At 44.9% G+C, this 288,358-nt stretch overlaps 1 protein-coding gene and 1 pseudogene across 1 annotated transcript; one reads left to right on the top strand and one right to left on the bottom strand.

The window, feature by feature from the left end:
* Positions 1-5,434: 5,434 nt before the first annotated feature.
* On the bottom strand, positions 5,435-160,029 carry LOC126143618 (uncharacterized). The gene is made up of 5 exons (XM_049915439.1): positions 159,920-160,029; positions 122,038-122,199; positions 83,906-84,064; positions 24,913-25,078; positions 5,435-5,658 (listed from the first exon to the last, which is right to left on the bottom strand). The coding sequence occupies exons 1-4, from the start codon at positions 159,998-160,000 to the stop codon at positions 24,923-24,925; spliced, it is 558 nt and encodes a 185-aa protein (XP_049771396.1). The 5' UTR covers positions 160,001-160,029; the 3' UTR covers positions 5,435-5,658; positions 24,913-24,922.
* A 68,819-nt stretch (positions 160,030-228,848) lies between these two features.
* On the top strand, positions 228,849-228,966 carry LOC126163298 (5S ribosomal RNA; annotated as a pseudogene).
* The last annotated feature ends 59,392 nt before the right edge of the window (positions 228,967-288,358 follow it).

A 288,358-nucleotide genomic window follows, 5' to 3' on the forward strand; every position in this document is an offset into this window, starting at 1 on the left:
TATGCTACACTCCTTTCTGTTTTTTCATTCAAACAGTTGCTTTTTTTACCTCCATTTCACACACAGAGCTTCCAGCCTTCATAGTGTGAATTACCACGCATGAAGTCTTATGGTTTAACCTCTCCTTTTGATTAATATGTATCGAAATCTGAGTTAAGAATCAATACCAGGGGGCTCTAAGCGAAAAAATATCAGAGTTTCTCCCATACAACAATGAAAATCAACTTGTAAGGTCAGAAGACAATAACGTCCGAAAGTACACGTACGTCAGACTCGGTATGGCATTGTACCACTTTGGGATGTCTCTTATGACATCGGAGATATCTCTTAACGTAACTATGAAAAGCAGGTGTGTATTGTCATCTTTGGAGATCTGGCCCATAGTATCTTCGCAAACCACTCTTAAAGGCACTGTCACTACTTTCTCGAGGACATTTAGGTCCCGAAATCCAGAGGTCATTTGTATATTCTGCTCACGTCTGCCATTCCCACTATACACTGGCTAACCGAAGTCCACTATGTACTTGTGCGACTTTACTGTCTCCTCTGCTTGGAATATTATTATTATGAACGATTTGCTCCCTATATTTCCTGACTCTATGCGTAAAGGTAAGTTGATATAATGGCTGATTTCATGACTAGGTACATTTCGGATCAGGCTCTTCAGACATTCCTTATCTCACGAACTAGACTTTCAACCTGCATGTGCTTTGTAATCCCACTGTTCCATGCTATTTATTTCCAGCTTTTCATCCAGTACTTATTTGCAATTAATGGCTTCCCTCCTTGTCCTCTGTCCTTAAACACTGCGAAATCAATTCTTCCTGTCATCGCGTTAATTCCTTAGATTATTACCAACTTATGACTATTGGTGGTCAGCAGATTTTTATCTATAAATAACTTTACTACCTCTCCTGCAAGGGGTATGCTTCGTTCTCTTATTTGTTCAGCAATGGTTTAACTTGGTCTACACTCTATAGGTCTCTAATGACACGTGATACTGGCTCTTTCAGTAACAAGGCAACAATTCCGCTACTAGCAGTCCTCCATATGAGTAAAAAAAACCTTGCATTCCTTCTCACTTTTAGAACTCTTGAGAAGTGATTTAGCTAATACTATGTCTCTGACTGAGCGTCCTGGTTGTATATTTTCAGTCTCCTATAGCAATCCTGTGTTAACTCATTATGTACTACTTCAATCTGTAAATGCCCATTTGCTGCTTCCACCAGTGGCCATGCAAAAGATGACAATTACGATGCTCCTATTTTGCATTTTCCTCTTGTTTTCAATGGTGATAAACACATACTTGAATATGGGAGTTCATTTAATACCTTCTCGAAATGAGGCATTAACTGGGCTCATCGAGCGTGCTTATTCGAGCAGTACGTTCTACATAAACGCCCCAAATATGTCATCATGCACTCAGCAAGGTTTATCTCGTATTGCAGTATCATTTCCTTGAAATGCTTACATGTACTTACTGCCATTCTCTCATAATACACTCCTGGAAATGGAAAAAAGAACACATTGACACCGGTGTGTCAGACCCACCATACTTGCTCCGGACACTGCGAGAGGGCTGCACAAGCAATGATCACACGCACGGCACAGCGGACACACCAGGAACTGCGGTGTTGGCCGTCGAATGGCGCTAGCTGCGCAGCATTTGTGCACCGCCGCCGTCAGTGTCAGCCAGTTTGCCGTGGCATACGGAGCTCCATCGCAGTCTTTAACACTGGTAGCATGCCGCGACAGCGTGGACGTGAACCGTATGTGCAGTTGACGGACTTTGAGCAAGGGCGTATAGTGGGCATGCGGGAGGCCGGGTGGACGTACCGCCGAATTGCTCAACACGTGGGGCGTGAGGTCTCCACAGTACATCGATGTTGTCGCCAGTGGTCGGCGGAAGGTGCACGTGCCCGTCGACCTGGGACCGGACCGCAGCGACGCACGGATGCACGCCAAGACCGTAGGATCCTACGCAGTGCCGTAGGGGACCGCACCGCCACTTCCCAGCAAATTAGCGACACTGTTGCTCCTGGGGTATCGGTGAGGACCATTCGCAACCGTCTCCATGAAGCTGGGCTACGGTCCCGCACACCGTTAGGCCGTCTTCCGCTCACGCCCCAACATCGTGCAGCCCGCCTCCAGTGGTGTCGTGACAGGTGTGAATGGAGGGACGAATGGAGACGTGTCGTCTTCAGCGATGAGAGTCGCTTCTGCCTTGGTGCCAATGATGGTCGTATGCGTGTTTGGCGCCGTGCAGGTGAGGGCCACAATCAGGACTGCATACGACCGAGGCACACAGGGCCAACACCCAGCATCATGGTGTGGGGAGCGATCTCCTACACTGGCCGTACACCACTGGTGATCGTCGAGGGGACACTGAATAGTGCATGGTACATCCAAACCGTCATCAAACCCATCGTTCTACCATTCCTAGACCGGCAAGGGAACTTGCTGTTCCAACAGGACAATGCACGTCCGCATGTATCTCGTGCCACCCAAGGTGCTCTAGAATGTGTAAGTCAACTACCCTGGCCAGCAAGACCTCCGGATCTGTCCCCCATTGAGCATGTTTGGGACTGGATGAAGCGTCGTCTCACGCGGTCTGCACGTCCAGCACGAACGCTGGTCCAACTGAGGCGCCAGGTGGAAATGGCATGGCAAGCCGTTCCACAGGACTACATCCAGCATCTCTACGATCGTCTCCATCGGAGAATAGCAGCCTGCATTGCTGCGAAAGGTGGATATACACTGTACTAGTGCCGACATTGTGCATGCTCTGTTGCCTGTGTCTATGTGCCTGTGGTTCTGTCAGTGTGATCATGTGATGTATCTGACCCCAGGAATGTGTCAATAAAGTTTCCCCTTCCTGGGACAATGAATTCACGGTGTTCTTATTTCAATTTCCAGGAGTGTAGATGTTGTGAAATACTCCAATTTTTAAAATAATCCCGCGTTAAAGAGCAAATAAAACACTGTGTAGTCACTCGTTTCAACATGTATAATGTTACATGTTTTTACCAATACTTCAAGACTACGAACACATATGTTAATTCTTCCAAACTATGCAGTAAAGGCTGAAAAAATCCACCGAAATTAGGTACCATAGACACTTTGGAATTATTGGATACAATTTATATCTTACGTGAGAATTCCTGTGTTTAACCTTTCCGCCGCACGGAGTGGCCGTGCTGTTTGAGGCGTCATGTCACGGATTTCGCGGCCCCTCCCGCCGGAGGTCCGAGTCCTCCCTCGGACATGAGTGTGTGTGTTGTTCTTGGCATAAATTAGTGTAAGTAGTGTGTAAGTGTAGAGTTTGACCTCAGCAGTTTGGTCCCTTAGGAATTCACATACAAGCTTTTGGCAAACTTCCTTAGTATCGATCTCGTTATTCGCACCATGTTTTTGAAATATTAGCACGTCATGAGATTCTTAACACGCTTGCTTACTCCGAAATGTCCATACCATTCTTGTACTTAAGTGACCAGTTCTTCAGCTGCGGAACTGGGTATACAAATTCGCCATAATCAATCGTCATTAGGTTTCCAATAAAGTAAATCGTCATATAATAACCTCTGGTACTTTATTACCGGTTTCCTTCCATACCCCAAGGTTATGGATAATTTCTCCTAGCTGTCCATCGTTCACTTGGTCGAGCTTCATAGAGTTAGCCAGTTGCTTCATTTTTCTATTATGATTTACTTTGTTTGAAAAATGAACAGTTCACTATCGCTCTGTCATGATAACAGCATTCATTTCCACTGGTAACAACATATCCGGTATTAGTTCTGTTCTCTTTTAATATATCTTATCTCATGAGTAATCGTTTATTCCCACTGGTAGTCAGGACAACAAATCCGGTACTAGTTCAACTGTGCTTTAATATACCTTATTTCATAATTAAAGTCCTGTAGACAACAACCTGTGGTCTAATAATTGGCAATTTGTCAGAAATGTCAAAGGTTGGTGGTCTGTACATACTACTGTCCTTACTCTCTCCAGAAGTGCTGACACCTACTGACAGTTACCCCATATCAGCGACCTCAGTAGTTATTAGACATCGTGAGAGGGCAGAATGGGCCGCTCCACTGAACTCATGGACATCGAACGTGGTGAGATGATTGGGTGTCATTTGTGTCATACGTCTGTACGCGAGATTTCCACACTTCTAAACATTCCTAGGTCCACTGTTTTCGATGTGATAGTGAAGTGGAAACGTGAAGGGACACGTACAGCACAAAAGCGTACAGGCCGACCTCGTCTGTTGACTGACAGAGACCGCCGACAGTTGAAGAGTGTCGTAATGTGTAATAGGCAGACATCTATCCAGACCATCACACAGGAATTCCAAACTGCATCAGGATCCACTGCAAGTACTATGACAGTTGGGCGGGAGCTGAGAAAACTTGGATTGCATGGTCGAGCGGTTGCTCATAAGCCACACATCACGCCGGTAAATGCCAAACTACACCTCGCTTGGTGTAAGAAGCGTAAACACTGGACGATTGAACAGTGGAAAAACGTTGTGTGGAGTGACGAATCACGGTACGTAATGTGGCGACCCGATGGCAGAGTGTGGGTATGGCGAATGCCCGGTGAACGTCATCTGCCAGCGTGTGTCGTGCCAACAGTGGTGTTACGGTGTGGTCATGTTTTTCATGGAGGAGGCTTGCACCCCTTGTTGTTTTGCGTGGCACTACCACATCATAGGCCAACATTGATGTTTTAAGCATCTTCTTGCTTCCCACTGTTGACGAGCAATTCGGGAATGGCGACTGCAGCTTTCAACACGACCGAGCACCTGTTCATAAAGCAAGGCCTGTGGTGAGTGGTTACACGACAATAACATCCCTGTAATGGACTGGCCTACACAGAGTCCTGACCTGAATCCTACAGAACATCCCCTTTGGGATGATTTGGAACGCCAACATCGTGCCAGGCCTCATCGACCGCCATCGATGCCTCTCCTCAGTGCAGCACTCCGTGAAGAATGGGCTGCCATTCCCCAAGAAAGCTTCCAGCAGCTGATTGAACGTATGCCTGCGAGAATGGAAGCTGTCACCAAGGCTAAGGATGGGCCGATACCATACTGAATTCCAACATTACCGATGGAGGGCGTCACGAACTTGTAAGTCATTTTCAGCCAGATGTCTGCATACTTTTGATCACATAGTGTATGGAACGAGCGCCATATACCATCAGCCTCGACAGAACAAAAATGATATTAATAAGTGACTATGTTGACCAGTGGCTTCATGCTAATTGAAAGCAGTGGATCTCTGCTACGCTAGATGAAAATGTGGACTCCACTATTTGGAAAAAAAAAGGAACCCTTATGAATCCGACAAAATCTTTAGCTATAAAAATGTATGATGGATTGCATGTTTTACATATCAATTGTATTAATTTTACAGTTCCTTCTGGTGTTAGAAATTCATACAGACGTTTTACGGCCTTTAACTTGAAACATTCTGGCACACAGGAACGGAGCAACAATGATAAGACTGAAGTCTATAAGTATTTATTTATTATGTTGTAAATACAGCACAATTCCGTACCACAGCTGTATAGGCGAAGCCACATGAGGCTACAATTCAGTCGTAACCGTGGATGAGAATACGTGTTGATTAGCTGTTTCCGCCCATGGTTGACCTGGAAAGAACCTCAGCATTAGTGTTCACAATGACGATTACGTAAAAGAACACGGAAATCAGAATGTATTTTAAATGACAAAATTGATTCCCTGAAGCTCAGTACCATCGAGAGGTCTGATCATGCTCGTACCGCCTGTACAGCTGTACCTCGGAGCTAAACGCTACCGTTTGGCAAAATCGAGCGAGAAGCCTCAGTGCTGCGACTGTGATCGGGCATTCGTGAAGAGGGCGCTTCAAGTCTTCGTCATGCCATCGAGATTTGGCTCTCACTCTTTTTCCCTAAGTCCAATAAGGATACTGCCGGCATGGTTTCTTTGCAAAGGACGTTGTCGTTATCCTTCCTTACCCTTTTCACTCCTGGAGTGGACTGTGTAACGGAACATATTAAAGGCTTTACTTTACCGAAGTATGCGATACCCTCCAAATTCAACCAGTTTAATGAGTATTTATGATTATAGAAAAGTTATTGTGTATGTTAACAATGATTGCATAACATGTCTGCATAAACAGTCAACCCATTAAATTATACTGAATAACTGACCCACACAAAAGTTTATATCACTTGATCACTGATACAGCAAATGTCATTATGTAAAAACACTAAGTTCATCTTAAATAATTAATATGAAGTACGAAAAATAGTGGCCAACTTAGGTATTTTGGATCTCCTTAAATAAAAATCACCCAGTGAAACCTATTTGTTCACTAGGAGCGTTTTCACTCAGTATTCACGTAAGCAATCCTATTTTAGACGAAAACCAATGTAATTCTTAATAATTCATGTTATTTACTTATCTATGCAAATTAGAGAAGTCAATTGACAAACTTCTAAAAAACGGCCTTTTTGTAACAAAGAATTATTCTGTCAAGTCAACAAATCTGTCTGTCATTTTAATAACACGTTAAATTATGTCACTCGATGCAAATTAATAACTTTTCTGCACAAATTATGATAACAGATGTACATGTGACTTGTAAACTATATCTCTTTTTAGTAGTTCTTTGACAATGTTATAAATACAAGCAGCAAGAAGGGTCGGAAAGCAGTCGGAATGTCACTTTGGTAAAGTGTGTTTGTGTGTTATTGTTTGAGGTGGATAAACAATGCAAAGAACATGTAACGGAAGTACTACTTTGTGTTGTGTCATGGTCTTTGGTGGACAGTGGAATTAAGATGGCCACCAGAGTAATAAATATTTGAAGTTTACATATTTGTTGGTTTCGCTCGTTCTTTATCATCAAAAGCACATAAAAAACACGGGACCTCATGTTTTTAACCCTAGACAACCAGATTTAGAGCCAGCATCAGCATCGAGACACAGCAGCGATCCAGCAAGTAGCAGCAATTACCACAACACAATGCATTTTAATGGCGCCAACCTAACATCAAGTGCTAACAAGCTCCGTAAATGGGAGTGAAATAGTGCGATTATAGCAATTAGCTATATCTACGACCAGGCGACGATTACAACTGGCAATAGCAGAGGTAGCCGTGAGAAAAAGATTGAGTAACCAACGAAAGGGTAATATTCTGCGAGTCCGAGTATGGAATGGTAGAAATCTGAATGTGGTACGGAAGCTCGAAAATCTAAAAAGAGAAATGCAAAGCCTCAGTCTAAATACGGTGGGGATCAGTAAAGTTAATCGGCAAGGAGATACGTATTTGTGGACAGAAATCAAAGTCCAAAGAAGTAGGATTCCGAGGTACTGAGGAATGACGATGTGTGTTTGATTCCCTTAGCTGGTAGATAATTCGATAATGAATACCATAGTAAGCAGTTTAGTTAAAAGGGAGAGGGGTTCTCTAGGAAGTGAAATCACAGAAGTTGCTTACACAAAATGTAGCTACTAGGAAGGCAACGCAAAGAAACTTAGGGCAAAAGAAGAAGTGCCTCAATTAATCGACGATAGAAGGAAGTACAAAAATGGCCAAAAATGATACAAATGCAGCTATTTAAGTCCCATAGGAATTTAATAAATGTAAAGTGAGGGAGGGAAGGTAACACGGAAGTGATTGCAGGAAAATAGTGAAGAGATGGAAACAGCAGTGGTTGTTGGAAGGTCAGATTCAGCATGTAGCAAAGTCAAAACAACCTACGGTGGAATTAAAAGAAAGGCAGTCACCATTAAGAGTGCAGGAGAGATTCCGATGTTGAATGTAGAGGAGAAAGCAGACAGGTGGAAAGGATAAACTGAACGTCTCTATCTCACAGGGAAAACCTGTCAGCGGACGTAACAGAAGAAGAAATGAAAGTGAATTTGGAAGACACAGGGGATCCAATTTCACAGAGATAAGGCAGAGGGCATAGTAACACACCTTCGGAATTATTAAAATCATTCGGGGAAGTAGTAAACGTAAGTCTATTCAACTTGGTGTGTAGAAACATTGAGACTGGACACATCCCATCACACTTTCGGAAAAACATCATTCACTCTATTCTGAAGGTAGCAACCACAGATAAGTGCGCTACCTATCGCGCAATCACCTAGACGGCCGATCCATAAATTTGCCGGCACCAATTAGAAGGATGGAAACGAAAGTCTAGGATCTCTCAGGTGTCGATCAATTTTGCTTTAGGATAAGTGAAGGTACCAGAGAGGCAGTTCTATCGTTGTTCTTGTTAAAGGAAGCATGACTTAAAAATATCAATACACGTTCGTCGGATTTGTCGATCTAGATAAAGCGTTCGACAATGTAAATGGGCACAAGATATTCGAAATCCTGAGAACAACAGGAGTACGATTTTAGGAATGAGGGGTAATATACAATGGGTATCAGAATCAAGTAGAATGGAAGACCAGTAATGATTAGGTGTGATCAAAAAGGCAGTAAGGCAGAGGAGTAGTTTTTCTCGCCCAATGTTTAACATTTACACCGAATAAGTAATGTCGGGAATAAAAGGTAGGTTTCTGAATGTGATTACACTTCAAGGCGGAAGAATATCAACGAAAGAGCCTAAGATTCGCAGATAACATTGCCCTCCTGTGACAAAACAAGAAATAAATAAAGAAACACGACGGACTAAGCAAGGCGGACACAAGAAGCAGCATAGAGATAGGGCTGAGCGATCTGGAGAGTGCTGATTTTTATCCACTTGACATCTTGGCTGAGGATAAGCGTAAAATAAATACGTTTTACAGCAAAAAGATTTTTAGGACCTGAAGATGACAACAAAGTCTGTTGAAACCAGGTGTCTTAAATAAAGAAATATTTTACGCCATCTTGGCTGTTGAATGGTTTTTAACTCTAGGGTGGCAGGTGATACTGTCTGCTATTCATGAGGAAGTAAGGCAGTTCACCTCCCAGGGAGTAGTTGCAGTGCATTGGTGATGGCATAGATGTCATAGATACAATGCTGGTTGAACTAGTCCTTTATTCCACAACAAACGCAGCATTTGAGGCAGAGCTGGAAAGCCAGTGGGTGGCCTCTATGACATAAGCCGGGGTAGCATGCCGGTGCCAGCAGTAGCCCACGGGAAGGGTGGTGCACTGTGTGTTGCAAAGCGACGCTTGCAGCATAGCAGCAATGATGCTGGCTCAAGAATGGCGCCGCGTGGCGCACAGTGGACAGTCGTTGTGTGGTCTGAAGCAGCGGGTCTGGGGGTGTTCGTAATTTCGTCCACTGTGCAATTCCTATTTTTGTCCCAGGGACGGAATTTGGAGCTGTTGTTAAAAACTGATTTTATTTGCCGTTTGTAAAGATTACTTTTTTCATATGGAGAACCAAAATCGGAGAGAAATGAATTCGTTGCACTAAATGCTTGGTTTGATATCATAAAATATGCTCTTCCTCTACATAGACATGTAAATTCATATTTGACAAATTTTTAGAATGATGAAAATAACTTGAAAAATGGTTCATTTGTGGCCTTTCAAGTGATTTATAATAGTGAAACTGTCTGGCAATGTTGCAATGGAAAAATACAGTTTTTAGTTAATTGTAATTCTGGGAATTTTTGTGGGGGACGGAATTATGAACACGTTTTTTGTATTTTTTCTTTTGCAATGTTAATGTTTATGTCAAATACTGGCTTTAGTATATTATAACAATTTAGTTGTAACTTGCCTCCAATTGGAGGATAAATTCAGGAATACAGACTCAGGTGAAGAAAGTGACGGGACACCTCCTAAGATCGTGCCCGATCTGCTTTTGCCCGGCGTCGTGCAGTAGCTCGATGTCGTTGGAAGTGGCCTGCAGAAATGTGAGTCAAGCTGCCTTTATAGCCGTCCATAGTTGTAAAAGTGTTGCCACTGCAGGATGTTGTACATGAACTGGTCTCTCCATTGTGATCCATAAATGTTCGGAGGGATACTTGTTGGGCGATGTGTCTGTCCAAATCATTTGCTCAAATTGCCCAGAATGTTCTTCAGCCCAATCACGAACAATTGTGGCCACGTGACACGTTTGGGAACATGAAGTCCACGATTGACCAACCTTGTCCGTGACTTTGTAGGGTCTGTGCCCAGCTCGCATCCTGCCATTAGCTCTTACCAACTGAAATCTGGACGCATCTGGCCAGGCCACGGTCTCCCAGTCGTCTAGCGTCCGACTGATATGATCACCAGCCCAGGAGGGGTGCTGCAGGCGATGCCACGCTGTCGGCAAAGGCACTCGCTTTGGTCGTCTGATGCCCACTAATGCCAAATTTCGCCCTCCTGTCCTAACGGACACATTCATCATAGGCCCCACGTTGATTTCTGCGGTCATTTCACACATTGTTGCTTGTCTACTATCACTGACAACTGAACACAAACGCCACTGCTCTCGGTCGTTAAGTGAAGGCCGTGGGACACTGCGTTGTCTGAGACCAGAGGTAATGCCTGAAATTTGGTATTCTCGGGATATTCTTGCCACTGTGGACCTCAGAATATAGAATTCCTTGAGGATTTCCGAAATGGAATGTCCCATGCATCTAGCTCCAGCTACCACTTCAAGTTAAAAGTCTTTTAGTTACCGTCATGCCGTCATAATCGTGTCGGAAACCATTTCACATGAAGCACCTGTACACAAATGACAGCTCCACTAATGCACTGCCCGTTTATGCTTTATGTACACGTGCGTACTGAACACATGCTTTTGAACCAGGCTCCTGATGACATCGTTTTGCTGATTAAATGGCGGGAGCCATTCGCTATGCCAGCCAAACAATGGTGCAACACTCCTCTACCCTTACACTGGACTGTCTTCTCTTTACTCTCCTGCAAATAATATCACAACAGTTTCCTTGGTTTGACATTTTTAATAGTCTCCTCCGTTTCTCCTTACTACAGCTTGGACCACACTGTTCATTGGCAGCTTATGAAATTAATTACTAATTCCTAATGGTAACCTGATTCTTCTAGCAACTCGTGTGAGCTCCAGCAGTCAGAAGTTACACGAAGTAGAGTCAGTACGACAAGAGTACCAGAAGCCAAGACACATAATCTCATGACTTTAATGCATTGTTCATCACGGTGTTTTGTACTTGCTGGAACATCTGCCCTATGGTAATGCATCATTTTCCCCTGCTATCTATTCGTCCAGTAAATGGATTACGTACCAGGCGGGAAGTATCTCCAATGGTTTATCCAGAAGATACAAGGACTGTTTCATATTCACAACAGGGATCCCAGTGATGGTAGCTGACAGATGAAAATCTACTCTTGAGATGTCATAAGTTGTGTCACTAATCAGTAACCCACTGTATTGTAGTTCTAGTCTCAGCATCTCTTTCAGTCGGCCCCGCTCTTAGCAGTTTAAAATAACCACTTTCGGTTTGAATATGGAATAGATCTTTAGAAGTAAGGGTGTGGTGCTACCATATATTCACTTGTTCCGAGATTCGTTAGAAACATCTGTACGTAGTCACTTTGCTTTGGTTCACTATTTAGGCATATCTCACAAGGTAGAAGTTTGTCCACTGACAGTAACACATAACTTTGCCTTTCTTTAGAAATCAACATCTGCTCTTGTGATCTTACATGTAGGTACTTTCCCAGAGATTCCCACTTCATCGGTTCGGGGTGGACTATGTAACATCAATACCGTGTGTCGGTACTTACCCCTGGCAACTGAACTAGTACTAAAATTAGAAGGAAGGTCAGCATTGGCCGTAATTTTGATGATTTATTAACAGCAAAATCGGTTTTCGATCACATAATGATCATCTTCAGTGCTTTAGCGTACAAATTAAAGCTCGCAGACACTGGTGTATAGTTATTGGCATTAGTAAAAGCTATGAAACGATCACAATAACTCGTTGTGCCTACGAGCTTTAATTTGTACGCTAAAGCACTAAAGATGATCATTATGTGATCGAAAATCGATTTTGCTGTTAATAAATCATCAAAATTACGGCCAATGCTGACCTCCCTTATGCTGACCTCCCTTCTAATTTTATTTATCATATGGTCGTTGTGCACACAGCACTCTATGTAGTCGCCAATCGATGAACTAGTGTTTGTAGCTGGGCTGTTCCAGTGATAGAATAACGAGAAGCTCTGCGCACTCAGTTTAACTTCTGGTATCACTTCTGCTATTAATTCCTTCTTGACCTTCCACAGACCAACCAGAAATTCTTCCAGGGTTAACATTGTAGGATTCAACTGCCCATGTACTGCTTGGTGTATGGCCTCCTGTAATGCTGTTATCTCTACCCTCGCATCCCCTTTGCTACCAGTTAGTAAAGTTAGGAGTTCGCGACTGTCACTCTTGCATATGAAAAATCTAGCTGGGACTGTATCACGTTCAGCTCTTGATTCGCCATGTCAATGATTGTTTTATCAGACCCCGTCAGATCTCTTGTTGGTTCGCACAACGTTCGAGTCTTATTCAGCATGCCTTGTTCCGAATTTGTTAGGTGCGTGGTATGGCACTTCGTTATAGCCTTTTTCATACCACCTAGACTTCTTACTTGTCCCAGCGAATCATTTATTTTTCAGTTATCATCAGTACCAATGGTCCCTTAGACCAGCTTCAGTAACCTACCAGCTGTATTAAAACATTATCTCGCGTGGCAATACGGATAGCACTTTGTGTTACTACTCACTTAGACGTAAGCATTGATACTCTCGTCGTACTTCCTCCAACACTCTGTTCTTCTCGGCCTCAAGATGTAATGCAACTTTCCTGTCCAAGGGTGGCTAGTTAGGATGACACCCTCCTGTCTGGAGAACAGCAACCCTACTTTCAGTGGTTGGTTCTGCATGCGTCAATCACTTCCTCATCGAAGTGGTGCAGCACTGCCAGAATTGTGGCACGCACCATGTTTGTCATTGGCTGGAGCGTCACCTGGGAGAGGAAGTCACAAACTATCTCCCTCCCCCTCCTGATGCTGGGAATTCACTTCTACACATCGAAAACGATAAAAATCCTTCTGTTACGTAACACACCCCTATATCACATAACTCCTTACGCAACAAACTCCTTCCAAGCCCAGTGTTATTAAATACATCAATACAAATAAAATAAATCTGCCTTTATCCACAAATATTGTTGTTGTTGTTGTGGTCTTCACTCCAAAGACTGGTTTGATGCAGCTCTCCATGCTACTCTATCGTCTGCAAGCCTCTTCATCTCCGAATAACTACTGCAAGCTACAGTCTTCTGAATCTGCTTACTGTATTCATCTCTTGGCCTCACTTTACGAATTTTACCTACCACACTTTCTGCCAGTATTAAATTAGTGATCCCTTGATGTCTCTGAATGTGTCGCTTCAGCCGATGCCTTCTTTTAGTCAAGTTGTGCCACGAATTTCTTGTCTTCCTAATTACTTTCAGTAGCTCCTCATTGGCGGCCGAAGACTTCCGGCATAAGAAGTCAGCCTCATTCTGCCAACGGCCTTGTCAAAGAGGGTGGAGGAGCGGACAGAGGTCTCTATCCCTAGGGGCGGGAAACTGCCCCTGAAAGCGGAATAATCAGCAATGATCAACGGCATGAGAATGCAGAAGGCACTGGAAACCACTGCATCAAAGACACATAACGTGTATACACAGGACCTGTGGCCTGCAATTCAACAAGTGTCATGATGATCTCCCAATTGGCAAAAGATTCCGGAATAGTACCCCATTCGCATCTCCGGGGGGAACTGCCAAGGAGGAAGTTACCATGAGAAAAATATTGAATAATCAACGAAAAGATAACGTTCTACGAGTCGGGACGTGGAATGTCAGAAGCCTGAACGTCGTAGAGAAACTATAAAATCTGAAAAGGGAAATGCAAAGGCTCAGTCTAGATATAATAGGTGTCAGTAAACTGAAGTGGAAAGAAGACAAGGATTTCTGGTCAGATGAGTATAGGGTAATATCAACAGCAGCAGAAAATGGTGTAACGGGAGTAGGATTCGTTATGAATAGGAAGGTAGGACAGACAGAGTGAACAGTTCAGTGATAGGGCTATTCTCATCAGAATCGACAGCAAACCAACACCGACAACGATAGTTCAGATATACATGCCGAAGTCACAAGCTGAAGATGAAGAGACAGAGAAACTGTATGAGGATATTGAGAGGGTAATACAGTATGTGCAGGGGGATGAAAATCTAAAAGTCATGGTGGCAGAAATGCAGTTGCAGGGGAAGGAGTAGGAGGAAAGGTTACAGGAGAATATGGGCTTGGAACAAGGGATGAAAGAGAAGAAATCTAATTGAGTTCTGTAACAAGTTTCAGCTAGTAATAGCGAATACTCTCTTCAAGAATCACAAAAGGAGGAGGTATACTTGGAAAAGGCTGGGTGATACGGGAAGATTTCAGTGAGATTACATCATAGTCAGACAGAGATTCCGAAATCAGATACAGGATTGTAAGGCGTACCCAGGACCAGATACATACTCAGATCACAATATAGTAGTGATGAAGAGTAGGCTGAAGTTCAAGACATTAGTCAGGAAGAATCAATACGCAAAGAAGTGTGATACGGAAGTATCTGCGTTACATATACTCTTTCCATGTTTCAGTTTTCCCTTCTTTTCTCAGAACCGGTTTTCCATCTGAACTCTTGATATTCCTACAGCTGCTTCTCTTTTCTCGAAAGGCCTCTTTAATATTCTTGTAGGCATCATCTACCCTTCTTCTAAATCATTACATTTGACTTATAGTCATGCTTGCTTAGACTTTTCCACTTCCTGTTAAATTTTTATTTTTTATTTTTTAGACGTTTGTGTTCCCTTTCACCACTTATGGCACAGTGGAGACTGTATCGCATGTTGTCCTCCATACATCGTCATTTAATAGCAAAACAGTGAAATATTCTCCCATACATTGACTTATTGCAGCAAAATTGTAACGAATTGCCCTATACAGCGCATTGTTGTCGCAAAATTGTAACAAGGTACTCTAAACATCGGTATGTTAAAGCAAAGTTGCCCTTCTTATAGCAAAGCTGTAACAATTTAGGCACATCACGATGTTACAGATAAACATCAACTGCCATTACTCCTCAACCATGGTGACTACCACTACCCTGAATGCTATTGGCACAGTGATGGTCAGTTCATCACTGACTACTATTATCCCAGTCATGATGAGCACCAGTGTCTCCAGATACTGTTGACTGGGACAATGATGGTAAGTTGACGAGATGACTGTCATTACCCTAGGTACAACTGGGTAGGGTAGTTACTGTCAACTAACATTGTGTGTGGGGCAGTGATGAACGGTTTTCAGGGTGACTACGATTACCTGGTATAGTACTGTGGGGCAATGATGGTTAGTTGACCAGTTTACTACCATTACCTTTCGACCATGGTGACTACAATTACTGTGAATGAAACTGCTGTTAAGATGGTGACATTATATGACGACTACCACAATCGTGATTCTGGTGACTACCTTCATCCTCAACATGTGGTGACAGTATACATGCCATAACCTAATAGTGCGTGTCAGCCACTAAATCTCAAATAGTACTGTAACACCAGAAGATGGCAGTGTATGTGCTATAACTCGGCAGTGGCTGCCAGATACTAGATCTCCCCTGTTTTATGATAAATTGCAAACAAGCAAGAAGTGAAATTGTAACGTATTGCTGTATACATCATCATGTTAAGGCAAAATTGTGACAGATTGCTACATTACGGCAAAATTGGGACAAATTACCGCAAGAGTCACTACTGATATACAAAATTGTAACAAAATGCTCCTGTTATAACAAAAATGTAACAAAATTTCGCCACATATCGGTATGTTATGAAAAATGTAACAAATTGCCCATAAATGGCCATGTTATAGCAAAAACTCTAAGAAATTACTCTATACATCGCTATGTGAAAGCAAAATTTTGACAAACTCGCTGTGCTATAGGAAAATTATAACAAATAGCACTCACACTTTGATGTACTACAGCGAAGTTGCAACACATCATCTCGTGATGATGATGATGATGATGTTTGGTTTGTGGGGCGCTCAACTGCGTGGTTATCAGCGCCCGTACAATTACCCAATCTTTGCTCAGTCCAATTTCGACACTTTCCTGGATGATGATGAAATGATGAGGACAACACAAACACCCAGTCATCTCGAGGCAGGTGAAAATCCCTGACCCCGCCGGGAATCGAACCCGGGACCCCGTGCTCGGGAAGCGAGAACGCTACCGCGAGACCACGAGCGGCGGACACATCATCTCGTACATAACCAATGAGTTTGTACTAGCGGATCTCTGATAGCTCCCTAACACCAGGAGCTGGCATTGTATGTTAAGCAGCTTGACAGTGGGAGTCAGCCACTGGATTTCGAATAGTATCCCAAGCAATAAACAAAATTGTAAAAATTGCTCCATACATCAACTTTAAACAAAGTTGTAGCAAACTGCGTCATATATAACCATTTTTGCGTAAAGCGGTAACAATTTGTCCCACACATCGCCAGCTCAGCAAGCTGAGTCTTAACTGGTAAAATATGACTTGTTCCAACAAGCAAAAACGATACATCAGCAAGTTGCGGTCTGTTGGTGCTAGCAAATGAAGACTTCTTCCAACAAGCAAACTGCTTAGTCAGATTTGTGATAATTCATGTGTACATTAGTACTGTGTCTATGAGATCACAAGCCACGTCACCTTTACTATGATTTCATTATTACACCATGTACAGATAATTGAAATTGACACTATGATATCAGAATCAGTGCAGTATTTTACTGACCATCATAACAAAACAACCAGTCAGTATGTACTGACATCTTGGGTTGTGAGTGCGCACAGGCAAGGTCCAGTGACCTGTGCCTGATGTCATGGTGATGTTGTAGTAAAGCGGTCTGGCTTGTGACATCATGGATGGGATATTCACATAAGCACATGATGTAACGAAACTACATATTTTGTTGTTGGGACGTCTTGAATTTCTGGCATTGATAAGTCTCATCTTGTTTGTTAGAATAACTCACCTTCTTTAGTTGGTGATGTTCAGGGCAATTTGTTACAGTTTGGTGTAAGAATAGTGACAATTAGGGCACTTTGTTACGGTTTCATTTGATGCTTATCTGTAACCAAACATGAAGTGTGGGATATCAATAGCTACAACCCACTATCAAAATGTGACATACACTCACACACACACACACACACACACACACACACTCACACACACACACACACACACACAGCTGGCCATTATTACTGCACCCAATAGTGTTCAGCACAAGAGTAGGCACCATTACTAGGAGAGTGCCATTACAGTTTTATTGTAACATAACAATATACAGGTCAGTTTTCTACTATATTGGTGTAAAATGATGGTCATTGTGGGGCAAAATATCATTTAGTCTCCATTGTGCATTAACATAAGTTAGAATTGTTAGCATAAGATGAAAAATGTTTTACATTGTCAAATAACAGTAACACCCTATCATGGAGCCTGTAAGAAACATGTGTGACTTTTAAAAGTAGTTGAACGTGGATAGTTGAAGGACAGAAACACCTGTTTCTCACCTACAGAAAGGTGTATTACCACTGGTCAGTATGCTGTTTCATCAAAGTGTCATGTTGTTGCCACTGTGTGACAACGTAAATCAGTTCTCAAGAAGGACAATTAAACCTGCAAGTTACAACAGTAGTGTCTTGTGTTTGCACAAATAATATCGATAATTTTTGGTTTCTGTGTACTTTCAACATCAAAGTACTCTAATTTATAAGTACCCTACAGCCTGTAAGTTAGACGAGCAGTAGTACCATGTGTGTTATGTAATGTTGTTAAGAAATCTTTATGTATTTTGACAAATGACATAGACAATTAACGCAAAGTAAGAATTTTCGTTCATGATCAGAGGTCCATAATTATACTTGTATACTGTGATAAGCAATCCGCATGTGTTATGTCTTCAACTTGTTTAGTTATTTTGATGGATAATTTTATTTGTATGCTAAGGTTGTAACTTTGATATATTGAACTTTCCATTCTGTGTGGAACCTTGTTCATCATTTTCTTTGATTGAATTAAGTTTTGATTTTGTGCTTGGAACATTAAAATGTTAAGCTTTTGTATCATGAAAGTATGTAGTTTAAATGATGCTATACATTAAAGATCCCATCAAACGATTTGATGTGCTAAAATGCTCAAAAGCGGAATGTTGGTGGATAAAAATGTCACTACAAAAAAATGGTTCAAATGGCTCTGAGCACTATGGGACTTAACATCTGTGGTCATCAGTCCCCTAGAACTTAGAACTACTTAAACCTAACTAACCTAAGGACATCACACACATCCATGCCCGAGGCAGGATTCGAACCTGCGACCGTAGCGGTCACGCGGTTCCAGACTGAAGCGCCTAGAACCGCACGGCCACACCGGCCGGCTGTCATCACAAGTTTGTCCAAGATCAAAGGTAATAAAAATAAAGCTATATTAATCAGTTAACAACGTTAATTATTATTTTCTTGATGCATTATGTTTTTCCCCTCTAAAACAGTGCTTCATTACTTTATTTCCACACTACCAATAAAATAGCTCGTTTCGTTCTGGGAGGAACGATCAGTTTAGATAGGTATATAATATTGGAGCAACTATACTCAAAGTTTACAGTAATGTTTTAAGTGTCAAGAGCAAGTTACATATTAATTGCACTCTTACAGTAGCTAACAGGAATTAAGACCGTTCTTTGTTTGAGATAGCTGTCACTGCTTGTCTGCTTAGGGTAGTATTTTAACCATTTCAAATTTTATACAGATACATGCTTGGTGAGTTTCTGCATATTGTTTCATTAAGGCCTTATATGAAATGTCATCTGATTTCTTTGTATGTTATTTTGCCATGTGTTTTGTGTACTGTTATGATACAATAACAAAGATAATATAGACAGGGAAATGTCATTATGACACATAATGTGAGACTACACAGCGATATTTTGTGCATGAGATGAGGTGTAATAATAACAGTGTGAGACCTGACATAAAAACCGCGTGTGTTGTTGATTTACTTTTTGACATCTATTTTGGACATGTAAAAACTGTAAATTACACTCCTATGAATTATAACTGACATTTGAGATGTAAAAATCACGTTGTGGCACCTGACAGAAACATTTAATTGCTGATGAAACCTACGTACATATTTGTGATATAAATTTTTGATGTGCAATTACAGTAAGTTAGGCTGTTCATGTATTTATGAAATATATTTTATGGGTGAAAACACTTGAAGTTACTGTTCGTCCCCAAATTGCTTCTTGATCATTTCGTTTTCATGTATAGCCTCATTTAGCCCTAGAATAATATGTCAAAGCCTACCTAGCATTTTATTTTAGTCATATGAGTTTTGTGGAACTATGGAACAATTCTGATGTAAAAATAACATTTTTACTCTTAATTTGACAGTTCACAGTCATATTTTAGGCATCATATATATATACAGGGCTATTACAAATGATTGAAGCGATTTTATAAATTCACTGTAGCTCAATTCATTGACATATGGTCACGACACAATACAGATACGTAGAAAAACTCATAAAGTTTTGTTCGGCTGAAGCCGCACTTCAGGTTTCTGCCGTCAGAGCGCTCGAGAGCGCAGTGAGACAAAATGGCGACAGGAGCCGAGAAAGCGTATGTCGTGCTTGAAATGCACTCACATCAGTCAGTCATAACAGTGCAACGACACTTCAGGACGAAGTTCAACAAAGATCCACCAACTGCTAACTCCATTCGGCGATGGTATGCGCAGTTTAAAGCTTCTGGATGCCTCTGTAAGGGGAAATCAACGGGTCGGCCTGCAGTGAGCGAAGAAACGATTGAACGCGTGCGGGCAAGTTTCACGCGTAGCCCACGGAAAATTGGCTCATGCCACAACTGGAGACCGACAGCGCCGACTTCATCTTTCAACAGGATGGTGCTCCACCGCACTTCCATCATGATGTTCGGCATTTCTTAAACAGGAGATTGGAAAACCGATGGAGCGGTCATGGTGGAGATCATGATCAGCAATTCATGTCATGGCCTCCACGCTCTCCCGACTTAACCCCATGCGATTTCTTTCTGTGAGGTTATGTGAAAGATTCAGTGTTTAAACCTCCTCTACCAAGAAATGTGCCAGAACTGCGAGCTCGCATCAACGATGTTTTCGAACTCATAGATGGGGACATGCTGCGCCGAGTGTGGGAGGAACTTGATTATCGGCTTGATGTCTGCCGAATCACTAAAGGGGCACATATCGAACATTTGTGAATGCCTAAAAAAACGTTTTGAGTTTTTGTATGTGTGTGCAAAGCATTTTGAAAATATCTCAAATAATAAAGTTATTGTAGAGCTATGAAATCGCTTCAATAATTTGTAATAACCCTGTATATGGTGTTACAAAAAGGTACGGCCAAACTTTCAGGAAACATTCCTCACACACAAATAAAGAAAAGATGTTATGTGGACATGCGTCCGGAAACGCTTAATTTCCATGTTAGAGCTCATTTTAGTTTCGTCAGTATGTACTGTACTTCCTCGATTCACCGCCAGTTGGCCCAATTGAAGGAAGGTAATGTTAACTTCGGTGCTTGTGTTGACATGCGACTCTTTGCTCTACAGTAGTAGCATCAAGTACATCGGTACGTGGCATCAACAGGTCAGTGTTCATCACGAACGTGGTTTTGCAGTCAGTGCAATGTTTACAAATGCGGAGTTGGCAGATGCCCATTTGATGTATGGATTAGCACGGGGCAATAGCCGTGACGAGGTACGTTTGTATCGAGACAGATTTCCAGGACGAAGGTGTCCCGACAGGAAAACGTTCGAAGCAATTGACCGGCGTCTTAGGGAGCACGGAACATTCCAGCCTATGACTCGCGACTGGTGAAGACCTAGAACGACGAGGACACCTGCAATGGACGAGGCAATTCTTCGTGCAGTTGACGATAACCCTAATGTCAGCGTCAGAGAAGTTGCTGCTGTACAAGGTAACGTTGACCACGTCACTGTATGGAGAATGCTACGGGAGAACCAGTTGTTTCCGTACCATGTACAGCGTGTGCAGGCACTATCAGCAGCTGATCGGCCTCCAGGGGTACACTTCTGCGAAAGGTTCATCCAACAATGTGTCAATCCTCATGTCAGTGCAAATGTTCTCTTTACGGATGAGGCTGCATTCCAACGTGATCAAATTGTAAATTTTCACAATCAACATGTGTGGGCTGACGAGAATCCGCACGCAGTTGTGCAATCACATCATCAACACAGATTTTCTGTGAACGTTTGGGCAGGCATTGTTGGTGACGTCTTGATTGGGCCCCATGTTCTTCCACCTACGCTCAATGGAGCACGTTATCATGATTTCATACGGGATACTCTACCTTTGCTGCTAGAACATATGCCTTTACAAGTACGACACAACATGTGGTTCACGCACGATGGAGCTCCTGCACATTTCAGTCGAAGTATTCGTACGTTTCTCAACAACAGATTCGGTGACCGATGGATTGGTAGAGGTGGACCAATTCCATGGCCTCCACGCTCTCCTGACCTCAACCCTCTTGACTTTTATTTATGGGAGCATTTGAAAGCCCTTGTCTACCCAACCCCGGTACCAAATGTAGAAACTCTTCGTGCTCATATTGTGGACGGCTGTGATACAATACGCCATTCTCCAGGGCTGCATCAGCGCATCAGGGATTCCATGCGACGGAGTGTGGATGCATGTTTCCTTGCAGGACATTTTGAACATTTCCTGTAACAAGGTGTTTGAAGTCGCGCTGGTACGTTCTGTTGCTGTGTGTTTCCATTCCATGATTAATGTGATTTGAAGAGAAGTAATAAGATGAGCTCTAACATGGAAAGTAAGCGTTTCTGGACACATGTCCACGTAACATATTTTTTTTCTTTGTGTGTGAGGAATGTTTCCTGAAAGTTTGGCCGTACCTTTTTGTAACACACACACACACACACACACACACACATATATATATATATATATATATATATATATATATATATATATATATATTTGGAGTAGTGTTGTGCCTTACACCACATGTGGTACAGATAATGCATGTAGCCCATTGAAAAGTGCTGCTTAATCTGCAAGGTAGATCATCACTGATTCAAAGTTACACCAATGTTGTCAATAACTTTACATAATTTTGCTATGTAATGAAATACTTGGAACACAGTACCTATTTAGAAAATGGAAGAAAAATTTACGTAAAACGCCAAATAAAACAGGCATTTGTATGTGGAATACTTCATTATGGTCAGTATGTTTACATATTTTCGATAAGTAATTCACGTTTTTTCTGTACTTTTGAACATGACGCCTCTTTCAGACACTTTTGATCATTGCACCATTTTGGCTTGTAACATTAGTGGATTTGCAAACCATAACTGGCCTGATTCCTCCATTTGTAATTTTCTTTAAATTTCCGATGACTACCACCTTGGAATTTTTTTTAATTTACCACCACCACCATCTTGCATTTTGGAATTACGCACCCTCCCTGCCCTCATCTTGTATTTTTGAATTTCATGCCGTCTTCGAGATCAGCGACAGCAGCACCATCTCCGTCATGTATTTCAGTAGCTGCGTTGCAAGTCTTTCAACGGCAAATGAAGTGACCGATAGTAATAAAAATTTTCTTTTGTATTGTTTAACCAAATGAGACATACTGCCAATTTTTCCCAATTGAAGATCACACAGTGAAGCTGGGTGTCCAAAAGCCCCAGAATTCCACTTTGTGCATTATCCGAAGAGATTGCTGCCTATGCAACAAGCCATCTCTTTCGCTTCCTAACGTGCGATTGTTGACGAAACCCATGCACCGCCTGAAAAGACCTCGCTATAGAAGATTTTCGGTTATGCCACATTACAGAGTACAAGCTGAGAGACTACGGAACAACTGAGCCTCAGTGATGGCTAGGTGCAGGATGACACAAACACTGCTGCTGTGTGTGAGTGGACATGTCGTACCTTGTGCCGATATGACTGCATAGTGTCTAACAATGTATTTGTTATTTTCTCGTTTTATGAATTTAAATAGAAAAATTGGTGTCGAGGAGTATTACATAACTGAAAAATATGTATACGCGAAACACAACCGCCATTTGAGAAAGAGAAATGGAAGCCCTTCAACAGTCACTGTCAGAGACTAGTACCACCGACACTAGAGAGTTATCGTTCCATGCGTAGTCTGTCATTAGCGCCATAACCCAAACGGTGCGTCCGGGGTGGTGAAATTTCCGCGAATCACGGATTGCTGATGAATGGAGTCGCATTGTGTTCAGTGACAAATTGCAATTCTGCGATACCCAGATGAACATTGTGGTGAAAGTATCGGCGACCTTGTGGGAGGTCCCTTTCCTCCTGCGTTTCCGAGGGACACAGTGATGCTAATTCTTGCGCCTTGGGGTGGTCACCCCTACGATGTGACTTCAGATTGCGGCTGGTAGTGATTTCGGGAACTCTGACGCCACAATGGTACATCACGAACATCTGTTTATTCATATGTTACCTCTCATTCGAGAGTATTGTGGTGCCATTTTTCAGCTGCTCAATGCTATTCCACATATAGCACGTGTCTTCAGGGCTACCTGCGTGATGCTGAGGTAATCTCATGGTGAGCAATGTCGCTAAATCTGTCCACAATAGAACACGCGTCGATACGAGATCGGACGGCAACTCCGGCCCGCTGCCAGTATCCAAGATATCAAGGAACAGTTGCACCAGCTGTGGCCCATCTCACCTCGGGAGATGATACGACCGAATCAATCATCACATCCAGATCAGAGGGCTGCAATGCAACTGATATGTGGGCTCCTACCACCAGGTTCTTTGTAAATGTGGCTCGATATTGTAATCACTGAGGTAGCGTCACATACTTTCTCAACTCACGAAGTTTGATTTTGCATCTTTTTCCCTTTGCGGCTGCTGCACTTGATGTGATTGTTTGGGTTTTACTATTTTTTTCTGTACTAAAGCAAATAAAATCATTTGGTATTGTTGGCTGCAGAACCATGATACCATCAAACACCTGATTCGAAAGTTTCTTGTTTCTTCACACACGATAACATCTTTTCATCGCCAAGTCTGAGTATTGTTTCTTGCGTGTACGTGTTACAGCGTAGGTGAAAGTGCTGACTGTATGCGGCTTCTGAGGGTCTGTTTACGTGTTTGATGACGTTGAATGAAAAAAGGAAGAGCATTATGGGCTTTATTGAACTGACCAGTGTGGTTACCTGCGGAGGGCTTTGGTATTGTTTCTTGCGTGTATGTCTGTTGCTACGGTCGTACTTACTTCTAGGTTAAGCCTTACCTTACGGAGACGCTAGTTTAACAAGGGGATCCAAAGTCGCAGAATAGCTTTGGAACAGATCAGTGTACACTCTGTACACGTACACCACATCTACCGGTATCCGTCCCATCTGCATAATTCCTTCGTGGTGCGTGTATTTCTTTCTTTGTCATAGAGTTCATTTGCGCCTATTCTTATTTTTGTATCTATCATCATCTACATGTGTGCCTACTAAGTGCTTAAAAAAATTTATTTAAATCACCATCTAATCCTCTCATGTAATATTGTACTAACCGTTGGGTATTACACCGAAAGTCACATGAAAAATATAAACAATGTCATATATTGTAACAGAGAGTGTGGATTTGTGCCTTGTGTCTAATTAAGATGATCTGCACGGAACCACCTCTTCTTTTCTTGTGCGCCAAATGGTTAGGAAGGATATTTCTTGTACTCGCAGGACCGTTAGCTTCTACCTCCGCCTCTCTGACGATTATGAACACCCTCGCCTGCGGAGCTTAACGTTTTGCGCTGAAACAATTACTTGATAACAAGTGTAACTCAGAAATCTGTTCCTTACCACGGGAATATCAGACTTCGTAGACGGAGGCAATTGTCTGCAAACAGAATAATTCTTCGCCGTCCCTCAGCGCCTTGGAGTATATTTTGTACTTCCCGTAATAAAGCGAGCTGAACTTTTGTAGAGTGAATCCTCGTAGCGATAATCCACTGAAGTAATAGGTTCCCTGCAAACAGAGAAAGCGATTCAATTACACATTTCAAGAATAAGAATCAATTAAAAAATAAAGTGAATAACTGCCATCTTATATTTCTAGATATGTTACCGGCTGCCCCAGAAGAAGTACAGGTTTACCAAATAACTACAGATACACCTACTTCTAAACCTATTGTTATTACAGTATTCTACATCACCCACACTGATATGTGTATACCTCGGCAATCCGCGAGTCTATGCATTCATGAGATGGCCATGGCAATCTTTCTTTTGAAAGCTGATTTCATCCCCATTATCAATAGTGACCCTGATTTCAGCAAGATGTGGTTCATGAAAGAAGGAGATCGACCCTACCGCAGCGGGAGAGTGTTTGATGTTCTGGAGTAGCACTCTGGGGACTGCATTCTTGTTCTAGGCTACCCAGAGGCCACTGGCATAAGCCTGGAGTGGCCGCCATATTCGCCGGATCTGAAAATATGCGACTTCTTTTTGTGGGACTATATTTAAGACAAAGTGTACGGCAATAACCCCAAAACAGTTGCTGAGGTGAAAGCAGCCATTCAGGTGGTCACCGACAGCACCTATGTTCCAACACTTCAGCGGGTCATGCAGGATTTCGCTATTCGTCTGCATCACATCAGCGCCAATGATGGCAGGATTATCGAACATCTCATAAGTATATATATATATATATATATATATATATATATATATATGTGTGTGTGTGTGTGTATGCCTTTACAAACGTCTGCTTGTGTCTGTGTATGTACAGATGGATATGTCTGTGTGTGAGAGTGTATACCTGTCCTTTCTTCCCCCTAAGGTAAGTCTTTCCGCTCCCGGGATTGGAATGACTCCTTACCCTCTCCCTTAAAACACACATCCTTCCGTCTTTCCCTCTCCTTCCCTCTTTCCTGATGAAGCAACGGTTTGTTGCGAAACTTGAATTTTGTGTGTCTATCGACCTGCCAGCGCTTTTGTTTGGTAAGTCTCATCATCTTTGTTTATATATATATATATATATATATATATATATATATATATATATATATATACTACTGGCCATTAAAATTGCTACACCAAGAAGAAATTCAGATCATAAACGGGTATTCATTGGACTAATATATTATACTAGACCATTGACCAAACGTTTTCAAAAGGTGAGAGATCTGGTGAATGTGCTGGCCAGGGCAGCAGTCGAACATTTTCTGTATCCAGAAAGGCCCGTACAGGACCTGTCGTGCATTATCCTGCTGAAATGTAGGGTTTCACAGGGATCGAATGAAGGGTAGAGTCACGGGTCGTAACACATCTGAAATGTAACGTCCACTGTTCAAAGTGCCGTCAATGCGAACAAGAGGTGACCGAGACGTGTAACCAATGGCACCCCATACCATCACGCCGGGTGATACGAATACACGCTTCCAATGTGCGTTCACCGCGATGTCGCCAAACACGGATGCGACCATCATGATGCTGTAAACAGAACCTGGATTCATCCGAAAAAATGACGTTTTACCATTCGTGCACCCAGCTTCGTCGTTGAGTACACCATCGCAGGCGCTCTTGTCTGTGATGCGGCGTCAAGGGTAACCGCAGCCATGGTCTCCGAGCTGATAGTCCATGCAGCTGCAAACGTCGTCGAACTGTTCGTGCAGATGGTTGTTGTCTTGCAAACGTCCCCATCTGTTGACTCAGGGATCGAGAGATGGCTGCGATCCGTTACAGCCATGCGGATATGATGCCTGTCATCTCGACTTTGAACGTCGTGTACAGTTCTGCCACTGGGCCAAGAGAAATTACGGGAAGATGACAGATTTTTTTGCACGATTTCTATTTAGCGACGAAGCGTCATTCACCAACAGCGGTAACGTAAACCGGCATAATATGCAATATTGGGCAACGGAAAATCCACGATGGCTGCGACAAGTGGAACATCAGCGGCCTTGGTGGGTTAATGTATGGTGCGGCATTATGGGAAGAAGGATAATTGGCCCCCATTTTATCGATAGCAATCTAAATGGTGCAGTGTATGCTGATTTCCTACGTAATGTTCTACCAATGTTACTACAAGATGTTTCATTGTATGACAGAATGGCGATGTACTTCCAACATGATGGGTGTCCGGCACATAGCTCGCGTGCGGTTGAAGCGGTATTGAATAGCATGTTTCGTGACAGGTGGATTGGTCGTCGAAGCACCATACCATGGCCCGCACGTTCACCGGATCTGACGTCCCCGGATTTCTTTCTGTGTGGAAAATTGAAGGATATTTGCTATCGTGATCCACTGACAACGCCTGACAACATGCGTCAGTGCATTGTCAATGCATGTGCGAACATTACGGAAGGGAACAACTCGCTGTTGAGAGGAATGTCGTTACACGTATTGCCAAATGCATTGAGGTTGACGGACATCACTTTGAGCATTTATTGCGTTGTGAGCCATATGTTTGTGACTATCACAAAGTGAGAAAAGTGGTCCAACTAAAACATTCATATTTCTTTACGCACTACACGAATATGTAATAAAAATGGGGGCTCCTATTTAAAAAAAAAACGCAGTTGATATCCGTTTGACCTATGGCAGCGCCATCTAACGGGCCAACCATAGCGCCATCTGGTATCCCCCTTCAAGCTAGACAAATTTCGTTCTTTGTAGTTTTTTCGTTTGACTCTTATTTCGTGAGATATTTGGCCCGATTACGATCAATGGATCACCCTGTATACAATATATAAAGTTCCTCTTAATTAAATTTGTATGTGCTTATCATTATCTATAACTGAGGAAACGGTAAATCGACGGCCGGTGTGGCAAAGCGGTTCTGGCGCTTCAGTCTGGAACCGCGCGACCGCTACGGTCGCAGTTTCGAATCCTGCCTCGGGCATGTATGTGTGTGATGTCCTTAGGTTAGTTAGGTTTAAGTAGTTCTAAGTTCTAGGGGACTGATGACCTCAGAAGTTAAATCTCATAGTGCTCAGAGCCATTTGAACCATTTGAAACTCTAATTGTAACCTGTCTACATTATTTTGATGTTCAGAGAGTCCACTTTATCTTATAGACTGAAAGTTAAGCAGTTGCCTTTTAGTCATTCGTTGCGCTATCATAATGACTGTAGTCCACCGGTTTTGGTCACTTACAATTTTTTGCGACACGCAATGTAGTTGTCTGTAGTCTCCCCGTACCTGAAAAAGGCGGCATCTGGGAAAGACACGATCAGCGGAATCTTCACTCCATTTTCACAGATTGGTCTGTCACTGAAAGAAAGAGTGTCTATTGAACAGTGCTTCGAGGTGTGTTACCAACGACAGTCTATTTAAGCACAAGTGTTACACTGGTTCTGTCTATGTATATAAATGTAGCTACGCTCTGATCCACAGTCACAGCAAAGGGAAGACGTTTTGCAAAAACAGACATAATGTCTTATGGAATAACAGCAATCAGTGATTTTACAATGTTACTTAAAATCCGTCTTGATTGCAATTTTTTTATTCATATGACCGGTTTCGGTTCATTCAGAATCATCTTCAGATCTGATATTTCAGTTACAGGAGTAACCCGTCCAAATCCAGCAACTTTCACATGCTACGTCACGTAGATGGTCATTAAAGGATTTTTTTGTATTAAAAGACAATAATAAATAGGGAGATAAGATTCAGGACTCTTTGCAGTTCTAATGAGTAAAAGCTTTTGGAATTGACTGGATACTAGAATACAGTGTAAGTTGTGGAGGAATCGCGGGGTGATGCGATGGAGTGCACATCCAATGAGGTAGTCAGGGGCTCGTACTGTTAGGCAGTACACAGATTGTAATAATACGTCGAAAGTGTATTTTGTTTGCAAACACACACTTTTTAAGTGGAAAAATTCCTATTGACATTAAGAAAAGTGCGTTTCCCTGAGACATCGTATTTTGAAACCTTCCCACATCGGCAATTGTACAGGGCTATTACAAGTGATTGAAGCGATTTCATAAATTCACTGTAGCTCCATTCATTGACATATGGTCACGACACACTACAGATACGTACAAAAACTCATGAAGTTTTCTTTGGCTGAAGCCGCACTTCAGGTTTCTGCCGCCAAAGCGCTCGAGAGCGCAGTGAGACAAAATGGCGACAGGAGCCGAGAAAGCGTATGTCGTACTTGAAATGCACTCACATCAGTCAGTCATAACAGTGCAACAACACTTCAGGACGAAGTTCAACAAAGATCCACCAACTGCTAACTCCATTCGGCGTTGGTATGCGCAGTTTAAAGCTTCTGGATGCCTCTGTAAGGGGAAATCAACGGGTCGGCCTGCAGTGAGCGAAGAAACGGTTGAACGCGTGCGGGCAAGTTTCACGCGTAGCCCGCGGAAGTCGACGAATAAAGCAAGCAGGGAGCTAAACGTACCACAGCCGACGGTTTGGAAAATCTTACCGAAAAGGCTAAAGCAGAAGCCACACCGTTTACAACTGCTACAAGCCCTGACACCCGATAACAAAGTCAAACGCTTTGAATTTTCGGCGCGGTTGCAACAGCTCATGGAAGAGGATGTGTTCAGTGCGAAACTTGTTTTCAGTGATGAAGCAACATTTTTTCTTAATGGTGAAGTGAACAGACACAATGTGCGAATCTGGGCAGTAGAGAATCCTCACGCATTCGTGCAGCAAATTCGCAATTCACCAAAAGTTAACGTGTTTTGTGCAATCTCACGGTTTAAAGTTTACGGCCCCTTTTTCTTCTGCGAAAAAAACGTTACAGGACACGTGTATCTGGACATACTGGAAAATTGGCTCATGCCGCAACTGGAGACCGACAGCGCCGACTTCATTTTTCAACAGGATGGTGCTCCACCGCACTTCCATCATGATGTTCGGCATTTCTTAAACAGGAGATTGGAAAACCGATGGATCGGTCGTGGTGGAGATTATGATCAGCAATTCATGTCATGGCCTCCACGCTCTCCCCACTTAACCCCATGCGATTTCTTTCTGTGGGGTTATGTGAAAGATTCAGTGTTTAAACCTCCTCTACCAAGAAAGGTGCCAGAACTGCGAGCTCGCATCAACGATGCTTTCGAACTCATAGATGGGGACATGCTGCGCCGAGTGTGGGAGGAACTTAATTATCGGCTTGATGTCTGCCGAATCACTAAAGGGGCACATATCGAACATTTGTGAATGCCTAAAAAAACTTTTTGAGTTTTTGTATGTGTGTGCAAAGCACTGTGAAAATAATAAAGTTATTGTAGAGCTGTGCAATCGCTTCAATCATTTGTAATAACCCTGTACAATAATTTTTGTAGCACACACTGACGAACAACACAAGTGCGTACACTAGTTGTGTGGATTCTGACCAGAAACGAGAAAACCGACCATCACAGGTTGTGTTCAAAATGACAACTGGCAGCGGCAATGCACGCTTCCATACTATGGAACGACTGCCGCATACGTACTAACATCTCAGTGGAGACGTCCGAGCAGCCTGCAATAATATGTCGTTGCATATCATCGGGTGTAGTTGGCATGTCCTTGTAGACAGCGTCTCTCAGCTTTCTCCACAGAAAAAAGTCTACAGCCGTTAAATCTGGTGAACGGGCTGGCCAACGTACAGGTCCTGTGCGTCCAATTCAACGACTTGAAAACAATTCGTGTAGTCATGCATAAATATTTCATTGACTAAGGGCTGGTCAGCCATCGTGCTGGTACCACAGGCTGCTCCTAGTCTGGAGTGGAACGTCGTCTAGCTTTCGCGGAACATGGTCTGTTAGGAGGCTGCGATACTTGTGCCTCTTCAGTGTTCCGTCCGTAAGAAACGGGCCTATGACTCACTATTCCACAATACAGGTTTACACACTACGGACGCTGACGTTCCACATCACGAAGCCAACGGGAATTGTCAGCAGACCAATAGTGAATGTTTCGGCGGTTTATCTGGCTTCGATTGGTAAATGAGGCTTCATCACTGAACAAGATACATGATACATCTGGAGTATCCTGTCTTAATGTTCATGCACAGAATCGTTTCTATGCAGCTCTTAGCGGAGAGGGATGTGATAGGGATGGAACCTGTGTCGAGGGAGAACGCGTAGGACACTTGCCTGACCTGTGCCGTTTTCTCGTACAGCTGCACTGGAGGTAAAGTGCAAATGAATTGCAACAGCAGCAAGAACATTAATATCTCCCTCTTCTGCCGTTACTTGTTTCCTTTTGTTACGTTATTTCGGTGTTGTACTTCCACTTTCACATAATTCGTTGAAGAGGTTGGTAAATACACTCCTGGAAATGGAAAAAAGAACACATTGACACCGGTGTGTCAGACCCACCATACTTGCTCCGGACACTGCGAGAGGGCTGTACAAGCAATGATCACACGCACGGCACAGCGGACACACCAGGAACCGCGGTGTTGGCCGTCGAATGGCGCTAGCTGCGCAGCATTTGTGCACCGCCGCCGTCAGTGTCAGCCAGTTTGCCGTGGCATACGGAGCTCCATCGCAGTCTTTAACACTGGTAGCATGCCGCGACAGCGTGGACGTGAACCGTATGTGCAGTTGACGGACTTTGAGCGAGGGCGTATAGTGGGCATGTGGGAGGCCGGGTGGACGTACCGCCGAATTGCTCAACACGTCGGGCGTGAGGTCTCCACAGTACATCGATGTTGTCGCCAGTGGTCGGCGGAAGGTGCACGTGCCCGTCGACCTGGGACCGGACCGCAGCGACGCACGGATGCACGCCAAGACCGTAGGATCCTACGCAGTGCCGTAGGGGACCGCACCGCCACTTCCCAGCAAATTAGGAACACTGTTGCTCCTGGGGTATCGGCGAGGACCATTCGCAACCGTCTCCATGAAGCTGGGCTACGGTCCCGCACACCGTTAGGCCGTCTTCCGCTCACGCCCCAACATCGTGCGGCCCGCCTCCAGTGGTGTCGCGACAGGCGTGAATGGAGGGACGAATGGAGACGTGTCGTCTTCAGCGATGAGAGTCGCTTCTGCCTTGGTGCCAATGATGGTCGTATGCGTGTTTGGCGCCGTGCAGGTGAGCGCCACAATCAGGACTGCATACGACCGAGGCACACAGGGCCAACACCCGGCATCATGGTGTGGGGAGCGATCTCCTACACTGGCCGTACACCACTGGTGATCGTCGAGGGGACACTGAATAGTGCACGGTACATCCGACCCGTCATCGAACCCATCGTTCTACCATTCCTAGACCGGCAAGGGAACTTGCTGTTTCAACAGGACAATGCACGTCCGCATGTATCCCGTGCCACCCAACGTGCTCTAGAAGGTGTAAGTCAACTACCCTGGCCAGCAAGATCTCCGGATCTGTCCCCCATTGAGCATGTTTGGGACTGGATGAAGCGTCGTCTCACGCGGTCTGCACGTCCAGCACGAACGCTGGTCCAACTGAGGCGCCAGGTGGAAATGGCATGGCAAGCCGTTCCACAGGACTACATCCAGCATCTCTACGATCGTCTCCATGGGAGAATAGCAGCCTGCATTGCTGCGAAAGGTGGATATACACTGTACTAGTGCCGACATTGTGCATGCTCTGTTGCCTGTGTCTATGTGCCTGTGGTTCTGTCAGTGTGATCATGTGATGTATCTGACCCCAGGAATGTGTCAATAAAGTTTCCCCTTCCTGGGACAATGAATTCACGGTGTTCTTATTTCAATTTCCAGGAGTGTAATTGCCGAGATGGTTGACGCCTATTGGGATATTTTGTCGCATACGCCGCAGAAGAATGAACTGCATTCTTCCTAGACTCTCCATACACAATAAGCATGTCGGCTTTTTCAGCATTGGCAAATTCCATCGTCCACTCAGGACCTACTACTTGGACCGTCACAACCTTACTGACTGGCAAGTCGCAGGGGTCACACAAGCATACTGTAAGCAAGCATAACATCGTACTTAGCAACTATGCAGGTTGATTGGCACAAACAAGTGTCGGAGAGGAAATTTTTCAAACTGCGATATCTCGTAAACTACTCACACTAGAATGTTGTAACGAACACCACTGACATTCTAATTTACTTTACTTTTAGTATGTTAATGTTAATAGACACTGTTCTATTTAAAAAAGTGTGCAATTTTCAGGTGCAATTTTCAGGTGATTCACCCTGTATAAAATTTTGTATAAGTAGCTTTACTCCCACACATCAAATTCTTAGTGAGCCAAGTAAAGAAAATATTTTAGCACAAAAATCTTTGCTCTGAGCTGTTCTTCTTCTTTTGTCACTTCCAATTTCAATACATATTATTAGGTTTCCTCTTTTCTGATTATGGTTTAGAACCATAATTTTATCTGTAAGTTTCCTAAAGGAAGTATACACAATATAAGGACAGCTATACTATCCCAATTGTCAAGCACGATATCTCATTTACGAAGTTGTAATTCCCAATACGGTGCAGTGAATTACTTTTACATATGTTATTGTATCCTAGCTATACACCTGCCCCTACGGCTACCTGGGACACACCTGCTACCGTTGGGTAGCCATGCTCCAGTACCACAAGCATCACCTGTCGAAGCCAGCTCATGTGTTGGAAGTTGAGTACTGGCTAGAATGGCAGTAATGGCACCAGCACCTTCAGAGCCGTGTACGAGCTGCCTATCTGCCAGCTTTTGGCCCGAGCAACACACTCCGACCTTAGGCTCCACGGCCTCTAATATATGTTGGCAAATCAGTACTGGTCAGACGGACGCGTGATTGGAAACATTCCAGCACTATTAGAGTTTTCCTGTGATTCTGCATTTTGGACATCCATCCAAACTGTAGTCCATCTGAAAATAGAAATTTATTCTCTGCGATGAACCATGGATCTTGCCGTTGGTGGGGAGGCTTGCGTGCCTCGGCGATACAGATAGCCGTACCGTAGGTGCAACCACAACGGAGGGGTGTCTCTTGAGAGGCCAGACAAACGTGTGGTTCCTGAAGAAGGGCTGCAGCCTTTTCAGTAGTTGCAGGGGCAACAGTCTGGATGATTGGCTGATCTGGCCTTGTAACACTAACCAAAACAGCCTTGCTGTTCTGGTACTGCGAACGGCTGAAAGCAAGGCGAAACTAAAGCCGTAATTTTTCCCGAAGGCATGCAGCTTTACTGTATGGTTAAATGATGATGGCGTCCTCTTGGGTAAAATATTCCGGAGGTAAAATAGTCCCCCCATTCTGATCTCCGGGCGGGGACTACTCAGGAGGACGTCGGTATCAGGAGAAAGAAAACTGGCGTTCTACGGATCGCAGCGTGGAATGTCAGATCCCTTAATCGAGCAGGGAGGTAACAAAATTTAAAAAGGGAAAAAGTTAGATATAGTGGGAATTAGTGAAGTTCGTTGGCAGGAGGAACAAGACTTCTGCTCAGGTGAATACGGGGTTATGAATACAAAATCAGATAGGGGTAATGCAGGAGTAGGTTTAATAATGAACAAAAAAATAGGAGTGCGGGTAAGCTACTATAAACAGCATAGTGAACACATTATTGTGGCCAAAATAGACACGAGGCCCACGTCTACTACAGTAGTACAAGTTTATATGCCAACTAGAACTGCAGATGACGAATAGATTGGTGAAATGTATGATGAGATAAAAGAAATAATTCAGATAGTGAAGGGAGACGAAAATTTAGTAGTCATGGGTGACGGGAATTTGATGGTAGGAAATGGGAGAGAAGGAAACATAGTAGGTGGATATGTATTGGGGGGGAAGAAATGAAAGAGGAAGCCGGCTGGTAGAATTTTACACAGAGCATAACTTAATCATAGCTAACACTTGGTTCAAGAAACATGAAAGAAGGATGTGTACATGGAACAAGCCTGGAGATACTAGAAGGAATCAGATATATTATATAATTGTAAGACAGAGATTTAGGAACCAGGTTTTAAATTGTAAGACATTTCCAGAAGCAAATGTGGACTCTGACCACAATCTATTGGTTATGAACTGTAGATTAAAACTGAAGAAACTACAAAAAGGTGGGAATTTGAGAAGATGGGACCTGGATAAACTGGAAGAACCAGAGGTTGTAGAGAGCTTCAGGTAGAGCATTATGGAACGATTGACAAGAATGGGGGAAAGAAATACAGTAGAAGAAGAATGGGTAGCTTTGAGAGACGAAATAGTAAAGGTAGCAGAGGATCAAGTAGGTAAAAAGACGAGGGCTAACAGATATCCTCGGTTAACAGAAGAGATATTGAATTTAATTGATGAAAGGAGAAAATATAGAAATGCAGTAATTGAAGCAGGCAAAAAGGAATACAAACGGCTAAAAAATGTTATCGACAGGAAGTGCAAAATGACTAAGCATAGATGGCTAGAGGACAAATGTAAGGCTGTAGAGGTACATATCACTAGGGGTAAGATAGATACTGCCTACAGGAAACTTAAAGAGACCTTTGGAGAAAAGAGAACCACTTGCATGAATATCAAGAGCTCAGATGGAAAGCCGGTTCCAAGCAAAGAAGGGAAAGCAGAAAGGTGGAAGGAGTATATAGAGGGTTTATACGTGGGCAATGTTCTTCAGGACAATATTATGGAAATGGAAGAGAATGTAGATGAAGACGAAATAGGAGATATGATACTGCGTGAAGAGTTTGACAGAGCACTGAAAGACCTGAGTCGAAACAAGGCCCCGGGAGTAGACAACATTCCATTAGAGCTACTGACAGCCTTGGGAGAGCCAGGCCTAACAAAATACCATCTAGTGAGCAAGATGTATGAGACAGGTGAAATACCCTCAGACTTCAAGAAGAATATAATAATTCCAATAATTCCAGTCCTAAAGAAAGCAGGTGTTGATAGATGTGAAAATTACCGAACTATCAGTTTAATAAGTCACGGCTGCTAATACTAACACGAATTCTTTACAGACGAATGGAAAAACTTGTAGGAGCCGACCTTGGGGAAGATCAGTTTGGATTCCGTAGGAATGTTGGTACACGTGAGGCAATACTTATCCTACGATTTATCTTAGAAAATAGATTAAGGAAAGGCAAACCTTCGTTTCTAGCATTTGTAGACTTGGAGAAAGCTTTTGACAATGTTGACTGGAATACTCTCTTTCTAATTCTAAAGGTGGCAGGATTAAAATACAGGGAGCGAAAGGCAATTTACAATTTGTACAGAGACCAGATTGCAGTAATAAGAGTCGAGGGGCATGAAAGGGAAGCAGTGGTTGGGAAGGGAGTGAGACAGGGTTGTAGCCTATCCCCGATTTTATTCAATCTGTATACTGAGCAAGCAGTAAAGGAAACAAAAGAAAAATTCGGAGTAGGAATAAAAACTTTGAGGTTGTCCGATGACATTGCAATTCCGTCAGACACAGCAAAGGACCTGAAAGAGCAGCCGAACGGAATTGGACAGTGTCTTGAAAGGAGGACATATGATGATCATCAACTAAAGCAAAACAAGGATAATGGAATGTAGTCGAATTAAATCGGGTGATGCCGGGGGAATCAGATTAGGAAATGGGACGCTTTAAGCAGTAATTGAGTTTTCCTATTTGGGGAGCAAAATAAGTAATGATGGTCGAAGTAGAGAGGATATAAACTGTAGACTGGGAATGGCAAGGAAAACGTTTCTGAAGAAGAGAAATTTGTTAACATCAAGTATAGATTTAAGTGTCAGGTAGTCGTTTCTGAAAGTATTTGTATGGGGTGTAGCCATGTATGGAATTGAAACGTGGACGATAAATAGTTTAGACGAGAAGAGAATAGAAGCTTTAGAAATGTGGTGCTCCATAAGAATGCTGAAGATTAGATGAGTATATCACGTAACTAATAAGGAGGTATTGAATGAAATTGGAGAGAAGAGAAATTTGTGGCATAACTTAACTAGAAGAAGGGATCGGTTGGTAGGGCCTATTCTGAGGCATCAAGGGATCACCAATTCAGCACTGGAGGGCAGCGTGGAGGGTAAAAATCGTAGAGGGAGACCAAGAGATGAATACACTAAACAAATTCAGAAGGATGTAGGTTGCAGTAGATACTGGGAGATGAAGAACCTTGCACAGGATAGAGTAGCATCAAACGAATCTGTGGACTGAAGACCACAACAACAACATTCGGTGAAAGTGTTTAACCATGAACCACGAATTAAGACACTTCACTGATTATCACACTATAAGACTTTGAAAAGGCCAGGTGATACAGGAAGATTTTAGTTAGAGTACATCATGGTCAGCCAGAGATTCCGAAATCAGATACTGGATTGTAAGTCTTACCCAGGAGCAGTTATATCGGCAGATCACAATTTAGTAGTGATGAAGAGTAGGCTGAAGGTTAAGAGATTAGTCAGGAAGAATCAATATCCAAAGCAGTGGGATACCGAAGTATTAAGGGGTGACGAGATACGCTAGCAGAGCTCTACCTCTCTAGATACAGCAAAAAGGAATAGCTCAGTAGACAGTACAGTTAAAGACGAATGGACATTTCTAAAAACTGCAATCACAGAAGTTTGAAAGAAAAATGTAGGTACAAAGAAGATAACTGCGAAGAAAACATGGATAACTAAAGAATTACTTCAGTTGATCGATGAAAGAAGGAAGTACCAAAATGTTCAGGGAAATTGAGGCATACAGAAATATAAGTCGCTGAAGAATGAAATAATTAGAAAGTGCAGGGAAGTTAAGACGAAATGGCAACATGAGAAACTTGAAGATATCTTAAAAGAAATGATTGGCGGTAGGACTGACATAGCGTATAGGAAAGTCAAAACGATCTTCGATTAAATTATTAGCGAGAGAGATAATATTAAGTGTACAACGGGAATTCCACTGTTAAATGCAGAGGAGAAATCAGATAGGTGGTAAGAATATACTGAAGACCTCCATGAGGGGCAATATTCGTCTGATGTGATAGAAGAAGGAACAGGATTCGATTTAGAAGAGATATGGGATCCAGTATTAGAATCAGAATTTAAGAGAGTTTTGGAGGACTTAAGATCAAATAAGGCACACGGTATAGATATCATTCCATTATAATTTCTAAAATCATTGCGAGAAGTGGGAACAAGACGACTATTCACGTTGGTGTGTACATTGCGTCAGTCTGGAAATATGCCCTCTGATTTTCGGAAGAATATCATCCACATAGTTCAAAAGATTGCAAGAGTCGACAAGTGCTACAATTATCGCACAATCAGCTTAACAGTTCATTCATCCAAGTTGCTGACAAGAATAATATACAGAAGAATGGAAAAGAAAACTGAGGATGTCTTAGATGACGATCAGTTTGGCTTCAGGAAGGTAAAGGCAACAGTTAATGGAAACGAGACTAAAGAAAAATGAGTACACGTTCATAGGATTTGTCGACCTGGAAAAAGCTTCCGACAATGTAAAATGGCGCAAAATATTCTAAATCCTGAGAAAAATAGGGGTAAGCTATAGGAATCGACGGGCAGTATACAATATGTATAAGAACCAAGAGGAAATGGTAAGAATGTATGACCAAGAACGAAGTATTCGGATTAAAAAGGGTGTTAGGAATGTAGTCTTTCGCCCCTACTGTTAAATCTGTACATCGAAGAAGCAATGACGGAAATAAAACAAAGGTTTAAGAGTGGAATTAAAATTCAAGGCGAAAGGACATGAAATTCGTTGCTGACATTGCTATCCCGAGTGAAAGTGAAGAGGAATTACAGGATCTGTTGAATGGAGTGAACAGTCTAATGAGTACAAAATGTGGACTGAGATTAAATCGGAGAAAGGCGAAAGTGATGAGAGGTACTAGAAATGAGAACAGAGAGAAACTGAACAACACGATTGATGGTCACAAAGTAGATGAAGTTAAGGAATTCTGTTACCTATGCAGCAAAAAAACAATCACGGACGGAGCAAGGAGGACATCACAAGCAGACTTGTACTGGAAAAAAGGGCATTCCTGGCCAAGAGAAGTCTACTTGTAACGTAGGCCTTAGTTTGAGGAACAAATTTCTCAGAATGTACGTTTGAAGCCCAGCATTGTATGGCAGTGAAACATGTACTATTGGAAAACCGGAACAGAAAAGAATCGGAGCATTTGAGATGTGGTGCTACAGACGAATGTTGAAAATTAGGTGGGCTGATAAGGTAAGGAATGAGGAGGTTCTGCACAGAATCGGAAATGAAAGGAATATGTGGAAAACACTGAAAGGAGAAGGGACAGGATGATAGGTCATCTGTTAAGACATCAGGGATGTTGATTTGGAAGAGGGGATCAAACCGGCCCCATCGGATTAGGGATGGATGGGGAACGATGTAGGTCATGCCCTTTCACAGGTACCATCCCGGCATTTGCCTGAAGCGATTTAGGGAAATCACGGAAAACCTAAATCAGGATGGCCAGACTCGGGTTTGTAGCGACGTCCTCCAGAATGCGAGTCAGTGGGCTAACAACCGCGCCACCTCGCTCGGTCGAGACATCAGGGGATTAGTTCCATAGTACTAGAAGGAGCTGTAGAGGGCAAGGCACACTCTGAGATGAAGAGGTCAACATAGGAGAGTAATTGACTGATTACTCAAAAAAAAAAAAAAATAAGAAACACGGTCAAAAAGTTTGCATTTGAGGACCGTACTATCCAGCTCTGCTGCATCCTCGTCGTACAGTAGCCGTCGGCCATACAATCTCTGTTTTAAGGGATCAAGGGCATGATGATCGCATGCGGAGAGACCAGAAATACAAGGCGGGTACTAATATGTCTCCCACTCGAGTTGCGTAACGACATTCGCGACAAGGTGACATGCGTTATCGTAAGTAGCAGCACCCATTGTGGTGGAGTGGCTTTCGTTAGACATGCTGCCCATCATTCTCTGATGTCTATTATTGTTTGTCCTTCGGCAGCCAAAAAAAGATTAACAGCACGTTGGTAATAACGTCGCCACAATTGAAGTTTCTGCATTTACCACACGCACGTCGGATTGACACGAATGCCACACTAATTCCTTTTCTAGATGTCCATGCTTATACAACCGCAGCGGAGTCGCGCTACGTTGCATATACACTGCAGCAACGCCTTCAGAGGTAAAATTTTGATGGCCCCGTATTAAAGACAGCTCACCGCTTATATAAAACCTGTAAGTCCTGTTGCACTCTGTGACATTATGTTATTGGTAATGAAGTTTTCATTGTTGTTTCTGTATCTTGGAGCATGTTCTGTCAGTGATTGTCGTCGCTATTTTTTATGTGGCCTGTTATGAGCTCAGAAAGTTCGTAAGGCTTAGTAACACTCAATAACAACAAGCCTCGAGAGTTTAAAATTTTTTTCTGCTCAATCGATGTCGACGAGTTTTTCAGCGTATTTATAGTGAATTTTCTCACATCTCCGACAGTAGACGGTGATCAAGACAACTTTTTACATATCTGGTGTTGTGACGCTCGATTTTTCTTACAGTATGTTCCCAGTCAGCACAGACATGACACCACACTTTTTGCCTTTATTACAACCAATGCAGCAAATGCAAGAACTGATCGGAGAAGCTGGCCCACATCACCACATCACCGGAGGTTCCGAGCCATATTCCCCAAATCGCCTCCACAGTCAGTGGGCTCTGAATAGCACTGGTGCCTCTTCCCCACTCCTGATGAGGTAACTTTGAGTCAAACTGATTCCACGCCTGGAACTACAACTCATGACACGTGATCGCTTAGGTATGCGCATCAGTGTGGTTTCTTCTTAGCTTTTCCAGCTACTGAAGATACTTGCCGTTTCTGACACATGACCACCGTGGTCGTACTGAAGATACTTGTCCATTTCGACAATTGACCACCGTGGTCGAACCTCAAATCTTACACTATGTAACACTAAGTGCCTATTTTGCTTTTAGCAACAATTCTTTTGCTCATGCACACACTTCACAGTCAGGACAACACCCACATCGCTACAGGACGCATTGCCAGTCCTTCCTGTTTGTCCAGTCCTGGGTGCTACTACGCACAATATACATTCACAGAACCCATCGCCAGTCCCCCCTACTTACGCAGTTCTTGGCGCCAGTATGCAATGAAGACATTTCATGGCGTCTACCATGCCGCTCCAGGGCTTGTTCTTCCTTCACCACTTCGAACACCATTGTGCTTCCGTTTCCACAGAACCGATATACGCCCTCTGGGCATCAAATGTCTACACAACTCCACCAAGAGGTGCTCTCACACTACTGTAAACTTTCCAAGCACAACATATTTCAATCATCACATTGTAAGGTGCTCTTCCCCTCCGGTCACAACACATACAAATAATTTCAGTACATGGTGCTCTAGGACTAAGGGCTTAACCCATTTCTACATCCCTGTGTCACCATTTCAGGCACTCAATCCCATTCCGGAAGGACTAACTCATAATCATCCTTTATCTCTTCCTGTGAACCGACCTGGCTAAATGCTACAGGTCGTTTATTGGTTCACTTCCTGCAACGCTGCAGTCTAGTCAACTCTCCACGTATCCTCAGTTGGATGGGTACACGTACGACTACAGGCATCACACAGGCTGATAGCCATTCCACGCCGGACAATCTCTTAGGACCATCAACTGTACTTTCTATGTTACTCTCTCTTGGATATCCATGTGTAAAAAGGCTGGTCTATGTTGGACTATGTCTCGTTTAACTGGTAAACGGCGTTTTCGCTAAAACGATCCTACAGTTCCCTCCCTTTACAGACTTGCTCCATCCACTGTTGCAACAGTTTTCTGTTACACCCTGGCAGTCCACATCGGCAATTGGAATGGTTTCGACTCTCGGGTCCCAAATCTGCTGAAGTATTTCTTCTGTTACCCATGGTTTCTTCGCAGTTACATTCTTCGTATTTATGTTATTCTTTCTAGCCTTACAATCGAATCTCTGATTTAGGAATCTCTTTCTGACCATGATGTAATCTAACTATCCCATATCGCCACGCCTTTCCCAAGTATACCTCCATCTCGTGTGATTCTTGAACGGAGTATTCGCTATTACTAGGCGACATGAATTACAGAACACAATTAGTCTTTTTGCTCTCTCATTTCTTGTCCCAAGCCCATATTCACCTGTAGCCCATTCCTCTACTCCTTTCCTACAACTACATTCCAGTCCGCCATGACTATTAAATTTTTATCTCCGTGTACGCAGTATATTACCCGTTCAATATCTTCGTATCTTTCTCTACATCTTCATCTTCAGTTTGCGACATTGGTATGTATGCCTGAACCATGGTTGTCGGTGTTGGTTTGCTTTCGACTCTGATAAGAATAATACTATCACTGAACTGTTCACAGTAACACACTCTCTGCCCAGCCTTCCTATTCATAACGAATCCTACTCCCGTTATACCATTTTCGGCTGCTGCTGATTTCCTTTTCAGATTTTCTAGCTTCCCTAACACGTTCAAGCTTCTGACATTCCACGCCTCGACTCGTAGAGCGTTGTCCTGTCATTTGTTATTCAATCTTTTTCTTATGGTCACCTGCCCCTTGGCAGATCCCTCATGGAGATCCGAATGGGGGACTATTCCGGAATCTTTCGCCAATGGAGAGATCATCATGACATTTTTCCATTTACAGACCACATATTCTGTGGAAACACTTTATATGCGTTTGCCATGGCTTCCATTGCCTTCTGTATCCTCATGCCGTTGATCCTTGCTGACACTTCCGCCTGATATTGGTCAAGGCGTGCAAACGTAGTTTAGAAGGCACCCTACTGGGACTAGGTTTATGCTGCAACCTCAGTTGGGTGGTAATATTCAGGGCATTCTCACACTGTTGTACAGCGTGAGTGCTATAAAGGAGAAATTGCGGAGCTTTATTTATTTCTAGAGTGGCGCTGTTGTTTGATAGTTTCCCAGGCACCAATATTAGATGAAGGTCAACAACATTTTTTAATTTTTCATTTGTTGTACTAGTCCTGTAGCGACATTCCAAATCTGCTGAGCACTGGCGAGTAATTGTACTTGTTGATGAATAAGGGCGTTTTGAGCGTTAACTGGAAACAGTGTTGCACACGGATGACTTCATTCCATCGATCCGCGTCCAAATGATTTGACGATCAAAACATCGTTTGGTGTAGTGTCCCATCAGAACTGAACAAAGCTCTCTTGATCCAACGTCGCAGGTGAGGGTCGTATTGCGTCGTAATTGTTCCTGTACATTGATGATCACTTGAACTAAATCCCACATGGAACGGAGAATTACCTTTTGACCCTAACACCTCAGAATTAATTTATAACCTAACAACTGCTTGGCTATACGCAGTAGGTGAAATTCTTCCTCTTAAAATAGCGCTAGATCAATCTCGGCCAAGTCAATAAGTGCTGGGGCGTATGTAACAAGTGGTAAAATCATTCAAACAACCATTCTACAAAAGTAGAGACTGGCATATGGAACTGTGGTGTCCCAAGGACGGTAATTAAGCAATAAGGATATAACATCTCATTTCAGTGGGTAAAGGCAGAAATGTGGAGTACTAATCCTGAAATTAGCAACACAACTGTAAACCCAGGTAGTATCATGCTCATGTCAGTTGGTGGGGTATGAAGGCGATGACACATAGCCTCAGAAATAGCCGGCCGGTGTGGCCGTGCGGTTAAAGGCGCTTCAATCTGGAACCGCGTGACCGCTACGGTCGCAGGTTCGAATCCTGCCTCGGGCATGGATGTGTGTGATGTCCTTAGGTTAGTTAGGTTTAATTAGTTCTAAGTTCTAGGCGACTGATGACCTCAGAAGTTAAGTCGCATAGTGCTCAGAGCCATTTGAACCATTTTGAACCTCAGAAATAACGACCTGTAATAATGGGAATGAACAAAAGTGGAATGCAACAGTATAAAGTATCGCAAACTTCATTGGATGGGGAGGAGGAAGATGTCTGGGTGGCTGGAAGTAAATGTTAGAACCTCTTGACAGTGAAAAACTGGCATCTCCACATACTCGTAAGCCCTCAACTAAATGATTAGTCGAATTGATTCAGTATACATGGATAGCAAAAGGAGGAGAGGGTCAGTAGTGTGTAAGGAAGGATAATGGCAGTGGGGGAGAAATACTGTTGCGCTGGAGTTACTGACAGCGGTAGCTGTACGAGGAAACTTGGCTTCCATTTCTTTCAGTAGGATGTAGACGCTCGTAAACAAGGCGTCAACGCTAGATTGTAGCTCTCATGAGACCCCAGATTCTCCTCAACAAACTTGAAATGTCTACGACGTGGAACACAACTTTAGCACTATAGGCTGAAAAGGAAGAGGCTCCAAATCTAATATGCTCTCTACGTCACACTGGTCATGTAAGGAGAGTAAAAACAGAAAGTTCACCCCTGATGGCAGAGCCATGAGAGGGGTACTGGTTGAACTCTGTAAGAAGAGAAGCACTATGTTTTGATAATTGTCGAAACACTACATAGAAAGAACATGGTAGTGCCAGAAAGATTCAGCTTTAACTACCCTTCTTTGGCTTAAGAAGAAAAACAGAATAATATCAGTGGCATGGTAATGGGGTAAGAAAAGACAGGGGTAGGCTCGAAAAATTTGATGGCTAGTGTTGCACAGCAATCGCCCGCTGACAAAATTTCTCACAGATCCGCAGCCCAGATGACTGCGGTCCCATTGTCTCAGCAGCAGCCGGCCGGAGTGGCCGAGCGGTTCTGGGCGCTCCAGTCTGGAACCGCGCGACCGCTACGGTCGCAGGTTCGAATCCTGCCTCGGGCATGGATGTGTGTGGTGTCTTTAGCTTAGTTAGGTTTAAGTAGTTCTAAGTTCTAGGGGACTTATGACCACAGCAGTTGAGTCCCATAGTGCTCAGAGCCATTTTAACCATTTTTTTTTCTCAGCAGCATGAAGGATCTGTACCACTGAAAAAATACTCAAACTATTCCTAGCTCGCCACAGATGAGAGGCAGTCCACTCATAGTGCTTAACCAATAACATGAATTCAGGTGAATACTGACCATCCACAGTATTAAGTTGCAATAGCAATCTGCTGATCACACCCACAGCTGACATCACACCTATCCCACTAGGTTACTTGAAATACACAGGGTGAATCAAAAGTCCACTGACAATCTTTCAGAGGTTTTTCAGGGATATATTTCGAGTATTTTGGTAAAGGGATCCGCATCTCCAACCTGCATTACAGTGAAAAAGCTTGTAGCATTTAATTATCATGACACACAACATAAAGCACACAGTGATGGAAACCACCACAAAGCCGCAAATGTGCTGTGACGTGGTTGCTGTCAGTGCGGGAACAGCGTAGCATAACGCCACTGTGCCACTCTTCCACTTCATCAGCCAGCTCTTCACCAGTAAACCTTTCCACATTCCTGCTGTGGATCATTGTTAATGTACAACTAACACTGCAGATATTTTCATACACTGAAGAGCCAAAGAAACATATACACCTGGCTAATATCGTGCAGGGCCACGGAGAGCACGCAGAAGTGCCGCGACACGTCGTGGCATGGACTCGAATAATGTCTGAAGTAGTGCTCTAGGGAACCGACACGATGAATCCTGCAGGGCTCTCCCTAAATCCGTAAGAGTACGAGGGGCTGGAGATTTCTTCTGAACAGCGAGTCGCAAGGCATCCCAGATGCGCTCAATAATGTTCATGTCTGCGGAGTTTGGTGACACGCGGAAGTGTTTCAACTTATAAGAGTGTTCCTGGAGACACTCTGTAGCAATTCTGGACGTGTGGGCTGTCACACTGTCCTGCTGGAATTGCTCAAGTCTGTCGGAATGCACAATAGACATGAATGGAAGCAAGTGATCAGAAAGGATGCTTAGGTACGTGTCACCTGTCAGAGTCGTATCTAACGTATCAGGGTCCTCATATAACTCCAACTGTACACGCCCCACACCATTACAGAGCCTCCACCAGCATGAACAGTCACCTGCTGACATTCAGGGGTCATCGATTCATAAGGTTGTGTCCATAGAAGTTCGATACAATTTGAAACGAGACTCTCCGACCAGGCAACACGTTTCCAGTCATCAACAGTCCAATATTGGTGTTGAGGGGCCCAGGCAAGGTGTAAAGCTTTGTGTCATCAAGAGTACACGAGTAGGCCCTCGGCTCCTAACGCCCGTATCTATTATGTTTCGTTGAATGGTTCGCACGCTGACACTTGTTGATAGCCCAGCACTGAAATCTGCAGCAATTTGTGGAAAGGTTGCACTACTGTCATGTTGAACGATTATCTTCAGTCGTCGTTGGTCCCGTTCTTGCAGGATATTTCCGGCCGCAGCAATGTCGCAGATTTGATGTTTTGCCGGATTCCTGGTATTCATGGTACACTAGTAAAATGGCTGTACGGGAAAATCCCCACTTCGTAGCTACCTCGGAGGTGTTGTGTCCCAGCCGGCCGCGGTGGCCTAGCGGTTCTAGGCGCTCAGTCCGGAACCGCGCGACTGCTACGGTCGCAGGTTCGAATCCTGCCTCGGGCATGGATGTGTGTGATGTCCTTAGGTTAGTTAGGTTTAAGTAGTTCTAAGTTCTAGGGGACTGATGACCACAGATGTTATGTCCCATAGTGCTCAGAGCCATTTGAACCATTTTTGTTACGTCCGATCGCTCGTGCACCGACTATAACACCACGTTCAAACTCGCTTAAGTTCTGATAACCTGCTATTGTACTACCAGCAGTAACCTATCTAACAACTGCACCAGACACTTGTTACGTTACATAGGCGTTGCCGACCGCATCGTCGTATTCTGCCTGTTTACATTTCTCTGTATTTGAATACGCATGCCTATATCAGCTAGTTTGGTGCTTCAGTGTAGAACCAAGGATAACTGTGCTAAGAAAGGGAATAAATCATAACTATATAATTATTGCGTGACGAGCCATCGAACACCACGGGTCCCACATAACAATGTTCTCAGAATGTCTCTCTGAACAGGGTCTGCAAGTTTGTCGGTGGGGTTATGGTTCACTCTGTAAATAGTCGAGGGATCGTTGAGTGTTATTTACATACACTGATCAATAAAATTCTGCTGATCCTCTAGTAACTAAAGTGAAATGATTATAGATTCAACTTAAGGAATAAGAACATATTGATGCAATAGGTAAAATCTGCATGAAAACAGCGCACTGAACCAGAAAGCATTCATGGTACCCAGGGGTGCTGGCTTTAAACGCTAACGTAACTAGTCAAGGGTGTTAGTGCTTTTTCCGAAGAATGAAAGTAAGACACAGCTAGAAACTCATGAGAACAGCTAGGAGCCCATGAAAACAGCTACGAACTCCTGAAAATAGCGACAGACATTGCAGTCACAAATCGAAACTCATCAATCGACATAGAAGGAAATCAGCTATTAGGGATCATCTCCAGAAACGTGGCATGCATAAATATTACATACTTATCAGAGACTTGTGTATTGGTAACGGTACAGTTTTCTTGTTGCAACGCTTCAGTGAGTGTGGGGATGCCGCGTTCTGTGTACCTGTATAGCCGCTGGCTACTGACCACTTCTGTAGGTGGGCCAGTCATGGGCCTCCAGAAGAGGATGTTGCGCTGGCGGGAAGGGGAGAACTCGGCATGACCAACGGTGGGCGGTGGGAGAGCACTGCGCGGCCGACGGTGGCGGTCTCAGCGCAGCCCTGGTGCAGGCGTCGAGTCCCGGTGTCTGTTCGTTCTGGCCGTGGACGCTGCCGCCTTCAGAACGGAGCGTTTGGGTTTTGTTTTCACAATTGCAGAGTCACACGTTGTGCTGAACTGAAATCCACTAGGCCGTTTTTTCTACATTGTCGTGCAAACGTATTTCTACTGTCTCTTTGACAACCAAGTCCCAGAAACGGTGGTGCTGCATAGATTTATTCAAAATCGAAAGTGTGTTCCTCGTTGACGCTATGGTCTGCCACCACTAACTTGTCTGTCTGCCCTGCCCTGCCGGCGCTGTGAGATGTATCCCTCTGTACGTCCGAATACTGCATCCCTGAATACCGTAAATGTCCAGAATCTGCAGTCCTAACCGTTCTTTGGTCGAGTCAAGCACGTCTTAATTTTTTGCGTTGAGTGGAAAACGGTCTTCATTATGTGATTCTCCATTACTCTCTCGATCCTCTCTGTCGACGGGCCTATATGTGGCAGGAGCTCCACGTGTTTGGCTTCTTCTTCTTCACCTTCTTCTCGTTTGTCCTCCCGCCTCTGTAAGGCGCGTCTTCCTAGGAATTTGTGGTAATAGTTTTTCGCGGATAGTTCCCCACAGATGCTGTAACTCATTTAGCAAGCTCTTCCTGTCGCAGATGGACCTATCTCTGTATATTAAGGTGGTTAATACTAAGTTTCACTGATCTAGATGATGGCAACTGCGAGTATGTAGGTCCATATGCATATTATTCCCATAGACGGAGTGTCCCAACGAGCTGTCAGGATTTCTCTTGATCAACAAGAAGGGTAGACTTCGATTCTCTGCTACATCCTTGTTGAACTTGATAATACTGTGTAGGCTGTAGAAGCTGTAGAAGATGTCCTGCCCATACGACACCCCACTAAGGCGCCACCCACATATCTGTAGTATCTCTTTCGCTTTACGCGGCGGTGTTCAGCACTACATCGTCGAACTGCTCCGTGTACAGATCAACGATACCCGGAGGTAAACCCTCTTGCCCATAGAATTTCCCGTCACATGTTAAACAATTAGTACCTGTCGAAAGAGTGTATGTCCCCATCGAAGTGTCCCTCCAGTAGAGCGAAGGACTCTTCCAGTAGCACCAAAGTGAAGAGCGACAGCCGGCCAGTGTGGTCGAGGGGTTCTAGGCACTACAGTCTGGAACCGCGGGACCGCTACGGTCGCAGGTTCGAATCCTGCCTCGGGCATGGATGTGTGTGATGTCCTTAGGTTAGTTAGGTCTAAGTAGCTCTACGTTTTAGGGGACTGATGATCTCAGAAGTTAAGTCCCATAGTACTCAGGGCCATTTGAACCATATGAAGAGCGATATGAGATGAAAGCTGACTAGTAGTTCCTTCTTGTGCAAGTGTAATCCTGGGAGTGTCTTTACAAATTCTGTCGAGTGCTTAACGTGATGCGAATGGGACCCAAGAAAGGTATGAGCACTTGTGCTAGACGTCTGGGTATCCCTTACGTGGGCGAGTTTATGGTGTTCATATCAGGCTGCAGTGGATCTTTCTCCTTATGGATTTTTGGGACGCTATTTAGTCGTAGTGGCGCTGGTGCCCTGAGGTAAAGCCTTATGATGGTATTCCTGTAGAGTCCTGACCTGTTGAGTAGACCGATGTTGTTGCATCTCACAGATGTCCCATACCTTCCTATTTGATACGTGTCAGATCTTGCAGTAAAGTACATGAAATTCACTCGCAATTGCGAATACGAACAACTACCAGTTGTATTAAGGAACGACGACAATGAAAATTTCTGCTGGACCAGGACTCGATATCGGCACAGATTTTTTAATTTCCATCACTTCCATATATTTATGTCCATAAAGCTATTTCCATGTGCAAATTTTGTCCTCTAAACTTTTAAATGGTACTGTCATTAGTATCTCGATTTCTGTAATTGTTATTTCACAGTTTGACAATCTTTCTGCAGTGTATCCATCCTGTAGATGGTGGAAGGTACATGATTCCCCAAAACTCCATACAGCACTTTTGTAGCAATATTATCCAAATGAATACATCACTAAGCACACTTAAATATTTGTGAGGGACAATCTATAAGGTGGATCGAAGTGGAAAGCTTGAACTTTCGTTAATGCCAAGAATATAGGGAAAGACACTATCACACAGCAATGATCAAACTGAATTTGCTATACAGATGAGTAGATGATGCACTCTTCATGGCTTGGATGGCTTCTGTATTACACATCTGTTCTCATTCGGTACTCAGCTGGTATCGATAGGTTATTTTTGTGCCGCGCTTTGCTTTGCTGGCTTGCTGGCTTTGCTGGCTATTCTTCATGTTTTAATGGCGCCGTTAATACATTGTGATTAAATGAATATTGAACTAGGCTAATTGGGATTGCTCTATCCAATGAGCAATACTGTATCTTTGATCGCTACAATAGTAAATGAAGGGAAAGCAAAGCAATGTACAGTATTATGTATTAGCATATAACAGTATAGTCGGAATTTGCTTTTATCTGGCCGGCCGCAGTGGCCGAGCGGTTCGAGGTGCTACAGTCTGGAACCGCGCGACCGCTACGGTCGCAGGTTCGAATCCTGCCTCGGGCATGGATGTGTGTGTTGTCCTTAGGTTAGTTAGGTTTAAGTAGCTATGTTCTAGGGGACTGATGACCTCGGAAGTTAAGTCCCATAGTGCTCAGAGCCATTTGAACCAATTTTTTTGCTTTTATCTCTATGCAGTGTCACGTGTGTCGTCCTTGGAATCCCCTGTCATAGTGTGACGTCTGCCGTAATTAGAAATAAAAATTATTCAATATTTTATTACGTGATTCCCTGCTCAAATTGTCCTACTCACGGTGGTCTACATTTGTCTTTTGGATAGCGATGTTGGAAAAGAATAGAAGGAGGGTAGCTGGTATGTCAGTTTCTAGAGTCAAGTACAGGTTAGTTGGATATTCAAGTTAGCCTCTGCAAAACAAATATCACAGTAAAAATATTATTTCGCTTACATGAGGCAAAGAGAGGAGTACTGGGAAAAACTGGAAAGCGTTTTAATAAGTTATAAAAATCCTATTATAGTTGAAAAATATCTCTACGTGTCTGTGTATTAAAAAAATGAGGTGGGAGAGATAGTTGTAGACTCTAACATCTAAGCTTGTGGGTCAAGAGGTATAGAAACTACTGTGCTTAAACAATGTGTACTGTATCACATTCAGTGTATTAGAATATACACTGAAGCCCCGAAGAAACTGGTACAGGCATGCGTATTCAAATACGGAGATATGTAAACACGCAGAACATGGCGTGGCGGTCGGCAACGCCTTTATATGACAACAAGTGTCTGGCGGAGTTGTTAGATCGGTTACTGCTGCTACAGTGGCAGGTTATCAGGATTTAAGTGAGTTTGAACGTGATGTTATTTTTGGCGCACGAACCTTGGGACACAACATCTCCGAAATAGCGATGAAGTGGGGATGTTTCACGAGCGTGCCGTGAATATCAGGAATGCGGTAAAACATCAAATCTCCAACAACGTTGCGGTCAGAAAAAGATCCTGCAAGAACGGGACCAACGACGACTAAAGATAATCGTTCAGCGTGACAGTAGTGCAACACTTCCACAAATTGCTACAGATTTCAATGCTGGGCCATCAACAAGTGTCAGTATGAGAACCATTCAACGAAACATTATACACTCCTGGAAATGGAAAAAAGAACACATTGACATCGGTGTGTCAAACCCACCATACTTGCTGCGGACACTGCGAGAGGGCTGTACAAGCAATGATCACACGCACGGCACAGCGGACACACCAGGAACCGCGGTGTTGGCCGTCGAATGGCGCTAGCTGCGCAGCATTTGTGCACCGCCGCCGTCAGTGTCAGCCAGTTTGCCGTGGCATACGGAGCTCCATCGCAGTCTTTAACACTGGTAGCATGCCGCGACAGCGTGGACGTGAACCGTATGTGCAGTTGACGGACTTTGAGCGAGGGCGTATAGTGGGCATGCGGGAGGCCGGGTGGACGTACCGCCGAATTGCTCAACACGTGGGGCGTGAGGTCTCCACAGTACATCGATGTTGTCGCCAGTGGTCGGCGGAAGGTGCACGTGCCCGTCGACCTGGGACCGGACCGCAGCGACGCACGGATGCACGCCAAGACCGTAGGATCCTACGCAGTGCCGTAGGGGACCGCACCGCCACTTCCCAGCAAATTAGGGACACTGTTGCTCCTGGGGTATCGGCGAGGACCATTCGCAACCGTCTCCATGAAGCTGGGCTACGGTCCCGCACACCGTTAGGCCGTCTTCCGCTCACGCCCCAACATCGTGCAGCCCGCCTCCAGTGGTATCGCGACAGGCGTGAATGGAGGGACGAATGGAGACGTGTCGTCTTCAGCGATGAGAGTCGCTTCTGCCTTGGTGCCAATGATGGTCGTATGCGTGTTTGGCGCCGTGCAGGTGAGCGCCACAATCAGGACTGCATACGACCGAGGCACACAGGGCCAACACCCGGCATCATGGTGTGGGGAGCGATCTCCTACACTGTCTGTACACCACTGGTGATCGTCGAGGGGACACTGAATAGTGCACGGTACATCCAAACCGTCATCGAACCCATCGTTCTACCATTCCTAGACCGGAAAGGGAACTTGCTGTTCCAACAGGACAATGCACGTCCGCATGTATCCCGTGCCACCCAACGTTCTCTAGAAAGTGTAAGTCAACTACCCTGGCCAGCAAGATCTCCGGATCTGTCCCCCATTGAGCATGTTTGGGACTGGATGAAGCGTCGTCTCACGCGGTCTGCACGTCCAGCACGAACGCTGGTCCAACTGAGGCGCCAGGTGGAAATGGCATGGCAAGCCGTTCCACAGGACTACATCCAGCATCTCTACGATCGTCTCCATGGGAGAATAGCAGCCTGCATTGCTGCGAAAGGTGGATATACACTGTACTAGTGCCGACATTGTGCATGCTCTGTTGCCTGTGTCTATGTGCCTGTGGTTCTGTCAGTGTGATCATGTGATGTATCTGACCCCAGGACTGTGTCAATAAAGTTTCCCCTTCCTGGGACAATGAATTCACGGTGTTCTTATTTCAATTTCCAGGAGTGTAGATATGGGCATTTGGTGCCGAAGGCCGATTCGTGTACCCTTGATAATTGCGTGATACACAGCTTTACGCCTCACCTGGACCCGTCAACAGCGACACTGGACTGTTGATGACTGGAAACATGTTACTTGGTCATACGAGTCTCGTTTCAAATTGTATCGAGCACATTGAGGTGAACTTCTATGGACACAACTTTATGAAACGATGGACCCTCATGTCAGCTGGTGGAGGCTCTGTAATGGTGTGGAGGGTGTGCAGTTGGAGTGATATGGGGCCCTGATAAGTTAAATACGACCTTGACAGGTGACACGTACCTAAGCATCCTGTCTGATCACTTGCATCCATTCATGTCTATTGTGCATTCCGACGGACTTGGGCAATTCCAGCAGGACAGTGTGACAGCCCACACGTCCAGAATTGCTACAGAGTGTCTCCAGGAACACTCTTATAAGTTGAAACACTTCCGCGGGTCACCAAACTCCGCAGACATAAACATTATTGAGCATATCTGGGATGCCTTGCGACTTACTGTTCAGAAGAAATCTCCACCCCCTCGTACTCTTACGGATTTAGGGACAGCCCTGCAGGATTCATCGTGTCAGTTCCCTGGAGCACTACTTCAGACATTATTCGAGTCCATGCCACGACGTGTCGCGGCACTTCTGCGTGCTAGCGGGAGCCCTGCACGATATTAGGCAGGTGTGTATGTTTCTTTGGCTCTTCAGTGTACATTTTAGCCAACAGCTATTTAGTGTGCTCTGCTAAGATAAGTGCTTGGATTGCTTTGCAATTCACAACTGGTGAGCGGTAGGTACTCTATAATATCGGATTATTTGGTCCTTTAAATTATACATGCTACTGATCACCAGAGCATTAATGACTACATGCAGTGCTCTACAATAGAAGACATTGGTATGGTCACCATTTCTCGTTTAAATATTGTAAAACCGATGTAAAAAGCGTTGTTGTGCAGATTTTGCTACAGAGGAGCGATAGAATGTTAATAATGAAATCTCATCTACAAAATGTAAAAATAACTCCAGCTTGTTGGTTTAGAATCAAGAATCGTAAGAAGTGTTACTACATACTTCCAACCTTCCCCCCCCCCCCCCCCCCAAGTCTTTTTTTTCAGTGGTTATTGTTAGTATTAAGTATATTATGCATGGCCCAAAGAGGTTATTGTTAGTATTAAGTATATTATGCATGGCCCAAAGATACTCGTCTTCTTCAAGTGTCACCCAGGTAGGCTAAAAGTTTGAACTCCCCTGGTTTAAATAAAGAGGTTGCAATCACCCCATTCCTAAACCAGCAGTGATGTCATTTGTGTAAAGTTGAATACAAACATCATTAGTGCTTGTACAAGTAATATGGTCTGGTATGAGGAAAAGTTCCTTACATTTTTAAAAAAGTTTCTTCTAAAAGTGTACAGTTGAATGACTTCCGAAAGTAGGCAGAACTAGGTAGCCAAAGACATAGCAACCCTTGTTTCCTTTTTTTTTTTTACAGTGCAAGTACAGACAGGATAGAACCTTTATTTGTTCAGGTTTAGCAGACTTGTGTGTGAGTGGGCGCTTTATCCTACTGAAGTCAGTCACTGTTTGGAGGGACTTGATAATGAACAGGAAGTTATAAAAAACAATGATGCCTTACCCTATTGAATACAATCACCGTGAAGTACACGGGACATCATTGAGGCACCATTGTCTATTCAGTATGTCTTTTTCTTCGAAGGTGCAGCTGCAGGAAATATTTAGCGTCAGTATGAAAGTGCTTTCTTGTAATGAATGAATCCATTCTCTGTTATATACAAGGTTTATTCAATAAGTAGTGCCCCACATTTTTTTCTCAGAACATATTTATTGTTAAGAGTCAGAATTTGGTGACGTCAACACGTCTTGTCCATGTCCTATTTTTCTACATAGTCTCCATCATATTCTGTGACAGTACGCCGACGTTACCCTGCTGGTAAAAGCTCTTGTCCTGTAGGCGTAGCCATGTTTTCACTGCATGACTGACGCTCTCGGCATCTTCAGAGTGTGTTCCCCGTAGTGAATCTTTAAGCGGCCCAAAGAGATGGAAGTCCGAGGGCGCCATGTCTGGACTGTAGGGTGGATGAGGCAGTGATGTCCAACCCAATTTGGCGATGTATTCCCAGGCTCTCAGCCGCGCCGGGTAGCCGCCGAGCGGCTCCCCATGTCGGAGGTTCGAGCCCTCCCTCGGGCGTTGGTGTGTGCGTCGTACTTAGCGTAAGTTAGTTCAAGTTAGATTAAATATTGTGTAAGCTTAGGGACCGATGACCTCAGTAGTTTGGTCCCATAAGACTTTACCACAAATTTTCAATTTCCCAGGCTCTCAGACTTGTGTGTGGGCATGCATTATCGTGTTGGAGCAAGATTTATGCTAGATTCTTGTCCAATCCAACACTCCGGAAACGGTTCTTGAGTTTATTCAGAATCTTCAGTATGTCTCTGTATTGATGGTTGATCCTCTTGGCATCGCATCTACGAGAATAACGCCATCACAATCCCAGAAGAATGTCACCGTGACTTTTCTGGCAGAGGAGATTGTCTCGAATTTGTGGTAAATGAGGATGATGCCACTCCACGGACTGCCTTTTTGTTTCTAGCGCAGAATGGTGCAGCCAGCTTTCGTCCCGCACACCGATCCGTGACAGAAAGACCTCTCCGTCGGTCTCAAAACGCTACAACAATTCAGACGTTATGGCCTTTCTTTGAATCTTGTGGTCCGTTGTGAGCATTCGTGGAACCCATTGTGAGCACCCCTTTGAATATCCGAGATTCTCAATCATTGGAGACTCACTTCCAATGCTGACCGACAACTGTAGAGCCAATTGTCGAGTTGCGATGCGGCGGTTGGCACGAATAATGGCGTCCGCACGATTCAGAATATCTGGAGCAGTGGCTGGCCATGGAGCTCTGTTTCTGCATTTCCTGAGGGTGTAACTTTCTTTACCCATCGTTCAACTGTCCTCCTATCAGCCGCAGCATCGCCAACACTGCACACAAACATTTATGGATGTTCACCACGGGTTCTTTCACTGCACACAAGAATTCAATAACAACACGCTGCTTGTAACGTGAGTCGTATGTAGACGCCATTTTGACGCTGTACTACGGCTCTGCATCTTCCACAACGGTTCGAAACTTCACCGGCGCACAGACGAAACATCAAATGTGAAGCACCAACAAGGACTTTTGTCTATGTATATTAATGGCTTTTTAAAACAATTTGGGGCATTACTTACTGAACGACCCTCGCACATTACTATCAGAGACCTGCTGTGAAGAAAGTACACAGGTTTTTTTTCCCTTTATTGTATTTCAATTCCCTATAGGGGCGGGCTGGCAGCAGCATAGGCGCTGCTCTTCATCCGAAAGACATAGAACAAAACAATAGAAGACATTGAAAAACAGCAAAGGAGAGAATAAGGTGAACATAGATATAAAAAAAGGGGGAACAGCATGGAAGGCAATAGACAAAAAACGGGGTGACTGTAAAATGGAGATAAAAAACTGTTTAAAAGTAGCACACACAAAAAGCCACACACTGCGACGGTTAAAAGAACACAAGGCACAGTATGACTGGAGCATAAAGGTAGCGACGGATGGCATAGCACATAACGTAACACTGACGGCGAACCTCAAGGCAGGACACAATTAAAATCACACCTCTTGACGCACACGAGAAACAGCATTAAACACAACACTGATGTGGCACACTGATGATGATCAATACAGAGGATCTGCCAGGCGCTAGGAGATGAGGGAGACCCGAAGAACGGAGGGAGGGGAAGAGATGGGGGAGGTGAGCGGGGGGCGCGCGGAAGAGGGCCAGGTAGGGAGGGATGTGGGAAGGAGAGAGGCAAGTATGGGGTGCAGGGTCTCAGGGGAGGGGGGATGGAGGAAAATCCGCTCTGGGAGAAGGAGGAAAGAGGAAAAGGGGGCCCTGGGGAGGGGGGGGGGGAGGAACAAGGCCAGGTTATAGTTGGAAGGAAGGGTAGATGTCACGGTGAAGTTCGTCATCCGGGAGGGGGAGGCGTTGGAAATTGCCCTGATGAAGGAGATGGAGGGTTTGGAGGTGGAGACAGGGAGGGATACAGCGATAGAGGCGCGGCAACGGGCGGGGGGTGGAGAGGAAGGAGGAAACCAGAGGGTGGGGGGGATTAAGCCTGCGAACAATGTAAAGGATGTGGAGATGTTGGAGGAACAGGAGGAGGTGGGGGAAGGGGATCAGATCATACAGGAGCCGTGTGGGGGAAGGAAGGCGGATACGGAAGGCAAGGTGGAGCGCATGGCGTTCAAGGATTTGGAGGGCCTTGTAAAAGCGGGTGGGGGCGGAGATCCAGGCAACGCTGGCATAACAGAGGATAGGACGGATGAGGGATTTGTAGGTGTGGAGGATGGTAGAAGGATGCAATCCCCATGTCCGGCCAGACAGGAGTTTCAGAGGGCGGAGGCGGGAATGGGCTTTCTGCTGGATGGTCAGGAGATGAGGGGTCCAGGTGAGGTGTCGGTCAAGGGTAAAGTACACAGGCATTACGCCTTATTATATACCGATGGGCCTAGCATCCCAGTAAGCATCAAAGCTGGGAACGGAATTGCAGGTTTCTGTCAGACGCCGATAGGGGTCACACGGTATCCTGCAGACTCAGTGGAGCACGCCGCTAAGCCCCGCCTGCACCGGCCCTGGACTGGGAGCGCCCTCTCCGCCACAGTGCAGGGCGTCTGCCACCAGCCACAGAGCCCACCCGCCCTCGGAGCCTCTTTGCTACGTGACGCTATGCAGACACTGCCTAGTTGTGGCTCTGAGACATCACTCGTGCTTTAGATCTGACACTCAGAGCCTGAATCTATTTCTCGCTGCATTCTCTGTAATAAGTCTTTGTACACCCGGAGAAAGACAAGTTATGTAAACCTTCTGTTTACTGATTTAACTTGTTTGCTAATCATTTCTGCTCCTGTACAGCTTTACTACAACAACAGTTGCCACACCGCTCTGTAGCGCACCTACCCTTACCATCGTGTGTAAGTCATACACAATACATTATATAGTAAATAATTACGCACGTGGACATTATAAGCATTGCTATAAAAGTTCCTTTGCCCATATAGAATGAAGTTTTTACATAATGAACAAATAACCTAGCGGATGTTATTAACTTTGCTATGGGAGACCCTTTGTGCAGTATTACATCTCGTCTATGTATTTATGTAGGTGGATCAGACTTGAGATGCTGTGTCTGCGGTGTCACGTGGTCGAGACACAGGCGTACTGCACTCCTGGAAATGGAAAAAAGAACACATTGACACCGGTGTGTCAGACCCACCATACTTGCTCCGGACACTGCGAGAGGGCTGTACAAGCAATGATCACACGCACGGCACAGCGGACACACCAGGAACCGCGGTGTTGGCCGTCGAATGGCGCTAGCTGCGCAGCATTTGTGCACCGCCGCCGTCAGTGTCAGCCAGTTTGCCGTGGCATACGGAGCTCCATCGCAGTCTTTAACACTGGTAGCATGCCGCGACAGCGTGGACGTGAACCGTATGTGCAGTTGACGGACTTTGAGCGAGGGCGTATAGTGGGCATGCGGGAGGCCGGGTGGACGTACCGCCGAATTGCTCAACACGTGGGGCGTGAGGTCTCCACAGTACATCGATGTTGTCGCCAGTGGTCGGCGGAAGGTGCACGTGCCCGTCGACCTGGGACCGGACCGCAGCGACGCACGGATGCACGCCAAGACCGTAGGATCCTACGCAGTGCCGTAGGGGACCGCACCGCCACTTCCCAGCAAATTAGGGACACTGTTGCTCCTGGGGTATCGGCGAGGACCATTCGCAACCGTCTCCATGAAGCTGGGCTACGGTCCCGCACACCGTTAGGCCGTCTTCCGCTCACGCCCCAACATCGTGCAGCCCGCCACCAGTGGTGTCGCGACAGGCGTGAATGGAGGGACGAATGGAGACGTGTCGTCTTCAGCGATGAGAGTCGCTTCTGCCTTGGTGCCAATGATGGTCGTATGCGTGTTTGGCGCCGTGCAGGTGAGCGCCACAATCAGGACTGCATACGACCGAGGCACACAGGGCCAATACCCGGCATCATGGTGTGGGGAGCGATCTCCTACACTGGCCGTACACCACTGGTGATCGTCGAGGGGACACTGAATAGTGCACGGTACATCCAAACCGTCATCGAACCCATCGTTCTACCATTCCTAGACCGGCAAGGGAACTTGCTGTTCCAACAGGACAATGCACGTCCGCATGTATCCCGTGCCACCCAACGTGCTCTAGAAGGTGTAAGTCAACTACCCTGGTGAGCAAGATCTCCGGATCTGTCCCCCATTGAGCATGTTTGGGACTGGATGAAGCGTCGTCTCACGCGGTCTGCACGTCCAGCACGAACGCTGGTCCAACTGAGGCGCCAGGTGGAAATGGCATGGCAAGCCGTTCCACAGGACTACATCCAGCATCTCTACGATCGTCTTCATGGGAGAATAGCAGCCTGCATTGCTGCGAAAGGTGGATATACACTGTACTAGTGCCGACATTGTGCATGCTCTGTTGCCTGTGTCTATGTGCCTGTGGTTCTGTCAGTGTGTTCATGTGATGTATCTGACCCCAGGAATGTGTCAATAAAGTTTCCCCTTCCTGGGACAATGAATTCACGGTGTTCTTATTTCAATTTCCAGGAGTATATCATACAAGTGGGAGTTGCAGAGCCAAGCAATTTCTCTTTCGTCATTCAAGCATTTATAGCGATCGCAACTAACCAGATACACGCTGTCAGTAAAGGTATTTATCATACCCACACCTCTTTAGCTGGACCCACAATATAAACAAGAGATACATCTAGCTGTCCTATAACATACAGGGAACTAATTAACCCTTCGTCTTTGTAACGCAAATAGATACTGTAAATACACTTGAAAAAGTCGAAAGTTGTGCATGAGGCACCTGATTCCTAAATAAACAACAAATTTTACTATAGATGCGAACAAACTTAGTCAAACAGCTGAAGCACCGGTACTTTAGTCACATGCACTCACAGAATCGTAATTTGAGTGAGATCATTGAAAGTATTTGTGAACGAAGATGTTTACATGTCATGACGGATAACCAGCATGGCGAAATAGAATAGCCTCTGTGCGACACAACATCATCATGCACATGTTAATTGTCGGCTCACCGTAACTTCTTACAGACCGAAGTCTAATTTGAGAACTGCTCAACCAAAGCTGGCATCAAGTACCTGCTATGACGAGTTTGCTAAGAATCAGGAACCAACGGATGCTGTCCACCATGCGCCCTCGCACCCAGTACTTGAAATTGGCAGACAGGAACCCAAACCGTCAGCACAGTGGGCACAGGATTCTTGCAGATTCAAATCCCGAGAACCATCAGGCAGAGGTAGCTTTTTTAACGAGCGATTTTCATGGACCAAACGACATTAAATCCAGTCGGACCCATAGTGACCAAAATTGCAATTTTTAGCAGCGCACCAAGGATACTGTCGCGAACAGTATCTCGGCGTTTACTTCATCTGCTGTCAAACACGCCGTTGAACCGCCCATCACTTCAAGAGCGCTCCCCTAGCAGCGACAGCGCTTAAATGCTAGACCACAGACAAACCCTCTGCAGGCGACAAACCACTCGAGAAGCTATTCCGTGCAGAGAGGCTAATAATGAGTGGGAACTATAGATATCAAAACGTGTCCACACAGCACATACCTAAAGACTATTTTGTTTCCATGACGGCACCAGCCGTGTAATCGGTTTGTCTGTGACAGTGATGTAATTGTTTACGTAACTATGATAGATTAAGCAAGTGATTTGGAGATATGGCAACCATGCAGTCTGAGTCAGCTCTCCTGACCAACAGAATAATGCCCATTTGAATTTCTCCTCGGAGGACTTTTTTCCATGTCTCAGAAAACTATATACCATGGAATCTGATATAACAATCAGTTTCGATGGTGTTTCCCTGTTTACCAAGATACCATTGAAAGACTCAATGGATCTAATTGCAGAGAAATTTGTTGCTGCTCTAATGGACCCATTCAGGCATATACTAACATTTTTGCTATATTTGGGCCGGAATAACGAAGAGACAGAAGGAGTGGTCATGGGCAAACCCCGTCTCCAGTCTCTGCCAACTTGTTCATGGGTGTTTGAGGAGGAAGCATTAGAGATGGCTAGATACTAACCCATATGCATCTTCAGGTATATGGGTGTTACTTTTGTGATTTGGCCTGGTGGTAGGGAGAGCTCAGTGAGTTTTCGGAGCATCTTAACTGACAACACTCAAATACAAAGTTCTCCATGGAACTGGAAAGGATGGTCAGCTGCTGTTTCTGGATGTAGTGGTCAAAAGGACAGCGAGCATTGAAAAACCAACACACTGTTTTATACCTGCAAGCTAGCAGCTGTCATCACCCAGTGCAGAAGAACGGAGTTATAAGACACCTTGTCAGACCAAGATAGTTCGACATCGTAATTAGAGCATCGACGTTCAGTTTTTTTCAAGAAAGGATATACGGTCGATCAGATTCAGAGGGCTTTTCAATCAGCCACTTTGCCACACATAAAGTTGAACAAGAAGATGAACCAAAGAGTATGGATTTCTTAATATGGAATCTATTTGCGCCAATATCAGAGGCATTCTCAGGAAGCATAACACCAAATATGTGTTCTATCCAGCGACCATAATAAGAGGACTATTGGGAAATGTGAACTTGGTCCTCGGTTTCTGAAAACGAGGAATTCATGGTACACCTTGCCCATGTGACATATCAGGCATTGAGCAAACAACTAGAACAATGGACATGAGAAGGCAAGAACATCAGAGGCAGATATGGCTGTGACAGGCAACTAAATTATCCATTGTTGAGCACTTTCTGGAACTTAATCATACCATGATCTATGAAGAAACAAGGGTTCTGACACATGGATGCTACCAAATACTGGGGATATGTTACAAGAGAGTCAATGGAGATAAAGATGGTAGAATACCCCATGAATCGGGACACCACCTCAGCAAAGCCTGGGATCCTGCACTGGAGCTGTTAGGGATACATCGGTTCCAACAGCAGAACTCAACAAAAACAAGATTTGAGAATGTGGATATGGAGAATGAACTGCAGACAGAGCAATATGTGAACAATACTGATAACAGAACGCCAGATAGCTGTCAGTCGCACTGGACAGAAAACGGAACGTCAGCTCGCGGCCACGCACATTGAACCGAAGACGGAACGTCTCAGGACATTTCTAGAGAGAACGGACTGCAAAAGGACCGCTGGAACCGACAATAGAGGGGGAAGGCCTTATGTATAAAATACTGGACCCGTTCCAGAAAACGAAACTCTTGCATAGCACCTGATAAAGGCAACGAGCCACGTTGTGGAACTACTGTGCATAGACAACACTGGTATCCCATAGAACACTCAGAAGCTCAAGATGGGTTAGTGGTGTTCGTGTTTAGCGTTGCTACAAGTTCTGGTAGTATATATAATAGGCGAGAAGAGCATCAGATGTTGAGTAATGCTGTGAAGAACATGTACAGGGCTATTACAAATGATTGAAGCGATTTCATAAATTCTCTGTAGCTCCATTCATTGACATATGGTCACGACACACTACAGATACGTAGAAAATCTCATGAAGTTTTGTTCGGCTGAAGCCGCACTTCAGGTTTCTGCCACCAGAGCGCTCGAGAGCGCAGTGAGACAAAATGGCGACAGGAGCCGAGAAAGCGTATGTCGTGCTTGAAATGCACTCACATCAATCAGTCATAACAGTGCAACGACACTTCAGGACGAAGTTCAACAAAGATCCACCAACTGCTAACTCCATTCGGCGATGGTATGCGCAGTTTAAAGCTTCTGGATGCCTCTGTAAGGGGAAATCAACGGGTCGGCCTGCAGTGAGCGAAGAAACGGTTGAACGCGTGCAGGCAAGTTTCACGCGTAGCCTTCGGAGGTCGACGAATAAAGCAAGCAGGGAGCTAAACGTACCACAGCCGACGGTTTGGAAAATCTTATGGAAAAGGCTAAAGCAGAAGCCTTACCGTTTACAATTGCTACAAGCCCTGACACCCGATGACAAAGTCAAACGCTTTGAATTTTCGGCGCGGTTGCAACAGCTCATGGAAGAGGATGCGTTCAGTGCGAAACTTGTTTTCAGTGATGAAGCAACATTTTTTCTTAATGGTGAAGTGAACAGACATAATGTGCGAATCTGGGCGGTAGAGAATCCTCACGCATTCGTGCAGCAAATTCGCAATTCACCAAAAGTTAAAGTGTTTTGTGCAATCTCACGGTTTAAAGTTTGCGGCCCCTTTTTCTTCTGCGAAAAAAACGTTACAGGACACATGTATCTGGACATGCTGGAAAATTGGCTCATGCCGCAACTGGAGACCGACAGTGCCGACGTCATCTTTTTAACAGGATGGTGCTCCACCACACTTCCATCATGATGTTCGGCATTTCTTAAACAGGAGATTGGAAAACCGATGGATCGGTCGTGGTGGAGATCATGATCAGCAATTCATGTCATGGCCTCCACGGTCTCCCGACTTAACCCCATGCGATTTCTTTCTGTGGGGTTATGTGAAAGATTCAGTGTTTAAACCTCCTCTACCAAGAAACGTGCCAGAACTGCGAGCTCGCATCAACGATGCTTTCGAACTCATTGATGGGGACATGCTGCGCCGAGTGTGGGAGGAACTTGATTATCCGCTTGATGTCTGCCGAATCACTAAAGGGGCACATATCGAACATTTGTGACTGCCTAAAAAAACTTTTTGAGTTTTTGTATGTGTGTGCAAAGTATTGTGAAAATATCTCAAATAATAAAGTTATTGTAGAGCTGTGAAATCGCTTCAATCATTTGTAATAACCCTGCAGATGCAGCGCAATCATCTGGGACAGCGTTATCAGCAACTGACAGAGTTTGATAGGGGCCTCATTGTGGGTCTCCAGTTTCCCAGTTGATCAAATTGTGCGGTACCCAGATTTGATGGGACTTCAGATGTGACAGTGGTCTAAAATTGGACTGCATGGGAACGCGAGAGTAGGTATGCTCGTCTTCAAGGTTTCAGTCATCACCTCAGAGATGCATCGCCATATTATGCACCAAACACATCGTAGCCCTCCATATCTGCATCTGCCATCCGAGAACAAGTAATGGCCTTCCTGCAACATTCTGCCTCATCCCACAACCAGCCACCAGACTAGAGAATTGCCATCCCATGCACGGGCTGCTGTTAACATCACAGCACAAACGACTGTGTGTGGAGCAGTGCTGTGATTGGGGAAGTTGAACTGCTGACGAATGGCATGGCACTGTGTTCAGTGACGAGCTGTGGATGACCAACGTCCGTGAGTGTGGCAGTGACCTGGGGAGAGATCCCGTTCTTCCAATGTTTCAGAGAGAGTGGTGTTACTCGTGGCGCCATGGTGTGGGAATCCATCGGGTATGGCTTTATGTCACAGCTGGTACGGACTGAAGGAACTCTGACGGCACAACATTACATAACGGATGTCTTGTATCCTTATGTGCCAACTCTGGTGCTGCAGTATCATGGTGCAGTTTTTCAACAGGACAATGCTTATTCTTACGTGAAACATGTCTCTCTAAACTGCCTGCATGATGATTAGGAACTCCCGTTGCCAACAAGAGCATGTGGGGGACCAGCTCCGAAGACAGTTTTGTCCCAGTGGCATTATTCTGGATGTTAAGTTTTAAGGATCAGTTACAACAACGGTGGGCCAGCTTGTTTCAGGAGAGGATACTCTAGTGATGCGAGTTCGATCTGAGCAGCCAAAAGTGACGTCCTCGCTGCTAGTGATAAATGGGTGGATGGTGGACAAAGGGACCTGGCCAGGTAAGCACACAAGGTCACTTTAAATGAACATATTGTACTCAACTTGTGGGTGAAGAAATGCTATTCTGTTGACAACTGGCAGACGCGCCTAGCCATAAGCAGAGGCCGATAACAGGCGTGCGTCTAAGTACACTGAATGTTTGCCAGTAGAGCTAACTATCAACAACTCGGTGTGAAGTTGGGTACCAGCCAGGAACTCGAAGTAATCTACATCTACATCTACATCTACATGATTATTCTGCAATTCACATTTAAGCGCTTGGCAGAGGGTTCATCGAACCACAATCATACTACACTCCTGGAAATTGAAATAAGAACACCGTGAATTCATTGTCCCAGGAAGGGGAAACTTTATTGACACATTCCTGGGGTCAGATACATCACATGATCACACTGACAGAACCACAGGCACATAGACACAGGCAACAGAGCATGCACAATGTCGGCACTAGTACAGTGTATATCCACCTTTCGCAGCAATGCAGGCTGCTATTCTCCCATGGAGACGATCGTAGAGATGCTGGATGTAGTCCTGTGGAACGGCTTGCCATGCCATTTCCACCTGGCGCCTCAGTTGGACCAGCGTTCGTGCTGGACGTGCAGACCGCGTGAGACGACGCTTCATCCAGTCCCAAACATGCTCAATGGGGGACAGATCCGGAGATCTTGCTCACCAAGGTAGTTGACTTACACCTTCTAGAGCACGTTGGGTGGCACGGGATACATGCGGACGTGCATTGTCCTGTTGGAACAGCAAGTTCCCTTGCCGGTCTAGGAATGGTAGAACGATGGGTTCGATGACGGTTTGGATGTACCGTGCACTATTCAGTGTCCCCTCGACGATCACCAGTGGTGTACGGCCAGTGTAGGAGATCGCTCCCCACGCCATGATGCCGGGTGTTGGCCCTGTGTGCCTCGGTCGTATGCAGTCCTGATTGTGGCGCTCACCTGCACGGCGCCAAACACGCATACGACCATCATTGGCACCAAGGCAGAAGCGACTCTCATCGCTGAAGACGGCACGTCTCCATTCGTCCCTCCATTCACGCTTGTCGCGACACCACTGGAGGCGGGCTGCACGATGTTGGGGCGTGAGCGGAAGACGGCCTAACGGTGTGCGGGACCGTAGCCCAGCTTCATGGAGACGGTTGCGAATGGTCCTCGCCGATACCCCAGGAGCAACAGTGTCCCTAATTTGCTGGGAAGTGGCGGTGCGGTCCCCTACGGCACTGCGTAGGATCCTACGGTCTTGGCGTGCATCCGTGCGTCGCTGCGGTCTGGTCCCAGGTCGACAGGCACGTGCACCTTCCGCCGACCACTGGCGACAACATCGATGTACTGTGGAGACCTCACGCCCCACGTGTTGAGCAATTCGGCGGTACGTCCACCCGGCCTCCCGCATGCCCACTAAACGCCCGCGCTCAAAGTCGGTCAACTGCACATACGGTTCACGTCCACGCTGTCGCGGCATGCTACCAGTGTTAAAGACTGCGATGGAACTCCGTATGCCACGGCAAACTGGCTGACACTGACGGCGGCGGTGCACAAATGCTGCGCAGCTAGCGCCATTCGACGGCCAACACCGCGGTTCCTGGTGTGTCCGCTGTACCGTGCGTGTGATCATTGCTTGTACAGCCCTCTCGCAGTGTCCGGAGCAAGTATGGTGGGTCTGACACACCGGTGTCAATGTGTTCTTTTTTCCATTTTCAGGAGTGTATCTCCCTACCATTTCACTCCCGAACAGCGCGCGGGAAAAACGAACACCTAAACCTTTCTGTTCGAGCTCTGATTTCTCTTATTTTATGTTGATGATCATTCCTACCTATGTAGGTTGGACTCAACAAAATGTTTTCGCATTTGGAAGAGAAAGTTGGTGACTGAAATTTCGTAAATAGATCTCGCCGCGACGAAAAACGTCTTTGCTTCAATGACTTCCATCCCAACTCGCGTATCATATCTGCCACACTCTCTCCCCTATTACGTGATAATACAAAACGAACTGACGTTTTCTGCACCCTTTCGATGTCCTCCGTCAATCCCACCTGGTAAGGATCCCACACCGCGCAGCAATATTCTAACAGAGGACGAACGAGTGTAGTGTAAGCTCTCTCTTTAGTGGAGTTGTTGCGTCTTCTAAGTGTCCTGCCGATGAAACGCAACCATTGGCTCGCCTGCCCCACAATATTATCTATGTGGTATTTCCAACTGAAGTTGTTCGTAATTTTAACACGTAGGTACTTAGTTGAATTGACAGCCTTGAGAATAGTACTATTTATCGAGTAATCCAATTCCAGCGGATGTTGAGTTAAAAGACCGGTGAACGGCGCCCAGGAGCCCGCCGCGCCGCGCCGGCGCCGGCCCCGGCGTCCTTCATTCGTCGGCGGCTGGCAGGTTCTTCACCGGTAGCGATGCTCGCCCATAAGAATCGTCAACGCACCGGCTATAAGCTATGATACTGAAGAAACAGGACTTTATGACACCATTCGCCCTAGAATCAGTGCTTGGATTCAGGCAGAGGCGGTGCGACGTCATGTTGATATGTGAATTAATACTGACAAGTACATTGTAAAGTCGGCTCCATTTTGTAATAACTGAAATCTACGTCTACACCTACATACATACTACGCAAGCTGCCGTATGGTGCGTAAGAAAAGGTATCTTGTATCACTACTAGTCAGTGGTATTTGTTGACCTGACGGCGGCGTTCGACACTGTCTGGAGACAGGGCCTGATTTATGAGCTCCTCCGCATCGTGCCATGTCTAAAAACGGCTAACCTTATCAACGAAATGCTCTGCAATAGACCATTCCAGGTTGTCATCGGTAACAACAGAAGTAAATTCATGAAACTTAATAATGGCCTGCCCCAAGGTTCAGTACTGGCTCCACTGCTTTTCAGCATGTATATAGCCGATATGCCTAGGACGAGATCCAAAATGTTCGGATATGCGGACGACTGGGCCTTGGCCACACAACATCGAGTGATGGAGGAAACTGAGATCACACTATCCAGCGATTTGACCACTCTAGGAAAATACTTCCGTGACTGGAGGCTCCAACCCAGCCCATCCAAAACAGAGGCCACTTGTTTCCACCTGAATAACAAATTAGCAAACAAAGAGCTCAAGATCCGCTTTGATGGCGGCATTCTTCCATATAATAGAACACCAAAGTATCTGGGCGTGACAATCGATAGAACATTGAGCTATAAACAACACCTTGTAAACACTGCTGAAAAAGTCAGAACTAGAAACAACATTGTCCAAAAGCTTTGTGGCACTAGTTGGGGGTCCACTGCCTCCGTTCTGCGTAGCTCTGCGCTAGGACTTGTCTATTCTGCAGCATAGTACTGTTCCCCAATATGGTTAAATAGTGCTCACATCAAGAAGGTAGATGCAGTCTTGAACCAAACGATGAGGATTATCTCTGGAACGATCAGGTCAACTCCTGTCCAATGGCTGCCTGTATTGAGCCATATCCCGCCGCCACATTTGCGCAGAGAACACGCACTTGTCAGGGAGTGTCGAAAAATCCAAAATAGCCCAGATCTTCCTATCCACACCCTGAGTAATGGAATTGAGCAAAATAGATTGAAATCCAGACACCCCCTTCTTGCAAGTGCCAAAGATCTGGTAAAGAACGCTTTTATTCTTGAGGACCGCTGGAGAGAAGAATGGGAGGAAAAGACACCGCCTCAGGTTAACACCTTATTGGGAACATCTAACAGACCTCGGGGCTTTGACTTGCCCCGCAAAATCTGGTCTACCCTTAACAGGATCAGGACGAGCCACGGCCGCTGTGCGGACTCCTTGTACAAATGGAGCATAGTGCCATCACCACAGTGCGACTGCGGCGCCGACAGGCAGACAATTCACCATATCGTGGTAGAATGCCCTCTGAGGGCCTACCCTGGGCCAACAAGGGACTTCATGGATGCGACTAACAGTGCAATCGATTATATTTCTAACCTAGATGTTTGTTTGTGATATTGTAACTGTTTTGTGTGTTATGTACTTTTAGATTTTTCATACGTGATTTGTACTTGCCATACGCTAAATAAATACTAGTCATTTCCTTTCCTGTTCCACTCGAAAAGAGTCTAACTGCTCTTATCTTTGCCGTCGATACGTAAAATTTACGTTGGTGGTAGTAGAATCCTTCTGCAATGAGTTTCAAATGCCATTTCTCTAAATTTTCTCAGTATGTTCCTGGAAAATAACGTCGGCGTCCCACCAGGGATTCCCTTTTGCGTTTCCGAAGCGTCTCCGTAGTACTTGCGTGCGGTTCGAACCTACTGGTAAAAAATCGAGCAGCCTGCCTCGTAATTGCTTCGATGTCTCCCTTTAATGCGACATGGTGTGGAACCCACGCACTGCAACAGTACTTAACAATGGGTCTCACTATTGTCCTCCATGTGGTCTCCTTCACGTATGCCCCACGTCTGCCTAAAATTCTCCCAGCATACGGAAGCCGACCATTCGCCTTCCCTACTACAATCCGTATAAGCTCCCTCCATTTCATGTGGCTCTGGAACGCTACCTACTGTGTCAGTGAGCACAGCACAGATGCTGTATTCGACCATTATGGGTTTGGTTTTCCTACTCATCTGCATTAACTTACATTTTTCTACATTTAGAGCTAGCTGGCATTCATCACAGCAGCTAGAAATTAAGTGCAAGTCATCTCGTATCTTCCTACTCTTCTACAGTCACTCAACGACGACACTCTCCCGCGCATCAGACCGTCATCAGCAAACAGTTGCAGATTGCCGCTCACCCTTTCCGTCAGGTGGTTTACATATATAGAGAGTAACAGCTTTCCTGTCACACTTCAGTGGGGCACTCCTGACGATACCCTTGTCTCTGATGAACTCTCGCCGTCGGGAACAACGTACTTGGTTCCATTAATTAAGAACTCTTGGAGCCACTCAAATTTCTGGAAACCCGTTTCCCATGGTCGTACATTCGTTAACTGTCTGCAGTGGGGCACCGTGTCATATGGTTTTCGAAAACTTAGGAATACCAGTATGCCGAAGAATTCTGTATCAAACCCATGTTAAGGCTAGTGCTTTGTAATTATGCGTCTCCATTCTCTTACCCTTCTTGTATATACAGGGTGTTTCAAAAATGACCGGTATATTTGAAACGGCAATAAAAACTAAACGAGCAGCGATAGAAATACACCGTTTGTTGCAATATGCTTGGGACAACAGTACATTTTCAGGCGGACAAACTTTCGAAATTACAGTAGTTACAATTTTCAACAACAGATGGCGCTGCAAGTGATGTGAAAGATATAGAAGACAACGCAGTCTGTGGGTGCGCCATTCTGTACGTCATCTTTCTGCTGTAAGCGTGTGCTGTTCACAACGTGCAAGTGTGCTGTAGACAACATGGTTTATTCCTTAGAACAGAAGATGTTTCTGGTGTTGGAATTCCACCGCCTAGAACACAGTGTTGTTGCAGCAAGACGAAGTTTTCAACGGAGGTTTAATGTATCCAAAGGACCGAAAAGCGATACAATAAAGGATCTGTTTGAAAAATTTCAACGGACTGGGAACGTGACGGATGAACGTGCTGGAAAGGTAGGGCGACCGCGTACGGCAACCACAGTGGGCAACGCGCAGCTAGTGCAGCAGGTGATCCGACAGCGGCCTCGGGTTTCCGTTCGCCGTGTTGCAGCTGCGGTCCAAATGACGCCAACGTCCACGTATCGTCTCATGCGCCAGAGTTTACACCTCTATCCATACAAAATTCAAACGCGGCAACCCCTCAGCGCCGCTACCATTGCTGCACGAGAGACATTCGCTAACGATATAGTGCACAGGATTGATGACGGCGATATGCATGTGGGCAGCATTTGGTTTACTGACGAAGCTTATTTTTACCTGGACGGCTTCGTCAATAAACAGAACTGGCGCATATGGGGAACCGAAAAGCCCCATGTTGCAGTCCCATCGTCCCTGCATCCTCAAAAAGTACTGGACTGGGCCGCCATTTCTTCCAGGGGAATCATTGGCCCATTCTTCAGATCCGAAACGATTACTGCATCACGCTATCTGGACATTCTTCGTGAATTTGTGGCGGTACAAACTTCCTTAGACGACACTGCGAACACCTCGTGGTTTATGCAAGATGGTGCCCGGCCACATCGCACGGCCGACGTCTTTAATTTCCTGAATGAATATTTCGATAATCGTGTGGTTGCTTTGGGCTATCCGAAACATACAGGAGGCGGCGTGGATTGGCCTCCCTATTCGCCAGACATGAACCCCTGTGACTTCTTTCTGTGGGGACACTTGAAAGACCAGGTGTACCGCCAGAATCCAGAAACAATTGAACAGCTGAAGCAGTACATCTCATCTGCATGTGAAGCCATTCCGCCAGACACGTTGTCAAAGGTTTCGGGTAATTTCATTCAGAGACTACGCCATATTATTGCTACGTATGGTGGATATGTGGAAAATATCGTACTATAGAGTTTCCCAGACCGCAGCGCCATCTGTTGTTGAAAATTGTAACTACTGTAATTTCGAAAGTTTGTCCGCATGAAAATGAAAATGTACTGTTGTCCCAAGCATATTGCAACAAACGGTGTATTTCTATCGCTGCTCGTTTAGTTTTTATTGCCGTTTCAAATATACCGGTCATTTTTGAAACACCCTGTACGAGTCACCTGCATTTTTTTCCAGTCGCTTGGGACTTTGCCTTGCGCGAAATATTTGCGCTAAATGCAAACTAAGTAAAGGGCTAATGCCGTAGAGTACTCTTTATGAAACAGAACTGGGATTCCATCCGGACCTGGTGACTTAAATGTTTACAACTTTTTCTGCTATTTCTTTACGGCAGACACGGCTACTACTATGTCATCTACACGGGAGTCTCTGCGATGATCAAAGGATGGTACGTTTGTTCGACCCTCGTACGTGAACGATTTCTTAAACTCGAAATTTAAGACTTTTCTAATGCCACAGCTGACTGCTGTACGAGTGACTGGATAGAAACTTTCGACCCGCTTAGTGATTTTGTGTAGGACCAGAATTTTCTCGGCTTGGCGAGATGTGTTGCTAAGGTGTGACGGTGGTAGTATCGGTATGCTTTACTCCTCGATCATTCTACGTAGAACCGCACTAATCTTTACTAACGTTTGCGTGTTCTGGAGGAGACTAGTGTTCAAAGTACCGTCAGGAACGAGACGGAGCGCAAGTTCGGATTAGGGAAGGATGGGGAAGGAAACTGGCGGTACCCTTTCAAAGGAACAGTCTTGCCATTTGCCTCATGCGGTTTAGGGAACTCGTGAGAACCTACATCTGGATCACCAGACGCGGGTTCGAACAGTCATCCTCCTGCGTGCGATCCCATTGTGCTAGTCACTGAGCCACCTCGCTCTGTTTTTTGCGCGTTATATTTTGAAACATGGGTGCAGTAGTCTTTGTTTCCTCAGCATTTTCTGAGTTTTGTCATTAAACGACGGTACTCAAACCGTGAAGTTTCATTTCGCTTGTTCCTCCTCTGCTGGATGGTTCACTGATTTTGTCAGACAGTGTAATTAAGATAAAACTATGTGGGAAATGGCTGAAACAGAAACTACGAAATCAGTTAAGCAACGGGAGGACTTTGTTATTGATGAAAACGGCCAAATAAAAAAGGAAGCATTTAGGTAGGTAATGTAATCGGAGTTCAACGGATAAACCAGTAGAATATATTCAAGAAGCAATGCCACATGCAAACACGCTTATCGTAGTTACTCTATGTTCTGTGAAGAAATATAATTAACTCTCACGAAAGACAACGCTGTTACGGAGCTGATAATGTCTCAAGTTAAGTATTAAATCCTGTACTTCACGTACATGCAGTTTGTTCAGTGACATATGCGGTATATCTCTATTGAATTTGATAATCCCAGACCGATTGAAATGCGCCTATAACCAGATCTCTTTACAGGATAGATAATACAAGATATTAATTCTAAACACTACTTACCTCTTTCTCGAAAGTACTGGAAACACTTATTTAAGAAAGACACACACTATATCTCTTTCAAAATAAGGAACACTTAATTTGGGTTTCGATGTGCCCTCTCTCGACAGAACACGCTATTTTTCAGTTACGGAACAGAGCTAATAGAGAACATCATGTCTGATACAGGGATTAGTGATCACAAGGTCGTTGTAGCTAGGCTCAATACCGTTTCTTCCAAATCCACCAGAAACATACGCAAAATAATTTTATCTAAAAAAGCGGATAAAATGTCATTAGAAGCCTTCCTAAGAGACAATCTCCATTCCTTCCGAACTGACTATGCAAATGTAGACGAGATGTGGCTCAAATTCAAAGATGTACACAAAACAGGTCCGAACGCTGTTTCAGAGGCAACGGAAAAAGCATGCGAAGTTCAGAATAACGCGAAATCCCGAAGATTGGCTAAAATTTACAGACGCGCGAAATTTGGCACGGACTTCAATGCGAGATGCCTTTAATATGTTCCACAACGAAACATTGTCTCGAAATTTGGTAGAAAATCCGAAGAAATTCTGGTCGTATGTAAAGTACACAAGCGGCAAGACGCGGTCAATACCTTCGCTGCGCAGTGCCGATGGTACTGTTACCGACGACTGTGCCGCTAAAGTGGAGATATTGAACGCAGTTTTCAGAAATTCCTTCACCAGGGAAGACGAATGGAATATTCAAGAATTTGAAACACGAACAGCTGCTAGCATGAGTTTCTTAGAAGTAGATACCTTAGGGGTTGCGAAGCAACTCAAATCGCTTGATACGGGGAAGTCTTCAGGTCCAGATTGTATACCGATTAGGTTCCTTTCAGATTACTCTGATACATTAGCTCCGTACTTAGTAATCATATGCAACCGCTCGCTCACCAATAGATCTGTACCTACAGATTGGAAAATTGCGCAGGTCGCACCAGTGTTTAAGAAGGGTAGTAGGAGTAATCCATCGAACTACAGACATATATCATTGACGTCGGTTTGCAGTAGGGTTTTGGAGCATATATTGTATTCAAACATTATGAATCACCTCGTAGGGGACGATCTATTGATACGTAATGAGCATGGTTTCAGAAAACATCGTTCTTGCGCAACGCAGCTAGCTCTTTATTCGCACGAAGTAATGGCCGCTATCGACAGGGGATCTCAAGTTGATTCCGTATATCTAGATTTCCGGAAAGCTTTTGACACCGTTCCTCACAAGCGACTTCTAATCAAGCTGCGAGCCTATGGGGTATCGTCTCAGTTGTGCGACTGGATTCGTGATTTCCTGTCAGGAAGGTCGCAGTTCGTAGTAATAGACGGCAAATCATCGAGTAAAATTGAAGTGAAATCAGGTATTCCCCAGGGAAGCGTTCTGGGACCTCTGCTGTTCCTGATCTATATTAATGACCTGGGTGACAATCTGAGCAGTTCTCTTAGGTTGTTCGCAGATGATGCTGTAATTTACCGTCTAGCAAGGTCATCCGAAGACCAGTATCAGTTGCAAAGCGATTTAGAAAAGATTGCTGTATGGTCCATGAACCATGGACCTTGCCGCTGGTGGGGAGGCTTGCGTGCCTCAGCGATACAGATGGCCGTACCGTAGGTGCAACCACAACGGAGGGGTATCTGTTGAGAGGCCAGACAAACATGTGGTTCCTGAAGAGGGGCAGCAGCCTTTTCAGTAGTTGCAGGGGCAACAGTCTGGATGATTGACTGATCTGGCCTTGTAACATTAACCAAAACGGCCTTGCTGTGCTGGTACTGCGAACGGTTGAAAGCAAGGGGAAACTACAGCCGTAATTTTTCCCGAGGACATGCAGCTCTACTGTATGATTAAATGATGATGGCGTCCTCTTGGGTAAAATATTCCGGAGGTAAAATAGTCCCCCATTCGGATCTCCGGGCGGGGACTACTCAGGAGGACGTCGTTATCAGGAGAAAGAAAACTGGCGTTCTACGGATCGGAGCGTGGAATGTCAGATCCCTTAATCGGGCAGGTAGGTTAGAAAATTTAAAAAGGGAAATGGATAGGTTAAAGTTAGATATAGTGGGAATTAGTGAAGTTCGGTGGCAGGAGGAACAAGACTTTTGGTCAGGTGATTACAGGGTTATAAATACAAAATCAAATAGGGGTAATGCAGGAGTAGGTTTAATAATGAATAAAAAAATAGGAGTGCGGGTTAGCTACTACAAACAGCATAGCGAACGCATTATTGTGGCCAAGATAGACACAAAGCCGATGCCTACTACAGTAGTACAAGTTTATATGCCAACTACCTCTGCAGATGATGAAGAAATAGATGAAATGTATGACGAGATAAAAGAAATTATTCAGGTAGTGAAAGGAGACGAAAATTTAATAGTCATGGGTGACTGGAATTCGTCAGTAGGAAAAGGGAGAGAAGGAAACATAGTAGGTGAATATGGATTGGGGGGAAGGAATGAAAGAGGAAGCCGCCTTGTAGAATTTTGCACAGAGCATAACTTAATAATAGCCAACACTTGGTTCAAGAATCATAAAAGAAGGTTGTATACCTGGAAGAATCCTGGAGATACTAGTAGGTATCAGATAGATTATATAATGGTAAGACAGAGATTTAGGAACCAGGTTTTAAATTGTAAGACATTTCCTGGGGCAGATGTGGATTCTGACCACAATCTATTGGTTATGAACTGCAGATTGAAACTGAAGAAACTGCAAAAAGGTGGGAACTTAAGGAGATGGGACCTGGATAAACTGAAAGAACCAGAGGTTGTAGAGAGTTTCAGGGAGAGCATAAGGGAACAATTGACAGGAATGGGGGAAAGAAATACAGTAGAGGAAGAATGGGTAGCTCTGAGGGATGAAGTAGTGAAGGCAGCAGAGGATCAAGTAGGTAAAAAGACGAGGGCTAATAGAAATCCTTGGGTAACAGAAGAAATATTGAATTTAATTGATGAAAGGAGAAAATACAAAAATGCAGGAAATGAAGCAGGCAAAAAGGAATACAGACGTCTTAAAAATGATATCGACAGGAAGTGCAAAATGGCTAAGCAGGGATGGCTAGAGGACAAAAGTAAGGATGTAGAGGCTTATCTCACTAGGGGTAAGATAGATACTGCCTACAGGAAAATTAAAGAGACCTTTGGAGAGAAGAGAACCACTTGTATGAATATCAAGAGCTCAGATGGCAACCCAATTCTAAGCAAAGAAGGGAAGGCAGAAAGGTGGAAGGAGTATATAGAGGGTTTATACAAGGGCGATGTACTTGAGGACAATATTATGGAAATGGAAGAGGATGTAGATGAAGACGAAATGGGAGATATGATACTGCGTGAAGAGTTTGACAGAGCACTGAAAGACCTGAGTCGAAACAAGGCCCCGGGAGTAGACAACATTCCATTTGAACTACTGATGGCCTCGGGAGAGCCAGTCATGACAAAACTCTACCATCTAGTGAGCACGATGTATGAGACAGGCGAAATACCCTCAGACTTCAAGAAGAATATAATAATTCCAATCCCAAAGAAAGCAGGTGTTGACAGATGTGAAAATTACCGAACTATCAGTTTAATAAGTCACAGCTGCAAAATACTAACGCGAATTCTTTACAGACGAATGGAAAAACTGGTAGAAGCCGACCTCGGGGAAGATCAGTTTGGATTCCGTAGAAATGTTGGAACACATGAGGCAATACTGACCTTACGACTTATCTTAGAAGAAAGATTAAGAAAAGGCAAACCTACGTTTCTAGCATTTGTAGACTTAGAGAAAGCTTTTGACAATGTTAACTGGAATACTCTCTTTCAAATTCTGAAGGTGGCAGGGGTAAAATACAGGGAGCGAAAGGCTATTTACAGTTTGTACAGAAACCAGGTGGCAGTTATAAGAGTCGAGGGGCATGAAAGGGAAGCAGTGGTTGGGAAAGGAGTAAGACAGGGTTGTAGCCTCTCCCCGATGTTATTCAATCTGTATATTGAGCAAGCAGTAAAGGAAACAAAAGAAAAATTCGGAGTAGGTATTAAAATTCATGGAGAAGAAGTAAAAACTTTGAGGTTCGCCGATGACATTGTAATTCTGTCAGAGACAGCAAAGGACTTGGAAGAGCAGTTGAACGGAATGGACAGTGTCTTGAAAGGAGGATATAAGATGAACATCAACAAAAGCAAAACGAGGATAATGGAATGTAGTCAAATTAAGTCGGGTGATGCTGAGAGAATTAGATTAGGAAATGAGACACTTAAAGTAGTAAAGGAGTTTTGCTATTTAGGGAGTAAAATAACCGATGATGGTCGAAGTAGAGAGGATATAAAATGTAGACTGGCAATGGCAAGGAAAGCGTTTCTCAAGAAGAGGAATTTGTTAACATCGAGTATAGATTTAAGTGTCAGGAAGTCGTTTCTGAAAGTATTTGTATGGAGTGTAGCCATGTATGGAAGTGAAACATGGACGATAACTAGTTTGGACAAGAAGAGAATAGAAGCTTTCGAAATGTGGTGCTACAGAAGAATGCTGAAGATAAGGTGGGTAGATCACGTAACTAATGAGGAGGTATTGAATAGGATTGGGGAGAAGAGAAGTTTGTGGCACAACTTGACTAGAAGAAGGGATCGGTTGGTAGGACATGTTTTGAGGCATCAAGGGATCACAAATTTAGCATTGGAGGGCAGTGTGGAGGGTAAAAATCGTAGAGGGAGACCAAGAGATGAATACACTAAGCAGATTCAGAAGGATGTAGGTTGCAGTAGATACTGGGAGATGAAGAAGCTTGCACAGGATAGAGTAGCATGGAGAGCTGCATCAAACCAGTCTCAGGACTGAAGACCACAACAACAACAACAACATGGTGTGGCAGGTGGCAGTTGACGCTAAATAACGAAAAGTGTGAGGTGATCCACATGAGTTCCAAAAGAAATCCGTTGGAATTCGATTACTCGATAAATAGTGTAATTCTCAAGGCTGTCAATTCAAGTAAGTACCTGCGTGTTAAAATTACGAACAACTTCAGTTGGAAATACCACATAGATAATATTGTGGGGAAGGCGAGCCAATGGTTGCGCTTCATTGGCAGGACACTTAGAAGATGCAACAACTCCACTAAAGAGACAGCTTACACTACACTCGTTTGTCCTCTGTTACAATATTGCTGCGCGGTGTGGGATCCTTACCAGGTGGGATTGACGGAGGACATCGAAAGGGTGCAAAAAAGGGCAGCTCGTTTTGTATTATCACGTAATAGGGGAGAGAGAGTGGCAGATATGATACGCGAGTTGGGATGGAAGTCATTGAAGCAAAGATGTTTTTCGTCGCGGCGAGATCTATTTACGAAATTTCAGTCACCAACTTTCTCTTCCGAATGCGAAAATATTTTGTTGAGTCCAACCTACATAGGTGGGAATGATCATCAAAATAAAATAAGAGAAATCAGAGCTCGAACAGAAAGGTTTAGGTGTTCGTTTTTCCCGCGCGCTGTTCGGGAGTGGAATGGTAGAGAGATAGTATGATTGTGGTTCGATGAACCCTCTGCCAAGCACTTAAATGCGAATTTCAGAGTAATCATGTAGATGTAGCTGTAGATGTAGATTATACAAAATTTATATAACAAGATATTGTCGACTAGTTTTGACTGACTTGTCAAAGGCATCTGACTGTGCAGTTAACAATACTCTCCTAATTATGCACAAACGTTATTGTGTCACAGATCTTGCTAGTAAATGCCATTCATTGTCTCTATATAAAAGAATGCAGAGTGTCGTATTAAGAGACGCAAGGAGCTGTACACAGTGAAACAGCATCTCAAGAAACGAGAGTAGGCAGTACAGGTGTACCACAAGGATCTATATTGGGTCCAATCTAGCTCTTGCTATATATTAATAATGTACCATTACATATGAAAGAAGCAGAAATGGTTCTCTCTTAATATATAAATACTCGTATTTTAATCAAGCCTAATAAAGATAATCAACACTTGAAAGGTAAATGAAATTTTCTTTAAAATTCGTAACCGATTTTCTGCAAACAGAATATGATTGAAGTTAGATAAACACAGTACGTTTACAGATGTTAGAAATCTTAACCGTCCAAACTCTGCAACTTTCGAGTTACAGCTAAAACCAGATGTTCAGGATGAAATGTCAAAATGCTGACTTACATCGGATATGTTCATTTCCAAATGTCATACGACATCATGTTGTAGGGTAGCTGGTCGTTGAGGGAAAAGTTGTTTACCTCCCCAATATCTGCAATATCTGCTCTAGAACCACTTGTAGGCAGCCCTTTCAACACTAATACTGGCATGGCAACAATAGCCTCACAGTACGTTTATTAACTTACGAAGTATGTTTACAACAGACAATCACATATCGGATGGAAGAGTAACATTTACAAATATAATACTAGAAATTACTCATACCACCCATCACTCAGTCTGATTGCAGTACAAAAAGGACTGAGGAGTTCGGTCATAAGTGTGGTGTAACCGCCAGACACCACACTTGCTAGGTGGTTGCTTAAGTCGGCCGCGGTCCATTAGTACGTGTCGGACCCGCGTGTCGCCACTGTCAGTACTTGCAGACCTAGCGCCACCACATGGCAGGTCTAGAAAGACGGACTAGCACTCGCCCCAGTTGTACGACGACTTTGCTAGCGACTACACTGACGAAGCCTTGCTCTCATTTGCCGAGAGACAGTTAGAATAGCCTTCAGCTAAGTCCATGGCTACGACCTAGCAAGGCGCCATTAGCCTTAAATAGCAATTGATAATTATCTTCTAAAGTATGTCTCAACAAGAACGATGTATACCAAAAGGATGGATTAAAGTTAAGTATTCCCAAAGCACCGTACTTTTCTTATTAGCATTCACTGAGCATCCTGTTTCAGACTTCACGATATTCTGGGTGAGCTTATAGCGTGCATATTCGGCCCCCTCAAAATAACACTGTGTCGGCCCCTCTGTCGACACATCAATAAGACTTTTGACCACCTACCCAATAATGAAAGGAATTTGATATTTGATGGAACTAACTTAATCATAAACAGATACAGATAAAAGAAACAAAGAAACACCACGATGGAATTATCGGAATGGTATTATAAGTAGATCTGATATAGGGTGTTACAAAAAGGTACGGCCAAACTTTCAGGAAACATTCCTCACACACAAAGAAAGAAAATATGTTATGTGGACATGTGTACGGAAACGCTTACTTTCCATGTTAGAGCTCATTTTATTATTCTCTTCAGATCACATTAATCATGGAATGAAAACACACAGAAACAGTACGTACCAGCGCGACTTCACTTTGTTACAGGAAATGTTCAAAATGTCCTCCGTTAGCGAGGATACACCCATCCACCCTCCGTCGCATAGAATCCCTGATGCCCTGGAGAATGGCGTATTGTATCACAGCCGTCCACAATATGAGCACGAAGAGTCTCTACATTTGGTACCGGGGTTGCGTAGACAAGAGCTTTCAAATGCGGCCATAAATGAAAGTCAAGAGGGTTGAGGTCAGGAGAGCGTGGAGGCCATGGAATTGGTGCATCTCTACCAATCCATCGGTCACCGAATCTGTTGTTGAGAAGCGTACGAATACTTCGACTGAAATGTGCAGGCGCTCCATCGTGCATGCACCACATGTTGTGTCGTACTTGTAAAGGCACATGTTCTAGCAGCACAGGTAGAGTATCTCGTATGAAATCATGATAACATGCTCCATTGAGCGTAGGTGGAAGAACATGGGGCCCAATCAAGACATCACCAACAATGCCTGCCCAAACGTTCACAGAAAATCTGTGTTGATGACGTGATTGCACAATTGCGTGCGGATTCTCGTCAGCCCACACATGTTGATTGTGAAAATTTACAATTTGATCACGTTGGAATGAAGACTCATCCGTAGAGAGAACATTTGCACGCAAATAAGGATTGACACATTGTTGGATAAACCATTCGCAGAAGTGTACCCGTGGAGGCCAATCAGCTGCTGATAGTGCGTGCACACGCTGTAAATGGTACGGAAACAACTGGTTCTCCCGTAGCACTCTCCATACAGTGACGTGGTCAACGTTACCCCGTGCAGCAGCAACTTCTCTGACGCTGACATTAGGGTTATCGTCAACTGCACGAAGAATTGCCTCGTCCATTGCAGGTGTCCTCGTCGTTCTAGATCTTCCCCAGTCGCGAGTCATAGGCTGGAATGTTCCTTGCTCCCTAAGACCCCGATCAATTGCTTCGAACGTCTTCCTGTCGGGACACCTTCGTTCTGGAAATATGTCTCGATACAAACGTACCGCGCCACGGCTATTGCCCCGTGCTAATCCATACATCAAATGGGCATCTGCCAACTCCGCATTTTTAAACATTGCACTGACTGCAAAACCACGTTCGTGATGAACACTAACCTGTTGATGCTACGTACTGATGTGCTTGATGCTGGTACTGTAGTGCAATGAGTCGCATGTCAACACAAGCACGAAGTCAACATTACCTTCCTTCAATTGGGCCAACTGGCGGTGAATCGAGGAAGTACAGTACATACCGACGAAACTAAAACGAGCTCTAACATGGAAATTAAGCGTTTCCGGACACATGTCCACATAACATCTTTTCTTTATTTGTGTGTGAGGAATGTTTCCTGTAAGTTTGGCCGTACCTTTTTGTAACACCCTGTATATTGACAAGCAAGGGATTACAGTTTCAGTAAAATTGAATCATTTACACTGATGAGCCAAAACGTTATGGTCACCTGATTAACAGTTTGTTTGTCCGTCTTTGGAACGAAGTACACAACTGATTCTGAGTATCAGGTATCCGACAGTTTTTTGGTAGGTTTGTGGATCTATGTGGTGTTAGATGTCTACGCAAAGGTAGTATAAATCAGGTAAATAACGTGTCGCTGATTTGCGTACGCGGTGATTGCGACCGATGGCGACACAGATGGATTCCAAAAGATTTACATCAGGCGAGACATCAACGTGAGTTCACTGTAACGCTCCCCAAACCACTGTGGCGCGTTCTAGCGCCGGAACACGGACAATTATACTGTTGAAAGAAGACATCCCCGTCGGGGAAAACATCAAGCAAGAAGGGATACAAGTGGTCTGCAATCGTCGGCCTGTCTTCGATTACTATCAAAGGTCTCACGCAAGCGCAGGAGAATGTCCCCCCCTAGCATAACAATGATCTGACCAGCCTGCGTCCGTGCGCGCTGCACGTTTCGAGTCGCCGTTGGCCTCGATGACGGCGTTTGTGGAGACGACCAGCTACCTAGTGTAGCAAAAATCTGATTCACCCTAAGACTCGACACGTTCCCATTGATCGACGGTCAAATACCGACTAATCGGTACCCTCTGTAATCGTAACTGGCGATGTCGTTGGGTCATAATGTGAACACATAGCCTGCTGTGGAGCTCCATGTTCAACAATGTAGGATGAACGCTGTAACCCAGAACACTGGTGCGCGCACCAGCGTTGTGCTCTTCCTGCAGATATGGCACAGATCACCATTTGTCCTTATTTACAGAGCAGACAAGCCTCCGAACCCCACGTTCTGTGATGAGTCGTGGACGTCCAACGACTTAGCGCCTAGTGGTTGTTTCACTGTCCTTCTGCCTCTCTTCGCAGTTGTTCATGGCAGTGGCCGTGTGCATTCGACCAGCTTCGCCGTCTTCGAAATACTTCTTCACTGGCTCTGCGTAATAATAATAATTTGTCAAAGTCGCTTAACTCAATGGATTTCCCCGCTTGCAGCCCATATCTTCGCTAGAGTGATTGCCCGTCCTCGTCTGCTCCGCTTACATAACTTGGTTGCCGCTTTAAGTGCTCGCAACGCCACCAATGGCATCCATCGTTACGGTAGACAGTGTTCATAATGGTTTGGATTATCAGTGTATTCAAGAGAAAGAGCTTCACCAGTTGAGCGAGCCAATAACGACTTGGTCCATCTCTGGCACTTATGGAAGCAGTTATTCGGGTTGACATTGATTGACAGGGTTGTTGGATGTCCTCCTGAAGGATATCGTGCCAAACTCTGGCCAATTGGCTTGGCATATCGTCAAAATGCCGAGACGATTGGAGGCCCTATAAACGATGCTCCATACGTTCTCAGTTTGGGGAAGATCCGGCCGCCTTGGTGACGGAGGTAGTGTTTGGCATGCATGATACAAGCAGTAGAAACTCTCGCCGTGAACTGGCGGTAGCTGCCTCTCTGCTCTAGACTAGTTTTCTGCTTGGACTCTCATTGACTGGAGTAGAACTGTCTCCATTGGTGACTCTTGCTTCGAACTGAGCCCCAATGACGAGCGACGGTATGTCTGGATACGCGCTGGACAGTGGCGGGATACCAACCAGATTATCGCCCGCCATACGGCCCAACAACCAGGCCTAGGAAGGCATTTCTTTTCATGGCACAACCCCTTTGGTTGTCATCTGCGGCATCTTTACAGTACAGCGGTGCCTCGACGATATTTTGTTGCCCTACATGCAGGCCATCCTGGGCTTACTTTGCAGCAGTCTTCTTATACGGCGAGAATTTCCACTGCTTGTCTTCGCGCTCACCAAACCCTATCTTGGCCAACAAGATCGTCGGAGCTCTCCCCCATTGAAAACGTTTTGATTCGTGAAACTTATTCTCCTAAAGAAATCATATTATTTTTCTGAAATTGTAATCGTTTATCTGCACGTGTACATCACAACTACCGATTTCCATCCCTTTCGTAGAATTTCTTCGTGGCGCGTTTTTCGCCATTATATATATATATATATATATATATATATATATATATATATATATATATATATATATATCTGAGAAAACGTACTGTGATTGCAAAAGCGAATCTGCCTCCACATCATAGTGAACGGCCGCAGTGTTGATCCACAGAGCGTCAAGGCATTTAAAGTAAACTTGCATGACAAGAGTTTCGTTACGTTTCATTCATGTTAAGATATATAAACTAAAGGTTGTACAAGTAGATTCTTACTCATAGTGCTTTTTCTGTTGTAATCCTCTGTAGTTCAAAGAAATTGGCGCCTTCGTTAAAATTTAGACGTGATTATGACTCAAGAGTCATATTGGAGTTGAAAACATATTTCAAAAGACTATACTCTCGTCACACCATTGATTCTTCTCGAACAGTTTTTTTCTTATCGCAGTTGCTTAAATTCATCGCACTGTTTCACAAAGTATCACATTCTATAAAAAGTATTTTAGCTTTTATAGATGTACCAGCACCAGTATCAGTCTAGTAAGCAACATTTTATCAAATATTTAGCTTGGCATTACTAGTTATGCTTGTGTAAAGGTAGTACAGTGTACTGATGGAATACTTGCCGGAGTCACTGGCTTCTCTTTGATACCAATCTTCTTCCAGAAAAGCTCGAATACGTTGGGCAAGTTAGACTTTATGTAGTCATACGGTTCGGTGAAGTTGTGGTAGAAAATTCGGCTCCACCCACCAGTACTGCCCCACCTGTACACGGTGACCTGTATCTGCAACGATAACACGGCAAATCAGCAGAGAATTGTTCATCAACACCTTTGTCATTTAGGCCAGTAGGAAATTTAGCGAAAATATGTATAAATATTTAGTGTACTTCCAAAAATAACACACGGCGTGCAAGTGAAAAGAAAGAAGATTTAAAGAAACTTTTGTATCGGTTATTTAGCGATCAAAAGCGATTAAAAATTGCATCATACGAGGGCAGTTCAATAAGTAATGCAACACTTTTTTTTCTCGGCCAATTTTGGTTGAAAAAACCGGAAATTTCTTGTGGAATATTTTCAAACATTCCCGCTTCGTCTCGTATAGTTTCATTGACTTCCGACAGGTGGCAGCGCTGTACGGAGCTGTTAAAATGGCGTCTGTAACGGATGTGCGTTGCAAACAACGGGCAGTGATCGAGTTTCTTTTGGCGGAAAACCAGGGCATCTCAGATATTCATAGGCGCTTGCAGAATGTCTACGGTGATCTGGCAGTGGACAAAAGCACGGTGAGTCGTTGGGCAAAGCGTGTGTCATCATCGCCGCAAGGTCAAGCAAGACTGTCTGATCTCCCGCGTGCGGGCCGGCCGTGCACAGCTGTGACTCCTGCAATGGCGGAGCGTGCGAACACACTCGTTCGAGATGATGGACGGATCACCATCAAACAACTCAGTGCTCAACTTGACATCTCTGTTGGTAGTGCTGTCACAATTGTTCACCAGTTGGGATATTCAAAGGTTTGTTCCCGCTGGGTCCCTCGTTGTCTAACCGAACACCATAAAGAGCAAAGGAGAACCATCTGTGCGGAATTGCTTGCTCGTCATGTGGCTGAGGGTGACAATTTCTTGTCAAAGATTGTTACAGGCGATGAAAGATGGGTTCATCACTTCGAACCTGAAACAAAACGGCAATCAATGGAATGGCGCCACACCCACTCCCCTACCAAGAAAAAGTTTAAAGCCATACCCTCAGCCGGTAAAATCATGGTTACAGTCTTCTGGGACGCTGAATGGGTTATTCTGTTTGATGTCCTTCCCCATGGTCAAACGATCAACTCTGAAGTGTATTGTGCTACTCTTCAGAAATTGAAGAAACGACTTCAGCGTGTTCGTAGGCACAAAAATCTGAACGAACTTCTCCTTCTTCATGACAACGCAAGACCTCACACAAGTCTTCGCACCCGAGAGGGGCTCACAAAACTTCAGTGGACTGTTCTTCCTCATGCACCCTACAGCCCCAATCTCGCACCGTCGGATTTCCATATGTTTGGCCCAATGAAGGACGCAATCCGTGGGAGCCACTACGCGGATGATGAAGAAGTTATTGATGCAGTACGACGTTGGCTCCGACATCGACCAGTGGAATGGTACCGTGCAGGCATACAGGCCCTCATTTCAAGGTGGCATAAGGCCGTAGCATTGAATGGAGATTACGTTGAAAAATAGTGTTGTGTAGCTAAAAGATTGGGGAATAACCTGGTGTATTTCAATGCTGAATAAAACAACCCCTGTTTCAGAAAAAAATGTGTTGCATTACTTATTGAACTGCCCTCGTACTTTCTTAAGCATTGCTGGGAAAGTTGTCCACTATTCTGCAGTTTCAGTTGGATGTAGATATTAATCAAAAGAGAAAAATGTGAGTTATAATTCAGTGATTTCTATCTGAAAGTTGAAATAAAATCATTTGTTACTACATATAGGAATACTCCTCAATACTCTAAAACCTCTCGCGTTACGTTACGATTTCTTAATGGTAAATAGTGGGCCCAATAGAAATTAGTATAATGAAAGAACCTACCACAAACATTTTATAATCAGTGAAGTAAAGTAGATGACCTAAAATTAAGCAGTATTATACTATAATAATACCAAGTGAAGCAATGTTATGCTATAACAAAACTAATAACAAGAACAATACCATAGCAATACTGTAGAAGAAAACGTCAAATGAAGTGACGTAAGGTTAAACATTTTATAATCAGTGAAGTAAAGTAGATGACCTAAAGTTAGCAGTATTATACTATAACAATACGAAGTGAAGCAATATTATGCTATAACAAAACTAATAACAAGAACAATACCATAGCAATACTGTAGAAGAAAACGTCAAATGAAGTGACGTAAGGTTAAACATTTTATAATCAGTGAAGTAAAGTAGATGACCTAAAGTTAAGCAGTATTACACTATAATAATACCAAGTGGAGCAATATTATGCTTTAACAAAACTAATGACAAGAACAATACCATAGCAGTACTGTAGAAGAAAACGTCAAATGAAGTGACGTAAGGTTTTGTGTTGATAGATATTCAAACACAGCGCCTAATCTTACTGTAAAGTAAGCAGAGTCAAAAGTTAAATATGGAATGTTTTTCACTGGTAGTGAAATGTGGCCATGTTTGAACTATAAATAACGTAACGAAAAGTTTTATGCTGACTGGGAGTCGAGAATCCACCCGTCCCCGTTTTGGTGACACATGACGAGACGTTGACTACCGTTTTCTTTCTCACCAGTAGTTTGGAGTGGCATGGATGAACCTCACATCATATGATGAGCCCGTCAGTGACTAACTGGGAGCCAAAACCAGCACATACCGTCAGTGGTGAGAATGCATAAAGAAGTTAAAAATCGTATTTATTTTTCATCAGTAGTTTGGTGTAAATATGCTATACCTTGATATACCATGACGCAAATTTTTGTACCAGACCAGGATTCGAATCAAAACTTGCATCTTCGTGGAGACCTTGAGGAATTTGACATATGGGTCTATTGTCTCAAAGGGTTGAAAGGGTTAAAAACCCTTGAAAGAGGACCTCTAATTTCGAATCCTCGACCAGCGCCAGTGTTTTCAAAATCGCAAGTGCAAATAAAATAATAAAAAAGTGTTCTGTAATCTTATATTATGATTGGGTCCTTCAATAAAATAAAGTTTCTATAGAAAAAAATGCGCATTATCAAATTTATGTGACTCCAAGTAGGCGATTCCACGCAAAATCTACAACTAGTGAATTATCTGTATTGTCAGTCATTAAGCCAATGAGATCGTGCTATAAACAGCATTAGTTTGGCAAGTTACACGGTAATGCGACCACTTTGTGGAGCATAAGATGAATTACCTCTTGTATCCAAAATCGCACGAGATCTAAACACTTTGTCATCTTCTTATCTCTTCTCTTATTGAGCTACAAGCTGCCAGGACGAAATCAGTTAGGAAACCTTAAGTCCTCTTACAACCTATATTAAGTACCTGCTAGATTTAAAGTTGAAAAATTTAATAAACTACGACAGAAACAAAAATTTTTGTGAATAAGTAATTTGATTGTTTTATGTGTGTTACTGAATAAGTTATGAACTGAATTTCTTTTTGGATCTGGCCTCACTATCAGATCTAAATACATTTGCGTTAGTCTCAGAATACTTCTTGGGTATGACACCAGAGAGGCACAGACCGTATCGAGGTCAAAAGCGTGTCTATCTTACTAATATGTGAAGTGGATAGGTTTATGGATACTTTTTACTTTTTTAAAGTAGTCTTTCGCTATAGGGTTATCAAAGCAAGTTGTAATTAACTTGTATTAGAAAAGTGCATATTTTTTTTAGCGTTTATCATTGCTTTATTGGATGTAGAAAGCACAAGAGATGACCATAAACAATAAATTCTCTCTCATTAACTAAAGTTGTTTGATAATGTTCAGCCAGTTTTACCATTGTGATAAATCGTAAGAACGTCCATCATCAAAGCCTATTTTTCTTGAATGTGGCGAATAATTCACATGGAACGATCCTAATTAAAATTAGAAAACTATTTTCTGATGTTATTTCTTTGATGTACTCATAGTATTTACGGTACATACGTTTCCAGCTGCCTCCACTACCGGCACCACGCCATTAAATCCAAATAGAGCAAAATTTCACAAATTTTACACTGATTTATGTTTCACGCTCGGCTTTCTAAACCTTAAACAATGTTCATTATAATTTTGAAATGTGTAACGTTCAATGACGCATCGCAAAAACAATTCTCGAACCACAGACAAAAAATGACGAATGATAAATACACTTACAGAAATCTGTGTGACAACTCGACACACAAAATATCCACAAACTTATTTGCTAACCTACTTTCGTCACGTAAAGCCGGCCGCGGTGGCCGAGCGGTTCTAGGAGCTTCAGTCCCGAACCGCGCGACTGCTACGGTCTCAGGTTCGAATCCTGCCTCGGGCCTGGATGTGTGTGATGTCCTTACGTTAGTTAGGTTTAAGTAGTTCTACGTTCTAGGGGACTGATGACGTCCGATGTTAAGTCTCATAGTGTTCAGAGCCATTTTTCGTCACGTAAATTTTAGCTGCAACAGTAGATTACATACTTAAGCATCGTTCACGTCATACGGTACAGAAGCAATGGTCACAGCACTGTTGACTCAGTAATTACACTGAAGCGCCAAAGAAGCTGGTATAGGCATGCATATTCAAATATACAGATATGTAAGCAGGAAGAATACGTCGTTGCGGTCGGCAACGCCTATGTAAGTGTCTCGTGTAGTTGTTAGATCAATGACTGCTGCTAAAACGGCAGGTTATCAATAGTGAACGCATTATTGCGGCCAAGATAGACACGAAGCCCACGCCTACAACAGTAATACAAGTCTATATGCGAACTAGCTCTGCAGATGACGAAGAAATTGAAGAAATGTATGATGAGATAAAAGAAATTATTCAGATAGTGAAGGGTTCATGGTGTGGGTTCCTGTAGTCATGTCCTAGTTCATGAACCACGGGCAACGTATGAGTGGCCAAGTAAGTGGTCCCGACAGTCGGGATACCAGTTACTTTGGAATAAGGCTGGGCATCTCGGACATATTCTGAGTCGTGGTCACCTTTGTGCTCATACGGCAAAGACTACCAAATCCACCGGTTAGTCCCACAAGCGTTAGGGGTAAAATCCAATGGTACTCGGGGCAAGTAAGGCTAGCAACCTGCTTCCCTGGTACTTTAAATATGATGCTGGCAACAATCAGAGCAAAATGAATCGGACCTTGGGAGGTGACGGAGTCCCACCTCTAACTGACGAACCAGGGACTCCTAAGATACGACTTGGCAAACAAACGGTAATGAGATGGGGAGCTATTAATATCAATGGGGGCTACTCTGGGAAGAAGGTAGAGCTGGTGGAGGCTGCAAGTAAGATGGGGCTGGACGTTTTAGCTGTTAGTGACATTCGGGTAAGGGGTGAGAAAGAAGAGGAAGTGGGAGAATACAAGGTCTACCTGTCAGGGGTCAAAACAGGAATAGCACAATGGGGTGTAGGGCTTTACATCAGGAAAGAAATGGAACCCAGCGTAGTTGCAATAAGGTATGTAAACGAACGACTGATGTGGATAGATTTGACAGTGTCTAGCAAGAAAATTAGGATTGTGTCAGTATATTCGCATTGTGAAGGGACAGATCAAGATAAGATGGATAGTTTTTATGAGGCACTCAGTGATGTAGTTGTTAGAGTAAAGGACAAGGACAGTGCTCTGCTCATGGGTGATTTTAACACCAGGATTGGAAATCGAACAGAAGGGTATGAAAAGGTTATGGGTAAATTTGGAGAGGATATGGAGGCCAACAGGAACGGGAAACAACTCTTGGATTTCTGTGCCAGTATGGGCTTAGTAATCACAAACTCCTTTTTTAAACATAAGAAAATTCACCGGTATACTTGGGAAGGCAGGGGAACCAATCTGTCATTGACTATATAATAACAGATCAGTAATTCAGGAAGGCTGTGAGGGACACACGTGTATTTAGGGGATTCTTTGATGACACTGATCATTATTTAATCTGCAGTGAAATTGGGATTGTGAGGCCGAAAGTGCAGGAGGTCAGGTCCATATGTAGAAGGATAAGAGTGGAGAAACTTCAGGATAAGGAAATCAGGACAAGTACATAACAGCGATCTCAGAAAGGTATCAGTTAGTTGAATGTAGTCAATTACAGTCATTGGAAAAGGAATGGACAAGGTACAGGGACACAGTACTAGAAGTGGCAAAAGAATGTCTTGGAACAGTGGTGTGTAAAAGTAGGATGAAGCAAACAGCTTGGTGGAATGATACAGTCAAGGCAGCCTGTAAAAGGAAAAAGAAGGCGTATCAAAAATGGCTACATACCAGAACCCAGGTAGACAGAGAAAGTTATGTTGAAGAAAGAAACAAAGCCAAACAGATAATTGCAGCATCCAAGAAGAAATCGTGGGAAGACTTTGGAAACAGGTTGGAGACTATGGGTCAAGCTGCTGGAAAACCGTTCTGGAGTGTAATTAGCAGTCTTCGAAAGGGAGGTAAGAAGGAAATGATAAGTATTTGGGACAGGTCAGGAAAACTGCTGGTGAGTCCTGTGGATGCCTTGGGCAGATGGAGGGAATATTTTGAAGAGTTGCTCAATGTAGGTGAAAATGCGATCAGTAATGTTTCAGGTTTCGAGGTAGAATGGGATAGGAATGATGATGGAAATAGGATCACATTTGAGGAAGTGGAAAAAATGGTCAGTAGATTGCAGTGCAATAAAGCGGCTGGGGTGGATGAAATTAAGTCGGAACTCATCAAATACAGTGGGATGTCAGGTCTTAAATGGCTACACAGGATAATTGAAATGGCCTGGGAGTCGGGACAGGTTCCATCAGACTGGACAAAAGCAGTAATCACACCAATCTTTAAACATGGAAACAGAAAAGATTGTAACAACTACAGAGGTATCTCTTTAATCAGTGTTGTGGGTAAAATCTTCTCAGGTATTGTTGAACGGAAAGTGCGTGTATTAGTTGAGGACCAATTGGATGAAAATCAGTGTGGGTTTAGGCCTCTTAGAGGTTGTCAGGACCAGATCTTTAGCTTACGGCAAATAATGGAGAAGTGTTATGAGTGGAACAGGGAATTGTATCTATGCTTTATAGATCTAGAAAAGGCATATGACCGGGTTCCTAGGAGGAAGTTATTGTCTGTTCTACAAGATTATGGAATAGGAGGCAAACTTTTGCAAGCAATTAAATGTCTTTACATGGTTAGTCAGGCAGCAATTAGAGTAGACGGTAAATTGAGTTCATGGTTCAGAGTAGTTTCAGGGGTAAGACAAAGCTGCAACCTGTCTCCACTGTTGTTCATATTATTTATGGATCATATGTTGAAAACAATAGACTGGCTGGGTGAGATTAAGATATGTGAACACAAAATAAGCAGTCTTGCATATGCGGATGACTTAGATGTGATGGCAGATTCGATTGAAAGTTTGCAAAGTAATATTTCAGAGCTAGATCAGAAATGTAAGGACTATGGTATGAAGATTAGCATCTCCAAAACGAAAGTAATGTCAGTGGGAAAGAAATATAAACGGATTGAGTGCCAAATAGGAGGAACAAAGTTAGAACAGGTGGACGGTTTCAAGTACTTAGGATGCATATTCTCACAGGATGGCAACATAGGGAAAGAACTGGAAGCGAGGTGTAGCAAAGCTAATGCAGTGAGCGCTCAGCTACGATGTACTCTCTTCTGCAAGAAGGAAGTCAGTACCAAGACTAAGTTATCTGTGCACCGTTCAATCTTTCGACCAACTTTGTTGTATGGGAGCGAAAGCTGGGTGGATTCAGGTTACCTTATCACCAAGGTTGAGGCTAAGGATATGAAAGTAGCTAGGATTATTGCAGGTGCTAGTAGATGGGAACAATGGCAGGAGGATGTCCACAATGAGGAAATCAAAGAAAAACTGAGAATGAACTCTATAGATGTAGCAGTCAGGGCGAACAGGCTTAGATGGTGTGGTCATGTTACACGCATGGGAGAAGCAAGAGACTCATGGATTCAGCAGTAGCGGGTAGGAGGAGTCGGGGCAGACCGAGGAGAAGGTACCTGGATTCGGATAAGAATGATTTTGAAGTAATAGGTTTAACATCAGAAGAGGCACCAATGTTAGCACTGAATAGGGGATCGTGGAGGAACTGTAGAAGGGGGCTATGCTCCAGACTGAACGCTGAAAGGCATAATCAGTCTTAAATGATGATGATAATGATGATGATGAGTGAAGGGAGACGAAAATTTAATAGTCATGGGTGACTGGAAGTCGATAGTAGGAAAAGGAAGAGAAGGAAACGTAGTAGGTGAATATGGATTGGGGGTAAGAAATGAAAGAGAAAGCCGCCTGGTAGAATTTTGCACAGAGCACAACTTAATTATAGCTAACACTTGGTTCAAGAATCACAAAAGGAGGTTGTATACATGGAAGAAGCCTGGAGATACTGACAGGTTTCATATAGATTATATAATGGTAAGAAAGAGATTTTGGAACCAGGTTTTAAATTGTAAGACATTTCCCGGTGCAGATGTGGACTCCGATCACAATCTATTGGTTATGAACTGTAGATTAAAACTGAAGAAACTGCAAAGAGGTGGGAATTTGAGGAGATGGGACCTGGAAAAACTGAAAGAATCAGAGGTTGTACAGAGTTTCAGGGACAGCATAAAGGAACAATTGACAAGCATGGGGGAAAGAAATACAGTAGAAGAAGAATGAGTAGCTTTGAGGGATGAAGTATTGAAGGCAGCAGAGGATCATGTAGGTAAAAAGACGAGGGCTGGTAGAAATCCTTGGGTGACAGAAGAAATACTGAATTTAATTGATGAAAGGAGAAAATACACTCCTGGAAATGGAAAAAAGAACACATTGACACCGGTGTGCCAGACCCACCATACTTGCTCCGGACACTGCGAGAGGGCTGTACAAGCAATGATCACACGCACGGCACAGCGGACACACCAGGAACCGCGGTGTTGGCCGTCGAATGGCGCTAGCTGCGCAGCATTTGTGCACCGCCGCCGTCAGTGTCAGCCAGTTTGCCGTGGCATACGGAGCTCCATCGCAGTCTTTAACACTGGTAGCATGCCGCGACAGCGTGGACGTGAACCGTATGTGCAGTTGACGGACTTTGAGCGAGGGCGTATAGTGGGCATGCGGGAGGCCGGGTGGACGTACCGCCGAACTGCTCAACATGTGGGGCGTGAGGTCTCCACAGTACATCGATGTTGTCGCCAGTGGACGGCGGAAGGTGCACGTGCCCGTCGACCTGGGACCGGACCGCAGCGACGCACGGATGCACGCCAAGACCGTAGGATCCTACACCGTGCCGTAGGGGACCGCACCGCCACTTCCCAGCAAATTAGGGACAATGTTGCTCCTGGGGTATCGGCGAGGACCATTCGCAACCGTCTCCATGAAGCTGGGCTACGGTCCCGCACACCGTTAGGCCGTCTTCCTCTCACGCCCCAACATCGTGCAGCCCGCCTCCAGTGGTGTCGCGACAGGCGTGAATGGAGGGACGAATGGAGACGTGTCGTCTTCAGCGATGAGAGTCGCTTCTGCCTTGGTGCCAATGATGGTCGTATGCGTGTTTGGCGCCGTGCAGGTGAGCGCCACAATCAGGACTGCATACGACCGAGGCACACAGGGCCAACACCCGGCATCATGGTGTGGGGAGCGATCTCCTACACTGGCCGTACACCACTGGTGATCGTCGAGGGGACACTGAATAGTGCACGGTACATCCAAACCGTCATCGAACCCATCGTTCTACCATTCCTAGACCGGCAAGGGAACTTGCTGTTCCAACAGGACAATGCACGTCCGCATGTATCCCGTGCCACGCAACGTGCTCTAGAAGGTGTAAGTCAACTACCCTGGCCAGCAAGATCTCCGGATCTGTCCCCCATTGAGCCTGTTTGGGACTGGATGAAGCGTCGTCTCACGCGGTCTGCACGTCCAGCACGAACGCTGGTCCAACTGAGGCGCCAGGTGGAAATGGCATGGGAAGCCGTTCCACAGGACTACATCCAGCATCTCTACGATCGTCTCCATGGGAGAATAGCAGCCTGCATTGCTGCGAAAGGTGGATATACACTGTACTAGTGCCGACATTGTGCATGCTCTGTTGCCTGTGTCTATGTGCCTGTGGTTCTGTCAGTGTGATCATGTGATGTATCTGACCCCAGGAATGTGTCAATAAAGTTTCCCCTTCCTGGGACAATGAATTCACGGTGTTCTTATTTCAATTTCCAGGAGTGTATATAATGTCTATTTCTCGCTAGAAGACATTGCTCACATGTTCCAGCATCGTATGTTGCTTAAGAAAAACATTTTCGTATCGCTATTTCAGTTTCAGTCACCTCGCTAAATATGAAAAAAGTTGATATTTAGCGTTTGAATATGCTCATACAACAACACTATTAGGATATGCATTCACATCCCCAAAACTTAACGTTGTGTCATTTCAAGTTTAAATACGTCACATATTGTTATTTTTGGGTGGAACCATACAGGGTGTCAGGGGTATAAATGCCTATATGTTTCTGGTGAACGAGGACAGAGTAATGAACAACATTTTTTTGTATTTATTTTATTTGCTGACTATTAATTATAGCTGTTAGGAGTGGTATGTTTTAAGTTGGTTAGTACCTCAAAGTAGATGTTCAAGAGCAAGTCATTAATGCTTATTTTCCATTGGGCAGCGAGTCAGGTATTAGAGTGTGGAGGTTTAGACGCAAGACTGGTAGTCTATACTGATAGGCACAGTGCTGTTAATGGTGCAGTTACAAGCGCTCAGAAAACAGCAGATAGCAAATTACGTGACGTGTTTGCGGAAAGATTGTTAGACGCAGAGAAAAAACAACTAGCACACTGAAATCGGTACTCATGAGGGAACCAATGATCACAATATCTAAATTTATACCCCTAACACCATGTATGTCGGATCTTTTGTGGTTATATACCAAGGATAGTGGAAGGCAACGGGAAACCACGACTGAAATTTTTCCTACGAGAACCCGATGACTTTGTTCAGCTCTAACTTGCTCCGAGCTTCCGAGTGCTGATGGCAAGCGGGGTGCACTCAGCCCCTGTGAGGCAAACTGAGGAGCTACTTGACTGAGAAGTAGCGTCTCCGGTCTCGTAAACATGGCCCTCAGTAGTCACACCAGTGATGCCTGTGAGCTGAGGGTCACACGGCGGCCGGTCGGTACAATTGGGCCTTCCAAGGCCTGTTCTGACGTAGTTTTCAAGTTCTCCATTGGGATATCCAGAGGAGTGGGGGAGATGGGATTGAAACAAGGCATCGGACCAACACCCCAATGTAACGTACCTCTGCTCATTGAAATAAAGATTGCAACATGGAATGTGCGTTGGCCACTGTAGAAAGGAAAAGGGCTACTTCTAACAGGAAAACATTATAATAGAAAGAGAAAGGAGAATGAATGGCCTACATATTCTTGGGTTTAGTGAGACTTTCCTGAGAGGAAGTGGTCACTTCGTGAATCAAGCAAAACTACACTCCTGTAAATGGAAAAAAGAACACATTGACACCGGTGTGTCAGACCCACCATACTTGCTCCGGACACTGCGAGAGGGCTGTACAAGCAATGATCACACGCACGGCACAGCGGACACACCAGGAACCGCGGTGTTGGCCGTCGAATGGCGCTAGCTGCGCAGCATTTGTGCACCGCCGCCGTCAGTGTCAGCCAGTTTGCCGTGGCATACGGAGCTCCATCGCAGTCTTTAACACTGGTAGCATGCCGCGACAGCGTGGACGTGAACCGTATGTGCAGTTGACGGACTTTGAGCGAGGGCGTATAGTGGGCATGCGGGAGGCCGGGTGGACGTACCGCCGAATTGCTCAACACGTGGGGCGTGAGGTCTCCACAGTACATCGATGTTGTCGCCAGTGGTCGGCGGAAGGTGCACGTGCCCGTCGACCTGGGACCGGACCGCAGCGACGCACGGATGCACGCCAAGACCGTAGGATCCTACACCGTGCCGTAGGGGACCGCACCGCCACTTCCCAGCAAATTAGGGACAATGTTGCTCCTGGGGTATCGGCGAGGACCATTCGCAACCGTCTCCATGAAGCTGGGCTACGGTCCCGCACACCGTTAGGCCGTCTTCCTCTCACGCCCCAACATCGTGCAGCCCGCCTCCAGTGGTGTCGCGACAGGCGTGAATGGAGGGACGAATGGAGACGTGTCGTCTTCAGCGATGAGAGTCGCTTCTGCCTTGGTGCCAATGATGGTCGTATGCGTGTTTGGCGCCGTGCAGGTGAGCGCCACAATCAGGACTGCATACGACCGAGGCACACAGGGCCAACACCCGGCATCATGGTGTGGGGAGCGATCTCCTACACTGGCCGTACACCACTGGTGATCGTCGAGGGGACACTGAATAGTGCACGGTACATCCAAACCGTCATCGAACCCATCGTTCTACCATTCCTAGACCGGCAAGGGAACTTGCTGTTCCAACAGGACAATGCACGTCCGCATGTATCCCGTGCCACGCAACGTGCTCTAGAAGGTGTAAGTCAACTACCCTGGCCAGCAAGATCTCCGGATCTGTCCCCCATTGAGCCTGTTTGGGACTGGATGAAGCGTCGTCTCACGCGGTCTGCACGTCCAGCACGAACGCTGGTCCAACTGAGGTGCCAGGTGGAAATGGCATGGCAAGCCGTTCCACAGGACTACATCCAGCGTCTCCATGGGAGAATAGCAGCCTGCATTGCTGCGAAAGGTGGATATACACTGTACTAGTGCCGACATTGTGCATGCTCTGTTGCCTGTGTCTATGTGCCTGTGGTTCTGTCAGTGTGATCATGTGATGTATCTGACCCCAGGAATGTGTCAATAAAGTTTCCCCTTCCTGGGACAATGAATTCACGGTCTTCTTATTTCAATTTCCAGGAGTGTATGTAATTTCTAGAAAGTAGTGACCAAAGCATAAATGGTGTTGCAATAGTCTTCCTAGAAACCTGAACTCCTGTGTTATCTAGAATGACCCCATAAATTTGAATGCTTCCCCATGTAAACTCAACATCACTCAGATCTACAGCCCTACTGCTGCAGCATCGGATGAGGATATGATAAGTTCTATTGAGAAGTAAGACCCATAATAAAGAACAGGCAATAATTCAAGGAGCCGTCAATGCTAAAACTCGAGATACTACGCAAGACATGCACTTACAGTGTGCGGTTGGGCAGGAACCTACTAACTTGCTTTGTGAGGAGGCAGGTACGTACTAGATTCTTTTGTGAGGAGCGACCTCACTGATTGTAACACTATGTTCAGACGTCAAGCAACACATCTGTACCCTTAGATATTACCTAGTGATATATTCAGAAAACGACTTGACTTAATCCTAGTGCCATCAAGTTGGACAACTTCGGTGTTGGACTGTAAGACCTTTCCTGGCGCTGAATGTGAAAGTGATCACAATCTGGTGTACATGCAGCGTCAATTAAGGATAAAACTCCAAGCTTTCGACCACTACCTCCATGGTAGTCGTAAGGGCTAAAACTAACTGTCGTGAACTATCGAAGCTCCCAATTTAATATGCAAAGGACGGCTTCTGATTGGCTGGAGTACGTCATAGCAACAGCGATATGGCGCGTAGGGAAGTGGTGCCCTCAAATACTTCCATAGATGTAGTTTCTATCCCGCGTTGCTTGCAGCGCCATCCCTTGAATCAGGGGGTAAAGTGCGGGAAGTTTTTCTCTGCAATTTTTCTTTATCCAGTGCACTCTTCCAAGTGTTGCTAAGTGCATAGCCGTTGTCTCTGTTAAAGTTATTGTCGCTAAGTCTAATTTCGACTGCTTCCCGGATCACAGAGTCCCAGTAATTCGATGCGTGGGCTATTACTCCGGTTTCTTCAAATAAAATCTTATGCTTGTTAAGCAGGCTATGTTCAGCCACCGCTGATTTTTCCAAATACCTGTATTTCAGGTGGCGCTGGTGCTCGATGCAGCGGTCGGCAACGGTTCTTACAGACTGACCCACATAATTCTTGCCGCATTCGCAAGGAATAGTATAAATTCCCGGCACTCTTAAGCCGAGACTATCTTTGACTGATCTCAACATTTCCTTAATTTTCCTAGGTGGTAGGAAAACTGGTTTTATTCCTTGCCTCTTCAACACTCTGGCTATCTTGCTCGTTGTAACACCGCAAAAAGGAAACCGTGCTATGTGTTGGTCCTCTTCTTGCATATGACTGGCATCGTGTCTTACTTTCTTGAACAATACTGATTTAATTTCACCGGCAGAATAACCATTCCTCTTGAAAACAGTCGTCAAATGGTTAATCTCGGGATCGAGGTGGTCCTTGTTGGAAATAGTCCTGGCTCTGTGTACTAAAGTATTCAGCATAGTTCTCTTCTGAGACGGATGATGGAAGCTATGGCTATGCAGATATAAGTCTGTATGGGTTGGCTTCCTGTACACAGAGGAGGTAGAGAAGGAAGGGAAGCTACCTTTTTTAGATGTGTTGGTGGAGCGAAAGCCGGATGGACGTCTGGGCCACTTCATTAACGGTATCTGTGATATTCTTACATCTTGAACCAGCGTTTCCAGCCATATATTCAGCCTCACATATCCGCAGGAAAAGCAGTGTTTGTTGAAGGAAAGGAACTCGTGAACTGATGCTCAACATACGACGAATAATCGAGAAATCTTGAGAGTTCTATGTTCCTGTTTCCATCTGCTTCCTCGACTATAGGAAAGCCTTTGACTCTATTGTCTGGGACAAGCTGTGGAAGGTGCTTGAATAGTTCAGCGTCCTACCAAACGTGACAGCACTGATCAGAAGTCTATACAACAATCACCTAGCAGCTGTGAAGACAGGACTTGTCAAGTCTTGATTTCTTCTACGTATCAAAAGGTGTCAGACAGGGTAGCATTCTATACCCCCAGCTACACAACAACTACGCAGAACCTGTCATTACGAATGTTCTTGATCAGTGGACTAAAGGCATCTCAGATGGTGTAGAACTATTAACAGCACTCGATTTGCTGATGACACCGTGCTGTCAGCCAGCATCGAAGGTGAATTTGCTGAGATACTAAAAAAAGTAAAGGATATTAGTCTATCATATGGATTGGGCCTCAATCTCGACAAATCTAAACACACGGTAATTGATCGAGGAGCACAGGTTCAACTCATAGGCCGACTACAAGACCTGGAAATCTTGTGTTCTTTCGTGGATCTTTAGTCAGCCATCTGCTGCATGGGAAGCTGTGAAGATAAGGAGACGAATCACACTAGGTTCAGTGGCTATGAAGAGGGTCAACAAGATATGACAAAACAGAGCGAGAACGAACACCGCAAAGATCCACCTTATTGAAACACTCGTGTTTACCGTCTTCTTTTATGGTTGCGAAATTTGGACCCTTAACGCCAGAGACAAGCATTTGAGCTTGGATGTTGGCGCAGGCTGCAGCGCATAAAATGGATCGAATGAAGAAAAAATGTGTCCATTATTGAGCAACTTAGTATTGCTACAGAGAAGAAATGTCCACATAACATCTTTTCTTTACTTGTGTGTGAGGAATGTTTCCTGAAAGTTTGGCCGTACCTTTTTGTAACACCCTGTATAGACGCTGCCGAGCGCACTGCCGTATTCTGCATGTTTACATATCTGTGTATTTGAAGACGCATGCTCTTAACAGTTTTTTTGGCGCTTCAATATATATATATCATAAACCGTTCTTTTAAAATGGTTCATTTACTGACACACTTCAGCGGGAAACGCTCTCAGAGGTTTCGGTGCGGGAACTTTATCCTATGCTACGACGTTCGGCAGCACTGGTGCCCAGCTGAAGCTGCGTTAGTATTACTAGTTACTAGTAGACAATTTTCATAGGTTAAAGTGACAGTTTCAAGCATACTTTATGCTTATGTTCGTTCCTTTTTGTCTCCTACATCTGGGCAAATGAAGATTTAGTGATCTGCGGGTTTGTTTCTAAATTAGCAAGTAAAATCGCATCACGTGTAGTAAACATCGACTAGTATCAAGTAATACTCGTGATAAGTAGAGATTAAAACAGAGTAAAGTAGAGATTAATTGTTGGGCCTATCGCGACTCAGCATCTCCGCTTTATGAGTAACAACTTTCCTTCTCATAAATATTGCTACATTCCAGCCTGGATTTTCCATTATTTGATGAGAAGTTATGTTTTACTATGAGTAAGTTAATTAACAGTTAAGTGAATGTTGGATTTCTCTTTTAAGCGGAAGTGACTAACTGTGTTCGTTATACTGAACAGCTGAAGCGATAACTTGTAGAACTAATTTTTGCGACTCGTAAATTACCAAAATTCGTGTAGCGCAAAGCGTCTTAATTGACTTAATTATATTTTCAAGCTTTTAATCTGTGTTACAATGCGCAGTAAGACTGGATGTTGCCGCAGAGCAGTCCGTCAGGAGTGGCTGGAGTGGTATGCGTAGCCTGTGCGCTGGAACTCAACTTGGCGACTGCAGAGATAATCGAATGGGAAACTCAACAACGCTCTCCCGTAGAACTGTAGGCTCTGAAAATGGAAGGGGAAAATCACTGAAAAGGAGGAAAAAATTTGTGCTCTACAAGCTAAATAGTTTAGGTGAAATTTTAACCCGGTAGAAAGTTTTTTATGATGCTGAGCCATAGTCATACCTGTACAGTATTTCTTCAAAGAACACATCGCCAATTGACTGTCTATTTATGTATATTTCCTGCGTTCAGTCTAGATTTCGGTTTCACCCCATTACTGAGTATAAAGGTAAAATCAAAAATATGCAAATAGTAAGAGATACAGTAAAAAGGTGGTAAAATTAAAATTTAAAAAAATATCAGACGTAAGATGGTATAAAATTGCGAGGTATGCACTTACATCTTAGACCATCAACTAATCTTGCTGTGTACTGTGCAAGATGACATATACACAGTCCAGCACCTTTGCTTAAAATGATATAAATAGTACGAAATTAACATCTTGTAGGAATGCAGCATGTTATCGTACAAGGGCATCATGTGTGGGCAAATCGACACAAAGCAAGTAATCTGTAACTATGATGTCAAAGAAAGTAGATTCTAGAAGACCTTACACTTTAAAACGTAGAGGTATCACAGATATAAATTTATTAGTGTTAGGTGTCATCGGGCCATATGTGATTTGCCTTTGGAGGCGGCATTACCAATCATAGTTTTTGCGTTTACATCTAACCATCAGATCGTTGATAGTATGAAGTGAACATACGTTATGTAGCACTAAGAAACCAAAGTCTGTAAGGAGCAGACGAAACAAAACACAAAAGGCAATGCATCACACATAACAGTATAGCAAACGCCAGTAATAATGTAGAAATAATAAATATAACAATAAGAGTGAAAAAACGGGTGGGTGTGTGGGTGGAAATGAAGCTGGGGGGAAGAGGGCTGGATGTTTTTATTGTCATCAGTTTTTTGACTGACTAGTCTGCCACTAGAACTGAGCCACCTCCGAAAAGTCTTCCGGGAAAACGGGTACAGCGACGGACAGGTGTAACAGGCTGTATCTGGTGTGACACGCAAGAAACACACCAACAGAGAGGAGAACACCACCGAAGAAGAAAGCAAGAAACTTGTGTTTTTGCCTTTCTGTGGTACAATGTCGGGAAAGATTAGCTGGCTCCTGAAGAGATATAACATTTCATTGGTATTCAGGCCCCCAGCAAAAACTCGACAGCTCGTGACACGGTTGTCTACAAGAAAGTAGCAACATCAGAAGACTCGTACGTACTCCAGGAAGACCTGCAGAGGATTAATGCATGGTGCGACAGCTGGCAGCTTTCCCTAAACGTAGATAAATGTAATATAATGCGCATACATAGGGGCAGAAATCCATTCCAGTACGATTATGCCATAGGTGGTAAATCATTGGAAGCGGTAACGACCGTAAAATACTTAGGAGTTACTATCCGGAGCGATCTGAAGTGGAATGATCACATAAAACAAATAGTGGGAAAAGCAGGCGCCAGGTTGAGATTCATAGGAAGAATTCTAAGAAAATGTGACTCATCGACGAAAGAAGTAGCTTACAAAACGCTTGTTCGTCCGATTCTTGAGTATTGCTCATCAGTATGGGACCCTTACCAGGTTGGATTAATAGAAGAGATAGACATGATCCAGCGAAAAGCAGCGCGATTCGTCATGGGGACATTTAGTCAGCGCGAGAGCGTTACGGAGATGCTGAACAAGCTCCAGTGGCGGACACTTCAAGAAAGGCGTTACGCAATACGGAGAGGTTTATTATCGAAATTACGAGAGAGCACATTCCGGGAAGAGATGGGCAACATATTACTACCGCCCACATATATCTCGCGTAATGATCACAACGAAAAGATCCGAGAAATTAGAGCAAATACGGAGACTTACAGTCGTTCTTCCCACGCACAATTCGTGAATGGAACAGGGAAGGGGGGATCAGATAGTGGTACAATAAGTACCCTCCGCCACACACCGTAAGGTGGCTCGCGGAGTATAGTTGTAGATTGTAGATGTAGATGTGAGTCCTGTGAAGGACGAGCTAGGGTCTTAGAACGCCTGGAGTGTACAAGATACCAAGTCAGTGTGGCTGTCACTACGTCGGCCAAACAGTACGCTCTGTGGAGCAACGCCAGACGGAACAGGAGAGGTGCTTACGCCTACGCTATCCAGAAAAATCAGCTGTTGCAGAACACGCATTAGAAAATGGACACCGAATTCTGTTCGACGAAACATCTGTCGTTACGAGGACGAAGGGATTTTTGGATAGCGTCATAAAAGAAGCTATTGAAATAAAAACCTCTGAAAACACCATCAACAATGACGGCGGTTTGCAGCTCACCACAGCCTGGGACCAGCCATCGCGAGGTTAAAGCGGGCGCGACCGACGCGAGATGAAAACATTACCATATATGGCGAGGAAGAGAGCAGTAGTGATGTCACAGCCAGCAGTGCCGCTATATAACGACGCGGCCACAGCGACATAGCAGTGGCTGCTCAAGGTCAATCCCTCCAAAACCCTGGCGATCATTGTAGGCAAAACCACCCCTACCTTCCGCCTCCTTGATTTCTATATCACCATCTATGGAAGTCCTATCACCCTCACTCCCACCCTTAAGTACCTTGGCGTCACCCTCGACCGTCGCCTCTCCTGGACTCCCCACCTCCGGACAATCCAAGCCAAGGCACGCTCCCGACTCAGTCTCCTCAAGCTCCTCTCCGGCCGAACGTGGGGTCTGGACCCCTCCACCATTCTCCACACCTATAAATCCCTCATCCGCCCTGTCCTTTGTTATGCCCATCCGGCTTGGATCTCCGCCCCCCCCCCTACTTTTTACAAATCCCTCCAATCCTTGAACGCCATGCTCTCCGCCTCGCCTCTCGCATCCGTCTCCCCTCCCCTACGCGGCTCCTGTACGATCTCATCCCCTTCCCCCACCTCCTCCTTTTCCTTGAAAGGATACGGATCCTGTACTCCTCCCATAAACTCGATCCTCCTCACCCGCTCGTCTCCCCGATCCTCTCCCACCCCCGCCTGCTGCCGCGCCTGTATTCCCACGTCCCACCCGGTCTCCATCTCTCCACCCACCTTACCCTCTCCCAAGGTGACTTCCGCCAGCTCCCTCTCCCTGATGATGCCCTCCTCCCCTCCATCTACCCCTCCTACCAACTTTGATCCTCCCACCCTCCTCCTGTGATTGCTCCTCTGGGCACCCTCCCTCCCTTCTCTCCCTTTTCCCTCCCTCCTCCATTTCTCCCCGCTCCTCCTCCGGGCTTCCCCTCTCCTGTCCCTCTCCTCCTGCCCCCGTATCCTCAGCCTTTGGCATCCTTGTTCTCCCCTCTCCCCCACCTCACCCCTGTTCCCCTCTTGGCAGGTCCCCGGACTCGCACACGCTACGTGGACATTCGCGCGCCGGAGACCACCGCCATCAGTGTCTCGTGTGTGCCGTCATGCTTAGTGTTCAGTGTTCACCGTCACACTCCATCGTTCACCAGTGCCATCGTCTTCTTCAGTGTTTGTGCGTCGTCTCAACAGTTTGCAGTGTGGATTCCCGTCGAGTGTGAACGGCTCCGTGTTTGTCTTTATGTGCCTCTTGTTTTATTGCCCACCGTTCTATCACTTATGTGTCTTCTCCTTGTTTATCTCTCCTTGTGTTTCCTATGGCTGAAGAGCAGCGTAGAATGCTGCTGACAGCCTGCCTGTTGTGCAGGTTTAAAATAACAATAAAGAAAAAAAAAGCGACACAGCAGTCAGTCTTACCACTTGCAATGACTGAGGAGAGCTCGGTGGAAAGCTCGTGGGATTTAACCACCTGACACGGCTGGAAGCCCGAGAAAAAATTTATTAAGTCTTTTGACTGGTTTGATACGGCTCGCCTGGACTTCCTTTCCTGTCCCTGTGCCACCTTTCCGTGTCAGAGTAGCGTTTGCAACCTACGTCCTGAATTACTCGATATATGTATTCCAATCTTCATCCTGTCCCTTCACCTTCTCGTTGTTTTCTATGTACTGCTTTCCTCGCCGATTCTGTCGAGAACCTCCTCGCTCCTTACTTTATCAGTTCAGCTAATTTTCAACATTCTCCTGTGGCACCACAGCTCAGATGCTTCGATTCTCTTCCGCTCTGGTTTTCCCACAGTTCGTGTCTCACTATCATACAATACTGTGCTCCAAACGTACATTCTCATCAACTTCTTCCTCAATATTAAGACCCATGTTTGACACTAGCAGACTTCTCTTGAGTAGGAATGTCCTTTTTGCCAGTACTAGTCTGCTTTCGATGTCCTCCTTGCTCCTTTCGTCAAGAGTTATTTTACTGCCTAGGTAGCAGAATTCCTTAACTTCATCTACTTCATGATCACAAGCCCTGATGTTTTCTCTCTCTTCTCATTTCTGGTACCTCTCATTACTTTCGTCGTTCTTCGATTTACTCTCGATCTACATCTTGTACTCACTAGACTGTTTATTCCATTCAGCAGATCACGTAATTGCTCTTCACTTTCACTCAGGATAGCAACGTCGTCAGTGAATTTCATGTCCCTTCACCGTGAATTTTAATTCCACTCTTGAACCTTTCTTTTATTTCCGCCATTGCTTGTTCGATGTATAGATTGAACAGGAGGGGCGAAATGCTACATCCCTGCTTTACACAATTTTTAGTTCGAGCACTTTGTTCTTGGTCTTCCATTCTTATCGTTTTCCCTTGGTTCTTTTATATATTGAATATTACTCGTTTTCCTGTAGCTTACGCCAATTTTTCTCGGAATTTCGAACATATTGCATCAATTGACACTGTCGAACGCTTTTTCCAGCTCGACAAATCTATGAACGTGTCTTGATTTTACTTTAGTCTTGCTTCCATTATCCACAACGTCAGAATTGCCTCTCTGGTGGCTTTACCTTTCCTAAAGCCAAACTAATCGTAATCTAACACATTCTCAATTTCTTTCATTCTTTTGTATATTATCCTTATAAGCAACTTGGATGTGAGCTGTTACGCTGATTGCGCGATGATTCTCGCAATTGTCAGATCTTACAGTCTTCGGAACTGTGTGGATGATGTTTTCTCGGAAGTCAGATGGTATATCACCATTACTCATTCATTTTAGACACCAACGTGAATAATCGTTTTGTTGCCACTTCTACCAACAATTTTAAAAATTCTGATGTAATGTTATCCATCCTTTCTGTCTTATTCGATCTTAAGTCTCCAAAAGCTCTTTTAAAATCTTATTCTAGTACTGGATCTCCTCTCACTTCTATATCGATTCCTGTTCCTTCTTCTATTACGTCATCGGACAACTCTTCCCGCTCATAGAGGCCTTCGTACTCTTTCCAGCTTTCCGCTCTCTCCTCTGAATTTAACAGATGAATTCCCATTGCACACTTAATGTTATCACCCTAGCATTTAATTTCACTGAAGGTTCCTCTGACTTTTCTAAATGCTGAGTCAGTTCTTCTGACAATAATTTCTTTTTCGTTTTTTTCACATTTTTCATAGAGCCATTTCGCATTAGCTTGTCTGCGCTTCCTATTTTTTCTTCACTAAATGACTTGTATTTCTGTATTCTTGAATTTCCCTGAACATTTTTGGACTTCCTTCTCTCATCGGTCAACTGAAGTATTTCTTCTGTTACCCGTGCTTTCTTTGCAGTTAGCTCCTCTGTGCCTATGACTTTCTTTACAACTTCTGTGATTAACCTTTTTTAGAGGCGTCCATTCCTTTTCATCTGAACTGCCTACTGAACTATTCCTTATCGTAGTATCCTTAGCCTCAGAGAACTCAAGGGTATCTCTACATTCCTTAGTACTTCCACGTCTTATCTTTACACAGTCATTCTTCCTGACTAGTCTCTTAAACTTCAGCCTACTCTGCATCACAATTCAATTGTGATCTGAGCCCACATCTGCTCCTGGGTATGCCTTACAATTGAATATTTGACATTGGAATCTCTGTCTGACCAGGATGTAATCCAACTGAAATCTTGCGGTATCTCCCATCCTTTTCCAACTTTACCTCCTCCTCTGGTGATTCTTATTGCATAACTCAATTAGTCTCTCATTCCTACTACCAAGCCCATATTCTCCAACATCCCTTTCTTCTACTGCTTCCCCTACAACCCCATTCCAATGCCCCATGACTGTTAGATTTTCATCTCCCTTTATGTACAGAATTACCAGTTCAGTATCCTCATACAATTTCTCTATCTCTTCACCTTCGGCTTGCGACTTTGGCATGCATGCCTCATCTATCGTTGTCAGTGTTGGTTTGCTGTTTATTCTGATGAGAACAACCCTATCACTGAACTGTTCACGGTTATTCATTCTTTGGCCTACCTTTCGATTCATAATAAATTCTACTCCGCTACACCATTATCTGCTGCTGTTGATATTATTCTAAACTTATCTGACCAAAAATCCTTATATTCTTTCCGTTTCACTTCACTGACCCTCCACTGTACCTAGAATGAGCCTTAGCATTGCCTCTTTCCAGATTTTTAAGCTTCCCCACCACTTTCAAGTTTCTAACACTCCATGCCCTGACTCGTAGAACGTTATCATTTCGTTGGTTATCCAATCTTTTTCTCATGGTTACCCGTCCATTTTCAGTCCTCTCCCGGAGATCCCCAATGTGGGACTATCCCGGAATCTTTTGCGATGGAGAGAGCGTCATGACACTTTTTCAATTACAGGCCATGTGTCCCGTGGATACAAATTATGTGTCTTTAATGAAATGGTTTCCACTGCCTTCTTCATCCTCATGCCATTGATCACTGCTTATTCTTCCATCTTTAGGGTTAGTTTCCCACCCTTGGGGCAAGAGAGTGTTCTGAAACTCCGTCCACTCCTCCACTCACTTTGACAATTCTGTTGGCAGAATGAAGGTGATTTCTTATTCTGAAGGTCTTTGGCTGCCATTGCTTGATGATTTTTATTCAGAATTTAAACGGTGGTGGGGTTCGAAAGTGGAACCAAGACCGCTTTGATTACTAATCAAAGACCCTATCCATAGACCATGGGCCTCTAGCCAGTAGAAGATACTGTTATGCAAATGTCGTATAAGACTGATAAACAGAGGAAGGTGAAGAGCATGACTGGAAAGGTTAGAGAGTGGGGAGGGCCTTGGAAAGGAGGGAGGGGCCCTACTGTAGAGGACAGTTAGTGAGATGGGTACATAGGAAATGTAACGTTAGAAGTATGTGTATGTGCACAGAAGATAGAGAGTGGGGGTGGGAGAGGGGGTTTGGAGGAGGGGAAGGAGCAAAAGAAACTTGGGTGGATATTTAATTGAGTGTTGAAATTGGCAGTCCCATATTTCCTCATCCCCTTTGTTTTCATCTCCCCCACCCAACCCACACTGCTGCCTCCTCCTCTTTTGCTTCACCTACCCCTTCCCCTTTCTCTATTTTCTTTATTCCTCTCCTTACACTTCATTATAATAGTCTTCCATGCCTCCTTACACTTCACTGTATATGTTTACCATATCTCCTTACACTCCTTGTACATGTCTACCAGTTATTCTTCTGTCCCTCTCCCCCATTTCTCTCATTTGCCTCTCCCCTGCCATCATTGATATACTAATTCAGTCCAATGGACCACTTTCCTTGCCCCCCCCTTTTCTTCAGCTGCTTGTTTATCGTTGTGTCAGTCGTAGTTTTTTGTCCCATCCCTTCCACCTGCCCTAAACTTCTCCCAGTCCTCACCACCATTCTGATCTACCTAATTTAAACACAATCAAATATTCATCCATGTTTGTTTTGCTGCTTCCCATCCTCCAACACCTCCCCCCCCCCTACTATCACCCCCTAACATACATGTCTCCCGCCCTCCCAGCATATACTTAATTCTAACACTACAATTGCTACATATCCATGTCAATAACTGTAATATGCAGTTGGGCTCGCCTCCCCTTTCCAATCCTTTCTCGCCTTCTCCTTCCTCTTTCCTCACTCTTCACTTTCTTCTTTTTCTTTATCTTATACTACTTTTGCATAACAATATATTCTCCTGTTCTTCTACATCCCCCCCCTCGTTCCCTTGTCCCTTTGTCCCTTGCCCTGCACCCCCGGTTTTACATTCTTACTGTTCTATTTAGTACTTTTATATTATTACTGGTGCTTACAGTATCGTTAAATGTGATTCTTTGGCTTTTTTATTTTGTTTCATCTATTCCTTACAAGCATTGGTTTCTTAATTCTACACAGTGTATGTGACTTCATATTATTAATGATTTGATATTTACATTTAAGTGCAAAGGTGATGATTCACAATGCCACCTCAAAAGGTAATCTCATATGGTCCAATGATGCCTAACAATAATAAGCTTATATTTCTGATATTTCCATATTTTAATGTTTAATGTCTTCCAGAATCTACACTTTTTGACATCACTTTTATAATTACGTCTTAGAGGTATGTGCTAGTCTTGTATTAACCTGTTTTGGGCTGATTTTCGCAAAGATTATGCATTGTACAATATTGCGCTGTATTCCTCCAACAGGTTAAATTTGTACCATTTTTATCATGTTAAACAAATGAGGCTGAACTATTTACATGTCATCCTGCACAGTGGACAGCAAAATGATGTTAATGGCCTAAGAAATAAGTGCATCTATTGAGTATTGGGGCAACCTATGTTCTGCACCACTCTCCATTGTTGCCAGATGTATCCAAGATGTCGGCGATGATGTCATCCACGATGGCGGCATGTAGACTTGGCAACAGTGCATGACGCCATCCAAGATGGCGGCGATGACGTCATCAAGATGACAGATTTTTCGCAGCAAGTTTGAATTTTGGCTGGGAGACGGGGCAATTGGGCTACCTAATCTAACCTAACCCACTCCCCTCCCCTCCCCCAGAAAAATGGCGGGAAGTTTTAATTAGAACAAGATAATGCATCACATCACGGTTACCTCTACTAACCTAAGAAAATCGCGGGAAGATAGGTCAGTTGGGCTACCTCCACTAACCTGAGTTGTCCGACCACCACCTCTTCCTAAGAACTGGCGCCAAGTTTGAGTTTTGGCGGTAAAGAAAGGCCACTTGGTGTTTCTCTACCTACCTAAGAAAACTGTGGGAAACAAAGCTCACCTCCACTAACCTGAGTCACCCAACCACCACCTTATCATAGGGATTGTTGGGAAAAAGACTCAGTCTGCACTGGGCTGCTGGAGAAAGGAAGGAGTGTACTTTACTTAATTTGGCACAATTTATTTAGGGATGGAGTGTATTTATCACAGTGATACAGAACACACGCTCTGACATGCCACACAGTGTACAGACCTGCAAAATACTCCTAAATAACTAATTATATTGCTCTGCACATGTGCTTGCTAATTATAAACTGTCAAAAAAAAAAACGCATTGCACAGCCTACAGACCTGCAAACCACTCGTAAATAATGCAATACATTTATGTTCAGAGAGCCAAACAACCTGTAAATTGTCAAAATAATAATCCATCTAAAAGACTCTGCAAACATGCTTGCTAATCTTCAACTGTCGAAATCATGCACCAGGGTCCATTTAAACAATTAGAGGCAGCACCACCATCCAGTGTGTTCACCATGAGGTCTGCACTCCAACTGACCTAGTACACAGTACCACCACTAGAGAGCGCTGTTGTCCATTGCATGACGTAAGCCAAGATGGCAGCCATGACATCAGCTGATGACACAAGCACCGTTATCCAACATGGTGGCAATAGTGTGTTCACGACAAGGTCTGGACCTAGTACACAGTACCACCACCAGAGAGTGCTGTCGCTCATTTCATGATGTAATCCAAGATGGTGGGGGGAAATGGCAGGAAAACGACTCTGTCTGTACTGGACATAAGTTTTTATTTTGCATGTAGTGTCTCCACCACAGAGATTTAGACTCCAACTGTCCTAGTACACAATACTGCTACCAGAGGGTGCTGTCATCCTTCCTGTGACATAATCCAAGATGGTGGTCTGGAGGGGGAAAATGGAGCGAAAATGACTCAGCCTGCACTGTGCTGCTGCAGAGAGTAAGAAAGGAGTGTACTTTATTTGTTTTGGAACAATTTATTTAGGGATGGAGTATATTTATCACACTGATACAAAACACATGCTTGGGGTCACGCCACAAAGCCTACAGACCTGTAAGCTACTCCTAAATAATGCTCTGCAGACACGTGACCACTTCCTAATTTACCGAATTAATTTCAGTACAGACATACAGACTCCTCCTAAATAATGTAGTACACTGATGTGTAGACACACTCAGTACTCATAAAATGTCCAAATAACACATAGCGCAGCCTAAAGACCTACTCACAAAATAGTGCAACAGACACTCAATAGATTTAAATAGTTCTAAGTTTGCCTCGTGATGACTGGGTGTTGTGTGATGTCCTTAGGTTAGTTAGGTTTAAGTAGTTCTAAGTTCTAGGGGACTGATGACCATAGATGTTAAGCCCCATAGTGCTGAGAGCCAACACTCAAGCAACATATGCAGGCGCTGTCCATCACCCCCTATCCAGTAGACCGCACAGGAGGCTACCTGCAGCCCTGCGAAGTGACTTGACCATCAGCTGTAAAACCACACATAGATGCCCCCAAGAATGAGGTGGTGACACCCCTTTCATACATGGTACCTGAGAAATTCCTCTCGAAATACGTGTTCATCTAGGCGCTGTTGCGACTGGGTGGGAGCACAGACGCCCCAGGGGCTCACGCACCGACACCACCGCGAGCCACTGCTGGATGCAAGTCAGCACAGCCCATCACTATCATGTCACTGTAGGTCAAAGTTGTTCTTCCCGCGACTTTCTTAGGTTAGTAGAGATAACCATGGTGTGATGCATTATCGTGTTGGAATGTGAACTTCCCACCATTTTTCTGGGTGAGGGGAGGAGGGTTTTGATAGTGGAGGTAGCCAAATTGCCCCATCTTCCAGCCAAAATCCGCCATCTTGAATGACATCATTGGCGCCATGATGTCATGTGCTGTTGGCAAGTCTACACGCCGCCATCTTGGATGACATCGTCGCCGCTATCTTGGATACATCTGGCAACAATAGAGAGTGCTGCAGAATATAGATTGCCCCAATACTCTCTTGTAACTGTATGTCGGAGTACATCTAATGTGGCCTATTATTTGCATGTTTTGCTTTTAGTATGATCTTAGGAGTCCCTGGTTTATCAATTAGAGGTGAGACTCCGTCACCTCCAAAGGCCCGAGGCATTTTACTCCGATTGTTGCCAGCATCATACCAGGGAAGCAGGTTGCTAGCCTTACTTGCCCTGGGCCCCACTGAGTTTTACCTCTAACGGTTGAGGGGCTACCTGGTGGATTTGGTAGTCTTTGCCGTCTGAGCACAAACGTGACCACGACTCAGGATATGTCCGAGATGCCCAGCCTTATTCCAAAGTAACTGGTATCCCGACTGTTAGGACCATTTACTTGGCCACTCATACGTTGCCCGTGGTTCATGAACTAGGACATGACAACAGGAACCCACATCATGAACCAAGGCGAACAGGCTTAGATGGTGGGGTCATGTTACCCACATGGGAGAAGCAAGGTTACCGAAGAGACTCATTGCTTCAGCAGTAGAGGGTAGGAGGAGTCAGGGTAGACCAAGGAGAAGGTACCTGGATTCGGTTAAGAATGATTTTGAAGTAATAGGCTTAACTTCAGAAGAGGCATCAATGTTAACACTGAATAGGGGATCATGGAGGAATTTTATAAGGGGGACTATGCTCCAGACTGAACGCTGAAAGGTCTAATCAGTCTTAAATGATGATGATGATGATGATTGTACTACGTATGTGCGTAGCTCATAATGTTACGCCAGCCTGTAACTAATATATTTTTTTAAATTTTACAGGTTTTTTAAGTTTTCGGATATTTACTGTATGTCTTACTTTTTGGGTATTCTTGCTTTTAGAATTGTACTCAATAATGGTGTGGAAATCTGAAATCTAGATTTTACACAGGAAATATACCTTTTAATGGTGGTTATTACATAAAATAGTTGAAGGATTAGATGATCGTGGGGGCTGAATAAAGGCAGCAAGTTACCAGCGAACTGGGAGCAGCTCTGCCACGAGCTTACGTTACCTAATAAGTCTGACTTATCTGAAGTAGAAGCGGTAACAGGCTTCAAACAAAGAAACTGAATGTAGGTCGGTACCAAAGGAGAGAAGGAAGAAAAGAGTCTTGTTGCTAGATAGTAGCCATGGGAGGGATGTAGGCCAGATGGTAGAGGACAAATTGGTAACAGGGTACCAAGTAACAAGTATTGCGAAGCACCCTGGTCCTGATGACACAGGTAGTACGGCTTCTCTTTGACAAGGAGTTGGAGCAGGGAACAGCCAGCATAAAAACAGAAATTACAGCATTAGGGGATGACCTGGGTGAAACAGGAGTAGCAACTATCCACACAAGAGTGAGTTTTTTGGAGGTCCTGTGGTGCCATGACTAGCCAAGGATTAATACCGCTGTGAGCCAATGAACGCAGGATTGAGCAGGCTGCTCAGGCTGAAATGAAGCCGCACATGTGTGCAGTTTCTCTTGCTACAATTCGTAGAAGAGGGTATACCAGGCACGTCCTTCACCTGAATAGGAGAGCGAAAGATAGGTTGGATGAGATTCTTGCAGACAATGATCAGGAGGACTCTGCTGTGACTGGTGTCAGAGGCGCACCTTTTTAAGGTTAGAATCAGGATTCAGGCACCTTGTTAGGAAAGAAGATGAAGTGCCATTTAGTTCAAACTACCTTGACGATATTGTCATCTCAGGTCGTACACCAGAGGAACACATTACCAAGAGCCCCATAAAATGATTAAGAACGCACAGAAAAGTAAGGTTAACTTATTTCAACATAGTATCAGAGGATTGAGTAATAAGGCAGAAGAGATTATTATTTGTTTGGAAAATTTAGAGAGCTCTGAAAACATGAACATCCTGGGCCCATCTCAGCCCCACATAACCAGAAGGTTAGAAAAGTTAAGATATAAAAATTACACTCGCACCACCGCACTGATATAGGAGCTTTTACGTATGTTGAGGCACAACACAAACTAAAAAATATTGTGGCTATTGGATTTGCGGTGAACAGCACATGAAAGCCTGTGGTTGCGAATTAATACTGAAAAATAGTTCACTTTTCATTGTAATTGTATACAGATTTTGAACTATGAGTGAGAAATTTGGATTCCTTACTATGGTGTATTCAGTGTAGGTTTTCTAAAGGACTCTCATAGGAAATATGATCTGTTAACCTTTTTTGAATCCTACAATTTCATCTCAGTAATTAACTTTCCAACACGGTTGAACAAAAACATTAAGACCATAATTGATAACGTTTTCATTGGTGAAGGTCAAGGGAAGAAAAAACTTTACAGCCAGTAACAAATGCTATCTCTCATCATAATGCACAGTTAGTTTGGCTAAATAACGCAGTGCCTTGAATTACTGATATTCCCCAGTGGAAATAAGAATAACTTATGATTTCAGAAAAAACGTGTTCAAGAAAAGTTTACAACAAAATCCCTGGGATGCAATTTATTATGAACAAAAATTCTGACACAAAAGTTAATGTATTCCATGACGAATTCATATCATTATTTGAAAAACGCTTCCCATATATGCTAATGAGGAAGGATACTAAAGAGCTGTGTAAAGACCACAAATCATTAGAGGAACTGAACTATGTTCTGAAAGGAAAAGGGAAATGTATCTGTTGGTAAATGCAAATAGAGATCCCGCTGTAGTTAGCCACTACCAAAAATACTCAAAAGCTCTAAAAAAGCTTATTAAAAAACAAGGAACATGCGCTTTATGTCAGAAGTGAGTAACTCTAACAACGGACTTAAGGCATATAGAATACAATCATACGAGAATAACTGGCCAAACAGCAGAACAATATCACTATTGAATTCAACGGAAGAAATGTATTTAATAAGCATTTCTTAAACAAAGTAGAAATACAGGGACAATACGAGGACAAACAGTTTAAGAAAAAAATCACTGCAGTATATTAAAAGATCAACTCTCATAAAATTAAATCATATTAATAAATCACCAACCACCTTAGGACATAAAGTCAGATCCATCTGCAACGGGAAAACCTTGCCGAAAGAGTTACTGCGTCTGCGGGAAACTTCCTGCAAAAAGGGTTACAACGAGACACAAATAAAGACAGACTGAAAAGAGGAGGGAGGGAAAATCAGAAAAACAAGAAGAGAAACGTGTGGCGTTCCTGTCATATGCAGGGCCTTAGATGGCCAAGATCGCGAGAAAAGTGGAGAAACACCAGATGGAGACCGTTTTCCACGCAATACGAAAAATTAAAGCCGTGCTTGGCTCTTCCAAACATCAGCTAGGACTGCTGACGATGGGTGCTTAGTGTGCTGAGTGCGAATGTGGGGTGAAGCATATCAGACAGGTTCTGAGACTTGGTTGACAAAGAGGCGGTACAGATAAGTTTGCACAACGATCTGTTGGATTGGTGCATAAGCCCGTAGCGTTTTTCTATAAGTTTAATAAACACACCAGTCCATATAACAGGGACTTCAGTCATCAATAATACATCCTTCTTCACTGTAACTTAGGTAACTTTTCGATTCCGCGACTGCAGAAATCCTTGGTTTTTAGGTGAAGAATTTTCCGAGCCATATTCGGAGCGCATTTTCACCCTGGAAGGAAGTTACTTAAAGATTGTTCGATAGACACCGTGAAACGTCCCCTTAGAACAAATTATACATGACTGTGCTTAAACTGACACACAATATTTTTTTTTTAGCGCAACGCAATCTGACTTTCAAAAATCCCTACAAAAGAATGGCCCTGACTAACATTAACCTATACCTTTCACAAATCACTTACCTCACAAAAATCTTCATTACTCGAACTACAGCAATACAGCGAGCGCCACTACTGCCAGCTAAATAAAAGATTCAAACTACAGAAGGCACTAACTACTGATAGGCATAGTTAGCAATTGAAATATGTTAATAGAGAACAAACAATGTATTTACCTTAACAGTCATAATACATATAGCAGTTCATGCCAACCATTTTTACAAACTTTCAAAACTCCGCCATCTCTCTCCCCACATCCACCACTGCTGGCGGCTCACCTCCAACTGCGCAACGCTATGTGCTGTTAACATCCAGCTGCCCAACACTACAATGGCTGACAACAATGCAAACTGGCCACAGACTGCACACAGCACAGCCAGCGATTTTCATACAGAGAGCGCTACGTGGTGGCGGCGTTACCAATATAAGAACCTAAACAGCCTACTTAACAACCGGAAAAGGCGAAAATCAGGGGGCGCAAGATCACGTGAATAAGATGGGAGCGGAATGACTCTCCAGCACGACTCCTGTACAACGTTTTGTGTCAGTCCAGCAGGATGCAGGCGGACGTTACCGTGGAGTGGTGTCACTCGGCGCAGTCGTCCTGGTCGCTGTTCTTGACAATAAAAGTCAGCAGTGATGGTTACGCGTCGGGGAACCATCACACCGTCACTGTTTCACCATATGCGTAACATTACCTTTTATGGAAGCGCATAGGCCTTTTCGAAGACTTGCTGCTCTATTAATAACAATAACAACACTCAACAATCAATAACCGTTCAAATTACCGTAAAAATTACAACAATTAAACAGTCAAGAATGATGAGGTTACCAAAAGGCACATAGCTGTATGAAGGTCCTTTGCTCGCACAACTACCGGTTTCACGTCAGGATAGACACATCTTCAGATTTGTAATGGTTATATTTCCATAACGTAGATGCACAATTACGGACTCCCTGCTTTCGGGGAGTTATTCACGTTAAAAGTCAAACCATTTTCTTGCTGTGCTCTGTATAGTGGAATTATCCCCATCAACGGCACGAATGTTTTTGGATACCTCTGTTGCTGTCACCTCTCTATTGAACTCTAGAAGATGAATATGCGGCCTCTTCAAAAATTCCAGAACATTCGTAATTTCACGCAAATGGTGTGTTGGAGCGCAATGCGGTTAGCATCCTCGCACAAGCCTGTGTCTGATATGTAACTGCCCGAAATTTCCATGTTGTATGCCTTTTAGTTGTTATTCAGTGCTGTATTGAGTAGAACGCCGTGTCACACCGTTAGCGAACTTCGAAATGGGAGGACTAGAGGAGCAACGCGTCTGCATTAAATTTTGCCTGAACAGCAAGCAAATCTTTACAGTGACACACCAAATGTTGCAGGAAGCCTGTGACGATGGCTGCTTAAGCCGTACACGGTGTTACGAATGATTCACGCGGTTTAAAAATGACCCGTCGGAAGTTAAAGATGACACTCTTTCAGGACGCCCTTTGACGTCTACCGACAACGTCCACGTCAGGAACATCAACAAAATTGAGCGTGCGTCGAGAGATTGAAGAAGAAGGTAAACATTTCAGCTGTATCATGTCATTAAGTCCTGACGCAGCATCTTGGAAGGCATTGTGTTGTCACCGAGTTTACCCCTTGCCTCATGAGTTAAGACCAGAAAGACCTTCACCTCGCAATCTGTGAAGAGCTTTTGAGGACGAGATGTTCCTTAAGAGAATCATAACTATTGATAAGAAGTGGATCTACGGTTATGATGTTGAGACCAAGGTTACCATCGGGACGTGTTGCGACGCCTGAGAGAAAATGTGAGAAGGAAACGGCATAAAATGTGACGAGGCAATTCAAGGCTCTTGCATCACCATAACGCACTCGCACATTCATCCCAGTTGGTGCGTGACTGTTGCACAAAAAACTAAACCACTGTGCTGCCTCATCCTCCGTACTCTTCAGACCTGGCCCCTACGCACTTACCATTACTTTTAAAGCTGAAAACCTCACTGAAAGGACGACGATTTGCAACGATAGACTATAGACGAGATAACACAAAATTTGCAGACAGTGCTTCGCACGATTCAGCAAGTGGTGTCCGAAGATTGCTTCTGGAAGTGGATGGTTCAGATGGTTCAAATGGCTCTGAGCACTATGGGACTTAACTTCTGAGGTCATCAGTCCCCTAGAACTTAGAACTACTTAAACCTAACTAACCTAAGGACATCACACACACCCATGCCCGAGGCAGGATTCGAACTTGCGACCGTAGCGGGCGCGCGGTTCCAGAGTGAAACGCCTAGAACCGCTCGGCGACACCGGCCGGCCGCCGGAAGTAGAAACCGCGTTCGGAGGAGCGATTTACGAATTGTGGAGGAGTGTATTTCGAAGGGGACCATGCACAATAAATAAAAGGTAAGCGTAGTGAAATTTTGTGGACAAAGCTCCGGAAACTTTTCAACAGACCTCGTATCTCGGAAATGTTCCGATTTCTCCACTTGGTAGTCCATACTTTGGCGTCTGCAGCTCTACTCGCTGCCCCCAGTTCACAAAATAACGTGTCAGCTCAGACAGCAACAATGAACTACAAATAAAAAAATTACAATCGATAAATAAACCCATCGGAACCGGAATATCAACACGCAAAACATAAACCCTACGAACTTATTCACCAACCTAACAATAAACCGAAACAACGGATTTCATTTCAGCACAACTGCGTAACACGGCAGGAATGCCCCGCTGTGATGGCCGCGGGGTCCGCGGAGAGGGCGGACAGCCACCGCTACTCGACGCCCGCACCAGCGCCGCTTTCCCCCTCCACCGACCCCGTCGCGTTCCCCCACCGCCGGGACGACACGTTCTTCCGGAGCCGCGTGATTGACGCACATACGTAAGTAGTCAGCGGGCCAGCGGCTACATAGATACGACGAACACAGCATCCCGAAACTTCGCCTGAAGATGATAGGTGCATAACGCATTGAAACATTGCGACAAGATGACGCCACCGCTCGGCTGGTAGTATATCTTGTTTCTCTCGGCTTGTGAAAGACGACTATTTTTTTGAACTAACCAGCACACGACACACATGTATCGTATAGACAGCATTAAAGCTATTTATCACGTTTACATATATACCTGTATCGTGGTGGCACACCCCAGTGTTTCCTCTTTATACACTCCTGGAAATTGAAATAAGAACACCGTGAATTCATTGTCCCAGGAAGGGGAAACTTTATTGACACATTCCTGGGGTCAGATACATCACATGATCACACTGACAGAACTACAGGCACATAGACACAGGCAACAGAGCATGCACAATGTCGGCACTAGTACAGTGTATATCCACCTTTCGCAGCAATGCAGGCTGCTATTCTGCCATGGAGACGATCGTAGAGATGCTGGATGTAGTCCTGTGGAACGGCTTGCCATGCCATTTCCACCTGGCGCCTCAGTTGGACCAGCGATCGTGCTGGACGTGCAGACCGCGTGAGACGACGCTTCATCCAGTCCCAAACATGCTCAATGGGGGACAGATCCGGAGATCTTGCTGGCCAGGGTAGTTGACTTACACCTTCTAGAGCACGTTGGGTGGTACGGGATACATGCGGACGTGCATTGTCCTGTTGGAACAGCAAGTTCCCTTGCCGGTCTAGGAATGGTAGAACGATGGGTTCGATGACGGTTTGGATGTACCGTGCACTATTCAGTGTCCCCTCGACGATGACCAGTGGTGTACGGCCAGTGTAGGAGATCGCTCCCCACACCATGATGCCGGGTGTTGGCCCTGTGTGCCTCGGTCGTATGCAGTCCTGATTGTGGCGCTCACCTGCACGGCGCCAAACACGCATACGACCATCATTGGCACCAAGGCAGAAGCGACTCTCATCGCTGAAGACGACACGTCTCCATTCTTCCCTCCATTCACGCCTGTCGCGACACCACTCGAGGCGGGCTGCACGATGTTGTGGCGTGAGCGGAAGACGGCCTAACGGTGTGCGGGACCGTAGCCCAGCTTCATGGAGACGGTTGCGAATGGTCCTCGCCGATACCCCAGGAGCAACAGTGTCCCTAATTTGCTGGGAAGTGGCGGTGCGGTCCCCTACGGCACTGCGTAGGATCCTACGGTCTTGGCGTGCATCCGTGCGTCGCTGCGGTCCGGTCCCAGGTCGACGGGCACGTGCACCTTCCGCCGACCACTGGCGACAACATCGATGTACTGTGGAGACCTCACGCCCCACGTGTTGAGCAATTCGGCGGTACGTCCACCCGGCCTCCCGCATGCCCACTATACGCCCTCGCTCAAAGTCCGTCAACTGCACATACGGTTCACGTCCACGCTGTCGCGGCATGCTACCAGTGTTAAAGACTGCGATGGAGCTCCGTATGCCACGGCAAACTGGCTGACACTGACGGCGGCGGTGCACAAATGCTGCGCAGCTAGCGCCATTCGACGGCCAACACCGCGGTTCCTGGTGTGTCCGCTGTGCCGTGCGTGTGATCATTGCTTGTACAGCCCTCTCGCAGTGTCCGGAGCAAGTATGGTGGGTCTGACACACCGGTGTCAATGTGTTCTTTTTTCCATTTCCAGGAGTGTATTTCTCACGTTTACATATATACCTGTATCGTGGTGGCACACCCCAGTGTTTCCTCTTTATATATTCGCTTATTTGGGTATGAAATCACGAATTCCGCATAGAACAGGAATCAGTTTCTCGATTAAAACAGATCAATTCTATGTTCCTGAGCCGTGGTAAAATTTGCTGGTTTGAAGAGCGCGCCGCAGCGCGTCCTCTGAAGCAGTCGCCCTCCGTTTCTGGCTTTGGCGCCGCTGTGGCAGTCGCAGCTTTGGTGTCTCCCTCTGGTGGGGAAGGGGTGAGTCTGAGTGAGGCTGGGTCAGTCTCGCGTCACCAGTTGCTGGTCTGTCTCTCGTTCGCTTTCTTGCGGCAGTGGGTGTCTGTCTGTCGTCGGAGTGCTAGTATGGCTGACGTTGGGATCAAACTTTAAAGCCAGAAAATGAGAGTCTTGCCACTCCGCCAGTAACAGAATTCAGCTAGTGGCCGCCCAGTCGGGGCTGTGTTCCTGCATCTGAGTCTGCGCGTTAGGCCGCCAGTCTGCTCGAGTTGCCTGGGCAACGGTTATTGGATCGGTTGGATCGGTCAGTTGGTCGGTCGCACACTGAAACACGAGATGACTGGTCCACCTTGAGTGTCGGCGCATGTGAGGTCCCCACGTGAGGCCAGTGGGCCGTGCCGTATAGAAAGCGGTAGGGGCTTCGCGGTCGACACGAGAGCAACAGGAGTCAAACCACGACATCGGGCTGGCCGGGGCGAGCTGCGACGCCGTGAGACGAGAGATGGGCGCGCCTTCCTGCGTCCGTTGAAGCGGCTGGCAGCGGACGGTTCGGGAGAGCGTTGGGGGTGCTGCGCTAGGTCTTCTCCAGAAATCGCAGAAGTTAAGTTGTTTCATTTACTTGTTAAATTCTACTTGTTTTCTTGGTGAGGTCACCAGCCGCTTTGTTTTGGGGTCATCCCACCATTCTTCTCCGTTTGCCCACCCGCGGGAAGGTGGTGATTTATGAATTGGGTGGTCCGTTTGCCCTTGTGGAGTTGGGGCGGGCTAGAGCAATCTGCGGTTCGGGTTGTTCAGTAATCCCCCTGTCAATCTGCTATACGTTAATAGTTGCCTCTGTCATGTTTCTCGGATTCGGTGTTAACGAATATATTGCTTAAGGTGTAAAGGCTGAATTCCTGAAGTATGTTTTTATCTTCCCTTTCATCTTACGAGGTGGTATACGTGTAATGTAGAGCATGTTGGCACATTTTATGTAAAACTGCATTTCATGGATTTTATTTAAATGGTCATTTTAGTATATAAAGTTGCCACCCTTCCACCGCAAGAGTTCTTTCAAGAACAAGTTGGACTTTCGGTGGCAAATAATTTTTAATGTGAGTGTGTTGTACCATTTCCATCCCGCTTACGGGGTGCATAGTTTATGTGTTTGTGTGATTTGTTAAAATTTTTAGTTTAATCTGGTGTGTTGCAGATTTGCACCAGTGTAGTCTTTCAGAGCTTGTTGTGAGCGGTCGTGACTACGGGCGTGTTAAAAGGGAGCAGCAAGGTTCTCGGCCCGAAAGCTCCTACTATTTTAAATCTGTTAAAAAAAACACTTTTAGGAATAAAATTTCCATTTATTAAAAAAAATTAATTTGTTTCTTCAGTTACCATTGATAACTACTTCCACGCTCACATAGTGTGATTAAATGTGTTAATGTTCTTGATGAATCGCTAGTCAATAAAAGTAAATTCTTAAGAAAAGGTTTTGAAAGTAAATTCACGGTTCAGTCCCAAACGTTGAAATTATTCCGAAACTAATAATCCGATTTTGAAGAGTGTACCGCTTTCGAAGCTGTCCCCAGAACAACTGCGATACTAGTAGCACAAAATACTACAGCTGGATTTTGAAATGCGGAAGTAATAGCGATATCCCTGGAATTAATGAAAAGAAACTATACGACGTTTAGTGAGTACTTTCTCACAATCCATTTGAAAGAAAACAGATTTACGACTCCTTAGACGGTTCTGCAAGTAACTGAAGTGAATAGCTTAGTTGAGTCGCCCTGTAGGTCCGGAAAGGTGTGTTCTCCTCAGCTCCAGTCCGCACTTAAGTTATGGCGCAGAGCGTCAAAAGCCAGGTATCGTTGGCGGGTAGGGCAGCCAGAGCCTTCCGCCCTTGTAAGGCGCTGCTCTGCTCCAGACTTTACGAATACAGCGCAGGGAGCGGCTGAACAAGCTCAAGTCTCACCTCGGAGTCGTCCGCAAAAACGTCGTAGTTGACTGTGACCTCTCCTCTGTACGCAGTTTCTTTAGTTTCCTCATCCACGACCTGCGAGAAGTTGGCTGAAACCCCAGAATATTCTCCATCGTCGCAGACCGCATACTCCAAGACGTCCACAGCGTACGGACCCTGCCAAGCAGAAACAACACGTGTGTTACAGCAGAAAGAACTAGGTAATCAAGTAAACACAACAAAATTGGTCCTGATGCTGAATCGGGGCTAAGGAAAATCTTGATGATGCCGTATTGCTAAGTTAGTCGTCTTTCATCAGAACGTTTTGCTACTACAGGCACTACCATAATTCAACGAAAAGAGTTCAGGATACATGTTTTACATACAGCATACACGCAACATGAGTAATCACAGAGTTATTTGTGAGTTTATATCAATGCTTGCTTACATTTCGTAACCGCCGGAAGGTACACAAGGGTGAAAGAAGACGTATGACATTCATTGTGATTTCGACCGTCAATGTGTCACTCAAGCATTCAAACACAGTTTGCAAATACGCTGACGGAAGAAATCGCAACACTAACAAGAAGTTGTGCGACATAAACGAAAGTTGGTAGGCGTGTTTGTACAACTGAAAGATAGAGTTAAATTTTGCGGAGGTCACATAAGAGTGGATCTAGTAGCGTCACTATGAGGACGCAAATCAGGTTTGCTTCAAATACACGCTGTAAAGGTCGTGAGCGTTAGTTACCTTTGAGATTGGCCGCGGTGATTAGATGTTAGTCAAGAATGCCTTGACGGAAGACCGGACTCCGGATAGCCACGTGGAACTACCGGGAGGGAAGACCACCTTCTGCGTGTGGCTCTGGCACACAGTACTGCGTCTGAGGAAGCAATTTCAGCAGCAGTTGGCACCACTGTGACACACCGGGCTGTTACAAATCGGTTACTTCAAAGACAGCTTCGAGACAGTCGGCCTGGAGCGTGCATTCCATGGACTCCAACCATAGCCATTTGCGACTTCCGTCGTGTCAAACACGAGTTCATTGGAGGGCAGGGTGGAGGCCTGTTGTGTTTTTTTTATTAAACTGGTTCTGTCTTGGTGTCAGCGATGGTCGTGTGTTGGTTAGAAGGAGGCCAGGCCAACCTGTCTGCGTGCCAGACACACTAGACTTACAGTTGGAATTATGGCCTGGGGTGCGATTTCGTCTGACAGCAGGAGCACACCCTCTGACCGCAAATCTGTATGTCAATCTGGTGATTCGATCTGTTGTGATGCCATTCATGAACAACACACCGGAAGTGTTTTCCGGCAGGATAACACTCGCCCACAAACCGCTATTGTAAACCAACATACTCTACAGTGTCGACATGTTGCCTTGGCCTGCCCAATCACCAGATCTGTCTCGAATCGAGCTATATAGGACATCATCGGACAACAACTCCACCGTCATCCACAACCGGTATTAAGCGTCCTTGTGCTGACAAACCGAGTGCAACAGGCCTTGAACTCCATCCCTCAAACTGACAGCCTTCACCGCTCGACACAACGTATGCACGTTTGCATGCTTGCATTCAACATTCTGTCGGTTACAACGGCTATTAATGTACCAGAATTTCACATTTGCAATGGTTTATCCCGCGCTTACATTAACCTGTGATCTTGCATTGTTAATCATTTAAATATGTTACTTAGACAAGCGTATTTCGGAAATTTCATTATTATACATTAATTATTTTTTGGTCCTGATTTTTTCTATCGATGTATTACTGCTCTCAAAATTCCGAGAGTGCAATGCGTGACAATAAATACAAGATAATAGCATGTTTGTGAAAGGCAATGTGCCGAGTAGAGTCCCCGGTCCCACCTGCTGTTTAAATCTCGTAGGGACTTTCAAAGTAGTACACACTAGCTATAGCACTGCTCAAAAAACTCCAGGTGGTAACATTCAAAATGTCTCTGAGCGCTATGGGACTTGACTTCTGAGGTCCAGTCCCCTAGAACTTAGAACTACTTAAACCTAACTAACCTAAGGACAACACAAACATCCATGCCCGAGGCAGGATTCGAACCTGCGACCTTAGCGGTCGCGCGGTTCCAGACTGTAGCGCCTAGAACCGCTCGGCCACAACGGCCGGCGGTAGCATTCAAGTATTGGGATGTCAGATTATGGGAGATATGTTTTGTGAACTGGAGGTTGTAAAAGAGCTGGCGAAAGAGGCATTTCAGAAGCAGAAAAGGCTTTTAGCTAGTGGTTTGAACGCAAGCTTAAAGAAGCTACTGGTGAAATGACTGATATTAAGCGTGCCCCTGAACGGATGAACGGATTAGAAACTCGGACATTGAGAAATCCGGACGAGAGGAGAATTGAAGCTCGTGGAATGTAGATATGGCGCGGTATGGAGAAGTTCAGCTGGACTGATAAAGTCAAGAATTAGGAGGTACTGAGAAGAGTTGGAAAAGATCGGAAAATGTTGCTAACAGTGAGTAATAGGAAGCTAAACTTGATAGAACATAATTTAAGACGACATTGCCTTCTAGTAGAAGCAACTGAAGTCTTTATTCCAGGGAAGAGAGGAAAGGGCAGAAGAAGATACCACATGTTGAATGACGTCAGTAGACGTCAACGTGGATACCAGAGAATGAAGAGGAAAGCATGGGACAGATAAACATTGTGGAGTATTAGGTCTAAACTTACTGCAAAGCCGATACCCAAAAGATTATGATGTTGCAGTCGTTTCCCCACGATATATTTCTTTCAGGAACGCTGGAGCAGTAAGGTAAGAAGGGGAGCCTCTGTGTGTTTTGGAAGGTATGCGGAAGCATTGGCAGGTGTGAAGCACTAAGGCCTGGTTTGTTGTCCGCGAAAGGCAAGGTTTGGGGATGGAGTTGCAATCTGATATACAGTTTTCAAATATCAAGTATTTCTCTTAGCGTAACGACCAGGATGATAAAATTATAGAAATTAGGGTTCATGCGGAGGGATACTGACAACAATATTCTTGCGTGCCGTTCTCGAATCGAATAAGAATTGGGAAAAAATGCTGCAGTATGCAAACCACAGCCGCACATCACACAGGCACTTGTGGAGTACAAGTACGGATGTAGAGACCAGCTCTTGTGTTCGCAACATCTGCTGTTTCACAGTCAATGATGCAATGATGGATGAGCAAAATTCTTCCATTGCTGCTATTAACATGGACAGCAAAAGAAAGCTGCTCAAGACAGCTCTTGCGTATCAGCCAGAGGGAACAAGAATCGTGGGCGACCAGGGAACCGGTGAACTGAGGGACTAGCACAAGCAGCAGCGCCCCGTCTGTAATGGGGATTGTGATGTTGGTGGCTCTTGTAACAAGTCGACACAATGCTTACCTGTGCAATAGTTACATTGTCCTTGCATCTGCAGGTATGTGTAAAACACGAAATCCCTTAACAATACAAACGAAGACATTGGCTTGCTACAGCATACTGTAGAATGGCACAGATAACCAACATCAGTGGCTGTTAAGAATCAGAGCCTGCTGCAAAACTGCTGTAAAATGGTATCTAGAATTGTAGAGAGGCAGCTGTTGGTTAAAGTAACTTTCAGTACGAAAACGAGCAGTGGTTTCAATGGATGTCGTAGCAGAGCCTCCTCGAATGATAACATAAGAAATTTGTCACATATTGAGGCTCTTAGTGGCACAACAGTGTATTTGCACAATGTCTGTAAGTCAAAGAAACTACAGGAAAACGTACAACGAAGTACCAATTCCGTTTCAAAATGTTATTCCATTGTCCTCGGTAATAGTAATGGTATTGTTAACAGCAGTATTCACCCAATGTACATTTCATACAGTGGTAGAGACAATTTTCGATTAGGTGTGTAATCTGGTATATAGAACGAAGACAACGGTGTTTCGAGTCAAATATGTGAGCCTTAAATAAACAAGGTAATTATAAAGTCCTAGTTTCAAAATGATGTAAAAAAAGAACTGCTGTTCAGAATTATATCAAATTTGAACGGAATATTATCGAAGAAGGGGGAAATGTCATCGAAACATAAAAATGTAACCAAAATTTTTCCACTAGATGGCGCTGTAAGCATCATACCGTAAATGGGTTTGGCTAATAAAACAGATGAATCCCAGTACAATGGCTGTGGTGTGAGTTCCACATTAAGCCAACCATACTTAGCAATGTGCATGGCCACACATGTTTGGCATTCAAGAGTTGTGACACAGTTATATTGTTAGGTAAGCCCATCCACCACAGCAAGGTAGTCTTATGTCAGATGAGAAATATGCTGGTGTAAGCTGTCGCCAGCACACCGGTCGGCAAACATGCAGCGCGAAGATCGATAGTGGGCGCTGGATAGAGCGCACCTACACTCCTGGAAATGGAAAAAAGAACACAATGACACCGGTGTGTCAGACCCACCATACTTGCTCCGGACACTGCGAGAGGGCTGTACAAGCAATGATCACACGCACGGCACAGCGGACACACCAGGAACCGCGGTGTTGGCCGTCGAATGGCGCTAGCTGCGCAGCATTTGTGCACCGCCGCCGTCAGTGTCAGCCAGTTTGCCGTGGCATACGGAGCTCCATCGCAGTCTTTAACACTGGTAGCATGCCGCGACAGCGTGGACGTGAACCGTATGTGCAGTTGACGGACTTTGAGCGAGGGCGTATAGTGGGCATGCGGGAGGCCGGGTGGACGTACCGCCGAATTGCTCAACACGTGGGGCGTGAGGTCTCCACAGTACATCGATGTTGTCGCCAGTGGTCGGCGGAAGGTGCACGTGCCCGTCGACCTGGGACCGGACCGCAGCGACGCACGGATGCACGCCAAGACCGTAGGATCCTACGCAGTGCCGTAGGGGACCGCACCGCCACTTCCCAGCAAATTAGGGACACTGTTGCTCCTGGGGTATCGGCGAGGACCATTCGCATCCGTCTCCATGAAGCTGGGCCACGGTCCCGCACACCGTTAGGCCGTCTTCCGCTCACGCCCCAACATCGTGCAGCCCGCCTCCAGTGGTGTCGCGACAGGCGTGAATGGAGGGACGAATGGAGACGTGTCGTCTTCAGCGATGAGAGTCGCTTCTGCCTTGGTGCCAATGATGGTCGTATGCGTGTTTGGCGCCGTGCAGGTGAGCGCCACAATCAGGACTGCATACGACCGAGGCACACAGGGCCAACACCCGGCATCATGGTGTGGGGAGCGATCTCCTACACTGGCCGTACACCACTGGTGATCGTCGAGGGGACACTGAATAGTGCACGGTACATCCAAACCGTCATCGAACCCATCGTTCTACCATTCCTAGACCGGCAAGGGAACTAGCTGTTCCAGCAGGACAATGCACGTCCGCATGTATCCCGTGCCACCCAACGTGCTCTAGAAGGTGTAAGTCAACTACCCTGGCCAGCAAGATCTCCGGATCTGTCCCCCATTGAGCATGTTTGGGACTGGATGAAGCGTCGTCTCACGCGGTCTGCACGTCCAGCACGAACGCTGGTCCAACTGAGGCGCCAGGTGGAAATGGCATGGCAAGCCGTTCCACAGGACTACATCCAGCATCTGTACGATCGTCTCCATGGGAGAATAGCAGCCTGCATTGCTGCGAAAGGTGGATATACACTGTACTAGTGGCGACATTGTGCATGCTCTGTTGCCTGTGTCTATGTGCCTGTGGTTCTGTCAGTGTGATCATGTGATGTATCTGACCCCAGGAATGTGTCAATAAAGTTTCCCCTTCCTGGGACAATGAATTCACGGTGTTCTTATTTCAATTTCCAGGAGTGTATCTTAAAGTACTCTCATCCATCACTTTCCTAAGTATTGCAAATCTTAGAGCAACGTGATTCGGGTGCCGTAGCTGCCGATAAGTTTGGCCAGGCCCCGATTTGTTGGATTGAGTACCCCTTTATTAGCGACCGCCCCAAGCTGCCACAACAACGAGCGCGTACATAGCCGCGTGGACAGCCAAGTAGACATGTAAACAGGCCAGTGAATTTAGTGAAGTCTTGCCCTAGATGTTTTGCTCGCCATAAAACACAGGATTGCCCATTACGTAACGCAACATGTTACACGTGTGGAAAAAAGGCCATGTCGAAGCAATTTGTTTGGAACGGCACAAAAACGCTAATTTAGCCCGCTACCAGAAAAATAAGGCTCGTGCACATGCAGTGGACGCTGTGTTTTCAAAATCTGCAAAGGGTAGAGATAAAAGTAAGAGTAAGGTTGTGCCTCCTTCTTGTCCTAGCGCTGTGCAACAACGTTCCAACAAACTATCAGATTCTCATTACGAATTCTGGCCGTCGTGTGAACTTTTAGTTAGACACAGGTGCCTCAGTAACTTTGCATAATAGTGCCGCGTTCGAACAGTTAGACTCACCACACCTTTATAAATCTAGCAAGCACCTCACTGTTTACAATTGACAGGAAATTCTAGTGCTTGGACAGTGCAGTTTGCCTGCCGCTTACAAATCTCGCAGTATGACAATGAATTTTACTGCGTTGAAATCAAGAGACAATGAGAAAATTTTCGGTTTAGATGCTTTTGATTCGCCTGTACTTAGCATCCAAGACAATTTACTTCCAATGTCGGCTTTTAAGCCAAAAGACATTGTAGCTAGCAAGCTTGCTTAAAGAATTTACTGAACTATTTTCGAAAGAAAATGTAGAAAGCTAATAATTTTGTGTCACATGGTACATTGAAACACAATGCACATCCTAAGTTTGTCCGGGCCCGACCCGTTACAAAGTAGCCGGTGAAATGAAAGAATTGTAAGAATTTGGTAATCGCTCCCATTCGAGCTAGTAAAAGGGAAGTCCTCTCCTTTTGTTGCCTACGCCTTCTGGTCGCATTCGCATATGTGTGGATTTCAAGCCTACAGTCAACCCACAGATAGCAATTGACACTTATTCATTACCTCGATCTCAGGAACTCATGGACAGGCTTCGTGCAAGACGTTACTTTCCAAAGACAGAATTGCGTGGTGCCTACTTGGAAATTCCACTGGGTGAAGAATCACAGAAAGTGTTTGTTGTAAACACGAACTACAACTGTTCAAGTATTTGCGTTTACCTTTAGGCAGTGCTTCCGCACCCGCCAATTTTCATCGTTACTTAGAACAGCTGACTGCAAAAGTGCAATTTAGTTCAAACTACCTTGACGATATTGTCATCTCAGGTCGTGCACCAGAGGAACACATTACCAATTTGCGTACTCTTGTCAGAAGCAGGACACGACTGTCATCTCTAAAAGTGACTTTTTTCAAACTGAACAACAGTACTTAGGTCATGTATTAAACAGTCAGGGTGTGCACTCCGTCCAATCTCATTTGCTTGCAATCCGTGACCTGCTGTTGCTCGCAATGTCAGTCAGTACTACGCAAGGTGACATTCGGTTCATACCGAACGCCGCACAGTTGGCAGCCCCATTGCATAGCTTGCGTCGGAAAAGTGTACTTTTTGTGTGGACTAAAGACTGTCAAGAGGCATTTCAGGAACTCAAAAATGCTTTGCTTAGTGACAGATGTTTGGTGCATTTTGACCCTGCCAAGTCGGTAGTTTTGCAAGTCGACGCTTCTTCCTGCGGAATCGGCGCTTTGCTTTGGCACAGAATTGGTGCACAAGACACATCTGAGTTGTTAACTCAAACTCAGTGCAATTATTCACAAATTGAGAAAGAAGCTATCGCTATTGTGTATGGTGTGACAAAATTTCATCATTATTTGTATGGTCGAAGTTCTTTTAGTGACAGATCACAAGCTTTTGCAGTCCTTGTTTCATCCGTCAAAGCCGGCTCCTGCACGCACTGCTCAAAAATTTGCAACGGTGGGCTTTACTGCTTTCTCAGTATCAGCATGAATCTGCGTTCAGACCTACGGCAAAGTTTGGCAATGCTGACGCCCTATCTCGCCTTCTGATTGGCCTAGAGTTGGTGCCAAATCGATGAGTAGGACTCTGAATTGATGGAATTTTTTCCCTTGCACTACAGAAAAATTGCACAGGCCAAGGAAGCAGACCCAGATGTCAAAATTGTGTTGCACTACATTCGCACGTCTCCGTCTCGTTCATTGAACAGTATCCAGAAATCAGTTGTGCACCGACATTTTGCACGTGAACATAACCTTTTAGTTCATCAGGGTGTTCAAAATGACAGTGGACAATAGCGTGTTCTTATTTCCAGAATGTTGCGAAAGGATGTGTCGAGATTGCTGCACCAGGGACATTGGGGAATTGCTCGCACTGAACAGCTAGCGCGACGGAACTGCACTTGGCAGGGAATGGACGCCGATAATGAACAGATGGCGTCACAGTGTCGCGCATGCGTTGAAAACCAATCCGCTCCGCAACAGGCATTCTCAAATCACAAAAAAAAATCTTTAAGAAAACTCGGAACACAGAAAAACTTACAAAAGAGCCGAACGGTCTTGATACATCACTACATAACAAGCGCACTAGACAAGTGTTAATAACAACAGGGGAATTTCTTTGCAAACTCATTTTTTTTCCATCAATCTTCTGACTGGTTTGATGCGGCCCGCCACAAATTCCTCTCCTATGCTAACCTCTTCATCTCAGAGTAGCACTTGCAACCTACGTCCTCAATTATTTGCTGGATGTATTCCAACCCCTGTCTTCCTCTACAGCTTTTGCCCTCTACAGCTCCCTCTAGTACCATGGAAGTCATTCCCCCATGTCTTAAGGGGCTCCGGAAAGGCTCAAAATCATGAAAAGTTCAATTTTTACTTTTTTGCGTTTTCTGAATCTGCAGACTATTACCTTTTACTAGATATATAATTTATTCAATTCCGAAGACTACAACTATTTTTAAATTTTTTTTGAAATGTGTTCTACATGGGCGTGACCCTCTGTGGCGCTGTTAAACTGCTGTCAAATGGTGTTATTATTAACGTCCGTGTTCATCAGGTACATTTTAGTGATGTGAGATAAAGTATGTGTTGTGGCTAACCTGTGATGGTTCAATATATATCGCTGGTGTGATTGTCGATTGTTTCATGTTTATTTACTCTGTCGTTATCTCGAAAATATTCGTAATTAATTCTGTTTCTTGAGTCTCTGTTTTGTTGAAGTATAATAATGAGTAAAAGTAAAGTTGCTGTTGCGACTTTCAATGATGGCAACATTGTAAGGTGCAGGTATTTAGAAATATGGGAATGAAGATAGGTTCTAACATGGTACGAGCGATGCTTGCTTTAGACAAGGAACGCCTTCGGGCTGCAAGCAGGGCTGTAAAGAGTCTAGAAATACAAGCAAGAGTAAACAGGAGGAGGAACAAGAGGAAGCTGGAGGAGGAGTTTGCAGAGGATGAAGATAATCCGTCCTATGGACCTGGAATGCACTAAAAAGTTAATCCAATCTTTGTCGCTCGATTCCCAAAACTTTTATTTTCTCATACTTATTACATGTTTTCTAAGGATCTTCCAAACATATTTGTTTCAAACTTTCAGTAAATCTTACACAGTACCTTGTGCATAATTTACACAGCCTTTTTCCAAAAAACTGTATAGTTCTGAATATATAAATAAAAAATTGCAAAAAAAATGTTGTGAATTTTCATTACAATGGAAAAAAAATCATCTTTAATAACTGAACTAAAATTTTGTAAAATCCCTGTGTTAAGTTGTAGCCCATATTCCAATAAATAATCTGTAAAAAGTTCAACTTCCTACCTCAAATATTTTGTGAGGAAAGATGTAATTTATAAGCGTTATTTTAACATTGCAAGTATAGGGTGTTCCGGAGCCCCTTAACAGATGTCCTATCATCCTGTCCCTTCTACTTATTAGTGTTTTCCACATATTCCACATATTCCACATATTTCCGATTCTTGCGGAGAACCTCCTCATTCCTTACCTTATCATTCCACCTAACTTTCAACATTTGTCTGTAGCACCACATCACAAATTCTTCGATTCTCTTCTGTTATTGTTTTCCCACAGTCCATGTTTCACTACCATACAATGCTGTACTCCAGAAGTGCTCAAAACGTATATTCTCTGAAATCTCTTCCTCAAATTAAGGCCGATATTGGATATTAGTAGAGTTCTCTAGGCCAGGAATGCCCTTTTTGCCATTGCTAGTCTGCTTTTGGTGTTTTCCGTGCTCTGTCCGTCATTGGTTATTTTACTGCCTAGGTAGAAGAATTCCTTAACCTCATCTACTTCGTTACCATCGATCCAGATACTAAGTTTCTCGCTGTTCTCATTTCTGCTTCTTCTCATTACTTTCGTCTTTCTCGATTTACTCTCAATCCATACTCTCTACTCATTAGACTGTTCATTCCGTTCAGCAGATCATTTCATTCTTCTTCACTTTCATTCAGGATAGCAATGACATCAGCGAATCGTATCATTGATATCCTTTCACTTTGAATTTTAATTCCACTCCTGAACCTTTCTTTTATTTTCATCATTGCTTCCTCGATGTACAGATTGAACAGAACACCTTTTTTTAGTACGAGCACTTCATTCTTGGTCGTCCACTCTTATAATTACCTCTTGGCTGTTGTACATATTGTATATGGCTCGTCTTTCCCTACAGCTTATCCTTAATTTTTGTCAGAATTTCGAACATCTTGCACCATTTTACATTGTCGAACGCTTTTTCCAGGTCGACAAATTCTACGAACGTGTCTTGATTTTTCTTTAGTCTTGCTTGCATTATTAACCGCAACGTCAGAATTGCCTCTCTCGTGCCTTACCTTTCTTAAAGCCAAACTGATCTTCAATTTTCTTTTCCGTCCTTCTGTACATTATTGTTGTAAGCAACTTGTATGCAAGAGCTGTTAAGCTGATTGTGCGATAATTCTCGCACTTGTCATCTCTTGCCGTCTCCGAAATTGTGTGGATGATGCTTTTCCGAAAGTCAGATGATATGTCGCCAGACTCATACATTCTGCACACCAATGACACCAATGTGAATAATCGGTTTGTTGCCACTTCCCTCAATAATTTTAGAAATTCTGATGGAATGTTATCTATCACTTCTGCCTTATTTGATCTTAAGTCCTCCAAAGCTCTTTTAAATTCTGCTTCTGATACTGCGTCCCCTATCTCTTCTAAATCGACTCCTGTTTCTTCTTCTGTCACATCAGGCAAATCTTCACCCTGTAAGATTTTGAGGACAGAACAACAACTGTGTAATCTGTAAACATTTTTGGTTTCATGTTGCAATCTTATCACAGAAATACACGCATTTACACAGTTTACAATGTGACAATGTTACAACAGTTGTCAAACGAACGCATCTCGTCCTCAGAAAGTGAAAACACAACAATGGTAAATTTTAACTAGAAGTTTCTTTACAAAATTATTCTTACGACTACGTCATGATGTTGGCCAAAACCATGATAAATCATCTGATTCCGGTTCAAAGTTCGGTATGATTTAGGATGGCAATCAAGTCTATGGAGCCGGCCGAAGTGGCCGTGCGGTTAAAGGCGCTGCAGTCTGGAACCGCTAGGCCGCTACGGTCGCAGGTTCGAATCCTGCCTCGGGCATGGATGTTTGTGATGTCCTTAGGTTAGTTAGGTTTAACTAGTTCTAAGTTCTAGGGGACTAATGACCTCAGCAGTTGAGTCCCATAGTGCTCAGAGCCATTTGAGCCAGCCAAGTCTATGGAGGATCGTTAGTTTTGTGACAAGCTGAGCAAAAGGTTACCCAAGCTCGCTCGAGTTTACAGTGGACGCAAGCTGGTGAACCAACAAGTTTACGCCTCTGCTCGTGGTATTTACCTAAGCTGCGATGAGCTGTCGTCTGCGTGGCTGCTCTCGTCCTGAATTCCTATAAAAACTAATTAAGCCTTTTGCTGATTTTTCCAGCAGAAACTCTTCCTATTTTCTTGTTATGCAAGAAAACATGAACTCATCCCTAGTCTCGGAACATGGCGATATGCACGCGCAGGGATCGAGCAACGTGTATATTAAAATGCCCTCTCAGTCCTCGCAAGAACAATCAACTAACTGACTGGTTCGTTTCTCCACAGTTGGAGCTCAACCACACTACAGCTAATATGTAGCTGAATGTAAGCCGCAGTGAATGCAGTGTTCACACAAATTTCTCCTCTGCATCGTACAGAGTGTTATGCGCCCCATTCTGCACTTTGTGCCAGTTCAGAGATGAGTCGCCGAAAATTTCGCTCCTGTCTTTCTTGTAGCCGAACTGTCTTCCCACCTCGGTTCTTTCGTTCTCGAGATCATGGCTTTTTTTCGACCAATAGGAGCGTTCCTCTTATTATTGTGGAATCTCTCTCTGCCAATCGCAAGGGCCCTACCATTAAACTGCATCGAAATCTCGTCACTTTACTCCTTCCTAGTTCGTTCCCGCCAGTCGTACATTTTGTGCCCACTCCAGACTCCTAAAAGGTACATCCGTACATCATATGTGTACCCCTCTCTGTTCACGTGATCAACTGAGTCACTGGTTTTGTTTGTATCCATTTGGAATTCCGAAATGCAGTTTTCTAAAGCTTGTTTCTGTCCTACTTCTGGTGGCCCGTTACTTGTTCGCCAGTATGATTCACCTGTCTGGTTGCTGACTCTCGCTGCGGGACGGCTCCTGGAATCTTATTGTGGTGCCTTCCGTGGTGCGGCCTCTGCTTCTGCCCATGCCTGTTTCTACACAAAAAGTTTCCTCTCGCTGCTTATTTCACCTGCTGCTCATTGACATGCATTTTATAGGAACGGTGTGCTAATACCGTAGATTGAGTGTCATCACTTTTGCATTATATACTTATAGGCAAATCTGCTTATTACCGCCGAAGTAAGTTAGGTGTCATATTCAACTTCCCATTACGATGTACGAAACTTTTATGGAAGGTGCGAAATTGTCATTCATTTATTCTGCCACCTTACATATCCTCCTTCTTCCGTGTTCAGTTTTGCACTGGGTCAATCAATGGTTGAGAAATTGATTGAAGTCAGCGGAAAATCGTTTGCAACTCCTGACATATTTACTAACCATCTACCTATTTTAATATTTTGTAGACCTTAATCAGTGATTCAATCTAGTCTCCTTATCATTCTATTTTCCATTGTACTGGATTTCATGTTGATGGATCCGAGCTCTTAAGTGATATTCTCCTTTCTTTCAAAATTTAACATTCTTTCTATTTTTTTTATTTTTATACAATTCTGTTTAACTAATCTAAGTTCCTTTTGTTCCAATATAGTTGTCTACATTTTAATTTTAATTCAAACACTCTGAGCTTACCTATAAATATGTATCGTCCCTAAAAAATTTTTAACTTTGAGGCTAAACTATTTTCTTGATTACCTGATTAATGTTAAATGATGATGGATATGCACTGAAGTTGAGGAAACCTTCATTTAACATGATCCTCCCCTTTTTCAATATTTTTCAATTTATCTCCATGTTTCATATCAATCATACTCTCAGAAAGTTTCATTTCTTATAATAAAGCTTTATGATCTACATTAAACTCAACCGAATCATTCTCATGACTTTACAGGAATAATCCTATTCAACATCCGTTGTTGCCACATTGCGGTCGCGAAGTGGGGCCGCGGCTGTTTCCCAGATAAGTTACCGCAATATGATGATGTATTACTATATTTTTTAGTTTTTGACGTTGTCTATTATGAACACATCGTAGTTCCTTTTCTTCTGAAGAAGGTTGGGTTATCCCAACTGAAACGTAGGTAAATCTAGGTAAACACTGCAAATGAGGCTGTTGTTAATTTAAAATTAATATTTATACAGTTGCTGAGAGGGCCGCGAAATGTTGAAAATATTATGTTTATATTCCCCAATATCTTAAATCTACGCATTATAACTTTGCAAAAATTTTCAGATTTGACTTTTACAAACATATTAAATTTCTAACCCTACTAATTATTTTACAAAATTTAAACTGACATCTTGGAATACCTAAACCCATTCATATTTATATATCCTCTATTTTTGACAAACATATCACACATTAGACTCTTAACCTTCTAAGACATGTTAATATTAGGATTTCTTAATTTAAGCATGTTGAAAAATATGAAACATAAAGAAATATTATTCATATGTCAAGAATAAAGTTTTAGAAACATCGTTAGTAAAGATCTATTGCTAACACCTAAAAGTCTTCAAATTGAAATATTTTTAAACACAATTGTAAAAATTATCTTTTTTCTGTTTGTTCGAATAGTAGTCTCTCACAGACAGTTCTTTCTCCTACATCTTTAACATGGTTCATTGAAATCGTCACTTTTTTTCTCGTGTGTTTCGACGTGCCTCCGTCGAACATAGAATGACGGTCGGCCGTGTGCTTCGCTGTGTTTCTGTTGAGCATGGGATGACGATTGGCATGCGCTTCGCCTTGTTTCTGCTGAGCGTGGAGTGACGGTCGGCAGAGAGAAAGGTTGCTGAAGGTCTGAGCGTGTTGTGAATGCGCGGTTGCCTTTGATCGATTTTTCATGTGCCCATGGTGACGTTGTATTGGAGATCATTTTTTGGCAGCATAAAACTTTTCTTCTTCATTCACCGAATCTTTATGTTGGTTCATCGTTAGTATATTCGTCTCTAGGTATTCATACGTGTAGTCATCTCCTATTTCTCGGTATGACATCTAGGGATGTTGCAGTTTGCCATTAGAATATCGGATATTTATATTGCTAGAACAGTTAAATTGGATTCTCGTTGTTAGTTAAATGCAATAACGGTCTTGTATGGGAAGGGATTTGAAAAGGTTTCTTGATTTGGTTCAGGCTCTTCCTTATTCCAAATTTTCTGCGTGGCATCTTCTGTTCTTGGTGCATCTTGCTGTCTTCTCACTTGTGTCTTCGTTCTTCTCTGGACCTGGAATTGGGATTGAAGACCTGTTTAATGTCTTTATCGTTTAATCCATTCTTATGGTGTCTCCTTTGAAACTGCTGCGTATTCTTTTATTGTATTTGGTTGTTCGCCTAGATAGACTGGACAGCCTTACATCGTTTTCTTGCTTCGTCCCATGACTATTCAGAGGTTGTTTCGCATTTGTTGAATTCCGTATGGTCTGATAACAGTTTCAGCTATTCTCCACGTTGAGTTACAGAAACGTGTCTCTTCTTCTTTCTGTCCTTGCTGTAAAATGTCCGCCTCTGTTCCGGTTCGGTGGACATCCATCTTCTCTCCATATGCCACCTTAAACACTTTCGCAAAACCATTGTTATAACGCTTGTATGTGGCTTTCGTATGAATAAAGCTCACGTCAGTGTACATATTGACTGCATCCAGGATGCGTTGTAGCTCTCCAAACTTTTCCACAGAGGTATTATCCTCTTGGACCGTCGCTTCAACCAAGGCCCCTTCTTTCGTCATTTTGTAAGGTGACGTACCAAGCACTCACACTCAGTGTCCCTGTGATTTCCTTCCACCACCTCATTTTATTATTCTAACTACAAGAACTTCATATTATTTTTGAAAACTTCGCACCCTGACTCCGACTCTCGTGTCTTTTTCTCTGCAATCTCTTCTTTTTGGCATTAGCTGTAACAGAACTTCAAAATATTGCATATATCTCTCCTCTTTTCCTTTCCTTTTCAAAAATGTTCTCTATTGTTCTACTGCATTGTTTAGAGCTTAAAATTTTTTTCTAAGTTATACTTATCCCTTTCTCTTTTTTCTTGATAGTAAACTTTTATGTTCCTTCCTTTCCCTATCATACTCTTCCTTACTGAAATCCTATCTGGGTTAATCTTACTTACTACAGCTTACCTCCTTCCACGGAATAACATGTTTCTTGCTTAGCTTAATAACTCAATTCTCTTTCCTAATTATTGTCTCCTAGCGACTTTTTATATCTACTTCCCTCATATCTTTATTTCTATATCAGTTTGTGGTGCCTTCCACAAATCATATATGCTTCACATATTCCCCCAAAATATTTCCTCAATTATTTGTTCACCGTCGTCGATGGAACAAACTAGAAATGACTGCCTCATTCTTATCTAATACTTTATTTCCTTCCTACTTCTTTACTACCTTTTGTCCACACAGATCAACTTCCATCTCCTTTACACCACGTCTTTAAGAGAGAGTCTACTATTTCGTCCAACTATCCACATGCTGATCTCTATCTTCCTTCTTGCTTTCTACTCTTTCCCCAGAACACATTTCGTTTGCAGAAGACTACTTTAATTGTTACTTTCCTGTCTTTTCTTCATAATATCCTTTTACCTCTCACGAAATTTGTTTTATTTATTTAACTGAGATAAGTACAAGTTAAACGTTTTGTCTGTGTGCATTTTGTTATCTTTCATACTCTTTGATTTCTGGACATTTAATACAGCTAAATTCTCGTGTGGGATTACTCTTTTTTTTCTTTTGTTTACCCTTTATACAATTTCAAATGAGTCACATGGTGCAAACCCAATGATTTTCCTGTTTTTGGATTAATCAATTCGACTACTTTACTCACTTGCATGGGGCCTTTGTATATAGAAAAGAACTTATTTTTAATGCCGTAACCTTCCTATTGTTTGGTGCTAATTTTACTTGATGTTGATGTTGTATTATGGGTACGGGTGGGAATTTAATAATTTCTCGGATTTTATCTGGTGCTGATTTATTTTTCAGAATGGTGATTGGAGGTAATAACGTACTGCTGTGTGGCATTTCGTTTATAACATTTTGGAAATCAGACAAGTGTCTGTTCCACGTATTATGCTGCTTGCTACAATACAAACGACAGAGGGTTCCCAAATATTTCATCATTCGTCAGCTGGGTTGGCGATTGGCTTGTATCTGGAAATGTAGGTAGGTTTAATTTCATGTCGCCGCAGCGTGTTTTGCCATTGTGCTGAAGGATATTGTGGTTCATTGTCCGATAGCATTTTATCGATCCGACCAACTAGTCGAAGGAAATCTCGTGTCAGCACTTGGCTTATGCTCCTTCCCGTTGCATTTTTCACGGATGTAAGTGTCACATATTTTGACGTTAGTTCTAGAACTACGAAAATGAATACATGACTTCTCTGTGTATGGGGTAATGGACCTATGAGTTCTGTTGCCGCTATTTCTCGGGAATGATAGGGAACATTGGTGGTCTCGTTTGAAAAGTTACTATTGGGCTTTCTGGCATCTCTTACCTTTAGCTAGAACCTGTCTGATTCTTCGCCCCATATTTGCAAAGTGACAAGACATCTTTAGTAAGCATTTCTTAGGACTAAAATGGCTGTTACTCAGATGAGTGTACCAAATGCTGAAACGTCCCTTAGAACAATTTATACACGACTGTGCTTATACTGACACACAATATTATTTAGCGCAACGCAATCTGACTATCAAAGATCCCTGCAAAAGAATGGCCCTGAGTAACATTAAACTATACCTTTCACAAATAACTTACCTCACAAAAATCTCCGTTACTCGAACTACTGCAATACGGCGAGCGCCACTACTGCCAGCTAAATAAAAGATTCAAACTACTGAAGGCACTAACTACTGATAGGGATAGTTAGCAAATGAAAGATTTTAATAGAGAACAAACACTGTATTTACCTTAATAATCATAATATATATAGCAGTTCAATTTCAAAACTTCTTCCATCTCTCTCCCCACATCCACCACTGCTGGCGGCTCACCTCCAACTGCGCAACGCTACGCGCTGTTCACATCCAGCTGCCACTGCCTAACACTACAATGGCAGACAACAATGCAAACTAGCCACAGACTGCACACAGCACAGCCAGTGATTTTCATACAGAGCGCTACGTGGCATTACCAATATAAAAATCTAAACAGCCTACTTACAATGCATTTATTTTTCAGTTCCTGTGGTATACATGCTACCCATGAACTTGTATTTCTATTACGTCTGTAGAATAAGTCATTGCCCCTTACGAGACAGAATTGTCTAATGTCCCGTGATTCCCTGTTTTGCCACTTAATTTTAATCTCTGCTAGGTTGGTTCAAATGGTTCAAATGGATCTGAGCACTATGGGACTTAACATCTGAGGTCATCAGTCCCCTAGAACTTAGAACTACTTAAACCTAATTAACCTAAGGACATCACACACATCCATGCCCGAGGCAGGATTCGAACCTGCGACCGTAGCGGTCGCGCGGTTCCAGACTGAAGCGCCTAGAACCGCTCGGCCACACCGGCCGGCTCTTGGCTAGGTCTGGGTCTTTGTCTTCTTCCCCCTGCCTAACTGTTTTAAGGTACTGGTGACGTAATTTTCAAATGGCACATTTTTTAGGTAATACATGACACTTGCTCTTCTTTCGTATTGCTCTCTCTGCTTTTGTTAACTCCTTCTGGCAATCAGGAGAGGATATCAGCTATGACATTTGATGGTCCAGGCACGTAAGTGACTCGAAAACCATATTCCTGCAGCGTTAACATCCACCGACCTAATCATACTGGCAATATTTTGGCACTTAATGTGAAGTGCCTTATGGTCTGTAAACAAATTGTTTTTTCGCCCAAACAAAAAGTATCTGAACCTACGAAACTGATATACTATTGCCAACGCTTCTAACTTCGTGACTGAATAGTTTTTTTTCACATTTAGTAAGGACTCGATTAGGGAACTTATCCGTTGTCCGTCTTCCTCATATTGTTGAAAGAGTACCTCACCCAAGCCTGTTTTCGCATTGTCGGTTGCGAGACAGCATTCCTTCGTTAAATCGGGGTGCGCTGAAACCAGTGCCTTTAACAGTGAGCTTTTTAGTTGTTGGAACTCCTGTTCTGCTTTCTCATCCCACACCCAGGACATATTTTTGCTAGTTAAGGCACATAAACGTGGGGTAGCAAGGGATTCTATCCGAATGAATCTTTTGTAGAATTTCATGAGTCCCAAGAACTCACGCAAAGTCTTTCGATTACACGCAGTGCCTATGTTCTATATGGCTTGCAGTTTGTTAGGATTAGGTTCAGTTCCCTGTTCAGTGCTAACATGGCCTAAAAATTCGACCTCTTTATTCCCAAAACTCTATTTCATTACGTTTACGGTTACTCCACATTCTTTTAATGTCCTTAGCAATTTGTCAAGCACTTCATTATGGAGTTACCATGATGGCTCTGCTACTAAAATGTCATCAACATAACAGGTGAGACCCTGTTGGAATTCCTTGTCAAACACAGTCCCTAAACAGAGCAGCAGAGGATCTCAATCGGAAAGGGAGTCTTTTGAATTGATAACTTCGCCCAAATGCGATAAAAGCGGCATACTTTCTACATTTAGGTGTTAGTTCAATTTGGCAAAAACTAGCTCTCAAATCAAGGGAAAAGAAAATCTTAACTCCAAAGAACTTTTGTAACAGCTTTCCAATTTTTCTGGGCGATCGTTCTCAGGAATGATAATTGAATTTATCTGTCTTGCATCAATGACTGTCCTAATACTCCCATCCTTCTTATCTACAAATTACAAGGGACTGTTGTATGTTGAGGTTGAAGTTTCAATAATGTCATCTTCTATCATCTTGTGTAATTCTAAAAATACTTGTCTTCAGTAACACAGTGAAATAGTGTAAGGTGGCACTCTAAATGGCCCGTGTTCTTTAACCTGGAATGCATATTGAAAGTTCTTAACGGCACCAGGTTTTGGTAGAAACACCTTGACATTTTGTCGTAATACTCCTTCTAATTCGGCTTTGTCTGTATCTGAGATGTGCCTTACTTGTTGCAACTTATTATCAATCTCTTGATGAATTTCCACTATTACATCGTCATCTACAGGTATTGTTTCTTTCGCCCTCCTATATCGTGGATGTCCCTCCTCCGATTGATACAGATCCAGTTGCATAGTCAACTGTTTGTAAGCCCCTGACATCTCTTCATGTCTGAGTTTCTCTTCAAAATTTAGACACACTTTCCCGAGCATCATACACTCTTCTTCCATATTGAGTGTAACACGATTTTGACCCATGAAGTCGGCTCCTGTGATTATGGGGTACAGTAAGTTTCGCTTCTATTTCATGCCCCCGACATGAAAAAGTTACACGCATTAGTCTACTAATCACCGCTGACGCACCCATGATCGGTCTTTTGACTTCAACACGTTTTGTCCGTAACACTGGTGCTGCCTGTTCAGCGTTACATTTCTCAAAAAGTTCTTCCGAAACTGCCATCATTTCGCTTCCGGTACCAAGAGTAACGTCTACAAGCGTGCCACCTACCTCAGTCCGAACGATCGGTTGCACCTCATGACGAGCTTTAGTTTCATTCTCTTGTATCGATCGAGTCATAGGTTAACCTGTCAATTGTCTAGCCTTGTTCTCCCATTGGTTTGTTATCGTTACTTTATTTTCCTCATTACTTTTAACACCTGTCATCTGAATGCTTTGGGATGAAGTTATTTGTCCATAATCTTTATTAAACGCCTCTGTTACAATCTGCCTTAGATATCGCTGTTGGTGTTATCAATGGTGCTTTATGTTCTTGGCATACTATTTCTCTCTCCGTTTCGTATAAATAAGTGACATCTTTTACAATTTGGTCATCATCAGTTTTTGTACTACAGTCTATATTCACCGTTAATAACTCCTGTTCCTCATCATCGGTCGATTCCCAGTCAGTTGAATCCCAGAATGCTGGTTTTTGTATCCGGTTACTCCCTAAACCTACTTCATCAAAACTAAGTCTATTTACATGTTTAATTATATAATTAACTTCATTTGGCAAACTGAAAAAATTCCTGATGAATGGAAAACCGCCTTGATTCACCCACTTCATAAGAAGGGAGACAAAACTGATGTTAATAATTACAGAGGAATTTCTCTTCTTCCAGTCACATACAAAATCCTCTCTCAATGTCTTCTGAACCGAGCACAACAACAACTTGAATGGAAAATTGGCGAATATCAAGCAGGTTTCAGGCCAAATAGATCTTGCCCAGAACAGATTTTAGTCCTCAAACTAATTCTCAGACATCAAAAAATTTACAATAAAAAACTAGTTTGTACCTTTGTAGATTTTAGAAAGGCTTATGACTCAGTGGATCGTGAATCTCTTTTCCAAATTGTGAAAGAACAAGGCCTGGATCCTAAAACCACGGCAATTATCAGAGACACGCTAAAAATCAAAAGTAAAGTTCAGAGGAGAAATTTCAGAACCCTTTGAAATAAAAACAGGCGTGAGGCAAGGTGATGGACTCTCTCCGTTGCTATTTAACTGCGTTCTAGAAAAAGTAATACAAGAGTGGCGCGAACGAAAATTGGAGTTCAAAATTGACCAACCAGTGAAATTAGGACGAACAAATATTCGAATAGACTGTTTGGCCTTTGCAGACGACTTGGTTATTCTAACGCAGGACATCCAAATTGCTCAGAAACAAATAGAAATTCTTAAAGAAACAGCAGAAAGAGTAGGTCTCCAAATCTCATTTGAAAAAACACAGTATATGACTAGCAACAAACTGGCACCCAAACTTTTGGAAACTAAGTATGGAAAAATCAAAAGAGTTTCGCAGTTCAAATATTTAGGTGAAACAATCTCAGAGACTGGTCTAGAAAAAATTGGAAATGAAATTCGTTGTCAAAAGATGGAGACAGCTTTTAGACTTACAAAAGACATCTACAACAAAAAATGTCTCTCGAGGTACTCTAAATTGAGACATTACAACACGGTCATAAAACCAGAGTGCCTTTATGGGGCTGAAACGCTAATTTTAAACAGAAAAAAGGACATTCAAGAAATCCAAAAAAGAGAAAGAAAAGTAATCAGAAAAATTCTAGGTCCAAAATATACTGAAGAAGGAACATACAGGCTAAGAGCAAATAGTGAAATTCAACAATACACCAGCATATATTCGGATATGAAAAAACGCAGATTAAAATTTTATGGGCATATTAAAAGAATGGATGCTACCAGACTAACTAAACAAGTAGTGGAATTCTACGAAAATCGAAGTAAAGCTAAATTTGAGACAATAAAATGGATTGCTGCTATAAAAGAGGACATGAAAGAGGCAGATATAAAACAAGATGAAATTCAAGACAGAAAATTATTTAGGCAAAAAATTCATGACTGGGTAGTTGGTCAAGCTGAAAAACCAAAGAAAACAGGAACCACATGGTCTGATGAAAGGAAAAGAGCTCATTCCGAGAGAATGAAAACAATTTGGGCAGAGAGAAAGTCTAAAAGAAAATAACTGAATGCCCCGTGATTGTACTTCGCGTGGTCCAGTAGGGCCCAAAAGTGAATAATAATAATAATAATAACTTCATTTTACGAGTGAATCGCTTCTGACTGGTCTTCGTACCTTTCATCTCGTCAATTCTGTCTTTTAACTGGGTTTGGTGGGCTCAATTCGATTTCCTGTACCAGTTCATTTCGTGTGTTTTGTCCTGCTAAATCTTTCCCAATCTTTCTGCGTTCTGTCCATTCCATTTCCACGTGAGTAACGTGGATTTTGTTGTTGAAAACCTCTAAACCTACCTGCCTCGTTTGCACGGTGATTATGTCTTGGATCATAGTTACCACCGTAGTGTCTAGGACCAAATCCACTATTGTAATTCCGCGGCCCTCCAAAACCATAATTATTTTTCGATCTCTGTGTATTTCCAAAACCATAGTTATTATTGTTATCCTATGGACGATTACCATTCCTTCCAAAATGATTACCTTTTCCTACGTTATTATTGCCATTGTAATTATTGTTAGAGCCTAATCTGTTGCTATTATCCCCCATACTATTGTTTTCTCTCACTGTACGTTGTTTCTTCGCGTCATCTTCACTGAAGATGAATTCAAGTTCTCTTAACATCCCTTTAAATGCCAGTATATTATCTCCAGTCAACCACTGACTGCTGATATCGTAACGGTAACTTGATTGTGCATATACGTATCAGTTCCCCATCACTGTATGGATTATCTAAACAATGATTCTTTTTTGTCATTTCTTCGAAAAATCTAACTGGTTTCTTGTCTCCTGAATTTTCGAATAACTCTTTCTGTAACAATCCATACTTTATTCTATTTTGGGTTTCCGTGGACCAGTATCGCTCCAAGAATGCGAATTTAAATTGCTCATACGATCGACAATTTGCAGCTACTCTTTGCATGGTTTCCGCTATTGCGCCGTCCATATGCCCACAAATGAAGTCAAATTTATGTATAAGGGGCCAATGCTCTGGTAAACCGATCTGGAATTGATTTATAAACGTGCATGGGTGTAAGACGCTCCCGCTTTCTTTGTAATGTTGGAATTTTCTGATTGTCAAAAGGTGATCATTGTAAAAAATTTCTATTCCACCATAGGGCGTTTGTGTTTTCACAACATTACCCGTTCCCTTCAACTGTCATGATTTCTTGTATTTGTTCCAACATATTTGGGTCCTGAGATGACAGATTTACGTCCCATCTACCTTCGTATCTACGCAGTGGTGTGCACTTATCTAAACCGTACTGTTTCTCGTGTATCGGCATGAAAGATTCGTTTAAATTTCCCTTTACTGGATCAGTCCTTTCTTCTCCTATTTGATTCATATTGACTTGGGGTTTATAACCCGTTGTACTATAACTTGGAAATTGAGAAATTGGTACATGTGTCGTCGCAACTTGCCCTGTTCTCGCGTCACTCGCGTACGTTCGGAGGGTCTCCTGCCGCTCTACTGGAATTGTCGCCTTTACCGTTTCTCGCTCCATTGTCTGCTGTGACCGCACATTACCTGCTCCGTTCACCTGTGTTAACTTCTCTCTCCCCATTTGCTTCTGTTTCGTTTCGGTAGCTACTGACGCAACCTCTTGCGGATGTACGACTGGAATCTCATGACTTTTTTGTGTTTCCGCTACTGCTACGAAAGATTGCACAACTGACTTGTTTGCTTCTGGATTTTTGTCCATCACTATGTCTAATGATACTACCGATTCCGTTGCCTCACTACTGCTTTCTGTACGGTTATCGATACACTGCTTCAGTTCTGTAAGAAGATGTTCATACTGTTTCTGATTTTTCGAGACGATGTCTTCAGTGCGTGTATCGAATCTTTTTAATGCGACTCGCATGACACGTTTTCTGACAGTGAGCTCTTCCACCATTTGTTGTTCCTTACCAGACGTCTTACGTGCTAAATTATCATCTCTTTGATTAACATAAGGCACTGCATCCTGCACCTGGTCAACGTCATGACGCATCTTTTTCTGGTCAACCATTAACGATTGTATAAGCTCGCGCGAGTCTCTCGCCTCTCCCCAGATTTTAGTAAACTGTTCATTAACTTCCGTTCGTAGCCGGCCGCGGTGGCCGAGCGGTTCTAGGCTCTTCAGTCCGGCACCGCGCGATAGCTACGGTCGCAGGTTCGAATCCTACCTCGGGCATGGATGTATGTGTGGTCCTTAGGTTAGTTAGGTTTAAGTAGTTCTAAGTTCTAGGGGACTGATGACCTCAGATGTTAAGTCCCATAGTGCCCAGAGCCATTTGAACCATTTGAACCTTCCGTTCGTATTGGTGGTATTCGCGGACTTTTTCGAATCCAGCAATGGTTTCAATTTTGAGACTATTTAAGCCAGCATTTGTCTCTGTTTTTAAATCTGCTTCGACCACTGTCCACATTGTTACTTTCTGCCAGGAGTGGTCTCAACAAGGGAAGTGTCCAGGCGTCTCAGTGTTGTTCGGACATGGAAGGGATACAGAGAGACATGCCTCGCTCAGGCCGCCCAAGGGTTACTACTGCAGTGTCGGTCGGAGGAACACTGGCAGCAACGCCACCATGTTGAATAATGCTTTGCGTGCAGCCACAGGGCGTCGTGTTACGACTTAAACTGTGGGCAATAGGCTGCATGATGTGCAATTTCACTCCCGACGTCCATGGCTAGGTCCATCTTTGCAACCACGACACCATGCAGCGCCGTACAGATAGGCCCAACAACATGCCGAATGGACCGCTCAGGATTGGCATCACGTTCTATTCACCGATGAGTGCGAAGTATGCCTTCAACCAAACAATCGTCGGAGACGTGTTTGGAGGCAACTGGTCAGGCTGAAAGCCTTAGACACACTGCCCAGCGAGTGCTGCAAGGTGGAGGTTCCCTGCTGTTTTGGGGTGGCATTATGTGAAGCCGACGTACGCCGCTGGTGGTCATGGAAGGTGCCATAATGGCTGTACGATATGTGAATGCCATCCTCCGACCGATACTGCAACCATATCGGCAGTATATTGGCGAGACATTCGTTGCCGGCCGGAGTGGCCATGCGGTTCTAGGCGCTACAGTCTGGAACCGAGCGACCACTACGGTCGCAGGTTAGAATCCTGCCTCGGGCATGGATCTGTGTGATGTCCTTAGGTTAGTTAGGCTTAATTAGTTCTAAGTTCTAGGCGACTGATCACCTCAGAAGTTGAGTCGCATAGTGCTCAGAGCCATTTTTTAGACATTCGTCTTCATCGACGACAATTCTCGCCCCCATCGTAAACATCTTGTGAATGACTTCCTTCAGGATAACGACACCGCTCGACCAGAGTGGCCAGCATGTTCTCCAGATATGAACCCTATCGAACATGGATAGGCTGAGAAGGGCTGTTGATGGACGACGTGACCCACCAACCACTCTGAGGGATCTACGCCGAATCGCCGTTGAGGGGTGGTGCACTCTGGACCAACAGTGCCTTGATGAACTTGTGGATAGTATGCCACGACGAATACAGGCATTCATCGATGCAAGAGGACGTGCTACTGGGTATTAGAGGTACCAAGTGGCAGACTCTGCAAGAGAGGCGCTCTGCATCGCGGTGTAGATTGCTGTCCAGGTTTCGAGAGGGTGCGTCTCTGGATGAGGTATCGAATATACCTCCCGAGGAGATCACGAATGTAAAATTAGAGAGATTAGAGAGCGCACGGAGGCTTTCCGGCATTCATACGCGACTGGAACAGAAAAGGGAGGTAATGACAGTGGCACGTAAAGTGTCCTTCGCCACACACCTTGGGTGGCTTGCGGAGTATAAATGTAGATGTAGATGTAGATACACCGGTGTGTACAGCAATTTGGACCACCAACTTGAAGGTCTCGCTGTATGGTGGTACAACATGCAGTGTGTGGTTTTCATGAGCAATAAAAAGGGCGGAAATGATGTTTGTTTTCGTCTCTATTCCAGTTTTCTGTACAGGTTCCGGAACTCTCGAAAACGAGGTGATGAAACACTTCCTTTATGTGTGTAGTTTAGGCAATAAGAGAAATGTGATGCAACAGAAGAATGCTGAAGATTACGTGGGTAGATCGCTTAACTAATGAGGATGTTCTGAATAGAATTGGGGAGAAGAGGAATTTGTGGCACAAGTTGAGTAGAATAAAATCAGTCATTAATTTTTCAAAGAAAAGAAAAAAATCTCTACTGCTGATATGGCACAGCTGTGCTTACGAATTTAGGGTGAAATCTTTGAAGACAGAGTAGCTGTCTCTGGCCCTCGTGCTCACCGGATCTATAGCCGCTCGACTGTTTGTTTTGGGATGCGGCTAAAACATTCGTGTATGGTTCAAATGGCTCTGAGCACTATGGGACTTAACATCTGTGGTCATCAGTCCCCTAGAACTTAGAACTACTTAAACCTAACTAACCTAAGGACATCACACACATCCATGCCCGAGGCAGGATTCGAACCTGCGACCGTAGCAGTCGCGCGGTTCCGGACTGAGCGCCTTAACCGCGAGACCACCGCGGCCGGCAAACATTCGTGTATCAAAATAGCCCAAAAACAATAGATGAACTGAAGATAGCGTTAATTGAGGAAAATATACGGGGGGAACCATACAAAATACTGACGGAGAAGATAAAAAGCCCACTAGTTCTGGGAACGCTAAGGCAGGATGACGGCACGATGACGACGGGACGGAGGAATACAGCGGAGTTTCTGCTGTATAAACTGCTCCCTGACGACGTTATCGATAGAGACACACAATATCATGCAACACTAAGGGAAAACCTACACACACCATACAGCACTGCAACTGTCACCTGTCCTTTTGCGCAAGAAGAGGTTGCGCTAGCAATTTCAGAGATCAAAAACAAGAAAGCACCTGGACCAGATGGTATCCATTCGGAAACACTGAAAAAACTAGCACCGCAGATCACCCCGTTCCTAACAACGTTACTGAACGTTGTCTTACGGCTGGGCAGGGTACCTACAGTATGTAAAACCTCCAAGGCAGTCATTACGATTATTAAGAAATCAGCGGACAAGGATCCTTCAGATCCAAAGACTTAAGGCCAATATTCCTAATAAACGCCCTAGCAAAGATTCAGGAGAAGCTACTGTGTAAGCGCCTGCAAACACACAGAGCTCTCAGGGGTATTAGCCAACACCAATTCGGCTTCAGAACTGGCAGATAAATAGATGATGCTATCAACGAGGCCCTGCACATAGTTAACACCACAAAACAGAAATCGGTGGGTTCAGGAGGGTAATACGGAACGCCATGCTGGATCCCAACGGCCTCGTATCACTAGCAGTTGAGATGACAGGCATCTTATCCGTATGACTGTAACGCATCGTGCAGCCACGTCTTGATCCCTGAGTCAACAGATGGGGACGTTTGCAAGACAACAACCATCTGCACGAACAGTTCGACGACGTTTGCAGCAGCATGGACTATCAGCTCGGAGACCATGGCTGCGGTTACCCTTGAGGCTGCATCACAGACAGGAGCGCCTGTGATGGTGTACTCAACGACGAACCTGGGTGAATCAATGGCAAAACTTCATCCTTTCGGATGAATCCAGGTTCTGTTTACCGCATAATGATGGTTGCATCCGTGTTTGGCGACATCGCGGTGAACGCACATTGGAAGCGTGTGTTCGTCATCGCCATTCTGGCGTATCACCCAGCGTAATGGTATGGAGTGCCATTGGTTACACGTCTCGGTCACCTCTTGTTCGCATTGACGGCGCTTTAAACAGTGGACGTTACATTTCAGATGTGTTACTGCCCGTGGCTCTACCCTTCATTCGATCCCTGCGAAACCCTACATTTCAGCAGGATAATACATGACCGCATGTTGCAGGTCCTTTACGGGCCCATCTGGATACAGAAAATGTTCGACTGCTGCCCTGGCCAGCATATTCTCCAGATCTCTCACCAATTGATAACGTCTGGTCAATGGTGGCCGAGCAACTGGCTCGTCACAATACGCCAGTCACTACTCTGCGAAGAGACATTGCGAACGCACTGTATTACGTTCAGAGTTAAGCAGTTGATTTGAAGTGACCACAATGAGTGTTTAATAACGAGCAGACGCGCTTCTTTTGTAATAAGCTACGGATTTTTAACTTTGGTGATGACTCATTACAGTGGAAACACTTCAACTATTATGCAGGGTAGTTTTACTAACTGCGAACAAAGGGCAGGAGACCATCCCTGGGATGATAGCAAGAAATGTATGGGTGTGTGTCTGTGCTACAGGGTATCCGTTAATTTATCATGCGTCCATAGTAAAAATGCAGCGCCTGGTGTGTTGTCATGAATGGTTTCAATCTCTGAAACCTACACTCTCAAAGATCTCCCATCTACCACCTTCAAGTGGATGTACCCTCAATATCGCCCCTCCCCCATCCCTAAATGCTTTTGGGCCATATGTCCATATTATCCATATTATGACACTGTTCGCTCCTTCACAGGGATAGTTCCCTGCTGTTTCTTCCCATTCATCAAAACCACCCTGTATATCTACCAAAAGCGAGCAAGATATCTGCGAATAGAAAACTTAACGTAGTTCGAATACATTGCATGTTCCAGTGTGCCAATGTCAAATTTTATTGAAGATACATGCATATAATTAGATGACAAGTTAAGAATATTTTGTGCTGTCTGTGAAGTATTAATAAGATTACTTTACGTACGGAAAAGATCTTGGGCGCCTTGCCACGGTTCGAGCGGCTCCTCCCGTCGTAGTTTCGAGTCCTCCCTCGGGCACGGATGTGTGTGTGTTGTCCTTAGCGTAAGTTTAAGTTAGATTAAGTAGTGTGTAAGCCTAGGGACCGATGACCTCAGCAGTTTTATCTCATAGGAACTTACCACCAATTTCCAAATTTTCGAAAAAGATTTCACTTCAACTCACTTAGAGCATTATAGCTTTTCTTCGCTTCATACAGTATTACGCGAGGTGTAATATGAGGTGGATGGTCACGAACATTTGTGTGACATTAAAACTAGTTCGCATAAGAACAAAGTCTTGAACGAAGCAGTCTCTATATTCACAGAAGTGTGTTAGAATGAAACGACCAGCCACCAGAAGACCATCGCTTTGTCTTGTTCCTGATTAGCCAGCAGAAAGGATCGACTTCGGAAATCAGAGACACTACTACGCTGCAAAGTGACTCCATCACATTCAGTAGCAGGCAAGCATTTCCGAAGGAACATTTCATCGTACTTCCTAATAAAACAGACACTGCTATTTCGTATTTATTCGCCAACACCGGGCTCTCGACTTTTGCTAAATATGTCCCTCCTGAATGAAATACACTCCTGGAAATGGAAAAAAGAACCCATTGACACCGGTGTGTCAGACCCACCATACTTGCTCCGGACACTGCGAGAGGGCTGTACAAGCAATGATCACACGCACGGCACAGCGGACACACCAGGAACCGCGGTGTTGGCCGTCGAATGGCGCTAGCTGCGCAGCATTTGTGCACCGCCGCCGACAGTGTCAGCCAGTTTGCCGTGGCATACGGAGCTCCATCGCAGTCTTTAACACTGGTAGCATGCCGCGACAGCGTGGACGTGAACCGTATGTGCAGTTGACGGACTTTGAGCGAGGGCGTATAGTGGGCATGCGGGAGGCCGGGTGGACGTACCGCCGAATTGCTCAACACGTGGGGCGTGAGGTCTCCACAGTACAACGATGTTGTCGCCAGTGGTCGGCGGAAGGTGCACGTGCCCGTCGACCTGGGACCGGACCGAAGCGACGCACGGATGCACGCCAAGACCGTAGGATCCTACGCAGTGCCGTAGGGGACCGCACCGCCACTTCCCAGCAAATTAGGGACACTGTTGCTCCTGGGGTATCGGCGAGGACCATTCGCAACCGTCTCCATGAAGCTGGGCTACGGTCCCGCACACCGTTAGGCCGTCTTCCGCTCACGCCCCAACATCGTGCAGCCCGCCTCCAGTGGTGTCGCGACAGGCGTGAATGGAGGGACGAATGGAGACGTGTCGTCTTCAGCGATGAGAGTCGCTTCTGCCTTGGTGCCAATGATGGTCGTATGCGTGTTTGGCGCCGTGCAGGTGAGCGCCACAATCAGGACTGCATACGACCGAGGCACACAGGGCCAACACCCGGCATCATGGTGTGGGGAGCGATCTCCTACACTGGCCGTACACCACTGGTGATCGTCGAGAGGACACTGAATAGTGCACGGTACATCCAAACCGTCATCGAACCCATCGTTCTACCATTCCTAGACCGGCAAGGGAACTTGCTGTTCCAACAGGACAATGCACGTCCGTATGTATCCCGTGCCACCCAACGTGCTCTAGAAGGTGTAAGTCAACTACCCTGGCCAGCAAGATCTCCGGATCTGTCCCCCATTGAGCATGTTTGGGACTGGATGAAGCGTCGTCTCACGCGGTCTGCACGTCCAGCACGAACGCTGGTCCAACGACTACGAGGTGGTGCACAAGCCTGGGAAGAAGCACGGTAATGCGGATGCACTAAGTAGGAAGGCGACAAAAGTAGAACTCATAGGTTATGACCAAGCAGTATGGCAAAAATTACACGACGCGGACAACGATTGTAAATTGTATTGGACACAGCCACAATTTAATATGTACGACGGTCTGCTGTGCAGGGAAACGAAGTTAGGGCCAGGGGTAGTAGTGTCAGTGAAGTTGAGAGATGAGGTTTTAAAGGAAGCACATGATCACATGTTATCTGGACATGGAGGGTGTACAGTGACGAACAGGAGAGTGGCGGAGAGTTATTGGTGGAGAGGTGGGAAAGTAGATGTGCTTCAGTAGGTCAAGAATTATATACCATGTGTACAGAGAGCAGATTTGAGCCGGAAACAGATACAGCTACGACGATTGCCGGAAACGACATGTCCGTTCTCTGTGCTGGGGATCGATGTCTCAGGACGTTTCAGGCGAACACCATAGGGGAACAGACTCGTTCGACATTAATAGACCATTTTTCGAGGTATGTGGAGACGGTGGCTATGCCAAATCAACATGCATCAATGGTCGCGCAAGCGTTAGTACCAGAGACAATAATTACTGACCAAGAGACCAACTGCATGTCGGATTTAATGAAGGAGCTGTGTAAATTATTGAACGTAAAGAAGTTGAGGACGAGCGCGTTGCATCCATAGGCCAACAGAAGGACAGAATGTGTACACAGAACAATCGGGAAGATGCTGAGTTTTTATGTGGCATATTTAAAGCATATTGTATGGGCATACAATGCAAAAGTCCATACAAATACCGGTTTGTCTGCGTATGAGGTAGTGTACGGGCGAGAAATGCCGTCACCGTTTGATTTGGTGAGGCTACAGAAAGGAAGGACCGGTGAATCTGTACGTCAGTTCGCAAGGACAATTCGGGATGTTTGGAAACGGGTACAAAAGGTGAATACAAAGGCTTTGGAAAGGCAGGAAGACGCAGTAAAGCGGAAAGGAAGTTTACCGCAGTATAGAGTGGGGCAATGGGTAATGCTGTCCAACCCCCCATATACAAAAAGAGAAAACGAAGAAGTTCCTCACGAGGTATCAAGGGCCTTACCAAGTTGTTGAAACCACATCCACCGTTAATGTTAAGCTTCAGCTGCCAATTGGAACAACGGTAGTACACATTGGGCGGTTACAGCCATTTAAAGGTTGCCCGGATGTAATTCCAGGCGTGTCACAGGAAGGAAGGAGAAAGAAAGAGAGGGTGAAGAGAGGTGCCAACCACAGAGAAAACTAGGAAGGCAGAGTACAGCATGAAGTTGTGGTGTCACCGCCAGACACCACACTTGCTAAGTGGTAGCCTTTAAATCAACCGCGGTCCATTAGTATACGTCGGACCCGCGTGTCGCCACTATCAGTGATTGCAGACCGAGCGCCGCCACACGGCAGGTATAGAGAGACTCCCTAGCACTCGCCCCAGTTGTACAGCCGACTTTGCTAGCGATGGTTCACTGTCTACATACGCTCTCATTTGCAGAGACGACAGTTTAGCATAGCCTTCAGCTACGTCATTTGCTACGACCTGGCAAGGCGCCATATTCAGTTACTATAATGTATTCTGAACAGATAATATTGTGAATCGTGTACCGTCAAGAGCGACGTTCATCATTAATGGATTAAAGTTAAGTCTCAAACTAATTACGTCCGCTTTCTGAATTCTAATTCCTTGTCGTGTTCCAGACCTCACGTCAGTATAGTCCTTCCCTCCTCACGCCAGCCTGCGTGAGCTAAATGCGTGCATTTCGGCCTCCAGTAGCAACAGAAGTACCATATGCTTTGCGATCCAGAAAATAGTAGAGTATTTGCAGTTTTTTTAGGCCTTGTATTTTCGTATGTTGTATGTATTTTAGAATATAGCGTGCTGCAGACAGCAGTCCTTTTGAAGAGGGAGGAAGGGTGATGGGGATCCCTGTCCTCAGGTCACTGAAAAGGGAAGCGTAGCGTCTGACGTATGTGGAGTGTTGTTGGAGGAGAAATCAAACGCAGTTCTGGTGAAATAAATGCGTCGGAGTAAATTTTGCGGCAAAGCCGTAATAAATATATGTTGAACGACTCCAGAGTCCTACGATTTCCTGTTTACATTTTTAGCTATCGACAGTGATGGGTCAGAGAAATCGTGTTTATTGAACCAGTTCATGTAATGTAAACTTAAGGATGAAAGTAGTCGCACAATCGGTGTTGGGTTTGGATAAAAAGTGGTGAATTTCGAGGAAAATCCTTGAAGCTACAAATATGGGACACATACACAGTGCAGTTACTTTTAGCCAGGGGGAAAGGAATAGGCTGTTCAAGGGACATCGTGGAGCCAAAATTGAGCTTGCAACGGGTCGGTATGCATTGGATCTTCTCCACCTACGGGAATTTGGTAGTAGTAGCAAGTTGTTTTGAGCGGGGAGTGTTCGAAGAACCGAAACGTATAGAGCTCGAGGGGAGCGGAATTTTAAGCAATGGAGCTAAGTGTAACATAATAGGACCAACCTTCCACCTGCTAGCATCGATTTCAGGAGTCACGCAATTGAATGTTACACAGCCACAGCTGTACTGGCCAGAAGCCACTTTAGAGTTTTTGCCTAGCCAGAATCTGACCTTGTTAAATCAAACGCTGGAGCCAGGTCTGTTGAGATCCGTAAGCCAGTTCGTTTTAGAGCAAGAGGGGCGCATATCAGCCGAACAGCTTGTTCAACATGTCGCTCAGTATAGGGAAAGGCAACGGCAAATAACGATCATTTTGCACACCTCTGTGCCAAGTGTCATGGCAGCCTTAACTTTGTTATGTGTTGTTTTCTTTCTGATCAGACAGAGAGCTAATTCCAAGAGGGAACCAAGGGTAGTCCTAGTCTCAGTGAATTGGATACTGAGGTCGTGAGACGAGTAGGTAAGGGGTTCATCGAGCAGTGGTCGTCCACTAAGAAATTTTTACGTTTTGTTTCATGTCCTGGTTTTAAGGGGCACTAGACCACATTTAAGTTTTCTGAAAGTAAGGAAAAATGTCATAGGTGCCGACCCAAACAAGTTAAGAGATAGTTAAGGGTCGAACTGGGGACCGAGTCTTTCCCAAAAGGGGAACAATGAATGTAGCGGCACTAACGTTTAGGATAGGGAAAGTTAGCTTTGTGCAATATTCTGAGAACAAGTTACAGCCAGGTACAGGTTGAATTAAAATGAGTTATGCATAATAACAGTTGCGAAGTAGAATAGAGGCCACAGGACCATCAAACTGCTGAAAGAGTAGATGTAGCAGTTTTGCATGTCGCAAATTACAGATCAGAAGGGGCCCAATGGCCAACGTAGCATGTTATGAGCATGTGACGTGAAGCAGCACGTATGGCAAAACAGAGGCGCACAGCTGCGTATAAATAGGTGCGGGTTTCTAACAAGATTCATTTGAAGTGTCGCAGCTCTCCTGGATGGTGGGGTGTGTCACACGACCAGCTACACAGAGCAGCAGATGGGACGCCAGCGTTCCAGTCCACGGCGGGTCACTTGTTCGACCCTCTGATGCTGATGTGGGGTCCGTAGCCAGCCAGTGGCGGGCCACTCCATGGCTCATTACCGCGGGCAGTTGTCCTGTGTCCTGGCTTCCGACACACGCCAGAGGCATCCTGAGTCGGACTCCGGATCGTGGGCGATCTCAGCCACGCCGGCGAAAAGCACACGGCTGAGTGCCTGCAGCTCACACCGAGCTGCGTTGAGTCACCAGTCGACACACAGTGCGAGCATGGGTCGCTGAGGCAGCCATTCCATGCCAAGCCATTTTGCAGACAGTGAAGTGGTGTCCTCAGCATTGCGGGACCTGGTGACGCAGACCGGAGGGAACACGGCACTGTAGTTGGAAACAATAAATCTCTTGGAAAGCTAGGATGAGTCTCAATATGGTGCCTTCTACCTCTTCCCGCTACATTTGGTCATCATGATACATTCGGTGGCAGAAGTTCCCACTACAGTATGTTGCGAACAGGGGTAGTAGTAAAGAAGTAAGAAATTATACTGACATGTGCAATGCTGAGGTTTCATTGCATGAACAGCGAAGACGTAGTAACTTTCTTTTCCATTCGTCATTTTGCGGGTGGTCGGCGTCAGTGAGAAGTTTTTTGGGAGTTATTTTCAAATACTGGATAAATATAGTTTGCATTATATGCACACTGTGAGCTACAAAAGATGTATACACAGTTTATAACTTTATTACTAGACTTCTTGTGTTCACCGTTAACCTAAGATTATACCTATTAATGAACAGATTGTGACAATGTTTTAATTGAATTTTCTGATTTTGAGAAGACAGAAATAGAGATCTGTTTTACTTGCTAAAAACATTCTAAAGCCAAGATCGCATAAGTACTTCTTTATTTAAAACAACCAGTTTTGGCAGACTTTGCTGTCATCTTTAGGGCTTACAAAATCTGATGGTTACGGGAAGTGTTTATTTTAAGTTGAAAATTACACTAAGTTGTCATGTGGATAAAAAAGTAGCACACTGTAAAAGGTTTAGCATAACTAAAAAATATAAAAACATAAAACACCTTGTGCAAATGGCCATGACCATACATAAAAGGCTCACAGATAATCATTGCATCACAGAAACACAGTACACAGTAGCACGTCTGATTACCTAAGCTGTGCATATTCTAAACATTGAAAATCCGCCTTAAGCGGCACACAACGTACAGCTACAGTACCTTATACGATGTTTAAGACCGATTTTTAATATTTATAATATGTACAGCGTATGAAAACAGATATGCTTCTACAATACTGGCCCTAAAATTGCTACACCACGGAGATGACGTGCTACAGACGCGAAATTTAACCGACAGGAAGTATATGCTATGATATAAAATGATTAGCTTTTCGCACCATTCACACAAGGTTGACGCCGGTGACGACACCTACAACGTGCTGACATGAGGAAAGTTTCCAACCGATTTCTCATACACAAACAGCAGTTGACCGGCGTTTCCTCGTGAAACGTTGTTGCGAGGCCTCGTGTAAGGAAGAGAAATGCGTGCCATCACGTTTCCGACTTTGATAAAGGTCGGATTGTAGCCTATCGATATTGCGGTTTATCGTATCGCGACATCGTTGGTCGAGATCCAATGACTGTTAGCAGAATATGGAATCGGTGGGTAATACGGAACGCCGTGAAGGATCCCAAAGGCCTCGTATCACTAGCAGTTGAGATGACAGGCATCTTATCCGCATGACTGTAACGCATCGTGCAGGCACGTCTCGATCCCTGAGTCAACAGATGGGGACGTTTGCAAGACAACAACCATCTGCACGAACAGTTCGACGACGTTTGCAGCAGCATGGACTATCAGCTCGGGGACCGTGGCTGCGGTTACCCTTGACGCTGCATCACAGACAGGAGCGCCTGTAATGGTGTACTCAACGACGAACCTGGGTGCATCAATGGCAAAACTTCATCCTTTCGGATGAATCCAGGTCCTGTTTACAGCATCATAAGGGTCGCATCCGTGTTTTGCGACATCGTGGTGAACGCACATTGGAAGCGTGCATTTGTCATCGTCATACTTGCCATTGGTTACACGTCTCGGTCACCTCTTGTTCGCATTGACGGCACTTTGAACAGAGAACGTTACATTTCAGATGTGTTACGACCCGTGGCTCTACTCTTTATTCGATCCCTGAGAAACCCTACATTTCAGCAGGATAATGCACGACCACATGTTGCAGGTCCTGTACGGGCCTTCCTGGATACAGAAAATGTTCGACTGCTGCCCTGGCCAGCACATTCTCCAGATCTCTCACCAATTGAAAACGTCTGGTCAATAGTGGCCGAGCTACTCGCTCGTCACAATACGCCAGTCACTACTCTTAATGAACTGTGGTATCGTGTTGAAGCTGCATGGGCAGCTGTACCTGTACACGCCATCCAAGCTCTGTTTGACTCAATGCCCAGCGTATCAAGGCCGTTATTACGGCCAGAGGTGGTTGTTCTGGGCACTGATTTCTCAGGATCTATGCACCCAGATTGCGTGAAAATGTAATCACATGTCAGTTCTAAAAATGGTTCAAATGGCTCTGAGCACTATGGGACTCAACATCTGTGGCCATCAGTCCCCTAGAACTTAGAGCTACTTAAACCTAACTAACCTAAGGACATCACACACATCCATGCCCGAGGCAGGATTCGAACCTGCGACCGTAGCAGTCGCGCGGTTCCGGACTGAGCGCCTAGAACCGCTAGACCACCGCGGCCGGCCATGTCAGTTCTAGTATAATATATTTGTCCAATGAATACCCGTTTATCATCTGCATTTCTACTTGGTGTAGCAATTTTAATGGCCAGTAGTGTATGTACTGAGTTCTAATCTGTGAGCGACGGGACCAATAACGTCAGCAGTTTGGGCCCTTAGGATCTGCCACACACACACACACACACACACACACACACATCAAAATAGTTTTGCATCACCCCAGTTTCTACAACGTCTGAAGATAGGCGTGGACTGTGGATATTGTGTCACAGACACAGTTCCTTTGACTATTCAGAGATGCCACTAAACTCGACCAAAGATGTAAACAACCATGCATGAGCAGCGTCTATTAGACGGAGAGGGTCAGACAGCCGATAAGTTCCAGTCATTCCACCAGGAAGGAGGTACACGGCTCGTCTTGTCTGTAGTTCAACCATTCCTAGACGGTCAATACCGCGGTTCGAACGTGTCCACATTGTTACTTTGCGCCAGGAAGGGCTCTCAACGAGGGAAGTGTCCATTCATCTCAGAATGAACCAAAGCGATTTTCTTCGGACATAGAGGAGATACAGAGAGACAGGAATTATGTTTATGTTGATCTCTGTTCCAATTTTCTGTATTGGTTCCGGAACTCTCGGAACCGACGTGATGCAAAACTTATTTAGATGTGTGTCTAACTTAAAATAACACATTTAATAACAAAAAAGATTTTTTTAAAAACTGAAGATGATAGCAAAGTCAGTGGGAACCGGTTGTTTTAATGAAAGAAATATATATGCGATTTTGGCTTAGAATGATATTAGACAGCATTTTAAATTTTTAAATTCGGCTTGTAATTATGTGGAACTCTGAAAATAAAGATTTTGTTGTCCATCTGGTACTGGATGCATTGTTCTCGAGAAACGAGAATTACACATGCAGCAGACAGAATTTACGTGATTTTGAATAGTGACTGTGACGTTTAGAACAGCAGTGTTGATCCTTAGGAGCTCGGATTTGTGTAAAATTACAATAGGAGAAAAGGCGTTGGCGCATCCCCTGATGAAACAAAGGCGCAACGCGGACACTCACGGCGAGGGCGATGTTTGCGCTGGCGCGGGGCGCCGCGGCGCCTGCCATCGCGGCCACCAGCAGCAACAGTCGGGCCTCCATGCTGGACGCGACTGGAGCTCGCGACGCGCCCACTGCTCTGCTCGCTGCCTCGCCGCGTCGCGTGACGACCTGCGCGCCCCACTTTGCTGAATGCTCCGGAGCTAACAAAGAGCCGCCTCTCCGTGCGCGCTTGTGCACCGTGCTTATCTTCCCTGCAGCGCTCGTCGGTCACGACAGCATGACATAGTCCTCTTCCTGTTTTGCGGAATTTGCTAGCTGTTGAAGCATATTTCGTGGTTGAGCGGTTAACACCGCTTCCTGGGGATGTGCAGTCCCACGGTCCAGTTCTCGGTGATCTTTACAAACTTTTATTTTCATTAGGAACGTCTGGCTCGACAATTGAGCAGCTTTGTCGGGCCAAATAAAATGTTGTCGGACATTAAGCAGTGATAGTGCAATGCAAGCCTTCATGGTGCTGTTTAAATGAAATTCTTGCATCGGGTGTTTTTCTTAGGGAGAACATTTGTTTTACTGATTATGTCCAGAATGCCGCTTCCTAAATGAACATTTTGTAGTGGACTGACAAGACAGCCAGTCCACAGTGACGGGTAACCGAAAGGCACGCGTTTAATTCACGCAGGCTTGCTTAAGTCTGAAACAGGATACGTAATGAATGCTATAAAGAAAAGTACGTAGCTGCTGGAATACTTAACTTTAATCCATCATTTGTATACAGCATTCTTGATGATACAAGTGAGACTCTCTCCAGAAATGGTTAATGGCGCCTTGCTAGGTCGTAGCCATGGACTTAGCTGAAGGCTATTCTAACTGTCTCTCGGCAAATGAGAGAAAGGCTTCGTCAGTGTAGTCGCTAGCAAAGTCGTCCGTACAACTGGAACGAGTCCTAGTACGTCTCTCTAGACCTGCCGCGTGGTGGCGCTCGGTCTGCAATTACTGACAGTGGCGACACGCGGGTCCGACATGTACTAATGGACCGCGGCCGATTTAAAGCTACCACCTAGCAAGTGTGGTGTCTGGCGCTGACACCACACATTTTTTATCCTCAAATATGAAATTTTGAATCAGTTCCGGAAAAGAGAGTTCTTAAATACTCCAGAGTGCACTTCACCGCTTTCACATATTTGAACCTTTCTCCTGTACAGAAATTGCAGCCAAGTTATACTGAGGTAACAAATGTCAGTGGATACCTCCTAATATTGTGTCGGACCTCTTTCCACTCGGTGTAGCGCAGCAACGCGACGTGGCATGGACTTCACAGGTCATTGGAAGTCCGCTGCAGAAATATTCAGCCATGTTGGCCAGGCAGTGCTTCACACAGGTGTTGCACCTGAAGGTGTGCATTGTCCAGCTCTAACATCACGGCCGCCCTCTCCTCCGCCATGGAGGATGTGAGTCCAGCAGTTGAATCATCGGTGACATTCTTCAAGATTTTGCGGAAGTCAGCATTCTTGTCTTCATGTCTGCTCTTCAGCCAGCAGCAACTTAGTGAGGGGCGGTGGGTGGAGGGTAGCGTGGCGACTGCCGTGGGGGGGGGGGGGGGGGGAGGGCACTGATAGCACCTCTTGCCCGATGTTGCAAGACACCACAACCTCTTCTTTTGCAGCTTTGTGAGAGTGTCTTCTCCTCTACTTCCTGTTGTTATGACTCCAGTTCTTGATATAACTGCAGCTGCATTGATTTCCCAAGTGTGCGCCAACGCAGCTGGTGCACAATACTGCTTTGTTGTGTGTCACGATGCAGCTACGTGTGTCATGTGCTTACGCACACTTCAAGCATGCAACCACATTTCTGCAGTACTTGGCGATGTGGTCAAGTAGCTGTCAGTGGTAGCACTGCTCTGTCCTCACATTTTTCTTCTTGCTGTTGTGGTTTTACTGGCCAACCTGAGCAAGATCTCAACTGGCTGTGACTTTGACTCCATTTCTGTTCCAGACATGTTCATTGTTCATGGAGGTGTCAGTCTGTGTGTCGGGATGTGTAGGCGAACGAGACAAGAGACAACATTCATGATGAGACCTACAGTTAGCTGAGCACCAGAAAATGCTTACTCACTAACTGGATCCCATATTTATGCCTGGGGGATGCCTGGAGTTCTGTCTGCTGTCCACTGCAGATGATTGTGTCTTCCCTCTTTGGAGGCACACTTCCGCACCACTGCAAATGTTCCCCATTTTGTCCACGCCTGCTGCGGCAGGTGGCCGCATCATCGTATTTCACATACGGCCCACGCCCACAGTCGTGCAGCGCTGTAGGTGTCCTTACACTGTCCGAGCCAGCTGTGGCTGACTCTCGTGACAGTGTTCCATACTCAGTTCACACCAAGTAAGTGCACTCCCTGATGTTGGAGTTCTATATTTCATCCGTTCCCAATGCAGCAACTTCTTGCTGTGGATACCATTGTCCAGTGTTCCATATTACGTCTGCTACCATGAGGCGATCCCTAATGTCTCAGGCTGTTTTTGTGATTCCATATCTTGTCTGCACCTGCTGTGACCATCTCCCGTGGCGGTGGTCGATGCCTAATGCCCCATATGTAGGGCAACAGTAGTCTCTCATGTGAAAATCTTAAAAAAAACTGTTCTCCTCATGTTATTAGTTTACGGCCCATTAATGTGGGCTGTTAAATGTAGATTAACATAGCAAATAAATCTATATCTTGCAGATTTTTATATTGCTAGGATATGATTTCTATTATTTTTCTCTTGTCTTCTTCATGACTGATATAAAATAGCAAAAATTTGAAATGGAGTCTTTGGAGACACAGTGTAATGGGCTACTCACTCCTGGATGCAAATTAGTGGAGTTACACCCAGTCAGAAAAGAGAATGTATTTTTGAAAATACCAGAGCAAGTAATTCCTGAAATATTTTTTCTGAGAAAGAATAAACATTACCATTGTGTGCAAATGCATAAAAAGTGCTGAAAACCATCACGTTGTAACTACTGGAGTATCACATCCAGTAGTGATATGCCCAGTTGTTAAGTTTAAGATTCTCTCAGCATTATACTACATGGAAAGTAGCAGTGTCATTCTTAGGTCAGTAGCAGTGAGTACTGTGATTTGACCTGAGAAAGACAAGAGCTGGTACACATATGCAAACATATTACTTTCTGCTTAACTACTGGTGTAATTACACATAGGCAATAAGTGGGCAATAATGTGGGATTGGAAAGACTATTTTGAAGCAAGAGGTAGCGATGGATTATGAAAACTTCTTCTTGCTCATAGTCTGGACTTCCTACACCATTTTGTGGCTGACTTGTGCTAATTAAGCTCCATTTATGCGTGATGGTCATGAAGTGTTTAGAAATCACCAGAAAGTTTTACCATGTGAAAACGTTTGAAATTAACAGTGCTACTGAAAGAATGTTTGAATAAGTCGTGACAAATACTGCAAAAAACTATTTAGATAAAGCAGACAAAGCAACAACATGTATTTGACAAATGTACATAACTACCTGTGTTCTGTCGCCAATAACCAGGCAATGAGAAGCAGTGAGTGCAGAAGATGCCAGCCTGTCAGTTAAAAGAGCCAGTGTCTTAGCCATTTGTATAATATTTTCATAATCAACTTGTGTATCAGTAAATTACTTTCGGTATCAATTTCATATTTTATTTTTTAATTTCATTAAATAGTTGGATCTCTTCACTTACTTGACTTCCTACATGACTAACGGAATTGATTTTCTTTGGATGCCTTCATTGAGTGCCCTGTTCCTCCCCCCTGTAACCAATTTTTTAAGTTCCGAAAATTGACATATTTCCTCACTGAATTTTCAAAGGCTACCCATTTTTTAACAGCCACCAAACACGTTTTACCTGTTGGGGTGCTGTAAAAATGGTAAAATCCTGTTTGAACAGTCTCATAAGATCCTTCTTTTACACCTATAGTAGCAATGGAAATGATGTTGTTGTTGTTGTTGTGGTCCTCAGTCCTGAGACTGGTTTGATGCAGCTCTCCATGCTACTCTATCCTGTGCAAGATTCTTCATCTCCCAGTTCCTACCGCAACCTACATCCTTCTGAATCTGCTTAGTGTATTCATCTCTTGGTCTTCCTCTACGATTTTTACCCTCCACACTGCCCTCCAATACTAAATTGGTGATCCCTTGATGCCTCAGAACATGTCCTACCACCCGATCCCTTCTTCTAGTCAAGTTGTGCCACAAACTTCTCTTCTCCCCAATCCTATTCAATGCTCTTCTTCGGAAATACTTTCCTTGCCATTGCCAGTCTACATTTTATATCCTCTCTGCTTCAACCGTCATCAGTTATTTTGCTCTCCAAATAGCAAAACTCCTTTACTACTTTAAGTGTCTCATTTCCTAATCTAATTCCCTCAGCATCACCCGACTTAATTCGACTACATTCCATTATCCTCGGCCGCATCTCGTGGTCGTGCGGTAGCGTTCTCGCTTCCCGCGCCCGGGTTCCCGGGTTCGATTCCCGGCGGGGTCAGGGATTTTCTCTGCCTCGTGATGGCTGGGTGTTGTGTGCTGTCCTTAGGTTAGTTAGGTTTAAGTAGTTCTAAGTTCTAGGGGACTGATGACCATAGATGTTAAGTCCCATAGTGCTCAGACCCATTTGAACCATTTGAACCATTATCCTCGTTTTGCTTTTGTTGATGTTCATCTTCCTTTCAACACACCATCCATTCCGTTCAACTGCTCTTCCAAGTCCTTTGCTGTCACTGACAGAGTTACAATGTCATCGGCGAACCTCAAAGGTTTTATTTCTTCTCCCTCGATTTTAATACCTACTCCGTATTTTTCTTTTGTTTCTTTCACTGCTTGTTCAATATAAAGATTGAATAACATCGGGGAGAGACTATAACGCTGTCTCACTCCCTTCCAAACCAATGCTTCCCTTTCATGTCCCTCGACTTTTATAACTGCCATCTGGTTTCTGTGCAAGTTGTAAATAGCCTTTCGCTCCCTGTATTTTCCACCTTCAGAATTTGAAAGAGAGTATTCCAGTCAACATTGTCAAAAGCTTTCTCTAAGTCTAAAAATGCTAGAAATGTAGGTTTTCCCTTCCTTAATCTAGCTTCTAAGATAAGTCGTAGAGTCAGTATTGCCTCACGTGTTCCAACATTTCTACGGAATCCAAACTGATTTTCCCCGAGGTCGGCTTCTACTAGTTTTTCCATTCGTCTGTAAAGAATTCGTGTTAGTATTTTGCAGCTGTGACTTATTAAACTGATAGTTCGGTAATTTTCACATCTGTCAACACATGCTTTCTTTGGGATTGGAATTATTATATTCTTCTTGAAGTGGGAGGGTATTTCGCCTGTTTCATACATCTTGCTCACCAGATGGTAGAGTTTTGTCAGGACTGGCTCACCCAAGGCCGTCAGTAGTTCTTATGGAATGTTGTCTACTCCGGGGGCCTTGTTCTGACTTAGGTCTTTCTGTGCTCTGTCAAACTCTTCACGCAGTATCATATCTCCCATTTCATCTCCATCTACATCCTCTTCCATTTCCATAATATTGTCCTCAAGTACATCGCCCTTGTATAGACCCTCTATATACTCCTTCCACCTTTCTGCTTTCCCTTCTTTGCTTAGAACTGGGTTTCCATCTGAGCTCTTGATATTCATACAAGTGGTTCTCTTTTCTCCAAAGGTCTCTTTAATTTTCCTATACGCAGTATCTATCTTACCCCTAGTGAGATAACGCTCTACATCCTTACATTTGTCCTCTAGCCATCCCTGCTTAGCCATTTTGCACTTCCTGTCGATCTCATTTTTGAGACGTTTGTATTCCTTTTTGCCTGCTTCATTTACTGCGTTTTTATATTTTCTCCTTTCATCAATTAATTCCATTATTTCTTCTGTTACCCAAGGATTTCTACTAGCCCTCGTCTTTTTACCTACTTGATCCTCTGCTGCCCTCACTACTTCATCCCTCAGAGCTAACCATTCTTCTTCTACTGTATTTCTTTCCCCGATTCCTGCCAATTGTTCCCTTATGCTCTCCCTGAAACTCTGTACAACCTCTGGTTTCCCCAGTTTATCCAGGTCTTAAAAGACTCAATATAAAGAGAACTTTTTCTTGATGCAGGGTAGTAATGTAGGCGTGAACAGTAGTTGACACTAACATTAGCTTTTGGAATGATATCTTCATCTGGCAGTAGAGAAAAACAATTCAAGGAAATGGAATTAATCAATGCTTAAGGGGAAGCCATGGCAAAGGACAAGAGGCAAGAAAACTCACATTTAGAATAATTTGTTGACAATATTTTTTTGTACTGTTCAATTTTAGGTATTTGTAATGTCTGTAGTCTTTCATAGTCAATTAATTTCTTGTTCTGCATAACATTTCAATGATTTTTATAGGGAGAATGTTAAAACGAGACAGTTTGCAGGTCTTGTATACAATTATTTTGTATGTATGGCTACATACTGGCCATTTATGGAGTGCCATACAGTATACTACAATGGCTTAATTTTATCAGCGAAAATGGATACTGGTATATCAATCATTTCATGATTCACTTCATTAGTGGAACATACTAAAATAAACCAAGGCACTTATAATAACATTTTATGCAGTAGGTTAATTGCACTTAGACAACAACAGTAAACGTGTTCCATGTATAGGTTCACCATGACAGTTTGTAACAGACTACCCATTATCATTCTTATTTATTCATGAGATTTTTTGTCAAACAGAAAATAATTTGAGTTGATGGTTTGCCTAAGAAGTTTAGTAAAACAAATCATCAGCAGGGCTCTCCTTGGATGACAGCATTTGAGCTCTTTAGCGCAGAATTTCTTTGTGATAGCTGGCGATGTTTTCAGGTGTGGAGATGTAGGTCAGTGTGTGTGGGGGTTTCCTATCCATGATGTGATTCTAGGAGGTGTCTATTCTTTTATTAACCAACACATCAAGGAAATGTAGCTGGCCTCCTTCTTCGAGCTGCATCCCGAATTTTATATTCAGACGGATTGCGTTGAAATGCTGCAAGGACTGTTTATGTTTTTTTTTTTCATTCCACTTGAGCACATCACACATGTGTCATCAAAATATCAACAGAAACACGTTAACTTAGCAGTATCTGCTGACTTTACTTAAGAATTTTGAGTGGTAAACCAATTCATTGAATACTTTGGAGCAAAAAGCACAAGCATCCGGCAAGTTCACACAGAAATAAGGATGTTTGTCTTCTGTACTACACTCACGTTTTTTCATTAAAAAAACCATATACAGATTTGGAGCGCTTCACAAATACAGTTTCAGAATAAAATTACAATTTTCTGTCAATATGATCAAAGGATTTTTGTAGGTTTCCTCTTCTGTACCTCTTTGCCAACACATTTAGTATTGTCAAATTCTTTTTACTCTGCTGTTGTAGCTGTGATGTCTGATGGAATATTTAGCGTACATTTCCACAAATGAAATGTATTGCAAAAGGACAGTTAACAACTGTCAGTCCTTCAAGAAGCCCCTAACAACAATTTTGTGTAGTTCAGTGGCTGGGTGCAGGTCTTTCAATTGGATTCAGCAACTTGTATATCCCTGGTCAACCAGGGGCGGGGATAGGCGACCTACAGTTTAATGTGGTGTCTAAACCACATGTCACTTCTGGCAACTCTTTATATCACTGAGAGGTGAAGGCTGTATCAAAGGCAGACACAAAATTTCCATGTCTGACCAGGCTCTTGGTTACTAGGCATACACTTTGTCACTGGCCTGCTAGGCATGACAAGAAGCCCCCACAAAATTATAGACTAAACACCATGTCTTATTCTCATTGCTCATTTTAGTGCAATAAATACTTTCCACATAGTGTTATTCTCATTGCTCATTTTTGTGCAATAAATACTTTGCACTTTGACTGTTAGCAATGAAATGTATCAGCAAATCACATTCACTGTATTTATATTCCATTATTTTTGGTCAATCCTTCCTTTTACAGTATTTAGTGAATCAATGGCAGAACTCACCCAAAGTGCATAGGATGTGATATGCCAAATTTATTTGGTTTTATTTATTCATTACGTTGGCACATAATTTCATAGAATTTTTGTTTTGCATATTGGTATTTCAGTTGCTATGGGTTTATTTATCAATTGTTACTTTTTATTTGTACTTCACTTTGCAATTTGAGTTTACATATTATCATTTTGTTATTTTCAGATAGTGAGTGGAGCTCCAGACACTAAAAAATGGAGTGCCAAGTGGAGAAATTTGAACATTTCTGACATGTTCTTCTGTTTGAGGGCATTAGAAGTTTGACAGCTGAAGAAGTAGCCAGAAAAATTTGTGCTGTGTAAGGAGGATATTGCATTTGGACAGAGCCTGGCAAGAAAATGTTTTCCCATTTCAAGGAGGGTAATTTTGACATTAGTGACTCTCCAAATGCAGGAAGATCTTCAGGATTGATGAAGGTAATTTACATGCATTAATCCACGATGATCCAGGTCAGTGTACTCAAGAAATGGCAGATGTGATGAACTGTGGTCATTCCACCATCATGTGACATTTGCATGTGTGGTGTCACCGCCAGACACCACACTTGCTAGATGGTAGCCTTCAAATCGGCCGCGGTCCGTTAGTATACGTCGCCACTATCAGTGATTGCAGACCGAGCGCCGCCACACGGCAGGTCTAGAGAGTCTTCCTAGCACTCGCCCCAGTTGTACAGCCGACTTTGCTAGCGATGGTTCACTGACAAAATACGCTCTCATTTGCCGAGACGTTAGTTAGCACAGCCTTCAGCTACGTCATTTGCTACGACCTAGCACGGCGCCATTACCACTATAAAACATGTACCGTCAAGAGCGATGTTCACCAATTATGGATTAAAGTTAAGTATTCCAGCAGCTACGTACTTTTTTTATTAGTCTCAATTCCTTTAACTGTTCCAGACCTCTCGCCCGCCTGCGTGAGCTAAAACGCGTGCCTTTCGGCTTCCTGTCATAGTGGGTTGGCTGTCTTGCCAATCCACAACAGCATGCTATGAGGAAGGTTCAGAAATGGGGTGTATGGGTACTGAGTGCTTTAAGCTCCTGAGGTGTAACTATCACTGCTGACATTTTTTGTAATCAACTGAGATGGTCTGCAGATGTAATCCAAGAACAATGACAACGAAGACTATGTGAAGTGATGCTTCTCCGTAATACCTGCCCACATTCTGCTAGACTGACAAGAAAAACTATACAGAAGTTGTGTTAGGAAATTATTTCACATCCACCTTATACAACTGATCTTGTGCCATCAACATTATTGAACAAACTTATATGAAATCCCGTTCCAGATGAAAACGTGCTCCAACGATGGCTTGCTGAGTTCTTCGCATCAAAACCACATGATTTCTTCAGAATTTGGATTGGAAAGTTACCCTAGCATTGGCAGACTGTTGTAAATAGAGATGGAAAATATATTACTGATCACTAAAGTCTCTGTTATGTGTATCTATTGTGTTTATTAAACTTATGTAAGAATGCTATGAACTTGTCCTCCAACCTGGTAGTTTTACGGCACAGGACTTTTGTGAACAGGCTCAAACTTTGGAATAGCCAAGTTTACTTGTAACATTAACTACAATATCTTTAGTGATAAAAAACTTGACACCGTTCATTACATCATCTGCTATTTGTACCAATAATATCTTCAACACATTGGATATTTGTTGATATCACTGTAGTGGCAGATCAGCCACTCTATTTGTGATTGGCCTACTGCATCTACCCACAAAGCTTCATACATTTACAAACCTCATGTCTACTTGCACTTGTGGGTACGTAGAACCACTGGCTCCCCCCCCCCCCACCAAATAGTATCGCTGCCCTACTGCAGCAGGAACAACTATACCTTTGCCAGATCAGTCCTCTGAAGTACACACACTATGCTACATGCATTGTGTATATGCTGCGGGAATGAAAGTATTCACAGTAAGTGACGGGAGTGTAAGTGATTATTTATCATCGTAATTATCCCATCCGCTCTCCACTACATGCATGCTGATATCCTAAACATCACACGCAATTGTCTGACATGTAGTCGGTGCCTACATTTTTTCCTCAAATGATTCAGTGTTACTATCTCTTCGTGAAATGGTTTGGTACTACCAAAGATCATACAAAGTGACTAGAAGTTGGTACCAATGGTGGCACACAGAAGAAACTTTAGTGGCAGAATGCCCTGTGCAAATGAAATTTCATTGTAGAGTGAACATATTTCTTCAGGACTAATTATTCAGTCCCATTTGACTTATTTTACAGGATTAACTTTCACCAGTTGAATTTGATAGTGCATGATTTGATTTTATCAGGGAAGCAAAGACGACGTTGGTCAAACTCACTGCTGCCACCAAAACAGAGTTTCTTGTGCGGTATCGTTCCCTTTTGCCTCTGTTAAAGCCAACCAATGCCCTTGAACAGTGCAAGAAGATCCTTTACCAGTGCTTTGCTAGACACAGTTTCTTCATTTCTGGTTGATCCAAATATTCTGTGTCTTTTAATCTCTAGTACCTCGCATTCATACATCAAATGTGATGTGGTTTCCTCACCCACACCACACATCCTACATTGGGGGTCTTCTTCCATTATCCCTATTGTATGTAGGTGTTTTTTGAAATTCACATGGCCTGTCAGTAGTCCAACCATGAGTTTCATTACTATTTTGTCTAAACCCAGGATTGAGAGTCTTCTCTTACAACACAGCTTTGGCATCAATACCTCGCTATGCTTTTGCTTTTGGACCTTAGCCCAATATTCTACATGCTGACTCCTCGTCCAATCTCATAGTTTTATTTTGATCATCGCCTTGGTGATTTTCGGGACAGCTTCCGGTCCAATAAATGGTGTCATCACCCCTGTCCTGGCCAACCCATCGGCTTGCTCATTACCACTAATCCATGAGTGACCAGGAACCCACAATAGGTTTATCCTATTGCTTTCCCCTAGCTCCACAAGGACTTTGTGGCATTTTGCCACGATCTTTAATCTTGTTGCAGACGCTGCTAGTGCTTTCAGAGTTGTTTGGCTGTCTGAATAAATGAAAATGCTATGACCTCTGTAGCACCTCTGCAAATTCTCCTCCACGCACAGCCAGGGAGCAGATATTTCTGCTTGAAACACAGTAGCCACCTTCCCTAGAGAGATTGTACTCCCCAGCCTTAGCTGCACCCTGTATACACCGGCCCCAACACCTTCGTCTGTTTTCAAACCATCAGTGAACCAGACTATGTCTAAAGTGTGGTGTCGAAATTGGTTCTCCCAGAGCTCTCTACTTCCAATTACTACACTGAAAGGCCTGTTGAAACAGCTGGGAGTTATTTTATAGTCGGCTGGAATTTCCCAAACATACCTATATCTACCTCACTCAGTACTTTAGTGTGAGATCCTGGATACCCCAATGAGTTCCAGTTTTTGCCAGTCTTTAACTTGTGTGCTCCAGCTGCTGCCTCCATCTTTACCTGCAGGTGTAATGAGAGCATGTCGAGCATGGTTTCCATCCCAGCAGTGGGTGTGATGGTAATTCCAACTGTAATGGCTAAGCAGGCCAATCTCTGCACCTTAGTAGCTACCTGCTGTTCTACCTTTTTCCACCACACTATAGCCTCATAAGTGATCGTAGGTCTTACTACCATGGTGTATATCCAGCACATATTCGTGCGGCTTAAGCCGCAGTTTTTACCACACGTTCTCCTGGTACTCATTACGGTACCTTTGGCCTTGAAACAGGTGCTCCTTACGTGAGAGGTCCATAATAGTTTCTCATCCAGGGTTACCCCTAGATATTTCACTATCCCCTTACTGTTAGAGTTTCATCGAGAAGCTTGAGATTCCAGTATGTGTGTTGGATCTGCTTCCTTGCAAATGGTACTACAACAATCTTCTTAAGATTGACCCTTAGATCCTGTTTCTGCGCCAATTTTGCACAATGTTCAATGCTCCTTGCGCTACAGCTCTGACTGTACTTGAATATTTGCCAAGTATTACCATGACAAGATCGTCTGTGTATCCCTGGCAAAAGTACTGTCTAGAGTTTAATTCTATAATCAGTTCATTCACCATGAGGTTGCACAGTATAGGGGAGAAAACCCCTCCTTGTGGACAGCTCTGGTGGTTTTGATTACCATTTTTCTTTGCATAATGGTGGCTTCTATCTTTCTGCCACTAAGCATGGCTCTAATCCACCTGCGAATGGTGGTCTCCAAGCCATGCACTTACGTTGCCTTAACTATGGATTCGAAGGTCGTGTTGCTAAAAGCCCCTTCGATGTCCAAGTAGATGCAAAGGGCTATTTCCTGAAAGTGTAGTGCTTTCTCCACCCTCACAACAAGTTGGTGGAGTGCATTTCCACACGATTTTCCTGGTTGGTATGCGTATTGGTTTATGTGTAGAGGGACCTTAGCTGACCTCCTCCCCCTAACATGCACGTTGACCAGTTTTTCTAATGTCTTAAGAAGAAAAGAAGACAGACTGATTGGTCTCATATCCTTGGCCTTGGTATGATCAATTCTCCCTGGCTTTGGAATCTTCACTGTCCTCCAGACGTTATGAATGATTCCTGCTACTAGGCTAACCCTAAATAACCTGCATAGGAATCTTATTAAGTTCACTCTTTCTTTTGCAGGAGCGTTGGAAAAATTCCATCGGGGCCAGGTGACTTAAATGGTTGGGATGTTCCCACCGCCCAGTGGATTTTACTATGGTCAACACATTCTCTGGCAAATTCCCAGTTCTCCCTTCGAATACCTGAAAACCAATACCTCACAGGGATCTCGTCCCAGTCTATCTTCTCTGTCAGAGTACATTAAGGAAAATGAGTCCTGAGGAGTAATTCCGGCGTTTCATGTACTGTCCTTGTATACTATCCATCCTCTTTCCGTCAAGTTCCTCCTGGATTAGTTGGTATCCTAGTGAGAATTTTGTGAAATCTGGCCTGAACAGCTGTACTCTCCACCTCCTCACAGAATACCTTCCAGGACGCCTGCTTTTGCTTTCTTAACAGCAAGATTGTATTTGACAAGGGGCTCCCGATATTCTGCCCATTATTACTTCCTTCTCACAAGGTTAAACAGTCTTCATAACTGTATCCTCTGTTGTATCCAGGTTGTTACTCCACCAAGATACATTACTATTCGTGCGCGTCTTGGTGATTGAGCAGCTGTCATGGTATGAGGTCACTACCTCTGCTACTTCCTCAAGCTCTACTGGATTAGTTATTGAATTACTGACTTCCGATAAGCTTGAGTCGAGGTCCCTTCTATACACCTCCCAGCCGTTTTCCTGCGATTCATATAGGTCCTGAATCAGAACCACATCCACGTCTTGCCTTCCCAGAAGACGACTCAGGGCAGCAGTGGCCCCTTTACTGTGTTGCAGATTTATCTGCAGCACACTTAGTCTCCACCTTGACGCCATTGTCGCTTCTGATGTCTTTGATTATCCTGACGGCAACCTGTGAGAATCTCAAGAACAGTCTCAGGTACTGTTCTCACATTGCCTTCAGGGACTTCTCTCTGACTACCACTACAAGGGTTTGGTCGTTTGGTGCAACCTTCCGATTGATTACTTTCCAATGCTCTGTCGAGACTTTCGGATTCTGCGACCCTATTTCCTCAATCAGAGTCTCTGAAGAGATATCCTTAATGAGTTTTGGCACCCAGATTAATATCTTTGCGGTCTTGAAGAGGTCAGCCGCTGTCTTCACCAGCAACGTTGTATCCTTCCACAGTGATAGCAGGGCCATCTTTTCTTTAAGCCAGTCCACTGTACCCACCCTCTCACAGACGAAGATAAGAGTACCTTGATCCAGATAGACTCTCCTGAATTTGGGTTCTGGACCAGCATCGCCCCCCCCCCCCCCCAATCTCTCAGAGAGAGCTATCTGCACGAGCTCCTCCTGCTGCGAGGTGATCTTGGCTGGTGGATGCCCTTGCTGGATAACTGCCATCCTAAAAACCGAGGCTGCAGTACTATAGGTCTGTTTCCCTATTTCTCGTCTCGGCGTTTCCTGGCTACGCTTATCCTGAGAAGGCGAGTCTTAGATTCCTCCCTTGTTCTCTCACTGCCTACCATCAATATAGAAGGGGTCTGTACACCTTCTTCGCCCTGGGACAGTCTTTTCTTCGAGATCTTGGGCTCAAACCCCCTTAGGTCCTTCCAATTTTGTTTAGGAAACCACTCTTTTCCTTCTTTTATCTTTTGTTCTCTAAGAAGTTTCCTCCTCTGAGCCCCCAGACAAGTCTTTGATCTTAATTTGGTCCAACTTCTTAGTAACCACTCCCACTTCTTGAACAGGTCTGTCCCCCTGTTCAACTGCAGGGACGTTTCCCACCCCCGATTTTTGGGTGTGTGAGGTCTCAACTTGCCCCTCAACATTGCTATTTTCTTTTGTGTCCATTTTGATCCCACGAGAGTTGGGGATCTAATCGGTCCATACCAGAGAAACCCCACACGGTGCAAGGCTAATTACTCAAGAAGGTCGCCCATTATCCCTGAGGCTCCATTCACGATGCATCCTCCCATGCATCTTCTACATCAAGAATATTGTAGAAGGGGTGTACTGCTCATCTTCTTGAGGAGGTCCTGACTGAACACTGCTTGGCCATTTTGTCTACTATGTCAACTCCAAACTTACTTTTGTTGTAGTAACTTATAGTTACTGGAGGTTTTTTTATTATTTGTACTCATAGTAACACTAGGATGAAGGGAGCTCATTACTAGCACATTTTTTACTTTCTTTCCTTGATAAACTGCCAGGGAAATATCATTAGATTTTAATTTATTTGTCAAATACAAAGGGGCCTTCAAGGACTTACAGCACGTGTTATTTCTCTTCTTGCTGTATTTACTGTTCCTATGATTTAGGTTGACTTTTCTATCAATTTCTTTTTAAGTGAAGTAATTATCTGTAGTGACATTTTATGGTGGAAAAAAGAAGGGGTGGCTGGTTGTGTTATGTTATAAACCTAAATAATGGTGCACATCAGCTGCTAGTTGCATTTTGTACGTTTTGTCATGTCAGAGCTGTCACTCTCCTTATATAATTTTTGATAATGAATTCTGGTTGTCCAGTTACTCTGTCACACAGCTGTGTACAAACTTTCTCTTCTTTTGGATTTCAATCCCTTGCAGAGCAATTATGAAATATGAGATCACAATGACTACTTCGAGCTACGACATAAGCTCTGAACTCTTCAGTTTCACTTCTCTATGTTTCAAATTCTTCCTCTCTCTTGTTGACACATCCTCTCAATTACAACTCAAAATATTTTACACCTGAACACAAAACTATACAAGTGACTCAGATCATACATCAAAGTTCCATCTTTTTACATCAAACACTAATTTACTTGTTTTGGGTGGCATTGACATTGTCAGTGGCTCTCTTACTCCAAGCCATCCATGACACTATCAACTCAGTGTGTCAAAGCAGGTTTGTAATCCATGATGCAGTTTTCTATGAATTTGTTCCAAACAGCAGAAACCAATGAAAATTTATGCCTGGGAACGTAAAGACTATATATACGTCTGATCGAACCTCAGGAATCTTATAATTTCTCATAATCTATTTCTACTCATCCTGCAGAACTCTTTGTAAATTGGAAAGTTTCTTATCTTCACGTAAGTAATGTTTCCAACACGTTTCAACCTTCACTTCACTATCATCTTTGTAATGTTGATTCTTGCAGGGAGAGACAAACAACGGTAATCTGAGCTCATTATCGTCCATTCACACCACAACAATATGAGAAAAGTTAATTATCATACCACAAAGTAAATAGCTGAAGTCTGAGAGTACATAAAATAAACGTAAGGTATACCAATAATCAAAGTTATAGTATTATTTTAAAGAGGCCAGTATGACCACTCTTGGTGTTAACGACGAAAAAAAAAAAAAAGTAATCAGTTTGCAAATTGTGCTGTTCTTCAATATAATGAAAGTACATTCCAAAACTTAAAGAAAGGAAATGTCGCCCTAATCATTCTGTGAAACCGTAAAGTGATTCAGTGATTCTCTCTTTATCACTTATTCTATGCAAGTAGCACAATCTCTACATGTGAATTACAAAACCTCTACATCTTACATCATACTCCGCAAGCCACCTATTGGTGTGTGGGTATGGTACTTTCGGAACTACTATGTGATACTTGCAACCCTGGTCCACTCGCGAATAGTGCGTGGGAAGAATGATTGTCGGTAAGCCTCTGCATTGGCTCTAATTTCTCGAATTTTCTCCTCGTGGTCAATACGTGAGATGTATGTGTGTGTGTGGAGGGGGGGGGCGGTGTGCGGGGGGGGGGGGGAGGGGGGGGGCATGTAATATGTTGTCCGACGCCTCCTGAAAAGTGCTGTCCCGAAATTTCATTTGTAAATCTCTCCGTGATGCACAATACCTCACTTGTAACATCTGCCAGTGGAGTTTGTTTAGCATCTCCGTAACGTTCTCTCGCCAGCTAAACGATCCCGCGACGAAACGCGCCTCTTTTCGTTCGATCTTCTCTATCTCCTCTATCAGTCCTACCTCACAGGGAGCTCAGTTAGATGAACAATACTCAAGAATCGGGCGAACAAGCGCCTTATAAGCCATTTCTTTCGTGGATGAGCTACATTTCCTTAAGATTCTTCCGTTGAATATGAGTCTGGTGTCTACTTTTCCGACCTGTTTTATGTAGTCATTCCACTTAAGGCCGTTCTGGATAATTACGCCTAGATATTTTACGGGAGACGCTGTTTCTAGATGTTTATCATCAATAATGTAGCTGTACAGTAATGGATTTCTTTTCCTATGTATGTGCAGTATGTTACATTTATTTACGTTCATGGTCAACTACAGAGCCTGCGCCATACATCAATTCTCTGCAGGTCGTTCTGCAAATAATTATTAGTACCTTATTGCTACTTTCGTTGCTACTTTGGTATAGACAACTTCATCGTTTGCTAATAGCCTTAAAGGGCATCCGACGCTTTCTACTAGATCATTTGTATATATTGTAAACAGCAATGGTCCTACCACACGTCCCTATGGTCCTACCACACGTCCCTATGGTCCTACCACACGTCCCTCCGGATGTTACCTTTACATCTGTCGATTTTGTTCCGTTAACAGCGACGTATTGAGTTCTATCTGCAAGAAAGTCTTGAATCCAATCGCAAGTATGCCCCGATACTCCGTTTAAGTTCGTATTTTTTTCATTACACGGCAATGCGGGACGGTGTTAAAATTAAAAGAAAAAAAAGTGCAAAATATCTTACTGCAAGTAGTGCAAGGCGCAATGCAGATTAAGCCAATCGAACAAACTCACCCCTCAAAAAGAGCGTCCCTATCTTTACAAAACATCGAATATTATCGTATATACTTACGTTAAACTAATACGATGATATCAGAACCTATTAAAAAACGAAAATGACACAGTGCCTCAACTTAATGCGTTATCGCGACCAGCAGCCCAGAGTAACCATTTATAGTTTGTTACCATCTTCAAGAAGCGTTAATTGTAGCTATATTAGCAGCTGAAATTTAATTATAACTAATTGCAACGCGGTTTTAATGGATTCTCAACATGCTGTTGCCTTCAAATTGCAGACTATCATAATATGCATGTTACAGTAATTCTTTTACCACAAATATGACGTTTCCCGTCATTTTATTACAACAAAAGAAACAATTAACGGAGGGTCTTCAAGAGCTCCGCAGTTTGCTGGTGCTCAGAAACGGCATACATACATGTGGGCTTCAACTGTAAGTCAATATGGCGCCTTACAACTCTGCAGCGAAGACATAGGTGGCGTTCTGCCATCTCACTGGTCAGCGTTCAACCGCACGTACAGAATATCTGACGAGCTACATATTGCTCTGCACGTTCGAAAAGACTCCCCAACGTGCATCTACACTGTTGTTGTTGTGGTCTTCAGTCCTGACACTGGTTTGATGCAGCTCTCCATGCTACTCTATCCTGTGCAAGCTTCTTCATCTCCCAGTACCTACTGCAACCTACATCCTTCTGAATCTGCTTAGTGTATTCATCTCTTGGTCTCCCCCTACGATTTTTACCCTCCACGCTGCCCTCCAATATTAAATTGATGATCCCTTGATGCCTCAGAACATGTCCTACCAACCGATCCCTTCTTCTGGTCAAGTTGTGCCACAAACTTCTCTTCTCCCCAATCCTATTCAATACTTCCTCATTAGTTATGTGATCTACCCATCTAATCTTCAGCATTCTTCTGTAGCACCACATTTCGAAAGCTTCTATTCTCTTCTTGTCCAAACTATTTACCGTCCATGTTTCACTTCCATACATGGCTACACTCCATACAAATACTTTCAGAAATGACTTCCTGACACTTAAATCTATACTCGATGTTAACAAATTTCTCTTCTTCAGAAACGCTTTCCTTGCCATTGCCAGTCTACATTTTATATCCTCTCTACTTCGACCATCATCAGTTATTTTGCTCTCCAAATAGCAAAACTCCTTTACTACTTTAAGTGTCTCATTTCCTAATCTAATTCCCTCAGCATCACCCGACTTAATTCGACTACATTCCATTATCCTCGTTTTGCTTTTGTTGATGTTCATCTTATATCCTCCTTTCAAGACACTGTCCATTCCGTTCAACTGCTCTTCCAGGTCCTTTGCTGTCTCTGACAGAATTACAATGCCATCGGCAAACCTCAAGGATTTTATTTCTTCTCCATGGATTTTAATACCTACTCCGAATTTTTCTTTTGTTTCCTTTACTGCTTGCTCAATATACAGATTGAATAACATCGGGGAGAGGCTACAACCCTGTCTCACTCCCTTCCCAACCACTGCTTCCCTTTCATGTCCCTCGACTCTTATAACTGCCATCTGGTTTCTGTACAAATTGTAAATAGCCTTTCGCTCCCTGTATTTTACCCCTGCCACCTTTAGAATTTGAAAGAGAGTATTCCAGTCAACATTGTCAAAAGCTTTCTCTAAGTCTACAAATGCTAGAAACGTAGGTTTGCCTTTCCTTAATCTTTCTTCTAAGATAAGTCGTAAGGTCAGTATTGCCTCACGTGTTCCAGTATTTCTACGGAATCCAAACTGATCTTCCCCGAGGTCGGCTTCTACTAGTTTTTCCATTCGTCTGTAAAGAATTCGTGTTATTATTTTGCAGCTGTGGCTTATTAAACTGATTGTTCGGTAATTTTCACATCTGTCAACACCTGCTTTCTTTGGGATTGGAATTATTATATTCTTCTTGAAGTCTGAGGGTATTTTGCCTGTTTCATACATCTTGCTCACCAGATGGTAGAGTTTTGTCAGGACTGGCTCTCCCAAGGCCGTCAGTAGTTCCAATGGAATGTTGTCTACTCCGGGGGCCTTGTTTCGACGTCACAAACTCGGCACGCTCAACGTTAGTCTGTGTGCCGACGGCTTAAGCCGCCGTAGTCGATGGTCACCGCTCCGACATAGCCGTCGGCGAGACAAAAGTGGAGCTCCTGTTTCATCTCACGTAGGTAGCGTTCGCGTCCGCAGCTCGTGGTCGTGCGGTAGCGTTTTCCCGCGCCCTGGTTCCCGGGTTCGATTCCCGGCGGGGTCAGGGATTTTCTCTGCCTCGTAATGACTGGGTGTTGTGTGATGTCCTTAGGTTAGTTAGGGGACTCATGACCATAGATGTTAAGTCCCATAGTGGTCAGAGCCATTTGAACCATTTTTGAAGCGTTCGCGCGACTTTAACATAGAACTTGCTGTTCACATTCGGTAACTGTACGCCTATCGTGTCGGTTGCCGGGATCTTCATCTGTCAGAAGACTCTCCATTTCGAGCACCTTGGATCGGGCATAGTCGTTTCAAAACGTAAATCGGAGTGTGTATTTATGGTAACTCCTTACTATGGTACTGCCAAAGAAGTTCTCTTCTATCCGGGCGGGTTGAAAATTTAGAAATCTTGGTAAGATTTATTCCAGTGAGCTTAGCGTAACAGATTTTGCGGAATTCATGCGAGCTGGCTTGGAGGAGGTCAGTCTAGTCGAGTAAAGTTATTACGCCTGCACTCAGCACATGTTCTAACAAGGAAGACATTGAGAGCGACGTTGCAAAAGGCCAGTGATGTTTACGGCATTCGACGACCCACGTATTATTTATTATGCAGTCAAAATATTGCCTTCTAATGGCAGCAGGTGGCGGAACTGGAGGTATCCAATAGTGAGCACAGCAAGAAGCTGCGGAGCTGAGGTGAACTGCTTAGTCAACGAGTAATTCACAACAGTACTACTGTGCTAGTGGTGTTGTTATAAAGCAGAGCAACGGCAACGATTACAAAAGCAAACATAGCATTATATCTGAAATGAGGTACTGAGCCACAATGAATTTATTAACGTTTCTAAAAACACTAATGAATTTGTTTTTAAAGGCAAACATCCAAGAATTACATTAACTGAACAAACTAAATTTCAATAACCAACTGATGACAAACACCCGAAAAGGGCAACAGGATAAAATCACTTCCTTTATGTCAAGAAAATTAAATGAAGTAAAAAAAATACATTTACATTACAAACAGCAAAACATATGATCAAATGATAATGCCGCAAATATCAACCATCGGCTACTCCCAGTACTTATCAAAACGCCGTTGCTTTCGAAGTAGCCAAAGTGACTGACAAAGGTGGTTCAAATTTATGATGATAGAGGCGGTGGCAGACGCCAATAGCAATAATTCCTGCTTCTCTACTAACATAGGACGGCGGTTGCCGCTATCGCAGTACTAGAAATCTTCATTAAAAATTTCAGTCATGGCACACGGGTATCTTTAACTAGATCACAGTTAACAAGAGGTACTGTAGCAACCAAAACCAACTGCGGGAACGCCTTGGGCTGCGGATCGAAGCCGCCGACGGTGGAGCACGCACCACCGGCTAAACACAGGACGAGTCGGATGACAGACCAACGACAACTGACAACAACCGACCACGACCGACTATGACCGACACAACAAGGAAGAGACAAACAACGGAGGCCTGTGGAAACCACAACACCAAACACCAACAGTAAATCCACTCGGAACCAGAGCCAGGCAAATGTCAACAACGAGCAACGACCAGAACGCAGTACCGTCGAGATACAAACGAAATCCAGAGAGAGTACCAGACTGACTGGACTAGGGATTTTTTTTTCTTTGTTGTTATTTTTTAAACCTGTTTACAGGCAGGCCAGCAGCAGCATACTACGCCACTCTTTGGCCATAGAGAAACACAAAAGAGACAAATGAAGACAATTAGAGAAAAACATGGTGGACATATAAACGGAGACAAACACTTTTTAAAATACATGGAGCCGTTCACGGGCGTAGAGTCCAAGATAAAACTTGTTCAGACACTTGGACATAGACATAGACGAAGATTGTCACTCGCGAACATAGGTGCACAACACGAATAACACTGAACCACTTAAGCACAAACGACGGTACACACAAAAACACGAGGCGTTGATCTCCGGCTCGCGAATGTTCACTGAGTGTGTACGAGTCCGGGGACCTGCCAAGAGAGGAGGAGGGGTGGTGGGAGAGGGGAGAGCAGAGATGCTACGGGCAGGGGAGATAGGGGGAGAAAGGGGGAGGGGAAGCCCGGGAGAAGAGGGGTGAAGGAAGGGGGTGGAGGGAAAAGGAGAGAGAAGGGAGTGAGGGTGCCTAAAGGAAAAGACACAGGAAGTGGGGGGGGGGAGGATCAGAGTTGATAGGAGGGGTAGATGGAGGGGAGGAGGACATCATCAGGGAGGGGGAGCTGGCGGAAGCCACCTTGGGAGAGGGTAAGGAGGATGGAGAGGTGGAGACCGGGTGGGACGTGGGAATACAAGAGCAGCAGTGGGTGGGGGTGGGAGAGGATGGGTGGCACAAGTGGGTGAGAAGGATCAAGTTTACGGGAGCTGTACAGGATCCATATCCTTTCTAGGAAAAGGAGGAGGTGGGGGAATGGAATAAGATCGTACAGGATCCGCGTGGGGGAGGGGAGACGGATGCAATAGGCGAGGCAGAGAGCATGGTGTTGAAGGATTTGAAGGGATTTATAAAAGGTATGGGGGTTGGAGATCCAGGCCGGATGGGCGTAACAAAGGATAGGGTGGATGAGGGATTTATAGGTGTGGAGTATGGTGGAGGGGTCCAGACCCAACGTACAGCCGGAAAGGAGCTTGAGGAGATGGAGTCGGGAGTGTGGCATGGCTTGGATTGTCCAGAGATGGGGGGTCCAGGAGAGGCGACGGTTGAGGGTAACGCCAAGGTACCTAAGGGTGGCGGTGAGGACGATAGGACGGCCATAGATGGTGAGATAGAAATCAAGGAGGCGGAAGGAAGGGGTGGTTTTGCCTACAATGATCGCCTGGGTTTGGGAAGGATTGACCTTGAGCAACCACTGGTTGCACCAAGTGGTGAACTGGTCAAGATGGACTGGAGAAGGTGTTGGGAGCGCTGCAGGGTGGGGGCAAGGGCAAGGAAGGTGGTGTCATCGGCAAACTGGAGAAGGTGGACGGGGGGTGACGGTGGCGGCATGTCCGCCATATACAAAAGGTACAGAAGGGGGGAGAGGACGGAGCCTTGGGGCACATCGGCGGAGCGAAAAAAGGTGTAGGAATCCGTGTTATGGATGATGACGTAGGAAGGATGGTGGGAGAGAAAGGAGCCGATCAGACGGACATAGTCGATGGGAAGGGCAAAGGTTTGGAGCTTGAAGAGGAGACTGGAATGCCATATGTGGTCATAAGCATGTTCGAGGTCCAGAGAGAGGAAGATTGCGGAGCGACGGGAATTAAGCTGTTTGGAAAGGAGATGAGTGAGGTGAAGGAGAAGGTCGTCGGAAGAGAAGGATGGCCGAAAGCCACACTGGGTAATGGGGAGGAGGCGGTGCTGGCAGAGATGCTGGTGGATGCGTCAGGTGAGGATAGTTTCCAGGACCTTGCTGAAGACCGAGGTAAGGCTGATGGGATGGTAGGAGGAGATGGCGGACAGCGGTTTACCAGGTTTAAGGAACATCAGGATATGGGAGGTTTTCCACAGGTCAGGGTAGTAACCAGTGGACAGGACTACATTGTAGAACCTGGCCAGGGTGGAGAGGAAAGAGACAGGAGCTTCATGAAGGTGACGGTAGGTGACACGATCGTGACCAGGAGCGGTGTTGCATTTTGTGCGGAGTGTAGCAATGAGATCCTGTGTAGTGATACGGGCATTGAGTTCTGTGTGTGCAATGTTGTCCATGTACTGGAAAATAGGTGCGATGGGTGGGACAGAGGTGTCAGTTCGATCGCAGACATCCAGGAAGAGGGAGTAATCGAACTGGGGTTCATCGGGGATAGAAAAGACATTGGAGAGGTAGGAGGCAAAGTGATTGGCCTTACTAAGGGTGTCAGGGAAGGGGTGATCATCATGGAGAAGAGGATAGCAGGGGGAGGCTTAAGTTCCAGTAAGGCGACGGAAGACTGACCAGAACTTGGACGAGTTTATAGGTAGGGTAGCATTTAAACGGGTGCATGTCTGTTGCCAGTCCCAGCGTTTCTTAGCCGTGAGCAAATTTCGAATGTGTCGCTGGAGTTGTCAGTGGCGTCGTAGTGTGTCCGGGTCACACGTGTGGAGGAAGGCACGGTAGAGACAGTGGGATTTAGGGAGGAGGAGGACTGCCTGTGGGGGTAAGGTAGGTCGGTGGGGGTGGATAGTGACAGTAGGGACGTGGATCTCCACGGCCTCTGACAAGGTCTGCTGGAGAAAGGAGGCAGCATGGGTGACATCGTCAGGGTGGTGGTAGGTGAAGGGGTGGCTATCAACCTGGGTGGAGCGGGTATCCCGGTAGGCATTCCAGTTGGCACGGGAATAGTCATGGACGTACTTTGGGGGAGGGTCATTTTGAGGATCGGGGCAGGGGTGACGACCGTCTGAAATGGTGAGGAGGACAGGGAAATGGTCGCTACCAATAGGCTCCAGGACATCCACAGTTATGCGGCCAAGGAGGTTAGGGGAGGAAAGGATAACATCGGGAGTGGAGTTGGATTTGGGTCGGGTGTGCTGGGGGATGGGGATGAGGTCACCTTGAAGGGAGGAGAGGAACCGATGCCACCGCCGTAACTGGGCAGTGGAACGTCTATGGATGTTGAGGTCGGTGGCGATCATGTAGGAGGAGAGGAAGTCGAAGGGAACATGGGCGTTAGGGCGGACACAAATGGTGGCGCAGGTGACGGTAAGGCCAGGGAAGAAGAGACTATGAATCAGGTGTTTGGTGGGGTCGGAAAGGAGAGGTTGGAGCCGAATGCGGACATGGCAGTGGTGACCAATGGCAACTCCACCACACGCAATCGGCAGGGCATTATCGGAGTGGTGAAGGAGGTAGGGCAAAGTGTGGACGGTTTGATGGGGTTGGAGGGAAGTTTCAGTGTGGAGGAAGGCATCCACGTGGTGGGTGGCAAGGGTGTGCAGGAAGAGGTTCTTGTTGGTGGGAAGGGAGCGGATGTTGTTGAAAAGGATACGGTGCTGTTGCGCCATGACAGGAATTTAGATGAGGGTGTCAAGACGGGAGAAAGTGAAATGGGCCTGGTTGTTGGAGGAGGTGGCGTAAATTTTAGGTGGAAAACGGAACGGGCGGCAAGGGATATCTGTTGGAAGGTGTGGGGACGTCCAGAGGGTGGACAGGAACGGTGAGTTCAGGAGTGGTAGGAGGGTTTCGGACCTTACATTTCTGGGAGTAAGTACGATGAGGGAGGTTACAGGTATTACAGGAGGGGGGGGGGGGACTGGAGATTGGGGCATTGCCATAAGAAGTGGGCTTGCCTACAGTGCGGGCAGGTGGGGGCTTCACAGCACTCAGATGTCGGGTGTGCATTATACTGCAAGCACCTCTGGCAGTGGAGGGATTGAGGAAGGGTATGGGAATGGTCAACTTGGTAGCGTTGGTGAAAAAGAAGGGCACCCTCCTTCAGGAGACGGTCTATGGAGGGAGCATGTTCGGAATAGACCCACATAAGGCGGGTGGGGCCAGCTGAGTTATGGATGCGGCGAACCGCATGCACCTCCAGATGGGGATGTGCCTTGAGCTGCGCCACACCTTCTCCTCTGTGATCGTCAGACTCAGCCGAGTGATCACGGCAGTGAGGGTCGAGGGTTGGGGTTGGCGGGAGGGAGGCGGGGAAGGGGCGGGGGTGAGGGAGGCTTCAGGGCCAAAGCGGGTGACATGGATGTGGGAAAGGAGACCTGTGTGAAGGATAGGGCTGGTGGAGGAGATGAGGACCAAATCATGGTGAGGAGTGAGGAGGGTCATAGGGGCACCGGGAAAATGCTGGCGAAGGAAGAGGGTGAGGTTCTGGGCCTCAAGAAGAGAGGGATCAGGACGGGAGAGGAGGTAGCGGTAGGAGGAGTGGGAGGAGGAGGAAGGGGGCAGGGACAGGAGGTGAGACATCCATGGCATCCTGGATAGGAAGGGGGACGAGGCGGAGCCTTTTTAGATGCAGAGGAGGCAGGGGTGGCACTGGGGCGTTTGATGGCGGCAGAGGAGGTGTGGGGGACGGGAGCAACTGGAAGGTGGCGGAGGGGCAGGTCCCAGTGCTGGAGTTGGCGCCGGAGATGGTGAGGGCGATGGCGACGGCGATGATGAAGATGATGAAGAGGGCAAAAGGGAAAGTTGAACGTGGGCCGTGGCCCTCTGGGCCACCACCCTAGTGGGGGCCACGGAAACAGAAGGAGCAGAGGGGGGAGTGGAGGGAAGGGATCAGAGGAGGCGAGGCACGGAGGAGCCAGACATGGAGCAACAAAGACTGAGGGAAATGGGAGAGTGAGGAGTGGGGGGATGGACTGACGGGGGGGGGGGTTGGGCAAACCATGTGATAGTGGTGGCGGTGGCGGAGGGAGATGTGTATACTATGGCAGTGGTGGTGGCTGTAGTGGTGGTGGTGGGGGTTGACATGGTGATAAGGGGAAAAACACAGGACAGGACAAAGAAGCAAACGAGGGCCGGACAAGGCGACGAGAAACACAGAGTAAAAGGGACAGAGAAACGATGAAGGAGACTGGGGCCGAAGCCCCACTCTGCTGCTGCTGGCGGGGGAGGCGCCCTGGCTGGCCGGCCGGTTGGGACGCTGCTGCTGCTGTGGGCTGGCTGGGACTGCTGCTGGCTGGAACCGCTACTGGCTGGAACCGCTGCTGGCTGCTGGCTGGGACCGCTGCTGGCTGCTGGACGCTGGCTGGGACAGCTGCTGGACGCTGGGACAGCTGCTGGACGCTGGGTGCTGGCTGCTGGCAGGAACCGCGCTGGCTGCTGGCTGGACCGCTGCAGGGTGGCTGGCACCTGCAGTATACCCAACGTTTCGATTACAACCAAAAGGCCAATCGAAGTGTGGTATCCTTCCGGATTACCGCCGGAGATGCTGGACTAGGTTCTTTTTTTTTTCTTTATTGTGATTTCATTCCCCTGCCCAATATGGGCAGGGGAGGGCTGTCAGCAGCACAATCCGCCGCTCTTCAGCCGAGTGACGTGACAACTAAAACAAGAATAAAATAATACATACATAAGGAGATAAAAAGGGGAACATAAAACAGAGTAAGGGGAGAAAATGGAGGTGAAAAGACATGGACATGTAGACGTTCATGGGGGACATTTAAAAAAGTCACCAGAAAGTTAAAAAACACAGAGAAGACACTGCAAGCTCATGCACAGGTTAAAAGTTGGCCCCAGTATTAAATACACTCCGAAACAACACACTTAAAACCCACTTGGAGCACACATGACGAAGAATGAAACTACCAGGTGGGACCTGCCGAGGGAAAGGTCAGAGAGGATGGAAAAGGAGGGGAGAGCATGGGGCAGCTGGGGAAGCGGCGGGATGAAGAGAGGAGGGGCAACCGTGGGTTCACAAAGAGGCAGGAGACACACGGGGCGGGAGAGGAAAAGGGAAGACAGGGCAGGAGGGAGCGCAGAGACACTGAAAGAAGGCACAAGAGATGGAGGGGGAGTAGGAGGGGAAATCCACTCAGAAGGAGGGAGGGGGAGGAGAGGGAGCCCGGAGGAGGAGGCAGGAAGAGGGGGTTAGAGTTGGTAGGAAGGGTAGATGTCAGGGTGAAGCTCATCATCTGGGAGAGGTAGATGGTGGAAGTTGTCTTGGGAAAGGAGATGGAGGGTGTGGAGATGGAGAGAGGGAGGGACACAACGGTAAAGGTGCGGCAACTGGTTGGGAGTGGAGAGGAAGGGAGACACCAGGGGGTGAGGGGGATCAAGGTGGCGGACAGTACATAGTGTGCAGATGTGTTCAAGGAAAAGGAGAAGGTGGGGGAAGGGGATGAGGTCATAGAGGATGCGTGTGGGGGACGGAAGGTGAATGCGGAAGGCAAGGCGGAGTGCATGGTGTTCGAGGATTTGAAGGGCTTTATAGAACTGGGGAGGAGCGGAAATCCAAGCCATGCTGGCATAACAAAGGATGGGGCAGGTCATGGATTTGTAGGTATGAAGGATGGTGGAAGGATGCAGACCCCACGTCCGACTGGACAGGAGTTTCAGGAGGCGGAGGTGGTTGTGAGCTTTGGTTTGGATGGTAAGGAGATGGGGAGTCCATGTGAGGTGGCGGTCGAGTGTGAGGCCAAGGTATTGGAGGGTAGGAGTGAGGTGGATAGGACGGCCATAAATGGTGATGTATAAATCATGGAGGTGGAAGGAGCGGGTGGTGCGGCCTATGATGATCGCCTGGGTCTTGGAGGTATTAACACGGAAGAACCACTGGTTGCACCAAGCGGTGAATTGGTCATGGTGGGTTTGGAGGGTACGTTGGGACCGTTGAAGGGTGGGATAAAGGGCTAGGAAGGCGGTGTCATCAGCGAACTGGAGAAGATGAAAGGAGGGGGAGGTTTGGGCATATCAGCAGTGTACAGGAGATAGAGGCGAGGGGAAAGGACAGAACCTTGGGGCATGCCGGCAGAGGGGTAGAAAGTACGGGAGTTGGAATTGTGGATAGTCACATAGGAGGGACGATGGGAGAGGAAGGAAGCAATGAGGCGGACGAAGTTGATGGGGAGAGCATAGGTCTGGAGTTTGAAAAGGAGCTCAGGATGCCAGACGCGGTCATAGGCGTTCTGGAGATCAACGGAAACAAAGATAGCAGAGCGACGGGAGTTAAGTTGGAGGGAAAGGAGATTGGTAAGGTTAAGGAGCTGGTCGTTGGCAGAGAAGGAAGGCCGGATGCCACATTGGGTAAGAGGAAGGAGGCAGTGCTGGTTAAGGTGGCGGTGGATATGGCGAGAGAGGATGGCCTCAAAGACCTTACTGAACATGGAGGTGGGGCAGATGGGACGAGAGGAAGAGGTAGCAGAGGGGGGTTTGTTAGGCTGAGGGAACAGCAGGACATGGGAAGTTTTCCACAGGTCAGGGTAAAATCCAGTGGAGAGGAGGACATTGTACAGGATAGCAAGGACAGACAGGAAGGATGGAGGGGATTCCTTGAGGTGACAGTAGGTGACGCCATCATGACCAGGGGCGGTGTTGCGTTTGGAGCGGAGGACGAGTGTGATGTCTTGCGTGGTGATGGGTGTGTTGATATCTGAGGGGGGTAAACGATCCAAGTACTGGAAGCTAGGGGCGAGTGGGGGGACAGAGGTGTCAGTGCAGTCAAGGATGGTGGGGAAGAGGGAGTAATCAAAATGGGGATCGTCGGGAATGGAGAAGACCTCGGATAGGTGGGAAGCAAAATGGTTAGCCTTACTGAGGTTGTCAGGAAAGGGTCGATCGTCATGGAGGATAGGGTAATGCGGGTTGGGATGGCTACCAGTAAGGTGGTGGAAGGCTGACCAGTACTTGGAGGAGCTGACAGGGAGGGTGGAGTTGAGGCATGTGCATGTCTGACGCCAGTCCCGGCGTTTATTTGCTGTAAAGAGGTTCCGGATATGTCGCTGTAATTGCCGGTGGCGGGTGAGAGTATCCCGGTCACGAGTGCGGAGGAAGGAGCGGTAGAGCCTGCGGGATTCATGCAGAAGAAGGACGGCCTGTGGAGGAGGCATAGGGTGGTGAGGGTGGATGAGTCTTGTAGGGACTTGAGCTTCCACAGCGTCAGTGATGGGCTTCTGCAGGAAGGAAGAGGCATGGATGATGTCATCAGAGTTTTGAAAAGTGAGGGGGTGGGTTTCGACCTGTAAGGCATTGGATTCCCGGTAGGCATCCCAATTGGCATGGTGGTAGTCATGGACAGACTTTGGAGGGGCAGCTGGGTGGGTGGCTGCAGTGGCGGGACGGGTAGAGGAGATGGTGAGAAGGACAGGGAGATGGTCACTACCGACGGGATCGAGGACATCAATGGCAATGCGACCAAGGAGGTTGGGGGAAGCGAGGATAACATCGGGGGTGGAGTTACTTTCAGGATGGGTGTGCTGTAGGAGAGGAACAAGGTCACCATGGAGGATGGCAAGGAACTGATGCCACCGCCGAAGTGTGGCAGGGTCACGGCTGTGGATGTTGAGGTCAGCGGCGACCACATAGGTGGAGAAGGTACAGTCAACATGGGAAATGAAGTAAAAGGGGAGAGGAGCTGCGGGGCGAATATAGATAGTGGCACAGGTGACGGTGAGGGAGGGAAAAAATAGGCTGAGGAGAAGGTGTTTGGTTGGGTCATTGAGGAGGGGTTGTGGCCGGACAGGGAGATGCCTGAGGTGGCCTATAGCGACCCCGCCTCGAGCTAGGGGGAGGGGATTGTCAGTGCGGTGAAGGAGATAAGGGGTGATGCGGAATACATGGTGGGGTTGGAGGAAGGTTTCACTGGACTAGGGTTTTTTTTTCCTTTATTGTTATTTTAAACACCTATACAGGCGGGCTGGCAGCAGCATATTACGCTGCTCTTCAGCCTTAAGTAGAACAATAAATATGACAGAGAGGTGAGAGATACAATACAAAAAACGGTGGGCAAAAAATGGAGATTCAAGAAACAAGAAGCCGTTCACGTTGGACGAAAAAAAATACTAACACTCGGAGACACGGCGCACAAAACACGGAGAACGGCGACGGCAAATGTGAACAGTTGAGTTGGAACTGCACGAAACACAAAACGATGCACACAATCTAAACACTGATGGCGATGATCTCCGGCGCGCGAATGTTCACTGAGCGTGTACGAGTCCGGGGACCTACCAAGAGAGGAGGTGGAGGAGGAGGAAGGGGAAATGGGAGAGGGGAGAGCAGAGATGCCATGGGCAAAGGAGAGAGGGGGAGGGAGGAAGGGGGAGGGGATGCCCGGGGGAGAGGGTAGGAGGGAGGGGGGAAAGGAAAGAGAAGGGAAGGGAAAGGAAAAGGGGGGAGGGAGGGTGCCTAAAGGAAAGGACACAGGAGGTGGGGGGGAGGATCAAAGTTGATAGGAGGGGTAGATGCAGGGGAGGAGGACATCATCAGGGAGTGGGAGCTGGCGGAAGCCACCTTGGGAGAGGGTAAGGAGGGTGGAGAGATGGAGACCGGGTGGGACATGGGAATACAGGCGCGGCAGCGGGCGGGGGTGGGTGAGGATCGGGGAGACGAGCGGGTGAGGAGGGTCGAGTTTACGGGAGGTGTACAGGATCTGTATCCTTTCAAGGAAAAGGAGGAGGTGGGGGAAGGGGATGGGATCATACAGGATCCGCGTGGGGGAGGGGAGACGGATGCGATAGGCGAGGCGGAGAGCATGGCGTTCAAGGATTTGGAGGGATTTATAAAAGGGAGGGGCGGCGGATGGGCATAACAAAGGATAGGGTGGATGGGGGATTTATAGGTGTGGAGGATGGTGGAGGGGTCCAGACCCCACGTACGGCCGGAGAGGAGCTTGAGGAGACTGAGTCGGGAGCGTGCCTTGGCTTGGATTGTCTAGAGATGGGGAGTCCAGGAGAGGCGACGGTCGAGGGTGACGCCAAGGTACTTAAGGGTGGGAGTGAGGGCGATAGGATGGCTATAGATGGTGAGGTAGAAATCAAGGAGGCGGAAGGAAGGGGTGGTTTTGCCTACAATGAGCGCCTGGGTTTTGGAGGGATTGACCTTGAGCAACCACTGGTTGCACCAAGCGGTGAACCGGTCAAGATTGGATTGGAGAAGGTGTTGTGAGCGCTGCAGGGTGGGGGCAAGGGCAAGGAAGGCGGTGTCATCGGCAAACTGGAGAAGGCGGATGGACGGTGACGGTTGCGGCATGTCCGCCGTGTACAAAAGGTACAGAAGGGGGGAGAGGACGGAGCCTTGGGGCACACCGGCAGAGGGGAAGAAGGTGTAGGAAGCTGTGTTATGGACGGTGACATAGGAAGGACGGCAGGAGAGAAAGGAGCCGATCAGACGGACGTAGTTAATGGGAAGGGCGAAGGTTTGGAGCTTGAAGAGGAGGCCGGAATGCCATTTGCGGTCATAGGCACGTTCGAGGTCCAGGGAGAGGAAGATTGCGGAGCGACGGGAATTAAGCTGTTCGGAAAGGAGATGAGTGAGGTGAAGGAGAAGGTCGTCGGAAGAGAAGGACGGCCGAAAGCCACACTGGGTAACGGGAAGGAGGCGGTGCTGGCGGAGATGCTGGTGGATGCGTCGGGTCAGGATAGATTCCAGGACCTTGCTGAAGACCGAGGTAAGGCTGATAGGACGGTAGGAGGAGACGGCGGACGGCGGTTTGCCAGGTTTAAGGAACATGAGGATACGGGCGGTTTTCCACAAGTCGGGGTAGTAACCGGTGGACAGGACTACATTGTAGAGCCTGGCCAGGGTGGAGAGGAAACAGACAGGAGCTTCACGAAGGTGACGGTAGGTGGCACGATCGTGACCAGGAGCGGTGTTGCGTTTTGTGCGGAGTGCATCAATGAGATCCTGTGTAGTGATAGGGGCATTGAGTTCCGTGTGTGTAATGTTGTCCAAGTACTGGAAACCAGGAGCGAGGGGAGGGACAGAGGTGTCGGTTCGATCGCGGATATCCGGGAAGAGGGAGTAATCGAACTGGGAATAATCGGGGATGGAAAAAACATCGGAGAGGTAGGAGGCAAAGTGGTTGGCCTTACTAAGGGTGTCAGGGAAGGGGTGATTATCGCTGGACTAGGGCAGAGCGGGTCCCTATATACGAAACCGGAGGGAGCGGCTATTGGCCGCTGTCTGCACGTGGCGTAGCGGTGGCGCCCTCGCTGCGCGGAAGAGCCGCCGCGGACGCGGAGCCCTCTGGCTGGCCACCTTCCATTTGTTCTGGCGCGTGTTCGCCTTCCGCAGCGTGAGGTATTAGAGGTACAATCATCTATCCCGTAACAGAGAGACAAGTCGTTAATTATTTAGTAAAAATAACTGCAAATGCAGAAATGCAGAAACTCTTCTTTAGCATTTTTTGTAGATGCAAACAATTTAGTAAACAGACCGAGCTCGTGATGCTAGCCAACAGGTAACTATAGGCATGCTTCAGAAATAAGGTAGCTAGATTCAACAATTTTCACTGACTATAGAGTACAGCCCGTAAATTGTAAGAATTGCATCTGCATTCTATACTCTTAGATCCTAAAATCAGTTTGGAATAGTGACAGCTACAAGGCCACACACGTTGACAGAACTGAACTTAATTAGTATCACGTAAAACCTTCATAAATAACACATTTATAAACATAACAACGGACAACCAGGATACGGAGTCAAAATAGCCACCGCACGACACCAAGTGACGTGCACACTAATCAGATGCTCACCGTGATTTCTTGTAAAGTCCAGCGCCCATTGACAAACGCTTGCTTTGAGAGCGCCGAGAGAAGGATGTCACGAAGATTACTCGTAGTCTGAAACCCGAGGGTATCATCCAGCAGACACTACCGCGTCCAGTACTTGCAAAGGTCACACCGGCACCCCAATGTACACAAACTGCTTGCAACTTCAGTAGCAGAGGACCCGTCAAATACTGTGCGTCCTTCCGTTCTCGGCTGCGACCAACACTCGCCCAGCCAAACCCGCGGTCAGCCAAACCCCGCACCACTCCTGCCAACGGGCCACGGCAGACGCGTGGCCACAGCACGCCACCCGTGTCACACTCCCTCTCTTCAACGTCGCCGCAACCCTTATTTGCCTAACTCTCCTCCGACCTGACCTCCAGCGGCAACAGTAACGCTCAATGAGCTCTTGCGGCCAGAGGTATTCAAAATCCGCGGGAATTACGCGAAATTAAACGCGGGCGCTCGGCGCAATATCTACAACAACAGTTGCACCGAAATTGACATTTCATCAGAAAAGAACCCAAGGAATTTACCATGTTTGGAAAGAAGTGACAGATGAGTCAATGGAATGTGTGGTGTCATGCACACTCGACTGTGTAGACAATGTACATGAGAAGCACTATGATGACGATTTGTTCTAAATCAGTGAAGCTGATACTGAAACAGGTGTAGAGCCATGTACACTCCTGGAAATGGAAAAAGAACACATTGACACCGGTGTGTCAGACCCACCATACTTGCTCCGGACACTGCGAGAGGGCTGTACAGGCAATGATCACACGCACGGCACAGCGGACACACCAGGAACCGCGGTGTTGGCCGTCGAATGGCGCTAGCTGCGCAGCATTTGTGCACCACCGCCGTCAGTGTCAGCCAGTTTGCCGTGGCATACGGAGCTCCATCGCAGTCTTTAACACTGGTAGCATGCCGCGACAGCGTGGACGTGAACCGTATGTGCAGTTGACGGACTTTGAGCGAGGGCGTATAGTGGGCATGCGGGAGGCCGGGTGGACGTACCGCCGAATTGCTCAATACGTGGGGCGTGACGTCTCCACAGTACATCGATGTTGTCGCCAGTGGTCGGCGGAAGGTGCACGTGCCCGTCGACCTGGGACCGGACCGCAGCGACGCACGGATGCACGCCAAGACCGTAGGATCCTACGCAGTGCCGTAGGGGACCGCACCGCCACTTCCCAGCAAATTAGGGAGACTGTTGCTCCTGGGGTATCGGCGAGGACCATTCGCAACTGTCTCCATGAAGCTGGGCTACGGTCCCGCACACCGTTAGGCCGTCTTCCGCTCACGCCCCAACATCGTGCAGCCCGCCTCCAGTGGTGTCGCGACAGGCGTGAATGGAGGGACGAATGGAGACGTGTCGTCTTCAGCGATGAGAGTCGCTTCTGCCTTGGTGCCAATGATGGTCGTATGCGTGTTTGGCGCCGTTCAAGTGAGCGCCACAATCAGGACTGCATACGACCGAGGCACACAGGGCCTACACCCGGCATCATGGTGTGGGGAGCGATCTCCTACACTGGCCGTACACCACCGGTGATCGTCGAGGGGACACTGAATAGTGCACGGTACATCCAAACCGTCATCGAACCCATCGTTCTACCATTCCTAGACCGGCAAGGGAACTTGCTGTTCCAACAGGACAATGCACGTCCGCATGTATCCCGTGCCACCCAACGTGCTCTAGAAGGTGTAAGTCAACTACCCTGGCCAGCAAGATCTCCGGATCTGTCCCCCATTGAGCATGTTTGGGACTGGATGAAACGTCGTCTCACGCGGTCTGCACGTCCAGCACGAACGCTGGTCCAACTGAGGCGCCAGGTGGAAATGGCATGGCAAGCCGTTCCACAGGACTACATCCAGCATCTCTACGATCGTCTCCATTGGAGAATAGCAGCCTGCATTGCTGCGAAAGGTGGATATACACTGTACTAGTGCCGACATTGTGCATGCTCTGTTGCCTGTGTCTATGTGCCTGTGGTTCTGTCAGTGTGATCATGTGATGTATCTGACCCCAGGAATGTGTCAATAAAGTTTCCCCTTCCTGGGACAATGAATTCACGGTGTTCTTATTTCCATTTCCAGGAGTGTAGTTCATCATCGTTGTCGGACAGGGAGCCACATATCCTGTCTCCACTGAAACGTAGTAGAGGACAATTGTTGTCCAAGGAGCGGGTATTAAACATAATTTCGTACAAGGAAGATCATTTCCAGTATAGTAAAAAAAAAGAACAATTGTGAATAGACTTCTAATATGACGGTGTAGCGCATAAGAAAACATACCGACACTTAAGGAAGCAGTGGAAGAATGTGTAACTTCAAACAGTGAGACTGATGACCTCGCTGTCTGGTCTCCTTCCTCAAACAACCCAACTTCGTCGGCTGGTGTGACCGAGCAGTTCTAGGCGCTACAGTCTGGAGCCGCGTGACCGCTACGGTCGCAGATTCGAATCCTGCCTCTGGCATGGATGTGTGTGATGTCCTTAGGTTAGTTAGGTTTAAGTAGTTCTAAGTTCTAGGGGACTGATGACCTCGGTAGTTAAGTCTCATAGTGCTCAGAGCCATTTGAACAATTTGAATCAACCCAACTTCAAACAGTGTTACAGTGCTGGAAGATGTACGATAACGAAATTTCAAACAAAGTGTGAAATTGGTGATGCTCAGCATACTACCGAATCGGACCGAAAATTTGTAGATGAGATAAACAAACTTATCCCATAGTTCAGTAAGGAATTTGTTTTCCCAACTCCGAGCAGTCGGGATTTGAATAGCAACTGCATATGAAAGGAGCCTTGGAAATTACAGGTTTCAGGGGAGTACTATCAATATCAACTAACATCAATGCCTTAACGCCTTAGTGATATATATAGGCTCAAAGTGGAAAACAGACTTCTCAGTAATCAAAGAAACAACCTTGTAGATAAAAATCTGAAATAAACGTTACGACAAAAGTGTGTCCCTGCTATCAGCTGTCGACCCACTTGCGAGGATTATAGAAAGATTAAAAATATCCAGCTATAAGAAAGACTACGTCTATTCTCCAGTGAGACTTGATTGGGTTCGTGCTTCACGTGGTAGAGTTTAAAAAGAGACCTTCAAAGCACTACATCAAATTAGGTGGCCTTCGATAACAGCCATCTGAGCAACTGCTCGTAACTGACGAACACAAAACAGACACGATGTTCATCTGCTGCACACTTTTCTTCCGAATATTATCGACGCTGTACACACTGGTAATATTCGGCTTAGCGGTTAGTAGTATTAGTTGCTAAATATTATAAGGTTCTTACTTTCGGCCTGTACTCCTGTTTGGTTTATCGGGAAGCTGTGAAAGCCATTAACAGTTATGTACAAGAATTCATCACCGGCAAATGCTACAGCCCTGTTAGTTTTGATTTCTTTACCACGCGAATGACGAAACAAATGAGCTGCAGTAAGTGACTGGCTTCACTGACTGAGTTTCTGAGTTCGAAGTTGTCTTACAAAGTGTACTACTGGGTTCGTGTAGAAAAGTATATTACTGCATTAAGCCGATTTATGTTTTCTTTTTAATGTTTGGAAGGAAGTAGACCATGACATGTTTTTGCGTATCTGATTCCATCTGCTATAGCGCTACATTATATAGAATTTCGTTTATAACGAAGTCACTCTATGCCCATAAGAAAGTTTGCGTTTTATGTGCTTCTACTAACTTGCTACTTACTCTAGATCTGTTTGTAGGGCCCTTCTCCATAACTGGAAAGCTGGATAAAAGAAAAATCGTCCAAAAATAAGTTATGCTGGATGAATCTCTTCGCATAGATTTTTTTCTTTTCTTTTTAGTCCTCGGTCTTCTGAATAGTTTGACGCGGCGTGCCACAAACTCCTTACTTGTGTCAACTTCTTCATTCGTAGCAAAATCTGTAGCCTATTTCCTAAATCATTTCATTTGCTCTATAGCTTCCTCTAGTATCATGGAAGTCATTTCCTGACGTCTTAACAGATGTTCAATCGTCCTGACCCTTCTCCTTGTCAATGTTTTCCACATATACCTTTCCTCTCCTATTCTCACAGAACTTCCTTATTCTTCACCTTATCAATCCGCCTAATATTCAACATTCGTCTGTACCACCACATCTCAAATGCTTCGATTCTCTTCTTTTCCTGTTTTCCCACAGTCCATGTTTCACTACCATACGATGCTGTGCCAGAGACGTACATTTTCAGAAATTTCTTCGTCAAATTAAGGCCTATGTTTGATGCTAGCAGACATCTCTTGGCGATGAACGCCCTTTCTGCCGGTGCTAGTCTGCTTTTGATGTCCTCCTTGCTTTGTCCGTCATTGGTTATTTTGCTACCTAGCTAGCAGAATTGCTTAACTTCCTCTACTTGGTGATCGTCTATCCTGACTTTAAGTTTCTCGATGTTCTCATTTATACTACTTCTGATTACTTTCGTCTTCGATTTACTCTCAGTTCATATTCTGTACTCACTAGACTGTTCATTCCATTCAACAGATCATGTAATTCTTCTTCACTTTCACTCAGAACAGCAATGTCATCAGCGAATCGTATCATTGATATCCTTTCACCTTGAATTTTAATTCCAGTCCTGAATCTTTCTTTTATTTCCATCATTTCTTCTTCGATGTGCAGTTGGGTGGAAGGACTACATTCCTGCCTTACACCATTCTTAATCCCAGCACTTCCTTCTAGGTCGTCCTCACTTATTATTCCCTCTTGGTTCTCATAGTCTCTCCCTACAACTTACCCGCATTTTTCTCAGAATGTGGAACATATTGCACCATGTTACATTGTCGAACGCTTTTCCCTAGTCGACAAATCCTATGAACATGTCTTGAATTCTCTTTAATCTCGCTTCCATTATCATCAAGAACGTCAGAACTGCGTCTTTGGTGCCTTTAGCTTTCCTAAAGCCAAACTGATTGTCATCTAACACATCAGCAATTTTTCTTTCTATACTCCTGGAAATTCAAATAAGAACACCGTGAATTCATTGTCCCAGGAAGGGGAAACTTTATTGACACATTCCTGGGGTCAGATACATCACATGATCACACTGACAGAACCACAGGCACATAGACACAGGCAACAGAGCATGCACAATGTCGGCACTAGTACAGTGTATATCCACCTTTCGCAGCAATGCAGGCTGCTATTCTCCCATGGAGACGATCTTACAGATGCTGGATGTAGTCCTGTGGAACGGCTTGCCATGCCATTTCCACCTGGCGCCTCAGTTGGACCAGCGTTCGTGCTGGACGTGCAGACCGCGTGAGACGACGCTTCATCCAGTCCCAAACATGCTCAATGGGGGACAGATCCGGAGATCTTGCTGGCCAGGGCAGTTGACTTACACCTTCTAGAGCACGTTGGGTGGCACGGGATACATGCGGACGTGCATTGTCCTGTTGGAACAGCAAGTTCCCTTGCCGGTCTAGGAATGGTAGAACGATGGGTTCGATGACGGTTTGGATGTACCGTGCACTATTCAGTGTCCCCTCGACGATCACCAGTGGTGTACGGCCAGTGTAGGAGATCGCTCCCCACACCATGATGCCGGGTGTTGGCCCTGTGTGCCTCGGTCGTATGCAGTCCTGATTGTGGCGCTCACCTGCACGGCGCCAAACACGCATACGACCATCATTGGCACCAAGGCAGAAGCGACTCTCATCGCTGAAGACGACACGTCTCCATTCGTCCCTCCATTCACGCCTGTCGCGACACCACTGGAGGCGGGCTGCACGATGTTGGGGCGTGAGCGGAAGACGGCCTAACGGTGTGCGGGACCGTAGCCCAGCTTCATGGAGACGGTTGCGAATGGTCCTCGCCGATACCCCAGGAGCAACAGTCTCCCTAATTTGCTGGGAAGTGGCGGTGCGGTCCCCTACGGCACTGCGTAGGATCCTACGGTCTTGGCGTGCATCCGTGCGTCGCTGCGGTCCGGTCCCAGGTCGACGGGCACGTGCACCTTCCGCCGACCACTGGCGACAACATCGATGTACTGTGGAGACGTCACGCCCCACGTGTTGAGCAATTCGGCGGTACGTCCACCCGGCCTCCCGCATGCCCACTATACGCCCTCGCTCAAAGTCCGTCAACTGCACATACGGTTCACGTCCACGCTGTCGCGGCATGCTACCAGTGTTAAAGACTGCGATGGAGCTCCGTATGCCACGGCAAACTGGCTGACACTGACGGCGGCGGTGCACAAATGCTGCGCAGCTAGCGCCATTCGACGGCCAACACCGCGGTTCCTGGTGTGTCCGCTGTGCCGTGCGTGTGATCATTGCTTGTACAGCCCTCTCGCAGTGTCCGGAGCAAGTATGTTGGGTCTGACACACCGGTGTCAATGTGTTCTTTTTTCCATTTCCAGGAGTGTATTCTTCTGAAACTGTTCTTGTTAGGAACTTGGATGCATGATGTGTTAAGCTGATCATGCGGTAATTCTCTCACTTTTCTGCTCTTGCACTCTTCGGAATTGTGTGGATGATATTTTTCCGAAAGTCAGATGGTATTTAGCCAGACTCATACATACTACACAACAACGTGAATAGTCAATTTGTTGCCACTTCCCCCAATGATTGTAGAAATTATTTATCACCTCTGCCTTATTTGATCTTAAGTCGTCCAAAGCTATCTTAAATTATTCTGTTAATAATTGATTAGAAAACTTTCACATTTAAACGTTGAGCTGAGCGACACCACTATGTTGCAGGACACAAAAGGTAAAGTCAGTGGCGCAAACCTGCGCCCGCGCCGTCGGCCTTAACTGTAGGCAGCACACATCCTTCGTTCTCCACAGCACTGGGAGGTGGCGAGTTTCCAGCCTGCAGCCCAGGTCGTCTTACATCGCAGGGGAACATCCCCTGTCCACATGTGATAGCAGAACGAGGGGACCTGGAGACGTCCTAGAGGGATTGGCACCAGGTAAACCCCCAGCCAGTATCCGCGACTAAACTCAAGATTTCGAGGGCTAGTAGGTGTTATATCTACCCTTTATGCTGTCTGGTTCCTTAGTCGACACAGGATCGAGGAACAGATGCTGTTCATGAACAGAAAATTTAGATATTAATTTATTCTACATCGCGCAGCTACCCGAGAGAGAAGGCGTGCCGGTCCCCGGCACGAATCCGCCCGGCGGATTAGTATCGACTTCCGGTGTGCCGGCCAACCTGTGGATCGTTTTTAAGGCGGTTTTCCATCTGCCTTGGCGAATGCGGGCTGGTTCCCCTTATTCCGCCTCAGTTAAACTACTTGGGCGATTGCTGCACAAACACTGTCTCCACGTACGCATGCACCATAATTACTCTACCACGCAAACGTTGGGTTTACACTCATTCCAGGAGGGGGGGGGGGGCCTCCACTGTGGGCTGAACCGCACAATAACCCTAGGTTCGGTGTGCGGCGGCGGTGAGGTGGGTGGACTACTACGGCCTGTTGTGGGGTTGTGAACCACTGAGGGCTACGGCTGGACGAATCCTCTCCGTCGTTTCTAGGTCCCCGGTTCAATACACAATACACACATATGAAAGTCTGTATATGTTATTCAACGAGAAAACACACAAAACGGGGTCAGTGCATGAATGTTCGAACTTCAGTTCAGCCGTCGCTGGATCTCCGGAGAGCGGGTACTTGCACCTCATTGGCAGCGACGTGTTCGTCCATGGCAGCGCCCCCGTGCCTCGGTGCCGGCTGAAGGAAACACACGTGGGTGTAACTGGCGGCGGGCGTGGAGCGTGTTTGAAAGTGCGGCCGACCGGATAGCTGCCGATACTGCAGGGTGTACTGCTTTCTGCTTTACCCTCTTTACCCTCCGTGAGACATCATCAGTTAGAATAAACGAAGTACCATAGGAAAATAAGACAAACGATATATATATATATATATATATATATATATATATATATATATATATATATATATATATACGTGTGTGTGTGTGTGTGTATGTACATATGTATATATATATAAGAACAGGTCTCAAGGCTGATGAGAATAACTATTAGGAGATGCGTGCTATGTAAAGTCCGCTGTCTATCCGCCTGTAGCAATTGTACACTACTGGCCATTAAAACTGCTACACCAAGAAGAAAAGCAGAAGATAAACGGGTATTCATTGGACAAATATATTATAGTAGAGCAATTTGCGTGCATAGATTCTAAGACATCAGTACCCAGAACAACGACCTTGATACAACAGCCTTGATACGCCTGGGCATTGAGTCAAACACAGCTTGGATGGCGTGTACAAGTACTGCTCCCAATGCAGATTCAACACGATACCACAGTTCCATCAAGAGTAGTGACTGGCGTATTGTGACGAGCCAGTTGCTCGGCCACCAGTGACCAGACGTTTTCAGTTGGTGAGAGATCTGGAGAATGTGCTGGCCAGGGCAGCAGTCGAACATTTTCTGTATCCAGAAAAGCCCGTACAGGACCTGCAACATGCGACCGTCATTATCCTGCTCAAATGTAGGGTTTCGCAAGGATCGAATGAAGGATAGAGCCATGGGTCGTAACACATCTTAAATGAAATGTCCACTGTGCCGTCAATGCGAACAAAAGGTGACCGAGACGTGTAACTAATGGCACCCCATACCATCACGCCGAGTGATACGCCAGTATGGCGATGACGAATACACGCTTACAATGTGCGTTCACCGCGGTGTCGCCAAACACGGATGCGACCATCATGATGCTGTAAACAGAACCTGGATTCATCCGAAAAAATGACGTGTTGCCATTCGCGTATCCAGGTTCGTCGTTGAGTACACCATCGCAAGCGCTCCTGTCTGTGATGCAGCGTCAAGGGTAACCGCAGCCATGGTCTCCGAGCTGATAGTCCATGCTGCCGCAAACTTCGTCTAACTGTTCGTGCAGATGGTTGTTGTCTTGCAAACGTCCCCACCTGTTGACTCAGGGATCGAGACGTGGCTGCACGATCCATTACAGCCATGCAGATAAGATGCCTGTCATCTCGACGGCTAGTGAAACGAGGCTGTTAGCATCCAGCACGGCGTTCCGTATTACCCTCCTGAACTCACCGATTCCATATTCTACTAACAGTCACTGGATGTCGACCAACGCGAACAGCACTGTCGCCATACGATAAACTGCAATCGCGATAGGCTACAACCCGACCTTTATCAAAGTCGGAAACGTGATGGTACGCATTTCTCCTCCTTACACGAGGCATCACAACAACGTTTCACCAGGAAACACCGGTCAACTGCTGTTTATGTATGAGAAATCGGTTGGAAACTTTCATGTCAGCACGTTGTAGGTGTCGCCACCGGCGCCAACCTTGTGTGAATGCTCTGAAAAGCTAATCATTTGCATATCACAGCATCTCCTTCCTGTCGGTTAAATTTCGCGTCTGTAGCACGTCGTCTTCGTGGTGTAGCAATTTTAATGGCCAATAGTGTAGTTGTGGACAGATATTCCCTTAACTCACACTGATTGTCATGAGGGTGTTTTATGGATTTCAAGATCCAGAAAAGGCTAAAATGAGAACTTCCTGGCAGTTTAATATTATGTGGGCCTTGCAGTTGGAAAGTTTGTCTTTCACGGGTAAGAGCTCTATCTAGTGAGCTATCCAAGCACAAGAAACGCCTGTCCTCACAGCTTTACTTCTGCCGATATCGTTTCTCCTACCCTACAAACTTCAAAGAAAGTCTCGTATATACGTTGGGAGACTAGCACTCCCGGAGAAAGGATAATGCGAACAAATGGCTTAGTGTCAAACTTAAGAATTGTTTACAGAATGAATTTTCATTCTGCAACGGAGGGTGTGCTGGTCTGAAACTTACGGCAGATTAAAACTGTGTGCCGGTCCAAGATTCGAACTCGAAACGTTTGCCTTCATGGGTAATTCTTCTAGCGTAGCGGTCGTCAAACTGCAGACCGCGGGCCGCATGTGGCACGAATCAACTGTTCGTGCAGCCGGCCTTTCTCAGCCGTATTTTGTAATAATATGAAGAAACTTAGAGCGTAGCACATTAACTGACGTTAGCAGCTTCTTACGGTTATAATATGGCCAGTAAAAACAAAAATATTTACTGAGATAATAATATTTTAAGATACGTTTGATTTTAATTGGCGCTGGTGAATTCGGCCGTGATATAACAAGGGGAACTCCTCACTGCAATCCTCTCAGATTCATTGGTAAGATGATCCATTGGATAGCCCGTCAAAAACTCAACACAGGTAAAGGATGAAAGCACGAAGAAGATGTACTAAACTGCGAAAAAAGAAAAAAAAAACAGTGAACGGTCCAAGCTAGGCAAGTGCAAGCCACGGCGTCGCAGTTAAGTGGTCGCGGCGTTGTACTGCAAAGCGGACCAGCCGTGAAGAAACCTCACCCGTACTATTTAAGTTTACTTCTTTGTTCTTCCACAACATTACGAACTGTCCGTCGGGTCGCTGAAATGTTTGTTCTCATTCTGTAGTCTTGGTAGCTGTCATACTATACATTGGTTATACAATATGAGTGATGTGATAACAACACATTATCGTTGCAAGTAAATGTGATGAATAGTTAGAGGAGGCGAGGTACCACATAGATGTCTCACAGAAATGAAAGCAAAAAATCAACAGGTGTGAACTACGTTACAAGAAAGGAATTAAAGAATCGAGACTTCCAAAACGGAACACAACTTCAAAAACGTTAGAAACACATGTTCTGACAGAGCACAGAGAAACTGTGTGATTGTGAAACTGTTGCGCCCATTTGTTGTAGCTTATGTGACAAACTATTATGTTTTAATTTCCTTGTGAGTGATCACATTCACATTCATACGAACACGTAAATCGGGCAAGGTGGGATATCTTACCCACCAGGTGTATAAATTAGGTGTGTCGGTAATAGATTACTGTCATATGATACGCGTAGTTTCATTAATGCCATGTGTGACATACCATAGGCGTTTTCCGGTAGAGGATTCGGTTGACTTGCCACGTTCTCATCAGTCGTTTGCGGTTCCCAGTTGAAAGCCACTTCCTTTCGGCTGCTAATAGAGTAATTGTGCAGAGTCAACTTTCATCATAGGTTCGTTTCTTACACCGCGCTGTTGCAAATGGTCGTTACACCACGACACAGATACAAATATGAATACGGCGAACAGCGGGGAAATAAAAAGTGGTACGAGGGAACTTTGAACACGGCTCGCCTGCACAGTGACCACTTTTTTTCATATAGGAACGTTTCCGGCGCCCAAAGGGAGGGGTGGGGGCAAAATGGACAGGGGTTGAAACTCGAGGCCTGGCCGCTATGTCCCATTCACACCCTCCAGGGACCAAGGAAAGCGTGGGGAACGTGGAGTAGAGGTATAATGAACATCAAAGGTTGACTTTTATTTTTATTTTGTACATTAATACCACCAAAAATAACAGGAAACCGGAGTCGTGAAGTGGAGGGCGCAGCATGACGTCAGACTCGACGTATAGTGTTTCCGAGAAGAACATTCCGATAACCAGAGAATAAATATGGAGGAGACAGGCATCAACTCTTCATGATAGGAACACCAGCTCTGCTGTGGGTCAAGGAAGAGACTGCAAAGAAAGTCGGAGAAAAATTGTATTTTGGATTGGGGAAAACTGCACAATTACGTTCATTAAAGAGCTGCCAAAAATCAAGGATACTTTTCTCGCCATCAGCAAAAAGTACTGAGCTGCGTGTCCACTAATACACTTCACAGAGATCATCTTCGCTTGCAGGTAGTATCGTACATTCGGAAAGAGGAGCAGTTGAGTAGATATCTGATGAGTCATATGGGTAATTAGGGACAACATCTGTCGCAGCAATAATCAGACACCTCTCGCCGATCTGCACACTGCACCACTGCACCACTGCTCGTCTGTGTCCAAAACATCACAGTTGAATCCTGTGAATGCGTGACAGGCATACTTACTCCTCATTGACAGTATGGTACCATGCAGACAAGACGTCAGCACCAAGATAAGGAGCGCACATAAGGCACGCCAGTCGACGTTGGGATACTTCCCCTCACCCACATTCGGTGACGTGTGTTGCTGAAGAAAGCCATAGATCGCTTTTGTGGATATCAAGTGAACTGACATTACCCCAGTATGGACGTAGCTCAGGTCGAGGAAAAAGTAGCGGACGTAAAAGAAGGAGGCGGGACGTCGAAAAGCGGGATACGTGTTGTGAGAGAGTGAGGTGCAAGGGCCTCCAGCAATAGGCTGGTAAGCCACGTAGGACAACGGCGCCACAGCATTATGTGAGAGCCAATGAAAAGGGCTGCACTCTATCAGGCACATCGCAGAGACCTAAACCGTCCATGCACCGCAGGAAGATGAGGGTCTCATACCTTATGTTGAACCCAATGATGCTAGGATGCGATGGCCCATAAATGACGGAATGTGAAGTATCTGTGCCAAGGGGGTGGGGGGGGGGGATATGTGACGCCAAATATATATTTACATATTGCGTCCGTTGCAGAAGATCTAGAGCTCATAAATGCTGATCTAAGAGCTCAGCCCGAAGTTGGGAAACAAGCCGCTGGCAGCTGAAGGCAATTGTGCACAAAGGCGCAGCGTTGACCGCAGGAGGCCCTACACCAAGGCGCTCGATTTGCCGATGTTAAGGCAGCTACCAGAAGCTTCGCCGTAGGGATAACCCACGTCAGTGACTCCCTTACCTCAGCTCCACTACGGAGAACAATGACGAGATTGTCTGCATAAGCAGTGCAGCTGAATACATGGTCACCGAGAACCAGCCCAGAGAGGCTTTGACGGACGCCGCAGAGCAACGTTTCCTTGGCGAAAGCATACAACAGCGCAGGGAGTGGGCAGCCTTGATACACTGAGCGACGGATCGAGATGGGAGGAGTGAGACGGCCATTGTGGAGTACATGAGATGTAGCTGCGCGAAGGAGACTCATTACAACGTCGACAGTAGTATCAGGGTATCGTATATTAAGGAACATCCCTTCTAGGTAGTCGTCATCGACCCAATCGAACCCCTGGCTGAAATCGAGAGCTACCAGGCATACGATGAGCCTTAGGAAGAATGATCATGTCCCACTAGCGACAGACGGCAGTGTAGATGTTACTGGCATCTACAAAGAAGTCTGATTGGGGAAAACGATGAACCGTCCATTTAAACTGCACAGGCAACAGCCAGGTAAAGATCTTTGTATTGCTGTTGAGTAACTTCAAGGGGCAGTAATCCCATATCCGTGAGGTACCCCGAGGCTGGTGGATGGGAATGAGGAAACTATCTGGAATTGGCACGAAAGGTGCTGACAAATTACCATCCACACTCGCATCGGAATAGGACAAAATGTTTAATAAAACTCCAGTGGAAGGCCATCAGGGCCAGGCGACCTGTTCGTAGAACCCATCTGGACAGCATAATGGACTTGATCCTCAGTGACGTTAGCAAACAGATCCATCATTGCATCCATGGCAACTGAGCCAAAGGAGAGGTTGGAGACCACCGTAATGTTTGCAGGGTGGTGACGTTGTTTAGAGTACAGTATAGTATAATGTGCATGGAGGGCAGACGCTACATCCCGTCGGGTATCTAAACGCCGCCCATCATCGGTCGTAATAACATTAACCAAAATCTCCGACGGTGGCGTCGTTCCGCTACGGCATGATACATACACTCCTGGAAATTGAAATAAGAACACCGTGAATTCATTGTCCCAGGAAGGGGAAACTTTATTGACACATTCCTGGGGTCAGATACATCACATGATCACACTGACAGAACCACAGGCACATAGACACAGGCAACAGAGCATGCACAATGTCGGCACTAGTACAGTGTATATCCACCTTTCGCAGCAATGCAGGCTGCTATTCTCCCATGGAGACGATCGTAGAGATGCTGGATGTAGTCCTGTGGAACGGCTTGCCATGCCATTTCCAGCTGGCGCCTCAGTTGGACCAGCGTTCGTGCTGGACGTGCAGACCGCGTGAGACGACGCTTCATCCAGTCCCAAACATGCTCAATGGGGGACAGATCCGGAGATCTTGCTGGCCAGGGTAGTTGACTTACACCTTCTAGAGCACGTTGGGTGGCACGGGATACATGCGGACGTGCATTGTCCTGTTGGAACAGCAAGTTCCCTTGCCGGTCTAGGAATGGTAGAACGATGGGTTCGATGACGGTTTGGATGTACCGTGCACTATTCAGTGTCCCCTCGACGATCACCAGTGGTGTACGGCCAGTGTAGGAGATCGCTCCCCACACCATGATGCCGGGTGTTGGCCCTGTGTGCCTCGGTCGTATGCAGTCCTGATTGTGGCGCTCACCTGCACGGCGCCAAACACGCATACGACCATCATTGGCACCAAGGCAGAAGCGACTCTCATCGCTGAAGACGACACGTCTCCATTCGTCCCTCCATTCACGCCTGTCGCGACACCACTGGAGGCGGGCTGCACGATGTTGGGGCGTGAGCGGAAGACGGCCTAACGGTGTGCGGGACCGTAGCCCAGCTTCATGGAGACGGTTGCGAATGGTCCTCGCCGATACCCCAGGGGCAACAGTGTCCCTAATTTGCTGGGAAGTGGCGGTGCGGTCCCCTACGGCACTGCGTAGGATCCTACGGTCTTGGCGTGCATCCGTGCGTCGCTGCGGTCGGTCCCAGGTCGACGGGCACGTGCACCTTCCGCCGACCACTGGCGACAACATCGATGTACTGTGGAGACCTCACGCCCCACGTGTTGAGCAATTCGGCGGTACGTCCACCCGGCCTCCCGCATGCCCACTATACGCCCTCGCTCAAAGTCCGTCAACTGCACATACGGTTCACGTCCACGCTGTCGCGGCATGCTACCAGTGTTAAAGACTGCGATGGAGCTCCGTATGCCACGGCAAACTGGCTGACACTGACGACGGCGGTGCAAAAATGCTGCGCAGCTAGCGCCATTCGACGGCCAACACCGCGGTTCCTGGTGTGTCCGCTGTGCCGTGCGTGTGATCATTGCTTGTACAGCCCTCTCGCAGTGTCCGGAGCAAGTATGGTGGGTCTGACACACCGGTGTCAATGTGTTCTTTTTTCCATTTCCAGGAGTGTAGATGGACTCTCCTGCATTATCCCGTCACGTGTGTGCACCCTCACCCTAGCTCCTTCATGGTGGCGGTGAAAGATAGATGTGAGCTGTACCTTGGCATGATTCACCATCGCCTGTCGCTCTGGCACATACGGCATCATAGTAAATTCCCTGAGTATGGTGAAATAGAATTCCTGAGTACGTCGCCGCCACGCCGCAACCTCCCCTCTGTAACCAATCGTGTACTTATTGAGCAGAGGTTTTCACAGAGCACCCATCAAGATACGGCAGACTGAAAGGTATCAGGTCGTCGATGACAAGCTGTCCACATGGTCTCGATGAGCTGCCGGCACTCGGGTGAAGTAAGCTGAACTGTTTTCAGTTTCCACGGTCCACAGCCGCGCCATACCCTTTGGCGGCAGAGATTGATGGTGCAGATATATGCGTCATGGTGAGAGACCGCAACAGGCTAGACTTTAGCAGCCTGCACCCCAGTGACAGTATCACGGGAGATGCAAACACGATTGAGGTGGCTGGGAGAATGGCTAGTGAAACGCGTAAACCCTGGACGATCGCCATCAAGATGCTCCCAAGAGTCCACAAGGTTGAAGCTCTGGGGAATTGTCGCCAGCGCCGCATACGGAGAGTGACTTGGCAGCTGGTCTTTGGGTACTTGAGTGCAGTTGAATTCGCCGACCCAGGAAAAGAGGCGTGACTGTCTCTGAGAAGAAGGCGGAACAAGCACGGCGGCGACCCGAATCAGGTGGCGTACAGACAATGACGATCTTGGTGGCACTAAACGTACCATACCTCTGGCATCAGAGAGTCTGCCTTCATGAAAGAGGAATGCCACCCCACTACCAATAGGGGAAGCATGAGAGACATATGCCGTAAAACCACGGGGAACACAGAAAGTTGCAACGTGCATCTCCTTAAGGAGAGCAATGTCAGTGTCTGCAGCATATAGCATTTCACAGAGTGAACTCAGTTTGTAGCGTACGCGAATAGTATTGACATTGATCGTGGCTATGCGATAAGTCTGGAAAGCTGCCATCGCCAGGAGGACATGCGATTGAAACACGAGGGAAGCACAGGGAACTCTCTGTTAGGTTCCTGTTGAAGGTCGCATCACTGTTATGGGGGAGGCAGCCGGCCCCACTAAGGGGATCCGTCGCTCTGTACGCCTCCAAAATGTCCATTCTCGGCAATGACGTCGTCCACCCAGAAGACAGACGTCTCACAGGGTCCGTTCGGCAGAACACTATCAGAGATGCGCCCACAGGTGGCGTCAGACACAGAAAGGGAGGCAACCGTGTCAGACACTGGCGGGGGGACGTCGGTGACCGCAAGTGGACACTGACTGGAGGTGGTGGCAGGTAAGGGCTTCAGAGGACAGCGCACCACCAGTAGCAGAGTCGTCATCCTGTGAAGACAGCCGTCAGAAGGGGTACGGCGTTGTCTCTTCCGTTTCCTCGGCGACTGTTGCTTCCTACATGCTGTTCCATGTCGAATGGCAGGCGGCTATTGTGAGAGAGGTGGCCAGATGGCAGAAAAGCGGAGATCGGTTACAGCTCCACGATCAACAACGACGGGGTCGGGACAGACAGCTTGTACCTGCTGGCAGTCATCGTACATTTGTATTGCCTCCTGCAGAAGAGACAGACAAAACGTCCATCGCGTCATCGAGTGGAGTCGACGGCGGTACTGATTCAGAGGCGGTGCAGCAGGCAGAAGCATAAGATACAGTGGGCGTCGCAGGAAGAGCGACGTCTTCGCTCGGCGTCTGAACCAGTCTACGGCGGAGACATTCAGAACGGACGCGGCCTTCCCGGCCACAACCTTGCCAGGTTCGCGGCTGGCCATCGTACATGACGACAGCCATGCTGCCGGCAATAGCCATGTAGGAAGGCACGTGTTTCCCATGTTCAATTTTTCTCTGACGGACACCATTGAAGACACGTTTCGAACTTCGACGTTTCAACAATGTGACTGACGACGATGCCGTAATGTTTACAGGCAGATACCACAACTTACGACGGTACCTCAAACGGGAATTCGAGAAGGATTGTAAGTAGGCTGTTTAGGTTTTCTTATTGGTAACGCCACGTAGCGCTCTGTATGAAAATCACTCGCTGTGCTGTGTGCAGTCTGTGGCTAGTTTGCATTGTTGTCTGCCATTGTAGTGTTGGGCAGCGGCAGCTGGATGTGAACAGCGCGTAGCGTTGCGCAGTTGGAGGTGAGCCGCCAGCAGTGGTGGATGTGGGGAGAGAAATGGCGGAGTTTTGAAATTTGTAAGACTGGATGGCATATATATTATGGTTATTAAGGTAAATACATTGTTTGTTCTCTATTAAAATCTTTCATTTGCTAACTATGCCTATCAGTAGTTAGTGCCTTCCGTAGTTTGAATCTTTTATTTAGCTGGCAGTAGTGGCGCTCGCTGTATTGCAGTAGTTCGAGTAATGAGGATTTTTGTGAGGTAAGTGATTTGTGTTAGTCAGGGCCATTCTTTTATAGGGATTTTTGATAGTCAGATTGCGTTGCGCTAAAAATATTGTGTGTCTGTTTAAGCACAGTCATGTATAATATTTCTATGGGGACGTTTCATATGTCGACCCTTAGCCGAGGATACCTCACTGGAACCTTCTGATTTTTTTCTTGTAGTTTGTGTAATTAGTGTAGCTTTTGTTTATTGCTAGCACGTAATTGTAGAGAGAATCTCCTTTGTAGTTGCAGTCTTTCACTGTTGTACAGTAAAACAGTTGTGACATGTATGTAGATTTGCACCAAGTACACTCCTGGAAATGGAAAAAAGAACACATTGACACCGGTGTGTCAGACCCACCATACTTGCTCCGGACACTGCGAGAGGGCTGTACAAGCAATGATCACACGCACGGCACAGCGGACACACCAGGAACCGCGGTGTTGGCCGTCGAATGGCGCTAGCTGCGCAGCATTTGTGCACCGCCGCCGTCAGTGTCAGCCACTTTGCCGTGGCATACGGAGCTCCATCGCAGTCTTTAACACTGGTAGCATGCCGCGACAGCGTGGACGTGAACCGTATGTGCAGTTGACGGACTTTGAGCGAGGGCGTATAGTGGGCATGCGGGAGGCCGGGTGGACGTACCGCCGAATTGCTCAACACGTGGGGCGTGAGGTCTCCACAGTACATCGATGTTGTCGCCAGTGGTCGGCGGAAGGTGCACGTGCCCGTCGACCTGGGACCGGACCGCAGCGACGCACGGATGCACGCCAAGACCGTAGGATCCTACGCAGTGCCGTAGGGGACCGCACCGCCACTTCCCAGCAAATTAGGGACACTGTTGCTCCTGGGGTATCGGCGAGGACCATTCGTAACCGTCTCCATGAAGATGGGCTACGGTCCCGCACACCGTTAGGCCGTCTTCCGCTCACGCCCCAACATCGTGCAGCCCGCCTCCAGTGGTGTCGCGACAGGCGTGAATGGAGAGACGAATGGAGACGTGTCGTCTTCAGCGATGAGAGTCGCTTCTGCCTTGGTGCCAATGATGGTCGTATGCGTGTTTGGCGCCGTGCAGGTGAGCGCCACAATCAGGACTGCATACGACCGAGGCACACAGGGCCAACACCCGGCATCATGGTGTGGGGAGCGATCTCCTACACTGGCCGTACACCACTGGTGATCGTCGAGGGGACACTGAATAGTGCACGGTACATCCAAACCGTCATCGAACGCATCGTTCTACCATTCCTAGACCGGCAAGGGAACTTGCTGTTCCAACAGGACAATGCACGTCCGCATGTATCCCGTGCCACCCAACGTGCTCTAGGTGTAAGTCAACTACCCTGGCCAGCAAGATCTCCGGATCTGTCCCTGTTTGGGACTGGATGAAGCGTCGTCTCACGTGGTCTGCACGTCCAGCACAAACGCTGGTCCAACTGAGGCGCCAGGTGGAAATGGCATGGCAAGCCGTTCCACAGGACTACATCCAGCATCTCTACGATCGTCTCCATGTGCGAATAGCAGCCTGCATTGCTGCGAAAGGTGGATATACACTGTACTAGTGCCGACATTGTGCATGCTCTGTTGCCTGTGTCTATGTGTCTGTGGTTCTGTCAATGTGATCATATGATGTATCTGACCCCAGGAATGTGTCAATAAAGTTTCCCCTTCCTGGGACAATGAATTCACGGTGTTCTTATTTCAATTTCCAGGAGTGTATTTCGCAGCTGCTCTTGCAATTAACGAGATATTATTTTCAGTGCTATGTTAATGTGTTCTCGTATTGTTGCTCTTCAAATTGTGCTTTTCTGTGTTATCGTGTGAAATATTGTGACAATAATGGCGTGTGAAAAACGTAATACTAGGCTCCAAAGTAAACTGAGACATGACAGTGAAGACGAAAGCAGTGTGTTAGCGCCACCGTGTAATGAATTAACTAATGTTCAAAGTAGTAATTTGGTAACTGTGCATAGGGAAATGGAGCGGGCGTCAAACAGTGGTGTAGACAGTGAAACAGGTAGTGAACAGGGAAGCATTATCGATCGATCGGTCGGCAACAGCTTGCCTCAGGAATCCGAAATGACAGAACACAATATTGCAAATACTGTAGACTTAGGTTTTGGGTCCCCACCGTTTTCTCAAATGAGTCAAGACACATTTTCTGCTTGTCAAAATGTGAATGTTGCCGGTGAAAATGCACTGCCAAAAAGCATAGAGAAACAGATTCCAGACACTGTGATGATGATGATGTTTGGTTTGTGGGGCGCTCAACTGCGTGGTTATCAGCGCCCGTACAATTACCCAATCTTTGCTCAGTCCAATTTCGCCACTTTCCTGGATGATGATGAAATGATGAGGACAACACATACACCCAGTCATCTCGAGGCAGGTGAAAATCCCTGACCCCGCCGGGAATCGAACCCGGGACCCCGTGCTCGGGAAGCGAGAACGCTACCGCGAGACCACGAGCGGCGGACAGATTCCAGACACTAATACATTATTATACACTCCTGGAAATTGAAATAAGAACACCGTGAATTCATTGTCCCAGGAAGGGGAAACTTTATTGACACGTTCCTGGGGTCAGATACATCACATGATCACACTGACAGAACCACAGGCACATAGACACAGGCAACAGAGCATGCACAATGTCGGCACTAGTACAGTGTATATCCACCTTTCGCAGCAATGCAGGCTGCTATTCTCCCATGGAGACGATCGTAGAGATGCTGGATGTAGTCCTGTGCAACGGCTTGCCATGCCATTTCCACCTGGCGCCTCAGTTGGACCAGCGTTCGTGCTGGACGTGCAGACCGCGTGAGACGACGCTTCATCCAGTCCCAAACATGCTCAATGGGGGACAGATCCGGAGATCTTGCTGGCCAGGGTAGTTGACTTACACCTTCTAGAGCACGTTGGGTGGCACGGGATACATGCGGACGTGCATTGTCCTGTTGGAACAGCAAGTTCCCTTGCCGGTCTAGGAATGGTAGAACGATGGGTTCGATGACGGTTTGGATGTACCGTGCACTATTCAGTGTCCCCTCGACGATCACCAGTGGTGTACGGCCAGTCTAGGAGATCGCTCCCCACACCATGATGCCGGGTTTTGGCCCTGTGTACCTCGGTCGTATGCAGTCCTGATTGTGGCGCTCACCTGCACGGCGCCAAACACGCATACGACCATCATTGGCACCAAGGCAGAAGCGACTCTCATTGCTGAAGACGACACCTCTCCATTCGTCCCTCCATTCACGCCTGTCGCGACACCACTGGAGGCGGGCTGCACGATGTTGGGGCGTGAGCGGAAGACGGCCTAACGGTGTGCGGGACTGTAGCCCAGCTTCATGGAGACGGTTGCGAATGGTCCTCGCCGATACCCCAGGAGCAACAGTGTCCCTAATTTGCTGGGAAGTGGCGGTGCGGTCCCCTACGGCACTGCGTAGGATCCTACAGTCTTGGCGTGCATCCGTGCGTCGCTGCGGTCCGGTCCCAGGTCGACGGACACGTGCACCTTCCGCCGACCACTGGCGACAACATCGATGTACTGTAGAGACCTCACGCCCCACGTGTTGAGCAATTCGGCGGTACGTCCACCCGGCCTCCCGCATGCCCACTATACGCCCTCGCTCAAAGTCCGTCAACTGCACATACGGTTCACGTCCACGCTGTCGCGGCATGCTACCAGTGTTAAAGACTGCGATGGAGCTCCGTATGCCACGGCAAACTGGCTGACACTGACGGCGGCGGTGCACAAATGCTGCGCAGCTAGCGCCATTCGACGGCCAACACCGCGGTTCCTGGTGTGTCCGCTGTGCCGTGCGTGTGATCATTGCTTGTACAGCCCTCTCGCAGTGTCCGGAGCAAGTATGGTGGGTCTGACACACCGGTGTCAATGTGTTCTTTTTTCCATTTCCAGGAGTGTAGCAATTAATGCAACAAATGGAACAAAATCAGAGACAAATGGGACAAAGGCTTCAAAAGTTAGACACAATGGAACAACACCAGAAACCAACACAGCAACAGTTAGACACAATGGAACAAAATCTTCAAAATTTAGACACAATGGAACAAAATCTTCAAAAGTTAGACACAATGGAACAAAATCAGAGACAAACACAGCAAAAGCTTCAAAAGTTAGACACCACACTTGAACAAACACGTGAAGATTTAACTACTGAGTTACATAACATTGAATCGAAATGTCAAAAAGTCTGTAATGACGTAAAAACACAAATTTGTGAGCATTTTCAACCTATTTTTTCGCGGCATGAAAATGCATTACAGAATCACGAAGCAGCCATAAAAGAACTGCAAACCATTGTTCATGAAAATCATGCGACCTTGTGGGCTAAAATTGACTCAGTTGCATCTACCGATTCAGTTACGCAACTTGCAAAAACTCAGGAAAACTTAAAGGACACAGTAGATTCGATTTCAACACAAATGGACACTCTGAAACTTGGTTCAGAAAAACACACTGAGGAAATGTGTTCACTATCGGAGAAAGTAGCCGAACTTTCGGATCAGGTCACTAACTTATCTACAAAGGTAGATGATGATCTGAATGACACAAGACCCGTAGCCTTCACTGACACAGAAGAGTATGAACAAATTAGAAAATTCAAACAAAATCAAAATCAAATGAATACACAGTACAAAAGAGAAATCCTGGAAGTACAAGATCAGTTGACGCAGGTAATACAAGAATTACATATTCCAGAGGACATTCGCGCTCCAGTACGGGAAGAGGGACATAGAAATACGGAACAACCACAAAATAATAACACAGGACACTTCGGAAATTGGCAAGGCGCATTGGATTTTGAGATGGAACCGCCGAAACGAAGTAACAATGAGCGATGTGCGACTCGCCGACACGATGATTTCGACTATAAGCTGTTCATTACTACACGTAAATTCAAAACATTTAAGAATTCTGACAACGACATTCATCCACAAGGATGGCTTCATCAATTTTCTCATTGTTTTCCTCCCAACTGGTCATTGGAGCACAAGTTAGAATTTATGTGTGGCTACTTGGAGAATGAACCAGCTGTAAGAATGCGATCGGTCGTTCACGATTGTCACAGTGAAGGAGAATTTTATCATGCCATCCTCTCAGCGTACTGGTCTCAAGCTACACAAGACCGAGTAAAACATAGCATCATAATGATGAAACGTTTCGAACAATCTGAATTTTCCAATCTTATGAAATATTTTGAAGACATGTTGCATAAGAATCAGTATCTTTCAAACCCATACAGCCGCTCAGAACTCATCCGCATTTGCTTAATCAAGCTGCCTGAACATTTACGACATGTTATTTTAGCAGGACGTTGCAAAGACGACATTGAAGCTTTTCAGGGACTGTTACAAGAACTGGAAATTGACACTGACAATCGCGGAACGCGAAAACAGGAGTACAACAATTACAGGCCACATCTGTCACAATTCCGCGATGACAGAAATAATAAATGGACACGACAAGACTATTCTTACAACGTAAATCATGACCAAAACAGACACCACCCGTATGACAACCGTTGGCAGAGTAGTAATAATTACAGGGAAAGATCACCTCTCCGCGGTAATGACTATCACAGAGACAATCAGAGAAACAGACAATATGGGAACCAAAATAATTGTTATCAAGGGAGACAGAATAACTTCAGACGCAACGGTCCAGCGTGCAGTTACAACTCAGGGAGAAATTCTCCACCACGTGACAGACAAGAAAGAAACTATGGAATCTACCGACATGACGACAGACGATATGATCGTAACGACAGACCTGAACTGCATCAGAACTGGCGGGATTTAAACAGGGCAGGGCCCTCTCGTCACGGTGAATTTGTAGAAGTTAGGTCTCGAAATCCCAATAACGATGCGCGCCAAGAAAGAGACAATAGGCAATGACTCACACCGCTGGCAGCCACAAAACGTACTTATAAAACTGACGACGCAGCTGCCGTAGCTAGTAATTACGTAAAAATGGAAGACATTAGGGACATCTTACTCCAGGAGCACGACGTAAAACATAACAACATTGCATATCCTGTGATTCACATTACAGTAAATGACGTAAAATTTACGGCAGTACCTTACTCTGGCAGTCCCATTTCAGTAATTAGTGAAACAGCTTTTAGCAAGTGCAACAAATCGAACGATTGCCCCACACTTCCGTTACGTAAGATTAAATTACAAGGTGCAATCTTTGGAAAAAGTGTAGATATACGCCAACAAACCAACTTAGAATTCTTTTGTCAAAGCCACAGCTTCTCTATGAACTTTCTTATTGTTCCATTATTGTCGACGGAAATTATACTGGGAGTAGACTTTTTGAATGAATACAAAGCAATCTTAAGCTTTCATGATGCTGAAATAAGTTTAGAGAAAGAAGGTAAGTCAATAGCTTTGAAATTTGAAGACTGGCTCTCAAACCATGACGAGGAAATTAATCGGCTTTACCTTCTGTTAGACAACAGTTCGGAATTTTCTACGGAAGTAGACACTAACAATCACTCTGCAAGTACTGACTGGGATGATATCGACGGCATATTTGAAACTAATGAGTTAATTCAGAATAAAATTCAAACAATTGAGAATTGTAATGACACTGATAGGCAGGACCTTTTTGAGATTTTACAAGCACATTCCACTGTTTTTACTCACAAAACAGGAACAATCAAGGGATTTCAATACCAATTTCGTGTTCGTGAGCATACTAAATTTTGTGTTAGACCATACGTAATTCCAGCACATTATAGGGACCGTGTTAAAACAGAAATACAATCTATGCTTGACGATAGCATTATTGAGCCTGCAGTAAGCTCATACAACAATCCGTTACATGTTGTTGAGAAGAAAAATGGATCGATCAGGCTTGTCTTAGATTCGAGACAAATCAATACTATCATTATTCCTGAAACAGACAGGCCGCAGACGATGGAAGAACTTCTTCAAAATTTTAATGGTGTAAAAGTGTTGTCTTCCATTGATCTCAGATCCAGCTTTTATCAGATCGAACTTCATCCAGAATGTAGAAAATACACAGCTTTTCTTTGTTTCGGCGTTTGTTATCAGTTTCGGAAACTTCCTTTTGGTTTGAACATTTCTTCGGCAGCATTCATTCGCGGGCTAAATTCCATATTACCTGAGTTCTTAAAACGTCACATCACCTTATATGTGGACGATATTCTGATAGCAGAAGCCTCATGGAAACAACACAATCGCATCTTGAACAGCGTGTTACATATTTTTGCAGAATCTGGAATTACAGTTAACTTGGAAAAGTCTGAATTCGGTAGGACAAAGGTGAAGTTTTTGGGACATATTATTTCTTCTGAAGGCATTCAGCCGGATCCTGAAAAGTTAGAAGCAATCAGAGCCATTCCAGTTCCATCCACAAAAAGACAAGTCTGCAGTTTTCTAGGTCTCGTAAATTTTTACCGTCGTTTTCTGAATATGCAAATTCTTGCTACACCAAAACTTTGTTCTCTCACTGGAAAAAATACTATTTGGAACTGGGACGAACAAGCACAGTTGGAATTCAATTCTTTGAAAGAAGCGTTACTTCACGCGCCAATACTAGCTCATCCAGATCTGTCACAAGATTTCTGCCTTAGCACGGATTCTTCTAAAGTCGGTCTTGGTGCCCATTTATTTCAAGAAGCCATAGAAAATGACATTACTGTTCAGAAAACCATTGCTTTTGCTAGCCGAGTGCTAACAAAATCTGAAAAAAATTATTCCGTTACTGAATTAGAAGCTTTAGCTATCGTTTGGGAATTTAACAAATTCCGTTTCTTTCTTTCTGGTAATCACGTAAAAGTATACAGTGATCATCGTGCATTACAATTTCTTATGTCTTCAAAATTAAATCACGACAGGTTAAAACATTGGGCATTGTTTCTGCAAGAATTCCGCTTCGCAATAGTCTACATTCCCGGCAAGGAGAACATTGTTGCGGACGCGCTGTCACGCGCACCGGCTGGGCTTGAGAAAAGTAACACAGAAGGCAACATTGAGAAAAATTTCAGTATTCTTTACATTCAGAAAGTCGCCTTTGAAAACTTCATCACCACATCTTTAAAGGACATTGCTCATGAACAAGATAAAGATCCGATTTGGAAAGACATCAAAAGTAAATGGCATGTAAAGACACACACTCAGATTCGGCATTATTACCTGGTTAGAAACAACATACTCTTCAAAAGCTGCACTGTTGATGACAAGTTATGGGTACTTTGCATTCCAGACAATTTTGTTAATAAGCTCATTTGGTACATTCATTTCAGCTACGCACATTTTGGCCCACGAAAATGTTATCATATTCTTCGAACGACTTGTTATTTTAACAGTATGGAAAAGCGAATTCGAAGAGTCTTGTCTATTTGTAAACTTTCTCAAAAGGCGAAACCATCTACTATCACACATCGTGCTCCGTTGTTTCCTATTATTCCTTCTAAATTAAAAGAATTTGCTGCTCTTGATCTCTTGGGACCCCTTGTCAGAACATCGAATGGATTTTCGTACGTTCTAGTCGCTGTTGAACTTACTTCAAAATTTGTTTCTTTCACTCCGTTACGTAAAGCCACTGGACGGTCTGTATCCAACGCCTTTTTAAAAATTTCTTACATGAAGTTGGCCACGTTGCTAAAGTCATTTCAGATAACGGACCGCAATTCAGATCTGCTGTTTGGTCACGCATGCTTCGAAACATAAAATCAAACCTGTTTTTATTTCATTGTATTCACCACATTGTAACCCCTCCAAACGGATTATGAAAGCTTTGCAGACTTTATTGTAACAGAAAGCATCAGCATTGGGACAAATATTTACACTTATTTCAAAATGTGCTGAATGAAATGCCTCATGACTCCACTGCTTTACCACCTACTCTTGTACTGAAGAATGAAGAACCACCGAACAGAATCAGAGAGCTTGTACCTTTCCCGAATACATGTAAACTTCGACACAAAGACATAATTGATTTGGCTCTTAAAAATATAAAATCTGCAGCAGACAAAAGGAGAAAACTACACGGTAAAGCAAATGCAAAGAAATTCTATATTGGTCAGAAAGTTCTCATTAAAGCTCATTCATTGTCACATAAGAAGAAACACTTGAGTCACAAATTCTTTCTAGTTTACAATGGACCTTACAAAATCCGACGTATACCACATTATAATTGCGTTGAAATTGAAACACTGCGTACTAGGAAGAGTAAAGGTTTACACCACATTTCACATGTAAAACCGTTTATTGAAAGATAATCTGCTTTTTAACTTTGTCTTTGCCACAAAACGTTTCACTTCACGTTACTAGTATGCTTTAGAAACTGTTACCATGCAACAATGTTTGAAGTTAAATATCCAGAAAAGCAGAGAGCATATTTAAACAGAAATTACGAATGCATTGTTATTGCGAACAGACGACACAGTGTTATTGTGTGTGTACATTCTTGCTTGTTAGTTGCATGATTACGTAACGACTATAAGGCTCACATACTTAGAACATATACTGGTACTGCTAATGAGATTCTAATGCAACATTTTGGTTTACTTGAAAATACATTCTGGATTTAATGTACTTTCTGTGAGATACCAGATGAGACAGTGGTTAGTTTATGTGACAGCTACACGATTTTATCACGACGCTACTAATGAGTGGCAATTTACAATGTTGCTTTTGCGGTGTTTCTGTTTCATATCTGCACAGTTTTTCTGTATTATTCTGGAAAGTAAAACATGTTTTAGTAGTAACTTTTGTGGTATAGCTACAATGAGACAGCCTTTTCCATAGCACAACAATACGTTACAGCACAGTAATTTCTTCATCACAACAATAAGCGTAATATCTAAGATATCTATACGCAAAGCATTTCACTTTTGTTTATCATGAGGTAAGTACATTGATTTCTGCAGAACTTAGCTTTCGGAGGACAATAACTACGACACTTCCACAGAGATTATCTTACAGAAAGACGCACATTTAGCGCTACAGGACACGTATTTGAGTGATTAATTTTGTACTTAAAACATTTATTTTTAAAGATATTTGAAGTACAATGGTACAAAGGTTTTCTGTGATACATTTCATTCCATTGCTGTAATCTGTAACACCTGAGGGTATAATTACATTAATCCTCAAGGGGGTACACGCCTGCTTAGTGTACCATGTGTTTGGCAAGCACAAGGAGCCCTAGCTAATATGGTATTTGCTTATACAACTTTACACATCGGTACCATATTTCTCTAATACATAAATTACACAGCTATCTGATCATTTAACTGAGAGATAAACATGTTTTTTACTACGTCAGTGACACATGTTTACGTAATTACACTGTTGGATAACTTCACACTTACGACATTGTATTTTGTCTGTACTTTGTGAACTGTTCATATTTTTTTTGCAACCATTGTGATATTATGAGAGCTTTGAATGATGTATTTGGTATGGGATCATGATTTTTAAAGTACGTTTGAGGTAGATGACACTACTGAAATGAGCAGAGAATTTTCTTTATGTTTTGAAATTATTGCAGAAAGCTACGACTTTTTGAGATTTGACTGAGGTGTTATGATGTTATTATTACGACAACGATGTGTATTATGCTGCTGAGGTATGTTTATGATTAATAGGCTGATGCTATATGAGTTATTTGATTATGCTACGTATCTGTTATGATGAAATATTGAACAAGTGTCAACGAATATGTATAAGTGTAAAAAGGTAAGGAATAATGAGTAGTGGTTAGGGACTCTGGTTTGTGAAAAAGGATGTTGGAAACCAAGAATCGTACTTTAAGAGTTATGAAATGTGTGTAAATGCGTGAATGTATCACAATGCCGGCGAAAATTTTTAGGACACTGTTATATTCATAAGATTTTGTTTCTACACATTTGTGACGCAAATTCTCAACCCGTGAAATTTTGTATATGAGACTGTCACTGTAGCGGAAACTGCTGTCGTAAATATTTCCGTAAGAAAGTTAAGTGACCATCTGCACGTAATGCGTCGTGGGCACCCAGCTGCGTCAGACGCCTGGAGAAAAAGCCATTAGTGTGTGCGTTTTCAGAGGCACAGGTAGAAAAAAAAAGGGAGGCCCTTATCCTCGCTATTGACATTCCTTTGTAGAAAGCATCCCAAATATGACACGCTCAAACTTGAAAACATATGATTACACTGTGAAGCTCTTCATTTATGATTTAGTGAAATGCCTAATGAAATGACGAGAAATATTTTATGTCTATACACTTGATTATGACTACTGTCTTTATAGTCGAGAGATTTTTTACTACCTTATGAAATGCCATATGGCTAATGAATGATGTTTCATGCCTTCCTTTGTACATATTTTCATTTTTTTAATATCTAGTTTCTAGCTGCACTGCAGCATTGGTTAAAATAGAATTTTATAGATGTACTAATATAAATATTTTGTCTACAGATCCAGTAAATACTAATTTTGTAATACATTTCCCAAAAATGGGGGAGCACAAAGACATTTCCCTTCACAGGAATTGCATACGGAATTTTCTTTTCAACTACTTGGTAATTTTTTTTGTAGAATAACTTCTTGTGCTGCACCACTTTAATTACATAGACATTAAGATGTGAATATACATTTCCCTTGTCTGCATTGTTGTCTTTAGTGTAATGTTTTTTTCTGCTTGAGCTATGTCATGTAGATATAAGTTATTTCATTTGCTGCTGCTGTTTGCCAGGCATAGTGTTACTGAATTTGACTTTGTGTTACTCTGCTAAGCCAGTTTACTACTGATTTATTTTTCTTGTTTGCTGCTCATTGCCTTATATTAGTTGTAATATTGTTGCTTACTTTGCCAATCTGAATTTTTTTGTCATTGCTGTTCGTGTTAATTGTTTTGTGCTGCTGCATTGCCTCGTCCCTTAGTTTAGCATCTGAGCTCAGTAGATTTAAGTTAGCTTAAGTGGGGGTAGCCTATAAGAGAATGAGTTGCGATGAATTTGAAGAAGTGCACTGAGAGGTTATATGAGAAAAATACAGAAAGCATGTTTGGATAGGATTTTTTTGGCTGGAGCAAATATCAAAATAAGATGAAAAGATCTATGGAATGAAGTTTTGGGTTGGACTGCAGTACCAAATGTTACACTGAAAACGAACCCTGTCCTTTCATTTTGTGTTATCCCACTATGTGTTTATGTACCCTTGTGTATTTGTTTTCTTCCTGTCTCTGTGTACTGTTTCATAGAATTTTTTCTCTTCTAATACTAAACTACATTCACTATGATGAGGAATACTGTTATCCTCAAATGTAATTGGCATTAATCATATGTTATTTACCTTGTAAATATGCTTAGACATTATTTATTCTGTTTTGTTTTAATGCTCATGTGTGAAGTTGATGTTTCAAAATTTATTCTGATCTTTTATGTATGTACTTATGTCATAATTCCTGTAACACTGATGTATATGTTTATTTCTATTCTTTTGTAAAGTCCGTGTTACTACAAATGTTATCTGTACTGTTATGTTTTTAATGATGTATTTTGTACCTTTGTTATTGTATTCTTATGTTATAAAATTGTAATTGACAGCAGTTCATCAAATTAAGTAACTTGTAAGTTACATTTCACTGCACACATTTCTGTTGGTCATAGTATATGGACAATATGCGAGAAGTAGGGACTCATAGTGTTTGCACATGTGTTAATAGTTCAGCAAGGGACTGGATAACAGCATTGCTGGTTATACGGACAATTCCACAAACTTTGTGAGTGCACAAGTGATGGTTTATGGACTTGCTATATTCTCCGCAAGACTCTTCGATGTTGATTGTGCACCTGCACAGTCACAACAGATGGCTGTTGGCCATCTCTACAAGGACTACAGTGGGTCTGCATCTTTGATGACCCACCAATACCATTATTTCTACAAGGACTACAGTGGGTCTACACCTTTGCTGACCCACCAGTACCATTATTTCTACAAGGACTGCAGTGGGTCTGCACCTCTGGTGGCCCACCAATACCGTAATCTCTACCAGGACTACAGTGGGTCTACTCTGTGATGACCTACCTACCAGTACTGTTCAAAACATCGAATGACTCTGCTGTGGGTTTGCTCTGTTGTGGCCCATTACCTGTCAGCATGTCAAGAGTCAGCACTGTCTTTCCGTTGGAAGGACAACACTACTTCTTCAACACTGCATGGACATCCACTACTTCCATGTGCATTGTCTTTTACTGCTCAGACTTTGATAAAAGAAACGGCAGTTTTACTGTGTTGAATGATCAGGACTGTCTTTATGGACTGTGAGAAAATTTTAGCTTTTGACCAACATTGTATTAATAAGTGTGTGCATTGGATATCTTTGTTATTGTAATTATGAAAAATTTTATCAAATCATTATTGGCCACTGCCCAAAACAATTTGTAAAATTTTTTGTGGGGAGCATGGGGCCTATGTAAGTAGGCTGTTTAGGTTTTCTTATTGGTAACGCCACGTAGCGCTCTGTATGAAAATCACTCGCTGTGCTGTGTGCAGTCTGTGGCTAGTTTGCATTGTTGTCTGCCATTGTAGTGTTGGGCAGCTGGATGTGAACAGTGCGTAGCGTTGCGCAGTTGGAGGTGAGCCGCCAGCAGTGGTGGATGTGGGGAGAGAAATGGCGGAGTTTTGAAATTTGTAAGACTGAATGGCATGTATATTATGATTATTAAGGTAAATACATTGTTTGTTCTCTATTAAAATCTTTCATTTGCTAACTATGCCTATCAGTAGTTAGTGCCTTCCGTAGTTTGAATCTTTTATTTAGCTGGCAGTAGTGGCGCTCGCTGTATTGCAGTAGTTCGAGTAATGAGGATTTTTGTGAGGTAAGTGATTTGTGAAAGGTATAGTTTAATGTTAGTCAGGGCCATTCTTTTGTAGGGATTTTTGATAGTCAGATTGCGTTGCGCTAAAAATATATAGTGTGTATGTTTAAGCACAGTCATGTATAATTTTTCTAAGGGGACGTTTCAGGATTATTCTTCTCAACCACTGCACTGCCAGGCTTACCGCCTGACCACGATGGATATCAACGTGATTAGCTCTCTTGCCATGATATAACAACACGAGCTACAGGAGTCGACTTTGCTCCCTGCAAGAAGTGCGAACGACCGCACTCCCGACCTTTTATGGCGACGTCTGGTGGTTCCATGGACACTGGCGTGGCGATTTTACTGCGTGGCTGTATCGAAGCCACTGACATCACTTATCTCCCCTCCGCGTTTGGCCAGATTAGCACTCACGGCACTTCACACATGATTTGTTAATGTCTATATACCTTCGGGCACCATCAAAAGTCGTGACCGGGCTAGGTCCCACTCCGCTGACATCCCCCCCCCCACCACTTTTTTTCTAGGATGATACTAACGCAGCGTCTTCGCTGGCTATTTTAATTGCGTCCTTCATCCCAAGGACGAAACCCCGCTCTACACTCCTTGTCGGGAACTGCGTATGGTGATTCACGATCTCCACTTCTGCGGCTCGTGGGAAAAGATGGCTCTGGACCCACAATTTTTACCAGTCTTTAGGCGAGACGAGTGGGCCGCATATATGTGCTGGCGTTTTCTGACCACAGAGGCTATATCTGCACGATGCATCTCCACCGTCAAAGTATGGCATAGTAGCAGTCTTCGGAAGATGAATGCAACACACCTCTGGGAGCCGGGCTGGCTGGGCAAGTCGCCGCAACGTGGGCCAACTGTGAACGACGACACACCCGACACCACGTGACTTTGGCGTGGTGCATCCTGTGATGCCTCCTTTCGCTGCCTACTGACACTTCCACGATCAGCGAAAGTGTAGTGTCCTTTCTCTGTATTCTTCATCTTGTCGAGATACGTGAAAGCGAGTCTACACAACACTGTCATCGCGGTCAATATTTGTTGATCGGTAACTTTAGATTCATATCGTTACCATCGGCTAGCTGTGTTGTTTAGCTGTTGCCGCCAAAGATGCTCATAATAGTCACTAGGCGGCCGATTCGCATTTCAGAATAAATTTATATCTTTGATTTGCGTAGCACAGGTGCAGCTAATTAATTCCTTCAAAAGTCACAGAGTTCATTTAACATGGCACGATGTTTTGTCCGTTGAAAATTATTCCCTTATATATTAATATGGAATATACTATTATCATTATTACTATTATTATTGTCCAGAGATAATCCTGTACATGGTTCACTTCTCGTGATACTCTGTTCGAAATCGTAGGACACTATAGGTTTTCCTTAACTCGGTTTTTATTAAGCTCGATAATAAATGTCCAAACAGGGTCTACAAACAAAAGTCAAATTGTGGCGCGATGTTTGAATAGTAGCTTCGGCAACAACTGAAGTTCTGAATTTTGAATTAATGGTATCAGTCTTTTATCGAGTGAGATGTTCGCTGGATGTTAGCGTTATGTCGGTTCTGTCAGTTTACATACTCACTTTTAGCCCGGTGCAGTGGCGCATGAACCTAAGCGATGCGAATACTCAGGACTAAAACTCCCAGATGTTAGAAAACACCAAACGTGAAAGACTACCAGACGCCAGAGACTCCCAGACGCCAAAGACGTTAACAATATGTGCGCTGGGGTTTATATGGTAGTTGTGAAACAAAAGGAACGTTCGTTAGAAACTCTTTGAGTAAAGCTCGTTGCTACTTTGCATGTAATACTCTATTCCATTTCCTCTTATTATTCTTTTATTTAATCTGCTCTGCTTTAAAACTGGAATCTGTGATTTCATATGAAATATGGGAAACATTGATGGTCAGTTCGAATAAATTTTAGTTTCAAAGAAGACCAGATATGCAACCGGGGCCAACTGTGAACTACGTCAATCCCGATACCACTTTTGCGTGGTGGCCCTTCTGTGTCAGAACGGCAATCTGAAAGACAGTTATACACTCTAGCAAGGACACGTCTGCGTGGCGCCCGCAGATCCTGAACTTTTTTACTGTGCGATGCTCAGGACCTCGACGCTCGACCCTCGTCGCCAGATGGACAACGAGAACGACACTGAATCAAGGTTCACATACTATCGTCGACGAAACACTGCTTAGGAGGCACCGTAGTCCGCTCGCGACAACACGACTTAATTGCTGCACCATATTGTTGCGGAGATGCCTTACGACACAAAAAGGTTGCTTCTGTACGGCACAAGCAACCAAAGTGAAACCTATAGAGGATCATTTTCATCATCTTTACCAGAAAAGAGCCGAAGACGACGAGGACACTGTGAAAGCGCTGCAATAGGTGACTGCAGCAGTGACGACATTAATAGAGGAAATCTCGTCTGAGGACGTGGAAGACGCCTTGAACAAAAGTACGGTCAGCAAGTCTCCAGGGCCTGATGGATTACCAGTCGAGTTCTACCGGACCTTCCGTGTCATCATAATGCCCTGCTGGGTTACGGTGTTCCAAGAACCATGTAGACTGCACAATACCGTCTTCCTTCATCGAAGGACTTGTCAGACTAGCACACAAGCCAGGAAGAGGGCAACTGGTCACTGACAGACGGCCACTTACATTGTTGAAAGCCGACTACAAGATCTTCGTCAGGCTTTTGGCAGGCCGCATTAAGAGGACTTTGCTAATAAGTCTTGCCCCAGGACACACGTCACAGGGGGGAGATGCCAATATACAAAAGACCACAGGTGTCAGCAGCGATCGTCTCGGCACGCAACGTGAGAGCGGCGATCGTCTGCATAGATTTTAATCGGGCATTTGACAGAATGCACATAACTTTCTGCTACAGGTCGTGGACCACACGGGATTTCCTCGTCGACATCCTGCGGCGCCTCCCGGCAGCGGCCAGCTCTCAGTCCTGGTCAACGGACGGATGGTGGGCCCAGCACCCATCGAGAGGTCCCCCTTTCTACCCAGCTTTATGCAATCGAGCTAGAGCCACCCCTCGGCGGGTCTGAATCACAGGCTATCTGGCATCACCCTGCGCGCCATCGCCTTCCGCTATAGAGCGTTTACAGACGACCTGCTACTGCTGGTTTGTTCCGCTAGTCCTCTGTGTATTTAAGCTGGATAGTGACATGCGCAGGCTGCGAGCACTTTTCTGAACAGCAACAAGTCGGCGGTGCTGTTTATGGGATACGGTTTTGGGCCGGTTGCTGTCGCTCCCCTCTCGCCAGTTCCGGAACTCAGACATCGGGGAGTTGCGTTTACGAAGGATGCACGCGGAACGGCCGCGAAAAAATATCGACGGTTACTAAAGACTGTAAGCGTGATGACGCGCCATAACCTGCTCCGGTGGTTGTTTCCTGGGCCGTTCCTGCAAGCAGCACCGTATGGTGTGCTGGAGTCGGCAAATTTTGCAGCCGTCTTCCTGTATGGTGTTTGACTATTGAAATGATTGTAACTTATCAGTGAAGTGTACCAGCGGTATCTTCTGCCTTGTGGCCGTTTACGCTCCGGTTACCTGCCCTGGTCGTTAGCGTAGTTTTCCTCGCTGTGTTGATGCTGTCTGGCATGGCGTGTAGTTTAACAGCTTGATGTTCTTCTCCTTCTTTCTTTTTCTTTTTCTTTGAGTGATTATTGTGCCTTGACTGTGTTTAGATGCCAATTATCAAGACGTAGTGCTGCTGCCATCTTCGTCCTCGCTGATATTTTCGATCGTCGTGCCGTTTTTTTTGGGAGGAAGGGAATTGATTAGGTTTTTGTGTGGTTCTTCAGTCGTCTCTAGGGCGTGCTGCCACCCGATTATTTAGTGGTGCGCTTGGCTGCCTGTCTCACCTAACCTGTTGTTAGAGTTTCCTCCCCAGGCCGACCCTTGGAACACTTCTGAGCACCACTGTTCTGTTGTTTGGCATTGTGATTTTCTTTTGTTTCAAGTACTGTGCTAGGCCTTCAGCCGTGTATTAATTTAGTTTGTTTTAATGTTCAGTATGTGGCCTTCGGCGGAACCTTATGTGAAATATTTTAAGATTAGGCTATCAGCCTACTTAAATGAAAATTTCAAAGATCTTTATCTAAAACCTTTTCAAATGTCCTTACTGTAGTTCTTGTTATCCAGGCCTTAAGCCCTCAGCTCCTCTATTTTGTAACTAACGCCTTCAGGCGTGTGTATTCCTTAACGCAATTTTAATAACGTGTGTTCTGGCTTTCAGCCGTATTGTTTCTGAAATGTTTTAACGGAATGTGTGATTAAGTGTTCTTAGCAAATAAAGTTTGTACGTTTGTGCAACTAGCAGAAACTGATTTGGGCCCCTCTCCACAACCTGATCCGCCCTGTCCTGCGATACCAGATTTCATTATCTTCTCCACTGGGCCACACCATGAAAGTATCATCCACGGTCCTAAGAAAAAGTTGGTTTAAGAATTGCTGATTCGAGTTCTCTTTCCTCAAAATCGTTCATAAAAAAGTTAGCCACCAGAGTATACAAGCAAGAACCCTCAATAATTTTCAGGCGAAAGTGATTTTCCACCCACCATCTAAGATTTCGGACGTGCTGCGATGACCAAATGATAATGTGTGATTGCAGAACGCGGAAATTTACAAAATATCTTGCTAGGTGGTATGGCCCACATAGAACAAACAACACGCATAGTGGAAGAACGCTGAGTGGAACATAAACGTTGCACTCGCCTTTTCCTATCCAGCTAGTTTGCAATTGCGGAACGTTGTATCTCCAATGGACGTTCAATGGACTACGACAAGACATAAAATTCGGACACAGCAACATCTCTTTTGTGATTCCATTATAAAAGAATGCCAACGGCCTCACCACAGTGGTAACACGGGTTCCCGTCAGATCACCGAAGTTAAGCGCTGTCGGGCTGGGCTAGAACTTGGATGGGTGACCATCCAGTCTGGCGGGCGCTGTTGGCAAGCGGGATGCACTCAGCCATTGTGAGGCAAACCGAGGAGCTACCTGATTGAGAAGTAACGGCTCCGGTCTCGTAAACTGACATATGGGCAGGAGAGCGGTGTGCTGACCACATGCCCCTCCATATCCGCATCCAGTGATGCCTGTGGGCTGAGGATGCCACGGTGGCCGTTCGGTACCGCTGGGCCTTGATGGCCTGTTCGGGTGGAGTTTAACTTATTATAAAAGAATCTTTGGAATACGCATCGCTGGAAATCTAATGAACCGTGACAGTGGCTATTAGTTGGATAACGTGTGGAATACTGTCATCTCCGAGATTCGCTACAGAAGAAGACGCCAGAATACTCCGATGGCTGTGACGAGCGGCAACGCCGAAGACAGCTGATTTTCGCCGTTCCACCAGCGAGGGAACTGCGGCCGGGGGCTGTGGTCTCTCTATCACCGTGACTAGAGGTGGGCCAAACGGTTATTCTGGAGTAACTGTTATCACAGTTCCAGTTATTCTTTGATAACCGTTATCGTTAACCGTTATTAATAACTGCCAAGTTATTTTTCGCTAGCGAATACCGATAACTCCGACAGTTAAATAACGACATAGTTGGAATCCATCAGTTTAGTTATCAGTATAACTGCGAGTAGTGTGAAATAGCAGGAATGTCGTATGAATCGTGTCATAACCTTAGCTTATTAACTCCAGGTACATTTTAGTTGATGTTAGAACGATTATTAGTGTTTCATATTATATGTTTGTAGGTTATCGGTCGCTATTAGAAATATTATCTTCGCAGCTGCGACAGAAAGTACGCGGAACTTCGCCAAAACACTGTTTAAGTAAAATGTTAACAACGTGCGTTTTTAAGTATGAAGTAATATGTAAACTGAGTACTGTAGGTTAAATTCGAAGCTTAATTTCTTGTGCTGCTCACATAATAGAATAAAGTGTACAGCCTTATAATACAACAAAAAATATACGTAATGTGACAGATTCGTTTACTCCTGTGCTGTAAAAGCTAGTCCTATTGGGGAAAGTGTGAGTACGCTAATCCAAGTTTTATGTCAGATTTGCAAACTGCTCCATTTCTCCAGCGACAGCATGTTTATAACATATGAAGACATGCAGATCGAAAAGGTTGACAGTGTTACATTTCTGGGACTACAACTCGATAATAAATTCAGTTGGGAAGGGCATACCACATTTTTTCATTCTGTTATTTCATAAGGGAGCATATTCTGTGGGAACTTATCAAACGTAGCAAAAGTTTTTCGCATGTAAAAGCGTGTAATAAAAATCGTTTGTGGTATCAATTCAAGAACATCATGTAGGAACCTGTTCAAGGAACTTTGTATTCTAACCACTGCTTCCTAGTATATTTATTCCTTTATGAAATTTGTTACATGTATTTCCAACCAATAGCTTAATACATAATATCAGTACTAGAAATGGGAACAGCAATCTACATAAAGACCTAAAAATACTTACCTTGGTCCAAAAGGGGTCCAATATTCAGGAACATGCATTTTCAATAAACTGCCAGCAAGTCAGCAACCATTAAACACTTGGTTTCAGATAAGGCACGGTTTACAGTGTGTTTGAAAGACTATTTGATACAGAAGTGTCTGATTCCACCCGTCATCAATATGCCGGAAATGGCTATTTTAAGTGTGTCTATGACGTCACTACATACACATGGCAACAAACACGAAGATACATATAAATAATACAATAACATTTCCCACCAAAAATACAATCAAACCAATGGGACAACTGCAGGAAGTTGGGGGTTTTAGGGTGAGGACAAGCTAGTAAAAAAAACACACCATGATCCCAAAACACAAAATGAAGAACAAAAAGAAAAAAAATTACAGCATTCTGCTACACCAACAAAAATCTGCAGGAATCGGACACTTCCCTTGAACAATATAGGTCAACTATAGGTGACCATACCAAAACACCAATACCCACAACTAAAAGTACGAAAATTGGAATCAGACATTTCCCTTGACCTATACAGGTCAACCTCAGATGACGATACTAAAACATCAACACACACAACTATGAAAATGGGAATCGGTCATTTCCGGTGACCTATATAGGTCCACCACAGCTACTGATGCCAAAAAACCAACACCTACAACTGCGAAAAATAAAACCACAATCCCAAAAGTCCAAAAAAACAATCATCCCTACATAAATTAAATCACATTCAATACATCATAAATACACAAAACATCACAGCTAGAAAAAAAAAATTTAATTACCACCAGCAAATTCCGGCACTGCAACCTAGATCGACAGCCCCCCCCCCCCCCACACACACACACAAACCAACTCATAAACACCGTGCCGTAATGACATTCACACACCACAACACCTTTACGTCGAAGCAGGCGGGTGGAATCAGACGTTTCCATTGACCCCTCCTTCTACTCTGTAGATGAATATCGTAACAGAGACTGATAGACCAGCTTAGGTAAAAATTCTGCTATATTTCAGTTTTGACAGCACTTGGTTGCAACAGTCAAGATCGGGTATTCTGTGTACGATAAATTTATTAAAAGTACGTAACTGTGTTTTATTCTGTCAGTGTACCAATTCTGTAAATATTAGCAGTTACTGTGATATATTCACATATTTTGACAAGCTCCTGACAAATGATGACGATAATAATTATTATATTCCACTGTATTATGTTATACTTTCTGACATGTTATTTGTCATTCGCGATTGCCAGCGGCTATTTCCGTAGCAGTACGAAAATATTTGTTCGCTCCAGTTACTATCCTCTCTGGAAATATCACCTGGAACTACGACCTTTAACTGGAGTCACCGAGTCAGGAACGTCTAGACACACAGTTATTCCGTTACCAGCTTCCAGGTTATCTGTGGTGGTAGCCCGATAACTACCACAGAACTAGAACTACGAGCCAATAACGATAACTGCCAGAGGATCATACCGGTCTCTGACAGTTATTTCCATAGTCGCTCGAATTCCTAAGTAACTTTCCTTCTACTACCCGTCCAAGCTAAATTAACACGTAAGGCGGTGGCTTAAGGGAACTACCGTACTTGTTAATGCCTGTACTGCAGCTCCTATCAGCCACGGCTCGGACATGGTGCAGGGAGTGGCAACTGACCCTTAACATAGACAAATGTAATGTATTGCGAATACATAGAAAGAAGGATCCTTTATTGTATGATTATATGATAGCGGAACAAACACTGGTAGCAGTTACTTCTGTAAAATATCTGGGAGTATGCGTGCGGAACGATTTGAAGTGGAATGATCATATAAAATTAATTGTTGGTAAGGCGGGTACCAGGTTGAGATTCATTGGGAGAGTCCTTAGAAAATGTAGTCCATCAACAAAGGAGGTGGCTTACAAAACACTCGTTCGACCTATACTTGAGTATTGCTCATCAGTGTGGGATCCGTACCAGATCGGGTTGACGGAGGAGATAGAAAAGATCCAAAGAAGAGCGGCGCGTTTCGTCACAGGGTTATTTGGTAACCGTGATAGCGTTACGGAGATGTTTAACAAACTCAAGTGGCAGACTCTGCAAGAGAGGCGCTCTGCATCGCGGTGTAGCTTGCTCGCCAGGTTTCGAGAGGGTGCGTTTCTGGATGAGGTATCGAATATATTGCTTCCCCCTACTTATACCTCCCGAGGAGATCACGAATGTAAAATTAGAGAGATTAGAGCGCGCACAGAGGCTTTCAGACAGTCGTTCTTCCCGCGAACCATACGCGACTGGAACAGGAAAGGGAGATAATGACAGTGGCACGTAAAGTGCCCTCCGCCACACACCGTTGGGTGGCTTGCGGAGTATAAATGTAGATGTAGATGTAGACATTAACTTTATTTAATTGTTTATGCTAAAAGTAACGAAGGCCCACGAAATAGTACACAGTTCTTATCAACAGATGGCGCGCAGTCTCACAGTTATTCCCATGGTCTATAGAACGCCTTCCAAATGCGCAGTACGATCTTCGGTCAACAGATGGCGCGAGGCACTGTTGACACTAAGCAGTTATTGAAATAACTGCCAGAATCAGAGGAACGGTTATCGCAGTAACCGTTACTTCTCAGTAACCGGTTATTTCTATCAGTTACGTTATTTTTTGCCACCTCTAACCGTGACTCTGACGCGTGGCGGCCACTGAGTGACGCGCGTTTATTCGGCTCGCGAGTTTTTCCGCTCATTGAAGGTGTTACAGAGAAGTGCGGCAGTCCACAACGTGTGCATCCGACTAAACAAGTGTTACTTGCCGTGGTGTATTGTTCTCCGTTGATTACCACAAGTGATAAGTGATAAGTGAGTGAAAAATGGGAAGAGCACGAGTAAGCGGCAGCAGGCGAGGCTGCAGGGGCGCAGGCAGCACGGGCGCCCGGTCTCCGGCAGCAGGTGAGGCCTCGCTACCCGACATCGGGGAGCTCGTCCGGTCCCAGGCGAGCGCGGCGCCGCACAGTAAAGGCACGCTAGACGTAATCGTGCAATCCATCACGGACTCTGTGACGGCCGCGGTCATGGACAAACTGCAAGAGTCTGTCGGGCGCAACAGCACAGAGATCCAGTCTCTTAGAAAGTCCCTGGCCGCACAAGAGAAAAAAAGCCGCCGACATAGAAGTTAAACTGTCTGCGGCCACCGATGAAATTGAGCAGTAGCAGCGAAGGAACAGCTTGCGCTTGTTTGGGGTAGCCGAAAACGATCGTGAAAACACCGACGACCTGGCCATTAGCCTCGTGCGTGAGAAACTTGGCGTGCAGATCGACGTGGCCGATATTGACAGAAGCCATCGTGTTGGGCGCAGGATACCAGGTGTCATGAAACCCCGGCCCATAATAATTAAATTTATGTCATACCGGAAAAGAGTTGAAGTGTTTGCTCAGAAAAGAAAACTCGCCAAGAGTGGGGTTACCCTGAGGGAAGATCTGACGCGCGAAAGACTAAAAGTTTTGAACGCTGCGATCACACAGTTCGGCTTTCAAAATGTATGGACCCAGGATCGCAGGATCGTAGTCAAGACGGAAGGAGGGAGGAAAACGGTGACGAACATGTTCGAACTGAAAGACTGAGCGAAATTTCGCGAGACACAAAGTCTCATATTGTACTCTGTCTAATATAAGTTAATTTTTATTCTTTGGTTGGTTGGTTGGTTGGGGGAAGGAGACCAGACAGCGAGGTCATCCGTCTCATCGGATTACGGAGGGACGGGGAAGGAAGTCGACCGTGCTCTTTGAAAGGAACCATCCCGGCATTTGCCTGGAGCGATTTAGGGAAATCACGGAAAACCTAAATCAGGATGGCCGGACGCGGGATTGAACCGTCGTCTTCCCGAATGCGAGTCCAGTGTCTAACCACTGCGCCACCTCGCTCGGTTTTTATTCTTTCTTTTCATTTTTCAACGTAAATATTGCTTCGTTATTTCTATAAGTACCATAAGTACTCTATTTAAAATCAGTCAATTGTCTCACATAAATATTGCTTCTTTATTTGTCTATCAAAAGTGCTCATGTATATTCATATTGTCAGTCAAACGGGAATTAACATTCTCCAATAACAGGAATCTCCTTAAAACCGCCTTTCTATAACTGTTATTTTCATCCTCGTCACTACCACTACTACTACTACTATTATCTTTTTCGTAACCACTACTGCCACTTTCTATCTTTCTTTTCGCTCCCTTCTCTGATACCTCCAGCCTGTCTTTCACGTTTAGTCGACAGACGCTTGAGTCAGCCACGACCTTGGGCACACCGGCAAATATGTCTTCCCCCGCGAATTCCAGCTTTTGTCCCTCTTCCGGCCAGCAGGTAAACGGAGAACGCTCGGTCTTATAGGCGGCCACAATGGGACGGACCGGTTCCGGCGGCGGGCTCTTTGTGGCCCACGCGAACGCGCAGTCGCTAACGGCTCACTTCGACGAGTTCTGTGACCTGTTCTGCCAATCGCTGTTCCTCGTCTCTGAAACTTGGTTGAAACCAAACATTTCTTCCGACGCTGTCCGAATCACTGGTTATTCTTTCCTAAGGGCAGATCGTGAAACACGACGCGGAGGTGGTGTGGGTGCCTATGTTCTCTCTGATCTGAAACCTATTATACTATGCACATCGGATGCAAAGGGCGAAGGAGAAGCAGAGTTCTTGTTTTTCGAAATAAATACATCGAATTAGAAACTGCTAATTGGAGTAATCTATAAACCTCCAAACGTCGGTGCCATGTCCTCCTTTGTCTGCCCTGTCCTCGCTCGTGACTCAATATGAACACATAATCATTATGGGCGATACAAACATCGACTTACAGTTAAAATCTCCCTCTGCAGAAAAACTGAGGAGATTGTTCCACTCCAACGATATGAGTTTAACACTGCTGGACCCAACTCATCACACGCCACACAGCCATACACTCATCCATATAATAGCAACAAAGCGACCAGATAAAATAATTCGCGCCAATCAGACATCCGCTCCGCGATTCTCTGCTCATGGCGTGATATTCTTAAATTACTCAATGCATACTACCAAAGAAAAATCTCACCTGGTAACCTACAGAAACCTAAAATATGTTAACCATGACGCTCTTCTAAAGGATTGCTCAGACATCCCTTGGCATGATATAAGCAATGAACCGACTTTAGACGGAAAAATTCGGGAATTATGTCGCAAAATTATTGCACTGTATGATAAACATGCTCCTCAACGCACTGTCAAGGTAAAGAGAGCTCCCGCTTCGTGACCCACCACTGCATTACGCCAGTTAATGAATAAACGTGATGCTGCACATAGGGCTTTCAACCGTAACCCAACTCCCGAGGCGTACGAAGCTTATAGGAAACTCCGAAACAGAACTAAGCAAAGCGTGAGGAATGCCAATATCAGACATGCCCGCTCTGTCGTATGCGGCATATAAAAACCTGCTGCACTGTGGAAAAATCTGCGCACTTTCGGTATAGGGAAGCGAAGATCTGACGCTGTTTATCAAGCGTCTGCTAAAGAATTAAACGATTTCTTCTCAACAGCTGTAAACTGCCACGCGGCGACAAATTACCAGCCCCAAGATATCGATCTCTCGAGAGACAAGTTTTTCCAAAAACATGTCACTACCGTACACAAGGCAATTATGAGAATCTCTTCCGAGGCAGTAGGAAATGATGGAGTGAGCATTGGCATGATTAAGAACGTCGTAGACACTATTATTCCTGTTATCACAGACATCTTCAACCTGTCTCTTGTCAGTAGTACATATCCTACTGAGTGGAAGCGAAGTTTAATTCAACCTATACCCAAGACTGACAACCCTAAGTCGCCAGGTGACTGCAGGCCGATCAGCATACTGCCTGCAATATCTAAAGCCCTAGAATACATCGTCCATGAACATCTGACAGATTACCTCAAGACCCATAACATCCATGACAAATATCAGTCAGGCTTTCGAAAGCACCATAGTACAGCAACTGCATTAGTCAAAGTAACTGATGACATTAAACATGCTATGGACAGACGTGAAGCTACCATCCTAACACTGCTTGACTTTAGCAAGGCTTTTGATACAGTTGACTTTGATGTATTATTAATTAAAATGAAACAGCTGAATTTCTGAAACCGCGCAATACACCGGTTCGACAGCTACCTCAAAAACAGAAGTCAACAAGTCATTTGTGGGTCGGAGAAGTCATCATGGAAAAACGTGCGCTCTGGAGTTCCCCAAGGCTCCGTCCTTGGTCCATTACTCTTCTCACTCTACATTAATGATATTTCTTCAGTGATTCACTCCTGCAACTACCATCTATATGCCGACGACATCCAGCTGTACATAAGTGCAAGCCCCAAGAACATTGCTAATGCAGTAGCGAGTATGGACGGAGGTCTTTGCTCTGTTTCTCGATGGGCACAGAACCTAGATCTGAAACTAAACCCCAAGAAATCCCAGGTCATACTTATATCTCATCCAAAGTTAATCAGCCGGTACTCTCGCGAAACAGTCCCTCAAATACTCCTCAATGGTACCCAACTGCCATACCAAAAAACAGTAAAAGACCTTGGAATAATCTTGAATGAACACCTAAACTGGGAAGAACAAAAAGTCACAGCTTGTCGGAAATCGCTCTCCTCCCTACATGCAATTCAAAAATTCAGAAAAATATTTCCAACCCATGTTAAACAGAAATTAGTCCAAACACTAGTCTTGCCTAATCTTTACTACTGTGATGTAGTTCAACACGGCACAAATAGTGAAAATTCGAGATGTCTCGAGCTAGTGATGAATGCTTGCGTTAGATACGTGTGCAATATACTGTTGTATGATCTTATCAGTCCTTCATACTCCCAGCTAGGTTGGATACGCCCACATAAGGCACGCGATCTCCGCACGATGTGCTTACTTCATCGATTTCTTAGCCACTGGTGCCCCCAATACTTATCTTCTCACATTAAACACCTATCATCATTGCACAACCGCAATACCAGATCGGATACGTCTAGCATCTTGGCTGTACCTTTACGTAACACAAAATCTTTCTCCGTGTGATTCTCCATCTCAGCCATACGACTATGGAACGCGCTCCCCTGTGATCTGCATCTTATCCAGAACCACTCAACATTCAAGAGGGAACTCAAAACTTACATATTAGGGACGGTATAGCCACCATTGTTGTGACCCTCTCATCTCTTTCTTTCTCCTCTCCATGATAGCTTCGAATTTTACCATTCTATTTCTCGTCCTCTAACCTTTCTACCTCTTCTATATCTCTTTCACCCCATTCTATCGTCTTATGTCTCTGCTCGTTGAGAATAACTCACAAGCTGCAAGAACATAACGAGAAAATTCCCAACTAGCAATAGCACTGACATTCATCAAAGAAAAATATGTTTACTTTCATATACACAGTCATTATTATTATTATTATTATTATTATTCTTGATTCACAGTCATTATTATTATTATTATTATTTTTCTTGATTGTTATAATTATTTTTTGATTGTTATAATTATCATTGTATTTTTTCTTTAACATTAATACTGTATAACACATTATATGTCCTTAATGTTCTGTACAAACTGAAATTCGTTCAATCTGAGTATGCCTGGTTAGGTGTAAGAGAGGGCCTCAAGGCCCTAATCTTGCCAGGTAAAATAAATCCATAAATAAATACACTCCTGGAAATGGAAAAAAGAACACATTGACACCGGTGTGTCAGACCCACCATACTTGCTCCGGACACTGCGAGAGGGCTGTACAAGCAATGATCACACGCACGGCACAGCGGACACACCAGGAACCGCGGTGTTGGCCGTCGAATGGCGCTAGCTGCGCAGCATTTGTGCACCGCCGCCGTCAGTGTCAGCCAGTTTGCCGTGGCATACGGAGCTCCATCGCAGTCTTTAACACTGGTAGCATGCCGCGACAGCGTGGACGTGAACCGTATGTGCAGTTGACGGACTTTGAGCGAGGGCGTATAGTGGGCATGCGGGAGGCCGGGTGGACGTACCGCCGAATTGCTCAACACGTGGGGCGTGAGGTCTCCACAGTACATCGATGTTGTCTCCAGTGGTCGGCGGAAGGTGCACGTGCCCGTCGACCTGGGACCGGACCGCAGCGACGCACGGATGCACGCCAAGACCGTAGGATGCTACGCAGTGCCGTAGGGGACCGCACCGCCACTTCCCAGCAAATTAGGGACACTGTTGCTCCTGGGGTATCGGCGAGGACCATTCGCAACCGTCTCCATGAAGCTGGGCTACGGTCCCGCACACCGTTAGGCCGTCTTCCGCTCACGCCCCAACATCGTGCAGCCCGCCTCCAGTGGTGTCGCGACAGGCGTGAATGGAGGGACGAATGGAGACGTGTCGTCTTCAGCGATGAGAGTCGCTTCTGCCTTGGTGCCAATGATGGTCGTATGCGTGTTTGGCGCCGTGCAGGTGAGCGCCACAATCAGGTCTGCATACGACCGAGGCACACAGGGCCAACACCCTGCATCATGGTGTGGGGAGCGATCTCCTACACTGGCCGTACACCACTGGTGATCGTCGAGGGGACACTGAATAGTGCACGGTACATCCAAACCGTCATCGAACCCATCGTTCTACCATTCCTAGACCGGCAAGGGAACTTGCTGTTCCAACAGGACAATGCACGTCCGCATGTATCCCGTGCCACCCAACGTGCTCTAGAAGGTGTAAGTCAACTACCCTGGCCAGCAAGATCTCCGGATCTGTCCCCCATTGAGCATGTTTGGGACTGGATGAAGCGTCGTCTCACGCGGTCTGCAGGTCCAGCACGAACGCTGGTCCAACTGAGGCGCCAGGTGGAAATGGCATGGCAAGCCGTTGCACAGGACTACTTCCAGCATCTCTACGATCGTCTCCATGGGAGAATAGCAGCCTGCATTGCTGCGAAAGGTGGATATACACTGTACTAGTGCCGACATTGTGCATGCTCTGTTGCCTGTGTCTATGTGCCTGTGGTTCTGTCAGTGTGATCATGTGATGTATCTGACCCCAGGAATGTGTCAATAAAGTTTCCCCTTCCTGGGACAATGAATTCACGGTGTTCTTATTTCAATTTCCAGGAGTGTAAATAAATAAATTACCGTCAGCGTGCTGAAAAGAGAGTAACGGAGAACGTCTTGTCAGTATTCGACGGCTCACCTGAAGATGACTGGCAGGAGTCCAGTCGAAATACCGTGGAGCGAAGTTTACGACGACCGACTGCAATCCCGAAATCTCCTAGAACATTTAATCCACCGTGAAAATTTTAAATTTCACAAGTACGTGTAACGTTCAATTGGCCATGAGTGTGGTAGACCATACACCAACACTTACTTGTAACTAATAAAATATGTTGTTAGCTATGTAATGCTTGTGCGTAAAAATAATTATGTATGTTTTAATTTCAAGGCCCGCATGTCGTGGTCGTGCGGTAGCGTTCTCGCTTCCCACGCCCGGGTTCCCGGGTTCGATTCCCGGCGGGGTCAGGGATTTTCTCTGCCTCGTGATGGCTGGGTGTTGTGTGCTGTCCTTAGGTTAGTTAGGTTTAAGTAGTTCTAAGTTCTAGGGGACTGATGACCACAGCAGTTGAGTCCCATAGTGCTCAGAGCCATTTGCACCAACCAACACTTTCTGCCAGACACCGTGCGCGACGTGGTATCAAGTCCCCAGCAGAAATATGCTTCGAGACACCGGCTCCACCTTATCGGATTAACGGACTCTCCACTTTACCGCGACTATTGCCTTCTGGACATCTTTGAACATCGGTTCACGTGCGTGTCGACATTCGGCTTTTGGAGACTGACACAGAACATCTTAAATTGCTACCTCCGAGTTACTCTTGACTTGATTGATCCTCAGTCACTTCTGTGTCTGGATGACTATTACTTTCCCTCGCCAAATATCATGTGCTTAGTTGTTCAAGGGAATGATAGTCGACTACATCTTTGGCGAAGGGAAGAAAATGGAACTTGATTACTAGTGGTAATGTAAAACGCCCACAATGCTCTAGAACGCACACCGAGATACCGTACGCTCTTTGCAAATTATTTACACCGCCTCCCCCCCTCCCCCCTCCATTTCCCCCCCCCCCCACCCCCTCGTTAGTTGGGGAGTACCAGGCTCACTATAATGTTTCAAGGAACGCTGATTCACTGAGACATTAACAAGGCAGCATGAACCAGCTGCAGATATTTTAGAGACCATTAGTGGAAATAGAACACGCCTGTGGCAGAGACAAGAAAACTCCAGTTGCATCTCTTCTTGAAGAAAGGTTCTTTTAACTGAAGTGGCGCAAGCAATATACAAAGCTACTGTAGTTTGTGCTTTGAATTATCTTTTTATTGTAACATTCTGTTTTATAGCATTTTATTCATACACATTTAATAATTGTAATCATGTAATTATAACAATAAGCAAATAAAAAGAAATTATAGGCTCGTGGAGCCTGTCACATTGGGGCAATTTTTGGGAATAAGTGCTATGCCTGACGAGTGATAATTCATTTCTTTTTTTAATAGTATGGTTAAAGTGACGGTGGCAAATAGGGGTGTATCTCATTTTCATTAGTTTTATTTTTGCCCCTCAAAAATAAATAAATAAAAATTAGTGGTCACAGTACCTACCCAGTAAGCAGGAGACCCGGCACAAATTTTCAACTTTCCCTATTGATTTAAATCAATGCCAACTCGCAGCCAATGTCTGTAAATCCATTGTGTACCAGTTTTATGTTTACGTACATGTGCCACTGAAGCACTAATGTTACGTTGAGGCGTTGACGAATTTGGAATGTTGTTCTAGTTCGTGTTTACTACCACAGTGGTTACATATTAAAGTGGCAGAAATACATTTGTGTACACTCACGAAGTGCGACGGTGGGTGTAGAAATAAGCAGTTGAAAATCGCGAACAGCCTAAATAGGCTGTTAGTGCCATAAACCAGAGCGACTTTGTAGCAGCGAGAGTCAAGACGGGAAAAAGGAAAGATCTGCCCTTCTGGGCTCAGGCTGGCCAAACGGGCCGACCGACCGCCATGTCATCTTCCAGCAATAGCGTCATTCGTATGCGGCAGGAAAGGGCGAGTGGTCAGCGCAGCGCCTTCCCGGCCGTGGTCTTTGCAGAGCTTGGAGCCTCTCAACTGGCATCACGAGGGTGAGTGCGCCCCGCTCCATCCCTCTAACCAAGGAAAAATCGCAGGCAATACTAGGAACTGAACTTGGGTCCTACACACGACAGCCAGCTGTGCTAACCACTTGGCCAAGGAGGCGGATAGGGTGGAGAAATGAAATGTCTTTCACTGCATTTACGTCATTTCACATCATTCCATTTAACTGACTGCATGATTTTCTCTGGACTAGGGTCCACCTGAATTTCATAAAAGACTGCACGCTGTCTTCATCTGTTCATTATTAGTTGATTTTCGCATTGTTGCACAGTTTCAGCGTTATGTCGTTTTCAGCTTTCCACTTACTTAAAAGTTATTTGATCTGTGTGGCAAATTTCCCTACCTAAAAAATGTGCGGCATATGTACCGGATTTGTACCCGATACGTAGGTGAAAGACGCCGCACTTTATAAACTCATGACCTTGACAGCAAAGATATCCGCACTGGTATCAAAACACGACAAACAGAAATTACTGCTAATAAAACTCCTCAAACATTTGGAAATACTTGACTATTTAGCATCTGGAAAAGTTTTGGTTCAAATGGCTCTGAGCCTATGGGACTCAACTGCTGAGGTCATTAGTCCCCTAGAACTTAGAACTAGTTAAACCTAACTAACCTAAGGACATCACAAACATCCATGCCCGAGGCAGGATTCGAACCTGCGACCGTAGCGGTCTTGCGGTTCCAGACTGCAGCGCCTTTAACCGCACGGCCACTTCGGCCGACGGAAAATTTTTGATGGGATGTTTATAGACTTACCTGTTATTCCCTCAAAGTTTATGTAAAACATCCTCGATCGATACGTAACCAATTTTATTATGGCCTGGTGCCGATACGGACACACTCAGTCAGTGTTTGCTGAAACTATGAAGGGTGAGCAGTCTATACCACATGTGCCGCCTCTCTAGGATTTCGCCTTGGTCGTAAAAATATTACCGCAAGGTACTCGAAAATATCCCAAGCCAAATATTTTAAGTAGTGCAAAAATAAACTAAAATCTAACAGCTGAAGGCCGCACAGACTATTTAACTTACTTGATTTCGTGCCCATTGATTGCACTCGTTTCGTTTCAGGGAATTCAATTCAACTGCTACATATGGCGTAGATTTTTGTTCGAGCACGGCAACAGGTAAAAGAATAGCTTTTGTTCATTTGACTTAAAAACACGCGTCAGAGATCCCCCAGCCGGTGTAAAAAAAATTGGAGCCGCCGCTGCCCGTCGAAGTCGGCTGTGCACCTGCGCAGAAGCGTACCGTAAAACCCCGCTACCTCTCGTTCGCAATTTCACGGCGGCGAATTTTCGCCGGAAGTGGCTCGTGTCAATGTGCGGAGGGGAAAACCGCGAGCCAAAGTTTCGCCACACTGCCTGTTGTTGTTCCTGTGAAGGCCCACCCTTGTTGTTTACACAACTTGCCCACCTAGCACGGAACGTGGAAATAAAAAGTGAGCGGCTCGGCGGACCAGATTAACGGACGGTACGAACAAAAAAAAAAAAGAGCAGGAAGAAGCGAGGCCCGATTGAGCAGTACGAGAGCAAGTTTCATTCGGAGCGAATGGAGCGCAATGTCAGCTCCGGCGGCCGGCCGCAGTCGGCGGGGGGAAGTCGACCGCTCGCTTGCCGCATCTGAGGCGAGAAATTCGGGCCAGCCGGCAGCGGGCGGCGGGTTTTGGCGGTGGCTTTATTCCGAGTCGCTAGCCGCCCCCGCATCCCGCAGAACCAACCCGGGGGGAGCGGGCGGACGACCTGCTTGTGGCCGAGCAGCAGCCGCTGGGCCGGAACTGCAGTAATTTCAACTCGGGCATTCGGACGAGGCGCACGTACACCTGCCACATAGGCCAGCGCTCTGGGAGTCCTCGATTTCTCGCGAGTGAAGTCAGAATAGTATCCAGTCTTAAACAATAAGTAAGCTAGTCATTGAATTTTAATCATTAGCAGCGAAATAAAAAGCTTTGTGATCAATTTTTTGTCTGTTGGCAGGTACCGGCCGGGGTGTCCGAGCGGTTCTAGGCGCTACAGTCTGGAACCGCGCGACCGCTACGGTCGCAGGTTCGAATCCTGCCTCGGGCATGGATGTGTGTGATGTCCTTAGGTTAGTTAGGTTTAAGTAGTTCTAAGTTCTAGGGGACTGATGACCTCAGCAGTTAAGTCTCATAGTGCTCAGAGCCATTTTTTTTGTTGGCAGGTACTTATTTGCAGTCCTTGTGCACATTCAAAAATCGTGCGCCACTGTAAGTCGCTCTACCTGTCCATTTTGGACTTTCCCATTCTCACTCTTATTCAGGCCAACTCATTGTAATTATTTCTTTGTGTCTCTCGTCTCACAACCATTCTCCTTCCTTCTGACCTAATGCTCCTGTCCCTTCTCATTGTCATTGTATCCCTCTTGCTCTCTCTTACCATTGTTACCTCATTCATTTGCTCTGACTGCTGCTGCCTCTTCTCACTGTCGCTAAGTCTCTGCTCCTCGTTGCCACTATCACACACTCTGTCTCTCTCATTATCACTGTCTTTCACCCACTTCCGCATTCTCCTTCTCTTTATTCTGCTTCTGCTCCCATTGCCTGCTTCACTCTTTTCCTACCACTATTCTGTCACTGTCAGCTATGTTCTACTGCCAGTGTGCCCCTCCCTTTCTCTCACAATGCCGCTGTCTCATTTGCTCTTTCTGTACCACATCCACTGTCTATTATCTTCCAGTATTTATTACTTCTCTGTCTCTTTCCAGTTGCCACTGTTTCCTTCTCTCTCAGTATAAGAAAACGGGAATACGTTTGCAAGAAATTATTTTTGCAAAATTTTTTATAGCTGCTGAGGAAGGAAGAATACGCCAGCTGGCAATCGACTTTTTTAGTCGGGGTCTTTTCAATAAACAGAAAAAATTCGCATTTTTTGTGCTCCAATAGGAGCATTTTTCCGCTGCTTTCCTTATTTTCCCGGTTACAGCAGGGCATGTCACTCATAACAAAGGAACTTTGTAGCTCAGTAAAATGTTGGTAGTTTACTTACATGTAACTGAAATAATCCAAAGCTGATTTTTTCGCTTCAGACTGTACAGTTTAAAAGCAGGAAAATTTTCATGTGCCTCAGTATGTACACCATGTCCTCCCAGCTAGCCGCGCGATCTAACGTGCTGTTTCCCATACAGGAGGGTCCCCCGCGCGAATCTGCCCAGCGGATTAGTGTCGAGGTCCGGTGTGCTGACCAGCCTGTGGATAGTTTTTAGGCGGTTTCCAATCTGTCTCGGCGAATGCGGGCTGGTTCCCCTTATTCCACCTCAGTTACACTGTGTTGGCGATTGCTGCGCGTACGTGTACACCATAATTACTCTACCACGCAGACATTTGGGGTTACACTCGTCTGGTATGAGACGTTCCGGGTTTGGTGTGAGGCGGCGGTGGGGTGGGTGGACTGCTGTGGTCTGTTGTGGGGTTGTGAACCACTGAGGGTTATGATGGGATGAAGCCTCTCCATCATTTCTAGGTCCCCAGTTCAATATACTTAGAATACACACACACGTACACTATCTGGTTTCCATAACTCTTCTAATGATAACGGAGATGCTTTACAGCATATTTCTCCGAGTTATGTTGCTATCAATTACGTTTCCGCCTTACGCTGGATTACTCACGTATTTTACGTGACAAGTAGCGTAACAATGAACCTCTGCATGTTGGAAATGCGTAAAGATATACATAAAATTTTCAAGGTTGTTAGAGATCGGAATCTTGGCAATATATCGTAAAAATTACCGTGATTTTCTGATCTTAGCCGACTTGAAATCCGCGACTCGGTTTAGGTACCCAAAAACAATGCTTTTGGGGCGTTTCTCGGTAACGGAAAAAATATTTTTGAATACGGTAAGATGGCACATTTAGATAAATGCCTAGAGAATTTATGCTAAAATTTGAGCAATTTGCTGCTGTTAGTTATTTAAATATCTGCTGCTGACTGCGAAAAATGGTGAAAACCACTTTTTCCAAGTTTTCTCAAGAAACGCCCATGACCTAAATGGTTCCTCCATAAGTCTCTTAAGGCGCACCGTATAGCAGATCTAATGAAAGGAACCAATCGATTTGCTCCATTTGTCTCAACAGGAAGAGCATGTAATATTCAAGTTTCGACCCTGTATCGGAGGACTGGCAGAGTAAGACGACCCTTCTGTTGTGTATACAAACAGTCCCTAGCCCAAGAGCTATCCAATACAGTTGACGCTACCTTTCTGTCACCAGCAGAGCTCCGGAAAACGCCTCGTTTTCATGCGCGGCATGCGCCCCCTATACAGGGTGTATCAGCATTCGAGGGTATGACGGAAACGACCATTCGAAGTAAAAACGTCCAGGAAACATGGGCTCTAAAATGCATACCTTAGGAGGTGTGACGGCTTGTATAGTAGAAGAGATGTTTCACAGTAGCGAAGATGAGCAAACGCTCATGGCTCTTAAGGTATGTATTTTAGACCTCATGTTAACCAGACTTTTTTCCTTCGAATGTTTGTTCTTGTCCTATCACAGAATATTGACCATCCCCCCTGAGCCACCCTGTATATTGCAACCTCTGTCTTCACCAATTGTTTTTACCCTTACTGCTTTGTAGGCTACTGCTCTGTAGCCTACTCTGTCATTTTGTCACCTTTTCTGTGCAACTTTTTCACTACTTTCTTCTCCCCAGCGGTTTCGCGGAGAACATCGTCAATTCCTTATCAGTCTACACATTTTTTTTAACATCCTCCTATATCGCCACACACACACACACACACACACACACACACACACACACACACACACAAAACATCGGAACAAATCAAATTCTGCAGCCTCCAATCGAAAACGAAATAGTGAAACAAACGACGGTCAACAGCGTATATGAAACGTAAATGTGCAGTGAAAAGTGTATCGATGCCATAGTAACACACAAAATTAACCAATGAGCACAATAAAACGTGAAAGCACTGTTAAAAATCCGCAACACGATATATAAACAGCGAACTACACGAAACAGTTTTTCAAACGGTAAGCTCGCGAAATTTTATCTATGTCCACATCTCATTTGAACGAAGAAAGCAATAACGACAACACATTTAGCAGGCAAATAAACACTAAGTACAGACCAAAAAGGTCAACAAAAGTAATCTCAAGCGTCAAAAAAGTGGCATGTGCCTCTATTTTGCAGAAATATGTTGTTTAAAGGTTATATTCCAAACAAAATTTCCATACAGACGTTGCACTAACTGGCCTCTGCTATAGATGAAACGATGTATTAATTTAGACTTGTGGATGATTTCTGTTGGTAGGGACAAGCAATCTGATACAGCAAAAAAATCTGATGCCAACTCATTTGTCACTTACATGAAAATTTATGTTTGTATTTTTCAGAGACAATAAAAGAAATAACCAGTGACGATGTCACAACTGTAGTTAATATGTTTGGAAAATAAACAAAACAAAAACTGTACTATCACAAGACGGTGGACCATCTTTAATTCGGAATTTTGGGGATTTGAAATAAGTTACGTTTCGCGCAAAACCGGTTGGTTCCATACCACAGTTCATTGGAACCATGACCGACGAAACGTCAAAGATTGGTTTCCTCATATCGAGGTCACTCTAAAAATGTAGCTTTCTCTTATGATCACACACAGCAGCACTGGAAAAACATTGTTTTCAAAATATAAATTTCTCAGAAACGGCCTTTGCACCTACATGTTAAAAAAACAAGATTAACTTTTAGGCTTCGCTCAGTACTTAAAGTAATGTTATAAGACAACTAACTTTTGAAATTATTATACATTCCCTAGTCTGAAGCCTAGGTGTAAACAGCCGGCCGCGGTGGTCTGGCGGTTCTGGCGCTGCAGTCCGGAACCGCGGGACTGCTACGGTCGCAGGTTCGAATCCTGCCTCGGGCATGGGTGCGTGTGATGTCCTTAGGTTAGTTAGGTTTAAGTAGTTCTAAGTTCTAGGGGACTTATGATCTAAGATGTTGAGTCCCATAGTGCTCAGAGCCATTTGAACCATTTGAACCTAGGTGTAAACAATTTAGCCAGCAAGAACGTTTGAAATTTTCATTTTAAGCCTGAGTAAGACAAATAGTATTGCATTTCGATTAAGTGTAAATGAAATTTGTTTGGTTAGTAGAGTCATTTTATTTTATTGCATTTGTCTGACAAATACGTTTGCTTACGCTTAAAATTTGTTATTTTTAAAAATTTAAACACTGATTTTTGCCTGAACATAAATCTGAACTTTTCCCTCCTTTTCGAAAAATTAGTTATCGTAGCTATGTCAATAAATTTTGTTGAATATCTTAATGGAATCAGTTCTCTTCATTTTTTTAACTTCAGAGTTACTTACGTCATAAAATGTGTCGCTCATTTTACACAATTACATAATAGTAAATACTCGAAAAACATCACGAATCACCGTCAGGAGCTCCTGATAAAAAATTCTTTATTAAACAATCAGTTTTGGACCACAGACAGTCATCACTTATTATATTTACAACATCATACAAGGCTATATACAGTCAGTGGCACCCAAATAATATCAAAATCATGATTTCTCACTGCTTATACAGAGTGTCCTGGGGGGGAAGGGGGGGGGAGGGGACTGGCCAATTCAGTGATATGACAAGAATTCTCATTTGAAGCAATAAACTTTGTAATGTTGTTGCTTTAATTTGTTCTGAAAGCGGTGCTGATAGACAGTAAAAGCGGGTTAAAAGCTGTGAGCTGTCTGAAAAAGTTAACCTTGCATTACTGAGCAACTGTTTCACCAGGTATCCAGTCTAGCTTACCAAATTCCCAACCAGACTAACATTAATTATATTCTTTTAATAGTCATACGACAACCGATGATTTACATATATATAAAAGAGAATTTAAATAAAAAGAAATAAATCAGTTTATATTTGGAAATTTATTTCAACATTGATCATTGAAATTTCAGCATATTAAACTTGATTCATAACTAAACTGATGCCTTATTTAGGATTGTGGAAAATGTGAGTTTGTAATCTTACGGAACACATTAAATATGGAGCCAAGATTGGGAGACTGCATACAACACTGCATTCATGAAATAACACACGAAGAACGTTGAAACATATCCAAGAGGAAATTAACCACAACCAACCGATTCAATTTTCACCCAAAGAAGTTACGTTCGTAGCGTAATCCTGTCCGTCATGTAATTACCACACACTGGTATACTAAATTCATACTAACTCTCTGTGAAATCCTCCCGAAAAGAATAGCTGAGGGCTACTTTGATGATTACACCACATGCTTCACGTGGTCAACTTGGTTTACACAAAGAGTGTAACTCCGCAATAATTTTGATAATTAAAATAAATTAGATCGGAAAGCAATTTACAAAAGAAAAACCTCGAACTGGTTACTATCGTCTTACTATTAACCTGATGGGTCAAACAATTGTATAAGCACGTGGTGGTGGTCTCACAAAGTACACCCCACGTGGGTTGAACATAAAGAAAAGTCGCTATATTGAAAAATATTGTCAAGACGAGACGTTATAATCTCACGCACATTCGCATTTAAGATTAGGATCTTAGTTAGAGTTACTGATCAACGCGTGGTTCCACTTTACTCAAAAAGTAGTGACAAAGCAACTACTGGAAGATATTCTGAACTTCACACTCGAAATACACTGCGTTGCAATTTAAGATAACATTAGATATTTTAGAGCTAAACCTGAAATAAAGGTGATTAAATTTTCAGTTAGGCTGAACTTAAGAAATCCATTGTCCTACGGACTTAGCAGACACGCGCTTAGCCGGAGATCTTACCACTTCAGACGCTCACCGCGGACAGACTGCCGTGGGTCCCTCCTAAAGGGTGCCTCACAAATACAAACGGAAGTGGCCAAAGAGGCAGCTTCCTATACCAACATGACAAGGGACGGACAGGACCATACTAAGAATAGAAACCTCTTTGGTTCTAGAAAGCGTAGCTACCTGTTCCGACGTTGGTCCTACTGTTCTCTAGCAGACAGGCTTGTCTGCTACCATCAAGCATGCAACTAGAAATAAATTTGCTCATTCATTCTTTCACACAGAAGGGAAGGGGGATGACAGTATCTTATCATATACAGTATATAAAAGAAAGTGGATGTAGGTTCCGTATGAGACTGTGTGACATGAATTACATATAAACTTTGTTTTAAAGTGTAGTAGTGTGACAGATCGTTCTTGTTTATGTGTAAAAGTAACACGTTTCACTGCTCAGTCTCCTCCCAGATAGTCAGAAACACCACAGTAAATTTAGAAGTGGAATGTATGCCGTAAATGACAACAGATTTAAGAAATTAACATGAAAGGAATCCAACAGAGACTTTTCAACTTCATATCGACATAAGCCCTATTTCAAATGGTTTTCGAGATAGAACGAATTTAATGTACATTCGTTTTTGGGCTAGTGGCAATCCCGTATGTGTCCTATCAATTAATCTCATTGAAGTTTTATTCTAGCCCAACCTACCTCATTGCTTCCGACATCTTTGCTCGGGCGTCTTTCTACCATTAAACTATTTTGTTGAACAGAGCGATTGTTTACGATGTGTTGTGAGTTATGTAGTGCGAGGGATTGCTATGCATCAAAGAGAAGGATCGATTAAATGTGTTTGTACACGCGCTGGATGAAATAGCACACATCCGCACTAAGGAAGAATGTGCAGATATGGTGTATGTTTACGGCTTGTGCGGTGATAGTGATCTTGTTGCTGTTGAGGTATAAAGGCGGCGCTTTCCGAAGCTGCGGATTTCGGTTCGTAGAGTGCTTACCAGAGTTTTCATCACGAGACACGTATTCTTCCAAGTTCCTATTTTTTCTGAACATTGTTGAGATGGTACAACGTAGTTTTACTACCATACACGGCGACTTCCTGCACGCACCAACGTCCCACGAACACATGCTATATGGCGAACATTGCGTGTGGAGATTTAGATCAAGCACCCCTTTCACTTCAGCATGTCCACAATCTTTACATTGGCGACAATGCCACACCACTTGTTGTCACTGATCAAATGAAAATCGTCATTTGCTTCCATTAATACTGTTTACTGATGAAGCCACGTTTATACGGAATGGAATAAACAACACTCCTAATAATCAACGATAGTCGCAGGAAAAACCATACGCTACAACGAAAACCAACTCCCAGATTCATTTTGTATTAACATTTGGTGCGGCACGATCGGTAACATGTTGATAGCTCCATTCAGTTTGGAAGAGCGAATGACGGGGCACAATTACTCCCGTGTTTTGGAAAATTCGATTGCTGAACACTTTGAGGACGTTCCTTTGCCCACACGGACTACAATGTTCCTTCAGTATAAGGGAGCCTCTCCACGCTTTACCAGAACAATTAAATGACCACCAACAACGCCGGACTTCACGCCATTAGATTTTGTTTATGGAGTTGTATGAAATTTGAAGTGTACGAACGAGAGGTGAATACGAGATGAACTTCTTTGTCGCATCATAGACGCTGCTGCCCTCATTACGGAACAAGCAGAGGCACTCAGCCAAGTAACACACGTTCTCTCAAGCGAGCACAAATGTATTGCCGTTGACGGTGGGATATCCAATATTAACTGTGAAATATACAACAGCTGTGTTAGGACGTGTACGATTATGCTTAGAGGTGAATGTGTTAAAAATATTTTTTTTTAATTGATGCTTTATAAAACGCATGTTGGAATGTTTACTAATTGTTGCATACGTGTACTTATGTAAAACTGGCAATGTATTGATTAATACAGAAAATGAATAAGAATGTGCGTTAATAATCATTCATTTCGTACGCCTAAATATTGACCACTCCTCCTGGGAAACCCTGTATAAGCATTGAGAACTCATGGGTTTGACGTTATTTGACGCCATTGATTTTATGGAGTCTTGTGTACTGTCGTGAATATTTTTTGATATTTGATGACAGTCTGTGAACCGCCGGCCAGGGTGGCCGAACGGTTCTAGGCGCTATAGTCTGGCAGGTTCGAATCCTGCCTCGGGCATTGATGTATGTGATGTCCTTAGATTAGTTAGGTTTAAGTAGTTCTAAGTTCTAGGGGACTGATGACCTCAGAAGTTAAGTCCCATAGCGCTCAGAGCCATTTGAACCATTTTCTGTGAACCAAAAGTGATTGTACAGTAGAGAAATGTTTACAGTAGGTGTTGGCGTCGGATCGTGATGTTTTGTAAATAATAAACCTTAATGCTGCATTTCAGTCTTTTAATTCGAAAATTTCTTTAAAATACTATTATTGCGTGTTAAATACAACAAAAAATTTTCCAGGTGGAGCCCATACGACGGGCTTAACCCGGGGGTCAGTTGACACAGATACAGTATAAGCAACACTGTAGCTGAAAGATTTCATTCAGATGAATAGCGGCAGGAGACGTTACAAGAATCTCAGACTAATCGAAGTTTTCTATGACGCTGTTTGACTGCGCACCCCTTGTTACTGACAGACGGAACTGTAACGGCACAGTGCTGTGTCACGGATATCCTGGCGCCGTCGTGTGTTACATCTCAGTATCGGGGCATCATTTTTCAACAGGACAACACGATAACAAGCCCGATGGTCAGCAACCTGGGTTGGTCCGTGATTCCTCATCGACTGTATCTGGTAGCTACTTAGACATAAAGGACTGTCTTGGGAACTACAATTCGGTGATATAGACTATATCTACACTGGCTGACATAAAGTGGGTCATCCAGAAGAGAAGAAGGAAACGAAATGAAACTTCACGGGTCAAGAGGGTGTGTGACATTACTGCAGTGACTCCAAATTCGAGTCTAATTTACGAAAGACTCGGCAGTATGAGCCCATTTTTCAGTATGACGTTACACCCACTCTGGCCTGGGTGCGTGTACTGATTCGGCTGGGAAGGCTGTCTTACAAAGCCTCTCCTGGGACAAGCTGTCCAACAACTTTTTCGCTGAGCTGACGTATGAGCTGACCCCACAAATCTTTCATCAGGGATCTTACTGGCCATGGAAGTGGCTCAATACCATCCAGGTAGTTCACATAGACACGTCTCATGTATGGACGAGCATTGTCCTGTTGGAAACTGGCACCACGATATTGTCACATGAGAGACAACACGCGAGGACACAAGATGCCCGTTATGGCGTAAGAGTTCCCTTAGTTGCTAATAGGCCTGTTGGTATTTCTAAGAACATCGGAGTCCGATGTATCGACATTAAAGAAATATCCTTATTGGACCTCGATATATTGGAGAAAAGATCGGTTCATCGATATATCAGCAGACATATCGACTTACAAGCCTATAGAAATATCGGCTGCACATTGTAAATATACTGCCCGTTTCAAAGCTGTGTATTTAAGTATTGGTTTATTATTAGGTACTCTGTATATCAACAAGCTAATAGCCTGATTACCTCCTTGAGGGCAAGAATTGATAGCAGAACGATGGAGATTCACGTTTGGCCATAACCCCTTTGTTAGCAATGGTAACTTCATGTAAATGGCACAGTAAAAGCTGTCCAATGGGTCCGTCGATCGGTTTCGTCACACATCAGAAATTGCTCCGGAACACTTCATGTCGACTTTCCTATTTTTTTTTTTCATTTCTGCCAACGCTAGCGACATAGCAGTTGCAGTGTGAAAATTGCGTGGTGAAGCTAGACGTTGCAGTTCTTGTTGGTACCGCCAAGCGCCGATTACGTTAGCATTTCCCCTCACACGTTTCCGCCCACTGTAAAGACCAATCTTGTCATTTAGATTTTTGTTCACCTTTCACAGCAAATGATGCCGATGTTAAGAAATAGGACGCTAGTTGCGCTAACAATTTTTTTAAAGCAGCTGCTGTGTTATTTCTTCACATCGGAAACCTTGTTATTCCATACCCCCCGCCCCCTAGTGCAATCTGACTTCTTCTTTTGTGCCACACACACTCAGGACAGACACTGAATGTGATGAAAGCTCAAAAGGTAGTAAGACTCCTTCACACAATGAAAGTAAAATTCTGTTCTACTACACTTTCAAAAAAAGCAGTTCAAATGTTACCCGAAAATTGTGAAAAAATGTCATACAAAATACAAACGTCAGCGCTCGTCATTGCCATGTAGATATAGATATATCGGCACATCATTGAAAAAGATATCGCTGAAATATACCGCTATTTTTGGGTCTCCCCACACCAGGACACCAGGCGTTGCACCGTCTTACCTCTCCTGGACCACCACCGAACTCGCCGCCACACTCGCCGACGTCGGCCATCCTTGGCAGTGTAGAAGCGCAGTTCTCCGCTGAACACAAAGCGACGCAGTTCGCCAGCAGTCAGTGCTTCCCGGCCACGGCACCACTCCAAACGCAGCCGTCGTGGTATTCAACTGCAGCCTGTGCAAGGGGCTGCCCAGTTCAGCTGCTGCCAGACTCCGAGTAATAGTGCGGGATAACACAGAAGTTATAAGAGTTATGAGAGTCGAGGGACATGAAAGGGAAGCAGTGGTTGGGAAGGGAGTAAGACAGGGTTGTAGCCTATCCCCGATATTATTCAATCTGTATATTGAGCAAGCAGTAAAGGAAACAAAAGAAAAATTCGGAGTAGGTATTAAAATCCATGGAGAAGAAGTAAAAACTTTGAGGTTCGCCGATGACATTGTAATTCTGTCAGAGACAGCAAAGGACTTGGAAGAGCAGTTGAACGGAATGGACAGTGTCTTGAAAGGAGGATATAAGATGAACATCAACAAAAGCGAAACGAGGATAATGGAATGTAGTCGAATTAAGTCGGGTGATGTTGAGGGTATTAGATTAGGAAATGTGTCACTTAAAGTAGTAAAGGAGTTTTGCTATTTGGGGAGCAAAATAACTGATGATGGTCGAAGTAGAGAGGATATAAAATGTAGACTGGCAATGGCAAGGAAAGCGTTTCTGAAGAAGAGAAATTTGTTAACATCGAGTATAGATTTAAGTGTCAGGAAGTCATTTCTGAAAGTATTTGTATGGAGTGTAGCCATGTATGGAAGCGAAACGTGGACGGTAAATAGTTTGGACAAGAAGAGAATAGAAGCTTTCGAAATGTGGTGCTACAGAAGAATGCTGAAGATTAGATGGGTAGATCACGTAACTAATGAGGAAGTATTGAATAGGATTGGGGAGAAGAGGAGTTTGTGGCACAACTTGACCAGAAGAAGGGATCGGTTGGTAGGACATGTTCTGAGGCATCAAGGGATCACCAATTTAGTATTGGAGGGCAGCGTGGAGGGTAAAAATCGTAGGGGGAGACCAAGAGATGAATACACTAAGCAGTTTCAGAAGGATGTAGGTTGCAGTAGGTACTGGGAGATGAAGAAGCTTGCACAGGATAGAGTAGCATGGAGAGCTGCATCAAACCAGTCTCAGGACTGAAGACCACAACAACAACAACACAGAATGTTGTCGGGAGCCCGCTACTTCTTCTCGGATGGCATCCGCAGATGTCAAGGGGTTACAGTGCGCTCTGTGCACGGTAAGGCGATATTCGCTTGTCATGGTCAGGCGTGGTCGACTGCAGCGTTGGCGACGAGTACGTCTGCCCTCACGTGCCCACGCAGTCCAACAATGGGCAGCCGTCACACACACACACACACACACACACACACACACAGTCACACGACCAGGCCCAGTGGACCGCGCGCCACCACAGTTACACCTCTCGATTTTTCTCTGCCTTCTGCTATCTGTCTCCAGTTTTCCGTGACTCTCAGCTGCAACAAGTCTTCTCTCACTCCATCGATCCACCTCTTTCTAGGTCTTCCCACTGGTCTACTGCCTGACGGGATCCAGTCCATTGCAATTTTGGGCCACGTTGTTGCCTTCATTCCATCTACATCTGCAGCCCATTGCAGTCTTTTACTTCTCATCACTCCCAAGAGGTCAAGCTCCTTGTACAGCTCTCCTAATTCTGTGTTATGCTGTGTTCTCCATTCTCCAGTAGTCTCATCACGGACTGGTCTAAATATTTTGAGGACCTTCCTTTCATATGTAAGCAGTCGGTTACGGTCTCGTTTTCGATTGTTCCAGGTTTCAGAACCATAACGTACTACTGGCATTATTAATGTCTTATACAAACGTAGCTTTAGTTGTTAAGATACAAAAATCAAATGGTTCAAATGGCTCTAAGCACTGTGGGACTTAACATCTGAGGTCATCAGTCTCCTAGACTTAGAACTACTTAAACCTAACTACGCTAAGGACATCACACACATCCATAGCCGAGGCAGGATTAGAACCTGCGACCGTAGGAGCAACGCGGTTCCGGATTGAAGCTCCTAGAACCGATCGGCCACAGCGGCCGGCTGTTGAGAGACACTTCTACATTTTAATATAGGGTCTAGAGAGTGATACCACCTGTTTCCTTCCGGCAGTCGTGCTTTTTTCTCTGTTTCAGTTGATGTTACTTCTGTAAAAATTGATCCATGATATCTGAACTCTTTCACATGTTTATACTAGGTTTGGTTCACAATTAAATCTTGACAGTTTTGGTTCTTCTTCCTATGGTCACATACTCAGTCTTTTCAGAGCTAATTTGTAAAGCGATCCTAGCTGCCAATAATTCCAAGGTCTGGATACTTACTTTTAGATGTCTTGTGTGCGTGCTAATAGTGCAATGTTGTCTGCATAGGCCAGATATGGAATGTGTTCATTGCCAATTTGGATGCCCTGGAAGGTTTCTTTGTTGAAATCCCGTATTACCTTCTCAAGTGCCGGGTTGAAGAGGACAGGGGATAGTCCATCTCCTTGGCGTAATCCTGTTGCAACTTGGAAGCTTTCTGTCATTTTATAGCCTACTTTTGTGTCATTTAGGCATACCTCTACCAGTTTAACCAATTTCTTTGGCATATCAAACACTGTCATACATAGTTCTTATCAGGGTAGGTCTATGCATACTATCGTAAACCTTCTTGAAGTCTACAAACGGGAGATGTATCACTCGGCCGTATTCATTCATACTGGGTAGCCATCACGTCTGAATTTCCCACAAATGCCAAATCCCTACCGAATGTAAACCTCTAAGCCTCTGTCAGAAGTTGTCACCTGCCGTCTCACAGGACTACGCGCTATTACCGTGTCCGTGTCCTTCACTTAACATCTGACGCTGTTCGCGCCCCTAATGTGCTAACAACGCAACACCAACCACGAACGACACTAAAGCACTTGTGGCGAAACAGGCGCTGTATCATTTGAGAGATACAGAGGCGAGAGAGTGTGCAGGACTTACCCCAGTTCACTTCTAGTAGCGCCACGTCACAATAACCCATCTATGGGTAGCACGGAAGTACTGCACCAGAATTTAAAATGAAATTAAAAATTAAAGTTGCTTTTCCAAACTTTGTCAACATATGCTTCAGTGCATTAAAGTTTAAATTGTCAACTGTCAGATTCATCAGTCGAATATCTTTTCCTAAATGCATCGTTGTAAGAAAAAAATAAGAGGCGCTAAATAATAAATCTAGAAAGCCAAAGTTCGTATCAAGCATTAGTTTGATATAAAAACAGTAACTTTGTGAATCCATTAAGCTACCTCTAATAGTTTTCGAGTAATACACTGAAAATTAAATTTGGAACAAAAACGTCTTTATTTGTCGTAGGTTAAGTACCAGATATGTTAATGCTAGCATGTGATTAACCCAATTAAATAACAGAGTTATAAGAAGTTTCAAGACTTTGATGTAAACACCAGTCAATACAAGATCCCTTACAGATGTAGTTCAGAGGTCATGTTCTATTGTCAGTTCGCCGCGCGGGATTAGTCGAGCAGTCTCAGGCGCTGCAGTCAGGGACTGTGCGGCTGGTCGCGGCGGAGGTTCGACTCCTCCCTCGGGCATGGTTGTGTGTGTTTGTCTTTAGGATAATTTAGGTTACGTAGTGTGTAAGCTTAGGGACTGATAACCTTAGCAGTTAAGACCAATAAGATTTCACACACATTTGAAAATTTTCTATTGTCAGTTCCGTTCTAAAAATTCTAGTCGGCGAAGCTTATATGTAGGCGAGCTAAATCTTTTTCTGTGATTAAAGCCAATTTAAATTTAATTAGATTCATAGAAAAATTACGAAGCTACTAAATTAATACACAACAGTGTTATAAACCATTATGTGTCCGAGAAAGTGGCCATTTAAATGCTGCTACTTCGGGATAGAGCGGATGACGGCAGGTGTTTCCTTGGCCGTCCGCTGCGCCCGTATATGAATACGGCCGGAGAGGTAGTGGGCTTCGCACCCGGTTGCCGCACGGTCCGCTTCAGTCGAACCGGCTTAGGGGCTTCCTCGGTTGACGTCACAGCTAGACAGCAACTCAATTCACGTTTTTGCTACTAAACAGGAAGTGAACTCGCGAGGACGCTACACCGTCCCGGGTCGCTTAGATTTCGCGGAAGTAACGGCTTGTGTGCCGCCTGTAATGTTAAGAAAACCGCGTGGCAAGTGGTGACTATTTTCCAGTTTTGCGGCGAGCAATTAACTTCGATTATCAGAAGTCGGGGCGAAAGACCATTTAATGGGAACTTACCGTAGAAGTCGTCTCTGAACTGTTCATAGTGCTGTTTATGATAAAGAATTATATTTATTATTACTATTATCGTCAGGAATATTACTATGTTGTGCGTGTGAAAGGTGATCAAATATATCTATCAATTAGAACTCAAAATCTTCATTTATAAGTCATAGTTCCTGATTCCGTTGAGTAAATAGAGAATAGAAATATTTCTTTCGGTGGGCAGTACAAGAATGTGGGCTTGCAGACTGGAAACGATGGTCAGTACGTTCTCCATCGCTTTCTGTCTGACCACAGATATAGTTTTCAGGCTCTCGTAAAAGACGGCGAACAGTATACTAATACTTCCAAAATTTCCTATTTCTTATTATATGTCCACCGCACAGAAAATTGAAAGCCTAATTTTTTACTGAACCGTCGATCACACTGAAGTCCAATCTTGTATGGGTGTCGGGCAGTGTATATAACACTCCGCAAGTCTATATACAATGAATGGTGAAGCATAGATCGCATCATTACTAACAATTTTTTGTCGTGTTCCATTCGCACACTGAGCGCGAGAAAAACGCCTGTTTATACTCCTCAGTACGCGCCAAATCTCTATGATGAGAAACAGTCAAATGAAAATGGAACATACGCCACAACAGTACCATCAAATGGTTCCATCCAAAAGTAGTCACTTCACACGTCGAGACATTTATACCACTGGGAAACGAGGCGATCAATTTCTGTTTCGCAGAACGCGGTCGGCCTCTGATGGCTCCACATCCGCGCCCACTCCTGCACTTCCTCGTCCTACTACAGCTTACGCCCACGAATATCTTTCTTCAGGTCGCCAGAGACGCGTGAATCACACAGTGAAAGACCTGGTCTGTACGGAGGATGTTGCAGTGTTTCCCAGCCAAATCGCTGAAGCGTAGCCTTCGTCCGATTGACAGCGTGTGGGCGGCCATTATCGTGTAATCTTCTCACTTCATGCCGTTTCTTAGTGTTACTCCTTTATAGTTATTCAGTTTCACGTGCTCGAGAAGTTCGCCACTAATCTTGTCGTCGGATGCTATCTGGCTCGTTCTCTTTGTGGTAGGGGCTGTCTCGCGTTTACTGAGATTTAATGAGGGCTACTACTCATAGCACCAAGAAAAATTTTTGTCTAAGGCATTATGCCATTTCTTACGATCGTCCAACGGCTGTACTGTGCTATACCCAACACCACTGCTAGCGAGCAGTTTTGCAGTACTGCTCGTTCAAGTGGTTCAAACGGCTCTGAGCACTATGGAACTTAACATCTGAGGTCATCAGTCCCCTAGAACTTAGAACTACTTAAACCTAACTAACCTAAGGACATCACACACATCCATTCCCAAGGCAGCATTCGAACCTGCGGCCATAGCGGACACGCTGTTCCAGACTGCAGCGCCCAGAACCGCTCGGCCCCACCGGCCGGCTGTACTGCTCTTCCAGTCTGATAAATGATTTGTGTATATTCAGAACATTAAATGCTCTATTGGGTTTTATTGGGACACAATCAGTGTCATTTTCATGTCTGGCGAACTTTCGGCGTCGAGTGTGTCGTACTCAGATTGACATCGAGCATATCACATTTCTGCGAAATTACTCGCCGTATCCCTCGGGCATGGTTGTGTGTGCTGTTCTTAGCGTAAATTAGTGTAAGTTAGATTAAGTAGGGCGTAAGCTTAGAGACCGATGACCTCAGCAGCTTGGTCCCATAAGACCATACCACAGACTTACAAATTTACTCGCCGTACTGTGCACTATGTACAAGTGGGTAAGACAAGAAACATGTCACTCTTTTTTCCGAAGACACCTCGAAATGCATTACCATAATGGAAGGTATTGTGTAGAGGAGAGTGACTAAAAATACGCTATGTGATCAAAAGTATCCGGACACCCTCAAAACCATTCTTTCTTCATATTAGGTGGATGGTGCTGCCAGGTACTGGCAGGTACTCCAGACACCTCAGTAGTCATTAGACATCGTGAGAGAGCAGAATGGGGCGCACCGCGGAACTCACGGACTTCGAACGTGGCCAGGTCATTGGGTGTGACTTGTGTCATATGTCTGTACGCGAGATTTCCACACTCCTAAACATCCCTATGTCCACTGTTTCCGATGTGATAGTGAAGTGGAAACGTGAAGGGACACGTACAGCACAAAAGCGTACAGGCCGACCTCGTCTGACTGACAGAGACCGGCGATAGATGAAGAGAGTTGTAATGTGTAATAGGGAGACATCTATCCAGACCATCACACAGGAATTTCAGACTGCGCCAGGATGCACTGCAAGTACTATGACAGTTAGGCGGGAGGTGAGAAAAGTTGGATTTCATAGTCGGGCTGCTGCTCATAAGCCACACATCACGCCGGTAAATGCCAAATGAGGTCTCGCTTGGTGTAAGGAGCGTCAACATTGGACGACTGAACAGTGGAAAAACGTTGTGTGGAGTGACGAATCGCAGTAGACAATGTGGCGATCCGATGGCAGGGTGTGGGTAAGGCGAACGCCATCTGCTAGCGTGTAGTGCCAACAGTAAAATTCGGAGGCGGTGGTGTTATAGTTTGGTCGTGTTTTTCATGGAGGGGCCTTGCACCCCTTGTTGTTTTACGTGGCACTATCACAACACAGGCCTACACTGATGTTTTAAGCACCTTATTTCTTCCCGCTGTTGAAGAGCAATTCGGGGATGGCAACTGTATCTTTCAACATGATCGAGCACCTGTTTATAATGGACGACCTGTGGCGGAGTGGTTATACGACAATAACATCCGTGTAATGGGCTGGCCTGCACAGAGTCCTCATCTGAATCCTATAGAACACCTTTGGAATGTTTTGGAACGCCGAATTCGTGCCAGGCCTCACAGACCAACATTGATACCTCTCCTCAGTGCAGCACTCCGTGAAGAATGGGCTGCCATTCCGCAAGAAACCATCCAGCACCTGATTGAACTTATGCCTGCCAGAGTAGAAGCTATCATCGAGGCTAAGGATGGGCCAGCACCATAATGAATTCCATCATTACCAATGGAGGGTGCTACGAAGTTGTAAGTCATTTTGAGCCAGGTGTCCGCATACTTTTGAACGCATAGTGTACGATCGCAATTTGAGCTATCTATGACGAACCTGTGTTCTGCAAAGCGACTGGAACAGCGAGATTTTTATTGTGCATTCAAATCTCGTAAAATTTTAAAATGGCACCATATTTTCCAACGTCTGTGCTGTTTGTTACAATTTCGGCGATTACAATTATGAACTTAGGCCACTTTCAAGTGATCAAAGGTGCTGAAAATACAGCAGTTGTGAAAATTATTAAAAATGAATAAAAATGATACGTGCCTCTGTGGCTCGAGTCGGCATTTTACTGTTTTCTTTTCCTAGTACGGTGTCCGTTGTTGCCATGTGCAGTAAGCACAAAAATTGCGACAAGAATTTTAATTCCATCCTATCGATGGTGTGTATGACTAATGCTGACCTAAACTATAGTGGCTCGCATCCTTTTTATTCATTTTATTAATATTTATCCGCTAGTACCCTCTATCTTTATCTATGTTGCGGGTTCGGTATGTCGAACCCGGGACTCCAGAAGGCAGAGATAGCCACCGCACCATATTTCGTCAGGAGGCCGAGCAAGTTCAAGAGCGTCAAGGGACAGTGCAGAGTGATACAGCGGTATTCGGTAACATTTGTTTATTCCGATAATTTACAGTACTCGATGGTGAAGCGTAGTGTCGGCGTGCCGCCCGCGTGTTGTCCCGCGAGTCCAGCCGGCTCAGCAGACTCCTGGCATGCCGCCGCCGCCGCTGTCGTCGTCGAGGCCGCCCGCCGATGGAAGTCGGCCGCCGCCCTCCCGGTCGCCGCCCGCCAAGGCGTTGCGATGGCGCCGCGCTGCCGCCCGCCATTCCGGAGCCTACTGCAGTCCCTGGTCTCGCCGTCCACCGCCCCGTTTGGGCTGCTCTGTCCGACCGTGGGACGAAGGTGGACGTCCTGGTCACCCGCGGCCCTCGGGCCGCCGCTGCTCCCGGGGCAGGACTGGACTCGAAGCCGTGCCCTCGTGGATGCAGTGTCGCAACTTGCCGCTAGTGGTGCTTGCCGGATGGCAACACCCGCCACCGTCTCTGGCGCTGTTGCAACGCTGCTGCGCCTCCCGCAGCGTACGTCTCGCCCGGACCCAAGTACGCCAGGTGGGGAGCGAACGTGGCCCGTAGACTCGAGTAGAACCGAGCCCCTTCTGGACACGATGCAGACCGCTGTCACTGCCCTCATTCAGGCAAACCGTGCGATCTTCATGTTCCAGGCTGCTGTTCTGTCCCGCCCCGGTGTTGTGTCCCTGGAAGCGGAATATAGCCCGAACGAGTACATAGGAAACAGAATACAAGTTTATTCTCAATACTTATAACATTGGTTCCAGACTGGCCCCTATAAGCGAAAAGCAGCACAGGTCTGTTCCGATGCTCGACTGACTTGGCACACTCTGTCCCAAGCTAAAACTGCCCGTCTATTTATATTGGTTTCTCCCTCGATTCTGACACAGTGTCAGAGAGAGACAGAAACTATGGCAGGGATAAATTCCCACATGTCAGCCACTTACCAATCGCCACTCTAGGCTCTGGCCTCGTGCCCCGACGCATACAACGTAATTTCTTAGCGCAAGGCTGCAGTGTCCTGCCTCGTTGTTGCTCCACTCAAAACAAATCGTGTGTGAAATACCTCCATCGCAGCTCCACGCCCGCGACTGCCATGTTTACCTTGCCTGGCCCCCTGGCTGTCGACTGTTACCACACTCTGCCAGCGGCGCCAGATTTCATCGCCCAACCACGCCTTCATTGAATTTTGATAAAATTTCCCGTTCTCCTGACTAGGTCTGACACTAGCGCAGCATCTGTAAAATTCTAGTACTAGGTTCCGCACAGAGTGGCCGCGTGGTTGAAGACGCGTTGTCACGAATCGCGCGACCACTCCCGCCGGAGGTTCGAGGCCTCGCTGGGGCATGGGTATGTGTGTTGTCCGTGGCGTAAGTTACTTTAAGTTAGTTTAAGTAGTGTGTAAGTCTAGGGGCCTATGACCTCAGCAGTTTGGTCCCTTAGGAATTCACACACATTTGAGCAGCAAGTCCTCGGTCCAAAATATCTACGCATTTCGTCCTTAAAGGGACCGTTGTTGATGATAGGATTCATAGTGATGTATTGTGCCAGAGGATCACGTGGGCTGTCTACCAATAGACTCCTTAATAGTAACGCAGCACAAGCAAACAGAGGTCACTAAACATATATTAACAAATTACCTAAGCAGAATTGCACAACTTTTCGATAAATGAGAAGTTTAACCGAACCCTAAGAAAACTGATTCCACGTCCTTTCATCTGAGTAATATCCTAGCCAGCCATGAACTAGCCGTATTTTTCGAGGGTAATCACCTGGCTCATAACAAATATCCACGGCATCTTCGAGTTATACTTGACAGAACGCTAACAGTATCTAACATACAGCTAAACTGACATCGAGAAATAATATTCTGCAAAAATTATGTAGTACAAAATGGGGTTCAGTAGCTTAGACCTTACGGCCATCTGTCCTCGGAATTGTCTACTAAGCGGCAGATTGTGCAGGCCTGTCTGGATGAACAGCAGCCATACTATGCTGGTAAATAGGCAACTAAATCAAACAACATGGATTATTACTGCACAGTCAAGTCCATTTTACTATTCTGGCTACTACCTAACCTGAGAAGAAAGTATATCTTTCTGAGTAAATATGAGACAATATGTAATAACCAGCGGCTGCCAATTCATGAAAACGTAACTGCCATCCGAATCAACATACTCAGCAGTGAACAGACCCGCCCCAGAACAGCTGGCGGACCATAACTTCAGTCTCCGCAAAGCCTGGACGCAAGAATGGTGTAATAACACTCCACCAGAACTCTGTAGCTTTTTCCTAGCCAACAACAAACCATGGGATATTGTGTCGCTCCACAGGACAATGGAGTACACTCAGCAGGATCCGGACTAACTATGGGAGATGCGGAGATCTACTGTGCTGATGGGAAAATACTTTCACTGTGGAGTGCACCTGCGGGTTTGCAAGACAGATTGACAGAAATATTATTGAAGAGCGCCCTTGAAATTCGTACCTGGGGAACTACAGCAGATGTGATCCATTATGTAATTGATATGTCCGTAAATTTGTAAAGTATGTACAATTTTAGTTGTATTTTTAAAGTAATGTGTAATTGTCATACAGTAAATAATAATAATATTATTACTGACAACTGCTGCGTTTTCAGCTACTTTTACCACTTGAAAATGATCTAAAATCGAAACTGCAGAAGAGGGAATTGTAATAAATAGTATAAATCGAAATAACAACGATTCACTACCAAGTGGCACAGTTTCACTTCACCCATTACCACTCTTCTCCTTTTCAAACTTCGTCCATTTCAGTCATCCAACACTTCTTGATTCAGTTTTTACAGAATAGTCTAACGACATTACAGCAGGCGGCATCCATCTGGAGGAGCGATAACATAGGTCACTATTGATAATTTGCAATCGAAGCAATGCGTGTCCTGGAAAAACATTATACCTCGCTTATCGAAATATTTACGTTGTAGTATATCGATATTGTACTCTAACAACAGTGGTTGAGTCGGCAGGTTTCAAGCAGAAAATGCTTTTTCCAATTACTTTCAATATAATTATTTACAATATTACTATTTTTGCAAAATTATTAACCAATCTTGCATTTGGTGATTCGCGTGGGCTACTAAAAAATAACATATCTGCGAATTTAGAGTTTCTCGGCGAATTTCGATGATGGGTTATCATCCGAGTCAAGGCGTCGATCTGCGGCAACGTTTCAAGTACACTCCTGGAAGTTGAAATAAGAACACCGTGAAGTCATTGTCCCAAGACGGGGAAACTTTATTGACACATTCCTGAGGTCAGATACATCACATGATCACACTGACAGAACCACAGGCACATAGACACAGGCAACAGAGCATGCACAATGTCGACACTAGTACAGTGTATATCCACCTTTCGCAGCAATGCAGGCTGCTATTCTCCCATGGAGACGATCGTAGAGATGCTGGATGTAGTCCTGTGGAACGGCTTGCCATGCCATTTCCACCTGGCGCCTCAGTTGGACCAGCGTTCGCGCTGGACGTGCAGACCGTGTGAGACGACGCTTCATCCAGTCCCAAACATGCTCAATGGGGGACAGATCCGGAGATCTTGCTGGCCAGGGTAGTTGACTTACACCTTCTAGAGCACGTTGGGTGGCACGGGATACATGCGGACGTGCATTGTCCTGTTGGAACAGCAAGTTCCCTTGCCGGTCTAGGAATGGTAGAACGATGGGTTCGATGACGGTTTGGATGTACCGTGCACTATTCAGTGTCCCCTCGACGATCACCAGTGGTGTACGGCCAGTGTAGGAGATCGCTCCCCACACCATGATGCCGGGTGTTGGCCCTGTGTGCCTCGGTCGTATGCAGTCCTGATTGTGGCGCTCACCTGCACGGCGCCAAACACGCATACGACCATCATTGGCACCAAGGCAGAAGCGACTCTCATCGCTGAAGACGACACGTCTCCATTCGTCCCTCCATTCACGCCTGTCGCGACACCACTGGAGGCGGGCTGCACGATGTTGGGGCGTGAGCGGAAGACGGCCTAACGGTGTGCGGGACCGTAGCCCAGCTTCATGGAGACGGTTGCGAATGGTCCTCGCCGATACCCCAGGAGCAACAGTGTCCCTAATTTGCTGGGAAGTGGCGGTGCGGTCCCCTACGGCACTGTGTAGGATCCTACGGTCTTGGCGTGCATCCGTGCGTCGCTGCGGTCCGGTCCCAGGTCGACGGGCACTTGCACCTTCCGCCGACCACTGGCGACAACATCGATGTACTGTGGAGACCTCACGCCCCACATGTTGAGCAATTCGGCGGTACGTCCACCCGGCCTCCCGCATGCCCACTATACGCCCTCGCTCAAAGTCCGTCAACTGCACATACGGTTCACGTCCACGCTGTCGCGAAATGCTACCAGTGTTAAAGACTGCGATGGAGCTCCGTATGCCACGGCAAACTGGCTGACACTGACGGCGGCGGTGCACAAATGCTGCGCAGCTAGCGCCATTCGACGGCCAACACCGCGGTTCCTGGTGTGTCCGCTGTGCCGTGCGTGTGATCATTGCTTGTACAGCCCTCTCGCAGTGTCCGGAGCAAGTATGGTGGGTCTGACACACCGGTGTCAATGTGTTCTTTTTTCCATTTCCAGGAGTGTAGTTTCCTACTTGTCATCTTCACGCAAAGTGTCGGGTTCATGTCCTGTCTTGTTCTTTATAGCCGCTGGACCGCAGCCTCCTCTGCCTAGTCTGCGTCGGCTGCGCCAATCGTGCGCCTCCGGAAGGGGTGTTGCGACGCATGGGGGGTAGGGGGGCAGGGGAAGCAGTCGTGGCCAGTGATGGTGGGGTGGGTGGTTGCGTGAGTGCTGGAGGCAGCAGGCGTCACGTCCTGCTGAGCATTCCGTCCGCTGCCTTTGCCGGTTTCGTATCGGGGTGTTCTTGTCGTATTTTTGCTATCACTGCATCGCATGCTTTGTTCAGTTGGAAACCGCTATCTCGGTTAGCAAGGGGTCGTCATGGACTCTTAGCTCCACAGCCTCTTTAAAGATGGAATCCCGGAACCCGTTCCCCCTGCAAAGCAGCTCTATTTGTTCGAAAACAAGCTCCCACCGCCCCCAGCACGCGCCGCGGCACCTGTCTCGGAGGCGCGCGATTGGCGCAGACGAGGCAGAGGAGCCTGCGGTTCAGCGGCTGTAAAGAACCGGGCAGCACAGTGCTGGAATACGGGGTGTGGTGTGCTGGAAGGCCGCAGATTCGGTCATCGCAACGCTGCAAAGGATCCGATATCTAGCTCTGAAGACCGCTCCGAGGGAATATTCCACTCTCTTCCTGCACGAGGACACAGGCATCCCGTACCTGAAGGACAGATTCAGGACGATCGCGAGATCCTTCTACGAGAAGGCAGGGCTATCCTGTAATCGGCTTGTCAGCGAACTGTGCCACCTACCACAACACAGACCGACGACACATTGGCCTGACCTGCAGCTAGAATAATTTTTTCGCAGCGGACACAGGACATCATCACCCCATCACCCAAGGACAATTCGTACAGGTGAGGTATTTTTCTTTTCTTCCCCACAGGAACAGCAGGAACAGCATTTTATGCTTACACTCCTCAACCGGCCGAACAAGGAAAGCTCATCAATGGAATGACAGCGACAGCGAACCTGACACGTCGCCTGAAGATGACAAGTAGGAAACTTGTTGGAACGTTGCCGCAGAATGGCACCTTGACTCCGTTGATAACCAAAGAAGACTTCATCGTCGATAACTGATATTATTCAACGAATCAGAAATTTTGATGGCCTTAAACTATATCTCATTTGCGAAGAGAAGAACCGTTTATATGTTTGGTCTTATCAGCTGCAATATTTACGTTGCAGGTAGCTGGTAACTGGTGTTGTATGGATTTGTAAGCTCGTCTCGTAAAGGGCTTCATGACTACGGATCGCCAGCAGAACAGGTAGTTCCGTGCATACGTTGCAAAATCGCTCTAACATGTAAATTTTGATACTAGCAGCTTAAGTCTGTGTATTGGGCCGGTACTCGAACCTGGCACCTCTGCCTTTCGCGGGAAAATGATCTACCGCCTGAGCCACTCAATCACAAGTCGCGACCCGCTCTTACAGCTTTCACTTGTGCCAGTACATCTCTTCAATCTTCGAAACTGAAAGAAATTCTGCTGCCCACCTACTGAAACTAAAATTCAGCGCAGAAAGGCTATTACGGAGAAATGACTTAGAGAGGTGCTGGCGGAAGTGCAACTATGCGTGGGGAGGGAAGGGGGGCGTCAATTCTACCTGGATAGCTCAATCGGCAGGGCCATTTCTCGCGAATGGCAAAGTCTCCATTTTCGATTCCGGTTTGGCATATATTTTCAATCTGCCAGGAAGATTTAAATACGAAAACACTTTGCTACAAAGTCTACAAGGTGGAACTTATTTCTGCAATGTTTAATTTAGTCTATGGCGTACATTTATATTAAGAGTATCTGTATGCGTTGCTTTTCTTGTTTTATTTTTTGAAACACCTCTACATGTTCCAATGAAAGGAGAGACAGTAAGCTCCTGACAGATATTGGTTCCTTCCCTCACGACGAAGACGGATAACACCTGTGACGGTTTATCGATGACACATCATTTATCACCCTCAGCTTGCCTTGAGAAGCCAGCCGAATCAGCGGGATGAAGGAAGTGAGAAACCGGCGCCAGGTTCCCTTGCTGCACAGACGACATTTTCTTCTATAGCAGGTGAAGGGGATGACTCAGATGAATGCCAGCTGCTGACATCCCCTGTGATTGAACGCGTGTAAACTTCTCGTTTTATGTAAATGCACCATAGTGAACTATTCCATAGCCGCGTCGTCGAGATAAATGAATGGAAGACGCTCGACTCTGGCAGAAAAAAAATCATGGCCACTTTGTACTTATTTACAGGTGATCTTTAATTAAAGATACTAATGAGAAATCTATAATCTCTATGAAAACTGAGAGTAATAAAATTAAAAAAAAGTCTGGAGCATAAGTTGTTCCAAGTATAAAATCCTTTCATTTTCTGCGTCTACATCTACATCTACATAGATACTCCGCGGGACACCGTTCGGTGCGTGGTGGAGGGTACTACTACTTGTCAGTTCATTTCCTGTTCCACTCGCAAATAGAGCGGGAGAAAAACGACTGTCTATATGCATCCGTATGAGCCCTAGTTTCTAGTATCTTAACTTTGTATCCCTTAAGCGGAATGTATGTTGGCGGTAGCAGAATCGTTCGGCAGTCAGTTTCAGATGCCGGTTATCTAAATTTTCTCAATAGTGCGTCTCGAAAAGAACGTCGTCCTTCCTTCAGGAAATTTCATTCGTGTTCCCGAAGCATCTCCGTAACGCATACGTGTTTTTCGAACCTACCGGTAACGAATCTAGCAGCCCGCCACTGAATTGCTTCGATGTCTTCCTTCCATCCTGGTTCGGATCCCAAACGCTCGATCAGTATTCAAGAATAGATCGCACCAGCGTCCTACATGCGGTCTCCTTTACAGGTGAACCACTCTTTCCTAGAGTTCTCCCAATAAACCGAAGTCGACAGTTCGCCTTCCACACCACAGCTCTCACACGCTCGTTCCACCTTATACAGGGCTATTACAAATGATTGAAGCGATTTCATAAATCCACTGTAGCTCCATTCATTGACATATGGTCACGACACACTACAGACACGTAGAAAAACTCATAAAGTTTTGTTCGGCTGAAGCCGCACTTCAGGTTTCTGCCGCCAGAGCGCTCGAGAGCGCAGTGAGACAAAATGGCGACAGGAGCCGAGAAAGCGTATGTCGTGCTTGAAATGCACTCACATCAGTGAGTCATAACAGTGCAACGACACTTCAGGACGAAGTTCAACAAAGATCCACCAACTGCTAACTCCATTCGGCGATGGTATGCGCAGTTTAAAGCTTCTGGATGCCTCTGTAAGGGGAAATCAACGGATCGGCCTGCAGTGAGCGAGGAAACAGTTGAACGCGTGCGGGCAAGTTTCATGCGTGTATCTGGACATGCTGGAAAATTGGCTCATGCCACAACTGGAGACCGACAGCGCCGACTTCATCTTTCAACAAGATGGTGCTCCACCGCACTCCCATCATGATGTTTGGCATTTCTTAAACAGGAGATTGGAAAACCGATGGATCGGTCGTGGTGGAGATCATGGTCAGCAATTCATGTCATGGCCTCCACGCTCTCCCGACTTAACCCCATGCGATTTCTTTCTGTGGGGTTATGTGACAGATTTAGTGTTTAAACCTCCTCTACCAAGAAACGTGCCAGAACTCCGAGCTCACATCAACGATGCTTTCGAACTCATTGATGGGGACATGCTGCGCCGAGTGTGGGAGGAACTTGATTATCGGCTTGATGTCTGCCGAATCACTAAAGGGGCACATATCGAACATTTGTGAATGGCTAAAAAAACTTTTTGAGTTTTTTGTATGTGTGTGCAAAGCATTGTGAAAATATCTCAAATAATAAAGTTATCGTAGAGCTGTGAAATCGCTTCAATCATTTGTAATAACCCTGTACAGCTTTGCCACGTTACGCCCAGATATTTAAACGACTTGACTGTGTCAAACAGGACACTCGTAACACTGTATCCGACCATTACAGGTCTGTTCTTCCTTCTCATCCGCATTAACTTAAATTTTCCCACATTTATGGCTAGCTGACATTCATTACACAAACTGAAAATTTTGACTGAGTCGTCTTGTATCTTCCAACAGTCACTCAACTTCGATGCATTACCACAGACCACGACATCATCAGCAAACAACCACAGACTGCTGTCCGCGCTGTCAGCAAAATCATTTACGTATACAGAGAACAAGAGCGGTCCTATCACACTTCCCTGGGGCACTACAGACGATACCCTTGTCTCTGATGAGAACGCCGTCGAGGATAACATACTGGGCTCTATTATGTAATAAGTCTTCGAGCCACTCACATATCTGTGAACTTATTCCATATACTCGTACCTTCGTTAACAGTCTGCAATGAGGCACCGTGTCAAGTGCTTTCCGAAAATCCAGAAATATGGAATCAGCCTGTTGCCCTTCGTCCATAGTTCTGAGTATATCATGTGAGGAAAGGTCAAGCTGCGTTCCGCGCGAGCGATGCTTTCTAGAACCGTGCTGATTCGTGCACATAAACTTCTCAGTCTCTAGAAAGTTTATTATATTCGAACTGAGAATATGTTCAAGGATTCGGCAGTAAACAGAAGTTAGGGATATTCGTCTGTAATTTCCGTTCTTTTACCTTTCTGATATACACGAGTCACCTGCCCTTTATCCAGTCCCTTGGGACTTTGCGCAAGGCGAGAGATGCACAATAAATGGAAGGTAGGTAAGGGGCAGTGCCGTAGAGTGCTTTTTTGTAAAATCGAACTGGGATTAAATCCGCATATTGTGACTTATTTGCTTCCTATGAAGACATGCATGAGGCTGTGCATGACTGGCTACGAACGCGACCACGAGACACTTTTCTTCAGAACAGTCCGTGTACTTCCTATGCATTGGAAGAAGTGTGTTGGAAATCTGGGATAATATGGCGACAAATGATACACTAGTGAAGAACTTTTGTTCAATAAATCGCAAGTAAAAAAAATTGACATTTTGATTTGAGTCAGCCTAGTCTGTATCGTGAATTGCGGCGCTCCTGTCACACTACTTTGGGGCGCCAGGTGCTGTCATCACTTTATAGACTGCACCTCCTATTAAGAGCGATACACCACATCTGTTCAGATCAGTGTGGGGAAAGAAAATTAGAGATTTGTCAGATGATGATCAGATTGACTTTCGGAAATGTAACGACACCAGAGAGGCAGTTCTGACGACGCGATTTATAATGGAAGCAGGACTCACGAAAAATCAAGACACTTTAGTAGGATTTGTCGTCCTGGAAAAAACACACGACTCTGTAAAATGGTGAAAAACGTTCCAAATTCTGAGAAAAATAGGAGTAAGCTCTATGAGAGAAAAGACCTATAAGTAAACGAACTATAAGGGTGCAACAGGAATGGAAAACCAAGAACAAAGTCCTCGAATTAAAAATTATATTAGACAGGAGTGCAGTATTTCGTCCCTATAGTTCAATCAGTACTTATTTTTATTTATTTACTTATTAAGATTAAAGAGTGACCCATCAACTTAGTAACTATAGTGGGTCGTTTACTACTACAGACAATTTTCAGAATTTTAGTAATTTTCTTGGTTTTTATATAATTGCTAAGTGAAAAAGAAAAAACAAAAAAAACAAGATACATAAAGCACAATTTGGGAAAGGAAGGAAAGAAACAAATTTTACTTTATTCTTAAGAAGAAAATAACAAACGAAAAGAATTACATACCAAAAAAAGGTCAGTTTACCTAGCTAGCTGTTTCAAGTAGGAGACCTTCGCTAAACACTTCGAGCTTGTCTCAACTGAATTAGCATATTCTGTTCTACTGCATCTATGTATGTGTGATATTAGCTCTACCTGATTTGTGTATAAGGTAGTACAGTACTATTCGTTACTACAATTTCTACCTTCACTTAACCCCGCCACGAGCGGGAGAGCAGCCTCGGGAGGTGACATCGACTCCGTCTCTCCGAAGGGCGCTCGTTATCTGCTTTGTCCGCTTGTGTCAGCGTGTTTACGTCCTATTATACTGCAAATGTACGTTAGTGCGCAATTTAATGAAGTTCACATGTTTCACAATTTGCATCTCATACATTTTACAAATAACACAATTTCTACATCTACATCTACATTTATACTCCGCAAGCCACCCAACGGTGCGTGGCGGAGGGCACTTTACGTGCCACTGTCTTTACCTCCCTTTCCTGTTCCAGTCGCGTATGGTTCGCGGGAAAAACGACTGTCTGAAAGCCTCCGTGTGCGCTCTAATCTCTCTGATTTTACATTCGTGATCTCCTCGGGAGGTATAAGTAGGGGGAAGCAATATATTCGATACTTCATCCAGAAACGCACCCTCTCGAAACCTGGCGAGCAAGCTACACCGCGATACAGAGCGCGTCTCTTGCAGAGTCTGCCACTTAAGTTTGTTAAACATATCCGTAACGCTATCACGGTTACCAAATAACCTGTGACGAAACGCGCCGCTCTTCTTTGGATCTTCTCTAACTCCTCCGTCAACCCGATCTGGTGCGGATCCCACACTGATGCGCAATACTCAAGTATAGGTCGAACGAGTGTTTTGTAAGCCACCTCCTTTGTTGATGGACTACATTTTCTAAGGACTCTCCCAATGAATCTCAACCTGGTACCCGCCTTACCAACAATTAATTTTATATGATCATTACACTTCAAATCGTTCCGCACGCATACTCCCAGATATTTTACAGATGTAACTGCTACCAGTGTTTGTTCCGCTATCATATAATCATACAATAAAGGATCTTTCTTTCTATGTATTCGCAATACATTACATTTGTCTATGTTAAGGGTCAGTTGCCACTCCTTGCACCAAGTGCCTATCCGCTGCAGATCTTCCTGCATTTCGCTACAATTTTCTAATGCTGCAACTTCTCTGTATATTACAGCATCATCCGCGAAAAGCCGCATGGGACTTCCGACACTATCTACTAGGTCATTTATATATATTGTGAAAAGCAATGGTCCCATAACACTCCGCTGTGGCACGCCAGAGGTTACCTTAACGTCTGTAGACGTCTCTCCATTGATAACAACATGCTGTGTTCTGTTTGCTAAAAACTCTTCAATCCAGCCACACAGCTGGTCTGATATTCCGTATGCTCTTACTTTGTTTATCAGGCGACAGTGCGGAACTATATCGAACGCCTTCCGGAAGTCAAGAAAAATAGCATCTACCTGGGAGCCTGTATCTAATATTTTCTGGGTCTCATGAACAAATAAAGCGAGTTGGGTCTCACACGATCGCTGTTTCCGGAATTCATGTTGATTCCTACATAGTAGATTCTGGGTTTCCAAAAACGACATGATACTCGAGCAAAAAACATGTTCTAAAATTCTACAACAGATCGACGTCAGAGATATAGGTCTATAGTTTTGCGCATCTGCTCGACGACCCTTCTTGAAGACTGGGACTACCTGTGCCCTTTTCCAATCATTTGGAACCTTCCGTTCCTCTAGAGACTTGCGGTACACGGCTGTTAGAAGGGGGGCAAGTTCTTTCGCGTACTCTGTGTAGAATCGAATTGGTATCCCGTCAGGTCCAGTGGACTTTCCTCTGTTGAGTGATTCCAGTTGCTTTGTGTTTGAAAATAATAATCCAAAGAACTAAATAATTACTTTTTTTTACTTGTACAAGCACGAAATTCTTTGTTCTGTTTCTATTACTAATTTATTTCTAAATTCCATGTACTTTTTACTTGTCGTATTATTGCATTCGTGTGATATGCTACTATGCCGTATAATTATCTGGTGATATTGGTCACTACATCGAAAAAGCAATGACGGTAATAAAAGAGAGGTTCAAGAATAGGATTAAAATTAAGGGTGAGAGGACGTCAATGATAAGAGTCGCTGATGACTTTGCTATCTTCAATGAAAGTGAAGAAGAATTATTGGACGTATTGAATAGACTGGGCAGTCTAATAAACATACAATATGGATTTAGGGTAAACCGAAGGAGGAAGAAAATAATGGGGAGTATCTGAAATGAGATTAGCGAAAAACTTAACATCAAAATTGGGGGCCACGGAGTAGACGAAGTTAAGGAATTCTGCTGCCTTAGAACCAACATACCATGTAGCAGACGAAGCACGGAGAGCATAAAAAGCAGATTATCACAGGCAAAGATGTTATTCGTGAACAAGAGTAGTCTGTGATACCTGTATCAGAATAGCAAAGTGATTGCAGTGGACCGCAGTTCTCCTGGAAGTGGGCCGTGTTAGCGGTTCGCCAGTGTCTGCGCACGCACTGTGACTCTAGCAGCAACAGCTATGCTACTGCATACTGTCTCCTCACACCACCTGTCAACTTGCGGTAAGTGAGTTTGCTTTACAGGATCCTAATATTTCCTGATATATCAGCCCTTTTGGATACTTCCGATTGTTTATTAGTTTAGTTTACTCATGTTGAGATTGTGTTATCGCAAATGTTCCATCTGCAGTAAATTCGCCGGCCGGAGTGGCCGCGCGGTTAAAGGCGCTACAGTCTGGAACCGCACGACCGCTACGGTCGCAGGTTCGAATCCTGCCTCGGGCATGGATGTTAGTGATGTCCTTAGGTTAGTTAGGTTTAAGTAGTTCTAAGTTCTAGGGGACTTATGACCACAGCAGTTGAGTCCCATAGTGCTCAGAGCCATTTGCAGTAAATTCACATGGTCGAAAGTTTGCCAAACTAGCAGCCAAAGAACGCACTGCAGTATCAACACGAACAACAGCAACGTAATCCACGCTTGACCAGCTATAACGTCAACATCAGTTAATGCAAAATCAATACATCAACCACGAAGCATTGATGTACCAAGTAAAACATCAATAATTTTAACAGTTTCAACATTCGTATTGTAGTCTGTCTTCGCGTCTAAAACAGTCTTGTGGATAGCTGGACGCTAATGAAACACACGATCCACGTGGCAGCGAGGGTCTCAGTGCAAAAGCGGTTACGTTAGTAATGTTTTACATACTCCTTCAATGTTTTATGGTGGACGTATTGACTCTACGTTACCTAATCTTGAAGTTAAAGCTGGTCAGACTTGCCTTACTGATTTGGCTGCATAGCGAACATTTATGGCAACACAATCTGAAGTGTCTACAAGGACTGATGTATCAGGAATTTTTTTATTGATAAACCTATGTGTGTGTCTGTGTGTGTGTAATTGTCGCGTGTGTATATTACCTAAAGATGACAACGTATCAGTTTTTTTCCGGGTCCTGGAACGTCTATGAAGTTTAAATTTATCGGTGACATGACTCCGTTAATGGTATTTACGTATTCCTCGTCTATATAATGATAGTGTTTTCCTGCTATTTGTGTATTTCAACAAAAACAATAGGACATCCACCGAGTTTTACAGTAATCAGTATGATGCCAGTTTAGTTGTCGTACTCGATATGAAAGGGGTCCTGACAATTGATCGGAATCCTTGTTGTGAATACAATAACTAATAATATTAATATAAAATGCTTACCGATCACTGCAGAGTGTGTGTGGGGCGTCATACTTGTGCATAGAAGTCTTCTTCAATAGTGAGATGAGATTTGTTATCGAAGAGCGGCAGAAGTAGCTCACTCAAAATACGAAACACAAACCATGTCTGCGGACACTGAAGAAAGACAAATTACGGCCGAGCATAAATGCCACTTAGCTTAGAGTCACTTCCTTGCTCAGTACTGTCGTTACTTGCTATGGACCATGGAAGAGTCACTGAAATTGCGAAAAGAATGTAATTCTTATTTAACAACTGTTTTGTGTGGCGTTCAGTATTAATCGACATCGCTGATGTTATTTGTTCACCTGCGTCCTCCAACAATTTCTGAATTTCTGCCACAGGGAAGCTTTTATTTTTTCTTGCCACTTTATATATGATCTGCGCCCACATCATATCTAGGCACTGGTATGATGGAAACCTAAGAGCACTGTAACCTCGTCCTTTAGCAACTTCGACATCTACCATCCACATACTGTTCAAACCGTGACTTATTTTGCTTCACTAGTGTCATGAACTCCGCCTTAGGCAAATAGTTCTGAACCTGCATACTGTGACGTTTCAACCATTCAGCAGTGTTCGTATTAACCTCCAAAATCGTAGGCAGTTGTTTAGATTACCTTCGTTAGAGACAGCAGAGTCGCACAATTGTCTCTCCTCTTCGAAATATTCCCGTGCCGAGCACAAACGCAAAACGTGAGCAGGTTACTGAACTTCCCATTTAGCAAACCACAATTTTCTGTGAGTTTTCGCTTCAAGCTTCAGATATTCTGTAGCGTAAGATAAACTCGCTGCACATTGGAACAATGCACATCGCGGAAGCAGATCGCAACTGTTTTGTTACCAGCCTTAAACTCCGTGTGCAACTGGTTTCCGCTACCTGGCTTAAAAGAGTGATTTGACAACGCTGACCGGAAGGGAAGGTGCGACCAAGCACGTTCTCTGATTGGTCGTTGCTATATGTAAGTGCACTCGCCGGCACAACAGTGGATTCTTTGGTTTGCTCCGGAAGGAGACAGAGTGGAACTGCAACGTGTGAAGTATTAGCTCACTTTATTGCAATAAAGACATGAAGATTTACTTAACTTTGAATTAACCATTTATGCAGGCATGTTCTGAGTATTTACAACTGTCTCTGAGTATTCACACGTACATATACATGGATACACAGTTAAGGGCCTGGGCGAGGGTTCATCGAACCACATTCACAATTATTCTCGATTATTCCACAGTCGAACAGCACGTGGTAAAAACGGACACCTATATCTTTCCATGCGATCTGTGGTTTCCCATATTTTATTATGATGACCTTTTCCAGCCATGTAGGTCGGCGTCTACAAAATGTTTTCTCATTCAGAGGAGAGAGTTGGTGACTGAAATTTCTTGAGAAGAATTCGCCATAACGAAAAACGCCTTTGTTTTAATGGTGTCCATCCCAAATCCTGTATCATGTTCATGACACCCTCTCACTTATTTCGCGATAATACAAAACGTGCTGCTTTTCTTTGAAATTTCTCGATGTACTCCGTTAATCCCTCCTGGCAAGGATGCGAGACCGCGCAGCAGTACTCCAAAATAGGCCAAGAGTAGTGTAAGCACTCTCTTCAGTAGATCTGTTACATTTTCTAAGTATTCTGCCAAATATTCTTTGGTTCGCCTTCGCCACAACATTTTCTACGTGTTCCTACCTATTTAAATTGTTCGTAATTGTAATTCATAGGTATTTTGTTGAATTTGCGGCCTCTAGTTTAGTCTGAGGTGTCGTGTAACCGAAGTTTAACGGATTCCTTTTGGTACTCATGTTAACGTCCTCACACTTTTCATTATTTAGGGTCAATTGCTAATTTTCACACGATTTTCTGAATCGTTTTCCAATTTGTTTTCATCTTCTGATGAGTTTACTAGACAATAAGCGACAGCATCACCTGCATGCAACCTACGACGGCTGCTCGGATTGTGTCCTAAATAGTTAATACAGATAAGGAACAGGAGAGGCCCTATAACACTACCTCGGGGAATGTGAGGAATCTCTTGATGTAGAAAAATTTACAAGACTCTTCAGTTGAAGAATAGATGAGATAATGTTCACATTAATTCTGATTAAGATATTTAATATACTGGTGGCCTCCCTAAGACGATGCTTCGGTCCTGATCGTTGACTACGAACTAGAGCGAGTTTTCCTCTGCTCAACCGTGAGAAGACCATTGATTGTGGAGGTGTCGTGAAGCGCTAGAAGGCGTGCCTTAGAACGGTTATGCTCCTTCGCCCTTGTGACGTACAGTGACTATACTGTTCTGTGGTTTCGTTGCGAGGAGTCAACCTCACTTTGGCAGAGTGGTGGACAAAGTCAGTTGGAAGCCAGGGATGGAGAAACTAAATGAGGCTCTTTAGGAATTAACGTATTTGTAATGTGCATAGCTGTAGTGACTGGACATAAAAATTCAACTATAATCAAGTATTTATAATGTGTGTACTCTGCTATCTAGTAATTGTAAATCACATGTAATTGTAATACACATAAACATACACAGGGTGATTCACGAAACGTGCAAATATTTTAATATGTTATTCTACAAGTAGAACTAAAGAAACAAGTTCATATAAACATAGGTCCGCAAATTTTTGTTTACAGAGTTACGGCTAGTAAAATATTTTGCCTGAAATTTAGCAAAGTAAAGCAAGATTTCCATTTATTTTGGTGTTATTGATCTGGTAAATCTAATAAAACATATCCCAGACGTGTATCTGCAATAGTTTTCCAAAACATCCAGAGAAGCAAAGACGTAATTTCGTAAAATTTTTAATTTATTAACTACTTGGCCCAATTTGTTTTTTTTTTAAATCCCAGACAACTGCACAAAGTTATCAACAGAAGTTTTAGAGAATTTAATTTTGGAGAAATGATGGTCATAACGTTAACTGAAACTGTACAAATGTGTCAGATAATCTTCTCTTATTAATGCCAGAGCAGACGTGAATTCATGAGAAACTGAAAAAAAACAAAGCTCAGTGTTAAGGAAGTTGTACAGTGTACATATAATTTCACAATACATTTACAACAGATATTCGCACTATGAATGCAATAGACGAAATTAAGAACAACCCTGTGAATATTAAACGAGGAACAAAATCTGTATATACACGTGCAGCTAAGTGCATTGAACTCGGTGGAGACGTTTTTGAACATTCATTGTAAATGTGCCAAGGCGCCTCAGCGGCTACCCCCCCCCCCCCCTCCCCGTCCCCTCCGTCAGAAGGTCGAGTATTTCCTCGGGCATGTTGTGTGTGTTGTCCTTACCGTAAGTCAGTTCAAGTTACATTAAGTAGTGTGTAAGCCTCCAATAGGAACTTACCACAAATTTCCATTTTCTTACAGAAAACGGTTCACCTATAGTTTTACAATAATTCTACAAATTCTGAACACGCCTGTTGGCTATTGCTATGGTTTGATTATAAGCAGGCAGGTACCCGAGTTTATGTTTTGCATACATATGGGGTCTCAAACACCAAATTGGCTCTTACTTACTGAACATATTTTGACCTTGCTCGGTTTGTTGTTGTTGTTGTTGTGGTCTTCAGTCCTGAGACTGGTTTGATGCAGCTCTCCATGCTACTCTATCCTGTGCAAGCTTCTTCATCTCCCAGTATCTACTGCAACCTACATCCTTCTGAATCTGCTTAGTGTATTCATCTCTTGGTCTCCCTCTACGATTTTTACCCTCCACACTGCCCTCCAATGCTAAATTTGTGATCCCTTGATGGCTCAGAACATGTCCTACCAACCGATCCCTTCTTCTAGTCATGTTGTGCCACAAACTTCTCTTCTCCCCAATCCTATTCAATACCTCCTCATTAGTTACGTGAGCTACCCACCTTATCTTCAGCATTCTTCTGTAGCACCACATTTCGAAAGCTTCTATTCTCTTCTTGTCCAAACTAGTTATCGTCCACGTTTCACTTCCATACATGGCTACACTCCATACAAATACTTTCAGAAACGACTTCCTGACACTTAAATCTATACTCGATGTTAACAAATTCCTCTTCTTGAGAAACGCTTTCCTTGCCATTGCCAATCTACATTTTATATCCTCTCTACTTCGCCCATCATCGGTTATTTTACTCCCTAAATAGCAAAACTCCTTTACTACTTTAAGTGTCTCATTTCCTAATCTAATCCCCTCAGCATCACCCGACTTAATTTGGCTACATTCCATTATCCTCGTTTTGCTTTTGTTGATGTTCATCTTATATCCTCCTTTCAAGACACTGTCCATTCCGTTCAACTGCTCTTCCAAGTCCTTTGCTGTCTCTGACAGAATTACAATGTCATCGGCGAACCTCAAAGTTTTTACTTCTTCTCCATGAATTTTAATACCTACTCCGAATTTTTCTTTTGTTTCCTTTACTGCTTGCTCAATATACAGATTGAATAACATCGGGGAGAGGCTACAACCCTGTCTTACTCCTTTCCCAACCACTGCTTCCCTTTCATGCCCCTCGACTCTTATAACTGCCATCTGGTTTCTGTACAAACTGTAAATAGCCTTTCGCTCCCTGTATTTTACCCCTGCCACCTTCAGAATTGGAAAGAGAGTATTCCAGTTAACATTGTCAAAAGCTTTCTCTAAGTCTACAAATGCTAGAAACGTAGGTTTGCCTTTTCTTAATCTTTCTTCTAAGATAAGTCGTAAGGTCAGTATTGCCTCACGTGTTCCAACATTTCTACGGGATCCAATCTGATCTTCCACGCTTGCTTGGTACTTTATTAAAAATCATGTGGTGCTGGGGGGGGGGGGGGCTTCCAACTGCTGTCGAGCCCCTCGACATTTGGAGCCACTCTGGACCAGGGGCTGAGGGCGGTGCTTTGCCACGCAGCTCTTCCGTCGATCCCACAGTATCAAACATCGGCCTCAACCTGAGGAGGAAGTTTGTAAGAATGTACTCTTGGAGCACAGCATTGTATTCTTGAGATTCTTGAGCTGCGAGAATGCCGAAAAAGAAGAAGAGAATTTAAGCATTTGAGACTGCAAAGTCCCCCCGCGGTCCCAAAACTCCATATAAGTTTATCAGTTGAGCCACGATTCCGTAAAAAATGGTATAGATGAATTACAGTATACTGGTGAAACCTTGCCACCGGAGACTACGCTAGGTACGATGACCCCTTCATGGATTACCTTAGTGACTCGACGCGCAGTATTTCCTCCTTCCTTTTCTCCATGAAGTTATCGTAGATTTTGTCCCTCAAAGCAGCTCTTGTAGCACACTGGATTCTTCTGAAGATCCAGGCATGCTATCTTTGATTCCATTATATGGCATAAGTCACGGTAAGCCATTACAGTGCCTTTATTTGCAAAAATTGTAAAATACGAAGAGTTTAGTATTATAAAACGGTTCCTCTGAAAAAGTTAATAAAATCTAAGGCCGTGGTAAAGCCGACTATCACTTATGAACGGGCTCGGAGTGCCTTTTGTCGCCAACTGGCGAGATTGAGGCACAGCTGAAATCTCTTGCTAAAACTTCGTAGCCCTTCATTCATCTTGGGTAAGTTAGTAATAGTCACTGGTTCACTGAATCTACTTGTTTACTGCATAGCATTATTATTGTTTTGAAGAGCTCGTGACCCGTAAGCTTCTATTCATACCAGTTATGCCAAAGATGGCCATTAATTATTACTAATTTAATAAAGTGAAATCGGCGTTTCGAGTCAGCAGTAGTGGTACCAAACGTACTGTATTCACTGCAGAGTAAGAGCGTTTCTCTAAGCCGGTAGCTACCTCTGGCTCTGTGGGAACCAACTTGCTACTTGCTGCCGTCTTATTATGCAGCTGCTTAATGCGGTAAGTATTCCAGACGAAAAATTTGGACAAATAAATATTCTTCAAAGTAGGAGAAAACTCACAAATCGCCGTTGATGTTTTCCTCTCGAAATTGGAGTTTTTTTTTTTTTGAAACAATATCTTAATTCTGGAAACGATAAAGCTAAGATATTAGGGTTTGCAGGAGCAGCCAGTACGTTCTGGTCCTTGCTTCTTTCCTATGCAGTAAAGTAAAGCTTTTCTCGAAGTTTCAAAACAGATATAAGATCTCACCATAATCTGCCGTAAACAAAATTCTTTTCCCTTTTTCGTTAAAATATATTGTTAGAGTTTTATTTAAAAAAAACAGATTTTACAATCTTACATAACTATTAGAAACATACTGAAATTCAGTTCCCTAACATCCACACAATATTCTACCATGCTGTCATAATGTCTTATGCCCATTAAACTTTTTAATATGTTGAATAATTAACAGGAAGTAATATAGAAAATGACATATTCTAAATTCAGCTTTCCAGACAATGAACACAAAACGTGAAACATGCTCTTTAAATAGAATTATTTGATAATCATCATTAGTAAAATAACATTTTGTTCCAGTAACTTATATACACAAAATTAAACTTGTACTCGCATTTTCTCTGCGCTTTGGTCATCGTGCAAACGAAATCCATAAGAACCTTCTTTAACATTTAGTCATTACATAAACATAAAAACAAACACCTTTGCTAGCGACTTGTTATGGCTTAAAGATACTCAGTAGCACTACACATGGGATATTTATTCTCATTTTACTTTATAACCCTACTTGTCTGTCGACCATAATAATTTTATTGAATGTTTACGACTCGACGGTCGTTCTTTTACGGCATACACCACTGAGACATTACTATTGTTTACACTACGTTCCACTCGTTGATTGCACCTGCTGCTCATGATACTGTTTCCTCGTTATGGCTTATCATTGTCTGCCACCCTCAAGCTTTTTCAAACTGCGCATGTTCCTTTATTGACTGGGGCTCTGATTTTGATTTCAGCTCTGCTCACTCTGGTACTATGGCTCTGTATCTCCCGTGTTACAAGCATCATGCATTTTTATCATAGGCACATGTAATAACGAAACATACTTTAGATATGAAATACTAATAAGCTATTACCTTGTCCTTCATAACAATGTAATAATAATCTCTTATTTTCCATGCTCAAAATGGCACACTAATATTTTTCAACCTGCCATACAATTAATTAATCAATTAATTTCCTCCTTTATTATCAAAATATCGACGGGTGTACTACCGGTCTACAGTGTAGACGGGAGAAACTCAAGAATCCTCCTTTATTGTCCGCAGCTCGTGGCCTTGCGGTAGCGTTCTCGCTTCCCGCGCACGGGGTCTCGGGTTCGATTCCCGGCGGGGTCAGGGAGTTTCCCCTGCCTCGAGATGACTGGGTGTTGTTGTGTCGTCTTCATCATCGTCATTCATCCCCATTACGGTCGGAGGAAGGCACTGGTAAACCACCTCCGCTAGGACCTCGCCTAGTCGGCGGTGCGGGTCTCCCGCATCGTCCCCTACGCTCCTCGGAGTATATGACCTCATCATCATCATCCTGCTTTAGCTAATAAATAATTTTCTACATTTAAACTATTTTATGAGAAAACGAGTACCAATGCAACACAAATTACAATGTTTTTGTGGAATATACACTCCTGGAAATGGAAAAAAGAACACATTGACACCGGTGTGTCAGACCCACCATACTTGCTCCGGACACTGCGAGAGGGCTGTACAAGCAATGATCACACGCACGGCACAGCGGACACACCAGGAACCGCGGTGTTGGCCGTCGAATGGCGCTAGCTGCGCAGCATTTGTGCACCGCCGCCGTCAGTGTCAGCCAGTTTGCCGTGGCATACGGAGCTCCATCGCAGTCTTTAACACTGGTAGCATGCCGCGACAGCGTGGACGTGAACCGTATGTGCAGTTGACGGACTTTGAGCGAGGGCGTATAGTGGGCATGCGGGAGGCCGGGTGGACGTACCGCCGAATTGCTCAACACGTGGGGCGTGAGGTCTCCACAGTACATCGATGTTGTCGCCAGTGGTCAGCGGAAGGTGCACGTGCCCGTCGACCTGGGACCGGACCGCAGCGACGCACGGATGCACGCCAAGACCGTAGGATCCTACGCAGTGCCGTAGGGGACCGCACCGCCACTTCCCAGCAAATTAGGGACACTGTTGCTCCTGGGGTATCGGCGAGGACCATTCGTAACCGTCTCCATGAAGCTGGGCTACGGTCCCGCACACCGTTAGGCCGTCTTCCGCTCACGCCCCAACATCGTACAGCCAGCCTCCAGTGGTGTCGCGACAGGCGTGAATGGAGGGACGAATGGAGACGTGTCGTCTTCAGCGATGAGAGTCGCTTCTGCCTTGGTGCCAATGATGGTCGTATGCGTGTTTGGCGCCGTGCAGGTGAGCGCCACAATCAAGACTGCATACGACCGAGGCACACAGGGCCAACACCCGGCATCATGGTGTGGGGAGCGATCTCCTACACTGGTGATCGTCGAGGGGACACTGAATAGTGCACGGTACATCCAAACCGTCATCGAACCCATCGTTCTACCATTCCTAGACCGGCAAGGGAACTTGCTGTTCCAACAGGACAATGCACGTCCGCATGTATCCCGTGCCACCCAACGTGCTCTAGAAGGTGTAAGTCAACTACCCTGGCCAGCAAGATCTCCGGATCTGTCCCCCATTGAGCATGTTTGGGACTGGATGAAGCGTCGTCTCACGCGGTCTGCACGTCCAGCACGAACGCTGGTCCAACTGAGGCGCCAGGTGGAAATGGCATGGCAAGCCGTTCCACAGGACTACATCCAGCATCTCTACGATCGTCTCCGTGGGAGAATAGCAGCCTGCACTGCTGCGAAAGGTGGATATACACTGTACTAGTGCCGACATTGTGCATGCTCTGTTGCGTGTGTCTATGTGCCTTGTGGTTCTGTCAGTGTGATCATGTGATGTATCTGACCCCAGGAATGTGTCAATAAAGTTTCCCCTTCCTGGGACAATGAATTCACGGTGTTCTTATTTCAATTTCCAGGAGTGTATCAAAATTCCGAGATGGTAGAAAGGCCCTGTCCCAAACGTTCTCAACTGGAGAGAGATCCGGCGACCTCGCTGGCCAGGGTACGTTTTGGCAGGCAGTAGAGACTCTGACCAAGTGCGAGCGGGTAGTGTCTTTCTGAAATGTAAGCCTAGGACGGCTTGCCACGTCGACACACAGCTGTGCTGTAAGGGTGCCGCGGATGACGACCAAAGGGTCCTGCTGTGGAACGAAGTGGCACACCAGGTCACCAATCGGGCCGTATGGCGGGCGGCAGCACTTCACTGCTGTCCGGTACGTTTCCACGCACGTCTTCTGCCTGGAATCCTATCGACTACAGCACAATTGTCTTCAGTGATGAGCCCCGCTTCCAACTGAGCCCCAAAGGCGACTGGAGAGGCCATGAAGAGCGGTGGGATACCAAGCTGGCTGTCGCTCGGCTGACGGCCCGGGGTGCCACCTCTTTTCGCAGCAGGACGCCTTTGGTTGTCATCCGCGGCACCCTTACAGCACAGAGCCACATCGACGATATTCCACGCCTTGTTTTGTTGCCCTTCACGGAAAGCCATCCTAGGCTTACATTTCAGCAAAATAATGCCCGGCCGCACATCGCGAGTGTTTCTGTTGCGTATCTTCGTTGTTGCCAAACTCCTCCTTGGTCTGCAGGTCTGTTCCCAATTGAGAACGTTTGGAGCATTTTGGGCAGAATCCTAAAACCAGCTTGGGATTTTGACAGTCTCCAGGTCGCCCTCCTACCCAACGATTTGCAACAACACTTTACCTGCTAAAATTCCATAAAACAGTATGCTACCCACGATAATCCACACTTGTCTTTTGTATAGTTACCTTACAAAGCAACTAAACTGGGTAGTTGGGTGACTTGGAAAAGTAGTCATTACTACGTAGCCGAAAGCATAGCGACCAACTTTACTTACCTATCTGAAACATCCGGGATTGACGACAACTCTGTTTGCCATCCTGCGAGCTCCTCCCATCATAGCCTAGTGGATGTTAAAATATTTCAAAAATTATTCTTATCAATCAGATTTCTTTTTTTGCGAATAATGCTAGAGATTTCTCGTAAATAAATTAGTGTGCTGTCGAAATTATTTTTACCCATTCTCTCATTGCAAAAGAGATGGGATGATCTTCCGTTTGTCAGATGTTTTACAGCTGTGAGTCTGGTACACACTACTGAATAAAGTCTGGGAGGCAGAGTTGTTATTTATGGTTTCTAAAACTGTCAAAAGCGCAGATTTTCCCAAAAATTTTTACTGGTTAAAAATATTGGGGAAAAGAATCTAGTGAGAGTAAATCTGATAATTCAAAGGACAGACCTAAGTGCTGGTTATATACATAACTAAAGAATGTAATATATCGAACAGTCACATATTAGGTGGTTGATAGGGTAGCGACTCTACACGACGGAAAGTGCTTCCATCTTTACCCAGACGTTCTTTTCTGTCATCAGTATTAATAATCGTCACCCTGTGTTTACCATACATATACAGAACATACTTGTGAAAGAGAAGTAGTAAATACTAAGACAGCTCGGTTTAACATCTAAAACACAGCATTCAAGGGAGTTACCAGAGATATGAGTGACGTGTAAAGTGTCACACATATTCCTAGCAGCCAGGTCGCTTATAGAACTGTATCGCCTTAGTTTATCATTATTTGTCGAGCAGACCTAGACTATTTACCTATTGAAGTTTTTCGGATATACATCCCTAAAATCATTCTGGAACTTATCTATTCGTCGGGAGTGGACTGAGTAATGCTAGATCAGATGGTATTCATCGTGAGGTCTTTTCTGATTATGACAGCTGAAACTAGAACATATAAGTGTTTCATTTGTAGATGGATCTTAACATAGTGTAGAAGATTAGTTTTAATGAATTATTCGGTAATGATACGATGCAATATCTCAATACTTTACTTGAAAAAAGACAATCAGGAACTATAATGATTTATAAAGTAATGTGCCGTATACGTGGTGTTCCTTGCTGCATATCCAGATGACTGCCTGTTCATCATAAGGAAAGTGCTATGGAAAATTCTCGTAAGAGTAAATGTGAGAATTCAAAAAACAACTACCCATTTGTTCTGGAGGCTCTGGTTGGTCGAGATATAGGATAAATTATGTCTTCCTGATATGTATTGAAGACATTATTTGTCGAGTGCATATACTGTGCTGAAATATCCTTTCCAAAAACGCATCCAAGCACAGCGCTGTACTACACATTTCGACTCATACGTTGGTTCTATTCTGTACATACGAGTGGTATTTGCTAGAGCAGTCTCCCTCCCTCCCGTGAATACCTTCCACGCATAGTGCAACTGGGCTAGTAGTTTACAATTGGATTGAAAATACAATCAAATGTATGGCCAAAAGATCACTTGACTGGAAGTGCTGTCTTCTTGGATCTTTATATATAAAGCAGCTTGACAGCTACAAGCCATCTTCTGTAGTAGTTGAAAGTGTCAACATGAATTTCCCCAAATTGATGAACATCTCTCAGGTATTAGGCAGGAGGACGAGAACAAGTGACGAACGCTTTTTTTTGTGGCTATTACTGGAGAACCTGAAGAGTCTTGCTTCTGAAATTGGCAACATAAATTACACCTAAAATGGTACGCTTCTTAAGAAGACGAATTTAAATGTACTTACTTCTATAATAGAACCGTTTTGCGATATCATTAAGGTACTTAAATTCTATGATAAGGTGGACTGTAAGGATCGGTTACAGAAGGGGCAACCTCTAATGTTAAAGAAGGAGATTTGTTGTTCATGTAACTAGCCTATTACCTACGAAGTAAATTCTCCAAGTTCGTCACTGCAAGACATGATGTCAAGTCAAAGCTACCATTTCTCCCACACGAGAACAACAGTGTGACAGCAAGAAAAAATGGTTCAAATGGCTCTGAGCACTATGGGACTTAACTTCTAAGGTCACCAGTCCCCTAGAACTTAGAACTACTTAAACCTAACTAACCTAAGGACATCACACACATCCATGCCCGAGGCAGGATTCGAACCTGCGACCGTAGCGGTCGCGCGGTTCCCGACTGAAGTGCATAGAACCGCACGGCCACTCCGGCCGGCTGTGACAGCAAGACGAATATTGGATAAAATCGGCAGGGAGGCACTGGAAACCGTTTTGAAGAAATATAAAAGTCGTGTGGCTATACCATTTAAAGCGGAATTAGCTGGCATTAAAATGGATGTTCTAATGGAAGAGCTGCCTGCAATATTGCAGCAGCTACGTGTAGACGACTATTACCTTTTGGATTCGGGCATAACCAAGAATTTCGCCGGGATTTTTAAGAAAATGGAGATGTGCGGGTACCTACTGTCAAACCACAACTTTTGTTTCGAAGGAGAGTGCCAGGGAAACATCAGTATAATTGTGGATTATGGTCAGACAACTGGAACATACAGTTTAGCGTGGACGACCTCCAGTTGTAACGATATA

Source organism: Schistocerca cancellata, chromosome 2, assembly GCF_023864275.1.
Source record: "Schistocerca cancellata isolate TAMUIC-IGC-003103 chromosome 2, iqSchCanc2.1, whole genome shotgun sequence".
NCBI classification, from domain to species: Eukaryota; Metazoa; Arthropoda; class Insecta; order Orthoptera; family Acrididae; genus Schistocerca; species Schistocerca cancellata.

Coding starts and splice junctions, on each gene's coding strand:
- LOC126143618 (XM_049915439.1), bottom strand. CDS start 160,000: ATGGAGGCCCGACTGTTGCTGCTGGTGGCCGCGATGGCAGGCGCCGCG. Junction 122,200..159,919: donor GCGCAAACATCGCCCTCGCC/GTGAGTGTCCGC, acceptor TCTGCTTGGCAG/GGTCCGTACGCTGTGGACGT. Junction 25,079..83,905: donor AAGAGAAGCCAGTGACTCCG/GCAAGTATTCCA, acceptor CTCTGTTTGCAG/GGAACCTATTACTTCAGTGG.